The 248649-nt window shown below is 47.3% G+C and overlaps 1 protein-coding gene across 4 annotated transcripts; it reads left to right on the top strand.

Moving 5' to 3' along the window:
- The first annotated feature begins 107617 nt into the window (after positions 1-107617).
- Positions 107618-241114, top strand: LOC119404726 (protein CBFA2T3). 4 transcript variants are annotated; one of them, XM_037671384.2, is made up of 12 exons: positions 184339-184529; positions 191881-192031; positions 215665-215802; positions 220419-220640; positions 223745-223857; positions 224437-224526; positions 226375-226559; positions 228572-228831; positions 230428-230492; positions 231710-231929; positions 232527-232717; positions 232850-241114. In XM_037671384.2, exons 2-12 carry the CDS (start codon positions 191983-191985, stop codon positions 233069-233071), a joined length of 1755 nt encoding a protein of 584 aa, XP_037527312.1. In that variant the 5' UTR covers positions 184339-184529; positions 191881-191982; the 3' UTR covers positions 233072-241114. The 4 variants fall into 4 exon arrangements, with proteins under 4 accessions (XP_049274451.1, XP_049274450.1, XP_049274455.1 ...); XM_049418494.1 differs by lacking the exons at positions 184339-184529; positions 191881-192031 and adding an exon at positions 107618-107760 and having other exon boundaries at positions 232853-241114; XM_049418493.1 differs by lacking the exons at positions 184339-184529; positions 191881-192031 and adding an exon at positions 107619-107760.
- The last annotated feature ends 7535 nt before the right edge of the window (positions 241115-248649 follow it).

Below are 248649 nucleotides of genomic sequence, written 5' to 3'. Positions count from 1 at the left end.
TATCGCTTATGAGGTAACATTTTTTATTATTTTCCTATGTACCACCGACCGTCCATTGCTATTGCAGCTGACTTGCACTGATGTGACTGAATAAGCCTGGCACAGCTCGCACATCTTCAACTCGATGAGAATATCCACATGAAATTCATGAAAGTTCAAGATGTCACTAATTATGTCACAAAATTGTCACGAATTAAGTGACAATATCGTAAAATGCACGAGCTTCACCATAAACGCTGTCACTTAGCAGACAACTTTCACATAATATGGCCATAATCATATCTCTGCAGCATAATTTATTCGTTCTAGTCCAACTTAATGACGTTATTACCCTATATATGGTATGCTGGTTCTTTTTTTGTCTTAGAGACGAACAAAGTGCGCAATGCAAAATTGTTATCGAAAAGTATTCCCACTTACTAATATTAGGGAGTTTTGGAATAGCGTACGCCAGGCCCGTAGCCACAGGGGAAGGGGCCGGGGAGCGAAATTCTGATGGAGGGGGCTGTTTTACCGAAAATGAATTATGAAAATAGGCGTTTTTCTAAAAAAGTGAAGGGCGCAACGAAGGGCACCGGAAGTTTCGCCCATCTGTTTTCTTTAACGTGCACTGACATCGCAGAGTACACAGGCGTTTAGCGTTGCGCCTCCACCAGGGGCGTAGCCAAGGGGGGGGGGGGGGGTTCAAACCCCCCCGAAATTTTTCAGTTTTGCTTGCGTATATAGGCACGCACACATACAAAAGCACGCACGAACATACATAAAGTATGGTTGAACCCCCCCCCCCCCCCCGAAAAAATTTCTGGCTACGCCCCTGGCCTCCACCGAAATGCTACCGCCGCGGCCGAGATCGAAGCCGCGACTTTCGGGTCGGCAGCCGAGCACCGCAACCATCGTACAACCGAGGCTCACAACTACAATAACTGAATCAACTGAAAACAAAAGTTAGCCTTAATGCACACATGACGGAGTGATAACCGCGGCCTCTCGCTTGTTTATATTTTCTGAAAGCACCCTGCCGCATTCACGCTTTATGGCAAGCAAAGAAATTGTATAGCACAAATTGTCTTCATTGAGGCGTACCCGCTCTTCGATAGACTGGCCGTGCGAAGCGTGTGCCTTCACAAAAGCTTTTTAAACGCGCATCAGGCATCACACGTATGTGCGCGCAATGCTTTTCCATTCTGCTTTTTATTGTACTTTCCACGCGACACACTGTGCAGCACTACACACGTGAGCGACGCGAAACTGAGAACACAGAAGCACCACTTACCGTTCGCATTTCCGACTGTGCCTAACCAGGTGCTGGCCGAACACGAATACACGAAGGTGCAAGCACGCTTGAGTCTTCAGACCATCATGAAACCAACACGAACACGCTCACAGTACGCGATGTTGCACTGCCGTCGCTAAATGCCGTTCACGTCCAGCGTTGAGATCAGAGTCTCGCACACACAGGACACGAGCACGCACAGCCGACACAGCTGAGCAATTCGGAAACTTCGATGACCGGGCAACGGGAGAAAATGGCGAAGGCAGCGACGGGCGACGGCGAGACTTCGACGTGAGCACGCACGCTTCTCCTCTCCTGGTGCGCGCGCGTGTGTGTGTGTGTGTGTCTGTTTTTTTTTATTTTGTCTTTCCTCGATCGCGCCTGCGTGCTTGCGTCGTAAGGTTGCGTTATCGTGTTTCTCTCGGCGGCTCATGTAACAGCCCTCCCGTTTAGCGGCTGCTTGAAGGAAGTCGCGTTTCTTTTTTTTTTTTTTGGACGCGATAGCGTCAAAGAGCTCGTCTCGCAGAAATTCCGGTGTCGGCGGCGTCGGCGTCATTGGTTCTGAGTGAAAAAGCAGCGTTGGTTGGTCGTGAGCGAAAAGTCGAGGTAGATGCAAAGAGACAGAGGGCGTTTGCACTTTGGCTTTCCTTGCGGCACTGTGTATACGTGTCCATCGAGAAGCGCAGGCAAGCTAGCGATTGAGAAGGCGATAGTGTGTGTGTGTGTGTGTGTGTGTGTGTGTGTGTGTGTGTGTGTGTGTGTGTGTGTGTGTGTGTGTGTGTGTGTGTGTGTGTGTGTGTTTGTGTGTGTGTGCGTGCGCGCGCGCGCGCGTCCATGCGTGTGTACGAATACCGCTGTCGCGTTTTAAAGGCGAAACTAAGAGTCCCCCCCTTTTTTTCTCGTGCTTTCTGTCCATAGCATTTTATTGCGTACGCTGCGGCGTGCCGTCTCTAGTCAGTTAATAACTAGGACCTGACTCAGAGTGTGCGTACGTGTGAGTATATATAATCGCGTACATTTATGATCGCAGATTCTTTGTGCATGTCAGCGGTTTTCGTCGCGATAAGTTGACGAGGAATCTATCGCCGTCACTTCTTCGATTGAGCTACTGCCAAAGATATTAGACTGCACGAACTTTTCTTTACAGCTCGTTATATTTGGAGAGTTGCAAGACTAAAACAAGCTCTGAGACAAGCTTTTATATGGCAAGAGAGTAAAACAACCTTTTACTCTCTCGTGGGATGCGGGAGTGAAACAGGCACTTTACTCTCTTTCGCCAGGAGGAGTGAAAGGCCTTTTCACTCCTCCTGGCCAAAAGAGAGTAAAGCGCCTCCCCGAGAGAGAGTATAATGAGATCTGTGGGAGTAACACAGCTCTGTAACTCTCACTGCAGGAGTTTCAGTTTTTAGAGTGTAGGACCTGACTCAGAGTGTGCGTACGTGTGAGTATAATCGTGTACATTTATGATCGCAGATTCTTTGTGCATGTCAGCGGTTGTCGTCGCGATAAGTTGACGAGGAATCTATCGCCGTCACTTCATCGATTGCGCTACTGCCAACGATATTAGACTGCACGAACTTTTCTTTACAGCTCGTTATATTTGGAGAATTGCAAGACTAAAACAAGCTCTGAAACAAGCTTTTATATGGCAAGAGAGTAAAACAACCTTTTACTCTCTCGTGGGATGCAGGAGTGAAACAGGCACTTTACTCTCTTTCGCCAGGAGGAGTGAAAGGCCTTTTCACTCCTCCTGGCCAAAAGAGAGTAAAGCGCCTCCCTGAGAGAGAGTATAATGAGATCTGTGGGAGTAACACAGCTCTATAACTCTCACTGCAGGAGTTTCAGTTTTTAGAGTGTTATGGTCGTTTTAACCACCAGAAATATCTGTTACCGCCGCCTCTCTGCTCGCTCACACCATATATCCCTGAAAGAATGCTTCGCGCTAATGCTTGTCTGGCAAATAAACTCGCTCTCTTTTCTTATTCTGAGCCTGAGTGGCGCACAGTACCCCGGGCTTCGTGCGTGCGAGCAAGCTACATTTTGACCCGACCGCGCACGAGGACAAGTGCGCCTATACACAGCGCCAGATCCTCAGGCCCCGCGGAGGCCTTGTTTCTGCGTATGCGAAAACTGGTCTTCGTCAAATGCCCGGGCTGGCGTGCCTCGCAAGACCTGGCAGTGCGTGAAAGCCTGGAAACGCGGGAAAATCAAGAAGCGCAACGTGGAAGCGGCCGAAGGGAAACAGCGCGCCGGCGAATGTCTCGCGCAGCAGAGAGAGCACAGCCTCGCCAGTGACCTCCAACCATGCCTCCAACGCTGCCTGATGGTGGCGTCAAACGCTCGAGCGATTGGCCGCTCACCGCTGCACGAGAGTGTTTTCCGCGATACCGGGCACGTATGCGTGTACGCGCTTATTCGCTGTCACCCTTCGCCCGCCACGCATGCAGCGTTTCAATTTAACCCTAAGTGCTATATGTCTTCCATCTATGCTTTTGTCCGAGTACTTTTTTCTTTCGTTCTTACACCAGGACGATTCTCCCCTCCCGTTCCTGCTGTGTGCGTGGCCTGCCAACTTTTACTCCACGTGAACCCATGTCGTCAAGCTTCCTTATTGCTTTAAAATTTTAGTTTGTCAAGCGGCCGCGCCTGCCGGCGGGGGTTAGTTTTTCTTATGAAATACCACGAAAAATATATTTGATTATGCGTTCTAGCTCACACCATGATAAGTGGCAGAGTTCCTATAATCTTTTCTTGAGAAAGTTAAAGGGACCGACAGTTGCCCAGAACAAGAAATGAGATGACTCCATTGATGGAAAGATTGTCCGTCGCATCGACTCAAACCAACCCTGTTTTTTTTTTCGTGAGAGATGGATTTATATTTTTATTTCTTAATTGAAAGTCGCGAAGAATAACCTGTGGCGCCTCTGGTGTCAAAAACATGAACGATCCGATGAACCCGGCCACGTGGCCGTTGATTGCTGTACGTTGTCGGCGATTTTTTTGTTAGTACTGAAATATTGTTCGTTTCTTTATATTAAAAAGTATTACTCCATAAAAATGTACAGGTAGGCCTGCGTTAGTAGTATGCATTAAAGTGGCACTGCCTTCGCGTGACGTAATGATCCCATGCTCGTCAGGGCGTACTGAGCAACTTTTCAGCGTGCTCATGCAACCGTGCACACATTTTCCAGGTCGCTAAGATTTTGGACCGACATAGTTTTGCTACTTACACTTCGTCTCAGAAATGACGCGCGCTGCTACTCGGCGCGGCCGCGCATATGCGTAGTGACGTTTTCGATTACTTGTCTTGGCTCGTGCATCGAGAGAGTATAACGACGCCGGGACAAGCCACCCATGACACAGGCGCAGGCAACCTTGGACGCATGTGCTGGGATGCGACAATAGGAGCCTGAAGCAAAAGGACTTGGATTTTACGTGTTCTCAAAGAATTTCAAGCGCTGACAGGAATGTGTGCGACAGTCAACGAAGTCGGACAGAGAGGCAACTACCGCGCACTTTCTTGTTCAACGTGTTTATGAACTCCCTGTGCATGATGCATCGTGGTTTAGCAGTGCCCTATTGCATCATAACAACCTTGCTGCGCGAACGATGGACCCATCAGCGACAGCAAAAGTTCATATAACGCGAGCTCGATCCCCTTTGCCGGGGCGATCGCCGCCTGCAGCGGTGACAGATTGGATACAACGTTCTTTCCGGGCTCAACAGAGATCGCTTTAATATATAGGGAGACCTAAACCGACCTCTCACCAAATGCGATGACGACTGTCAAGCGTCTAGCATGAACGAGACCTGTAATACAAGCCAAGATTATAACTGCATGCTGTGTACAGCTCGCGCCGTGGAGCGCACGGCGAAAACTCGGCCGTGCCGGCATCGCAGCCAACTCCGCCGCCGGGATTTCCCTATTCCTTTCAATATGCGATATTATTGTGAACGCAAAGCGGTAGCAAAGCTGAACTTCTTTATGAGCGTAGGCTATTAACCGTACACTGCTGTTTCGAAGCGGTAGGCCTAGCGACGATACCGGCGCCGAGCCACCGGCTGAGGCCGCCGCCGCCAGCCGGAGCGAGCTACTGCTTATCCGCCGCATTGCGTGTGTCGCCAAAATCTCTTACTGACTCATCCATCCCTTGTACAGCAGGAAATATTACGCCATTCACGAGATTTTTGTGATGTTAACCTTTGGCAAACAGCATGAGCGGCCAGTCACCGTTCAGCGGACGCGCCTCTAACCTGCTTCACGGCGATCGTTCTACTTTCATTCGCGTTTAACTTATTACTGTGATCGAAGTCCTGCGTTGACAACGCAGTCTACATGGAAAGTGTCGCGTCAACAACAAAAAAAAAAGAGCGCAATAAGCTTTTATTTTTCGTCCCTTCGGCCTTTTTTTTTCTCCTGTTGTCGTATAGCTCTACGCAGTTTGGGCAAGTTATTTTCTGGATACTGTAGCTTGTGTCGCTTGCGTTAACTGAAGAAGATATTTGCTCTCATGACGACGGGAACGTGATTTATTTTTTTTATTTACTAATATTTATTCAGCAAAACGACACAAGTGCATCAACTCGACGAGACGACCTCGTCACATGTGAGCACTATCAACTGTTCTTTTTTTTTCTTTTAGCGCTAGGATGCAGTTAACCTGAAATAAAATAACATACATTGGAGGTGCTGACACAGTTTTCCACCTCGTTCAATCGTCTAGCGTGTCGAGGATTGGTGCAAAACGCCAATATACCTGAAACACGCAGCAAGCAGCCGCACCAGAGGCGCTCCGAGAACTACAACTAAGATGGCGGCAGTGCCACTGTCGGAAACTCGCGCATGCGCAGATGGTCTGGTGAAATAGACCTCTCCCTGTTTGCAAACAGTGTGACGTCACTGGCAGTGTCCCGCCCCCAAGTGCCGCCTTCGGAGCAGGTGCTGGTTGGCAAGAAAGTTCCGCCGGCGGGATCTCTCTGCATAGCAGCGCTGTGTGTGTCTGCTTTACTTCGATAGAAGTTTTTGCAAATTACTGTTTTCTGAACTCACAGCTGTTAGAAGGAAGAGTTACTGCCTGTAATGAACGATTCTGTTAGTTCAACATATGATTTGCACGTCGTGGATGACAGCCATAAAAAAATCTTATGCTCCTCGGAAGCGAACGTTGTACATTTTCACGGCGACTGGTGTTTGGAGAAATATTAGTATGTCATGGATTAGCATGGCATGAATTTCCGTAGCGAAATCTGCACTGCAGTTTTAAACGATGTACAGCATTGGCGGCTCTGTGCGCGAGGTCAAGGATTAGATTCTCACTCACGGCGCAAAATTCTGATCAGAGATGAATCAAAGAAAAAAAAACGAAGGAAACACGCATTAGCCTGCGTTCGGTTAAAAAATCCCCGTGAAAATTAAAGCGAAGTTTCCCCTACCGCGTTCCTCATAATCCACTGAGCAGTTTAGAGATGTTGAACACAATAATTTAATTATAAATATTCTCTTGCGCGGTTACGTCGCTGTATCTGATGCCTTCAACGTGTTTCCATACTTGCTCCTCTCCTTTAGACTTGGTACACAAACTCGGAATGTCACTTCATAAATATCGAGCCGTAAAGGTAAGCTAACTAGAATATGACAAACAAGAATCTCCACTGCTTCCATTATGACGTATATCTCCAATAAAAGGCGATACGCGTATGGTTCTGGATATTCGCCGTGGTAAACCGTACGTGCATGTTCCGCAATGCTAAAACACGCTGGTAGCTCATGCGTAGTCTCACCTTTCAGTCCGGACATCATGCACTTTCTTTTTTTTTTGTGCACGCAGCACAAACACTGAGATGTACGCACTCGCAGATCATCGCGTCAAATAAAATGTCCAATCCTGATGTTCCGTCGACAACCGGTCACTGCAAATTGCCCTGTTAGAAACAACGCGTGCCGATGTTTTCGCAAACAAGATGCATCGTTATTCACACACCACACACCACACACAATATTGCCAGTTTCAACGTCCGCAAATGTGAACCGATATCGTCGCTGCCTTTCAACGCACACTACACGCCACAGTAAACGCGGCACATTTTCGAAGACGATGCCGCTGTTCCTCGCACAAACCACCACGTGGGTTCACTTCTCCAAGTTAAACAGCCAGCAGCGTGGCAAATTTTTCGTCACGCAGTCCACGACACATTTATATGTTCTTTGACACATACCACAAATAATCTTGGAACCGAAAGATTCAGAAAAAGGTTCCAAAGAAAAAAAAAACGTGCGCCAAACACCGTGCGACTGTACCACGCTGAGCCGGCAGCGGGAATGTTTTGCCAACCACCCGCGGTTGCACGTGCGCCGAGAGGTCACGTGACCTGACGTCACGGGGAGTGAGTGACGTAGGCTGGTAGAGGTCTATTGGTCTATTCTCACAGGGCGAGCGGGGAACGCGGTCGACAGGCGCGCGAGAGGGGGGGAGCGTAGGAGAGGATAGAGAGGGGGAGGGACGCGCGTGCGTCCCCTCCCCCTCTCTCATTCTCTCCACCTTCATTCTCTCCGTGCCTCATTCTCTCCTCGCGCCGTTGCGAGGAGAGAATGAGGCGCGCGAGATGGGTGGAGTGATTAGGGGGAGGGGGAGAGAGGGAGGAGGAGTGGAGGTGTGTGGAAAGGGTTCGCGCATGCGCAGTAAAGGTGGTCACGCCGCACACTACCACCACCACCACCACCACCGGATTGAACTCCGCCATAGATGCTTCGCACCTAAAACTACGTGCTTTTGGGATTAACTACTGCAGCTACAAACACTGTGAAGGGTGAGCTTTCTGTCGCGCCGTAAGAAAATGCGTCGACAAAGATCAGTTGTCGGTCCCTTTAAACCACCGTCATGAATAGAAAAAGAAGGAAAATAAAGAAAAAGGCACGTTCTTTTTTTTATCGCAGATTTTTCGCTCCCAACGTTTCCAAGGGATGAAAATGCAGCGGTACAACTCAGCTTGTTCATCGCTCATTTTGCAACGCCTGACAAAAATATTCTCAATGGAAACTCCAATGTCCCTTCACTCATGAGGCTGATTATGCTATACAGCTATCTTCATCAAATACATTCTCTTTTTTTTCAAAATTTTATTTAATATTTAAAAAAATGTAATAAAGAAGAAACAAGCCTTCCGAGCTGCCAGTAATGTCCTCTTAACTTAAACAATTCTTGAAGTATAGTAACATGTACTGCAAAAGCCAGAAAGGCAACATCAATTCTACATTTCTTTCTTTTCTTTCATAAATTTTACTTTATTTTTTTACAGGGACCCTGAAGGTAAATAATTTATGTCAGAGAAAGGTCAATGTGTGAGAACGTCCAAAACGTCAATATTATCAACAGCAGTGCTCTACTAATCGAGAAATTGAGGTAAATGTAGGGCACGATGTGCGCCACGAGTGGGGCATTTTGAAAATGATCCCGATGACGTCAAGAGTCCCGAGTACAATTAACCACTAGTAATCAAACGAGTTGCGATAAAAAAAAAGAATCTTCCGTGCATCAAAAGACGTAATAAAATGCTGCTTGTTCGTTTCTGTTTGATTCATGGAAAAAAAGAACCTCTTGGCGTTACCATGGGGAACGGCGCGAGTGGTTCAAAAGTTCTGTTTTCGCCGAGCTGCGCTTCACTCACGCGGTCGCGTTTCAGTACGTCGGGCACGGCAACTGCTACGTCAGAAGGCCCGTTCACGCGGGTCATTTGAAGGGCGCTAACGCCCTTCGGACCACTAAAACCCGATTTTCTTTCAAAATAAGCATTTCTTTGCCACGAAACAAGCACTACGAGGTTTCTAGAACGCTATTTCAACAATCAACGTCGACTTTATAATCCCTTTAAGAATGAAGTTCGCTACCATGTAGCACTAGACGTATGTTATTTTCCTAGTTGCTTATTTGCGTTATTCGGGGCTGCCATAGTTGAATTTTTTGTGCGCAAACACGCCTCCGACGTATCAGCCGCTATACGATGACATGATACGTTTCATTGGGCCCGTAAATCCAACCTCGTAGGGAACGAGCAATTGCGCGGGCCGTGCATCGGCACGTGGCGACCAGTGCAACGATAAATATGGTCATCTGAGAATGCGCTCGCAAAAAAACGAGACAGACCATGGTTGTACAGGGTCATTTAGAAACTTTAAATGAATACAATAAATCGAGGGGATCATAGAAAACGCTCACTCTTCTGTTGTTCCTCCTGGCCGATACAACGGCTCTGTTCTGCGTGTTGTCATTCTGGCTCGAAAAAAACAACGCTCAGGATGACGAACGTCACTGAGCTGCTGCCAGAGCGCATCTTCGATTTCGTTTTTTGCTTCAAGTCCGGTACGAGTACGCTCTGCTTCGTGGTTGGCTGGCTGCCGCTCCGAGGCCTGGTCTCCACGAGGCGACGTGAGGGCGCCGGGTCGAGCCGAGAGCGCAAGCCACGATTCCAACATCGGTGGAGTGTAGCGCGCGCAGCATAGCGCCGACCTAATCCGGCGCGCTCGTGGGAGACGGAAGCAATAGGCGGCGTAAACAGAGATTATTACTCTCGGCGGAATCCAGCGACCGGGATTCTGCCCACTGGCAGCTGTACGGGACGGCCAGTAACCTGCGCAGCCGTCGGTTTGTTTTTGTCGCCGAAAATGTGTCAACATGCTAAGCCCGAGAGCGCAGAGGGGACCGCAATGACAGGTGGCGTGAGCAGTTGGAGCCAGGCTCCTGGCAACGACGTCTCGGTCTGGCCCTTGCTCGCTGATGCTTCAGGCCTGCCAGCTAGGAGCTTGTTGCTGCAGTACCACCGGTATGAACCTGCTTTCGTTAGTGAAATAATAAAAATGCGCGTTGGAAGTACAGCACTGGCCCTACTTCTTCTGCTTTCAATCTACAAGGGGTGTTCAAATGAAAAGGTACGAAACGACACTGTGGGTATAAATGAAGAATTTATTCATAAAGTGTACACTATGGACCTGATCCCAACGATCCCATTGATGAACGAGCCGAAGGATTCCTTGATCCCAGGATTCCTGTGGCCGTGACGAGACCCGGTCCTTCACAGCGTCCTTCAGTTCGTCGTCCTATAATTGAAGCGCTTCCCTTTCAGGTGTTTTTTCAGGGGACCAAACACAGGGAAATCCCAGGCGATGAATGGTGGCCGGTTTAACACCTTCCGCTGTCAGAAATCGTTTAATGCCCCGCTACTCCTCAATCGTCGAATCTTGCAATGTGAACGCCAACCTGTCCTCACACACACTGCCGCGTCATTTGGATGGCGCTCTTTATAAGAGCCTCTTCTCTCTACTGCGCATGCGGGGGCCCGCATGCTCCTATCCATGGCAGAGACTCGAGTCGCATCCCTAGGTGTCTCGCTACATTCTCCCATAGCGGCATAGGCATCTATGTAAGCGGTCATGTTGTTACGACGTATCGTACCTCTTCATTTGAACACCCCTTGTACATACTAAAATGAACGCCGAATCTTACTTGGAAACAACGTTCTTCATCTTCGAAGTCACGTCTTACTTCGCAGTGCGGGTCGAGCGCTTATCCATTCAGTAAATCTCGGCTGCTGCAAAGTAATTTGTCACGTTCTTTAGACGCTGTCTTAATTTCATACAATCTTACCTGTCCCCGAGGCTCCTTGTGTGTTAGGCTCATAGTTTGGAACGCGAATTTTTCATTCATTCATAAATATGTATATAATAAGTAATACCATAACGGGAACAAATATTATGCATTCGCATGCCTTGAAGCTCACGTTCGCTAGAATGCAAGGCGTCAGTGTAATCGACGCTTGTTATCATTGCGCATTCTTAAAAGCGCGCGTCTAGCACGGACTTCCCTACCTTTCTTTTATTGTTTTGACACCGTAGTCATTCACATGGTCTGTAGTGTTCAGCTTTTCACTCTTGGTGACGTGTTAGACTATAGCGCCCTCGGCGGAATCATTCGAAGGGGAATGTACTCTTGCGCCGTACTTTTGAACGCACATTAAAACAACTCATAAGGTTAGAATCTGTCCGGAGCCCTTTCCCACAGCCCCCTTTTGATTTGGAACGTTAATTATTATAAGTCCTTACTTTAAGTATTTTTCTCCCCGGTCGCTACTGCCGATCGCCTCCGTCGGCGTCGCTGCCGCTGGGAGGTGCCACTCACAAGCGACGAGCTGGCCGACCAGCTTTGGGCCGTCCGGCGAGCCGGAGGTGCCGCCCGGTTCCAAGGACTTCGAGCCGTCACCTGAGGCACCGCCATCATCATCGACGGAGGGTGGGACGGGTCAATCCCTCTCTCCCTACCCCGCCCGAAAGAAACGGCCGGACCAACATCAATTAAAGTTTATTCATTCATTCCCTTCCTGTGATTGAACGAATGAATGAATAAACTTTATTTAAAATTGGTCCGGCAGTATTCCTTCGGGCAAGGCGGAGGGAAGAGGGGATTAACCCCTGTCCCGTTCCACCCTCCGTCGACCATGATGGCGGTGGAGGTGCCTCAAGTGACGGCTCGAAGTCTTTGGACCCGAGCGGCAGCTTCAGCCCGTCTCGAATTCCGGCGATTCGCCCCTATAGACCGGATTTTTTTTTTTTGCTACTCTCGCCAGGCGTTTAGAGCAAACATACTGACTCAAGAATCGTGACTCAAATTATCACCTGTTCGCGCGGCGAGCACAAGGTTTGCGGGTTTGTTACGTCACACCTGATGACTAGCGAACAGTATAGCAGCAAGCATACGATAAGGACAGGCGCGGCCTCTCGTGGTTATCGTTCGTTCCACCTGACCCGCAGCCCTCGACCAAAGATGGCTAACAGGCGATAAAAATTCTCTTCTTTATAAGCTTCGCGACGACAGTGAAAGCAGAAGCAGAAGAACGTGCAGCGTCGTTGGAACCGAGACGACGACCGCGAAAGTGAATCACCTTTACAGCTACTACTACACGTACATACTTTATGCGAAAAAAACACGTGTACCGAGCTCAAATGGCGATCATATTGAAAGGCAGAAGAGTCCAATTCCAACTCATAAAAATTTCTGGGATTTTACGCGCCAAAACAACGATGATTATGAGGCACGTCGTAGTGGAGGGCTCCGGAAATTTCGACCACCTGGGGTTCTTTAACGTGCACCTAAATCTAAGTACGACACATCGCGAAGAGCTCCTCCGGTGATGTGTTGTATTTTATGTAGAAATTCCCCGTTCATATTAAATGAAAAGACAAACGACGGCGCGCCGCAATTATAGCGCGGCGGCGGCGCGAGCGACGCGGCGGCGTACAGCTCTAGTCACGTGATACCACGTCCGCCGCGGAAAAGAGGGATTTATTCCGTCGTGCGGATATACGCTAAGGAGGCTCCTTCCACTACATGACATTCATATAGTGTTTTTTTTTTTTTTTTCCCCGAAGCAGTTTCAAGCAATAGCATAGCTCTGTGGTAGAGCACCTGCTTGTCATGCGGCCTGGGTTTGATTCTCACTTGAACCGAAGATTTTTATTATTTATTTTATTTGCATCTTTCCCGATTTAGTGGTTGCGGACAAGACGATGATTTTTCGCTCACAACCAACGACGCCGACGCCGGAATTTCTGCGAAACGAGCTCTTTAACGCTATCGCGCTGAAAAGTCGTTTTGGTTTTCAAGTCATAAGAAACTTTGCGCACTAACTATAGACTGGGACGCAAATGCAAAGGGAAGTCTTCGCGATGCTCACGAAGGCATTGTGCAATAAGTGGGAAGTCCCCAAACTTTCAAGCGGCGACACTAAAGGCGCAGCACTCCATCAGGGCAGTACTCTTCTGTCACTCACTCATGGGATGCACAACATATCCACTTAATCCTGTTGCAAACACATACGCGAATAAGACAAGTTGGGAGGAAGATGGATCCGACTTCAAGCAACGAGCACATCGTCGAACAAGGAAGTTTGCTTGAGCTTTGCGTTGCTGCTCTGGCGAAGACAAGTCCCCTTGTTGAAATGTTGTCTCCAGCGGTATTCCTTGTTCAACGATTTCTAAACGCATACGCGGTCATGACTGCAGTCGGGAGGTTTTCCTAGATTGCCGACGCCACCAGGCGCAGCTTGAGAATCCAGAAAAGGCATTAACTCAAGGTCGCTCTTCTTAGCTACACTACAGCGTCAGTGTCACCATTTCATGGGTACCCTGCGAAGCTTGAATCGAAGGCGACGAAGAAGCTCACCTGGCGGTACGTGATCAACCTTACGCCGTGCCTGCCGCCTGGACCCCTTCAGATTCTGAATACGGCTCAGGAGAGCACCGAACAGCAATTAAGCGGCAACGCAAAGAACATTTCACTTCTGTCATTAATCGTGCTACCATCCCCAAACCTTATCGTCACTCACAGGAAGTTCACCCAGATTGTATCGAGCTTTTCCCTGCCGAACTCCACCCTTTCTTTTATGATCTACCTGACAGAAAAAGTGTTTCAAGTGTCAGTTATCGAAAACAATTGTACACATCTTCTGGCCCTGTTTAAGGTATCCAAAGGAACGACAGGTTCTCATGGGCATGCTCCCAACTAAATACATCTCTTGTTTCGGGACCTCCTAATTTCGCCATACATATGCTATATAGCACAGGCAGTCTTGAATGCTCTTATACATTTCACCTTTCACCCTCCTATTTTTTCCCCCTCGGAAGCCTTTCTATTTCTTCTTTCCAAGAAGCATGTTGCGTTGGCAAGGTACCCTCAGCCCCCTTTTAACCGTATTGAACGACTGACACAACCACTCTGCAAATTTCTAAAAGGCGTTTACGTTACGGACGATCAACATACAGAAGGAAAGGAGGGCGTAACAACTATAGATAACTTTTTGGAGTCGACATTTGACAGTCAATGCAATGGGACGCTTCCAAACACTACTACTATCCAATAGTGCCAACATATGCCTTTTAGAATAACAAAGCAGCCCGAAAGGCATTGACTGAAGAGGTATCTTTCGCGCCGATTTCCCACTCCTGAAGTGGAACCAATAAAAACCTGGGGGACGCTTGTGCTTCGCCTTCAAGAGTAGAACGCGATAGCGTAATCGGGCCCCATTCGCATCGCCTTCACATTCGCTAGCCTGGTTTCGCTTCCTTGGTGGACAGCTCAATTGTGCCGCAAGGAAATGAACGTCTGTGCGCGTAAATGTGGCTATTTCAAACTGCCCTAGAATGCTTACTGCAAGTACAATTACCGGCCACGGTGATCTAGTGCACGGTTATGGTGCTCTACTGCTTACCCGAAGGCCGCATTTTCGATGGAGGCGAAAATGCTTGAGACCCGTGTACTTAAATTTAGGTGCATCTTAAAGAACCTAAATGTGGTCAAAATTTTCGGAGCCTTCCACTACGGCGTCTGTCATAATCATATCGCGGTTTTGGGACGTTAAACCCCAACAATTATTATTATGCAAGTATACAGTTGGGAAGTGCCCACTACGTCATCATTCTTCCTTCTTGAAAATTAGCTAAGTACCCACTACGCGTCCCTAAGGCAACACGCACACCTGCACACCTTGTTGATACTGTTGCTGCTGATGAGGATTAATTATGGCTGAGCGCTGTGTAATGGGTGGGCCATTAAACGACCCTCTCGTTGCGCAATTCACATGTTTTCATGCCTGGTGCGATTATACGCTTCTGCCACGCAATATTATATGCGTTAAGGGCACTCTTCGCTCTACATGACATTCTTACAGGGTGTCTCCTTTTTTTTTTTTTTTTTCAGGATCACTTTCAAGCAGTGACATGGCTCTGTGGGAGAACACGTGCCTGTCACGCAGAAGGCCTGGTTTCGGTTCCCTCTCGAACTAAACATCGTTATTTTTTTATTTATCTTTGCTTCTATGTAGAATTTTGGCTCACTGGCAACGCTGATTTTTCGCTCTCAACCAACGACGCCGACACCGGAATTTCTGCGAGACGAGCCCTTGAACGCTTAGCTTGGGCAAAACAGCGCAATAAAGGACGAGGACGCAGGAACAGAGTAGACTGGACGAGCGCTGATTGCGCTGTTTTTCCCCAGCTAAGCATGTACCAACTCGCCCAAATCAAAGTCTTGCCTTGAACGCTATCGCGTTAATATGGCGCACGCTTCCATTATAGCCAGCAAATGTCTAATGCTGACGGGCGGCTGGCACTAGAATTATGCATATTGCACCTTTGTCGTGAAGTATGCAGGTCCCGCTTGAATTCATCATAGCCTTAGAGGAACTAGTTTTCTGTAAGATGAGCTGCTTTTCTTATTCTTCCGTTTATGCTAAGATGCATTGTTTTTGTCACATTTGCGGCTATAACTCTTCACGTTTTCATCGTGAGTACTTGCATTCCTCACTTCGTTAAACAATCGCGTTCCACAGAAGGCACGCTCGTGCTTCCCCCACATTTTTCACATCTCGGCACTTTCTTTCAGCCAGCATCATGCGGTGTTTACGGTGCGTATGGCCGCACGTCGACCGGCTCTGTATGCCCTGGCTGCAGCTAATCGCAAGGCTCCCATGGCATGCGCAGCCGCAGGGTTTCTGGATTGCGTCGTGGATTTTGCCTCGGGATTCTGGGTTGTGGCCGTCTGGAAACTGCCAACCGTCTACCTCGTTTGGAAGGCGCTTGTAACAAACCGCTGACGGATGCCGCAGAGCCCGCCTGGTCGCTGGTACGGTGCCTGTTTTGCCGACTTGTGTATGTTTATGCTCACGCTTTCCGTTTGCCAAGCCATTGCCGTAGTTGTTGGGGATTATCGATTTGAAGCGACGCTTCAAACTTAGTGCGCTCGGGAACTATTCACTGTCACATGGAACAATAACTGTATCGTGGTTCAGTTAGTGGCCTTGGAAGAGCAGCTTCAATTGCAGCGAAGTACCTTTGTTACTGGGCGGACGTAGGCTCAGACACAGGGATGAGTTTACGCATGTACAGTGGCTCACGTTCGCTGTTGTCTCGCACTTTCACCCTCTGCAGTGTGCGTTAATCAGCAGAATTTCCAAGATTGTGAACACCGGACGAATATGAAATTCACAGGAGAGAGCGCTGTCCAAACAGTGGCAACTTGTTTCTTAGATATATCACATGCATATGCGAGTTCTGCAAGATGCGCAGGCGATCAGGGACCCCTACGTATGAGTCCAGGTCCTTTAGTAATAAAACAAACACTAATGATCATACATAAAACACAAGATACGTTTTAAATTGGTGAAGTAAAGACAAATTGATGTGTTGCACGCATCAACGAATACATAGTGAACCAACCCGAACAACCTTCCATATTTGATGCAAGTCGTTCACGCTAAAAGCTCCGAAAAAAAAAAAAAGACGCCTCACTAGATCGCGGCATATTCCAGTGCGTATAGCGTGTGCGGTTTCCTGTATGGCTCACGCTTCCTCTGTCGCACACGAGTCCATTCTGCAGTGGCAGCGATGGGTAAAATCGTTTGTCCACCCCTTTGTGTGAATGAGGCTTTGGAGGACGGCAATGATTATTGTGAATACCATGGCATTACGAACGCATGGACACACATAGCGATTTCAGTTTCAATCTGTTCGCTGTTGCCGAGGGTAAAAAAAAACGTGTTAGACATGCCAATTATAGGAATTTATTGGTGCCTTTGGGTACTTCTGATCGTTATAACCCTGGGGTGTCCCGATGGTCGAATTGCTAGCGGTCCGTGAGGTGACGTGTGAAGCCTTTCGGTCAGGCACAAATAAAGGGAGAGAGGGAGAAATAAGGCGAAGAAGGTAAAGATGAAAACCAGGAAAGCGTCCGATTCGTTACCCTACACTGGTCAAAGTAGTAAGTAGTAGTAGGCCAGAGGAAGTGGACATCCCACTAGTAACGACATGGGAAGTAAAGAAAGCCTTAGAGGGAATGCAAAGAGGCAGAGCCGCTGGTGGGGATCAGGTAACATCAGATCTGTTGAAAGATCATGGACAGATTGTGTTAGAAAAACTGGCCACCCAGTATACGAAATGTCTCTTAACGGTGAGGGTACCAGAATCTTGGAAGAATGCTAATAACATCTTAATCCACTTCATAAGAAAGGGGACGTCAAGGACTTGAAAAGTTACAGGCCGATCAGCTTACTGTCCATTGTCTACAAGCTGTTTACCAAGATAGTAGCTAATAGAATTAAGACAGCATTAGAATTCAATCAACCAAAGGACCAAGCACGATTTCGTACAGCTACTCGACAATAGATCACATTTACGCTATCAATCAGGTGATAGAGAAATGCGAGGAATATAATCAACTCCTATATATAGCCTTCAAAGATTACGAGAAGGCATTTGATTCGGTCGAGATATCAGCAGTAATGCAGGCACTGTGGAATCAGGGTGTCAACGAACCATATATAAACATACTGGAAGAAATCTACAGCGGCTCCACAGCCACCATAGTCCTCCATAAAAAAAGCGACAAAATCCCAATAAAGAAGGGTGTAAGGCAGGGAGACACCATCTCCCCAATTCTCTTCACCGCGTGCTACAGGAGGTTCTCAGGGCCCTAGATTTGGAAGAGTTAGGGATACTTGTTAATAGAGAATACCTTGGTAACCTGCATTTCGCTGATGACATTGAATTGATGAGTAACTAGGGGGACGAATTGCAACTCAGGATTACTGAATTGGACAAGGAAAACAGAACGCTAGGTCTGAAAATTAATATGCAGGAAACTAAGGTAATGCGCAACAGTCTCGGAAGAGAACAGCGCTTTGCGATAGGTAGCGGGGCACTGAAATTTGTAAAGGAATACGTCTACTTAGGACAGGTAGTAACCGCGGACCCTAACCATGAGACTGAAGTAACTAGGACGATAAAGATGGGATGGAGCACATTTGGCACGCACTCTCAAATCATGAATGGTAGTTTACCACTATCACTCAAGAGGAAGGTATATAACAGCTGCATCTTACCGGTACTCGCCTACGGAGCAGACACCTGGAGGCTTTCAAAGAGGGTTCAACTGAAACTGAGGACGACGCAGCGAGAAATGGAAAGGAAAATGATAGGTGTAACCTTAAGGGACAAGAAGAGAGCAGAGTGGGTGAAGGACCAAACGGGTGTTAAGGACATCTTAGTCGAAATGAAGAAGAAGAAATGGACATGGGCAGGGCATGTAGCGCGTAGGCAAGATAACCGCTGGTCAATAAGAGTAACTGACTGGATTCCAAGAGAAGGCAAACGCGTGAGGGGGAGACAGAAAGTTAGGTGGGCAGACGAGATTAAGAAGTTTGCGGGTACAACGTGGCCGCAGCAATCACAGGACCGGGCTGATTGGCGGAACATGGGAGAGGCCTTTGCCGTGCAGTGGGCGTAGTCAGGCTGAGGATGAAGATTATGATGACTGGTGAAAGAACATAAGGACTAGAAAGAGGAAAAGAAAGGTTGTGTGTGTGTGCACTGCACGCACACACAAGAAGAATATATAATTGTTGGGAATTTAACGTCCCAAAACCACGATATGATTATGAGGGACGCCGTAGCGGAGGGCTCTGGAAATTTCGACCACCTGTGGTAGAGCATTGCACGGGCCGTGATTCTCGGCCCGGGCCCGGCCCGGGCCCCGCACTTATTCAAGTTTACCCACCCGAACCCGGCCCGGTGACTCAAAGTGAGACCCGGGCCCGAACCGAACCCGAGAAAAAATTTCACCTACCCGGCCCGTCCCGGCCCAACGGCAGATTTGGCCCGGTAGGGGCCCCAGCCAGTAATCTAAATGGTATTGCTCGAACATGCCATCGACAGCAAGGCGTTTTAGGCAGCAACAATCTACGTTTTATTGGCTCACGTTGCGGTAACATATATACTTTAACGTACGGTAATTCCCTGAGCGAAAGGGCCTCACGGTGGAAATAGTTGAGCGGACGCACTGGGTACAATGAACATTTGTTCGGCACTGGCATATACCGTACCAATTTTTTCTGCATATACAGATGGGAATCGTGAAGGGCGTTTTGTAGCACATTGTATCAAGGAACGTGGTTTGCAGCATGACCTCAGCACAAGAAGGATGTGTCGTCACATCCTTGGTCTGCGTCCTCGTCTTTTTTGCGCTGTAAGCTGATCGAAAACGAAGCATGACCTCAGTTTCCATTGGGAGCGCAATAAAAACAGAGGGGACAGAGAACAAAACGCTCTGTTCCCTTTCTGTTTTCATGGCGCTCTGCAGTGTACTGAAATTTAAAGCATGTTGTTTCAACGAACCCAATCGTATACACGCCCTTCTGAATTTGTAGCACCTATCTGCAGCGCACTAGCACCTCGCCCCAGCAAGAGCAATACCGGAATAAAGTCAAGTTTTACTTTTGTTGTAAATACACTGATGTAGATAAAAATTATATGGAACCGCGTACACCACGTGTGCTTTTCGAAAGACGTATGGACAGCCGAAAGGAAAAAAAAATCTATTCGTGATATCATTATTTTCATATATCGCACCACTGCTAGTATTTACAGACTATAAGTTTTTTTATGGCATAGTTTACAGTTTATTTCCCACAATGTTATTGTGCAAAATGCAAATTATCAAGAGATCCCGGCTCTAAGCACGCCCTGCGCTGGTTCATCACGTATCCTGCCGCGCTGAAGTTTCTCTCACTGTTTGTGCTAGCCGAGAATCGCACAAAATCTGCCCTGCGAGCTGAGAAGGAATCGGCACTCGTTCTTAGACTTCAACCACTGGAGCTAATTTCTGATGTCTTTGAGGACCTTCGCGGAATGAACACAGCTGCCCAGCTCATCCCTTCGTTTTTCTCGTTCCCGAACGTAGCGCCACTCTTCGATATAATCTGCCAAAACTCCTCTTTGTGGGCTTCTGCCTGCAAGTTTCAGCTGTGTATGTTATGCAAGGTTTGTGCCGCGCTCTTTTAGGGGCGAAGCTCCTTAAGGCGGCACCCGTTCGTCCCTCGTAGTCGTAGTAGTAGTCGTAGTGCGTAACCAGTCTTACGCTTTGACCTCCATGGTGGTGCCGGTGGGAGATTTTTCCTGTGCGTTGTTGAACAACAAAAAAATTCGCAGCGTGCGCGTTAACTAATAGCCGAATTCTTCTGTCTCTCATTCCCCATTAGCAGCCATTGGCATGTTCCAGTAGGAAACGTTAGTAGAAGTAGAAGTGTAAGTGTTCGCTAAAAGCCGACTTCTTCTGTCTCTCATTCCCACTAGCAGCCATTGTTTACCTCCAAGGTAGTGCCTGGTGAGATTTCTCCTGTGCGTGATTAAACAATAAAAATTTTGTTCAAAACGCCGTTGATTGATGAAATAAACCAACGAAAGACGCCAGATGTTTTGTAAAAGCAAACCGAAAAGACGCCAGCTGCTTAACGAAAGACGCCAGATGTTTTCTAAAGCAATGGTTTTCTAAGCAATGAAAATTCACAGCGTACATGTAAAATTAAAGTGAGCTGCAAGTCGTCATAACAAATCGAACCTTTAGTATAAACGCGCCCGATCTCACGTCGGTGATGATGTACTGGGCAGAATTCACGGAAGATTCACGGTTTACCGATGAACCTCCGCAGCTTCGCCCACTCATCATCATTCACTCCGTGGATATGCTGTGATTTTTGTTTTTTTATATTATAATGGTGCACGCCTTCCTGACAATGTATCACCGATAGAAGGTGACCAGTGGACTACGCTGGATAGACTGGCAGGAGGGAAAGAAGAGATTTCGGTTTATTTTCGGTGTTCGTTCCAGTTTGGTGATGAAGGCGCGATTAAGCTTCTCGGCGCTCACTCGAGGTTAGGGGGCATCCCCTGGCACAGAATCCGCAACTGTCTTTTTCAAGCCAGATATATGACCAAGGGAATATATTTTGTCCAAAGCCTTGTTTAATGGACCTATGCTACTCCTGCACATTGCAACGGTGTTGCGGCAGTATAACGTAGCTCTTGCACCATATAGCGGAATAAGCTCACTAGGTAACAATGTGGGCACACAAATCCGGCTGTGCATGTCCACCTTGCGTCACATGACCACTGGTAGCCGTAACGGAGCCACGGAAAAAGAATGTTCCTCTATAGTGATTCTATGTAATGAGACTCCACGCAGGCCTTTCGTTTTAGCTGACGGCAGGAACTTTCAAAAACGTTTCCCAGCTTTGGAGCTCTGTAATCGTTCTTGGGATGATAAATTACAGGTATAAATTTATTATATTATATTCATTACTGCGATCACAAAGTAAGATTTGGGATACAAAATAATAACGAATTCAAATAAAGCACATACCGCTTAGATGTTATCTACATAAGCGCCTAATCTATGCTTACTTCTCGCTTGCCCGTTTCTCATAAATCGAGTAGCCCCCTGTGTAAGAAGCAAAAGTTCAATGCTGGTCTCTCATGAATCTTCTCTAATGGTACATTCGACTGGTCGTTTGAGAGCGCTCCGACTTTGTTTAAAAGTGTTAAATTCGACAGCTTTAAAGCTCTCCAACAAGAATAAACAGGCATGCAAGTCATGTTTCTCCTTCCTGATTATATTTTGACCCGATAATGTTAGTAGCAATGGTTAGTTGCTATTTTACGTAATTTTTTCAGCGTCTGCGGAGCGCTCGAAAATGACCAGTCGAATGTACCATAAATAGTATTCATTCTAAAAAAAGACAGGGCGTGCAAACACGGACACAAGAAGAAGGTCAGGACACCACAAACGGCGTTTGTGGTGTCCTGACCTCCTTCTTGTGTCCGTGTTTGCACGCCCTGTCTTTTTTTAGAATGAATACGTACCAACTATCTCAGCTCTCTGTTATTCTCTAAATAGCTTCCCCCACGAAAGAACAGTTTTTCGTGACGAAATTTGTGGAACATACATGTACGCAGAGCGTATGTGGAACAATTAAGAACTGAGCAAAGACCAAGCCCGACCAGACTCGAGCCCGCCACCTCGAGCCCGGGCCCGACCCTAACACCGGAGCTTCAGACCTGAGCCCGGCCCGGGCCCGCCGTGATAACCACTTTGCCAGGCCCGGCCCACTGGCCGGGCCCTGGTTTCTGTGCAGGCCCGAGCCCGTGCAGTGCTCTAGCCTGGGTTCTTTAACATGCACCTAGATCTAAGTACGTGTACATGGGCCTTAAGCATTTTCGCCTCCATCGAAAATGCGGCCACCACGACCGGGATTCGATCCCGCGACCTTCGGGTTAGAAGCCGAGCACCATAACCACTAGACCATCGTGGCGGGTAACGCGCTCCGCTATTAACAGTCGCAGTCGTAGTGAATGCAACAAGAATGTTTCCTGTCACCTGGGAACTCACGACGTGATGCAACAAATGAGCGCATTCACCGGCACACTTAGATCTTGCTGCCGCATTAAAATCCTCAGCATTGCAAAGCTGCTTTTTTGTCGATAAAGTAGGTGTAGCCAGAGAACAAATCAGGGTGTTGCAGCGGCCTTCGGTGATTGACGATGCGAGGCTGGGCTGTCGACGATTCGGGGGCATTTTGAGCGCGATTCTTTAGGCGAAATAAGGGGGATAAAAAGAAAGGCGTCGACGGGAGGTATCATGGTCTGATTCGGTTTAGCCGCTATCCCCGTGACAGCGATTAGCGCAGCTCGGTGATCGATGGCCGAGGCCATTTGTCGTGCGGCCCAACTGCTCTGGGCGTCAAGTGGCCCTCTACGCGACGAGCCTGCAGTGCGTCTTCTTTGATCCTCGCTCCCTCGACGAGTTCGTTTATTGTTTTTTTTTTTTGCCTCTCTGTTGTTCGACGCTTATGTAGTTTCCTTCGCATCACGCTATCAAGGGTTGTTCTCTCGAGTGTCTTTTTGTATACCCACTGCTTTTTGTTGTTTTCTTCTCCCTAACGGTCCCGTCTCACGATTTAGTTCTGGATGTTCGTGTGTTTGATAAAACTTTGCGTGGCGTTTCCGATATCCTACCAGATTTCGCGATCCATTACGAACGTCATGCCGTTTCGCACCCGCGAGGCTCTTGCATTTTTCTGTTGAAAAGAGAAGTTCGCACTTCTGAAGGCCCTGTAAAGAGCACTTATGCCTGCCTACATGGCAGCGCCGAATGCCCTCGCAATTTTTTAATGATATCGATTTAGTGGCCACCTATCACTGTGAACTGAGCGTTTTTCTTTTTGTTATCTTTAGAGCGAACTTGAATGTCTCAAGTGCGCCAAGCACTCTTCGACCCCGTCGTCTATTTCTGCGTTACTGTTTCAATAAGACAGCGCCTGTCTGGTCTCTATTTCCGTGAATTTCCCCGTATATAGATTTATATTGTGCAGTTTGCCCTATCACGGCTCGTGCGTGCGCCTCTCGTTGAATTTTTAATAAATAATGCGCGAGGAGTGGCCTCGTGCCACATTAAACATTCAGTGTTGATTAATATTATTTTGTGTATAAAACTTTCATTACTGCGTGATGCGGATTATATCGGGATATAGTGACCGGGACATCCACTGACCCCGCTGCATTCATTATTTTACTTTCCGGGTCGTCAGCTCGTCGAATACGAGTGATGGGTAAGCCTCGAATTAGGTTCAGTTCTAGTGTCGAACTTACGTGCAGCGCAAGCGATTGCGAATGCTTTTTTTCCACACCCTGTTCTGCCGCACGGACTTTTATGGCCCCTAACAGCATATTAACCATGTCGCTCAGTTGCCTGACATAGTTCTTTGGACAAGTGGATGCGCAGTCGCGGTACTTTGTAGGCGCACTCGCAATTTACGAAAACGTGCGTTAGTTACATGCACAGCGTGCAAACATTTAAGCAGGACATTCGCTCCAACAGATAAAGGGAAAAAAAGAGTACGTGGGTGAGGGCTGTGGTACACAGCATCCTTTACTGCTTTTTATTTATAAGGGGTGTGCAAATACTGGATACTTTCGAATAACGGATATAATACTGTCCTACTTGATTCGGTCGTCGAATCCATTAGTCACCATACGAAAATCCTAATCTTTTTTTAAATATAGTTCCCTTTGCCGACTCAAAATAATCAGACTTGAAATTGATGTAAAAATGCAGTAACTTTAGTCGCATCCACAGTGAGCGTTAGGTCATGCTGCGTCGCTCTTAGAAGCAGGCTCTTAGAAGCAGGCCACTCGCAATAAACTGTTGTCTAGACATGGTATTTGACAGTTGGAATTGCTTGGTGATTTCTTGAGATGCACTTGCGTCTTCTCATTGGAGTAAATGTGAATACGCGTCCCGTTGCAACATACTCGACACAACAGCGCAAACACGAGCGCTTATACCGTAAGAAGAAAAATTGTTCTTTCTTTTTTCCCTCTTCCATCGCTGCGGGGGTCGCGAAAACATAAACAGATATTAATTGGCCAACAAGGCTGCCTTTTCAAACTTTATATGATTATACGTGAATGAGTGTATGCTTCGAAGAGACCTGTGTTTGGGAACTGTTTCCATAATAATTCCTTGTGCACCCTTCGTGTTTCTGATGATGCACACTTTGTGTAATATGCAACGCAACGATGGAAGACTTCTGGTGTTACGAATAGATGCGAAAATGTTATTTAATAACAATAGTCAGAAGGCTGAAAATTAATCACAGACTGTAATAAAAGTATTCAATCGTCGATTCCACTCGATAGTGGTACTATTCTATCTGTATTCGAACCCGCCCTCTTCCTCACCTTATTCTCTTCTAGCAACAAACAATTCAAAGCGAACGAAATGATTACATGAAGAATAAACGTGTAACGTTATACGAATTTTGTGCTTTGCGACAGCACTGTACATTTATGCACATTCTGTGAACAGTCACGTGTAATTCCTTCACTGGGCCTTCGCGGACAGAAAAATAGTTCAGTTTAAGAATTATACATATTCAGGTAGCCAAAAAGCGTGGTGAAAATATCAGTTCTCGTGACTAATTTAAGCACAGGGCGCGCAGGCTACTCGACCCCGTTGTCGTAGAGGGCTTGTGGCCGCATGTGAAGTCATCTTACGAGATAACTTTTCTAGTCACTGGGTTACGACACCGCGTGTTTTCCGCCGCATCGCACAGGCAAACGGAACATGAAAATGCATGACAAACAACGCACGCAAAGCACACAATATCGCTGCATGAAGACATGAGTCACCTGCAGTCAAAGAGCAACGCACTAACACTGTCGCCGTGTGAAAAAAAGTGTGGCTCGTGAGCCACCTCAAGTTTTGAAAAATAAGTGATTTTAATAATGCAGTCAGATCGCGCCATGGGTTCAGTGTTAAAAATGTTCAGAGTAGTCAAGTTACTAATTATGACGCTTCGAAGATAACGTTTGGAAATATGGATTTTCTAGAACCGGACCTACAGAGGAGTATGTGCTTTTGCCTTCAGCGTGCGCTAACGTAACTGCGGTCATACTGAGCCTTCAGAGACATGCGTGCACCAATTTGTATAGCTTTTGCGTCTCACTGTTACGCTCGCGAACTTTTAATAAAGGCGTCATACATGATCTATCGCCGTTTGTGCTCACTTAGCACTAGCATTTTATCGTGGCGTCTATTCTTTCTAACTTAAGAGCTAAACTAAAATAAAAACCGTCGTTTTTATTGTGCTGCACGAAACAACAAACAATGCGACAAGGGCAAGGATATTTCCTTCACTATGCCGTAAGGCAGCCCTCCTCGAAATAAAAAATAGCTATCGGTAATGCTACTCAATCATAGTATTGGTACATACATGCTTCATGCGTGGTTTGACCAGCATTTTGTAGCCCGCGTCAGTGCAATGAGCGTGGAGCTTTCGTACTTAACTGTTCTTATTTCTATGTATTCTGGGGCTTAGCTTTCTTTCACCGTGTGATAACTGGCCTACGTTCCAGTTTTTGCTCGAGGTCCGTGTACCTAGATTTAGGTGCACGTTAAAGAACACCAGATGGTCAAAACTTCCGGAGCCTTCCACTACGGCGCTCCTCCTAATCATATCGTGGTTTTGGGACGTCAAGCCCCAACAATTATTATATTACGTTGCAGTGTGTCATTTAAAAAACAACGGCAGCAACAGGAACCACAGCAACGGCAACATTGAATATTGTCGTAGAAAAATTCAATTGCGAATCAAACTTCTCATTTATAACTTTGTCGATCATATCGTTATTTGCTTGTGCTATCTCCTAATTTCTTCTGCTCTTCCTTTTCTCTCATTTGCCGTTTCAGCGGAATGGCTGTACAGTCTTATGAATTTTTTTCACATATATATATATATATATATATATATATATATATATATATATATATATATATATATATATATATCATAACTAGACATACCTTTATAAATGTATACCTCTGCCCGCCCGATACTTGGTCAGTCCCGCTGGGTGGGTGGATAATGCAGCTGTCATTGAACTTATCGCCTTTACCATCACCAATAAAATAGACCAACAAAAGTTCCAAGAGATATGAACCACTGAGGGAGCTAAACGTGAACATAGGCGTGTGGAGGGCGGCGGGGGACACGTGCATCAATAGTAGCACGAATTTCGTAACTCGGCGTTGCACAGGTGAGTCGGTACGCAATGTATAGGAAGGAACGTGCCTAGTGTATGCGCTGCTCGTCGCACGTGCGCGTTCTTCTTGTTTTAGGCCAAACGCGGCGGTACAGGCTTCGACGCAAGGACCCGGACCGCAGGTCGTGCCTCATCCGGTCTGCTGCTGCACCGACTCCGGCCAGCGGCGGCGGCGGCCCGGGCGTGCTGCTGACGTGCTCCGCAGCCTGGTCTTCGGCGTCCCCATTTTGCCCTCGGGGCGTGCCTGGCCCCACTGTTTTCGACAGCTGGGCTTGAACGCCAACCCACGCGCGCTCCCGGTCGGTGCCCATGCTCCTTCCAATCTAGCCGGCCCGCACGCAGCGCTTTTCTCTCCGCTCCTCCTCTTCTTTTTTTTTCTCTCTTCTTGCTTCTGCGGTTTCGCCCCAAGACGCGTTTTCTAGTCATCAATATTGTTTTACACGTTTGTTTTCTTCCCCCGCAGGCACAGAATAAAGGAAAGAAATATTTTTGGAGCTTTTTATTTTATTATTATTACTCTGCCGATATCTTTTTTCTTCCTTTCACGTTCTACTTCCCGGGAACGCATGTATTTGTATATCGTAGTACGCGGCCGTTCATGACAGTGCCGTATTTATTCTTCGTTTTTTTTTCTTAAGTGTGTTCGTGTTTTCTCACACTCGCGCGTTATATCCTTCTGGCAATTCGCGAGCCTCTCACTATGCCGCCGCCGCCGGTTAGGTGCGTCTGGTAAAAGGATAATCTGATTCCGCCGGGAACTTTGTAATATCGCGCCGCCAGCAGTCGTGCTTTCCGAGCTTGTTCGCAGGAATTCAGTTTTTCGCTTCTTTGCCTCCCTCTTAACCACTCGTTCGAGCTGTCAAGAAGGGCACTGTTACCCGGCGCTACTCGACTCTGCGATCGCGCGCAGCAGGCAATTAGCGAAGCGTGCGCTGACGCGCCTGTGGCATAGCTGTCGTCACTGGGCTGTAAGTAAATCCGTCGGTGCTCATGGGAAACAGTGTGACTCCGGGAAAATGGCACCTTGTCTCGATTTCCTGCGCCTTCATTTTATCGACACGAAGAAACGAACTTGAACAAGTTCTACGCGATTACGCCGGATTTTTAGAGCGACGTTTTGTTGTCCACGTCGCCTTGCCAAGGCCCCGAATAGCTCTCGTGAAGAGTCTGTCCTGCACTGTGTCGTCGCTGTCCGTGCATGTCGACTGCGTGACAACCCGTACATATATCCTCACAACATCGTAATTGTCGTTATCCCACTTGTGTCCACAGAAAGACGAATGCAGTTCAGCGACCTCCAATATCTTGCTGACGCTATCGTGAGCCCTCACCCTCGTGTAAAATGTTGGCGGTGGTAGGGCCTCGAGTTTATCGTACGCCCAAGTTCAAATCCTCGCGGACGGCGGATCGGGTGAATAGGAAGTTATCCATCGCAGCAGCGTATGCAGCGCTAGTCCCGTCTATTTGTCTCCTGCGTCTTCGTTTGCCAACCATCTTCTCATACATGTCACTACATATTCAATCTTGGAGTTGTGCCGTTGCGGGGTAATCCGGATAAATTTTAACCCCGCTATGCTCCTTAACACGCACGATCTCTCTTTCTCTCCCCTTGGTTTTCTCATTTTTGGCCTTTTTTTTTTTGACGGGACACATCTTTGTGTCCGATCAGCATGGAGGGTTGCTTTCAAAAACCGTTCCTGCATCCGACACCCAGCCTCTTTTATGCGTGAGCATGAACTGAGTGACAATAAGACTTTTAAAGGCTGTTCCTATAATCCCTTTGTATCCCGAATTCTAGCGTTAGTGTGTATAAACGCCTATAGTCAAGATCGACGTCTATATGAGCACCGATTCGGCTTCACTTTCGCTTACCGGAGTAGACTCAGGGAACATTCATTCATTCACAAAACTTCATCAAGAGTCCTGAAGCCCGGTCTTTTCAAACCGAGGCGGGCTGCGTCCACGTCGGCACCGTCAGGCCGAGCCTTATGGCGACATCGTAGACCCTCTGGACAGCCTGTAGCTGATCTTGATATGAACAGCTGGGTATCAGCTTCTGCCAGTGAAGCCATTTTTCTTCGGGGTCGGCGAGAGTCGCGGGACAGCCCGCCAGCATGTGTCTGATTTCAATGCTATCGCATGCGCTACATTCTTTTTTAATTTCACTTTCGGGGTAAACTTTATTTACAAAATACGGAGTTGGGTACGTCCCGGTTTACAGCAAACGTAACGTGACTAGTTGACAGTGTTTTCCTAAACGATTTTTTGCGATTGGATGGTCACGTGCGCTAACAATTATAGAACGAATAATAAGCAAATAACTATTCCCGCACGCCAGAGCCCCGCGCTTTCGGCGTACGAGCACGAATTATGAGTAGGGGTCTACTGATGACATTAGTGTGCCTAAATATGTACCTAATTTTGCTTGTATGAATTTTTTATCAGCTAAGCTGTTTAAGCCGGCCATAAAACCTTTGGTGCGCGCAGAAAGCCACAGGTGGGCAAGCCCCACTACCGAGTACAGCAGGTGCGAGCGTTAAACGAAAACTCTGCTCGGCGAGATGGATCACGTGAAATACGTGAAAGAGAGAGAGAGAGAAAGAAAGAGATAGGAAGAAAGAAAGAAAGAAAGAAAGAAAGAAAGAAAGAAAGAAAGAAAGAAAGAGAAAATAGAGAGCGAGAGAGACAGAGAGAAATAAAGAGAAACGAAGAAAGAGAGAGAAAGAAAGGGAAGAAAGAGAAATATAGATAGAAAGAGCGAGAAAGAGAAAGAAAGGAATAGAAAGCAACAGGTACAAACAAACAGATACAAGAAACAGAGAGAAAGAGAGAGAAGAAATAAAAAATAGAGAGAAACAAGGAAGGCCGCCCAGCTGCGCTCTTCCTTCAGGCTTGGCATTTCTAGGGCGAAGCTGCCATAATTTTTTTTTTCTGGCGTGCTGCAGACGTGTGTTTTAAACAGAAAGTCGTTGAATTTTTAGGAAAGAACGTACACTGTAGGCAGAGTTGTACGTAACGCGTTACAAGTAATCGGTTACTTGTAATCAATTACATTTTCGTGTAATTTTGTAATATAATCGGTGACTTTTTCGAAACTGTAACCTTCTGGGTAATTCAATTACATTTTCGTCTAATTGATTACCGGTAATCAATTACTTCTTTTTCCCTAAATGCTGTAACCAGTCTTCTACTCAATTCTCGTTCCGCGAATATACGACCGATTCCCCCCCCCCCCCCCCCCGTCCTGACAGACGGGGGGTCCCTACAGAGCCTATTTTTTTCACCTTTTCCTTGGCCTTAGCTGCAACTCCTTACCCGAGCGCCAGCAATAGCGAAGTGCGACGCTTCATAGTAGTCATAGACACTAGCATCACGGTGTTCATACGTTATGAACCTCCAGCGCTTACACTGAGAGAGGGTTCAGTCTAGCAGCTGACATCTTAACGAGGAAATTAGTGGAAGAATCAGCGACGACAACTTTGAAGAACGACTACTGTTGAAAATTAACAACGTGTAACACTATATCACAGAAGCCACAGTAAACCTACCAGCCTTCACGCAAGCCTCCAGCCTTCTTCTCTGCCATGCAAGCCGCAGTAGTTCGTTGTAGTTTGAGTAAACTTGTGTTGTTGTGTTACGGCAGTAAACTTTTGAAGGAAAGTAACGTAAAAGTAATCTATTACATTTCTGTAATTGCTCAGTTACTTTTCTGGGGCTGTAATTGACCACTGTAATCAATCAGATTTTAAAGGAAGTAATTCCAATTGTAATCGGTTACTTACTTTCTGTAACCTGTACAAGTCTGACTGTAGGGTGGCAGTGGCCACTGTGCTCAGGAATTTTGTTCTGGGGGAGGGGAGAAGCGATTAGGTGCGGTCGTATATCAGTTTATGCAAACAAATTTCAGGGGCCGGGGAAGCGGGACACGTTTTCTTTTTCATTTTTAGCTAGCAGTAGTGCTCGGTTATTGAATGCATTATCAGAGATAGTACACTACCGTACATCGGTGCAGTCAGAATCACACTTGTTAGAGCGGTCCGTTGGCTGCTTCAGCCGCCGTTTTTTGCAGAAATATGCAGAGACCGACGCCGTAATAATATCAGACATAGTCATACCGTATACTAGGTTCTTCTACTATGATTAAAGCATGGACGGAAACGTGTAGCTAAAGCGAGGTACCAACTGCTCTATACGGCGCCAGTGTCCACAGCCACCCGCTCGACCGCTCTAGACAAGTGTGATTCCGACTGTACACAGTTATTCTGCCGTACAAAAATACACTATTAGGCACCTACTGGAGTTCTTGGAAATACAAATGTTTAAGCATGTTGGGTGCAAGCTGTGGATTGACAGAAAAATGGTCCTTTCGTGTGCTCAGCAGTGCCCTGTGGAGAGGGGCTTGCACAACATGCATTTGTTGCTTTTCATACCTCCCAAGACGCATTGAAAAGGTGCTCCAAAAAAACGACTCACACCTCTTACGCGCTAAAGGAACTTCGTTCGTCAAAATTAATCCGGAGTCCCTCGTTACGGTGTGCCTCATAGTGGTATTGGCATGTAATACCTAAGAATTTAATGTATTTATTAAGCTTAAAAAGAACAACTAAGCGCCTGTTTCGGATGCCTTAAGTCCACATGTCTGATTCCTAAAATCTCGCCCTCTTGTCATAAGGGTTAAAAGTCTGCAACTTGTTGCAGAACTTTGACGGTTACTGTGGTATGAAGCTGCGCGTTAAGCACGAATGGTACAGCAACGACGGTAAGAGGCTTAAACCCGCAATCGCATCCGCAATTTCGTGCTCAGATTCACTTGTGCAGTCAAAGTACCGGTGCATACACTTGCTTTGCCTACTCCTCTACGCAACAAGTCAACGCGAACTGCACAGGCTCGCGGATCCAATTTTTTTTTTTTTTACGCCTGAAGCTCACGTAAAATTTACTGCTTAATAGGAGCTGTGTAACGCCTAATTTGGTAGCACTTCACCCGCCGCGCTGGCTCTGTTGACGTCGCTTGCAGCGCGAACGAAACAAATACAGAGGAAGGACGAAACAAGTCGAGTGCTCTGTCATCCTTCCTCGGTATTTTGCCTGTTTCTTTCGAAACTGTAATTAAGTATCCAATTGTGCCGGCTGGCCCAACTAGTAACGGTCCTTCAGTGGCTTTGGAATTTAGCTGCTGAGTGCGAGGTGGCCGTTCGATTCCAGGAAGCTTTGTTTGAAACATGAAGAAATGGTAGCCAAAACTCTCTACTGGGAGATTGTCAGGTAGCGTGTAAAAATTATTTGGAATTCCATAATTTCGTCAATATATGGCGACAGTAGTCAATATTGCCCATAGTTCAGCCAACACTAGCCGATATTATTCATAGGTCAGTAAAAATTAGCGAACATTAACAAGGGCAAGTAGTACGCTAGCAGACAGGGTGACATAGAGAGAAAGCTTTACGTAATGAAATCGTTTGATTTTAAGAGGCACTTAGTCCAGAATCTCGCTGAGAAACACGGTATATAGGCAGGGACACCGGTCTTGCAGCCGTCGTAATGGCCTCCTCTATTTCTGCGCCGACTTATTTTTGTTACGCTGTTACACATCCACACACATCGACGCACGCTTTCTCCCTGAAAGCTGAGTCACAGAATGCTTACGCATCGATATGTAATTCTGAATGCGAAGACTTTCATAGCCTTTCAGAGTCTCTGTGTTGCTTGGAAATTTTATCGCAGTTTTCCTACGCCGCGTAAACTCAGACGCATCTCCATGACATCGTATACAGCTCCTCCATTTTTTAACCCTTTAAGGAAGTGCAATGACTGAAAGCAGCAGTCGCTCATGGGACGCCAGTTTTCGCTCGCGCCACTATTCAAGAGACGCTATTCAACTATGGAAGGCCTTGAAGTGAGCACATCTCGCCATCGATGAGAATCACGCGAGTGTCACTTCATTCATCCTGGATAGGTCATTAGCAAAAACAAGTGACCTGCGTTTCGTGAGAAAAAAAAAATTTCTGAAACCGTCCTGTGACTGGCACGAAAAATTAGTTCGCTTCCATATAATGAACTAAGTTTGAGTACATCATATATCCTAGCGATTTACATGCGACGCTATCGTTGGCGATATAGCCCTATAATTAAAGCGATATAGTCGGTTGCCCATATTGCCCACCTTCTCATCGCTTGGTAACATAGCCACAGGACATAGAGGATGCGAAGAGAATTCAACACAATAGAACAGTACATTTCAGTGTTTCTCTTCAAATTTCGAATTCATGCCAGCAGGCACATGTGATGAAGAGGCCTTTAGGTTCTTAATTACGTGACACACACCAAGACACTCACTTAGCACAGGATCCACAAGCGGATAACTAGGTCAATGATATTCTGAAAAAAAAATGATTTAGTGAGCGTTTCGTTTACTAAAAAAAAGCACGGCATTGGGAAAACAAGACATTGATGCCGTGCTTTCCAACAAGAATAAAAAGGGGCGGCATGATGCCGGGCTTTTTACAGCGAAAGCTGTTATGAGATCATAACAGCCGATTTTGGTAGCGTAGTTGTCCGTAACAGCTCTTGCGTATGATGGCAAAAAAAAAAAAATCGGTAGATCCCGCTTCTTGTGGGAATCGGTTTCAAGCGAAGCAGTCAACGAGTAGTTCTATGCTGCATTTCTTTTTTTTTTGGCTTTGAGCCAAGCGTTGAGAGGTGGATCGACATCCTTTTTGTAAGTGCAGAAGTTGTGTGCACATCGTGGGCTTACCAGGCACGTCGACAACACTGGTGTTTAAAGGGTAACTTATCGTCTGACGTAACGCCAGCACTCACGTTAGAGCACATACATCAGAATTATCGAAACGTTTCATTGGCAGTATCTCCCAAGATCAATAAAACCTATCTCAGACTTCAGATCCAGTCACTCCAAGCTGGTAAAAATAGGCATAGCCACATCATGTTTGCGGTCTGTTCTATCAAAATCTTGCATTCACTCCTTACAAGCGAGCGCGACATCGCAAATCAAAAGACAGAAAGAAGTTGGCTATCCCAATTCAGTAATTTCACTGTCGTGTGAAAAAGTATTAAGAAGCCTCAAGTCTGTTGAGTGCGGGGAAGGCATTGACAAGGCTGATACCAAGCAAGTGGTGGCCATTCCCTATGTTCGTGCTCTGTCTCACTGCCTGAAAAAAGCGGCCAGGAATTACAAGGTTGACGTGGTTTTCACGTCGCGTCGTAAATTAGGAACAATTTGTGCTGCAGTGTCTAGAAAAGACCGAGACAATTCATCCGAGTGAGCCACATGTAATGCGAGGCACAAAATGAAATTTGCCTTGCAAGTGCGGAGTGGTATACCGCTTGCCCACCAGTTGTGGGAAGGCATACGTAGGCCAAACTGGCAGGTGCCTGAATGTAAGATTACGTGAGCATCATAGCTCACTGAAGGGTGCACCGTATTTTCATTTGGCCATGCATTGCAAAAGTTGCGGCTGCGCACCGGTCTTCGGTGAAACTTCCGTGATCTTTCGTCATAAAAACCAGAGGACACGTGAAGTGGTGGAGGCTTACCAGATAAATAAACACGGAAATTCATGCATCAGGCAGTCGTGTGTGGCACTATCAGATAATGAAATACACTTGTTGGAAAAGGGGTAGGCATGCGCGTGGTGCAGCAAGGTTGTTTGCAAAGGGACACGTCACCCTGGTGGTGCATGTTCCTCGCCTGTTCAGATAGTTGGATGTGTTACTCGTTCTTTTATCAGGCTGTGTTTTGCCGTGGTTGCTTTGTTTGTTAGTTTTCTTGCGTGCGATTTCTGCAATTAAGAACCAGTTGAAGTTTAGCGCCTGTCTTGTGTCGTTCTCCTCTTTTCCGTCTACGTTTTTTGCGCTTCGCCCGCAATGAGATTATTGGATACGAGGCATATGTGTCATATGAGATTTTCGATAGGGGAAATGCACTTTACGGTGCGATGATGTGAATATCATACGTAACTTTCGTTAGCGTATTCCTCCGGGGTCGAGGAACTCTTGAATATAGCTTGCTGAATCATATGAATACAAACGTAACGGTTATTAGACTGCTATAAAAGCGGAACCAACACTGGAACCACAGACGTTATAACCTGATATTACGCCTGTACCGTAGGAGTACATATGCAGTGTTTATTGCTTTGTTATAAAATTAGACAGCACGACAACCACAATTGACGTTGCACCGACATTACGCCTGCATAGGGTGTTTTTTTTTTTTTTTCAAAGCAGTTTCTAGACCTGACGTGGCTCTGTGGTAGAATACCTCACTGTCGCGCAGAATGCTTGGGTTTGATTCTTGCCGGGATCCTAATTTTTATTCTTTGCATTCGTCGGGTCAACGCTGCCGATGTCGGTTTTTCTTAACGCTCTCGCATTTAAATTACCAATGTTTGTTCTCGCCGTTCCTGAGTAGATTTAAGCTGTCAATCACCTGTGGCGCGCATACCCGCTTACCGTGGCCCGTGGCATACGGGTATGGGCCACACGTGTCTGGAGGAAAGGGTTTGACGACGTAGGCGACATGATTTTCACGTTATTCATGTCATGATCAGACAGTTATATTCGTCAAACCCTCTTACCCTCCCATGCCAATTTCCGGCTACACGAAGTTAAAGCGGCGATCGCGAGGGCACCCAGACGTACATAGATAGATAGATAGATAGATAGATAGATAGATAGATAGATAGATAGATAGATAGATAGATAGATAGATAGATAGATAGATAGATAGATAGATAGATAGATAGATAGATAGATAGATAGATAGATAGATAGATAGATAGATAGATAGATAGATAGATAGATAGATAGATAGATAGATAGATAGATAGATAGATAGATAGATAGATAGATAGATAGATAGATAGATAGATAGATAGATAGATAGATAGATAGATAGATAGATAGATAGATAGATAGAAACGCTGAAAGTGCCTTGGGTTCTCTAAGAAATGCTTCGCATTTAAAGGGGTCGTGAAAAGAAAATGAAGATGCCCGGTTGTAACTTTCCCTGCTTCAACAAGGATTAGACATGCGGATTCCGAAATATTTCGGCGCTATATTCAGTCTATAATTATAATGACGCCCGTTTGAAATCGCAGTTTTCTTGAGCTCCTAAACGACTACGCGGTACTACCGGCCGCCATAGACACTAGCATGTGACGTCATGCTAAGGGAAGTTATAAACACAGCGTAAGATTTCTTTTGCTCTAAAATAATAGATTTATAGTAACCTAGAAAAGAAACAAATAACACGGCGATTTTTGCGCTCTGACTTGTATATTGTGCAAGTACAGCACTCGATCTGCTTGCTTCCGCTTTCAAGTACATCCGGGCTCCGTCATGTGTGTATTCTTGCCTTCGCTCGCACTTTGCCGTGTCCCAGTTTTTTTTTTCTTTCTTGTTGCGTTAGGTTGTGCTTTACAGCGTGTTTTGGGTGGATTAGTCCTCGCTATGCCAACCGTGTGCGTCGTCAGACAGTGCCGTACAACTTATCAAAGTGGAAACAACGTTCGCCTTCACAAGATGCCGGCGTCACAGGGAAACGGTATGATGCTACGAATCTCGGCCAACTATGGCTCAGCATGTTTTGTCGACGACAGAGACTTTTCATTGGCTGACTTAAAGTGACGTCAGCTCTACAGTTGAGGGGAACGTCAGCTGGGAAATCGTAATTGTGATTTTATAGTTATTAAATGAACCCGGACGATGAAATGAATCTAGGTATAGTATTGAATGGACGGCCAAGGGGGGGGGGGGATTCCGAATACACACGTAGTTGAAAATTTTCGGAAAACGTTTCACGACCCCATTAAACAGGGTTCGAGTGGGATTTGAGACCAGACACTCTGCGTGTCAGTCGAGTTTTCTGCCACAGGGCCACTCCTTCCATGAATAAAATCTTGCTTTCTCTTCTTGCACGGGGTTTAGAGCTCCTGCTCGATCGTCTTCGTGCCGGGTACAGTAGGCATGACAGGTGACAGCGCTAAAATTGTCATTACGCGTGTCTCTGTATATAGTTTCGCTTTCTACGCAGCCTGCCCGTGTGACACCACGAGATTCTATTCCTGGACTGCGCCTCGTAATAGCGTAACAGGAAAATCACAACAGGACTGAGCGCAAAGAACCACATTTTTCGAGCTGTTCACAGGGCTTCGATGTCGTTCGAAATGGCGCAAGTTTTTTCGTTCTATTTTTCGAAAACCGATTGGAGATTGAAAGATCGCGATTGTCGTGCATACGTCCGTGAAACGACGCAGATTCTCAAAGAGAGGGGGAGAGAGAGAGAGAGAAACGAAGAGGAAAGGCAGGGAGGTTAACCAAGCTTTGGCTCGTTTGGCTACCCTATACTTGGGGTGGGTGAAGGGGGAATAATAGAAAGGAAATGGTAGAGAAGAAAGGAGAAAAGTAAGAAAGGAGAAGAGTAAGAAAGAGATGGATGAACAACGTGAAACTACACAACACGAACTCGCGCTGTTAGTTCACAGGCGCTCGTGAAGTCCGGTGGTCCTCAAGAAGCACAAGAGGGCTTTCGTGGCCTTGCGCATATGCGAGACCGTAGGCCAAGGTCCCAAGATCTTCTTTTCTGTCAGTGGTCTTGAGTCCAGGTGACTGAGCTTGACCTTCATACTACGTCGCTGAGTCTGATATGATAGGCAGTGGCATAGAACGTGTTCAAGCGTCTCCTCGCAGGCGTAAATGTTGCATGCCGCACTGCTGGCCATTCCAATGAGACACGAATACGCATTCGTAAATGCCACGCCCAACCACATGCGGCAAGGAAAGCATTCACATGCAAGAGGGGCTGGTATAGTTGCAGGATGCCGTACAAGGCTAGAATCAATACCACGTTCGAATCAAAGCAGTTGCTATAGAAGTGAAATATAGAGTTGCAGATCAGCAATGGCTGATCTCCAACTCCAACTGATAGCTATCGACTCTGGTATGCAGAAGCTATCTTCGTGAGGTGCTTAAATAATGCCAGAGATGCAATTAAGCGAAGCCAATGTCATTGGACACAGTCTTGTTTATTTTCTGTTTCTATATTTGGTTCTTATGTCAATAAAGAACGTCTCGCGGGCCACGGAGGAATAAACGAAGTGTACCTATGCAATGGCTGTTCCGTAATTGTCGTTGGTGTCCCGTTTCGGCGCACCGTAAAGGCAGGAGGTCGTCCATGAACAGAGAGTAGCAGCGGCGAAGTTTGGTGCGGCGTGTGGTTCGCCGTACGATTCGTGTGCAAACGAGGACAGCGGGTGGGAGCGCTCCAAGGACGTGCGAAAAGGCAGATTAAGGAAACGAGGCGAGGAGGGAACGAAGGCACCGCGAAGAGCGCCTCTCATGAAGAAGCAATAAAGGAACCGAAAGGGAAAGCCTGTGAGGAGAGGCTTTCATAAATTAAAGACGTGGAACGCTCAAACGATGGTTTGATAGCTTTTTCAGCGCAATAAGGAAACAATATGGGCAGAGTGGATATATATGTGGCGTGCGCGTGAGAACAAATTAAACTAAAAGAAAGGAGAAAAATAAAGATGGCGCGAACTGTGAATATCTCCTGCGCAAGGCCAGCGCAACTTGGGACAAAACAAAAAAGTAAGCATGAATGAAACGTCGAGAAGAAGAAGAAAAAAAAATCACACGTTCCGTTTCTGCGTCCAGCCTGGTGCAGGCTGGACGAAAGCGGCGGGCCAATAACGCGCTGGTGCCTCGGGTGCCTGTGACGGAAAGGGTGGCAGGGTTTCGTGGAGCGGGAGCCCTGAGGAAAGGGAAAGCAGGCAGAAAGGGAAGCAACACCAGGGGTTCGCTCGCGCTCTTTTCTGCGCGCGCAATATGCCGCCGGTCGTTAATCTTAGCCCCGAGCTGGCTTGAGCACCCCGGATGGAACCTTGCCTGCCGCCGTCACGGATGCGAGTGAAAGACATTTAAAAAAAAGGGGGGGGGGGAGAAAAAAAAATAAGGCGCGAAGGCGCTGCACGTATACGGAGCCACGCGACGACGGCCCAGTGTATACGCTTACGCTCGACGTCGCGTTCTTCGAGACTTTCGTAAATATATATATATATATATATATATATATATATATATATATATATATATATATATATGTTGTCTAGCATGGAACGGCGAAGAACGCCACCAACAAAAGCGAAATGGACTCGAATCAACGGCACAAAGACGGCGTGACAGCTCAACGTTTCCAGGGCATCCACTCACGTGCGCGTGCACCGCCCTGAGGGTGATAGGTGGTAATGACGCTGATGACCGCGAGATGGCTGATGGAGCCTCGGACGGGCCGCCCTCGCTAGCAAGTCGTCCTAGTTCGCGAGAGGAAGACAGTCTGGCGAAGAAAGCTCGCGAAAGGAAGCTATCGCGGTGCCAGCTGAAGAATGCCGGCCAAGGCGGAATGAATGGAGCCCTGTGGAGCCGGACGCACCGTAGGGGCCGAGCTGGCGTGGCTATCTCCAACGGGCAGCGGCGGCGGGCCTCGGAGGAGGCGCTAAAATAAAGCAGCCAGCAGCTGGCGTTGATGAGCGGCGCCCTTTGTCTACACGCACAGAGGGAACGCGTTGTTGTCTGTTTGAACACGATAACTAAGCGCCAGAAAGAAAGTATATGCATGCACCGCGGGGCTTGTTAAATGGTCGCGAAGACGTTTCCCCTGAATATAAAGAAAGAAAGGATTCATTCGCTACGAATTATTTCTAACCGCAGAATTCAATTCTCCTTGTGCCGTTGGTTTCTAAGTTACGAAAAGGAAAGTTCGCTCGTTTACTTTTCGTACTGAAGTCCTGCGTGGGGGCCAGGAGTACGATTACGAGCCACGGAGGCCACAATTTCGGATAATTAGCCCTAACTAATTATTATTATTATTCTACGACGGCGCAACGTCCAATCACTAGTCTTTTGCGCTATGTATGTCACTCTCGCCACACTATCTCAGTTCACCGGACCGCGGTTCGTATACGAATGTAAATGTGGGATTTTAAGTGCCAAAACTACGATATACATGATTGTGATGCACGCCGTAATGGGGGACTCCGTGCTAATCCCCACCACCCGGGCTTCTTGAAAGGGGCACTGCGGCACAAATTAAGGGTGTCGTTTTCATCGCTTGCGTATCGCTTTCGTCGGAATGCGTCCGGTGTGACCAGGAATCGAAACCACGTGCTTGAGCTTAGCAGCGCGACACCTCACCTGCTAAGCTATACCACGGCCGGTTGGTTCGTATGCAGATAAGCTCTGTGACATGGATTAGTTGCCTCCGTTATCAGCTGACAGCGTCAAAAATAACTAGTATCTGAGTAAAAATTACAAATGCTTCCTGAAAAAGAAAACTCGGAGTACTATATCTAGCGCGTCCTACCTCTTAAGTGCGAACTTTGTTAGTCTTCTTTTGTGAGTGTGTGTGTGTGTGTGTTTTTAAACAAGGGAACCACACAATCAACAAGTGCTTATTTTAGAGACAGCTTACGTCTCAGTATGTTTCGTTTTCCTTACCGAGGTAAAGATTTCGTGTTTTGTGAGCATAGGCAAAACTCGCAAACACTCGGCGCGCTCGGACGCATGCTGTCAAATTTGCGAAAAATTCGGCAAATTTCAGTACTTTTTTTTTAACCTGAATAAGAGCCTATGAACTACCGCCTCACCGCCTCTTGTTTTGCTTAACCGGGGATTGACATGCACGGTATATCACGTTCAGTCGCTATAGTATGAAAAAATGAAGCAGGCTAGTCGTATTTTGCGTTAATTTTTTCAGTGATATGAACATCAAAGGAGGCTCTTAAATTGCTTCGCTAACCTCACACGGGGCTTGCATTTGCGCCTGATCAGTTACATCACCGAGGTAATTACCTAAACTCAGCAAGGTTGAGTACTCTATAGATAATTCATGGCCTTCCAGCGTCGTCTGGGGGAGGTGGGGTCACTTGTTCGTGGCACAAAGCACGCAGATGTGCTACCGCGACCTACATCGAAAGGGCTGGTATATATGCTCAGAATCTCAGCGGCCGCTTTTGCCGGTGCTAAGAACAAAATAAGCCACGAGACATAATATTTAATATAATCACATATCAAGTCATCTATTCGCCGAGTGGTCGTCGGTTCATGATCGTGACTTGTAATACTTCTGGCGAACTCTCTAGCTATGAGCTGGCCCTGGCATTCGGGTAAGCTTGTTTGAACACATTTCACCGGCACATTTTTTTTTTTAATGAACTAGTCGGTTGGCCATTCTTCTTGTAGCCACAGAACACTTGACACACGGACATGTACTTTCAGGCACATGAACAAGTAAATGAAATTTCATTACCCCGGCTGCTCAACAAACCCTGAACCAGGGAATTCACCAAGGAACCCCACTGTCTAATATGGATAGCCGCAACATTCAAAAGAATACATCTTTCTACTGTTCAGTAGAGAAGTGGTCAGATGGCCATGTAGCAGAGCCAGTGCCTTTTATACGATTTATTAAACTGAAAGACGGGGGATTTTCAGCACAAGACCAAACACTAATCAATGGTCCTAGACTGGAAGTGGCATGTATCTTCTTTGTATAGGTGCTACTAGAGCTTAATTTCTGCTTAGTGCTGCTGTTGCCATAAAATTGTGATCCGTGCATTGCGGTCCTCGGGTGGCCAAAATATTCTACAAAAATGTTATATTGAATCGAGAAAGACTTGATAAGGGGCGGGGCGCTGCAAGCGGTCTGAAAAAAAAAAAAGACTTCAAAATTACGATCAACAACACGGTTAATTAAACGCTTTTTAGAAGGGGAGTCTGTTTGGGTTTTTATGTCTGAATGCGGAGAACAGCAAAGGTGAATATCTCCGTTGTGACACCCATATCCACTTTGTAATTTTCTTCGTTTATTATTTATTTATTTATTTATTTATTTATTTATTTATCAGTAGAAATGAAGTCACACAAACAAGTACTGCCTCTGTCTTTCCATTGGCGATCCATTTATAATCGAGCCGGACACAGGGAGAAAAATGTGAAAAAGGACAGTGCGGTTAACCATAAGAGGATTGAATGCGACACTGCACTAGTTTCTGCCAAGCTATTGAACTACTTACTGGACTACCTACTGGGATCATTTTGAAGCGACTTGGCGAAAATAGCTATTAACTTCGGTCAAAACTCTGGAAGTATCTTGGTGATAATGATCATTTCCTGCATTTTAAGGAGGGGAGAGAGAGAGAGAAAGAAAAAAGAAGCATAGTCCCGTCCAGCCTCGTACGTCGAGGCCTCAGCGTACGAGCGATACAGCGTCGATCGACGTGTCTCGCGCAGCCCGTGCCTCGGAGCAAGGAGGTGCACAGTTTGCCGCTTCAGTCCCGCGGAATAGCGCGCGTATAAGCCTCGCGTAGAAGTTGGCGTCGGCCCGATGTCAGGGTCGCTCGGTGACTCCATTTGTTACACCGGCGGGGGGAAGGCGCAGCCTAGGCCTCGTTTACTGACCGACACCCGCAGGCCGTTGAGCCCAGAAACGCGAGAAGTTTGCGCGCGAGGCCCGGGAGGCCTGCGTCGAACCGACGTCACGGCATAGGCGCCCACCGGCGCGCCCCTGCCACCCCGTGCGTTCCTCCCTCCCGAGTGATTAATAACGATTTGCAAAAGTTTAGGAAATGCGGCGCAGGGTAAAGGCTCGGCTAGCCGCTCCCGCGTAGCACTCTCGCCGTCGCAGGCATATTATCCCTGTTCTCGCTATTTTCGCACTTTTTTTTTTCTTTTACGCGCCGACCTGCGCAGTCGCGTCGTTGTGCCGGCAAGCGCGCTTCTGTTTGCGCCACCCTGGACGCCGCCGATGCTGGAGAACGAGAGTGACGGGGTTTTTCGAGACAAGATACAGCACGAATCGTGCATCTTCGTTATTCGCCGTCGCTAGATGCCCGAATCGCTCATATCGCGAGAGTAGCGCGTTGTCTGAGACGGGAACGCGGCTACCGTGCTTGCGCGCTGTGTTCTTTTTGCCTAGTCCCAAACGCGGTACTGTGCCGCTTATCCTGCGCGCGTGGCAAACGCTCTGACTAGATTGATGGTGATCCGTACGGGATGCGCCACATTGTAAATGAGTGAGCCGCCACTGATATAGGCTGGCCGCGTTAGCTTGCGTTGTGCTCCGGAGAGAGCGGCTTGATCGGCGCAGCGCTGTGCGTGCCGTACGCGCGCACGCGCACATACAGCGTGCGTAGACGCATCGCCGGGTGCGCGGGATGCCCGTATGTGGGCCAGCGATACGTGCAAACGCCAAATTAAGCCAGACAACGGGCGCTAACGAGAACTTATGCTTGAGGCGCTTATGTGGTTATTAAATCTATTCTTCATTGCTCAAAATGCAAGAGAAAGACACAAATTAACAAAAAGGCCATCCTGTTCTGATATGGCTTGCTGCAGTACATTTTTGGAATTTGCCATAGTGACTTTCGGTGAATGATCTGAGTGCTTCAACCACGAACGATGTCACGAAAGGAGCCAAACAAACTTTCGTATCACTGTACCAGTTGCGACCGTCCCTTTCCAGAACAAAATATAGATTAACACGCCGAAACACTTCGCAGAGGGTTATATGAGGCATGCCACGAAGTGTAAGGCGCTGAACTGATTCTGACCATTCATTCTTTCTAAATGTGCATGCAGTTACAGGTAGACCAGCGCTTTTACACTTTGTCCACACCAAAATAGGTCGGAACTCGCGTGAAGGTGTTAAGCAGCACGAAACGCCGCGTCGTGCCTCTCCGGTGTGTGTGTGTGTGCGTGCGTGCGTGTGTGTGTGTGTGTGTGTGTGTGTGTGTGTGTGTGTGTGTGTGTGTGTGTGTGTGTGTGTGTGTGTGTGTGTGTGTGTGTGTGTGTGTGTGTGTGTGTGTGTGTGTGTGTGTGTGTGTGTGTGTGTGTGTGTTCTTAGAGCAGAGAAATCACTTCAATGGTCAATATGGAATTGCGTTTAGAATACTATTTCCCTTGCTATATGCTGGGCTTCGCGATAAACGTTTTATAAAAGTTGTCTGGCTGTCATGCTGATATATATCCCGAATTTTTTTTTCTAATCATTTCCTTAGAGAGTGTCACAGATATACAGTGACGTTTTGCATTTACTGAAAGCGAAGTCTCTAGATTCTTTCCAGTTAAGTCTTATTGTATACGCGCCTCAGAAGACTTTTTTCGCCTGGTTGCTGACATTTGAAGTTTTCGAGGGTGGTCATATGAAGGTTGGTCATATGACGAAGGCGGTCATATATGGCAGTATATGTCAAAAGGGCTTCCAGATTTACCTGTACTATTACGTGTAGTGGAGATACGTAACGTTGAGACGGTGCGGAATTTACCGCTTGAAGACATTCGGGACGTCTAAACTGTGTGAGGACGCCACCGCGCGAGAACGCACGAAAATCAAGCTGATAAAGGGACAAAAAAAGCCCCCTTGGGAACGAAAGTTCCCGGGTAGAAACATAATAAAATTTGCCTGCGTGTTTAGCTGCGCAGCGCCACCACTCCACTTACCATGCCTCTGTACCACTTACAATGCCTCCACTTACCAGTACCTCTGTACCATCACCCCCAGTGTCTTAACTCTATAGCGTAAGGGCACGTATAGCGCATTGTTATGATTTATGGGACTACCACGGAATCGACACGCCTGATAAGGCGTCAACGTCTCTTAAGGAGAAAATCCTGAGTGCCTCATCAGACGCCAGCCCTGAAAACGCGGAGTGCGGTACAAAAACTACCTCGCGCTCAATGAGAAATAAAAACCAGGGTTCGAGTCTGAATCGAACCCAGCCGCTCTCCGTGGCAGTCAAGCACCCTACCACAGAGCAATGCCAGCGCTTGACACTTCGCAAAAAGACCCTGTAGAGACGTCATGTCGGGCGTCGAATAATGTGCACAAACGTAATATTGTGTGGCAGAAACGTATACAACCGCACCAGGAGTCACACCATGAGGACTGCGTAGCGAGTGGGTGACTGAAAGCCGCCCATCTATTACAAAGGGCTCAGCCATAATGCTTCTTCGTCTGCATCATCGTCGTCACCCACAGCGCCCACACAGTGGGCAGCTACGTAGGGGTACACATTGTCTTGTAGACGCATAGTGGATACTGCGCTACTTCGTGATATGATCATGAATTACAAAATATACATGCACAAAATCAAGCAATACGCATCAATAATTACAGTTCTCCACGTTCTAATGCTTTCGGCTTACTCGATAAGCACAATATTTTATGTATTAATTCAGTACAACTAAGCTATAACGTTTTATAAATTCATTAATTCCCTGCTTTCATTTAATACAATAATTCCCGGGGTTTAACGTCCCAAAACCATGATATGATTATGAGAGACGCCGTAGTGGAGGGCTCAGAAAATTTCGACCACCTGTGGTTTTCTAACGTGAGCCTTAATATAAGTGCACGAGGCTGCTTTCCTTTGAAAGAAACACACTTCAATATACTAACCCCACCAGATTTGCTTCTAAATATAATTGGTTGTTACCACCCATTCGCACTAACTACGGTAAAAAAAAATCTAAATTCGCTACCATTCAATTTTGGAATAGCTTACCTATGCCTTTTAAGACTCTACTCACGTTTTCGCATTTCAAAGCTTCATTAAACTCTTTTCTGTTTGCTTCTGCTAACTCACCCTATTTAATTTATGCCATTTTTTGTTATGCCATTTTCCCCATGTTTCTTCCGATTCGCTTTCTTTATTTTGTTTTGACATTTGTGTTGTTTTATTGTATTGCATTACTATGATTTCATTTGATATTTCAACTTTCTTTTGCCTTTAAGCCACCCATTGCTCTTCTGTCAATTTTAGAACAATTCAGTTTTGTTGTAATTTCTAACCCATGGTCCCGTTTTTAGTGCTTATACTCTGAGACCCTCGCCTGTCTACAAGTGTCTTTTATTTTAGAGCGCAGCTCCTAGGCGCCCGCTCCTGCGTTGAGCGTCGTCGCCATCGCCGTTGGTTGCAGAACCGATAGACATGAAGAAGTAAAAGATAGCTACGAAAAAATCTATATAATGTCATATTAGATATGTTATTTCCTGCACCTTCGTACCGCTCACTATATGTTGGAAGCAGTTTCAAGCAATGGCGTGGCTCTGTGGTAGAACACCTGCTTGCCACGCAGAAGGCCTGGGTTCGATTCTCAGTTGAAGCTAAGATCTTTGTTATTTATTCTATTTGCATCTTTCTCGATTTTTCGGTCATGGACAAAGCTGATTTTTCGCTCGCAGTCAACGACGCCGACGCCGATACCGGAATTTCTCCAAAACGAGCTCTTTTACGCTATCGCGTTAAAATTAACGTAAAGGGCAGTCGCGTAATCGCAAATGTCAATTTCTCAGTAGTAAGTGTGTGTGCTTGATTGTTAGACACGTGGCCATTACAAAAAGCGCACTTTGCGCAAAAAGCGCATGGTGGTTGTTATGATGATTACATCGACGATGATCATCTTTAGTTACTTTAGATCAAGGGAAGCCAAGCCCAAAGAGTGCTACAATGAAATTATAATTTTTTTGAACATGTAGCTTATAAACATAGTTGACGTTAAAGAGACAGAGAAAAAAAGAAGACAGAAAAGATGGTCAATCAATGACGTGTCCGACTGGCTACCCCGCACTTGCGGAGCGCGAAGGTGTTAGAATGGCTCAGAAGAAAGGGAACCTAAGAGAAATAAGAAAGAGGCCGACAATGCGGACAGAACGCACGGTCAGAGTTCACGAGTGCTGTGATGTCCAGTCGCCTTTAAAAAGCGTAATAGGGGCTCTTGTGGCCTTGCGAACGCAAGAATGACCACGGTCGCGCAAGAGTCGTTTCCCAGGATCGTTTCCTCGGAGAGTGGTATAATATCTAAGTGGATGTGGCCAGCTTCGCGAGCACACCCTTGAGAGTCGAGCAAAAGGTAGTGACACATAGGGGCTCGAGCGCACTGGCTCGAGCGCAGACAATAAGATCCGAGGACGCCTAAGCATTAATTATGACTTGTGAATGAGAAAGCGCTAATGTCCATTTGAACGCCAGAGCCAGCAAGCAGCGTGCCGACCGAGCCAGAAAGCCGCCGCAGCGTGCGGTGGTGACAACGCCGCATTCCACCGACGTCCGGCTTGACAAGAGACCGAGGAAGCAGCAGCGGCCGCCAAGGCCGGCAGACGCGCGCAGCAGCTAAGTGCAGTGGGTGTAAGAGAGAGAGAGAGAGAGTGAGAGATGGTTTCGGTGCCGCCATATTGGGCTGTTAGCTTTGCCGTTTTGTATCTTTAACAACTAAACGAACAGTGCTACAGTAGACGAACACGCATGGAAACGGTTGACTTGGTGCATTCGATGTTTCGTGATCTTGTTAATTTCCCGTCGTGACACACAAAAATAAGAAAACAGTCGTGTAGCAGCCCAAGGTTTGATGGGGTCGAAATAGCGAAACTCCCATGTTCTTAGATTTGGACGGACGTCAAACAATCTCAAGTGGCCAAAATAATCCGGAGCCATTGATCCAAGCGCATTGATGCCTGTGTGTCCAGCCACCCAACAAGTTATGACACGTTGGTCAGATGCATAAGTACCGCAGAGGAATGAGTAAAGTTCATTAACCATGAGAGTCCCACATTTCTTTAGCGATATTAACACCTTGACGACAACTGATGAGTCAGTAAATATTATTGCGTTTGGTAGTCCGAAGTTGTTGATGCGGTTAGCTGTTGACCACAGGGTGTAAGCTTCTGCTGTGAAGATACTTCCTTCTGGGTGCAGCATGTTGTATTCGAAGAAAGACGAGCCGACTGCTGCATAAGATACCCATGAATGTGGTGGTGGTTGAAATGATGATGTTGATACAATCGGTGTTAGCCTGGAAGACCTGACCGGCAGTTGTTCCGCCTGAGCGTCTCTTTCCATCTAGTATTTGAAATGCTAAGTATCTATCTATCTATCTATCTATCTATCTATCTATCTATCTATCTATCTATCTATCTATCTATCTATCTATCTATCTATCTATCTATCTATCTATCTATCTATCTATCTATCTATCTATCTATCTATCTATCTATCTATCTATCTATCTATCTATCTATCTATCTATCTCCAACGTTGCTTACACTTTGTTTCGATAAAAGTGACGTCTATGCTGTAACGTGAGGGCCGGCGTTACGCCAGACGATGAGCTGAGCTGCCCTGTAGACGCCAGTGTAGTCAACGCGACTGGTCAGATGGTGTTGGCCTGGTAAGTCCATGATGTGCGCACAACTGCTCAAATTTCACAAAGACGTCGATCCACCTCGTATGGCTTGGCATAAGTATCTACTCGCCGACTGCTTCGCTGAAGTCGATTCCTACAATGCGTGAAATCAGCCGGAACCTTTTTGACCATGTCATTTCGAAGCACCTGTGAAACATTCCAGTCACGAATGTTTAAACTGCAGTTCAATGCAATGCGTGCGAATGTGTACCTCAGGAGTATTCTTCATGACTTCGACAAACCACTACAGTCAAACGCCTCTTCAACAAACGCCGCTACGACTAAGTAGCCTGTACAACAAAGGTGCGAGATGGCCTGGCCGGATTCCACTACAGCGAATACCACTACAGCGGTATTCGCTGCAGTGGTATTCGCTGTAGTGGTAACGTCACTACAGCGAATTTTCCTGTTATTGCGATAGCAATTTTATGGACACTCTCGGCTGGTTTTTGCCATCGCCGTCGCCGTCATGTCCTGGATATGTATATGTATGTAGATATAAATAAAAGCAAAAAGAAAAATAAATCAGAAGCAAAAATTTCCGTAGCGCGCCCCTAGGATTCGAACCTGCAACCCCTCGATCATCAGCGCAGTGCGTTACACAACTAAGCCACGCGCCATCTGTTCGTTGGACCACTAACGGCGAGCTATTTCTTTACACCATTTAGGCTACCGCTGGCGGTATGCAGCGAGATTGCCCAAAGGGCACGTTTTAAAGCAACGTTCCTAGATTGTGCTTCAGTGTGAAAACTGTCCTTGAGGCGTGCACTAAAAAGTGGCCGATTCCTGTACCCACTCGCGATCTGGAACGCTGGGTAAACAATGCGTCGAACGCCACCGCGCGGTGGGAGACACAGAGGGGTCAGTCACTCCAGGCGCCGCACTTTTCAAGAAAAAAAATATCTAAGAGCGTTGGGTTGTAGCGCGCTGCTCAAACATGAAGAACAATTGTTTGTTCGCGCTCGTCCTCCGTATACCTGTGCGTTCTTTTCGAGCGTCCTTGCTTGTGTTTGAGCAGCGCGCTGCTTGTGTCGAGACGTGACCGTTGTTAGTTCGCGCTCGTCCTGTGCGCGTTGTTTTCCTGCGTCCTTTGCCCTTGAGTGGCGCGCTGCGAGTATCGAGCTGCTTGCCGTTCCGGCGTGACATTCTAATTTGTTGCTATCGCATTCATTGCTTCGCCCTGCGGCGGACTATGACTTTTTTTATGAAGCAATTCATACGTTCCCAATCGATAAATTGTTGTCTTATAACGAATACGCTAGCCGCACACAAAATGTGCAGCGGCAAAAAAGAAACGGAGCGACGGCGCTGCAAGGTCATCGCGCTAACTTTTGAAAAACTACGAAAATTAAAGGGGGGATAATACCACGTGCCACTGCCTGGGAATTGGGTATGCGCGCACTGGGTGTAGCAGATCAATACGGAATCAGTGCATAGACGTTGTCGACGTTCCTTAAGGACAAATAAAAATTGGGGGACGCTTAAGCTTCGCCTTTAAGAGTTGAACGCGATAGCGATATCCTGTCCCTAGTGCGCACGTCGAACACTACGAGTGTTTAACAGAATGCGCGCACTAAGTTGTGTAATGTAATGGGTAGCATGCTTTAAACCAGGAGCAATTATGCGCGAGAAACGTTTTCGAAGTTGCGATGCACCCACTACGTGGTCTTAAAGGGGCCCTGCAACACTTTTCGAGCAGGGTCAAAAAGCGCTGCCAATCGGTAGTCGAGGCTCCCGAAAACACGCGAGCCAAATATTATAGCGAAGCGAGCGGCCTGGAATTTACAATAAATTCTCAAAGTCAGCTGAAAATCGCTCCCTCTTCTCTCGACAAATGATGTATTAGTCCGCAATATATGACGCGATTGTCGGCAGTTCCACCATTGGCTGATGTTATAATCACGATAACACCCTCATTATTACCTTCGTTGTTAATTTTGAGTTCAATAAGTAGATAATATGTACGTTTATATTGTGTTATGCCGTTAAAACACCGAACAAACATTAATATTAGCACTTCCGGTCTCACCGACAGCTCGTCTGCTCGTAGTTGCGTGGTTGCGTTTTCTTCACCATGTGCAGTGCCGAAATCGTGAATATTTCTGTGCTTTTGACCATCGCCGGTTGCCGTTGAGAGTGGCAGCCGTTCGAGTGTTGCCTCGTCAGCTGGAAACTGCATCGTCGGCACGTTCTCACGACCGACCGAGGCAGCGGTGCAGCATTTCTCCGATAACTATGCTGGCGCCGGCTAGCTTAGGATACCTGTGTTCGCTGTATGGCGAGAGTCCCGTTCGCTGTCTGTTCAGTATGTCATCGAGCCGTACCTCGGCGTATCCTCCCCGTAGTCTCAGGTTCCCAAAAACCGCGACACAGCAACCAAGCAGACTCGCATATTCACGGTAGCTGCAGACAGCCGGGGGATGGGTCCGCGCCGGCCCGATGCCCCACGATCCTTTCTTCTAGTCTTTAGTTCTTTGTTGCCAGCCCGCACTCGCTGTGCGCCCGCATTCGAAGAGCAAACAGCATCGAAGTACCGCCACTGGGAGAAGGGTGCACGCAGCTTTGCCGTGTTGAATACGATTCAAGCGCGAGCAGTGCGACGAGGCGGTGTATCGGAGTGTGGGTCGAAACCCATCTCATCTGTCATTCGTTCCAAACGTGCACGCAAGTTTGCGTCCATGGTTGGCAGAGCGATGAAAACACTACGGCAGTTCGAGGTGCACACCCAACATTACCAACCGACTCGCAGTTTTCAAGCACGCGCGATACACGGTGCGATGAGCTCCGCCGCTCGACGACGACCGCGCGAGCCGACCGGAAGTGGCGCCACAGACCACGTGGTTGCGCCGAGACGCCAGAGAGAAAAAATGAAGAAAAAAAATTGTGCTTGATCCCTCTGATATAGGAATCGGTATAGAACACGAAAGTGAGCAGTTGGCACATAAGCGGAAGTCTTGCAAAGACTCGCGACCGGGATACATTGTCCGGAGACACTGCATTGCACGCGCCGGAGCATCGCGCAAATCACGCGTGAACCACAGGCGTTCGCAAACCGTGCAGGCGAAACCGAACGGGTTGTCAATGAATCGTTTGGTGAACTCGCGGTCCGCTGCAGCGAAGGGTGCATGATTTGCGGGTCGTGGACCATCCTGTGGGGGTGCTGGGCATCCTGCGTCGTATTGTCGAGCGGCGTCCCGCTCGCGGGTCGCTTCGGCGAAGGTACGATCATTTCGGTCTTGGTTCGGTGTGTGTATGGCAGCCAGTTGGGTCACGATGCGGTCAACTTCTGGAAAGCGAGAGGCAGAGTTCTCAGCTTGAGCCGTGAACGCGCGAAGGCCTCCCGCTCCCCCCTGGCGTGTCCATTGCTGCACCAAACTCACTTGCGCGACGTTAGCTCGCCGACGTCGTTGTCTTTCGACGGCGCCTAATGCCGCAGTTCTCGTAGTCGGTGCCATCACACTCGTATCAGTAGACAGCGGAGAAACACCGTTGGTGCATATGCAGGCTGCACTACGCTGCACACGCTAGCACAACGCGAACGACAAAGCACGTAACTGAATCGTCACCGAGTCAAATCAGCGCGTAAAGCGCGTCGCAATTGCAGCCTCCGCGATCAACTTCAGAAACATTTTCAGAGCTAATTGCGGAGGCCACGCTCCGCTGTGCTGAGTAGGGCGAACGCCACCTAGGTGGCGTTGGTAGTGCTTCTTGATGCCAGCGTCCCTTCGAATGCTGGTATCGAGGCGTCGTGGTGCTGAGACCACCGAAGCGTTCACTGTCGGTGCGCGTTAGTGTCATAATGCAGTACTTCTCTTTTCTGCTCGTAGGCGGCGGCACCGCCCCGAGCAAGAGCGCAGGTACACGGAGGAGTGTTAGATATATAAGGCGCGTCTGTGTCGCTCTTTGCAAATGCGTATGTGGCGCAATGGGTTAAACGCTCGGCGATCTATCGTCGCGGACCGAGAGGTCGTGGGTTCGATTCCCAAATTTTCCATGCTTGTGGAACTTTTTCTTCTGGTTTTTTTCTTTCTAGTATGTTCGTGTACATGTTAAGAACGTCATTTCCGTGACGGAAATACGTCAGTGAAGTCTTGGTGGACCCCGGCATAAAACACTTTCGTGTTAAAAATTGTGCTTGATCCCTCTGATATAGGAATCGGTATAGAACACGAAAGTGAGCAGTTGGCACATAAGCGGAAGTCTTGCAAAGACTCGCGACCGGGATACATTGTCCGGAGACACTGCATTGCACGCGCCGGAGCATCGCGCAAATCACGCGTGAACCACAGGCGTTCGCAAACCGTGCAGGCGAAACCGAACGGGTTGTCAATGAATCGGTTGGTGAACTCGCGGTCCGCTGCAGCGAAGGGTGCATGATTTGCGGGTCGTGGACCATCCTGTGGGGGTGCTGGGCATCCTGCGTCGTATTGTCGAGCGGCGTCCCGCTCGCGGGTCGCTTCGGCGAAGGTACGATCATTTCGGTCTTGGTTCGGTGTGTGTATGGCAGCCAGTTGGGTCACGATGCGGTCAACTTCTGGAAAGCGAGAGGCAGAGTTCTCAGCTTGAGCCGTGAACGCGCGAAGGCCTCCCGCTCCCCCCTGGCGTGTCCATTGCTGCACCAAACTCACTTGCGCGACGTTAGCTCGCCGACGTCGTTGTCTTTCGACGGCGCCTAATGCCGCAGTTCTCGTAGTCGGTGCCATCACACTCGTATCAGTAGACAGCGGAGAAACACCGTTGGTGCATATGCAGGCTGCACTACGCTGCACACGCTAGCACAACGCGAACGACAAAGCACGTAACTGAATCGTCACCGAGTCAAATCAGCGCGTAAAGCGCGTCGCAATTGCAGCCTCCGCGATCAACTTCAGAAACATTTTCAGAGCTAATTGCGGAGGCCACGCTCCGCTGTGCTGAGTAGGGCGAACGCCACCTAGGTGGCGTTGGTAGTGCTTCTTGATGCCAGCGTCCCTTCGAATGCTGGTATCGAGGCGTCGTGGTGCTGAGACCACCGAAGCGTTCACTGTCGGTGCGCGTTAGTGTCATAATGCAGTACTTCTCTTTTCTGCTCGTAGGCGGCGGCACCGCCCCGAGCAAGAGCGCAGGTACACGGAGGAGTGTTAGATATATAAGGCGCGTCTGTGTCGCTCTTTGCAAATGCGTATGTGGCGCAATGGGTTAAACGCTCGGCGATCTATCGTCGCGGACCGAGAGGTCGTGGGTTCGATTCCCAAATTTTCCATGCTTGTGGAACTTTTTCTTCTGGTTTTTTTCTTTCTAGTATGTTCGTGTACATGTTAAGAACGTCATTTCCGTGACGGAAATACGTCAGTGAAGTCTTGGTGGACCCCGGCATAAAACACTTTCGTGTTAAAAACTCTTCGGCGCCTCCTCGCACCTACGCCCTCCCTCCCTTCATGCCCCGCGCAGCTTTCCACGCGCTCGCGGGTTGAGTTGAGGGAGAAAGCTGCGGAACGTGATCTCTATAATATGGTAACACCATTTATACTTGGACGGATTCGAAAAATTTTTGCGGCATATGACTCGTGAAGAGTCATACGTCAATAATGCGACTATTCCAATATAACTAAGAAAGGTGTTGCAGGGCCCCTTTAAGGAAATACGCGCAGTAATGTGTGTGCCTTTTGTAATGGGTGGCTGTCTTTAAACCACCAAGTCGTTATGATATTGACATGGTGTGACGCTCGATGGCAATGTACGCTTGTACCACGCAATATTACAGCGATATTACATCTCGTACTGTGACACCTGTATACAGGACGCGTATTTTTGGGAAGCATGAAAGTTCCTTTCAGTGCAGCACCAAGCAGAGGCGTGGCTGTGTGGTAGAACACCTGCTTGCCACGCAGACGGTCTGGGTTCGATTCTCACTCGGACCCAACATTTTTATTATTTATTTTATTTGCAGCTTTTTCGATTTTTCGGTCACAACCAACGGGACCGACGCCGACGGCGGAATTTCTGCGATACGAGCTCTTTAACGCTATCGCGTTAAAAGATACAGGGGCAAGTGGAACAACGTGAAATCAACCCAAGGAAGCGGATTTGTGCAGCCACCTTCGATTATGTGGTTTGCAGTGCACGTTGGTCGCAGACGTACGTGCCAAGAAGATTCCTGTCAGCGGGTCGTTCCTTTCTTCCCCTATAGTGCCATCTGAATCTATGGTGAATAAACTTTTTTTTTCTCAGTATGCCGATCTGCTTTATTGGGGTCTAAAGTGCCACGTGCGTATAACGAAGTGACGTGTATAACGATAAATTTTCCCGGTCCCACATGCTTCGTTCTACAAGCGTTTCACTCTCACAATCCGTGACTTGTCACTTCCACGGTGGCACGAGCACATTTTGACCCTTAGGCGATGTTCTCAAAGTGACACACATACCCTAAGTTTCCTCGCACACATTGAGAACGGCCATCTCTTGCGGCAGGTAGATTATGAAAGAGCGCAGCACACGTCATATCCTTTGCGGTTATGCAACAAGGATGATCAGGATTCAAGTGTACTTTCAGAAAGCTCATAAAACTGGTATACGACCTCTGCAGATCGAGTGACCATTTGTCTGATGCTACTTAGAGGTTCTGTACAGGACCCGTCCTAAAGGCACAGATCGCCTGACGGTTGCCGGGTGGGATCCAGAATCTTTAATGCACTCGAAGAAATAGTGTTTTGTATAGTTGGAATAATTTTACATGATGTTTTTGTAATGCGTTTCCCGTTCCCCTTGCGGTGCGGCATCTAACTGCGAATAAAGATTTTCGAGTGAATTCTTGTGGTAGCATTGTGTCTTACAGCATAACCTAATTAACAAGAGAGAGGCCTTTCTCCTGAATGAAATCCCAAGAGTAGCGATTGCAGTGGGACTGACCAGTGGTAAAATTTTGCTGGTATTATGGGCGCAAAGTGAAGGACTGGCAGAGCCACACCATGGTGACCAATATTTAACGGGTAAACACGAATGTAACGGTACGAACACAACTCTCACGAAGCACTTTGCGTGCCGTGGGCATATTTGTGCACAAAACACAGAGTTCACACGCGAGTCATTAATTTAAATTATGCGCTGCCGATGATACACATTTTTTTATATTTATTTTTTGTATAGGAGGAATTAGACATAGCACGCGGTCAGCGTTATTACTCCCCTCTGTTGATGTCTGCGTTATTTTTCTTCATTTTTTTTCCTGGTCTTTCGTCGCAATTAATATACTGCTTTGCGCATGAGCCCTATGACGAACGCGAGTGAACATCGACACCAAGTTTAGACTTAGAGGCGTACATTTCGCTTTTTAACCTTATAGGACTCCTTCAAAGGGGTAGTATACACAAGAGGAATGGACAGTAGACAGATGCACTGCACGTTCACAGGAATGTAATAGACTAGTGTTGCGCTACATCTATCACAGAAACGTGATAAAAACCAAAGTGAAATAGAAACTAATAGAAACAAAATATTCTCAACTGTGAACGAAGATTAGCTCGTAACGATAGTTCAAATAACCGAGCACTACTTTAAAAAAAATTAAACACCTTTAACTGCTTTATAGTATAGCATAAAGTGAAACGTAGTCTTAAAAAAAGAAAATAACCGTACTTGTAAAGCTGCCCGGCTTCAGATCTTTAGATAAGGCTTTTAGTATAAGTGAATGCTCTATTGGTAACTGAGTGAGGTAATCAATGTCATAACGTCTCTTGATTTCAGATATCGTTGTCGCAATCATATTTCTGGTCATGGCCTTGCATATCACATGAAATCTTCTCGACTGCTCTCTCCTAATACCCTCCCCCCCCCCCCCCCTTTCTACACCGGAGGCTGGCACATGTGCCTACAGGTTTGATCATTTTAACGCACTGCCTAATATTAACACGGTAGCGTTATCACAGAAATTCAGATGTCGGCGTCATCGTCGGCGTCGTTGGATGTCAGCGAAAAATCATCATCTTGTCGGTGACAGAAAAATCCAGAAAGATGCAAATAATATAGATAATAAAAATTTTAGGTTCGAGTGAGAATCCAACCCAGGCCGTCTGCGTGGCAAGCAGGCGTTCTACCACAGAGCCTCGCTAGTACTTGAAACAACTTCGAAAAAAACACACGATCGGAATGTCGTGTAGTGGAAGGAACCTCCTTAACGCATGCAATACTGCATGGCAGAAGCGTAGAGTCGCGCCAGGCGTCAAAACATGTGAACTGCGCAACAAGTGGGTGTTTTAAAGGCCCACCCGTTACAGAGCGCTCAGACATATTGAATCATCATCAGCTGCAAAAGCATCAACAACGTGGACAGCTGCGTAGCTTCGCGTGTTGCCTTACGGACGCGTAGTGGGCCCTTCGCTGATTCGTAAAAGGAAGAATTATGGCGTAGTGGGCATTTATTAACCGTACTTGCAGTAGGCATTATAGGATAGTATGAAAACGGCCAATGTTACGCACACAGTCGTTCGTTTCCTCACGGCACGGTTGAGGCATGCACCGAGAACCGAAGCGAGGCTAGCAATTGAGGAGGCGATGCGTACGGGGCCCGATTACGCTATCGCGTTCAGTTCTTGAAGGCGAAGCTCAAGCGTCCTCCAAGTTTTTCTGCAATCCTCGGCTATACGCTTCCACTTTGGTAACAAACACTCTGTCACCCTAACCTAGCATATAGTACGTGATACATGCAATTGTAAATAATGCGGTGTTACTTTCAGTCATGCCATTGTGGAAATGTGATGGTGTATGTCACATTTTCTGTTGTGCCCATATTAATTACGCATAAACATTCTGGCTTTAAGCCCCGGTACACAAGGCATCAGTACAAAATTAATAAATAAATCACTAAATAAATTAATTTTAAAAAGCCAGCTGATAAGAAGATTGTTGGCTTATATCTTTCAAGGAGAAAACGGAAGAAGCGAGAAGAAAGAAAAAACAACGCTGCCACCAAGAAATATATTATTTTCACCCTGTCGGACGGCTTCCGACTTCCAAGGGAGAAGTGGCCTGCCACGAATCCGAATGATGGTGAACAGCAGACCCCGTAAAGAGAGCAGGATAAAGAAAAATAGATAAACACGCCGTGCGTATGGGCGAGGGAAGCCATTTCGGCGCAGAGCCTCCTATAGTGAGCACACTACTCCCCGTTATAAAGGCAACGGTTACACACACGCTGTCAGTCACATGTACAATAACGCTATACGTTTGCTTATGTGCACCTATAAATAGCTTTCTAGAGAGAGCCGGGGGGAGGCATAGGGGAAATCTTGTCTATGCGATTGGTTTTTTTAGGGGCGAAGCTCCTTAAAGCGGCACCCGTTCGTCCCCGTCGTAGTGCGTAACCAGTCTTAAAGCTAGTACCAGATCTTGACCTCCAAGGTGGTGCCGGTGGGAGATTTCTCCTGTGCGTTGTTGAACAATAAAAAATTCGCAGCGTGCGCGTTAACTAAAAGCCCAATTCTTCTGTCTCTCATTCCCCATTAGCAGCCATTGGCATGTTCCAGTAGGAAACGTTAGTAGAAGTAGAAGTGTAAGTGTTAGCTAAAAGCCGACTTCTTCTGCCTCTCATTCCCATTAGCAGCCATTGTTTACCTCCAAGGTAGTGCCTGGTGAGATTTCTCCTGTGCGTGATTAAACAATAAAAATTTTGTTCAAAACGCCGTTGATCGATGAAATAAACCAACGAAAGACGCCAGATGTTTTCTAAAAGCAAAACGAAAAGACGCCAGATGTTTCTAAAGCAAAACGAAAAGACACCAGATGTTTCTAAAGCAAAACGAAAAGACGCCAGATGTTTCTAAAGCAAAACGAAAAGACGCCAGCTGCTTAACGAAAGACGCCAGATGTTTTCTAAAGCAAGGGTTTTCTAAACAATGAAAATTCACAGCGTACATTTAAAATTAAAGTGAGCTGCAAGTCGTCATAACTCTCATCGAACCTTTAGTATAAACGCGCCCGATCTCACGTCGGTGATGATGTACTGGGCAGAATTCACGGAAGATTCACGGTTTACCGATGAACCTCCGCAGCTTCGCCCACTCATCATCATTCACTCCGTGGATATGCTGTGATTTTTTTTTGTCTCGCTTATTCTACAATCGCAAGTTGGAAGAACGAAAGCGTAATCGTCGCTCGATTAAAGCATGCATTTAACCCTGTAATGCCCTAACACACTTCCACAAAAATTGGAATAACTTGTTCGCCTAATAAAAATTTAATGAAATTTTGCTTTAGTAAAAGCTTGATTAGTATAATAATTAAATAATTATAATTACACCTCTGATGTACCCTCTACTGAAACTTCACTTTAGATTATCAAGAACGCTGGAATAGGCTATGGTTTCCCACATTACGAAGAACTTGCAACGATGCTGTAATAATGCGCCTGTAGAATAGAAACGAGGTTAACTCCACAAGGGTGTCGATGTAGGCTAGTTGGTACTTCGCCGCAAGGTTTGGTTGTAGCGCCAAGTAACAAAGTTAGAAAAGATAGACGACAAAAAAGAGCCGCAAAAACAAGCACGAGAGATATTCGAAGCCTACGTCATCAGCAAGATGGGGAGCAGCAAACCTTCTATTGACTTATCCTCAGCGAGATAGACTATCTGGACGATTATTGGGGTGCGCGGTTGTGTTATTCGTTCTGTCTCATATGGTGGTTGTGTCGGTACCACGTGGTGTTTTAGGGGCGAAGCTCCTTAAAGCGGCACCCGTTCTTCCCCGTCGTAGTGCGTAACCAGTCTTAACGCTAGCACCAGATCTTGACCTCCAAGGTGGTGCCGGTGGGAGATTTCTCCTGTGCGTTGTTAACAATAAAAAATTCGCAGCGTGCGCGTTAACTAAAAGCCGAATTCTTCTGTCTCTCATTCCCCATTAGCAGCCATTGGCATGTTCCAGTAGGAAACGTTAGTAGAAGTAGAAGTGTAAGTGTTAGCTAAAAGCCGACTTCTTCTGTCTCTCATTCCCATTAGCAGCCATTGTTTACCTCCAAGGTAGTGCCTGGTGAGATTTGTCCTGTGCGTGATTAAACAATAAAAATTTTGTTCAAAACGCCGTTGATTGATGAAATAAACCAACGAAATACGCCAGATGTTTTCTAAAAGCAAAACGAAAAGACGCCAGGTGTTTCTAAAGCAAAACGAAAAGACGCCAGCTGCTTAACGAAAGACGCCAGATGTTTTCTAAAGCAATGGTTTTCTAAACAATGAAAATTCACAGCGTACGTGTAAACTTAAAGTGAGCTGCAAGTCGTCATAACTCTCATCGAACCTTTAGTATAAACGCGCCCGATCTCATGTCGTTGATGATGTACTGGGCAGAATTCACGGAAGATTCACGGTTTACCGATGAACCTCCGCAGCTTCGCCCACTCATCATCATTCACTCCGTGGATATGCGGTGATTTTTTCATAGCTTTATAATTGCAATCGACGTGAAATAAAGCATAGTTGCTAGTGCGCCTCTTTCCTGCCGTTTAAGTTTCCTAACTTTGTTACTTGGCGCTACAACCAAACCTTGCGGTTAACTGCAGTTTCCATAAATTTCCTGGGCCTTGGAAAAGGCTGGCACAGTTAACGCTATTTATGGCAGGCGATTCCCTTCACGTCGCCCTCCAAAGTTGTGTGTTTGGCAACAATCAATACAGACGCACCCGGAAACGATCCGTAGTTTTTCCGCTCCGCTTTGGATGTCCCCACGTGTGGCGATATGACAGCGTTCCTTCTGGGCAGTTTTTTTTTTTTTCAGGGCCGTAAATAACGTCCGAAAGCTCGCGGGCACCGCCCATATGTGCCACTTTCCCTCTCCGAACGCAGTTTCAGAGCGCTTAAAATGCTCGCTTACCGCGGCCATTGTTTCTTTTCTTTCTGCCTCAGGAGACGGTCCAGAGACATTACGGTGATAATGGCCATCGATCAATCAAAAACAGTTTCGGTAACGCCAGGAGACGGCGTTTCCGCGCGTCGCCGCCAGATGTCACCATCAAAGGGCCAAGCGCTCTCATCTGCGCGTGCGCGAATATTACATCCAGCGAGTAGCAGACGACGCAGCCGGCGCGCGCGTGGTCCGCTGCTGCAGCTGCCGCGTCGGCGGCCGTCCTGGCCACATCTGGCGCGGCAGCCCGACTTTTGTTGCTTCCTTCTTTTGTGATGCCCTTCGCGTAGGCGCTACTTCGTTAGCAATCCCCTCCTCCTTCTCCTTCCCCCCTTGATATTCCGTTCACTTTCTGCCTCGATGGTGTTTGCTCACGCCCCGTCGGTGCGCTGCGAGTGCCGTTGCACGGCTACCGGTGGCGCAACCGTGCGGACGTTGCCTCGTCAGCCCCACAGACAAGATGTACAGCTGATCGGGGATCGAGAGGTCAGGATGTTCGTTCGGGCGCCCAACGTTCGTGGCACCTCGCCACATTCATCCCGGAGAAAGAGGGTTAAGGGACAATTGTGAAACACAGCTGTTACACGAGTGACATGCTACTTGACAGTGCAGCCAAAGAACTTCGCGTTGTAAAATATTCACCACAAGTACCTAAGAGTTCATCGAGCGTAACAACCGGAAGCTAGACTGCCACACATTATGTACTCATGCAAATTTTACAGCTTTGAGGAAGACAGGGGCGATTCATTGAGAGATGGCCGCTTTGGCTGCCTCCGGTTAATCTCCAGGTCTGATTTAAATAAAGTCAGCCACTCCCGGAATCAATCACCATTTCGAGGAATTAGACTGCACGAGGAATTGTTACTGTGCTCTGTGCAGCACTGGTGACAGCTATCGCATGGAGCAGCTGTCTTGGAACGAAGGCCACCTGTTTACCGGTTTTCGTTTCGGGCTGCTGTCTTATTTTTATCTTTATTTGCGGTAAAGGATCGTCTGACACATTGTGAATTTCACCACTCGTTTCCATGAATAATTTCATATGTGCGATTTTTACTGCCTTTCATTACCGAACAACACCAACAGCACGATTACGACTTACATAAGTATAGTAATAGCATACCGTTATTGATGCCTTCGTTTTTCATTAATTATCACTTGCTAACACTGCCAAGCCAATAAGGTGCTATTGAAGAAATCAAACTAGAGGCGATAACTGAGAGATAGACTCTAAGGTGAGGTTTCAATGACCTCTCCCATGATGTTGACAGATGAAGAGAGTTATGAGAAGTTTTCGACGAGGAGGTTGTTTGCCCGGGTTCGCAACCCAGGCCTCCTACGTATGTACGTTAGGGCAGAGTGAACGGCGCCTAGTCGTATTGGCACTGGAGCAGTACCAGCATGTGGGGGCTAGAGCTGGTCGGTATAGGACCGCAATGTTGCAATGAAGCGTGTTTGGGGCTTGTGTTTTGTGTAGTGTAAGGTCGTTCGGCAGAGAATGCGTTTGTGCTTGCCTCAAGAGCGCAGTTTGTTTTCTCAAAAAGGTATCAGGCGGTTTAGGAAGTTCTCTTCTGGCTATTCGGAGGGTTTTCAGGTGGACCGCTCGTTCCTGATGGCGTTCTGCGTGGTCCACTATCGGCAAGTAAAGCGCAGGCCAACCTTGGGAAGTATATGAACAGCAGGGTACTGATCTCTCAGAGTGGGTCCGGGCGTCGCCAAAGGAGGAAGAGTGGACAGGCTCCCATTCCAGGGTTCATTCCATTCCATTCCAGGCTTCCATTCCAGTTCAGCATTAGGAGGGAGTTGATTGCGGAGGAAGGCCCATATAGGCCTGCGTCTGAATCTGTCCTTATTGTGATTTCATGAAACATCTGTTCATGCTGCATGATAGCTTGCGTTATTGCCAGTATATTTCTGCTTGCTACAGAAGGAACGCCCTGCGGATCTTTTACGACCTTTTGACCACGTGAGTCTATGGTGGCTATGACTGCTTAGACGGCTCTAAAGCTGACGTCGACGGGGTATAGGGGGTTGGGTTGCTTTGAAGCTGTCGATGGCAGCGGGATTGGCATCATTTAACATCTCTTTCAGCGTGCATGTGTGGTGGTATTGGTTTAACGCTGACATAAAGAAGCAAGTCGCATGGAGGAGCTGGCGGTGGTATGAGGGTCAGGTTCTAATAAGCTACGGCGCTGGTTTGAAGTTGTCAGGCAGGGGGTTTGCGCTTCTTCAGGCATAGGGAGCCTCTCGCTGGTGTTGTCACGTATAGCTGTCGCATCTGCGAAGAAACTTGGCGCATAGCTTGGTATCCCAGTGGTTACGCGTGTGTTGCCTCTGAGGAGGTTGTTGAGCCTGTGGAGTTATGTCGTAGTAAGGTGCACGCATGCATAGCCTGAGAAGAGGTTTATTGGCGGTGCGTTCCTGTGGTGACGCTCTGAACAAACACAGCGAGTCGGGACACAGCACCGTCCAGAAAGATGCCAGCGACCAGCAGCGCGAGGCGAGCGTTGGCGATACTGCTGACCGGCGACGCGTCTTCTTCTGCACAATTCGCCCCCGCCGAAAAAGAGCCATCCTGGCCACCTAGGAGATTGGAGGCAGAGGGCTGTGGTATGGCTTGAGACGTGCCACGTGGACGAGGTCACGTCCACGCCGGCGCATGTCGTCAGATGGGGAAACTGGCTCAATGATAAAATTCACCGGGGATGTTTGCTCCAAAACACGGTAAGGCCCTTCGTACTTTGGGACGAGTTTGAAGATAAGCCCAGGAGCTTGGTAAGGAACAACCAGCCATACAAGAGATCCAGGGGAATAGCTGGGACTTCGAAGTGAGTCGGCGTTGTTTTCCTTCTGGCGCTGTTGTTCTTGGGATGTAAAGGTGCGCGCGAGTTGGCGGCACTCTTCCGCTTGTCGGGCAGCTTCGGACACAGGTGGGCATTCGGAAGCGTCTGGACGATATGGTAGGAGAGTGTCGATGGTGTGCGAAGGTTCGCGGCCATACAGGAGGAAGAAAAGTGGGAATCCTGTGGTAGCCTGTGTCGCGGTGTTGTATGCGAACGTTATGAAGGGAAGAACGCGGTCCCAGTTACCATGATCAGATGTCACGTACATCGCGAGCATGTCACCGAGGGTGCGGTTGAATCGTTCGGTGAGCCCGTTAATCTGCGGGTGGTATGCCGTGGTCCGTCGATGAACAACGTGGCATTCGGAAAGCAGAGCTTCGACGACTTCCGAGAGAAAGGCTCGACATCTGTCACTAAGGAGTTCCCGAGGTGCGCCATGTCGAAGGATGGATCGGCGTAGGACGAAAGACGCTACGTCCCGCGCTGTGGCACTTGGCAGAGCAGCAGTTTCGGCGTAGTGTGTCAAATGGTCCACAGCGACTATGATCCACCGATTGCCATCCGGCGTCATCGTAAGTGGGCCGTAGGGATCTATGCCGACGCGGTCGAAGGGGTTGGCAGGGCACGGAAGTGGCTGCAAGGCTCCAGACGCGCATGAAGGCGGTGATTTGCGACGCTGACAGTCAGGACAGCACTGAACAAATTTTCGTACAAAGTTGTACATGCCGCGCCAGTATGGCAGCGATGGCGAATATACGTTCATAGGTTTTGAAAACTCCGGCATGGCCACATTGTGGATCGTCGTGGAAGGCAGCACATATTTGTTATCTTAAGCTGCGGGGTATGACCAAGAGCCATTTACGGCCTGCGGGAGCGTAGTTCCGTCGGTGTAGCAGCCGATCACGAATGGCGAAATGGGCAGCTTGGCGTCGGAGAGATCGGGATGCAGCAGTGGTCGATGCTCCAGAAAGATAGCCGAAAAGAGAAGCGATCCATGGGTCACGGCGTTGTTCAGTAGCAATGGAGTCAACGTCGAGAGATGTGACTGGGTGTGTGCAGTTCGTTGCGCAGGCCGAGTCTGGAGGTAGAGGCGAACGGGACAAGGCGTCCGCGTCAGAGTGCTTGCGTCCGCTGCGATAGATGACGCGAATATCGTACTCCTGAATTCGGAGTGCCCAACGGGCTAGTCGGTCGCACGGATCTTTCAACGTGGCGAGCCAACAAAGGGCATGGTGATCCGTTACCAGGTCGATCGGGCGACTGTACAAATACGGACGGAACTTGGTAAGTGCCCATACTAGAGCTAAGCACTCATTTTCAGTGACGCTGTGGTCTCTGCTTTTGTCAGCGTGCGACTCACATAGGCGACGACGTATTCGGAGTAGCCGGGCTTACGTTGGGCGAGAACAGCGCCAAGACCGAACCCACTAACGTCTGTATGCACTTCAGTTGCAGCTGTTGGGTCGAAATGGCGAAGGATGGGAGGAGAAGTGAGCAGACGACGGAGCGTAGCAAACGCGACGTCACACTCAGGAGACCAGGAGGAGAGGTCTGTGTCACCGCGTAGGAGCTGGGTCAACGGCGACATGATGGACGCGAAATTTCGGACGAAGCGCCGGAAGTAGGAGCATAGTCCGACAAAACTTCGAAGCTCTTTGATGGTAACAGGCTTCGGGAACTCGGCGACAGCACGAAGTTTCGCAGGGTCAGGTAGAACACCGTGCTTAGATACTATGTGGCCTAAGATGGTCAGCTCCCGCGCGGCGAAGCGGCACTTCTTGAGGTTGAGTTGCAGTCCAGCGTTGGTTAAACACGTCAAAACCTGACTAAGCCGATGTAGATGGGTAGGAAAATCGGGAGAGAAAACGACAATATCGTCGAGGTAGCATAAACACATAGACCACTTGAGGCCACGCAATGTGTTGTCCATGAGTCGTTCAAACGTTCAAAGGCCAAAGGGCGTCACGTTAAATTCGTACAGCCCGTCAGGTGTAATAAATGCAGTTTTCTCGCGATCAGCTTCAGCCATCGGAACCTGCCAGTAGCCAGAACGTAAGTCTAAGGACGAGAAGAATTCTGCTCCTTGAAGGCTGTCAAGGGCGTCGTCGATGCGCGGCAAAGGATAGACGTCTTTCCGCGTCACCTTATTTAAGCGACGGTAGTCGACGCAAAAGCGAATAGACCCGTCCTTCTAGCGAACAAGCACGACAGGAGATGCCCAAGGACTGTGGGATGGTTGAATAACGCCACGGCGTAGCATATCGTCGTCCTGGTCGTTGATGATGTGACGCTCTGCAGCAGAGACGCGGTACGGTCTTTGACGCAACGGCTCGTGCGAACCGGTGTCAATGTAGTGGTAGACTTCCGACGTGCGGCCCAACTGCGGCTGAGAAACATCGAACGAAGTCGTGAAGTGTTGGAGAAGTCGAAGAAGCGCGGCGCGTTCTTCGGCAGTCAGGGTATCAGCGATTGAACTCGTGAATATTTCATTCGACGAGCCCTCCGTGTTGAAAGGGCAAGAAGGTCGCTCGAGTCAGTATGACACGATTCGTCTGGCACGTTCAGAAAGAACGAAGAGTCAAGCTCTTCCACGCGACCAAGACATTCGCCGACAAGCAACGTAACCGGTGCGGAGAGGGGATTGTAGACAAAAATATTGCTGTGGCCGGCAGCGATGTCAAGAGCAGCAAAAGGCAGTGGGACGGCTCTGCGACTCATGAAGGTGCCGGAAGGTGTGAACAAGACCGCAGCATCGTTGAGGCCACCGCAAAAGACAGGGACAACGGCAAGAGAGGCAGGCGGAATGTCGGTGTCCTCGCGCACGACGAGCTTAGGCAGCTGAACAAGAGCGTCGTGGAAAGGCTGTGCACACAGTGGCGAAAATTCAACTTCAGCGCGTGCGCAGTCGATGACGGCATTGGGACGTGATAGAAAATCCCACCCGAGGATGACGTCGTGCGAGCAGGCAGAAAGAACAAAAATTGGCCGCGTATCTGCGTGCTTCGCTGGAAATGTCGTCTAAAGACGATAGAAGAGGCGCTGCGTGAGATATGGACGCCATCTGCCAATACGTCGGGAAACATGAGTGCTGTGTTGCGGGCTGGTAGTCCCGGCGCAGCAGCAGGCGAAGACCGGCGGTGACCAACGCGACCGGCGGGGACGCCAGCCAGCCCGAACACGCGGTTTGGCGCGAAGCGCCGAAGCAGAAGAAACGTCCGCACTCAACGAGTACTCTCCACAAACTTTTATTTGCACGTCGCCTGTGTAAAACAGGAATGCCAGAGCGGAGCCCCATGGCATTCGTACAGTCCAATACAGAACCGAAACCGAAACACAACAATGAGCTCGTGCAGAGGGCACGGAGGAAGGCAAGTTTCAGGGCAGTCGCATTTTCAGCGCAGCTTAAGAAACTAAGGTCTTTAGAATTACGTATGTATGCATTTTCTATTAAAGGAACACACCACCTCATACTTACCTAGTGATGTTGCACCTCAGATATGCGTAAGGTTTGCTTTTTGATCGACAGTGTACACAAGTATGAACCTAGTCAGCCGTTCAAGACGGCTGGCCCTTGGGCAAGTGGTTCAACTTAGGCCGAGTGGCTGAATCGAGTGACGTGCCGACATACAGAAAGACAGACAGACAGACAGACAGACAGACCAAAATTTCTCCGTTTAAGTATCCCAAGAAAGACTATCGTCTTTAATAAACTCCACGACGTACATAGTGCCTTGTATGAATACGCGGGCAGTACAGGCTGCGAGAGGTGTAACGTGCTGTGCGCTGTCCGTGCGTAGCAACAGTCCAGAGAGCGGCGTGGTCACTTTGCGTAGTGAACGGCAGAGCTTGGCGGCTATAACAGAAATGGCTGCGCGCGCCGGTGTCTACAAGGGCAAATGAAGGAACACCATCGACGGATACGGTGAGTGCGTTAGCAGGAGAAGTGCGAGGACTTGGGCAGTTCGAAGATGGCGCAGTTCTTGCCTCTTGAACTGCGGCGTTTAGTTTTCCTGGTTCGAGGGTCCGGGTCGGCGACGAATGGGGGGAGCGATCGCCGTCGAGGAGATGGGGAGCGGCGCGACGGAAAGTCAGGGAGGTCAGTGTAAGCATCCGGTGGTGAGCTTCGGGTAGGAGATGGGCGCATGGGACGAGCGCCGTATTGGAACGGCCGGGTAGCGTCGCTGGATGTTTGAAAGCGACGGCGACAATATCGCGCAACGTGCCCTGGAGTACCGCAGGCGTAGCAAATGGGGCGATTGTCAGGAGTCCTCCAAGAAGTGCTGACTCGCGGCTCGGCCCAAGATGTAGGAAGAGGTGCAGATCGGTGGACATATTGCTGCATAGGTGGGTAAGGCTGCTGGGGAGGCCTACGCACCACCTGGGCATACGTAATAGGTGAGGCTACGGGCTGCATAACCGGCGCATATGTAAGAGGCGCGGCCACGGACTGCTGATGGTGAGCGACGGGAACGGCTTGAGCGACCTCTTCGGCAATAACAGTGCGCAGCGTCGGCGGCAGACGAGAGGGCGGCTCCTGTGTGAAGGGGACCAAGGAAAGTTGACGAGCAACTTCTTCGCGCACGAAGTCCTTAATCTCCTGAAGTGTCGGCGAGTGCTCGGGAACAGTACCAAGACTCGAGAGCGAGTCGGCGTGCGGTGAAAATGGCCGAGTCAGGGCGCGCTGCTTCCTCAACTCGTCATAACTTTGACATAAGGTGACGACTTCCGAAACGGTGCGAGGATTCCTGGCCAGGAGCATCTGAAATGCGCCATCGTCGACCCCTTTGAGGATGTGCTGAATCTTGTCAGACTCAGGCATGGCGGCGTTGACACGGTTACAAAGATCGATGATGTCTTCAATGTAACTTGTGAACGTTTCGGACGTCTTCTGTGCTCGAGTGCGCAAGCGTTGTTCGGCGCGAAATTTGCGGACAGCGGGTCGGCCAAACACTTCAGCTAAAGACGTCTTGAATACTGACCATGTCGGGATGTCGCTTTTGTGGTTGTGATACCACATTTCGGCAACGTCAGTGAGATAAAACACGACGTGGGTCAACTTGTCGGTGTCATCCCACTTGTTGTGCGCGCTCACCAGTTCGTAGTTAGTGAACCAGTCTTCTACGTCGGTCTCATCGGCACCGCTGAAAACCTTGGGGACCCTTAGCCGAGGAACTCCGGTGCCGCTGCCGGACTGGGCGGACGGGGCCGGTTGGTCGACGTTGGTTGTCATGACGGGCGGAAGTGTTCTGCTTCGCAGCTCCAGGTTCAGTTGACGGGGACCCTCAGCACCCTCCACTAGTTGAGAAGAGGTTTATTGGCGGTGCGTTCCTGTGGTGACGCTCTGAACAAACACAGCGAGTCGGGACAGAGCAGCGTCCAGAAGGATGCCAGCGACCAGCAGCGCGGGGCGAGCGTTGGCGATACTGTTGACCGGCGACGCGTCTTCTTCTTCACAGGCCATACATGATCCTGGTATGCTGTACTAAGACTTCTGTAATACGCCGGAGCTCTGCTTCTCAGACGTCATGATTCTTGTCGGCTATTCGTTGGAGAATTTTCGCGATCTGACTAATTTGCTGTTGAGTTCGCTGCAAATATGCGTCTGGTCTGCAGTCATGCTGTCAATAAAATCCGAGATTACCTATGCTTGATTTTCTTGGTATCGGTTGGCCACTCGCGTGAAGGTGGAAGAGGCGGCATCGTTCTTCTCCTACTTTGGTGTTGTCATTCAGGACCACTGTACGTATATTCGCATTTTCCAGGCGACCACTGAATACCAAGATTGCCGAGGTACTGCGCAGCGGTGTTTATTCTGTGAGCCATTGTGTATTCTTGCTCGCCCGCTTTACCTTTCGGGCTCCAAAGAGGCTAAGTTCAGAAAACAGAAGTACGAAACGTAACCTTGACGAAATAATTTCGAAATAGTTTAGCAGGTGAGAAAATACACTTAAAAGAAATAAAAAGGCCAAACAGGAATATCATGAAGTCATTAAGGAGGAAGCGGTGAAAGTGAGATTTTCAAAATGCCTAAATGTGTATTGTTACAAACCACATAAAAATACAAAAGACAAGCACGTTTTACAGATACAAGCATGCTCCATTCATCCGTCATCACTGTCGTATGATCGGACGCAACGCAATAATAATTCACTTGATTAAGAACCTAAAGCTGTTTCGTAGCACCGGTTACACTAGGTCAGCCCATGCTTCGTCTAATAAAAATGAACCTATCTTACAGCGCAGCTGTCATATTGTATTTTCGTGTGTTTTGTTTTTACATTACAATAAAAATGCTCAGTAGTTTGATTTCATATTCTAGACATTCTTCTTTCCCTTCTTTCGTCAATGGTTATATTTGATTTGACTTAAGATTTCGCTATTCAAGCACGCTTTCTTCCCTATATTAAAAAAAGCTGATTGAGTTTGTGATATACTCCTTACTTAAGTTTACGAAACGTTGGAACTATATATACACGCATACGGCCATATATGTATCGTGTTCACAGATGGTGGAAGTCGCAAGGAATGATTTCGAGGGCTGGACAGAATAAATGGCGTGCCGATTTATTACCTGACCAAGTACCATTCTGACATCATAACCTTCTACTAAGATCTGAGTGCTCGCTTGTATCCTGTTAATAGAAGGGAGCCCAGAGAAACTGCAAGAGATACTGCTAACAGTTGGCTAGGCGGATTGTGGAAGCACGCTACTACTGTTTTACGAGGCAACGCTTCGCAGTGTGTACATAGAGGTTTCGCTCTTTCTTTCCTCCTTTCTTTCTTTCTTTCTTTCTTTCTTTCTTTCTTTCTTTCTTTCTTTCTTTCTTTCTTTCTTTCTTTCTTTCTTTCTTTCTTTTTCTTTCTTTCTCTTTCTTTCTTTCTTTCTTCTTACTTCCTTCCTTCCTTTCTTTCCTCCTTTCTTTCTTTCTTTCTTTCTTTCTTTCTTCTCTCATCAGTATTAGTCTTGAATCGCGATATCTGAACTATATAATCTGAGGGGAATAGGACGTTTCGCTTTTCACTTTTCCCTTTTCATCGTACCGAAGAGCCAGCACAAGATTTCCCTAGAAGAACAACATGATCCTGTTATTTTTTAAAAATAAATTTGACGCACAATTTGTTTCGGTTGCACTTTATGATGTCATCGCATCAATTACGTAAAATATTTGGCGAGGTTCTACTATACACGAAGTCCTGATGTGCTTCATCATCAACGCCGCATTTTGCCTTCTCTTGTCTTTCATCTCGTCTCGAAACACGTTATTGCGACTTGTACATGTTAGCAAGTACACAGCCAAAAATATATTAAAACAGCCGTCTAGTTCCGGACGGGCACTGTTGGTCAGTGCATAACCAAGATGGATATTGGTTCTTCCCAAATTTTCTGTCCGAGACGCGTTATCAAAGTTTGCATAGAACGCTATATAATGTTCACCCGCCACGGTGTTCTAGTGGTTATGGCGCTCGACTGCTCACCCGAAGGTCGCGGCATCGAATACATGCCGCGACGGCCGCATTTCGATGGAGGCTAAATGCTAGAGGCCCGTGTACTTAGATTTAGGTGCACGTTAAAGAACACCAGAAGGTCAAAATTTCTTTAGCCGTCCACTACGGCGTCCCTCATAATCATATCGTGGTTTTAGGGCGTAAAACCACAACAACAATTATTATTATTATTATTAGCGCCATAATGTCTAATCAAGTGCTCATAATAATAAAATAATTTTGTGGAATCAAGCTTTTTTCTAAATGTGCACCTTCTTTGCCGGAAGATCCGAAAACTGTCAATCTACTTAGAATCAGTAGGTCTCAAACGGTGACGGACTCGTCAGGTGGCAATCTCGGCTCATCTGAAAGCTCGTCTGAACTGCCTTTAGACGAGCAACGTTCACTGCATAACGCCAGGCTCAGCCAGCCCTCAGAAGACGTAACAGCCGGCTTCCGTCGTTTCCCTGGACGAGTCGCACTGCTGCCGGTCGCCATATTTAGCCCGGCCACGTGGCGCTGCTGCTGCGTGGGATGTACGCCAGGGATGAGCTGTGGGCTCCCCTTGTGCAATGCACACACGGCGTTGGCTACGCGGTCTGCGCGCCCGTGTATTGCAGCCAACACCCCGTGTGCTGTCAAACGTTACCTCGGAAATGCTGCCGCTTTTATTTCCAGGGCACGTAAACGGAGCACGTGAACTGAGAACAACGTGGAAACTGTATCAACGAATGCGCACGACCAGCACTTCAACTGTTCGCCCCCCCCCCCCCCATTTTTTCCTTTTCTTTTTCTTTCTTTGCTGCCTTTCTATGAATTCATCGGTGAAAGTAAGGGCCGCGAGAGTCCGTCTCAAGAACGCTATGACTGCGTTGAAATTTGGCGTTTCAGCATATGGGAGTCTATAATCACACATCCTGAGCCTGCTGTGTTATTCTTGTTTTTTACATTACTTAGTGCGAAAGTGGTTGCAGCAAGGCATCGCAAAGCAAGGCCTCAAGATATTGCGTTCGTATCTTTGTGTATACATCACGCGTGGCTTCCAGAACGGAGAGACCCTTCCACACGCAAGCCAGAAATCTAACCACTCTGCGTTTCCTTTCGTTATTTTCAGCAATGCTATTTCGATTTCCTTATCTATGAATGAATGCAAATGGTGACGTGTTTTTCGTCACATCTTATGCACCATATTTGAAAACGAAACAAATCTACGATTTGCTTGTGCCATGGCAAAAGACGGAAGACTTGGAACGTCAAGGGCAATATAACATCTTGGGCGAGTTGGTGTTTGCTAAACATGATCTACTAGAGGAGAGAGAGAGGCGCTTCTTTCTTCTCGTCCCTCAGACTGCCTTCTTTCATTTGCGAGTTTTTGCGCTGCTGGATCATGTTTTCCAGGCGTAGCGTTGGGGCTGCTCCTTTCTTTAAGAATCGCGTTGTCATGTTTCAAGCAAGCGGCAATGAAAGTTTTGTCATTCCTTTTTAAAAATAATTTAGGCATGAACGGGTTCGCGTAGCGGGGCGCAGGGTTCTGTAAATAAGTTAAGAGACGCACGTTGAGTGCAGTAAACTAACTCTTAAACCGTACCTTATCCTGGGTGGGTGCCAGCATACACAAAGGACGATAATGAAGCGAGAGACGAAGCACGTGCGCACAGTAAGCATGCGCCATTTTCTACACGTAGGACAAAGAAAAGCACGATCCGAAATCGGACTGCTGGAAAAATGTAGCAATGATAGTTCCGTGTCCGATTATGTAGTTTGATGCGTATTTTTTAAAGGAGAAAGCCTTATATTTGTGACCGACTCAGGAAATTTCGAGATTTGGCGAGACATGAATTTCGATATTTGGCGTCAACACGAATTATGCAAAAAATAAAATAAATGAGCAATAAAAGTGGGTCAAAGTAGGTGATACTCAAGTGCATGTATGCGGACCGACGGCGTACCGAAAGTCCCATGACTTTAATGTAATATGAAGTCAGCAATGAAGCCACAAATCGCCAAAATTTGTGACGTCAAAATGACATCATCACACAACATCGTCGCTTGGGCAAAGTCGGGCCGATCACGGAGATATTGCAAGACCATGTAAGGTGCGGAAAGTTCGCAGTGCCTCAAATCCCGGAGGCAGTGTAAAACCACCTTGGGTGCAGAAAGCTTTCATGAGGAGGGGGGGTAGGAGGAATAGGATCAATGCAATCGAATGAAAAGACGACGGCTTTCGCACTCGAGTCGTCTTAGGCGAATGCGCAAGAGACCGTGCGAGATTTTCCTTCTTTTTCATATTTTGGTGGCATCGGCCATAAAACTATCTTAACGTATACCTGCTCTTGCCAGTTGCTCATTTCTTTGTCACTGATAATTCGTTGATGACGCTGCCAACGTATCGAATTTGTAGGTACGATACCGTGGCTCACCATTCCGCAAGGCCATAACATTCAGCTTTCATACAACTATTTCTACGCCAATGAGTGACAGTCTAATGACTGACAATGTATACAGTCGAGAATAAGAAAAAAAAACGTGAATGCTAAGGTATCATAACTTGCAATGCACCGAATTAAAGCAGACAGAATCGAACGTATACGCTGTCCGGGTCAAAAATTGGCATGAGAAAGTATATGGTACAAGTTGCTTTTTTTTTTTTTTTGTCTCTCTCGCATGAGTCGCGCACAAGGCACGCAGAGCACAACCAGGGCTGTTTGATGGCGCTGACACCTCTGGTTGGTTAGCAATACCTAAAATGTGCCTGAATTCCAGCGATCGCGAAGAAGCTGTGAGGAGAAACGCTTCATTAGGAGGAAAGAAGGGATTGCTATATATCACCGAGAGTGTGCCAATAAGGGCGCATCAATGAGGTTCCTTTCAGAATTCACTCAATGCGGGCTTCAAGACATTCTTGTTATAAGGCGAAGACCACTTCAGAGTTAGCGTGTAAGTTTTGTTCGTGCCGAGCAGACCAATAAGGAGAATGATATGGCCCTACTTAAACGACATTTCTGAAACGACGAAGAATAACCTTCTAGTTCTAAAAATTCGTGACTCTCATTCGTATTACAGGGGCAATTTTTTGGTAAAAGACCTAAGCTTTCTTATTTTCTCGTTTTAAGCCTTCAATTATCTCTCTTATTAACTGCCCTCTTGCTCAAATCAGTTTGATCTAATTTGGCTCACTACACTCCACCTAGTTTTTTTTTTGCTATTTTCTATTTTCGTTTAAATGCATTTCTTTTTCTGCTTCCACATTTGGCACCTGTTCAGCGACCCCACAAGTGTCCTTGGAAATCGTTTATGTACGAAGGGAGGGGCGTAAGTGGCTTGAACCCAGAGCTCACTCCGTATTCGCAAACGTTTACTTATTTGCGTTTTTTTTTCTGAGGCCTAAGCATAATTTCACCATTTTGTGCGTGGCTTTCGGCCGCCAGTGCGTATCCCCACCATGTCGGTGGGCGTGTTCGTTGACTCCACGAGATCTGAGCTCCTTGCCAGCCCACATTAGTTCTTGGTTGGTAAAAATGAAGTATATTGTCCTCTGATTGGGCCAGATATTTAATGTACCAAGAGTTGGAAACTTTTCTTGCGGCAAAGCGGCCAAAATAACACACACACACACACACACACACACACACACACACACACACACACACACACACACACACACACACACACACACACACACACACACACACACACACACACACACACACACACACACACACACACACCGGCGCGCGCGCGCGCACGCACGCACACTTTGACATCCGTGACGTCACGCTGGTGCGCAGAGATTTAGGCGCGAAATTTCAAATTGACACTTTAACACCCATTTTACTCTCCTATTAATAAACGTGTGACAGTCAAATATAAAGACAGTAGAGCTTTTTTTTCAAATAATAATAAATCAGTTTAAATTGATTCGTTGTTTCCCTTTAGTGTCCGTTCAAGACGAAGTAAATAGGGCAAAGGTACGTCCACGTTAGCTACAGAGGCAACAACACCCGCAAGGATTCCTTGCTTTCTGTTAGACGCTGTAAGAACATTTTAGCACATGAACAGCATGGCTTTTTCATAACGGCGATCAGCAACAGTGTACTTGGTTACATTTATGACTTATGCTTTGACCAAGTAGAACGTTTGTGTGAGCTCATTCAAAAGCTCACTATGTGCATTCTTCCATTAATGCCCTCTTATCTAATTACCTAAGCAATCAGGCTTCGATTCGCGAGAATTAATTGACCAATACAAGGTCACTAGCGGAGTTCCGCAAGGATCCGTTCTTCAGCATCTTTTCTTCTCGCTGTTTGCAAATGACATTTCGTCGGTAGTTAAACCTTATTCATTGCTTGTATACAAGCCGATGACTTCCAAGCTATTTAAGCCGGTCGACAGTCTTCGCTGCTCTACTGACGCCCAAAAATAGTATTTTTTCACTCTCGAATCGTTGCACGTACAACAGGCTACTCATAAAGCATCCAAAGCTTGAGGTGTACTCGAATCGCGGAAGGCAGCGAACAGTTTCAGAAAAGCCAGAAAGGGACTGAAATACGTCCGATACTCCACAAACGATGCCAAGAGCGCGTTGTTTCACACATGTGACTCGTGCGCAGGGATTATGTGTGGGCATAATCTGATTTTGCCGCCTATTAATTATTACCATACAGTAGAGTTTCAAGCACAGGGTGAAATTCTGACCTTCAACACATCCAATTCCAATTATACAAAAAAAATTCTATGTATTTTCGATCACCGCTCTTGCCATTCTGGCAGCCACTGTTCATCCGTTTCATATGTACATCAATTCGCAACTCTGAAATCAAGACGCATCAACTCGGACTCTGTTACTTGATGAAGTGATTCATGGACATTGCTCAAATGCTTTTTGCGTACCGCATCACCTTCCTCGTCACCTTGAGACACTCTATCATCGACTTCGCCTCAACGTAGCGTTCACCAATAGCTACATGTGCCGACTTGGTTTGACCACTGACCCATATACTGTGACAACTGCGGTGCTTTAGAATGAATAGAACACATTTTTGTTAGACTGCCAGGCATACAGAGAAGAAAGGACTCGTCTCCAAAGTAGAATATGCTCAACTTCCCAAGCACCGCTAGATCTCGGGAAAATACTTGGACCTACACGTCTTTTCCTTCTCAGCAACGTGAGATTTTAAAATTTCGGTTCAGATTCCTCGAGGACATTAACTGAACTGATAGACTAACGTAACTTACACCATCACCATTACGTCGCGACATGTACACACCCCGATCATAATATCCCCTTCTCCTTTCCTGCCCTCCTCCTTTCTGTCCTCAATACCCTATAAAGATTAGCACGTAGGCGCCTTTATATGCGCCGGCAGAATTCTCTGTTTTTCATTAAAGCTCTCTCTCGCATACCGCAAAAATATACCAGACTGCACTGCGATTTTTTGTGTGGCCTGGTTGCAGTACTCTGTTCTATAGCTCAAGCTCAATAAAAAAAAGACCGCGTAGTAAATATTCCGCCTTCATTCGAATATGCGAGAGATGCATTTCCTGTTGTGTGTATCACTCTAATTTGCAATGCATGATTAACTCACTATTACGTCCGCCTCCTCACTTTTCTGCCTGATTAAGTGCTCTACCACACCCATAGTTCGTCTCTTCGAGCAGCAGAACGCGTTTTTTTTTTAGGGGCGAAGCTCCTTAAGGCGGCACCCGTTCGTCCCTCGTAGTCGTCGTCGTCGTAGTAGTAGCAGTAGTAGTAGTCGTAGTCCGTAACAAGTCTTACGCTTTGACCTCCAAGGTGGTGCCGGTGGGAGATTTTTCCTGTGCGTTGTTGAACAATAAAAAATTCGCAGCGTGCGCGTTAACTAAAAGCCGAATTCTTCTGTCTCTCATTCCCCATTAGCAGCCATTGCCATGTTCCAGTAGGAAACGTTAGTTTTATTTATTTACAAATACTGCAGGCCCTATTCGGGCCCAAGCAGGAGTGGGAACAGCATTAACATAAACAATAACAACAATACTGATTACAACAGTCGCTAAATTATCGGTAAAGCAAACGCAAACTACAATCAACATATGCTTCGCAATTCCAAACACACAACATTATAACCGTGATAAAACATGCACATACAACAATTCAACACATGAGGTAAATTCTCTATACATAAAAAAATGAACGTGGGAGTCAACTGCCAACATAGCTGTTCAACATAGCTGTTCAGCAGTAGAAGTAGAAGTGCAAGTGTTAGCTAAAAGCCGACTTCTTCTGTCTCTCATTCCCATTAGCAGCCATTGTTTACCTCCAAGGTAGTGCCTGGTGAGATTTCTCCTGTGCGTGATTAAACAATAAAAATTTTGTTCAAAACGCCGTTGATTGATGAAATAAACCAACGAAAGACGCCAGATGTTTTGTAAAAGCAAAACGAAAGAACGCCAGATGTTTCTCAAGCAAAACGAAAAGACGCCAGCTGCTTAACGAAAGACGCCAGATTTTTCGAAAGCAATGGTTTTCTAAACAATGAAAATTCACAGCGTACATGTAAAATTAAAGTGAGCTGCAAGTCGTCATAACTCATCTAACCTTTAGTGTAAACGCGCCCGATCTCACGTCGGTGATGATGTACTGGGCAGAATTCACGGAAGATTCACGGTTTACCGATGAACCTCCGCAGCTTCGCCCACTCATCATCATTCACTCCGTGGATATGCTGTGATTTTTTTTCTCAGCGAGAAATGTTGGTATGCAGTTTTAACCATGAATAATTTTGACTTCAAAGGCGCCGTTGTTTTATTCTCTGTGTTGCCTTCTCAGCTCTTCCTGGGTATAATAAACGTTTGATTTAATAATCAATCAAAAGTTTACCTCATCTGCCCAGGAATAGATGCTATTATTATTATTATTATTATTATTATTATTATTATTATTATTATTATTATTATTATTGGCCCTACACAAATTGTACACGGCAATATGTCTTCCGCAACTTGAGTATGCGTCCGTGATATGGAATGGCATTGCTCAATCCAGCGGTAACACCATTGAACGAGTCCAGAAAAAATTCCTCAGCATATATAACCATCGCTTTGCTAAAAATGACTCTGGATCTCGTTCAAGTACTGCTGAATTATTATCACTGCCATCACTTCACTGCCGACGAAATCGCTCTGATCTCTTATTTCTTTACAAGCTAGTCCACGGTATCATATCCTGCCCTGTACTTCTCAATTGTGTAAATTTTCGAATTCCGCGTAAGTTAACCAGAGAGAAAAGACCGTTTCATGTACCCGCCTGCTTCTTCCAACACTCTACCGTTCACAGAATACAAAGTCTCTATAATGTTAATTTTCTTGATCTTGACGTTTTTCATAGCCCACAATCATTGTTTTTATCCGAGCTTTGCACTGTTTTGACATAGTGTGGCACAATGTACAAAGTCTTCCCTTCTCAGTCTTTCCACATAGTTGTATATATGCAATCTAATTTTTTATGCCCCGTCAATATTTCTCGTGTTGTCTTATTTTACTCCTCCCCTTTTGTGTTCATTTCTCTTTGTCTACGTGTTTTCGCTCTTTTTATTTCTGAAAACTGTCTGTATTGTATTGTTTATTTTTATTGTTTTTTTTGCGTGCGCCAGCACAAAGACCTTACGGTTGTTCCTGGGCCCGTTAAATAAATCATTGATTGATTGATTATTATTATTATTATTATTATTATTATTATTATTATTATTATTATTATTATTATTATTATTATTATTATTATTATTATTATTATTATTATTATTATTCGCTTGCCGCCCCTTCTATAGAGAAAAGCAGGAATGGCGGGTAATCCACCTCACTGCTTTGTGTCCACCTCACGCTGTGGTAATCCACCTCACACTGTGCGTCTCGTTGCGGCGGCTCGACTGGAACTCGACCCACGAAGGCTGTCTCGTGACGCACAATCCGTCGGGCCTCATGAAAGAAATTCCTCTCGGTAGCGTTTTCATTCACCGATGTATTTACGCAAGCCCGGCACGGGCGAGCGGGTTGAGTGTTGCACGCGGCGTGCCTCCATATATACAGACGTATCGGCTCTAATGATTCGCGCGACGACCGACTGGCACCGAGCAGCTGATGGCCAAGGTGCCGTTTTCACCTGCGGCTCAACCGACGGCGAGAAGACCGCGCCGACTGCGCGCGTGGAGCTCGAGACCGCAGCGCGGGCCGTGCGGCGAACCGAGCAGGCGGCGTGGAATTCCACGCGGCGAGGGGTGCTCACTATTCGACAAACACCCCCCCCCCCCCCCCGGCCCCTACCAACCTTGAAGGGAAGTGGGGGGCGAAGAAAGGGGGGGGGGGGTGTTGTTGCGTTAGAAGATGCGCGCGCCAGCTGCTCCGCAGCCGGCTGCCGGCGACGCGCGGCCCCGCCTCGTGAGGACGCACATCTGGCGCGCCTGCGTTCACCCCCCACACCCGTCTACTCGTCTCTGCACGTGCGGCTGCTGCTGCTGCTGCAGAGGCGGCGGCTGCCGAGCTGGGATCCTGTCTTCCCCAATCAAGCAACCCGTCTCCGCTTTGTTTGTTTTCTTGCTCTTTCGTCCGCCACCGAACGCTGTTTTCGTTTAGCTTCGCCCGTTGTTACGTTGGTCGATCCTCGAGTGGCGGTCTGGTAGTGCAAGAATGTAACCCTTCGTCTTGGGTTCTCGCCTGCAAAGTCAACGCTTAATTCTGAAGCGGTGAATTAAGGTCGAACAACCGCTTCATCTCGGCTTCGAAAAAGAGTGCGCACCGCTGAAATCTCCAGTCTTCACTGATCTCGTTTTGCATACGAGCCATGCCTCGACGAATAAACGCTTTCGTCCGGCTACTTGCAACGAATCGGGGAAGGGCGTCTAGAGGATAACCAAAGGGGCCCAGTACATATACACGTACGCAGTACTCAAGAGGAGTACGCTGACAGAACTTTCTGACATCATCATGCTGTGAGCATCACGTCGGAGAAGATCACATGCCCTCGGCTAAGTTGGCTCTTTATCAATTTTCGAATTGTTTTGCAAATCACGCCAATGCATTTGATCGTCGAGGGACCCCCGTGGTCAGGAGCATTGGGGTCTAATGTCATTATTGCGACTGTTTAAGTGTGCAGCTGAATACATCCCGTTCCTTCCAAAGGCAGGCCACTCGCCCAGCGACGGAAGGTCCTAATTACCTCGTAAAAACACACAAAATATTGTAGAGGGTTTTTCCATCGCTCATCCGTCTCGGACTTGTCCTCCATGCCCTACAGACTCCCATAATAAAAGCAGCCCCGTTATAGTCCCCTGTAACTTTAATACGCGACGAAGAGTGCAGCTTGATCGAACATGCCCAAAACCCTGCAGTCAGATTCCTCTATTTCGTTTACTCATACTATACCAGTGTTACCGACTTTAAGAGTAAAGCAGAGCTACCTAGCCTAGACCTGCGCCGCAAAAGTACTGGACTACCTTTGTATCATAAAATGTATCGTATATATCTGAAGAATAAAAGGCAACCACCGACCAAATAAATGTTTTAAAAAGAAAGAAACGACGTTTCGGCTTCCATACGGAAGCCTTGTTCACAATCAACGAACAAGGCTTCCGTATGGAAGCCGAAACGTCGTTTCTTTCTTTTTAAAACATTTATTTGGTCGGTGGTTGCCTTTTATTCTTCATGTTTCGTCCCGACCAGACGGGCTTCCGTCGAACTCTCGATTTCATCGTATATATCTCCTTATAACCTTCTCATCCAGCTGCAGCCTGTCGTTTCTCAGCGCGCACAAGTGACCACTAAGGCCGTCCGCCAACCTCCTGCTTGCACCGCGACTAGGGTTCCGTGCTTTCGGAGTTTGGAGGGTGTTTACCGGAGTTTTTTTTTTTTTTTTTTTTAATGCGAAGCATTTCTTAGCGAACTTCTGCGACTTTGAGCGTATCTATCTATCTATCTAGCCGCCTACGACTTTGTGCTCTCCTGGTCGCTTGGTTCATCGAATGTACACCAAAATTGGTATGGCGTAACATGACTGTATGACGAACATAAATGACAAGTCATAACATGAAAATCATGACACACATGTCATGTACAGCATGATTTACATGCCACGCTCATGGTGCGCTGGTGCCCGTTTCGCTAGCTTGATATACACCAAAATTGGGATCTTGCGACGTGACTGTGTGACTAACATAAATGACACGAGTTAACATGAAAATCATGACACGCATGTCATGTACAGCATGACTTACGTGCCACGCTCATGGGGCGCTGGCGGCCGTTTCGCTAGCTTTATCTATCCCGAAATTGGTATTGTGCGACGTGACTGTGTGAGGAACATAAAAACACGAGTTGACATGAAAATCATGACACGCATGTCATGTACAGCATGACTTACGTGCCACGCTCATGGTGCGCTGGCGGCCGTTTCGCTAGATTGATATAAACCGAAATTAGTATATTGCGACGTGACTGTGTGACGAACATAAATAACACGAGTTAACATGAAAATCATGACACGCATGTCATGTACAGCATGACTTACGTGCCACGATCATGGTGCGCTAGCGGCCGTTTCGCTAGCTTTATATACACCAAAATTGGTATCTTGCGACGTGACTGTGTAAACAACATAAATAACACGAGTTAACATGAAAATCATGACATGCATGTCATGTACAGCATGACTTACGTGCCACGCTCATGGTGCGCTGGCGGCCGTTTCGCTAGCTTGATATGCACCAAGATTGGTGTCTTCCGACGTGACTGTGTGACGAATATAAATAACATGAGTTAACATGAAAATCATGACACGCATGTCATGTACAGCATGACTTACCTGCCACGCTCATGGTGCGCTGGCGGCCGTTTCACTAGATTGATATAAACCGAAATTAGTATCTTGCGACGTGACTGTGTGACGAACATAAACAACACGAGTTAACATGAAAATCATGACACGCATGTCATGTACAGTATGACTTACGTGCCACGCTCATGGTGCGCTGGTGCCCGTTTCGCTAGCTTGATATACACCAAAATTGGGATCTTGCGACGTGACTGTGTGACTAACATAAATAGCACGAGTTAACATGAAAATCATGACACGCGTGTCATGTACAGCATGACTTACGTGCCACGCTCATGGTGCGCTGGCGGCCGTTTCGCTAGCTTGTTATGCACCAAGATTGGTGTCTTCCGACGTGACTGTGTGACGAATATAAATAACACGAGTTAACATGAAAATCATGACACGCATGTCATGTACAGCATAACTTACGTGCCACGCTCATGGTGCGCTGGCGGCCGTTTTGCTGGCTTGATCTACCCCGAAGTTGGTATTGCGCGACGTGACTGTGTGACGAACATAAATAATAGGAGTTAACATGAAAACCATGACACGCATTTTCCTTAGTGACATACAAGACGATGTATGCAGTTCTTTGCTGGCTGCTTCGCATTACATCGATTCCCACAATGCGTGGGATCTGCCGGCTTTTTTTTTTCGGGGAAATTCGGCGTTTATCGAAGTTTATTTTTCGTAAACTCCCCAATTCTCCGAAATTCGGAGTTTAATTTTGTATTATTCTCAACACTCCAATATCTTATATGAAATGACGGCTGAACACGAAAACATCAGAACTCACGAAGCATGTTTTAGTTGTCCGAAAATTTGAACGCACAAACACACATGCACACTGGCACAAATACTTGAATACAAAACACCCATGTTTGTGCGTATTACAACCTTAAAGCTTGTTGTAATAGACGCAAGCATATTTTGCGTATGTTCTATTTCGTCTGGCGCGCCCCCGTGCCGCCAGGGGACCGTATACCATGAGGTCGTCTAGCGATCCCATAGTCCTACATACGTCGACATCTCTCGCTCCGTGCGCGAAAAGGCCTTTGTTAAATGTGCGCAGGGTGTGGTCGGCGAGATACTATTGGCGTGATGTCCCTGATCCCGTTAATCGGGTTGGCAATCACCGGGCGGATTCTAAGGGCTGGCGTCGCGGCCCTCCGAAAACGCACCACGAAAGCGCGGACAATTTAGAGTTGGTGCTTTGGTGCGCCAGCGAACGCCGGTTGTGGTCCAAAGACCGAGTCAGAGCCGAGAGTCGATAACACAAACGAAAACGAAATATATTCTCAGTTAAGGCAATACAAATAACACAAACACATGCACACTCGGCTGGTACCAGTTACAATTTCACAATATAACTCAGATGGTGTTTACACAACGGGATCTAAACAAACAGATCACACGCTACGAATGCAATCGCATGCATTACAACTATTCAACGACAGTTAAAGTCCTGAATAGATAATGGCGTATCCAGTCCACAATATTTGGACGGTAATCGAATGCTTCTTTTCAAGGAAACACTCACGCCAGCTCCAGCGTTGATCGTCGTAGCTCAACCGTCGTCGTGACTTGCCACGGCTCACACGGCGTCGTCATCGGATTCTCCCAGATCGACGATCGACTGACCGCACACCATCATAAACACGTCTTCGTTGGCTAACAGAGCCACACTTAGCATAACTTCACCATCACCGGGCCGACTGACTCACTCCTTCATTGACTGTCTGACCTCCCTCGTCGTTTGCACGCTTTTATCCCTTCTTCCCCGGTTTCTAGAAGCGTCGGGAGGGTTCTTCGGCGTGCAGTACAGCTAAGGCCAGAGAAAGGGCGAGAGCTTTCTCGTATGTTCGAACCGCGGCGGCATGATCGGCGATGCGTCACCCTTTCCTTCTAGATGTTTCCAGGCATTTCTGGGCGTTTGATCGCGTTGTCTGCTTCTGGGTCGAGTGGGTGAGGAGGATGCGGCACGCCGGCGTCTTTTGATGCTTGTTTTTTTTCGTCGTTCGCGCTTCTTGGTCGCGCGGCTCGCGCCGTTCTGTCGCGCAGCCGTTTGAAAGCGGCCTCGCGCGCGCTTTATTACGCGCTAATTTGTGACACGTGAGGTAAAGTTTATATCGCTCAAACCGGCCGATTTATCAATGATCGCTTACAACATGCCATTTCGATAAATAACGGAACAGGGCCATACATCCCGCTAAAATCGGAGTTTATCGGATAAACCCGAATTGTCAAAATTTTTACCGGCGAGTGTTCATCGGATTTTTTCGGACTTATTTGAAAACACGGAGCCCTAACCACGACCTATATACCACCGCTTCTTCCGACACTTCGATAGCCGTGGCTCGGAAGGGTCTTCCTACAAGTGGCATACGTCATACAAACACGGACAACTTTTAAAAAGCCATAGAATCTTTGTTTTATTAACACTATAGTATTATCCCAACCCCTCATGCAAAGCTGTCCGATAGGGGTTTTTGAGATGTATTAAGTAGATAAATAAATAAATTGGAAAGGAAATAAAAACGCTCCCAAGCTACCAGTTTACGACACGGGAAGAAAACCGGAGCGCTAACAAAGCAGCTAAGAGCTTATTTCTCGAAAGAAAGTCGAATTGCGGCAGAAATAAGACCCCCCCCCCCCCATGTCCCCTAACGGAGAACACGAAAGCCCGCCTGGTTCTTTTCACTCACACCGCTGTCTCCTTCGTCAAACCACTACAGCAACACGGCAGTCGTCGATTGGAATCCACCGATTGCAGTCCCTGCAACGGCGTCACGTAACAACTGCAGTTCTCTGGTTTCTGCGAAACGATTCTACCAGACTCGTAAATACGCACGCTCCCCGCAACGACGCTATGCGTCCGACCATTGGGTAATGAACGCGTAACGGAAAGACGCGAGAAAGGCTCACATTTTTCGAGCTTTCAGCCATTTGAGGGCCGCTCGCTCCTCCGCGCTGCAGCCTGCTGAGCGTCACTCGTCGCGCTCCGCAAGGCCGCCATGATAAACACTCGAGGGCGCTGCTTGCTTATCGAGTCGGCACTCGCTTCGAGAAGGCACGCCAGGCTTCTTCTGCGCAGCAAAATATATACAGACGCATTAACCCGGAAATCCCAAATTTCGTCATGCCTATACGTCTTTGCGCATCGAGTGACCCGGCTAGGGCATCGCGATGAGTATGACCCAAGAAGCCTCATAAAAAAAAAAAGCTTAGTCCTGATTATATATATATATATATAATCTTTGTGTGTGCGTATGTTTACTCTCTCAGAGATCTGTTTTTTCTCAACGCATCCTTGACGTGATCGCCAACGTCGGATGTCTGCGTGCGCAAATGAAGCGTCCCCGACATCGCCTCTTGACGAAAACGCCTATCCAGAACTAGTATGTGTTCTAGATTGCACGATTTACACCCCGAAAATGGGTATCGGCAATAGTTAGAAACTAAGTAACATTTCAACCATTGCCGTCCAAGTAAATCGCTATTAAAAATAAAGAGTTTCGGCAAGGCTGGTATCAGAATCTACAGGGTCCAGTTGGAAATTTGAAGGACGCAGTATGTATTGCCATATGATGTTTATTTAAAAAATTGTATTGTCTAAAAAAAAACACCCTGCGTATCGACCAATTCATGTGCTGTTCATGATTGCTACACCCTTGAACACCCATACTGACGGCGCGGGCAGGTGCCCCTCTAATATCCTCCGTGTAAAATTAAAGCAGCTCTCCGGAAATTTGGTTAATTCCTTGCCTCAGCATAGGGCAGCAAATCAGACGTTCCTCTGGTGTGCCACACTATACGTTCCTTCCCCTTGATTACTTTTTCTCTCTCCTTCGCTCTTCTGTAAAGAAACTGCAAGATGCGTCCGGCCCCGAATATTAAATCGCGAGCCAGTGATGCCGCAGATCTTAGACCTAAAAGTAGCGAGCTATACATGCAAGCACGTGCGCACACGATCCTGCGCACTAAAGGTTACGGGATTTGAGCGCGGCATTTGCAACGCGTGTGCGAAGGCATGGCATTCGCGTGCGTGTCGAAGCTTGTGATGCTAAGCAGTCCAGGAGCAACTGGCAGCAACATCAACAAGGTTGCAATTGAAGCGCGACTCAGAGCGGAAGAAGCGAAACGACAAAGTTAAAAAGAAAGTGTAAGTCGCAATGCGTACCATCTTGGGCACGCAAGAAAAAAAAATGTTTCGCGCAGTAATTGAAGGTTAGATTTAGACAGCCATGTTTAGAATATTTCATTATCTCTCCTATGTGCACTACTGCTGTAATATTAATAATTGTTGGGGTTTAACGTCCCGAAATCACGATACGATTATGAGAGACTTCGTAGCGGAGGGCTCCGGAAATTTCGACCACCTGGGGTTCTTTAACGTGCACCTAAATCTAAGTACACGGGCCTCAAGCATTTTCGCCTCCATCGAAAATACGGCCGCCGCAGTCGGGATTCGGTCCCGCGACCTTCGTGTCAGCTGTCGAGCACGAAAACCGCTAGACCACCAGTGGTCTAGTGGTTATTTCTGGAGTTCTCCGCTACGGCGTCTCTCATAATCGCATCGTGGTTTTGGGACGTTAAACCCCCAACGATTTTTTTATTTATTTATTTATGAATACTGTCAACCCTCATGGAGGGTCATAACAGAGAGGACAATACAATAACATACATAAAAAATGTACAAGGTACATAAAGATGCGTAATATATGGCACTTCACAATGAAAACAGGTATTTCCATAGATTACAATTAAAAAATAACAATTCAAAATTATCTGACATTTCTCAAAATATTTACAATGAGCATGAGGTCGCTTACATCATTTGGCACTGAACAAAAATTACATTGAACAATCTCGTAAATGCGCCTCAACAGCATTTTCGAAGTCGGTGACATTGTTTAAAACAACAATAGCGTTTGGTAGTTTATTCCACATTTCTACGACATCTGGGAAGAAAGAATATCGAAACGTGTCAGTATTTGTTTGGTATGGTTTTATGACGCAATCTTGGTTAGTTCGGGGGTTTCTTTTGCCTGGGGCGTGTAAATATTTGAGCTTATCAATCTTGAGTTGATCGTGAATTATTTGGAAAAATACCTTCAGCCTATATTTGTTTCTCCGTAGTTCAAGAGAATCTAAGTTGCATCTCTGTAACATCAGCGTGACCGATTCCTTACTTCGGTACGTTGAGCAAATAAAACGTGCCGCCAGTCTCTGTATTCTTTCCAGCTTCTTGTTAAGGGTCACTTGATGGGGACTCCAAACAACGGCTGAATATTCTAGTATCGTCCTAATGAAGGTGGAGTATGCAATATGTTTTACGTCACGCGATGCATGTTCTAGTTTTTTCCTCAATATGTATAACTTTTTATAGGCTGTCGTGCAGACGTTATCTATATGTTCATTCCATGACAGTTTCCCCGTAATTGTTACCCCGAGATACTTGAACTGGTGCGCATTCACCAGCAAGTTTCCACCAATGCTGTACGAAAAGGAATGGATAGTTTTCCTTTTGCTGATGTGTGTATATGTAGATTTAGAATAATTTATTGACATTTTCCATTTCCTACACCAATTATTTAAATTTTTCAAACAATTCTGAACTTTGAGTTGATCGTCTAGCTTTGTAATTGTGGCGTAGATTAAGCAGTCGTTCGCGAAAAGTTTAACCTGGACACCCTCTTCTGCCGCCACGCTACTGATGTCATTGATATAGAGGAGAAATAATAGTGGTCCCAGTACTGAGCCTTGGGGCACTCCTGAAAGTACAGCTAAAGGATCTGATACATGGCCACCCAGTTTTACTACCTGCGTACGGTTTGTTAAATATGCTTCAATCAATTTTATTACTAGTTCATTTATTCCTGCCTTACGTAATTTGAAGATTAATTGGACATGGGATACTTTATCGAACGCCTTTGCAAAATCCACGCAAAGCACATCAACCTGTGGTCTTATATCTACAGCACCCGCAAAATCATGAATTGTTTCTATTAACTGTGTCACGGTTGATAACCCCGTCCTGAAGCCATGTTGATAAGGGTACAGCAAAGTGTTCTGATCTAGAAACCTGAGTATATGTTTTGCTATCATATGTTCGAACACTTTGCAAGTAACTGAAGTAAGTGAAACTGGACGGTAATTTGTTGCCTGTTTTCGGTTGCCCCCTTTAAATACAGGAATGACGAATGCAGTGCGCCAGTCTTGTGGCAGTGAGTGCGTTGTATAACTTTTTTGAAAGATGATAGTCAGACAATGCGACATCCATTCTGCATATCGCTTGAGGAATACAGTTGGTATATCGTCGGGACCGCTCGATTTTTTCGTGTCTAATTTGAGTAGTTGTTGAAATACGCCTTCCCTAGATATTTCAAGTGTTTCCATTGGAACAGTAGGGGGAATTTTTAATGCTTCTTCTGTGCTCGCTGTAGTTTCTGGTGGGTTAAATACAGACTGAAAAAAGTTGTTAAAATGGTTTGTTATCTCATCCGTTTTCGTCATAGTGTCACTACCAACATGGATTTCATCAGCTATTTCTTTCCTATCGCTAAAATACCGCCAAAATTTCTGAGGTGAAGACTTGAGGAAATCACTGAGGTTTTTTGCAAAAAATGTTTGTTTAGATGTAGCCAAAGTACGCCTGAGTTCAGTTTCTAGATTTCTCAGAACCACTGGCGACGTGCTTCCTTTACGCAGTCTCTTAATTCTCCTTTTCATATGGATTATATCTCGGGTGATCCAAGGACTTCTTTGTTTCGTTTTTTTAACACGTGATGGAACATATTTGTCTATGCAATAACTTATAACACGTTTGAATTCTTGCCATAGCTCTTCTGCTGATTTTAAACCAGAGATGCTCTCGAAATTTTCATATTGGATCTCCAAATAGTCAAGAATCGAAGTATCGTCAGCCCTGGCATAGTCTTTTAACTTTTACTGGCACATAGCTCTTCACATGTATTAATGCTCGAACAGGCAGATCAAGAGAGATCATCCGGTGATCCGATATACCATCTTCCACCATCACCTTGTAATCATTTAATTTATTTGATAGGAACACCAAGTCTAGTAACGACCTTGACGTCGGCGTAATTCTGGTATCTTCAAGCACTATTTGTTTCAAATTGTAGGTAAACATAATTTCTAGCATTTTTTCAGCGTTTACTGGTTCCACCACTGTACGAAAAATTCTTCCAGTTTATATGTGGAATATTAAAATCTCCAGTCATTACCAACCTAGTGTTCCCATTTACATGAGTACATAAAAACTTGTTCAAGGATTTCAGAAACTCAGGGGAGCTTGAGGGTGGCCGATATACAACTCCAATAAGGAAAATGGTATTTTCACAAGTTATTCTACACCAGAGGGTTTCTGGTACTTCACAATCAATCAACGAAGCATTAAGAGAACCTTTAATGATTATACACACCCCACCTCCACGTGAGTTTCTGTCTTTTCTAAATATGTTGTAACTGGTTATAACTATGATTATAAACCGCTAGACCACCGTGGCGGGTCCACTACAGCTTCAAATGGTGAGGAGGACGCGCACTGCTTGTGACCTTTAAAAGATCAACACGGTTTCAGGTGCACGTGCATTTTATTTTTATTTTCCTGCGCGTTCTGAGCATGTTCATTTGCTGTCCATCAGGTCGTTCATTTGCTCTGGTCTTTCATTCCTGCGTTTGGCTCTGCAGACCTTTCCCCGGTTGTTCATCCACGAGTGCGGACAAACAACAGGGTTAAAATAATCACAACGAGATAAATGAGTGCAAAAGTAAATACTGCGTGATGAATATACAGAGCCATTCCCGCTATTCAGTGAGTATACTTGCGGTACTCATAGTGGGTGTACCTCGAGTGAAGGGCCTCAACTAGATTCCTTTATTCATCTGAAGCGCACATTCAAACACAGCTACAAGAACTTCCGTTCGGAAATGCGCATGTGATGTATACAACAATGATTGCTATTGGGCTGCATTGTATATCAGATGAGCTTGGAGTAGCGCCTGATGAAATTTGATCACCTGGCGTCTGCACGGTTTACCTATCGTTCTGGTGATAAATATTACATCTAATGGTAAACGAGTGAGTATACTGAGACCAATAACTCCAGAGTAGCTCGTTGTCAGAGGATTGCATGGTTACGCGCATATTCGCGTGTGTGAGCGCGCGGGCGTATACATATTAGCTGTAGGACTGCGTAAAAAATCGCTTGCTGACACGTCCTGCCGCGGAATCTTATTTCTACGGTATGCTCCTTTAGAATTTATTTTGTATACCGTTTGGGCCGCCCATAGGTAGCAGCATATGCAATCTACAGTTGCGGCCTACAATGCTGCATAATCTTTATAGAGGCTACGATAGCTATAAACGCAATCAGAACAAACAACAAAAGGATAAATCCAAAAGACAAGAACTTTACTAAAATTTTGTTCCTGTACAGTGTGGACGTGAACAATTACTACTAAGCGTGACACATATCAGCGTAAAGAAGGGACACTACGCATTCGCGTGGTAGAAGACGAATATATATATATATATATATATATATATATATATATATATATATATATATATATATATATATATATATATATATATATATATATATATATATATATATATCAATCAACTGCAGTTGTAGCTGAAGTTAGCGCCTGTCTACGTATCGCTGTCTTGCCTTCAGAAAAGCGCTCTCACGTATTTGTGTTGTTGAGATGTTTTCTTTTTGCATCCTAATTCGAATTTGAGCATGTACAATAACGTTGCATTATGTTACGTGTACAAATGCCGGGCAACGTTGGCCCCCACCAACGTTACGCAATGCCATGCGGGGATGATGTATTAGAAGCGAAATAAATAAATAAATAAATAAATAAATAAATAAATAAATAAATAAATAAATAAATAAATAAATAAATAAATAAACTGATACCCACATAGTGCTTCAAATCTATCAGATAAGTCCTCGGCGTTTGCATATTGACTCTTTATGCTCGCTATTTTATACCGCACGCAATGATGTTGCCCCGTTCGCTGTATTATAACTGTCCCTATCCAAACGCCTATAATGGCCCATCGCGGCGTCCCACGCGGTTCTCACGCAACAGCTGATGCCGCCTCCTCGTGCGCCAGCCCCGTACGTCAGCCGCGTACCGTCGGCGGCCCTGTGCGCGCAGGGGAGCGGCGACGGTTACGATCCGCGGCCACATTGCTCTTGGGCTTTTGTCGTTCGCGATGTGCCTTTTTTTTTTTTTTTTGTTCCTGCTTTTCCCGCTCCCTCTGTCGGACGCTTCCGCTGCACGCGGCGGCTTAATGTCGCCCGCCACGTGGGCCCAGAAAAACGGTTTACAATGAAGGCTACCACTTAAATAGAAAACGACTCGTAGCGCGGAGGGTGGCCTATAGTATACCTGAGAAAGTTAGGCTTTTTTTTTATCGTGTCACGCCAGGCGGTGTCTACTATCTATGTTCCCTATTCTCTCTCTCTCTTTTTATATCATAGCCGCCTCCCCACTGTGCCCGGTCTAGTACGCGTGAGATTCGAGCGATCGATGCCTAACGTGTGGGTAACATTTCATTTGAACGAATCGCACACCGGTCGTGTGTTGTGTAGGGCGCACTTCGAAACGGATGACTTTGTGAACCCAGCATAAATTACGATATTCAGTAACATTCCTTCAAGATGTAATGGTTGCAAACGCTCCTCGTTCGTATTCTTTCGGCCAACATATCCCTTCAATTAGCAGTCATGTTTCCCTCTATTTACCGTTCATTCCAACGCGTGGGTCATGACATTCGGTAAATTAAGATTTCCACGGCGGTAAAATTCGCTGTCACCTTATTTTTATCAGACAAGCTGGGACGAAGTGCAGCGTTCACGGCAAGGCTGTCCGACATTCCCTGCATGCTCCACGATACAACATGTGTGTGCGTGATGGTTATGTGTGAAGCTTAAGATTCGCGGCTTAGAGTTTCTCTATAGACACTTTTATTGTCGCTATTTGTTTTTATTTTTATTAAAACTGGGCCAGCTACGCACTATGGGTGCGAAGATTGAGGCAGCCGCGGAGCTGTGGCCATCGCCTCCTCCTTCACCCTCACGCGACTGCTTACTTCCCTTTCCCACCCCTTTGCTATACCATACTACACATCACAGCAAGGTACTATCATAGGCGTGCGCAGGGTTCCCCTTCAGGGGGGGGGGGGCGAAGGTTCCTCGCAGCGCCCCCCCTTCCAATTATGTCAATGTGTGAGGCTGACTTTGCGCCCCCCCCCCCCCCTCAAGCCGGTGCGCTAAGCAACGTGCTGTTCAGTGCCAGTCGAAATGGGGATGTTTGGCCACAAATGTGTAATTCAAAATACTTTTTTCCTCATTATAGAACAAAATTCACTCTCCATGCAGTCCGAACAACTTGCGACAAATATTGCTATGAAATGCTCTACATTACATTTTCTTGCTTATATTTATACACTGCAATTGATGCCGCGACATGAGGCAAAACGTAATTTTTTTTTTTTTTTTTGGGGGGGGGGGGGTATTTTTTACAACTTAGTCAAAGTGTTAAAGAACATGTCCTCAAAGTCGCTTTATCATCAAGTATACACAACGAAGAGGCCAACAAAGTGACAGTGTTTCTAATGAAACAAGTGTTTATTGTTATAAAGGAGTAATTCATATTTTCTGCATTTTTCCCTCGTGCCCTAAAACAACGAAAACAGCATTAAAACAAGATAATTCTGATAATGAATAAAGATTACGACATTATTTTGTTTCACATTACAGCGAATAATTTTGTAGTTGGTGATAAGAATATTTTCTTCTATATATATTATTCTGCAGAACACAGCTTCACTTCTCTGTGCAGTCGTGGTTTGAAGAGCAAGAAAATTGAATCTCTGAAGGTTACCCCGTTGAGGGTGAAATAGAGAATCGGAGGCGGTCGACAAACACCTGGTGAACATGAACTAACCCAATAATATTTCATGCACATAAGTTCCAGCTTTAATAATTTGAAATGAGGATGATAATGCCGTCTCTTCAGGGCCAGCAACGCCGCGCCATATGTGCACTGAGCTACCAAGGCGAGACAGAATGGAAAAGAGCCGTCGCAAATTACAGGTCTGATACATGTGTTAGGAAACACATTTTCGTCGGCGAGTTAACCCCTGATGACTTACCCACTTGAAAAAAACATTGTGTTTAAAATTTTTGCTAGCTGTATTCAGGTCCAAGGCCATCGCCTCTTCATCCGATAATTATTATTTAATTGTATTAACTTCCATTTATTTCTCGTCAGCGTGAGAGCTAGGTGAACAGAGTGGGAAATGTAGTCTCTTTTAAACACATGCATGGAGGCAAGCTGAAGAGTGATGCTGGTGGGAGCAGAGGAAGGAAAAAGTAAAAAAAAAAAAAATAGACGTACTCCGAAAGAATGCAAATTGCGCACACAATACCAGTCCGAGTACATTGGAAACATGCCAGCATAGAGAAATGTTTGTCTTGAATGAATCTGTTACAACAGCACACAGAAATGATGCCTCCTCAATGTTGCGACGAACGCGGTGGTCCCTCCACTGCGGCGCAGATGCTCCCCTCCGAAAGAAAAATAATAAAATGATCGGTGGGAGAGGGGCAGGCATGCCCTCGCACCCTGACGAAAGGTCCCGGCCGCCGATCCCACTTCCCCGGCTGCGTGAAAGAAAGCTCCCTTGCGGAGGGGAAGGCGGCGGCAGCGTGGAAACTCGCGAGTGTACGCCGGCATTGAGACAGCTCTCGTGCTGCCTGCGGCGCTGCGTGCGTGCAGCGGCGACAACGCTGCATCGGTCCCCGCGCGCGCGGCGTTCGCCCACGGCGCAAGCTGGACCGACCATGCTGCATATCGTTGTCATTCAGACGGCTGCGATGAGCCGCTGAGAGTTCGGCCGACTGTTCCGAACAATAGTTTCCCCTCGACAATTTTTACGACATCGGCGAGTCACCGGTGGCGTACTGGCCACCTCTTCGCAAGCACCGAGGCGCAACTCATTTGACTACTAGGCCATCTCATTCGGATACCGGCGAGTGCTTTCTGTGTGTGTGACTGTGTCAACGTTTCTCTGGCCACTACGTTGTCCGAGGAGTCCGCGCGGGCCGTCGGCGTGTACCGGACGCGCTGGGACGTTTGCCTTCGCGGCGTCAAACGAGCTCCGTCGAGCAGCGCCCGACCTTCGCTCCCAGCTGCGGATCATGCATCACTGGTACGTGCGTTCATCCCGTCGCCTGTCGACAACCGTGGAAGCGACTGACGCTGTGTGACTTCGACTAGTGATGTATCGAGCTGCAAAACGGTTTTGTCATCGCACTGCCGTTTTTGTCGGACAGAGGAAACACTACCTGCGAAGCGCTTTCGGTTTAGCGCAGGTTTGCTGCTGCTTATTAGTTGCAGCGGCATGTCTTGTAACTTTGAATACTCAATAACATCTATCGGAAGGCGCGGCTGACAGAACAAAAGAGTCAAGGGGAAATAATATCAAAACGAGTGAATCTTAGAAAATAAGAAAATGTTCAGGCATGACGGCTGAGTTTCATAAGTGATAAAATCAGGCAGCGTTGTCATACAGTAAGAAACGAAGAAATGAATTACCTGAGGTATGTGAATCATGCCGCATATTTGTTTTGTCTGCGGGTTGGTGGTTACAAACGACGCGCGTCTTGTAACATTTTTCAACCCTTCCCTCAAAAATAATTCGTGGCTTCATTCTGACCTCATTCTGAGTAGGAGCGGTGGACGCTGTTTGTAACGTTGTTTTTTGTTTGTTTTCATTCTTTTTTAAATATTATTGTTCCCTACGAAGCCACACCCTGGCTATTCGAATCGGTCGCTAGTGAGAACATATAAGAAATGAATAAATTAGTGGGCAAATATATAGTTTATGGGATAGCTCTAATAGAGAGTATCTATTGAAAGTACTTCACAGCCGGTGCCCTTGCCCTTAGTTCTAGCATGATTAATTTTTTTGTTCGTAAATTGTGCAATAATTAAAGTGTCAGTTACATGCAATTGTATTGGCCTATATAGATATATGTGCAGTAGTTGACAGGAAGGACCCCTATTTAAAGCCCACTTCATTTCACTTTATGTAGGGTTAAACAAGAATTCCTAGATACGCAACAGAAAGACGATCTCTGAAGGCGGCCTTGCACCTTCAACAGGACTCGTGTTTAGAACTGCGGCACATTCTGGGCCCATGGCAAAACAGCACCTGTGCGTTACGCGCAACGAAAGCGCTGCTGACTTCCTTGCGGGCCACAAGCCTGAACGAAACTTTGTAAACAGCGTAGTCTAAGTTTGTATGTGTGGTTATCAGTGTATATATCATAATCATCACCCTGGAGCACCTGGAGTAGCATGTCAGGCGAATAGCCCGGCAAACATCTCCAGCTTTTCATTAAAACATCTCTCTCTCTCTCTCTCTTCAATAATTCTGGCAGAAAGCATCGCCGCAGGCTGCCGTCCGCTATAATTCTAAACATGGGTGATTGAAACGCTCAAGAGTGCACTTGCGAGGTCGTCAAGGAGAATTTTTCGTACAGCTATTTCCTCACGAAGATTTGCGAAAATCGGCTCACGGCGGACTCTCTGTCAAACAGTTCGGCTCGTGTATGAGCGACGTAGAGATTCCTTGTTCCATATTACTGCAGGGATATCCTGAATCTTAAATGCAAGTGACATTAAATGCACGATTCAATGAATTCTTTTTATTTATTTAACTGCTCTGTCTTATGAAATTGAGGAGCGTAACGAAACAGGTGGACACTTCGAATCGGGTTTCGAGCTCCCAACTTCTCTCAAAGTTTTCGAAGGGAATAGCGATCTATGCAAGAACTCGGCACTTATTACCCATGCATGACACGTTAGCAAGTGAGAGAGAAAAAAAACATTAAAAAAAAAAGAAGCCCTGAATGTCGACTAACGGGAAACCCATCAACGTTTTATGTCGCAACTGAGCGAGCAAAACTGCACAAACTAGATGCGCCTTTTTTCGCGATTCGGGGCCAGCTGTCCTTGTTCACTCGTTCGTTCGTTCGTCCGTTCACTGTTCACCGGGTGTGCGCGCGATTTGCCCCGCGGCAAATTGCGCCGCTCGCGCACGGACTCCTCTGGAATTGCGAGGCACTGCACTTTTGACGTGGCGGTAGTGGTGGCTAAAAATTCCGACCATCACCGCGAGAGAGAGATCAAACAAACAAAAGAAATGGTCAAAGCGAAAAACCAAACACGCCGCGGTTCCCTCCATTCGCCCCCCCCCCCCCACCCCCCATTTTTTTAACGCGCGAAAAGAAATGTAATGAGTTGGGTGAGGAAAAAAGGGAAGGGGGGTAGCAGCAGTAAGGCGAACACGGGGCTCGATCAGCAGAGCGTGCTGAGGCAGCCCCGCGCTGTGGTTGTTGGCTCGCTTCTGTCCAGACACACAAACGCACGCGGTGGTACAGCGGGGCGTGCACCGGCAGCGTGCCGATCGGCGTTCTCTTCCCGCGTTGCGAGAGACGCCTAGTCCCGCTGGGCGCTTTGACACGCGGCGAAATTCCCACGTTTAAGGCGCGCACCGCGAAGCATTGGAAAAGAAAAGCGCCGCGTGCGGGCCGCTCATAAACCGGCGTTTTTCACTGTCTCTGCGGTGGCGCACCGTGGAGCACTTGATAGGCTGCCGACGCCGTCTGCGTGAGGCAGCTCCTCCGCCGATGAGCAGCTCGCGCGCCGATGCAAATCGCTTGGCGCGCATCGTCGCGCGCGAAAGTGCGCTGAGCGCGATGAACGCTTTCGGTCAGATTATCGTTCGTCTTCCCCGAGGGGTTTTGCCGTCGGAAAAAAGAAAAAAAAAGCACCGAATAAAGAAGGGAAAGCTCTCTCTCTCTCTCTCAGCTTATATGTAAGCAGGTTCGTGCACATTGATGCTTCATTTCGAATTCGCTTTTTAAATTGGGCTCAAAAGTACGCCGAGTAAGTGCAATTTCCGGCGCTCTTAACATTCAAGGATTCCGCGTGCTTGCGCTTCTAAGCGCGCGCTCATCCGGGCGCACGAAGAACCGCCGCCGTGTTGATATATGGCACTGAAAGAATAAGCGCTAAAATTGAAGAGCACAAAAGGAGTCGCGCGAAAATGGGTCGTATATGCAGTGCCTACAGATACTGCCCAACTTTCTGAATGCATGTTCACCCTCTTGTGCTATTAGCTTGCAATGCGAATGCGATGCTGAAGCAGACTCCTCCTGCGGTATACTATATTGTGCACGAACGTTTCTCGCCGGCGGTTCTGGAACCGAGCAGCGACACTTGGCGCGCACTGTACGGGCCGCGCTTCAAAAAAACTGTCTCAGCAGTATTCGTACGCGGTAAGTGTAAGTCCGGGAATAGCTACAACCGTCGCAGTGGAGTGGCGTCACATGGACAATTCCCCTTGCGTGCATTATCAAAATATGGAAGACCCCACCGAGGTTTCGACCGATTCCCGGTGTTGCGCGCCAATCTCGTCGGAATACGTTGTGAGCTGATTATTGAACCCGTGACGTTAACGTAAGAGCCCTGGCCTGTATTCACAAAAAGAAAAGCCTCTTGCGCTAGAAAGACCCGCCGCGGTAGCTTACCGGGTAATGTGTCACGCTGCTGAGGTCGAGAGCGCGGCTACGAGTCCCGGCCACAGCGGCTGCATTTCGATGGGGGCGAAATGAGAGAACGCCAATGTCCTTAGGTATGCGTGCATGCGTGTTAAGAAACCACAGGTGGGCTAAATTCATCCGGGGTCCCCCAGTGCGGCGTGCCTCGTAATCATAACGTGGTTCACGCGCGTAGAACGCTAGAAATTGAAATATAATTTTGCGCAAGTGAAGGTTTCGACGAATCCCGATGCTTCGTGGGCACATTATTAACGAATGGCGTCAGCCAGAGGCGAAAATAACTTACGATTGATAAACTCTGTAAATTCGTCCCCAGAACACTGTCATTCCCAAATCACAAACTCTATAACTCCTCACACCACACCCAAACGAAGCCTGACAGATCTAAAGCGTCACTTCAGGACTCGTGGCAACCAACGAGCCCAACAATGCCCGTTTGTGGGGTGCCTCGGCGGGCAAGCACGTAGATGGACTCGCAGCATTCAAAAGCTACGCTTTCCATGCTTTCCGTAGTTAAAGTTGAGGGTAGCGGTCTTTTTTGCCGCGTTTGTATATTCGGCAGACGTTACCTTGACCACTCGCATTTGGACAAGCGTTGCCGCAGGTTCTTGCAATGGTTTCTCATATTTTCTCGCATTATTGTTATGGCATTAACCTTCACACTTGAAGCAGTTTTTAAGTATTTTTCAAATAGGCTAATGTCGCAATCGCAGCCGGGAAGAAGCATCCAACAACTCGGCATTAAGTGAAACATTAACTCACCGAAACGATGGCAGACACTATATGAACGGGTTATGTATTGCAACGAAGCTGGTATCATCTAGTTGGCAGACATTCCTCCTCTCATAGCGTTCGGGTCACATAAAGGTTATCATCATCATGAAACAACCGCACATCCAAATTAAGGGGGAAAAAAAAGAAGCGGCAGTGGGCACCCAGACGGAGCTCAAACGGCAGCTGGCGAAGTGGGCGTATCGGTTTACGTCACTACACCCCCCTAACAACAACAACGACAATAACAACGACAACAACAAGACGGAGAAGGAATATTATTAATAATGATCCCTCCTCCGGTGCATAGCCGTATAAACAGGCTCGTGGTATGCGGGTATCCGCCACCGGCGATGAAAGTTAAATCTTTACAGTCTACAGTAAAACCTCGGTGATACGAATCTCGCAGGGTTACCAAAAATATTCGTATCATCCGAAATTCGTATCACCAGAAAACATGGAAAATTAGTATGAGACAAAAGAAAGTTGGCATACGTTTTGATCAGGGCTGGGCAAAGATACTTTGAAATTGTATCGCGATACGATACAAGATACTCAGGCAAAAAGTATTGGAGATACAGATACAAGATACTGCCGCAATAATTGTATTCGATACGATACTTGACAATTGTATCTTAAGATACTTCGATACATTCTCAAATTTGTTATTATAGATCCATATTATGTAGAAGCAAACGCCTATGCACGAAAATGTCAGCTTGAATATTTCTGAACTGTGACCTATGTTCTTTCATTTGAATGAGATGCCTATTAGTATCTCAAAAATGTTGCCCTTCTTGCTCAAAATACATCAGTTTCCTTCCAAAACAACTCATTGGGGTTTGTTTTACCTTCTTCACAGGACAACTCTTTATACACTTCGCTGACAGCGGTCCTTGCTTGTCATTTTTGCAATTGATGGGAGTCGCAGCTCAGCTTGCCGACCAGTTATAGCGGGTTGCCATATAATCAGAGTAACGTCAATAAGAAGCCTTCGCATGACGGCGCAAATACCGATGTGGACTTTTACCTTGTACGTGAAAGACAGTTTGCACAACACCGTATATCCGGACAGGTGTACAGCTGCAACATCGCTGGTAGCGACATTTTTTTTTCTTTGGGGGGGGGGGGGGGGGGGGGCCATTCGCTAGCGGCCCGGCCGGCACATATGACCGTCTTGACTGGTCTCAAGCATTCCTTTGGTGAGGAACATGTGGTCACCATGTGCTGAAATATAACCGTGGAACAAAAACTCTATATTGCAATCCGCGTCCAGATTTCACTCGTTGTGCACATCGGTGTCGATGTTTCTCGAATCCTGACTCTAAATCCTCTTCAGAAATGACCTATATGTGAGATATGTGAAAGGCTTCCTTTCAAATGGCAACGTCATTTTGTTCAAACTCTCTCCGACGCCATCATGTTCACTGTCCCGGCCCTTGCAACTAAATTCCACGAACGTGGCCCGCCGGCTATAAGCTGAGTTTGAGACCCCTGGTGTATACGTAGCTGATGTAAAACTGCAATGAATTTCCATGTTCTACTTAGCTACTTGCGTAAGGGATACTTTGCTGATATACTCACTAACGTGCAATCTTTTAGCAATTTTTCTTCAACGAGACAACACGTGCAACACAGAAATATCTGAGACGTATTGTGTAGTTGCACAAAGCGTCGCAGGACATCGCCGCTATTCGCGCTATTGCTGCTTATAGCTCCCAGTACGTGGCGATTAGCAATACGAAAAATATTTAAGAAGGCCTTAAATAGGAAAACAAATATAAGTAAAATAGAGAGGTGGTTGTGTATCAAATAGTCACATTGAATTAGTACAGAAACACAATACAGACGGCGCCCTTAATAGCTATGAGCATGAACTATCGTCAACTTGCTTGTTGAGACAATAGAAAATTTAGTGCCTATGGAAAATTGCCTGAAACAGCTCGTTGGGACGCCCGTGAGTAAAACGGAGCATTCAGTAAAACAACGTTTCTCAAACCCCTTCCTAATATCTTTAGGATGGCTCCTAATGATTTTCGTTATTTTTTTTATTTATAATACCCTCAAGGCCAAATGGCATTGAAGAGGGGAGTGGATACGATACATAAAAAATGCAGAATTAAACAGTGCAGTTAATTCAGGTAACAGAACATTTCTCCAGGTTATAGTAGTTATTTCAACGAAAAAAATAATAAAATAAAATAATATAAACAAACAGAAGCAGTGAGTACAGGTAACAGATTCTCCTGGTTATACAATGTTATCTAATGCTTCGTGGAAAAGTTTGCAGTCAGTGATGGTTGCGACACTTGAGGGAAGGTGGTTCCAGTCCTGAGATGTACGGGGAATAAACGACTGGGGGGGAGGAAGAAAGACTTCGTGTGGCATGATGCGATTCCTACCTTATTACGATCATCAACGCGGTTTGAAATGTACACGGGCCGGAGTATGAGGTCATCTAAGTGTTGGATGGTGGAAAATTTTATGAAATAGCGGAAGGCGGGCGACTTTGCGTCGGTAAGCCAATGGAACGAGTGATAAGTTATTTTTCATTGAGGTTATACTGGCAGGGCTGTTGTAGTTAGAGAGGATGAATCTAGCAGAATTATTTTGTACTAGCTCAAGAGAGGTGATAAGGTTAGCATGACTGGGATCCCATATGGCAGATGCATACTCAAGTTTGGAGCGTATGAGAGACTTATAAGGTATTAGTTTTAAGGAAGATGGTGCTTTGGAAAAGTTACGTCGTAAGTAGCCGCGAACTCAGTTTCGCTGTTTTCTTATTCGGAGAGCAGAATATTTTGTACTATACACTCAAGGCACGCCCACATAATAATATACTTGTTTTCACAATCGCCTTGGCAACGTGTAAATGTGTGTGTGTAAATAAAGCAGAAATCTTATCTTGGGAGCGCGTTACAAAAGACATACTGCAGTGACCAGACCGCAAAAAAAGTGCAGAGACCTAGGTGATGTATGTGATGCTAAATGACAGCTTAGAAAACACTTGTGCTAACAATAAAATTATGAGTTCATAAATTCTTTGAATAAATGTAGATGGAAGTGAAAAATACGGTACGCCAAGATATTTTCTGTTAGGTAAACGCTTACCCTATTAGATCTAGCATCAGTACCAGAGGTACTAAAGTTGTTAAAATGTTATTTGCATATAAGTTAATTCACTGCATGCAAGGCAAACTTACATCCACGAGATCCTTCAAATCGCTGCTATGTAAAATCCACGCGACGCAAAGCAACCCATTCCTGCGCGCATCACATTTCGTTGCGGAGCAAGGCGCAAGCGAATCTTCAATAACGACACTGTAACAACATCAGAATTTGCGCAATAGACGCCGCACGCAGTGGAGTGCGCGGTGCAGGACAGTTGCTAAGAGTAAGTGTCGCGGCATTGGCGCAACTAAAAAGAAAAGAAATAGAGAAAACAAAAGGTACGTGGGCTGGGCGTAGACGTCCGCGTGGTTATCTTCCTCATCTTCTACACTCACTGGATGACTCTGGCGGAAAAATGAAATAACGTCACTCCCCTTAGACTTATTCAGATGGCTTAGTGGCACCAGTACCAGCTTGAGAAGCGGAGCTTAGCGATTGTTTCGCACGGTTTTGTTGCGATAGAAGTATCTTGTATCTTAAGATACACGATACACTATCGAATGTATCGGAAATACAGATACAGATACTTGTTTTTCGAGACGTATCGCGATACAGATACAAGATACCCACAGAGTATCTAAGATAGTATCTAAGATACATGTATCTTCGATACTGCCCAGCACTGGTTTTGATTTAGTGTTTCTCAGGGCCGCAGCGACGTCATGAATAGTTCTGAAAGATGGCCAGTAAAGTTTTTAGACGTCAACGATCATGTACTCGTAAATATACGGTGCATGCGCGCGTGTGCAATTAAGGAACCAGATGTGTTGTGCCCCGTGACCGCCAGCTGCCCCTGCCTAATCTTACTACGCTTTTCTGCATGACACCAAAGTACTGCGGCGAATGTGACTTAAGAAGCGCTTTGCACTCGATAGATAGAGGGCAAGCTCCTAGGCCAAGACCGCCTGCTTCGTCTCCTGGGGTCTTCGCCCACCTTTAATGGGACTTCATGACGGACCCGCAGCCCAAGTTTCAGTCTTGTTTCATAGAACGTCTGATTGTGGGGACATGGCTTACATCGACGTGGCAGGCACGTGTTAACACAGTACAACGACGCTGCTGCCTCGAGCACAGGAGCACGCGTCAACGTGTCGGGAAAAAAAAAGCGCGGCGTCAACGTCATCTGTAATCTCAACGCGAAGGCGCCTAAAGGCCTTCAAGATTCGCGCGCATGCCCGCGCCCGCGCGTGACTGCCGCGTCTTCCGCGACAGCGCGGGCAGCACCTGTTCGTACCTGTGCGCTATAGCGTACGTTCGTATCAAACGTCGCGGGGTGCAGATCGGTTCGCAACAACCGTGCTCCAATACACGGCAGGCTAATGGGCATTGGCCGGGACCACAGAAAAATTCGTATCACCCCGAAATTCGTACGAGCCGTGATCGTATCACCGGGGCTTTACTGTATATCAATCCAGGAACACCCAAAAATATCCACTGAAAACTTGGTGAGAACACTCTTCGCGTTGGTTGAACGAGAGAAAGGTCATACCGGTTGTTAGAGTTAGCGATATTGATGTAGACGTCGCACGGTCAGACAAATGGGTGTGCTTTGTGCCGTTCATCAGAGAGAGAGAGAGAGCACGCGGCACAGGTCGTAACTAAAAGCATCAGTTACATCAGCAGTAGTGGTGGAGTTTGTCTAACATCAGTCGTGGTGCTGCTGCTTGTCTAACAGCCTCGCTGTACATGCACTTTAACTGCGACGAACGGAGGCGGAATTCCTGAAAGTTTATCTGCTATTTAATCGCTCTCATTACGTCATATCTTGGTATAAAAGCGACAACCGGGTCAGGCTCCGCATTTAGTGTGGCCGAGAAACGCGCGCCGGCTTTGAAAAGCCTTTGCATTTTACTGCGATGAACAGCCACGAGCTGGGTATTACATATCGTAGTAATTTCATGGTTTATTGTAAAACTTCAGTGTCGAAGCGTCGGAAACCAAAATAAAGCATGGGGTGTAGGAGCCTGTTTGCAGGGACACAGAGAGGGAGGTGACTGGGAGGTCAACCAGAAGAGAAATTCCACTTTCTATTCTACAACTAGAAAGATAACATATTAGAGAGAGATAAACCGCGAATATGAACACGCTCTCTCGGTCGGTCAGTATATTCTTGTCCACCTCAACGACACTATAGTTCACGCTGCATCCGCTCGTGCAGTTTGTCCTGAAATATTGTGAGAGCCTTCATCGTCACTTGTGATTACCTACATATAAGGTCCGCACTTCAAAATGGTTTACTCTGACAAAAGTTCTTGATCAGTGTCACAACAGTGCACAGTGGTGTTCAAGAGAAGAACATTCTGCGGGTACAGCGATTTTATTCGGCTCTGCCCACAATACGAACACAAGCGCTAACTTTCAACAACGAAAATTTTATTTTCAGGATCGGTCATATATACACACACATGAAATCACGCGACCGCAGTGAGATATTTTCGTTTACAACTGATAGCACATGGAAAATTGCGTTCAATCTTATCCGTCACACAGCGTTTAAACAGCGTTTATATATGACCGATCCTGAAAATAAAATTTTCGTTGTTGAAAGTTAGCGCTTGTGTTCGTATCGTACCTCTTCTTTGTCCGTGTGTCTTCCCGCGCTATGCTACTAGCCTGTTCAAGATGTACCAACAAGCCCATATCGGTACCCTAGTCTGCCCACAAGTTGACAAAAGACTTGCCCGCCACGCGAAGGAGAGCGGCTGCCGAAGCGGGGCAGCGGGTGTAGTACCGACCGCAGAAAAAGCGCGCAGCGCAATGCTCTCCTAGGCTTCGGAGCGGCGGAAAGGGAGAGCATGCGACCGATGCGTGGCAGGCGGGAATCTGAGCGCATCGTATCGCGCCAACCTTCAACCGTCCCCACACAGGCAGCGTATATTAGGGCGTAATCGTATTGTGCTCCACGAGTGCCGTCGTCAGTGCCCGATTTGGTATTTTTCTTACCGCCGCGTGCCATATGTTACAAGCGTAAGCTGCCGTAGATGCGGTAGCAGTTAACCGTAACAAGCTCCGAGTTCTGTCGCATACGATGGAGGTCGTTCATTCAAGTTCATAATCGTGTATCTCAAACGGCGCGCGATGTCGCAAAACCAAACGTGGGCACCAAGAACGAAAGGGCCGTAATTTAGGCAGTCGCCTTGCTTCCACGCTACTTCAAACAGCAGCTCTTCTGGTTTCTTTCTGTTTTTTTTTTTTTTTTCGCGTGCGAAGGTTTTTGATGTTGCGCATTCCTATAGGACTGAGTCAAGTGGTTCGGTTTGGTGAAAGGGAATGCATCGGCGTCGTATACCCTTCTGAGTAACACGTGAGGTTTCAACGACAAGCCGCAGTGGTAGAATAGGCCCAACAGCCCATTAGCACTTATTACTACAATGTGTTACACCTGCGCTGTTTTTGTTTTTTTCTTCTTGCTTTACGCGCGAAGCACGGCGCTGTGAAGAGGATTTTCGCCGGCGAGGCACCAAAGCGTTCTCGGCGGATGCCAGGTTCAATAAAATTATTTTTCACGTCATTGCAATTAGCTTTTCCGCACTGCTGCATTATTAAATCATTCTTGCGGCATTTTCTGTGTAAAATGAATCCTCCGTCGACTATACTTCGTCGAATATCGATTTATAGAAGTTAAATCGAAATTCGACATACTCTTATGTCAAAGTATAGTCTGACTACATTCTGTCCAGTTAATTTTTGCGTTAGTAAAGAGTAACTGCATCTTATTGGAAAGAAAAAGCGGGCTAAAAGAAACCAATTGTGATACCTTTTTCCTGCGCATATTTAGATTCGCGACGTCACATCGACGTACAGGTCACTGAGTTCTGGGTGCCAATTTTAGAAAAACTGAAGTATTGAGCTTTGTTTTATCATATAGTAACATCCTCCCTCCTTTCTTCATTTTTCGAATAAATCGAGCAAAAGTTCGGAAATAATACTGTATGCATGGCATTGCACGAGTCTAAACCGGTGCAGCGCTCCTTTGAGCGTCCAAACGACGCTCAAAGGAACGCTGTACGGCACAAGCAAAATCTTCCCACCGTTTTGTTGGCATTACTTGCGACGCTGGCTGAGAGGAACAATGCCCTATGACTCAAAATTGTTCTTTTTATTTCTTTCTTTGCGGAGCACTCGTGTTACGTGATCGTATATTTATCGCTCCGTGAAGCGCGTCCTTTGCTCGGTAATGACAGCAGTCAGACATCGACGCTCAGGAATTCAATAAAATCCGTCACTCTTGCCACCTCCACCTTTTATAATGACACATTGTCATGTTCTCACTCTGAAGTTTGCATCGTCGCTTGATAACGGCCGGCCGGCGGCGGCAGGCATTGGTGGCAGTTTGCCTGGAGAAAGCCACGAACATCTGCGTCTGCTCGTTCGTTCTCCCTCACTCGCTTCTTTTGCTCTGTTATATATAAGCGCTCCCCCCACCCACCGTACTTATGCCTGCGCCGCTTCTGAGCGTATGCTTTTTGTTTTGCGTCCACGGCGGGCGCTTCCCTCTGGCGCAGATGGCTGCCTTCCGCCTGATCGCTCTCGTATACCCGCTGCTTCCTGTTCCACGGCTCTCCTCTTCGCGTTCCCCCTTTCTCCCCTGCTTCGTTCTTTTCTCTCCTTTTTTTTTCTGTGGTACGCCCTGCAGCACCTGCGAAACCTTCGTCCGCTCAAGGAGGAACCTTTAGCTAAAGAACGCCGATACAGTGGTGCGCACCTTTCCCTGCCCTCTCCTTATCGCTCGTGCGCTACCTGCGCCCGACTTCAATACTGCGCTCTAATCGCACGTGAGCGGAAGTGTATACGCGATGACGTAGCGAGAGTCAAACGGATGACTTCGAGCGAGCTGTGACCGACAGCGGGAAGAATGGGCGAATATGTCGCTGCGGGGAAGAAGCCGAAGCCGCGTTGGGCGCCACGTCGCGCGTCCCAGAAGGGGATCAATCCGATCCGTAGTACAGCCCCCATCGGAGCAAAAGTTTCTCGCGACTTGAGAGGTCGGTCGCGGACCTTGCCCAGAGAAGTCGACACAAATGGGAGACAGCGCATCTAACGAGTATGCGATTTACAGGCTATGACTTCGTAAAAAAAAAAAAAAAAAGAGACAAGAAAGAAAGGAAGAAAGAGCAGAAGTCCTCTTGTGGAAGAGCCGTGTCAGGACACCGGGTTTGTCGGCCAGTATTACGTATAAGCCCCGGCTGCATATACTATACAGTATGTAGTAAACAGCGAGAACGCGGTGTAAATAATTCTTTTGCCTAAATTCAGCCAACTTGAGACGCGCGTCCTTTTCAAAGCGCGCGGTTTGTAGTTTTTAGAGAAGAACAGAAAGACAGGGAGGTTAGCCAGTTCTCAGACCGGCTGGACTAGGGTGTAATAATTACGGCATAAAGGTAAGTGAAAGTGTGCGAAGAAACTACTTGCAACCGGTGGGATCGAACCTGCGAACTCCGCATTGCGCCTACGGGATTTCGGAAAGGTGTTCGGTAGGATAAGGTAAAGAAGGGATAAACAATATGAGGAATAAAGGAAATTTTCAACACAGTAAGGACAGTGAGCGGCCGGGATAATGCATTGTTTCTATGCCAGTGTCATTCCTTTTTTTCTTTTTCTCGTCAGTGGTCAGAGCTACGCTCTGATCACGTTATTAACAAGGTCAGCCGGCAGTTAATCCTTACACTTACCTACCCAGGTGACGTTGCACACGGGCTAACAAAGCCCCTGTGCTACGGTGCCTTCGATGTGCGACGGAACAGCTACATTCAACTTCAATATAAAAACTAATTCAAACGTACAACGCAACAACAACAACGAAGTGTAAAAAGTTGGGCATGAATAATGTAAAAGAAAACGAGCTTATTTTATGATTCCTTCTGTCGTCGGGTGCGAGCGTTTTGTTGACGCTGTCGGATATCTTCCCTCTTCCTTTCGCAATATTTCGTGCATGTATTCGTGTTTCTTTTGTTTTTTCTTGTTTGCTTTGTTACTGACAACTTTCATCCTAACCCACGTGTCTTTTATTGGTCATATCAGTCACTGGCCTAAACAGCTATTCGCGCGCTGATACTTATTGAAGTGCACCAGAATCAGTGACCACTTGTATACAGTAGGGTGCCTTGATGCGCGTTTTGTCCGCTTTAGGTTGAGGACATCTGCGGCGTCTACTGCGGCGCGGCTGCCATATTCGAGCCCACGGCGTCTTACCGGCGTCTCACCGCTCTACGGCGGCTGCGCTGAGAGGCGCGAGACGCGGGGCAAAAAATGGCGTCGCGGCGGCATCAGCCCCTTCAAGGACTGGCAACACCCTAAGGGGGGCGCACACATCGAGGCACAATACAGTATACAGTGCTCCTATGCGCCCTCTGACGTGTACGCAGCGTTCACCCTCTCCCTCCTTTTCTTTCTATTCCCCAGTGTAGGGTAGCAAACAGGACGCTCGTCCCTTTCGTCTGCTGGTTCCTTCTTTCTCTGCTGCAATCTATATGTCTTCCTAGCATGGGCGCAGGACAGCTGCAGTGTCCACCAAAAAGGTGAGACAATTACGATATCTGCGTCCTGATTTTGTTTCCTCCTCCCCCCATATCTCGGTTCTTCATAAATACAGTAACTTACGACAGGTACCATCTAGCTGTTGACGGGCAGGTAGGCAGGTCTCTCTGGGACAGGCTTCCCGAAATCTCAAGTACTCTACTCAAGCAAGGATAATGAATAAAAAAGACAACTCGCAAGGACACGGAAACGCAATTGACCATCAATATGAGCTTTTGAATCCGGCTTGATTGTTGTTGTTTAAGCACGTTGCAAAGACCAGAGGTGGCTCAGTCAATGCGTCTTTTTTTTTTTTCCTTCTTCCGTCAAGGTGTCTTGCTGAGGAGAAGGTGGCGACAGCGGCCGATGAAGGTGCCTCAGCAAGCCGCGTCTGTGCCGCTGCATAACCAAGGAGGCCCGCGAGCTGCGCGTTCTGTGATGACGACGAACGCGGCGGCGAGTGTGTAAGCCGACCCCAATGAACTACGGCGGCTCCACGGTCGCGTGCTCCAGCGGATTTACGGCGTCCAGCGCACTGGAGCAGTCTGTCATGGCCATGGGATACCCCCTGTACAACGTCGGAGAATGTGAGTGCACACATACATGTCAAGTCCGTGCCAAGGACGACGCCTGAGTGCAAGTGGTCGCCGGTGGAGAAGCCACTGGCGACGACTTGCAGACGGGTGTGGCGCGCGTATGAGCTATCTTGCAGCGTCCAGCTGCGTAGGTTCGTGCTTTTAGGCCACAGGCGCGGCCACATGGTCCTATACAGTCAATAAATTCGCGCAGTGTCATAAGGAAAATAACTGTCTTTCAATTTCGCGCGGTTAACTGCCACGCCTTTTTTTTTCCTTTTTTTTTTTCTTTATTGTGCGTAGGCGGATGCATTTAGAACCCTTCAAGGTGTTCGTGATCCAAAGGCAAAGGAAAGATGTTGTTCGGTCACCTTACAACTGGCAGCTTATTTTCTCGTGAAAATGAAGGTAAAATGGGGATTACGAGATGGGAAGGAATGTCACAAGTTGCGGAACGCCCGATATATATACATATATATATATATATATATATATAGTCACCATGGGTAGCCTGAAATATCGAAATACATACGGCGCTGTCCGGATTGAGCCCTCTACCTTGATCTCGGCAGCGCGCAACGCAATTAATGCCACAAAGCTGGCTCGGCATATTCCTTGGAGCGTACCACCGGTAGTGACAAGCTCCATTTTGTTGCATTCACAACTTTCCTTGTGTTGGAGGGTAATTCTTGAGCTGGTCATCGGTACCATAGAAACTTCACTTGCTGGCACGTACCGAGAAGGCAGAAGCCGCGCAGGTCGGGCACTTCACGACGTCTCGAAACCGTTGCCGCGTCTTGCATGGCTCTGCCGGAGCCGCTCACGCGATTTGGCAGTTGGACGCGCTGGTGCAGATAACGCGCGCACTGCCGCTCATCTACGGTAGGAGCAGCCGTGTTCGAACGCGGCAAGCTTGACTCCCAAAAGGGGGGGGGGGGGGGGGGCGAAAGGGGAGTGACTGCAGGCCGCGCGCACGGGGCGTGGCGCTGTTTCTTGCCACGGCGCTCTGGTCTGCATACAGTCTGAGCGCGTAGATGCTTTGACTTGACTGCCGCCCTGGCCGCTTCGACTCCGTGGTCGTGTGCGCGCATTGCTTCTTGTACTTGTTTCACGGGCCTCGTCGTCCCGGCTGTCGCTTCCTCTGGGGCTTGTCTTGCCTTCGCCTGGCTTGTCTCGGGACCCCGCGGCTTAATCCGAAAAGGGTTTTGCTCCGCCGCCTGGTCCGTGCCTCGTCTTCTCTCCTGTAGCTGCTTGCCGGGCTTCATGGAGCTTGTCAGGGCCCTTATCACGACTCGGCGATGCGAACGCTCGCGCGAAGCAAACGCAGACAAGCGCGCCTTTTCCGAGCAAGGCCGCGGCGAGAGAGGAAGCGCGTAATTTCTCCCATCACAGGGCCCGCCCCATGACGCGAAACATGCGCTCTGAAAGCGAGTAAAGAGTGCTACAAAGAAAAGGACCAGGCAGCGGTCGTAATCTTCGCTCAACGAGCGTATATGGAAAGCAATTCCCGGGGAACACACCTCATAATACGCAGTCACGTTCTCATCAATGTATTCGGAGAGGCCCAAGTCAACGGCTGCTTTACGGCTCGACATACACGAAGTGAACGTGACTGAATCGGTTGCATGCTTTGCCGCGTTCCGCCGTACGCAAATAAAATCAAAAGCGCGACACTCCGTATACATGCTTTGCGGAGGCTCATATGGAGGTGTGCCAGCTAACGCGGACCAAGGTTTAAAAACGAACAAAAACAAACATGTGCTCTAGGAATGTTGTACTGCTGCTAGTGGTATAGTCATGTGTACTTACAATCTGTATTTCTTTCATTACTAAGCATTAATTAATTAGTTAACATTAATTAGTTAACAATATTAGTGGTATAGTCATGTGTACTTACAATCTGTATTTCTTTCATTACTAAGCATTAATTAATTAGTTAACATTAATTAGTTAACAATATTAGTAGTATAGTCATGTGTACTTACAATCTGTATTTCTTTCATTACTAAGCATTAATTAATTAGTTAACATTAATTAGCCAACTTTGAATTCTTGCTTCAGTCGGTAAAATATTAACTTTAACTTGTAGGCCGCCTCAAATAACCTCAGAATGAATCATTTATTCTGTGCTGAAATCTGCCTGTTTTTTTTATTTTCAAGAAAAACAACAACAGCGCGCGAAACACGCCAAATATGCAATAGACGCGCGCTCGCGCGCCGCTTTACTCAAGCGCTTCCAAGCGCTCTCTGCTTGCTACACGGCTGCATTCGCTTATCGTCGCATTGTACAGGGCTTCACGCTCTTTGATCGACGCAGCATGAAAACACGCCGCTGAAGCGTCCATCAAAGAGCGTGATGAAGCCCTGTACCGTGCGGCGATGGACGAACGCAGCTGTGTGTCAAGCAAAGAACGCCTGGAAGCGTTTGAGTAGCGGCGTGCGAGCGCGTCTATTTCATATTTGGCGTGTTTCGTGCGCTTTGGCTTTTTTTCTCGGTTAAAACTACCATGTAGATTTCAGCACAAAACAAATGCTTCATTCAGAGGTTTTAGGAGGGGGGCTACAAGTTAAAATTAATATTTTGCCGATTCAGGCAAGAATTAAAAGTTGGCTAATTAATGTTAACTAAATATGGAATACTTAGCAATAAAAAAAAATAATACATGCTGCAAGGGTACATCACCACCATTAATATAGAGCAGGTACAACTTTCCTAGAACGCATGGTTATTTTTCAAATGTTGGTTCTAGTTAGCTGGGACACCCGGCATATATACAGAGCTTGGCCATGCATGCAAGCTCCACACTATGCGTGACGACTGCGTTTACAGTAATAGCCATCGTGTGATGAATTGTCAATCTGAAACACTTGCAAAACACAATACCAGTGAATTAGCGGTATTTAGATAACAGTATAACGTGTCTAGACGTTCTAAATAGCACACATTTTGCGTTGTTCTTGCGTAAACACATTGATCAGAGGAAATGTGGGCACATCTTTTCAATTACTGGTGTATATTCCTTGTTAAAAAAATACCAAGCTTTTCGTTTCTTTTAATATAAGCATTTTTCTAAGGCTCGCAATACTCGAATTAATGCAGGGCTAATGTTGTCACATATTCTGCGCAATACAACCTAATAGGGCATGTTGCAAGTTTAAACAGCGCGAGAAGTCCAAGAACGCTCACGTTATCGAAGTGCTCCGGAGAGTTCAAGTGATCTTGGTCCTCGTCTTTTCGCGTTGTTTATTAACTTGCTGTATGTCGCAACAATTTGCACGAACTGAAGTACTTCCAAGCCAAACAGGCTCTCGTAGGCCGTTATCTACGCTCGAAAAAGGCTAAAAAAAAGAACACTTCTACAACTGACGACTTTTGTTTAACTCCACTTCTGTATACGAATGTATCATCAATGTCACGTTCTTGCATGCTGTCTCTTCTGACCGGGTCTATAAGGAAGAAAAAAAAATGAAAATCCGCTATTCCAGTGACTGATTCTCGTGACTGAATGACCGCAAACCGAAGTTCCGAGCCTTCTTGGTGGACTAAGCTCACTTGATGTTGAAAGGACTCCCAGTATTCTTAGAAAACGTGAGAGCATTACTCGGCAACCCTAAGAGCTACTCCTCAACCTGAATAAACGCCCAGCTTTCATACAGCAGCAGCCCAGGCGGGCGCAGCGCTATCCAACGGCGCTCGACGCGTTATGTCTGGTTAGCCAGTCATCTGTGAGGTTGCCTTTACTTTAGTTAGAGTGTACTAGATACTTTAGTTCTGGTGCGTCTTTCGCTCACATGGACATTGTCCGTTTGGTTTTGTGAATACGCACGTACAGTCACGGAGCTCATGAAGTTTTATGAATGCTAGCCTTGAGGCCAAATTCACAAAGGTTTTGTTCGTAAGCGAATTCGCTCCGTGTATCTGTAAACATCCTAAAAATAGCAGTTACGTTATACTCTAATAACATTTATTTAAGCTGTTCATCCATTTTGTCCTTCCTAATGGGTTCGCGCGAAAGTTAAAAGCCAATTGTCACTGGCAATAATCCTTCAGCGGGACGGATGAAATCAGGGGGGGGGGGGGGCTGGCTCTAGTCTTCTCCGGGCCATTTCCATTTCCTATTTAGGTCAGAATTCCAGCGTTTATTGCCTTCAATGATTGAAGTTTATCAATCAAACAGAGAGGAGAGGGCACTGACAGGGGCGCTCTCGCGAGTCCACTGGAGGGTCCTCCCTGCATGCTTATTGCATGCAAATAGTGGGAAAGTGCATACGAAAGAGAATGTGTAGTAACGTTCTAGAATACTGTTGAGAAGGGTTTGGCAAAATATGTTAACGGCTGCTCGCAGCTTCATACTCATTCGCGGTTGCGTGAACAAAAAAAACACACGAGCTACATACTTGTAACGGCTTTCCAGCCTTGAGTGCAACCGCGCGCAAGGAGAAGGAAAGCGACAGCTCCTAAGGGTGGATACATGCAGAGGCTGCACTCATTCTCCTCAGGAGAAAGGCACCCTTGCGCGATTCACGGGTGAGGCGGGTGTTAGCGTGGCGGGTTGCGCGATGCTGCCGAGTGGCACGCACGCGTGCCTGCGATGCATCTGCGCGGAGAGAGGGACCGCCGCGCGCGTGTTTTTCAAGTCTGCGCGGCTTCGAGCGAGGAGGCCGGCGGTGCAGGAACGCTGGCGGCTCTGGCTTGTGTCTCGCGATTTGATTCCCCCCGGCGCGCGATGACAGAAGACGGGCCCGGCTCGAGTGGACGCGCTGCCAAAGGGTGATAGCCGCCGCCGGGTCCCGCCATGCCCGAGCACTGTCACCGCTCCCGCGAGCAAATCATCTCGCGTCACGTGACGCTGACATTGGACAGCGGCCCAACGGGAGCAGACCGGCTGTTCGCTCCGCCGGGCGTGTTTGCCTTTGCACGCCGTGGGAGCGCCAATCCACAATAGCGCGCAGCGCGAAGGGCCTGCCGCACAATACCTTTCAGTGTGCGTGCATCGCACGTGCGTTTTGTCGAAAGCACTGTGACTGGCTGTGCACTGAAGAAAAATAACTGGGAAGGCCAGTGTTGAAGCCTCTACGGGCTCGACTCCAAAATTTCTCACGTGGAATCCCTGGGGTGCCGCCCCGCCGGTCGTGTATATACGCATGATCGGGAGACTGAGCGGTGCACGCGAACTAGGCGATTAGTTTATGTTGGAGAGTTGGCATGCTGCGTTGCTACGCTTCTTCACTCAATTTCGCACCATGTGCTGAATGGTGTTGTGGAAATAAGACGTGTACAAACGAGAGCGAGTATTCCCCTTTAAAAGAGGCACCATATTTGTTTGAACAATTGCACGCACCCATCATAATACCGGCTCCATACATGACTCGTCTGTGTCTATGTATTGGTTTTGCAGAGGTGGAGCGCGGTTATTAAGTTCTTTTCCGTTGTATACATACCGTGCTGTTTCGCCTGACAAGCGTGCATGCTGGTCGTCGGGCAACGTCCCCGAACACGCCAGATAAGCTCGCTTTCCATCATGCCTGTGCATGGAAGGCCAACCGAGTGGTTAAAAGGGCCGGTTCTAAAATAATATGATGAATGTCCATTGCAGCAAGCTGCCAGGTTGACATTAGATGCCACGTGACAGAAAATGTCCCTTGAGCAGCAAGGTGGAATGAAATGCAGTACTATTAGTAGTCAGGCAAGTTGGTACATCTTTTGAAGGAAGTAAACAAGCGCAGACGACAAGGGGCAGTGAAACAAAAGGAGAATACAGTCCTGTGCTTTTATTTCGCTGCCCCTTGTTGTCTGTTCCGTTTAACCCCTTCTAAAGGTGAAATGAGTTTGCGGCACCAAGACACTGAGTTCGGCACGTGTGTGAGAATACGCTTTTTCGATTCTTTTTTACCCTCTCCAGGGGCGTGCTCAGATATTGTATTTGAAGCGATATGATAAAGCGGGCGTGTCTTATTGTAACAGATATAATGGTGTATAGCTGGTACATAAGTAATCACGTCGCAACGTCATTGGATGGAAGAGGAAAGAGAGTGAAATGTACACAACATAGAGGAAAGTTAAGGTGGCCATCTCGAGAAGAGTACCCATTGACACTGCCGAGCGCCACGTCGGGGCACATCTTCCCCTTTAGAAAAACCGGTGGGTGCCCGGTAGCACAGTCGAACCCAGTACCACCCGCATTGAAGGCCGACGCTCTACCACTTCATCACCGCTGCGGTGTGAAGACGGAAATTTACATGGGCCCTGACTAATATGGTTTGCTACCCCCGTTAGGTGGTAAAGGTCAACATCCAACAAATACTTCACTGGCGCTAAAACTGTGGCGGTAAAACGCGTGCCAGTCCACTGGCACGCATTTATTAGCTTATTATGTCTGCTGAAATGCCATTTGTAACGCCTGAGATACCCTGCAATGAACGCATTCCCGCAGGAATTCAGCGGCGACGAAAATGGCACTAGGGCGCCGTTCCTGCCGCCACTGACGTAAATGGGCTTCCATAGATTGCGGCCTCGTCAGCGCCTACAGCCTGAATAATTTCGCACAGCTGAAGCGTTTCCCGCAAGACTGGCGCTAGAGCGGCAAACTCGAAGGGGCCAGCGCGCAGCTGAGCGCTTCCCGCGCGCGCTCTCCCGTCACGACGTTCCCAGAGGAGAACCCTCGACGACGCAAATGCATTCGGGAAGAGAAAACACGTGCTGCCCAAACCACGGGGCCCTCATCCAATCGACGCAACGAAGCGTAGTTAGCGCCAGCCTCGAGAGATGGCCGCACGGCACAGCACCGCGGAGGACGCATGCGCGGCATGCGCGAGTCCCGCCATCTGGCGCTCGCTCCTCTCCCCAGGCACGGAGGGCCGTAACCCGGCGCAGCCCAAACAGCCCGCACCAAAGCCCGCGTTCGGCCGCAGTCGTGTTCGCGCCCGCGGTCGGGCATCGACCGGCCCCTGAGTGTGGTGCGCGCAGTTCCGAACGCCGACCGGGCTTTTTTCCCACGCCGTGCATCGAGAGGCTCTTTCCCCTGACAGTTACACATTCGTTTTCCTCTCTCATTTCACTTACGGTAGTTGTGATCCAATACTGCTGCTTGCTGCACCAACGCACGCGGTGCTCTACTTCTAGGGTCTACGTGAATAACTTGGCTTTCGCTCTTTGAGAAAGTTTTCTCGGGTATCACTTGATCCTCTTTGTGCCCTGTCAGTGGCTTCGTTTCACTGACCTCAGCGACACTTTCTTTATGTCGTGGTGACACGGACCTAGGGCACAGTAAATTGTCCATTTCTGCCCGTGTCTTGGCCGCCTTGTTCGCTCGTGCTCTGCACGGGCCTCCGTGGCCCGAGTCGTCATCGAGCGGCCGTGCCTGGCGTGCATCTCGGAACGGGACACTTGATCGAGCGGCTGCCCCTCGTCCGGGACCCGGCGCGATGCGTTGACTCTGGCCAGCGCCGTGATGCCAAATTTTGCCACTTGGCTGTGCGCGTCGAGCTCGTGCTCCTCCAGGACTATAAGTGCGACTGAGGCACAACAGCGAGCGTCAACGTGCCTGGTGCTCCACCTCAAAAGCTAGCTGCTTCGCACGATCACACTTCCGAGGTAAGAGGGCTGATTGCATGTTAGGCCATGCTTTGTGTAAGATTCTGTTTGAAAGGTAATGTTTAGCAGTGAAGCATTGTGTCCTTACTTTGAAGTTTCTTGTTTCTTTCGGCTATTTCCAATTTGGATGAAGGAAAGAAGTGTGTCGTAGACTTTTGTATTGGGGGAGGAAATGGGGGCCTAGCATAAGTTATTCCATACCGATCGCCATCAGCTTACATAATATGAATATTTGGTTGCTAACGTTTCCTTCTGAATTACTGCCAACAACACGATGACACACGCCACAACACATTGTTCAACTTCTCCAGCGGAAGCATAGGCACGCTTGAGTGGTGATTGACATCGAACCGTCTGGCAACAACACAGATGATACGTCAACTGTGTTGTTTCTCTCTGTTCTCATTTCAGTTACTTTGACACACATCACTACAGAGTTATTCTCTCTTAGGTATTGATTAATGCATGGTGTCGTTGTAAACTCAAGCTTATATATACATGCAAATGGATTCACATTCTTGAAGTCCTGCATGATAATACATGTAATTGTAGTTTTTGTGCAGTGCGATATTTTAGGTTTCGTGTGTTCCGACTCATGGTGCAGCGTTTAAGCTCAGACCTCGAATACCCAATACTTGCAAACCAGCAAAAAGAAATTGAATACCGCAAATGACGTCCGTTGGTTCTCTAAACGGAGCGTCTGAACTCAGTACACTTGTTTACAAACTGCTTGCATGTAGACTTTGTCGGTGCCCGCATTCACAAAACTTTTCTCACGTAAGTCCGCGATTGACTATCACTCGCTGGGAAAACAGAGCAAACAACAGGATAACAAGAGGGAATATATCGCCTGTGCAACAGCCTTTTCATCACGGGGAACATTATGGCGTGCGACGAACGCCTAAGGAAACTTTCTTGCGCAAGAAAATGTATGTGAACACGAGCTGTACTATAGCATCGCAACATGTCAAGACCGTATTGAAACCGTGTAAGCAATGTAGCGGCTACCTTACAGGAGTCATGTACCACTTTTCCAAGTAATGATCTAATGACCTCAGTATCGGAGTTTACTGCCTCCCGAATCGATTGCCGCAAAAAATTTCTCTAATCCGTCAAGAACCAGCGGAGTTGCATGGATTTGTCGCACGCTTTAAGCGCTTTGTCTCTTCTCTCGTCCCGACGAGCGCTCTGGAAGCTACACGGGGACAGATGGCACGGGCGAAAAAAGTTACGACAGCGCACGTGATGAAATTCGATCGCTCTCTCCCGCTGTGATTCGTGTGTGCGAGTGTGGCTACCATGTGAAGTTAGCAGACTGAGGAGTGCGGCGCCGGCAAGTGGCGGCACCCCGTGGCAAGAAGCGCATCTGATCTGAACGCAGCTCTCGATTTATGTCGGCTGTCGGCCAATAGCGTGCTGTCTGTCGTGTGATGTCAAATAGCAGGCGCCCCGCCCACCGAAGAGAGTGAGGACGGGTCTCTGTATGAAAAGAGGGAATCTGAGAAAATGGCAACTTCATGCTCCTCGTCTAAACTCTCTTTGCCGCGCACGACTTCAACATTTGGCTGAGCTGTATTCGCAAATCTAGCTATTGGTATGATAGACAGGCTAGCAAGACTGGACGTCAGATAATCAGTGTAGCAGTAATTTCCGAACGTTAACGGTCTACGTAGAACAGCTTTTATACGAATCAAATGACTCATGACTTCAGCCCGACATTTGTCACTTTCACAGAATTATTGCAGACAATACGACCGGCAAAGACCGAATGAGGATGAGCCTTGCAACTTGCTCTGTGCCACTAACATTCTTTGTTCCGTGCTTATGTTTAGAACAGTGAATGTCTTTAGGGTATTTCTTTAGAATAGGCATGCTGCTTGAGGTGTTGCTCTAGAGAACTGAAACTATTTATTTTACCTTGGCGCCAGACAAAAAGAAACGATAATACGAATACCTTATACACGCCGCCATTTGTATGCATGTTATCAAGTCTTGATTAAAGTGCATAATTACGAAGTTTGCTATCTCTATTACTCTTAAGGTACAATTATGTACGTCCTGTAATGAAATGAACGCAAGCTTTGGCGTCACAGCTTCCTCTATAGCCAATTACCATAATAGCCAATTGACAGAATAGCCAATTGACAGACGTACTGACTTCGCTATCTGTCGTGTGTGCCTGAGGGACCCTGCGGCTAGTCTGCGCACACTTCCGACCACATTCAGTGAAAAGGCGCCACTTCCTAGCCGTCCTTCTGCCACTCTTCAAGGCGCACTTGTGGATGTATTCTACGTACCTTGATGTCGGTGGGAAAGAAGTATGCCTGAACATTTGAGATTTGTCGAACAGCTATAGTCTATAGATGAAAAGGGGAGGAAGGACTCGACATTATTCGCTGTAGCTTCTTTGCAAATGCCCTCTTGCACCCCCCTCATCAGCTAATACTGACTATCCGCACAAGGTTGCTCCCCTTCATAGATACAGCGTGCTCATTTGGGGAGGGTTGTTTCAAGGAGGGCATCTTATGATGCAATAATAGAAAGACAGAAGAAGAAAAGAGCGGCGCGTAGAGCTAGGTTGCCTCATGATGGTTGTGGCAGAACGTTTTTTTTATGTCTGATGTTAAAAGCTCTTCTTTTTTCTTTCGTAGAAATGCGCATGCAGCACAGCGAAGCAGTTGTGTGTGTCCACGCGTTGCGCCAGACTGTTTCGCTAGTATGAATTTTGCATGAAGCTGGCGCTCTGGTAAAATTGTACAGCATCTGACGTAGGACTACACGGACGTGTTGACCAGATACACGATTCACAAGTACTCTTTCTTAGCCAGCCAGGTTCGCTAGTGATATGTTTACTATCGCGCTTGGTGGGGTGCTTCTTCTGGCAATCCGATGAAGCGTACGAACTGCTTTGCGGATTGAGCTCTAGGTGCCTGGACCAATGCAAAGCAACAGCGTGGCAATGTCCTCCGTGGCCGATTTCAGCATGCGTCCTACCAGAATCGTTCAGGTAAGTAGAGGAAAGGGGGAAAGAAAAGGCACGACATTTCTATTTCAGGTGATAGTGGAAAGACGGAAACATTTCGCATGGACTGTCAGGCCTAGTGACCTCTCAACCAGTTCCTCTGGAATCCGAAAGCCTGTGGTCGATTACTGGAGTCTGGCCTTTTCAATGACCACGTGGGTTTTCGTTATCCGCAGGAACCCGGTTTATAAGATACTGTGTCAAGAATGTCAACCTCAGTGTAAAACAGAAAGCAAGGTAGAAAAGAAGAAATGTGACATTTCGGTCATACTTTCTGAATGTTTGTCTTGCTATTGCGCAACGATGGCGTCTGGGATTGTGACGAGAGTCTGTGAGGTGGTGTGTTTCTTTTGTGACGCAAACTTCTTGAATGATACTGTTTACAAACGAGAAGGAAGAGACACAGGTGTGTAAGCAAGAATTTCCTGATTGCTTAAACTTATTGACGCGGCCGTTTACTCTGTACCTAGCACACATCATCGAAACGCATAACGTCAAGTTAGTTCACTTGTTGCATAGTTCTGCCTGTTGGCGCTAACTGACTGCAAGGGATGGGGGTAAGAGTGAGGGAGTCGGTGGACAGAAGTTCATGAAACTCTCTCTCTCGTCTCTTTCTCTTCTTCTCCCATCGTCAATCTCTGCAAGTTTAAACGCTCACATCGTCGTCGTCATCGTCCTGATCATCATGTCCAATGCAGCACAAAGGCCTCTCCCAGTGATCTCCACTTACTCCTGTATTGTGCGGACTGACTCCATCTTATGACTGCGAACTTCCTTATTTCGTCGAGCCACCTAATTCAATGTCGTCTTCAACTACGACTTCCTTCCCCCGGACACCCATTCTGTCATTCTCATTGGCCACTATTCACTTATCTACCCCATGCGTTATATGACCTGCCCAGTTCCATTTCATCCCCGCGCCCCCTGTCTATGTCGACTACAATGCAGGTATACACTATGTTACGCTCAAGATTTTTTTTTTCATCGTTTGCTGCGCGGTCCTTAACTTCCCAAATTTTCTTTTAGCCTTTAAAGAGACACTAAAGAGAAACAATGAATTGGTTTAGATCGATAAATTGTGCTCTGAGAAGTCTAATGTCGCTAATTTCGCCATCATAGGTTTATCAATAGAGGAGAAAATCAAGTTCAAAGTTTCATTTGTAAATTTCGCGCCGAAATCTCCCCGCGTGACGTCACGGATTTCAAAGTGTATTTATCATATTATGGCGCCATTGGCTCAACAAGATTACCCCAGACTTGGTATGTTAAGTCTATGACCCCCTCAGAGGACAATGCACTACATTTTTACCGATTAGGAACTACGTAGTCCCTAGTAGGCACCGTCAAAACATGTGACGTCACGGCGAACGGTGCGGAAACTTTAAGGTGGCGTCGCCACCCACATTTTGTTTTTGCGCGTTTTCTCGCTTACTAAGCGTATTCTCGCCGCAAGCGTGGTGTTTTTGTATTTGAAAGAATACTTTACTAATATGAGAAAAATCGTTTTCCTCTTTAGTGTCCCTTTAAGTATATGGCCCGATGAAATGCGATGACTGTATATGGCCCGATGAAATGCGATGACTGTACAATTTTTATGACTCAGGAGAAAGGCTAGCTTCATACTAGAAGTCGTTCAGCGAGGAATATCGCTGGCGCCAATGTCCCGACAAGGGGGCTTGCTTTTGTCAGGACATAGATTGACATTGCGGCTCTGACGAAGTCAAGTCCCCCTGTCGAAGCCCCGACTCCAGCGACATCCCTTGTTCGATGCTTCGTCCTCACACGTTCAAGCCACCATCTTCTCCTAACTGACTCCTCTTTCTGCTCCTCTTCCGACTTGTCTTTCATAGTCAACGGTGGGCAGTAGACCACGCGATATGATTTCAATCTGAAACTGTTTAAACAGGCTTACGAGACCGTTGTTCCCCTTGGCACTCTTATGGCGTAAACCTATACTCTCGTCATCACTGCTTTGGCGTAACATCAGGAAAGACGCCTTGTATCTGACGAATGTGTTCATCAACTTAATTTTGGGAGGTAACTTTATTTTGTACACTGAATCTTTCACATTAAAGCATCCCGATAGTCTTAAGTGCCTGGGACTGCACTCGTTAGCGAAAAAGAACGTTCGAATATTTCCACGTGAATGTTCGAATGTTCTCGTGTGATGAAATGAATGAAGTCCTACTCAAGGGAACGAAATGGCAGCACTGCCGCTGTTTAACAACGGCCTAACTTTTCTCATATAGGTTGTTGTTCTTCACTCGTCGTATCGCTACACTTTTTAGCGTTCTCCACCAATTACAATTTTTCGAATATAGTCAATGAAGGTATCGCCTCGTTCGCTGCCGGTGCTCATCCCTATGTAGAGGTAGCCCTGTGCAATGTCTCAGCTTCTAGAATCACGGGCTGCACTCACACAGCTGTTTCGTATTTTACCGGCCACTTTATACTTGTGCACGTGCGTGCAGAACTATAGTGTCCTCTCTATTCTCTTCTTTTTCCTCAACTCCTTATTCACTTCCCTCAGTGCAGGGTAGCAAACCGCACGTTTACCTGGCAACTGTTCTTGCTTTTCCTACGTTCGCTCTCGTAATCGAGGCTATCGTGTTATCGCTTCACAACTAAAATTGTAATTCACAATCAGCGTGGGAATCGGACCCCTCTTGACAAATTAGCCAAAGGATGAGGCTCACTTGACCAGCCGTCCAATTATTTGGAGAGATACACGCTCTCGCTGTTATCTCCTCGTCGTTGTAGAACACAACGAGAGCATGTAGAAATAACTATGCTTGCCGGTGGCTTCAAGCGAATTATCGGACGTTGTTTTTACTTCTTTCATGGTATTCTCCGTCCTTGTTGCGTAGGTTTGCAGGCATGTGACATAGTTTGGCAGAAGGCCAATCGACATATTCCGACTCTGCATTGCTCTAAAAAAAAAACCAGGAGCCCATTTCCTAAATCAGGGCTATATAATCATCAAATATTACCTTGCTTACATGCGATCTCTAATTCGCTTGCGGCTTGTACTTCGTCTAGATGTCACAATTCACTCGTTATTATATCGGTCGCTGTCACCTCAAATTGCTGTCACGCCGGGCCGTTGACTGCGCACGTCCGATGTGACATTTCCTGCTCCCCGCCCAGCAGCCAATAAAAAAAAGTTAATACAAACGAAATTCATTCGCGGTTTCCGATAGAACACGCCGTTTTATTTTCACACTTTTAATCTGCACTTGCTGAAGACGTCATGCTAACGCGCAATCGTAGAAAAGTTTAGGCGCGAGCACACGAACACAAGAGAAAGGAAACAGAAAAAAGCCAAGCTTTTCCTGCCGGGGATCGCCACCAACAATCTCAAATTTCGGTCGTTCCATAGCGTTCAAAGTTGTTTTTTTTTTCTTTTTCTTTCTTTCTTTTCTTTTTGCCGGATGTGCCATAGAATAGTCCATAGCATATCGAAGATAGGTGCATGCAAACGTACACCACGATATTGTGACACATTTTTTTAGAACCTCTTTATCTTTCTTTCTTTTTCTATTCCCGCATACTTTCCTCAGGGCGAACGCTTTCTAGTTCTTTATAATCGTCGAGGGGCAATGGTGCGCTCTTGCCGGCCTCTCCCTTCCCAAGTCACTGCGTCACCGGCATTTTTTGCTGGCTGCAAGTGCAAACCCCGATGTCAGCGACGCGCAAAAAGGACGCGCGTGCTCTCGGACGGCGGGCGAGTTGTGCCCTGGCAGGCGGCTGCAGCTCGGGGATTCGTGCGCCAACTGTCAAGATTAATGGCCCGCTAATTGGTCCGCTGCGACTCGTGAACCCAGCACGTGACGTGTTGACGCGGCGAAACGCATTAGCGTCCGGTGGTCCGATGCGATCGACGCCTGGCGAGGGGATCGCATTTTTAATTACGATGGCCGTCTGCGCCGCTCGCGCCTCTCTGCACGTGTTCCACTCGAGGCAGAGAGGCTCGCTTTTTCCTCTTCACTCGAAGCTGCGTGGAACTCCTCCATGCTTTGCTTTTGTCGCGACTCAATCTAAGCGCTTGCCATGGAGTCATTTTGCGTGTCCTGCAAGAGAACTATATAGGACCGCCAATAGCGCTCTCTTGTGCGTTGATTTTGAGGCTTAGCTGCATGTTTATGCATATCTGTGGTAGTTCACAGAAAAGAGTAAATTACTAGAGCTTACGCAACCTCTGCCGGGGAAGCCGTCTGCAATGCAGAACGAATTTACAAATTTGCGTTGACAAAATTATACTGTGCGCGTGCGTGCGTGCGTGTGTGCGTGCGTGCGTGCGCGCGTGCGCTCATATCTATGAAGCATATAGCCCAAGATCGACACTTCTTGCGCAAAATTTTCTCAGACAACGGACGAAACAGACACGTTTGCGCCCGTCCGTGTCTGTTTCGTCCGTTGTCTGAGAAAATTTTGCGCAAGAAGTGTCGATCATGGAGTACCAACTAGCTCGAACCCACACCTTGTTAAGATATACAGTTGAAACCCGCAATAACGAAATCGGCGGGGCAAGCTCAAGATTTCGCTCTCGCGGGAATTTCGTTGGCGCGAGAATGCGGCAGAAAAGACATGGAATTTACAAAAAACACATTTTATTTCCAAAAGTCAGTAAGTTTGCTTTGGCGGGCCTTACCATGCAGCGATGTCATAGCTCTCGATCGGGAATCTGTTTTGCCACGGCACAAAGTTCGCCTCATGCACTGGTCAGTGACGGCGGCATTGCGCTGTCACCAGTACCGTCGTCAAGTGCGCCTACAAGTGAACCTTCTTCCGGCTCCGCTGGATCAGCGCGGATCAGCGCCTAATCGTGGAAAGCGAGCTGCACGCAACGCCGAATTCTTCGGCGATGTCCATTTTTTTCCTGCCCTTTTCCACCTCACTGATGATTGCAGCCTTATCTTCCAGTGTGATTAACTTCCGTTTTTTTGTTGGAGGCGGCATCTTCGCAGGTAGCGAAATCGGACGAAGCAATCCCAACACACAGTTCACGTTACACCAAGCGACCAACCAAACGCTCCAAAAATGGCTCCACACGCGCGACCATGTGCGCGCAAAGCCGACAAAGCCAAGCACAGAGCCAAGCCAACGAACGAAACTCCACGAAGAATGTGGATTTGGCTACCTAGTCCGCCATAACGAGCAGGTGTTTCGGCAAACCATCATCATCATCATTGTCGCCAGCTTTATCTTTTTTTTTTTTTGGTAAGCAATGATGGCGGCTGCTTCTCAAGTGCGCTGTAGCGATACTTTTGCACAATTTAAGTGTATCATGAATGCATTTCAGCAGTTTTCGGATGTAGTTAATGTTGCGAGAGTAGATTATTTGCGCACTCGTGTTTCAAAAATTTCGTTAATGAGGGACTGCGGTATGAATATCTTTCGTAGTCGCGAGTTACGAAGTGCATTGACTCCTATGGGCGTTCGCCGGTGCTCCGAAAATATTTCGTTGCGGTGAGAATTTCGTTCCCTCGGGATTTCGTTATCGCGGGTTTCGACTGTAGCCCAAAATCGGCCTCTCGGTGTACTGCACGAAGAGGCGGACGCTTTAATTATTCACTTTGTGCCAAACGTCGCGACCGCGACATTGAAGCAGATCAGTTGTTAAGCCATAAACTCTCTCCGTAATGTACTACGATGTGCGATGTCGTTTCACATAATAGTTTTCCAAAAAAATTCATCTACTGTTTAAGACAAAAGACAATCTTTGGTGACGCCAATGAATTTTAGGTGATTTTGATGACACACATCTCGAAATTGGTGCTTCTTTATTTCTGTTAGGGGGGGGGGGGGCAAGACTCAGCTACCATAGAGCTTGAATATTGCGACTGCAATGTTTGCCCTAAATTGTAACATTTCACGTGATTAATCAAATAATAATAAAGAAATATGCGGAACATAAAAAAAATTCATTACATTGCATTCATAGACGACGAAAAGGCATTCGACTCGGTAGAGATACCAGCGCTTCTGGGGGCATCGCATCGGCAAAGAGTACTTGAAACATTCGTAAATACCATAGTCAGTAGTTGTATACAGAGATTACATAGCTACTCTGCGCCTCTTCAAGAAGAGCAAGAAAATCCGAATAGTGAAAGGGGTCCGGCAAAGGAGATACACTCTCTCCGTTGCCGCCATTCGCTGCATGTTTAGGGAAGGTATTTGAACGGCTGGATTGGCAAGAAATGGGAATAAAATGTAACGGGGAATATCTAGGCAATTCATGGTTTTCAGATGACATTGTACATTTCAGTAATGACGGTGACGAATTGCAAAAAAAAAAAAAAAAAAAAAAACGATTGAAGACTTTAACCGAGAACGTGTCAAAATATGGCTGAAGATGAATAGGTAGAATGCAGAGACAATGCTAGGTGGTCCGACGAGAGAGCCACAGTTCGTGATAGACAACTGGACCCTTGAATCAGTAGAAGATTATGTATATTAAGGTCAAATATCAACAATGTAGCCCAGACACATAAAGGAAATTCACCTAAGAATTGGAATGGGCTGATACGCGTATACGGTAGGCATTCTCAACTCACGACCGGCATTCACCACAGTCACTAAAGCGGAAAGTGTGCAGCCATTGCATTTTGCCAGGTGTAATATATGGGGCAGAAACATGGATAATGACAAATAAACTTCAATTATCATTATTATTTGATATGCATACACAAGGACACAGAGGAAATAGGGAGAGAGCTGAGAGAGCAGGCTGGCACTGCCACCTAGAGGGACGCAACGCCTGCCTACCTTTCGGGAGTAGGGAAGAGATAGAGGAAATGGAGATAGGAGGAGAGAAAGAAATAAGTAAAAAAACATGAAAAAACAAACGTCTATAAACGGGTGTTCAGCTCCGTTTGATTCATAAATGTCAGTAGAGCTCGATAAGAAGTTAAGGACCATACATCGTGTGATCAAAAGAAAAAATTATAGGTCTAACCCTAATAGATAGGAAGACAGCAGAGTGGATCAAAGAACAGCGGTAGCCGATATATCCTAGTAGATATTAAGAGAGAAAAAAGGACCTGGGCAGGCCACGTCATAAGGATAAATATCGCATAGTCAGAGCGTCGGAATGGAAACCAAAAGATTGGAAACGCGGTCGAGGACGGTAAAGGGTGAGGCAAGAATTTTTCCCGGGAGGGAGGGGGGAGGGCGCATCTCTTTGATCAAAGTATACTGCGTGGTGGACAACATGGGCAACAAGAAGACGGGGACAAGCGCACTTTGCTTCCACTTTGCTTAGCTACATGACCTGAAGTCGGGCAGGCTGATGCGGTTGAGTGTCTTTTCGTGCTCTGTATGCCATAGCAAAAAAAAAAAAAAAAACGGGGGAGGGTGGGCATGGGCCCGGTGTGGCACCCCCTGGCTACGCCACTGTCTGCAGGCATAACATGGAATCAGCTTGCGCAAGATGGCGTTGGTTGGAGGACATTGGGATAGGTCCTGCAATGGAGATAAGCTTAACTGCAGCGCGCAAATTCGGTACGGGACATAGACGAGCACACGCAACTCCGCTATGTCCCGTACCGAATTTGCGCTCTACAGTTCAGCATTATGAACTTACTATAGCCTAGCAACAAAGTCTCTTAAATGTAGGTAAGATAGCTGATGATGAACCACCTTATCACATTAACAATTCGACTTGGAATTCACGTTATTTCTCTTCAAGAAATCAACCTGAAGGAGTAGAAAATCCCTTTCTGTTGCAGGGGATTTTTTTACAAAGCCTGTTCGAACAACGAAAAGCACCAAATAAAAGCAGGTGGTATATATTTATACGTATTTAATTGTCACTGACCCGCTTGGATTGTCACTAGGCCAATGCGAAGATTGGTTATTCATTTATTTATTTATTTCAATAGCCTTAATACTGTCACCTGTGAGCAAGATTTATTTATTTATTTATTTATTTATTTATTTATTTATTTATTTATTTATTTATTTATTTATTTATTTATTTATTTATTAGTGTACCCTCAAGACCCAGAGGGTGTTACAGAGGGGGTGGTACAATATGAACGTGGCAAAAATAATAATAACAGTGAAGGAAACACAACAAATAACAATAGTTAAAAAAAGAAAAAAAACAAGAAAAAGAAAACGAAAAGCAATAGTGTGCAGTTACAGCATAATGTGTTTCGACACCGCGGACTTGGACAGCCCTTGGTGCTTAGTGGCAGCAATGGAGGGGGGAAAGTGGTTCCAGTCCCTGCTTGTCTTCGGAACAAAATGTTGCAAAAAGTGGTTGGTGCAGCAGAAAGGAACGACTACTTTATTCGGGTGGTCAACACGGGACGAGAAGTAAGAAGGCCCTGAGATTAGTTCCTCTCTAAGTACTTGATTATGGAAGAAAATTTTGTGAAAGAGTGAAAGACGGAAAATTGTTTTCTAGTCACCAGATCTGGGAGTTGAAGAGTAGATTTCATTTAGGTCACACTGGCAGTACGAGCATATATCTGTTATATATCTTATGAATGGAGCGGGCTGAGCGGTTTTGGACAGCTTCTAAGGCTTCAGTTAATGTTAATTGAGTTGGGTCCCATATGGCAGACGCGTACTCGAGTTTTGGTCGGACTAATGTTTGGTAAAGCTGTGTGTTGGTAAAGGTGTGTGTTGGTGCTTGGCGAAAGTTTCTGCAGAGGTAACCAAGAGAATGGTTAGCGTTGTTAACAATGCAGGTAATGTGAGAATGCCACGATAGATAATTTGTTGCGTAAACTCCAAGGTATTTGGAGCTACTAACCAGCTCTAATTTAGTTCCATTTAACCTGTAGTTGAAAAGTTTCGGAGTGATAGCTATGCTGCGGTAGAAAACGCAGTCGTCTGCAAACAGTTTTATGGATGACTTAATGTCACTTGCTAGATCATTGATGTAAACTAAAAAGAGTAAAGGACTTAAAACGGAACCTTGCGGTACGCCAGGTATAACTTCACAGGGATTTGAGGAACAATTATTAGCGGCAACATACTGAGTGCGGTTAGTAAGAAAGCATTCAATCCATTTCAGAGTGTTTTGGTCGATTTTCAGTGCGCTAAGCTTAAGTAGTTGTAATTGGAGTGAAACTTTATCAAGGGCTTTCGCGAAGTCTAAAAAAATGCAATCAACCAGTATTTTGTTATCTAGTGCTGAGATGACGTCACGTGTAAAAGATAGAAGCCGAGTTTCGCACGAAAGATGCTTACGAAATCCGTGTTGGAACTTGCTGAAAATGCGTTGGTTTCAAGAGGTGCCATGAGATTAGAGTAGATTATGTGCTCGAGCATCTTACAGGGAATACATGTTAAGGAAATTGGTCGGTAGTTCAGGGGAGAGTTTTGGTTTCCGGATTTAAAGACGGGAATAACCTTCCCCACCTTCCAGTCAGTTGGCAAAGTGGCACACTGGAAAGACTGCTTAAAAATGTGCGACAATACAATGGAACAGTACATTTCAGTGTTCTTCAGAAAATTCGCGTTTATTTCATCAGTAACAGCCGGCAGAAGACAGCTTAAGTCGCCGGATTAAGTTAATAATTCCTTCAAATTCTATGGCGGTGTAATCCATTGGAAAAAAACCCGCTGTAATATATACCTACGATACCGAAACTACACATTAATCTCAAAAACATTGCGAAAAGACGTTGTTAAGAACAGAACAGCATTCTTCGTTGCGCATCGCGCGGTCATTGGAATCAGTAAGTGATATGACGGTTTGTTTTATTGGGTTGAAAGTTTTTACCAAAATTTCGACGGGTTAGTAGACAACAACGAGGGAGGCGTAGTGTTGAAATAGTCACGCCTGGCATTTTTGATGGAAAAGCGATACGCGGAAAGAGCTTCGCGATAAGCCTGCCAACGAAAAACACTGCTGTCGAGCTTAGCCAAGCGGAAGAGGCGTTTTTTCCTATTAAGAAGCCTTTTCAGGTTTACTGTGAACTATGCAGATCGCTGCTTTTTTTATATATAACTTGAAGCGGCACATGCCTGTCGAAAAATGAAGCAATTTTATCTCTAAAACGACCCCAATTCTGCTCGACTGATCGGTAAAAAAAAAGGCATATAGCTACCAATAAACTGCTCCAACTTCCGTATTTATTGCAGCATAGTCCCCTTTTTTGCAGTTTCTTATGGTCTTGGTAACCTTAGTTCATGGTGAAATGTCAATATTTAAAGTGAATTGCAGGCAGCAGTGGTCACTAACAGCAGGAAAACAAGTCAATGAGTTCAGTAAGTTTGGTGTCGTAGTCAGGAATAAATCCAGTACATTAGCAGACGTAACGGCTCTTCTTGTTGGTTCGGTGACCATTTGAGTTAAATTGAAATATAAACATAAATGAACAAATGATTTATTCGCCACTGTCGCCTCTGTCATAGTAGGACTGGTACCTGACTAATCAATTTTGGGAAAGTTGAAGTCTCCCAAAAGGAACAGATGAGAATGCGGAAATTGTACAACTAGTGAATGCAATACGTCATGCAATTCGGTACAAAAGTCAGGCACAGCGTTGGGCGGCCTACAGCACACACAAAATAGAGCACTGATGACGTAAAGGGATATTTGCACATATTGTAGCAAGGTCGACAGCTGGGCTAGTTGGTAAACGTTCGTCTGTGAACTTCTTGTCCTTTGTCCCGTCTTTTGCGCTGCTCTTAAATATTATGGATATTTGCACAAACAAGTTCTAAGGAAGAATTCACCGGTATCATGTGGACTCTAGGTTATCGGCTACCGCTATATGCACACCTCCCCTTTTTTCCGCTGCTACGATCACAGCGATAGATGGTGTACTTTTTGTCACAGTCAAATAGTTTACTACATTGGGGGGAAGCCATGTTTCGGTGAGCGCCACGACGTCAGCACAGCACGAGTCAATGACAGCCGATAATGTGTCTCGCTTATTGATTATGCTTCTGACATTTGACAGTAGAATGGATGTGCCAACCAAAACAGGGGTGACAACATTTGATGTTCGGGATAGGACAAGCAAGGGCCTCTACCTGCAGGCGTAGAAGCAGACGAAGAATCGTTCCCACATTCATCTCTGCCGGATTCCAGTTCACAGATGCTATCGGTTGTTCACGAGTACAGGAAGCACTTTTTGTTTATATATAGTCTGTTATAACGTACTGAAAACTGTTGTTTGCTAGCTTTTCCATATTCAAAAAGCTTTTTACGCACACTTCTCGTAGTCGCACACAAGTCTTCGTTAACGCCACAAGCCTTGAGTCTGGCTCTAGCGACCAAGATGCTCGGAAGATGCGTATTTAATTATGACGGGTCGCCATTTTCCTGGCGCGTACTTTGCCAACCTGTGCACGCGAGATATGCGTTCGTCATCGTTACCCAGATTAAGCTTTAACTCTGTCTCAAGGATATTTCATACTTTTCTTTTCACACTGGGTCCATGTTTCGGATGCAGTGTCTTCAATGCCGTGTAATATCAGATTAACGCGGCGGGAGCGATGTTCGTTGAGATGTCCGCTCAACGCTGCCAGTTTCGGCGCTACGCCCACACTCGCATTTTCACCGCTCAAGCGCATACTGTCCAGAGAAAGCCTGCTGTGAATGTCGCAATTTTTTTTCTTCAAGTGAACTTTGCGCTTCCTTGACGGCGTTAAGAGAAGCCATAACCTCGCTGTGCTTCGTGGCAACATTTTTATGAAGGGATTTTATCAAAGAAAGAAGTTCTTTGTGCTCTTTGCTTGTCTCCTCCTTCGGCGGTCCAGGATTCGATTCCACATCACCCGCTAGAAACAACAACCCCGCTACATTTACTTACACACTCGCAACCAAGAGAGAACAACACTTGTGGGCATGGAAGTACTAGCAAACAACGATCGCTGGACCTTTTACAGTTCAGCGGAAGGGGACAACCCACCTGCACGATAAAGCAGAATGGCGATTGAGGCGGCTGCATCACTGCTGTACTTCCACGCCCACTGAGCGAAGGCAGAGGTTCCCAGCTGCTTAAGAGGCGCTCCTGTGATGCGTACGGCGATGTGGAAGACCAGGCTGGTGTGAGCACGTGCAGCGATTCTTGAAGAACTGAAGCAGGACCTTTGCGAGACGCTGAGGGCAACGCAAGCAGTCCGGCGAGCCGTCACATTGGGGCGGTGGTTGCTCGGCACTTGCGCTGTTTTGCTGGTTGCACGTCAAGGCGATTATCAAAACCTGCACGATAAAGCAGAATGGCGATTGAGGCGGCTGCATCACTGATGTACTTCCACGCCCACTGCCGACGCCATCCGTGAATTGGACTCATATATATATATATATATATATATATATATATATATATATATATATATATATATATATATATATATATATATATATATATATATATATATATATATATATATTTCGTAATTGTTCTTTTTCTTTGCTCTGATCGCAGCCTCCGAAGCGACGATGGGCTTAGACAAACTTTTCCCCAGTCCGCATGACCAGTAACACTTCCTTTACTTAAAGAGGAAGAGGGAAAGGTTTTTTTTTTTTGCTTTTTTAAAGCGAGTCGCCCCCTGATTACTACGTTCTTCATTTCGTCTGTACTGGAGCGAAGCAGGGAAGTTGGGGGGCGCGCTTCGGGTCGCCGCACGCCCACTGCGCTACGGGAGTTAACAGAGTTAACTAATTAAGGGTACTGCGTTTTGAGGCTCGCGCACTCGGCATGTGAACGGCTAGCAATGCCAGTCTGTTAACCATGTTCAGAGAGAGAAGCGCCAAGAGAGAAGCGCGCGCGGCGCAAGATTAAAGTGATCTCTTGTGAAATTAATTGGGCTGTCAAGCCTGGCTGACACCGCCTATGTACCACCGCCGGCGCATCCGCAACTACAGCCTCGGGAAGAACATCTTCCTCTCGGCTCTTCGCGGCCGCGGAGGCGTACACGGCAGTGCTCAAAATTCAGTGTTAAACGTTTTTTCTCCCCCCTCGGAGCGGCTGCTGGCGGCGGTTTTCTTTGTCTTTGGGGCGCGCTGTTCTTCGAGGCGCGGCTTCTCCTCGCGGAGGCCTGTCGCGGACAGGCCCTGTTCTCTTCCAAAGGACGCCTCCCCCTCTCGCGCGAACGTCGTCGTCGTCGTCAGCCCCCGGGTCTTTTGCGCCGCGGCGCCTGCTCCTGAAGGGTCCCGGAGAACGCACGCGCCCTTTGCTTGACTGATAGGCGCGCCATTTACGCGCACTTCCACATTTTTCGACGGCGCGCTAAAAAAGAAAAAAAAATCCCAAACAAAGGAAAGCAGCGAGTGAAAGAGCCGAAGCTCGTTTGCGCCGCTCTTCCATCCATCCGAGCCCGCGGCTGCGCTCTCCTGAAGTTCGCCCCGAGGCGAGGGAGCGCGTTGGCACGCGCCGCTAGAGACCGCGGTCGCTCACAGCTCTGCGGTTCGCGCCTTGGGCTCGGGTCGAAGCTTTCGCACGTGCTGTTGCATCTCGGCCGGTCGACGAGAACCAATTTTGTGATAAAGAGACGGAACCGAATATGCCCCACTTATTAACTTATGTCAACTCTATATAATATAACGGCCTGATCGAGGCCCCTCTCTTCATTCTTTTGGTTGTTTCTCTCTGTGCACTGCCCCGAAACTTCTACATGTATGTGACCGCGGAACGCCTGTGGAGGTTACCTAATCAGATACGAAAGCAACGGCGGTTGCGAACTGCAGAAACACTAAAGTACATATTTTACTGACTGTGGCCTTTTAAGGCTCATGCATCTTGTGGTACACATACAAGCGCACGGAGACTCCGTGACATACAACCTCGTTAAATGCGGCCTATAGAAATGTGGCCCATTAAGTGTGACCCGCACCGCCTCTGTCATGTGTCCCTTAATCTGTGTCCCGTTATTGCGCCGTTTACACTCGAATGTGCTCTGTTTGTAGCAACAGGCCCAGCTAACCTCCATTTTCAAGAATGGGCTGCGTCTATCCGAATGCAATATGTTTCACTGTTAGGCAGGCTCCCCCTGGACGCCCCTTTGCCGGAACTAGTTTGTATCGCTTCGCAGGACTGTGTCCCGGCCGTGTGTGTAAGTATGCTATTTCCTGAGTGGGACGGAAAACATGACACCTACATATCGTGTCCGCGTTGTACATCGATTTAAGCGTAACTTCGCTACCATTCTATGCCTCCCCCCCCCCCTCTTTTTTTTTTTTGCCAATACGTTTGTCACTGTGCTTTATTTTCATGTTCTAAGAAATCCTGGAAATGAAGTGACTTTTTTTCTTCGCTAGCACACCATGAGGTAACCTGGCGCGACGCTCACGAACGGATGACGATTAACTGAAACACAGGAAGGGAGCTGCTTCTGCCTTTTTTAGTGCGCGTTATTGAATTATATTAACCTAGCTGGAATCCTCGCGGGTGCTTCTCCGATGTTGTTCGCAATTCGCCAATAATTTTGCCGTTTTGAGGCTTCTCTTGTGATATGCGTTCCTTGTCCGCGTCTGTAACTGAGCCGTTTTATTCCTTAATCATAAGTTAACAACTACCGCCAGAGGAAACTATATAGTAGCATGTGCGTGGGTTTGAAGATCAAAGTTTGAAAACAAATGAGTACATAATGTTGCAGCAACCGTTGAGAACTGTTACTCGACATGCACTTATGCGTGTTACTCGTGCAGCGAATTCTGAGTCGAGTGGGATACAACACGAAAATTTAGGTTTGTACACTTCGCACGCGTATGTGCACCCCTCGCAAGTGCACGTCAATGGCGTGATATGTATCTTTGTCGTCCTCGGTTATTTCATGTATTCGTATACGAGCACGTAGACAGCGTTATTCGCTCTGCAGAGGGAAAGAAGCTTCAGGCGACATACAGCATGTCAGTGCCAACATCCAACAAAATATTCTTTCGGCATTTTCGGCTTAGAACAGAGCGATATATGCGGCTGAATATGTCTTCACATCAATATGCAGTCGAAAGAAGTTATAGCGTTAATTCGCGTTAGTAGCTTTCACCGCAGAGTAAATGAAGATTGAAATCGAAGTGGTCTCAGGCTTGCTACCCACGAAGCCTCACTTTCACGTATGTTTCTGCATGGTGCATTCAGCACTCTGGTAGTATAGTGAACAATACTATTGCTCTCTTTCATACTTGCGACGCGTCCCGTTGCTGGCAGACTATCCGCATTAAGTGATCGGGCGCACACTGATGATCTCTCTGTTCGCTTGAGCAACATGCACGCCTTTGCAACCATCGTTCTCCGTCATCGCGCCCGCTGCGAACGCCAACGGGAAAACGAGTTCCACTTTTCCGGCCGTTTTCTAGCCGTCGGCCCTGTTTCACTCTTAGAGGCTCAACAGATGTTTCCCTCTTTCATATCGACGGGCTTCATTTTCGCGTAGCTTGACCGAAAGAGTGTTCCTCGGGCGCAGTTTGGAGAGATTTATAGCGTATTTTGCTGCAGCCGCCATGGGCGCCCTATTGCAAGAAGGATTTCAGATGGAGGCAAAGTGAATAAACTATTGGCTTATTTGGCCGCGACGAAGCCAACGTGGCGACACCGTACAGGATGACGGCGCGAGGCGCGCGGACGGACGCCGTCCGATGTGGACAGCTGTCTTCTTCAAGCGAAGAAAGACGTGGGCGTCGTTAGGATGTAGTGCTCCAAGTTCTGTATCGTGAATCATGGCATAAAAGATGGTCCAGCGGGTAACAAGAAGGTGACACTACTCCGAGAGCCGCAAGTACTGGTGAATTGTTCTTCATTTATTTTTCTCCACGTGAGATTCAGAGATGAACAGTAGGCCGCGTCTCGTCGGTCGTAATCAAAGTCACAATGGCAAAGCGCAGCGTGCGTAAACATCGCTTATAGAAGGTCAGCACCCAACGTCTTTTCTGCGCTAGCTTTCATAACAATGATTATGCAGACGACACTTCGCCCGTCACCGATATATTTCTGTCATTTCTTGCCACGGAGAATTTTCGCTGGCCGCTTGGCTCTTTTTCCCGCAAGGTGCCTTCAGAAGACGGACTGAGCATCGATAAGATGAAAATCATGCGCTCCGCGCAACTGCGTAAACTGCCCTGAATATGTTCTGAAAATCTTCCCTCTTTTAAGGCGAAAACGTTAGATACCTCATCAAGCGCGAAAATTAACCGTCGGCGTCCTGCGGCGTTGGCGTCAACATGAGTGATGCAAAAAATCATCATCACGTGAGAGAAGCGGTTTTCGTGCAGTATGTTTCGCATTGACACGCAGCACGTAGAAGGGCATACGAGCCGTTTGGTGATGTCCGCCGAGAGTGTGCCAGCGCTCGGGACCGCGTCCTTATGGTGAAAGTTCACACTTGCTGATCGAGCGACGCAGTCCCTCACCTCCCCCTCCGCCGCCGTCCATGTTCCTTCGCCAGAGGAAAGACCGGCGGGGGCGTTTCCTCTCTCATTGAGGAGCAATCCAAGACAGGCCTCGCACGCAGAGTGATGTTATCGCATGCGCACTCCGTGCGTTGGAAGTGGCCGACTCGTTTCATCTGTGATTTAGCTGCGTTCGTCGCCCTCGCTCGCGCACATTTACCCGCGGGTAGAACATACGATGCGCGGGGCGATGTTATTGATTTGGACTTGATACGGCACATGACGGTGACGGCAAAAAACCGCCAAGAGTGTCCATATAATTGCTATAGCAATAAAAACACTATGACATTCGCCTTCGAGTCATCTTAGACGAATGCATAACAGAGCCTGCGAGATTTTTTTTCCACGATATCGCATGGATTCCTCTCTTCTCACGCCTTAACTATAGTCGCCAATGCACCGCCAGCTACACGAGTCTGACTGCGCAGAACATTTGTCTGTGGAACTCGTTGGTGGTATACGCCAAGTGTGCGAAGTAATACGTGTGGGCGAATTGTTATCTACACGGTGCGTGCCCGTCGCTTGCGGCCTGAATGTGCAACGAGACGGAATGTCCAATAGTGGACATTCAGGCCCTTTGGACATTCCGTCTCGTTGGACATTCCGCCTCGGTCGGAAAACTAAAATGAGTCGCCAGTCGGAGGAACCGAAATTGTACGTAATAGATTACATGTAACCCGGCAAAGTAGCCACAATATTGTGGGCAACGAGTTTGCATACATTACTACACCAGCCTTCTGTTGAGCGCTCTATTCAAGCATTTATTTAGTGCCACCCTTTCCGTCGGTGGGATCCAAACCCACAACTTTCGAATTACGCGTCTAATGCTCTAAAAATTGAGCTACGACGGAGGGCGCTCCCTCGTCCACACTGTTGGGTATTTATGTGCGTTTGATCCCCGGAGTGTTAGCTAGCGCAACTCATAGCCGTATTTGTGAGGTTGCGGGTTTGGATCCCACTGACGGAAAGGGTGCTCTTTCGGGCATTTTATTGCTTTCAATTTGGGTTATAATATCATTACACTAGAGTTACAAACAACAAATAATGTTCCTATGCTTTCTTTTCTTAATTGGCTGTTGGTTTTTTTAACAAAGAAAGGAGCCCCTCGAACGATTCCCCTTATTTCGCACTTCCATAGCGAGGGCTTCGTTCCGGCAGGCGGGATGCAGCATGTGAGGGTTTATTAGTCAGCTGCCGCCTCGTGTAAAGATCACGTGCCTCGTGACGCCCTCTGGCAAAAAGTGTTCCACACTCGCCGCCTTGGCTACGAGTAGCGCTGGCTGACATTCCCAGGGACTAAACGCACATAAATACCCCACAAAGTAGGCGAGGGAGCGCCCTCTTTCGTAATTATTTAAGGGGGTGCGATGTCGGATTTCTGACATCACACAACGTATGTAATCAAACAAAATAAAATAACATAAATATACATACGAAAACTAAATATAGAAACGAAAAAGGAAACTAACAAAAGTTGAAATTATGATAAGTGCAGTAAAGAAAATTGATGCCCGACGCCACAGTGAACATTTACAAAACAGAAAGAATATGCGCTTTTCCATTATCTTAACGCAATGAATAAGTTTTCCGACAAATATCGACCTAGGACAAGTTCTCTTCGAAATTTAACATTCCGTCTCGTTGGATATTTTGTTTTGATTGGACATTCAGACTCGTTGGACATTTCGTCTCGGTTGGTCATTCAGACTCGTTGGACATTCAGTCTCGTTGGACATTCCGTCTCGGTTGGACATTCCGTTTCGTTGGACATTCAGTCGCTAAACGCACTGCGCTTGGTTTAAAATATACCTCTGTTAATGCTAACGATGTATATGTTTTCACCATATCTATAGTGTACTTGACAAAACGGTTCGCATGTCCGTGTCATGGATTACGGAGTGAAGCTCCGATTACACACGTAAACCAGTAATTAAGGCCTCTGGCATACTGTTCGCGTACAGCTTATAACAAAGCGTTTATCTCCGTGCCACAAGGTGTTCGGTCGCGCACGAGGCCTCCTTCAGTTTCTTGCAACATGTGCATGTTCGCTCTTGCTGTCGGTGGCGAAGCGACGGCGATAGAAGCTTCGTGGGGAAGAGGGTGTGTCGACCCGGGGCTTCGACGCCGAGCCAAATATTGGCGCTAGGGATCGGCACGGGTTGTTCGGGTGCGCGCACTTTGTCCCCTCTAAGCTGCACGCAAAGCCGCGCGCCGCTCGCTCCGCGCGTCGCTGTCACCATTCCGCGCGCCGCTGCCGATCGGCTTGACAAAGTGCGCTCGGTGCGGATAATGGGCTCGCCTTGTCCTGTGCCGCCTTGATACGCGCGCGCGCTCGCAGGCATCGCTCGCGCCCGCAGCGGTGCAGCCTTCAGATAGAGAGAAAAGCAGGAGTTATTGTAAGTTGAGCGCCACGGAGGAGGAGAACCTATATTGGCCATTTCCCGTTTCAGAGGCTCGGCACAGGCGAAAAGGCAGGGGGCGCGCATATTAGGCCCAGTTATTGCGCGGACTGCCGTGTTTATGCCCTCTTTTTCGACCGTAAAGTCATGCGACCTGTCATAGCAAATAGCCGCCTCATTAGTCGAATGCTATATGCGTGCACCGCGTCGTTTTCGTTGTCCGTTATTTTGATATGTGACTCTGTCAGTTTGAATGGCCCGTTTGACAACGGGTCCATTGTGGATGACATTCTCGATGCGCATAATCAAGGAAGGCTGCAAAAAATGTTTTTTTTTTCTTCGGGCGTTTAGCACTTCTTATATTTTGATGGTCCGTCTCTGGTGTTTCTGAGGCTAAATTTGCATTCTCACTATGTAGCTCCGTGAATTAAGTGTTGATCAAATTTCCTTGCTCTGTACTACAATACCAGTGAAAGAAAAAGCACACTATCCTAATGTACGAGTCTGTAATGCAGTCTAATTAACATCAGGGGCGTAGCCAGAAATTTTTTTCGGGGTGGGGGCGCACCTTCTTGATCTGAAATGGGGGTCGGGCAGGCAGATGTGATCGAGTGTCATTTTGGGCTCTCTATGCCATGGCAAAAAAAAATTTCGGGGGGGGGGGGTGGCACGGGCCCGGTGTACCCCCCCCCCCCTGTCAGCGTCGGTCATTATCTGATCTTTTTTTTTTCTTTATTGCCTTGCAAATCGAGCTCAGTGCTGACGGTTCATAATTGCGCTTTGAAATTGTATATCGGTCATTATCTGATCGGCATACACAATTTCAAATAAATTGCTTTTCCCGGTGACATCTTACCTTCGTGACGATATTCTTAATTGACAACATTAAGCACTTTGACAACTGATATCCTCAGTGCCTTCAAGTTGTTCCCCCCTACACAGTTGATGCAAATATTTCAAGCGTCCTTCGAGTTACTTCTCAAGTATTCAGTATCATGTATACACGTCCCTGTAGACATAGGTCAGAATCAGACGAAGTTTTTAAGCCGTATAGGTAGTCCTATAACTGTCTGCAGAATAAAGAATTTGGGCAAGAACGAAAATAAATTGTAGTGGTCGGTCTTTGCAACAAGGTTGTGAACTAGTTGACATTTTTCATCTTTGAACGCGATAGCATTAAACAGCTCGTTTCGAAGAAATTCCGGTGTCGGTGTCGTTGGTTGTGAGCGTTGTCCGTGAGCGAAAATTCGAGATAGATGTAAATAATTAAGCAATAAAAACTTCGGTTCGAGTGTGAATCGAACCCAGACATTCTGCGTGGCAAGCAGGCGTTCTACCACAGAGCCATGCCATTGCTTGGAACTGCTTCCGAAAAAAAAAAAAAGAAAAGAAAACTATACGAATGTTATGTAATGCGAGGACGCCGAGGAGTCTCCTTAACGCGGGTAGTTTTGCATGGAAGAAGCGCAGAATCGCGCCAGACGTAAAGACATGTCCATTGGACCACGAGTGAGGGGTTTAAAGGCTCTCCCATTACAAAGCGCTCGGACATATTCAATTGCCATCAGCAGCAAAAGCATCAACAAAGTGAGCAGCTGTGGAGATTCGCGTTTTGTCTTACGGACGGGTAGTGGGTATTTCACTGATTCGCAATAGGAAGAATTATTGCGTAGTGGGCACTTCGCAACTGTACTTGCACTAGGTATCCTAGGGTAGTTTGAAACAGGCAATGTTACGAGCACAGACGTTCCTTTCCTTGCGGCACAGTGTCCACCGAGGAGGCTAGCGATTGAGAAGGCGGTGCGAACTGAGCCCGATTACGTCATCGCGTTCTACTATTGAGGCGAAGCTCAAGTGTCCTCCAACTTTTTTGCTTCAATCATAACGCAAAAAAGAGAGGGAAAAAACAGCGTAGCAGCTCTGCGCAGTGCGAATACTTCTGGAATATATCTGAAAGCTTATTTTCAATCATTGATGGTTAGACTTGTCCAGTATCTCTTTAGTATGACCGCTTCTCAGCATTAGCTCAATTGCATGATATATTGCAGATTGTAAATACAATTTCAGATTGTGAATATTAGCAAGAGGAAGCTAAAACTTCGCAGGAAAGCTGCCAATCAATGATGACATGATGCAGCAGCCCTTCAGTTCTACGCGCAGTTTATCTTACCCGCTTTTATTCGCGATGGTTATCGACAATTGTTCGCTCCTTGATGTTGCGTGTGGATGAATTCGCAGACGTCGTAAAACTGGTGAACCTGTTCAAGCACGTTCTCCCACGATTCATCTTCGTCATCGACAAGCACAGTGAGTTACTTGCCAGGGACCCTTCACTGTAACTGTACTCAATGAAGTGTCGTCACGCTCTGTCCACGAAGCAGTGCACGTCCTTCCTCACCTATAGAAGAAGTGTGTGTCAGCCGTTTGTCTCTTGGGATACATTGTTGATGCTCCGGTGAACTGTTTGTTATGAGTGCCTTCTTTTCTGACCGGTGACGTTGATGCTAGACTGTTAAATATGCCGACTTTGTAAGGAAAGAGACCGAAGGTAACATGGAAACACCGACACTAACCCTTTATTCTCTCTTTCTCTGATTTTTTTTTTTATCCTAGCGAATTGATGGAGTATTGCTTAAACGCGCACGTAACCGTGCCTTTCACGACATCTATTGCCCACTTCTGTATAGTCAAGCAGTGCTAATTCTAGCCCCTGTTAACTTTCTTTTGTCGGGCCTCGTAGTTCCTATGATCATCCGTGACAGGGTTGCCACTGACTTTCGAGTAATGTCGCCAAACGAAGAGCAAAAAGTCGCCAAAAGTCGACATTTTTTTAACAATGTCGCCAAAGAAGTCGCCATTCTCGATATGTGCGCGCCATACCTAGTAATAAAAGTTTCCACTCACGTATAGCCCCGTAGAATACAGTACCATCCAATACCCTGAAATTATGTTGACGTTTCTCAATACCAGTCGTTTCGCCCGCTTCACCATGGGAGTGCATAGTGCTATTTCGCCGACTAGCCGCAAGATGTGCGTGGTGGCGCAAGGGTGGATGAATGAAACGCTCATGATATCCTTCCATCCCTGTCCGCTCGTTTCAAAGGTAAAAGTGTGGTAAACCTTGGGCGAAAACCGTGAAAGCGTTGTTTGTAGAGAGCTTTACGTACCCTTATATGAATTAAAAGTATTAAAAGGTTTATTGAAGGTAACACTACAGAATTGTTACAGGAACCGATCATTAGTGAGTCTTATACATCTTTTCAGTGTGAACTAATATGATACCGGACGCCACGGACCCTTTCTTATAGTCACCTATATCTACACGCGGCAATCTGATGCGTTATTAATGATCAGGTAGACAGTGTAAAACGTTACATAGCAATTGTTTTCATTGCACACGCTCACCGAGAACAGTGGAAAATGCCTCAATAAATAATTTTTTATTGCACGAATAGCCGCGTATCCGCCTCTCTTCGCTATTCCAAAACAGTCTTTACGAGCTGAATTAGGGGTACTGCAACAGTGAATAAGTCACCAAGCTATTCAGAACAGTTGGAGCTTTGGCGGAAGACATGGTCGGAACAGGCGGCCAACCCGTCGTCTAGCCCCTTCAGAAGCGAAACTTTAGAGAAGCTTAAAGCACCTAAAGCCATAAACTTATAGTCAAACACTGCCCCCTCGCGGTTTGCAAGGCAGTCCGCTGACTTACATTTTGCTAGAATGTCGCTGGGGGACTTTCCAGTACCTCCTGCATCTAGATGAATTGAGGAGATACACACGAGTTACAGGACGGACATACCGAATGACGCGTAATATGCACATACTACTCGTGGGTCTAAACCCAAGAAAAATACAGAGAATGTTGCTGCTCAATCGCTGGGAAGACACTGAGCTTAGGTTGCATAACTCAGTGGAGACATAAGCCGAAAATGGCCAAAAATTCGCCATGTCGCCATTCATAATTTTAGGTCGCCACGGGCCTCTCAAATTCGCCAATTTGGCGAAAAGTAGCCACCATTGGCAACCCTGATCCGTGGTCTCTCGAATCTCTTACATAACTTTAACCTTTCTTTCATTTTGCTTTTCCATCTAATTTACGCCCTTTGGGCCTTACCGCCGGACTTTCGCTTTGCTACCGCTAGCTGTTGTCACCGCGGCTACGTGCCAGCACATGCTATACGTATACCTCTGGAGCGCCATATAAAGCGCAACTCTGTGCTGCATAACTACGGCCAGCGTCAGGTCTTGCGTGCATCACCGCAGCGAGGTGATCACATCCCCGGGGCTCTGCGCGCCCGCCCGTAGCGGGATCGCGACACGTACGCGTAACACAACCGCGGAGCGTGCGGCGTACACGCTCCGCGCTATAGCACTGTCCTCACTCATCCGCCGAAAGAACGCGACCAGACAGAGGAGAGAAGGTGACTAGCAGCCGCGGTAACTCGGAGAAGGTGTACGCGGTTTTGAGCAGATTGTTACGGATGCCGAGACTGTGGGGTCCGCTCGTTCGCTGCGAACAGTGCTCCAGACAGGCGGTGTACTCTTTATTCTCTCATCAACGCCAAACACCGCTGGCCACAGCTCGAGCCACCGACAGAAAACGCGCCGCTCATGCTAAGCGAATATGCGCGCCGAAGCAACAGGACCAGACGATTTCACGTAATTCAATCAGAGCGGCGTGTTGCTCAGGCTTACCCTCGGGAATCGGATCAACGGAGGCAAAATAGAGGAAAGAGGAAGAAAAAAGAAAAGCGAGCGAAGCGCGGAGAGGCTCAGGACCGAAAAATGAGAGGGAGGCAGTTGCTGAGGGAACGGGGAGGCGGGTGTTCTATTACATGCCTGACTAATGGTACTGTGTGATCGCTTATGCGATAATTACCGGCTTCGAACGACCAGCAGGGCGCCCCTGTAATTAATTTAATGGGCTTGTTTCTTCTGTTCGCTCCTTCTCTTGCGGCTGTTTGATCTCGCTTCGTTTTTGTTGCTCACGCGGCCGTGGCAGTGCAGTTGCGGAAGCACCGCCCTGACATGCTTGCACATACATACGGGCGTATACCTCGCACCGTGGCGCGCGGAACCCTTTTCTTTTTTTTTTTCTCGTCCTTATCGCGGCCACCCTCGCGTGCTGATTCTACAGGACCTCTTGTTTGTCCGTCCATTTCGGAAAGACACGAGCGTTCAGAGGCCGCATGACGGTCGTTCGGTTCACAAAAGCCTCTATTAAGTTGCAGATAAAGCTGGGTTATTCCGTCAGCGCACCTCGCCCAGCGAAAGTATAAAGAGAAACGACGTACCTTCTTTTCTATTCGTTAAACATTGGCGTGCAGCGATCGTCGGTGTAAATTACCTTTCCAACGATTTTAAATATATATCGAGAGATAAAAGAAGATAGTCGTGTAACGGCAAACATCGTTATTTCCGAGACTAATTCCCGAGTCTTAAACTAACTTGCTTATTCATCCACTATTATATAAATATGACTTTGTTGCCTATAGTCACTGCGCAACCAAAGCAGTGTCTTGGTGTGAACCGCATAGCGGACTCCTGTACAGTGAGATTTCTGAAGAACGTCTGCGCTGAAGCTCCTGAGGTTGAAGGCTGACAGCGGAATATGAAGAGTGCAGCAATTATATAGTCAGCTTTGGCTCGTATATTGAGCAGGCTGAAATCTTTTCGGAGAAGACCGTACCTCCCCTGTCTTCGACGGCCTGCAGACGCAAGACAGAGATAATCACGCATTCAGCTTAGGCGGTGTTAAAGCGAAATTCTTTCTTTTTTTGCATCAAAATCAGCGAGAGTTAGTGAATGGCCTTCTGACAGCACAGAAATTTTCTCATTAACAAGAGAGAACATTGGTGAGCATTTGCGCATGCAGTTCCTAACTGTGCGTCATAATGTTCGCATAGCAAATCACTAAGAATGAACCGTGGTTGCAACTTCCCAAAACACGGCCTCTTCCCATTTAAAGGGCGAGAAAAAGGGCTCAAAACTCGTGTATCTTAAGTATCAGCCCTGCACTGATGTAGGCGCGAATCCTGTGCTGTGAGGAGGGCAGTGCCAAAGGGGGACGAGTATAGAGTGCTATTTGTGCACAGTTGCGAACAGAGGATGTTAGTATTCTGTAGCAATTACTCAAACGAAGTAGGATGAATACCCGCCGTGGTAGCTCAATAGCTATCTGCTGCTCAGCAGATAACCACTGAGCAGATGCTGAGTTCGTGTAGCACGACCACGGTATTTCGATATGGGTGATATGGGCGAAACGAAATAACACCTTACATAGGTGCACGTTAAAGAACCCCAAGTTGTAAACATTATTTTGTACTCATATACGGCGTTTCTAATAGTACCAATATCGCTTTGGGACGTTGAATCCCTCGAGTAAATCACTCGAGGGCTATTCGACACGCAGGCCCCTCCTTTCTACCCCACCCCTGTTTTCGCTGTTGCCCTTTCCTCCTCTTTTGTTTGGGTTGGAGGAGAGGGTACGAAGCATATACATACACGCGCTAAGAAAGACAGTTACATCCTTGAAGAAGACAAGTCCGCTACGAAACCCCGTGTTCACGATTTTTTGACCTCCTAGACGATGATGCATTTTGACACGTGCAAGGAAAAGTCAACGAATATTTCGCACTATCTCAGCACATAACCGATTGATATAGTTATGAATTGGAGGTACAGAGCTGTAGCAATTGCATGACAAGAAGAGAGCGCAGTGGATCGCTGTATATCCGTGCATATGCCGTCATCAGGGTCATCATCATGCACGGCTGTGTGTCCTTATATGAGTTCGAAGAAAAACGTATACATGCTCGGAGTCGGCTTTTAGCATTTGTGTCGTGTGCACTCCGAGAACTTATTCTTCGTCGTATGGTTCCGTTTCATGTTCAGTCACACGTGTGACGCACAGTTGCCTTGGCCGCCTTGTGCGCCACGTAAGATGTATTACCTGTTGAGTATGCGAGCATGTTCAGGACCTTTTTTTTTGCGTATAATGGGACAGCCACCGGCATACATTCTTCCTTTGTGCAGCACCGCATGCTCGCGCAAAAGCGGCGCCCGTGTAGAGTTGTGGGCCATGATCGTGCGCGACATCTGTCTTATGCTGTGCAGTGCGCGCATCAGGGCCCGATATCGCGAAAACGCGGACGCTAGAACTGGCCGGAAGAGAAAATTTAAGCGAGTTATTATGCTGGAGCACATCGTTATCGAAGCCGCTTGGAGAGTGGTAAACCAGCATTTACTAACGAAATGCTTTGTCAGTTGTGCACCTGTTATTTGAGCCCAGAGCCCCTCTGGCATAACCACTACACTTCTGCGGCCGACGCTAAACAATGAGCATACGCTGCTAAATAGTATATAATAAATATCATTGATCCCCAACTACGAACAGTGAGCAACACTGCAGTTCGGCTTTAACGCTGAGCAGAAGACTTAAAAAAAAAAAGCTGCATTGTCAAAAAACTGAACCATATATGCGTGCGCACTAGGAAAATACCGGCGTAGCTAGGAACATTGCGCAGATGGTGGATGCGCTAACGGCAGGACGAGAGGGCCAGCTTGGACCTGTTCAGGCGTGGGAAAGACTCAAGTTGTCTCTGTTGTGGACCATAGCAGATTTATCGATTCGTGGCTCTCTTGTCAATATCGCCGTACGGGCCCCAGCCCCTCGGCTGCATGGCTGGTCTTGATGAGAGAAAGCGCGGGGCACGCGGCGAGCGACGCGAGCTCGCGAAACATTCGCGCAGCTGGCAGCACTTTACGCACTGCGGTTGCACTGCTCGCTCTCGTCGCGGCACTGGTATTATAGGCGCGTACTCTTGGTGCAGATTAAGGTTATGAGCGGGCACATAGCTGTCTTTCGAAATAACTCTTGAGGAATAAGCATGGGACAAGCTCTAAATAATGGTAACAATACAAAAGAAGAGTCGTGGTTGTTTTCAGAAAACGTCAGACACTTTCATTTAGGTTGCTTGGTGCTCTGCAACTTTTATTATTGATGCAGAATAGGATGTTTATAAACAAAAACAAAATAATTGAAACGTAGAGGGAAACAGAAGGCTTCTTTGCCTGCTCATAGTTGCAGGCAGTTTATTGCCACGAAAGCAGCACGCATTGTTATACGCTGTTCGCAAAGCCCTGAATTACGGCGATCAGAGTCCTGACGGCGCTCAAGACAATCGTGTTGAACGCTCGAGGTGTGGGATGCGGTCGACTCTGCAGACATAACACGTGGCACGAAACTATCTGGATAGCACCGTGTGCAACCACTTTTACGAGCTGCCCGGTCTCATCTCGGCTTGCGCCCACTGCTTTGGCCATTAGGGACGTACTCTATAGTCTAATTATTAGAATAAGAAAGTTGTGCGATTCCAATACGTTGTCGGAAACATTGACATTTTAAATTTATTTTAGCTCAACCATAACTAGGCCAGGCTAGAGAATGTCAAGAATGCAGAGGCCACCACTCATGAAAATGAACTTGCATATGCGCAAACATACCGATGAGCTTCGTGCTTATATTGTGCGCTCTTTTCACGGACGCCTACTTTTGACATTGCCGACTCTTTGTAGATCCCATACGTGAATGCAGTTGTTGCTGCACCTTTAACTTTACAAAACCGGTACCTGCAACAACTTTGAGCCGGTGCAACCTGAACTATGTCTTCTTGGAACTCTATATAGGTGCATCCTCGTCATTCCTGACCTTTCGCTGACTATTGGTTTGTTTATGGGGTTTAATGTCCCAAAGCAACTCAGGGTGTGGTAGACGCCGTAGTAGAGGGCTCCATATAACTTCGACCACCTGTGGTTCTTTAACGTGCGCTGACATCGCACAGTACACGGGCCTTTATAGCATTCCACCTCCGTCGAAATGCTACTGCCGCGGCCGAACATTTCACAACTCTAGACACAAATAAGAGGGACGGAATTCGCTTCAACTCTACGAACGCAGGCTCCAGAGATCCGCTTTTGGGCGCACATCTCGGAGGCCGTGCATGAACCCTGGTCACGTTAGCCCTCTAATTACCTTTAATGCGGCCGCCCGTCTAACGCACTTGTGCAGCTCGGTGCGCATTCCCTGCATCGTTTTCAAACATCTGGGACACGTTCATATGCAAGTTCAGACTTGGCAAGTTCGTTTAACGGGGCCATGACACCCAATCATAATCTGTGTTATGTGGGTTAATCCTTGTGCGTTCGCAAACAAGCTGGCACAATTTTAGCGCATTTGGTCGAGCACTTAATTTATAATCGAGTATTTTTATAAACACGCGAGCGGCCTGAGAGTCAGGGAACACTGGCGTACTCGCGAGCCGTGTCGTAACAAGCTGCTTGCTTTGCGCGCCTCTGCATTCCGGCGAACGATTTTGTTCCGTGCTCAGCTGCGCATACAATCGGGCTATTTCAGATTTTTTTCAGCTCGGCATCGAAACTGAACGATTTGCAGCGGTTGAAACTTTGATAGGAGACGACGGCTCCGCCGTGGAGCACATGACGTCACAACGCCATGGTAAAATGGCGGTCGCCGGCGGTGGGCGGGGTTTAAAGCCGGCAACATCTGTAGGGCTTATTATGCAGCGAAATATTATTTTACAGTCCATCTTTCGCACATGCATAAGGACCCTTTTATTCTATATTTTCCTGAAAAATGCAAATTCTTGGGTGACCGTGTCATGGCCCCTGTCACTCTACATTTCATCCACTTTCTTTCTTCTTACGCTGGGAATGTGCGGGCGGGTTCCGTGCGCACGTGCGTGCGTGTGTGCGCGTGTGTGTGTGTTCGTGTGTGTTCGACAGAGAGACGCAGCTTACATTGAAAGATAATGTTAATACATGTTATGATTTGTTAGCAGCAACTTATATCAAAACAGCTCACAGTAAAGCCTTCCGTTCTTGCCTTTTATGAATACGCCTTTTATGCTAGATATATTCTATTCCCATAGCGTTTACGTTCGTAAGTCCTGTTTGCATTGGCACGCTGCATTCACTGACGGTATTATGTCGAACATCGCAAGTGACTGGATCCTGCTCTTACGATCACGTCGTAGTGTAAGGACGCTTTTGTGAGAATATTTTACTATAGGAACAGGAATCCGACGCTACATTGGCGGCAAAGTTATTAGCGCCCTTGACTGGCCAATCACAAGAAGATCTTACGAATGAAAATTGTTTCGTTCTTCATTTCTGGTGTTATGCAACTAACAAATCGGCTAATAAACAAGAACAATATAAAAAAGCACTGGCGCCATATCAAGGGAACCATCAAAGGGCATACATGCATCGGGCCATGCGGCATCCACATGGGATCGCAATATGGACGACATGTGTTTGTGCGAGTGGAGGGGGAGGGGTGGGGGCAGTGTTCGCCGCGTGTTTACCTTTTCGTGCGTTCTCGCAGTTCCCTTTTTAAAATGGAAACAGTGCTGCTTGCAGGCTGAATGTTGCCTAGCTCGGCGCTATACGCACACACGACAAAAAAATAAAGGCCGCCTGAGATATCAAGCGTGTTCACAGTATTTATGCATGCGCGTTTCCCGTATAAGGACGCACACAAAAAAATAAAGAAATATATAGAGTTAATTACTTATGTCGCAGTTACATTAGCAACAAATCTACTTTCCGGCATCTAACCAAAACACCGTACCGCCGGCAACATAACATTATCTTCTTTTTTTTTTAGTGCGGTTACGTTGTTCTTTGCGCTTTTTTTTTAACATAATGAAGCAAACAGCTGGACAGTTCCGCCGTTGTTGTGGTATGCCTGTATATGGGGCAGCCATGTAGCGCGTTATTTGTTTGGCATATTCTTGCGACACCATAAAATTCGAGCACGCGAATATACAAAAGTGAATTCGGCAGACAGTTGCAGCCTCGAGTTTTCGCCGTGTCGCGGCAAGCGCGATGCCAAGTGGCGTCAAGCGGTGGCTCTGCTTCCGCGCACCCCTCTTCTGACGAGCGCGGAAACACGGCTGTCGTGTCCGGCGGCCAATTAGAGCGTCGCGCTGCCCTCGGACGAATGCCGGGCCGCTGCTGCGACAGACGGGCCCCTGCGTCGGCCGGCAGCCGGGCCGGACGGCGTCTGGTGCCCGTGGCAGGCGCTATTAATGGGCCAATCGATGCATGCGGCCAGCTGCTCCCGAGCACGTGCTCTTGCAACCCCGCAACTGGCCGGAAACGACGCCCGGCACAAGGAGCTCGCTTCCGGCCGACGCGCCCCCTCCAGGCGGACCAGCAGCAACGCCTCGGCCCTTGGTGTCCACAATTGGGGACCGACCCTGCACGAAAGCCCCCCACGCGGCTAGATCGCGCTTCACTAACGTGCGTCGAGTACCGAAAACGCGCCCGTTATCGTGTTTTGACACCAGTAGAGGTGCGGATGGCGTGCCGAACGACTCCAATATCGACACAGGTCGGCCCTGAGCGACTCTAGCCTTGAATGCGCAGCTGTGCGCCTCTCGACGCGAGGGGAAGTCGGGGGAGACGCGAACAAAACGAAGGCATTTGTGAAACGCGGCGTCGCTGTGGCACTGTATATGTTCACTTCTGTCGTCTCTCTAGCGAAATGAAGATCTTAAACGGCCGAATTCACAAAAGTTTTCGATCGCGTCGTTTTTTTTTGTTGTTTTCTTTTATTCCCATTGGCCAGCTGACTTGGTCAATAACATGTCCAGCGCCAGGATTTACTGACATTTTATCTTACACACAAATCTAGTGCAGCATGTTTTTGTGAATACAGGCCCTCGGACCTTGTTCACAAAAGCGTGTCACACCCTAGAATTGTTCTTCCGAAAAAATTTTAGTCAATCCTGAAGATATCATCAGTGAAGCCGTTCGGCCAATGGCAAAGGACAACACACACGCACGCAGGCACGCATACACACGCGCACGCACGCACGAGAAAAGTTTCGTGAAAATAGGCTCCTCGGGTCACCTAACTATCTCTTGCTGATTGTTTTCATGAATAATGGCCATTCTTTCACTGTTTAGATTTGTTTTAATCACATAATTATTAATAATAATATCATGGAGGGCGCTTCATCCTCTCTTTGCGAAATTGCTTCTTATTTTCGCAGTACATAGCCGCCATCACTATTATGTATGGCATTACGAGCCCCAACCTGAGCTTCTGATGATAGAGTTCTTAGTCTACACGTTTTGAAAAGTGACTTCCTCCTGATCAAGTGGAAGCGTTATTGCTTCCACCGCTTAGCAGTCGTGCTAGCGTAGTACGCTAATGGGTCACTCAGGGCCCTTGTATTCACGTTAATGTTCTAAGGTTAGAATAGTTCGTCAGAACAAATTCCGGTCAATCGTGATGCTGGACATACATCATCAGCGAAATGTCCAGTCAATGATGAAGAGCACTTACGGGGAGAAAGTTTTGGAAATTGGGCCACTGCTAATACTAAAAAAAAATTACATTCGTATGCGTGGCTCGCTGCAAAGCTTGGAATTTAATTCTGTCGCGCTCGTGTCGTCTTCTCTCTCTGCAGACCCCGTGCTGTTGCGCAGTTAATATAAAGGAATACCGACTCGCCCAGCTGTCAGTACGGTCCGTGAGTTTAAAGCGCGATTCGTACGATGGTATAGATGGCTGATTCAGTCTGCATAACGGCATGACGTGGCTCTGTGCGGCTGGATCATGTCGCACGCCACGTTGCAGCTGAGCCGCATCAAAATGACGTGAGGACGCTCTTCCGTCGTGTGAATTCAGCTTAAATGGCTGAAATAACACCAACATATCTCCCAGTTTGCGTTAGCCGAAAATAATACCGGGCGACGCTGTGCACGAGAGCGGCATTCCTCGGTAGCTGCGACTGAATCCCGAATGAATACCTTCCTATATACGTGTAATGCATTGACTTGGCGTTTGGAAAGTACATACATTTCCGTGCCAACTCAGTGCCTATAGTTCCTCTCCTGAGAAAGTGAAATTAGATGCAGACATTGAAAATTGCTGCTTGGTAAGGTGAAAAAATAAAGACAGTGGAAGTAGCATTGTGATCGATAGTAAACGTGCGGATCAGGTAAAAATTATTCCTTGGCTGAAATAAATGATATCCTGTTACAGATGCTGGCTGGCAATCATAAACTCCTCTTTGCTTTCCAGATTGTATAGCATATTAACTAACTCAGTCTTTCGACTCTGAATTTACCTCTATAGACTTCGCTCATTCAATGCCGTATTTCAAGTCGGCATTTGTTGCCGTTTATCTCAAGCGTACCTGAACAGGTCTTTTACGAACCTGCAGGTTGCCGAGAAAATCCCCGCTTAGCTGTGCTACCAATCCTTCCCAATTGGGCGTCTTGAATGCTTCTCGCAAGCATGGTGTGAATGGAGGTTTTGTCGCCTCTCCGGGAGCCCTCTTAACCGGCACTTTCGCGCTTCTGTTGCGAAGAATTGCGATCGCCTTAAATATTTTCGTGGGTTTAATTTACACCTCGAACACGCAAATGCCTCTATGACTGCTGGTATTTAAGCGGCGCCAAGCGCCCTTGCTGTCTATAAATGCCGCATAGAGGGGTCATCCACACTTCGCAGACTTGTTATTACGCGATAAAAGACTTCGTAATAATAATAATAATAATAATAATAATAATAATAATAATAATAATAATAATAATAATAATAATAATAATAATAATAATAATAATAATCGGCCTATCTTATGAGCACTGCGGAACGAAGGCCTCTCCCAATGATCCCCAACCCGCCCTATCCTAGGCCGCGGCGCGGATGTATGAGGACCTGGCCGGGAGGACGCAGGTGTTCACCGATGGGTCCGTCCTGCAGGATCGCTCAGCCGCGGCCGCCTGCATAGCCCCTCAGCTCAGCTCGGAACGACAGTGCCGCTTGCGATACTGTGCATCCTCAACAACAGCTGAGCTAGTCGGGCTCCAGCTGGCTGCAGACCTCCTGCGCAATTCGCCGGCCGTCACGAGCGCAGCAATCTTCTGCGACTCGAAACCTGCCCTCCGCCAGCTCGCGAGGGAGGAACGAGGCCCCCTTCTTGCTCAGCGTGCCGCTCTCAGCCTGCTGGCCCTCCAGGAACGAGGCTGTGATGTGGTCCTTCAGTGGCTCCCTTCACACGTCGGCATCGCGGGCAACGAGGCTGCAGACGAACTCGCAAAACGAGCACACACCGCCGAGACTTCGCTGACGGATTACGCCAGCTCGTTCGACTCGGCACGCAACAACCTTCGCCGGGAGCTGGTGCGCGAACATCCTGACGCATGGGTCGCCTCCGGACACCCCCCTCCTCCCATCCCAGCCACTGGTTTCACCAACGTTTCACTCGCCGCGAGCGCGCACTTCTTCTTGCCCTGAGGACCGGTTCTGTGTGGCCCGCGGAACGCAGGCATCGTCTTCGCGGCGCCGCTGCACCGAACTGCACCAATTGCGGCGCGATGGAAACCCTGTGCCACCTATTGTTTGACTGTCCTTCTCTCAACACTGCGCGGAAGCGGCTCGCCATGAAGTACCGCCTCGTCGGACTGCCGTGTGCGACCCTACAGGACTTGCTCCATCCCACCGGCCACGTGCACCGTCGCCGATCAGCCCTTGCGGCCCTACTCGCTTTTCTCGAGGATGCCGGCCTAGTCGAACGAATTTTCTAGCCGCTCACCACGGTGACTCGGACGCCCGTTCTCCTGCCCCCCACCCCCTCACTGTTTTTTTCCACTCATACCTTTCTTTTTACCTTTACCATACTCTTTTCACTCTCACTGTCCCTTTAATCCCCAATCCCCTGTGAGTGTATCGGTTGAGGTGTCCCCACTTGAGAGACAGTTATCGTGCACTCCACACCCAATTTCCATTTTCATTTCCTTCTTCCTTTTAAGAATCACCTCCCCCCCCCCTGTCCTGCGCTATGTGATTCATTTTTATGCCTGCAAGTTTCTTTAATTTCGTCGATCCACCTAAACCTTCGTCGTCCTCGGCCACGCTTCCCATCTCTTGGTATCGCTTCCATCGGTATCAATGTCATGACGTTACCTGCAGATATCTATAAATGACTTGACTTTGATCTATTGTTGTGCATCGCTTTATAATGTTAGCTTGTTACCTGTGACCTACAAGAGAAGCCAATTCTGTACCAAAGAGCGGACGTGCAGTAGAGTATGGTGTGATAAGGTTGGAAAACATTCAGACATAGGATAGAGTCTACTGCCACGGGCATGGCTGGGCTAAATCGGAGATCATTGGTTAATGCTTTAGTCCAGCAATGGACATTAACTTTTGCTGATTTTAATGTCGACAGTGACACTTAGAACGGTTACTCTGTTATTTAGTTCGATTCGCTGTTACTGTAAGAACAGGAACATGACAGGGGAAAAAAAAGCGCAAGAATAACAACAGCTACGAGTACATCTCGCGCGGTCTGCACGCGGCGATCAGACACCATGAACCACTGAGAAATGTATCACATCTCGTCAATGCCGTCACGGCATTCTTTCTGCACTCGCTAAATGGAGCCGTAACCTGGGTGTCTGAAATACGACTGAGCTAGAAGACGCCTGCATTCTGCAATGAACTTTATTCAGTCGTTGTCGATTAATAATTTTTCGTGCACGTTCATTTGTTGCCCTGAACAAGCTATCACAATCAGCAACGTTGCGTCACCGTGCCGTCCCATTCTCACGCGCTGCAATATTCGCATTACCTTTGACACGCGTACACGGACAAACTGCCGCATACACTAACACAGACGGTGTTATATCGCGCGTGCTAACCACGAGGAGGCAACTTATTGTCCGGGCGAGTGATCTTGTAGCGACTGATGTGTCGCGATTTATTACGAAATTGCACGAGGTCGTGCTATTTGGGGGGCGGGAGTGAAGGACGTGTCGGGTGGCGACGTGAGCGCGTCTAAATAAAGAGAAAAAACGAAGAGCAACAGCAGTAACCATAGCAACGCGTTTGAAACAAAGCTCATAAAATGACGCCGCCGCCTAACCGTGGCGAGCAGGTGCGCGGCGACGGATCGAATGGAACGCCACCTGCGAGTTTTCCCCCCCTCTTCGATGAGCTTCCCTTCTTTTATCTGGACTGCACGCATCTCGGTCCGCGCGCTTTCGGCTCCGCTCGAAGCTCTCCTTCGCACTGCTTTAGCCCCGGGGCCATATTTTGTGATTCTCTGGCCTCGTCTTCTTCGGCGAGTAAACTCGACTGTCTGGCTTTGCCTCGTTGTGGCCTTTTCTGGGTTTTTTTTTTTTCGGCCGCATTTGGGAGGATCCAGGAAGACCCGCGCTCACTCTGTTGTGAACGCGGAAGACGCAGGTGTCCTTACGCGGCAGACCGTCTTGGCCCCCATGCTGCCGGCGAGGCGACCTGGTGGGCACACGCGCGCGTAAAGGGTGTCTTGCACGAGTGACGAATGTTGTAGTCGGAACCTTGAGGGGGAGAGAAAACAAGATGTCAGCAAACGTTGCGATTTGAAGGAAGCCCTTTCTCTAATCTCATATGTGGGTCATTTCTGCGAGGGATTTGTCGTCAGGATTCGAGAAACACGCCGATACCGATCTCTAGAATGACTAAAATCAGGACACCGATTTCGAAATATAGATCCTTTGTTCCACGGTTATGTTTCAAAATGTGGTGGCCGCATGGGGTGCCTTATGAAAAAAAAGATGCTTGAGATCAGTCTCGTCTGTGTAGCCTACCTGAACGAAGCGTTAGTAATTGCAATAGGCGAGAAATTAATGCAAGTACCACTTAGCAACGCTCATGAACGTACGTATGAAGAAAACTAAAAAAAAAAGTTATATATGGGATGAAGACAGTAATGTGCGGGGTTGCATTTAGTCAGGATGCAGGGGCGTAGCCAGAAATTTTTTTCGGGGGGGGGGTTCAACCATACTTTATTTACGTTCGTGCGTGCGTTTGTATGTGTGTGTATATATATATACGCAAGCAAAACTGAAAAATTTCGGGGGGGGGGGTTGAACCCCCCCAACCCCCCCAACCCCCCCCTTGACTACGCCCCTGTCAGGATGCTCCTCGTAACACTCCAAAGCAGGCACGTAGCCAGGATTTTTTTTTTCGGAGGGGGCCCCAGGCCTAATTGTTCGAAAGACAGTCTTTCCATGGCGGCAAAAACAAAAAAAAAAGTTGCCTGGAAATATAGAGGGCTGGAAAAATTTCGGGGGGGGGGCGCCCCCCCTCCCCCTTGCCTACGTGCCTGCTCCAAAGCCTTGCAGAAAAAAAAAGTACTTTATAGGCGCGCTCTTGGAAAGATAATTAACCGTCCTGGGGTGCTATTCTCGACATCTTCGAATTCCGCCGTGCTGTTGACTTCGCCATATTCTCAGGTCCGATTGGCCTAGAGGGCTGCTGCGGTCTATCTGATTAGCCATAACAGAATTCGGCCTGGTCCAGAATAGTACCCCAGTTGGTAGCCATACGTAATGAAGGTGTGTTTCACGGAATTAAAGTATGCGCTTCTGCCACAATACGCTCTCGAGAGTTACTTTGAATGGTGTCACTTATAGATGCAGATAATACCGTTCGATGTGGGGCGATGTGTAATTCGCGCCACCAAAGCTTGCCCCAACTATATCCCATTGGAGAGTACCGATACTTGTTACTAGTTTTTTTTTTTTCTTGTCTATTTAAAGCCGTGAGAATCAGGGACGTAGCTATACAGATTTGTCGGGAAAATTAGTTAATGAAAGAAAATGCGATAACCACAGTAATCGGATTTAGCAAAGCTGAAGATATCCATATTTATTTTAATAATTTACAACTAGATTGACTGGAACACTAGCTGCTAAGAAGAAACAAAACATTGCATTCGCGTTTCGGCGTAGCACGTAGTGCACTTCCGTTGCATGCTTCGTAGACCGCTTAATCATTTTAAGCGTTACGGCTGCATACAGGATGTGCGAAGTTGCAACTACATGTCTTCTGTCTCATCAGTAATGATTTCGATCATACACTTGAGGAGCTGAAGCGTTGGGAAGGTTTCTTTCGCCCAGCGGATACTTTCCGTATGCTTAGCTATTTGCGACCATTGTCGTAAAACTAAGTGCTCAGATTTTTGTTGTTACTTCAGCATAATTGTTCTCAATTTCTGCCTAAGCTCTTTCGGAATTCAATGAATTATACTTTCGGTAAAGGTCCAGACAAACCTTAAAATGTTTTGCTGCTTTTGTCTGCACGGTTGAGCAATGTATTTTCCCTTGGGCGGTTTTCTACACGAAACTGAAGGGCGCCACGATGCTAGTGGTCTATGAGAGGCGGGTTTTGCGCAGTCTCCGCCCGCTGTCTCGTTTCAAGTGTTTGTCGCCGACGTGCGGCATTGCTCGAAAGGGCACACGCATCTGCGAAAGAGGATCGTGGCACGAAGGCTGTGCGCGCAAACCTAACGAAGACCGATCGCGTCTTCACGAAGAGTAAATACAGGTATAGGAATCGCAGAGCTCTGTGGCGAGTGGCAGCGGACGTGCTTGGGCGCGACGACCATGCCGGTACCAGCAGAGGAGCGAGCGTCGCGCCTCGACGCGATCGTCCAAGGCCAGCGTCACCCACCGAGCACGTGGCCGACGCCATGCGGGTGCAATTGCGCGTGCGCGGAAGTGCAGGAACGGCAGCCCTCAAAGGACACCGTCTCGACCGCGCCCCCATGGAGTAGTAGCGTTAATGCACTTTCTTCGATACCCACCCACCCATGCGCCGAAGAAGATTTGCTTCGTTACGGCCAAGCAGTTCTATGGGCGGCGAGGAACATTGTTCGCCTCTGCTGAGCACCCCACCCGGCTTGTTTGTACGCGTTGTTGCGCGACTCGCACGACCCGTATATTATCCCGGAAACAAGCTCAATTTCCACCTTCCCGCTTCAGGGCGAGTTGCCGGCATCACGCGGTAAATCCCTTCGACCTGAAATGTTGCTCGGATACTGCTGGTGCATGTTGCCGTACGCATACTGCGTCTCTCTTGCGATCTTACGCGTTTTCTGGTTGTTCTGGAAAACTCTCGTGGGTTAAGCCCTGTCAGCAGGCCCGAGAATGTGGTTCAGTTTGGTCGCGAAAACAACAAGTTGCCAATTCAATTTCCATGCCCGCATGGCTGTGTTCGAGCGTTATTATTTTCTGCAGAGGTCGTCTATGCTGGGCTTCCTTCCGGATTGTCTATAGTCCAACCAGGTTACTTATTCCGCCTTGCACTATGCGGGAAGACATGCTCGCATGGGAGTAGTAGCCAAGGGTGGGGGGGGGGGGTGAACCTTCCCCTCCCCGAAAATGTTCCATTTTGTTTGCGTATATATACACGCACACATACAAACGCACACACGAACACACATAAAGTATGGTTGAACCCCCCCCCCCCCCCGAAAAAAGTTTCTGGCTACGCCCCTGCATGCTCGCAAATATCTACATTCCTGGAGCAGGATTAGCTTGCACCTTTGTTGTCCCGGGGATTGCTAGGTGTGTTTTGGGAGACTTAAAAATCGCTGTAATATTTGGATGCTGGACACTTTCGACATGCTTCATAGTTTTTCGCAGGTGTATGAAGTTCTTGGTTTTATAAAGCTCAGTTATCCTAAGCAGTACAATGATATCTGACAACGAGATGGGCGCATGTATCATGGTTGAGAATGAGGTGGAGTCTAGAAGTCAGGAAGTTGTACATTACGTCAGGACATTGGCAGCGGTGAGCACAGAACGACTTAGTTTGAACACAGCTTTATTGTCGAATAAATTTTAGTCAGTTGTTGTTGATGATGATAGTCATCACCATCATCATTGTTGCATGTATGTTACGATGCTAAACCCGATAGCATGGGTTTAATATCGATCGATGCGGCCACATTTCGATGGCGCGGAGAAACGATCACGCATTTCGATTTTAAGTGCGCCCTTTTGACCAACAGCATTCTAGAGCCCCTCACTAAGGCGCGCCTCATGATCAGACTGTCTTGTAATGGCCCCGAATTCAATTTCATTGTTTTTTTAATTAGCGGTCGCGATAAGCAGCTAATTAATGTGAAGCAGTGAATTTCACTTATGGGAAACAGTGAAGCAAGACTATAATATAGACTCCACTGTTAGTCCCGCCTTTGCGCGAATGTATGTTAGTCGCAGGCAGCAGGGCTTCCATTCAAAATATTTCACACTGCATATGTCGTAAGAAAAGTTGCCGACTACAGCAGGAATAATATTGGTTAAGGAGGCTGTTCAGTTGAAATCAGTTGGTGCAGCCCTGCTATCAATGGATCGGAGCCTGGCTATATATGTCAGGCTAACCCCGTCTGCATGCTACGACGCCACCTACGATTTAGTTCATACTGGGAAATGACTCGGATTCGGGCTCGAGGATCCGTACTCACAAAACACTAGTTTTAGAACTGTTCGCAAGAGCGCGTGCCTGCCAATCGCGACGCCAATGACAAGCAGCGCTCGTGTACAAGAGGCGTATTCGTAAATTTGGCCCCAGGATCGTAAGTTCGCGTTGTCAGAAGGAAGAGACACTGTGACAAGGTCGTAGACGTTGTATGCGACCCTAGCAGGAGAATATTCTATACTGGGCAGATAGGAGCTCCCTCCCAAGGTGCTTGTTGAAGTGTTCGCGCCAGGCTTGGCTGAGCATGTAGCTATATATGCATTGCTGACGCGCATTCGAGTGTGTGCCCTCAGTGCTCGTTCTTGCTTGTACGATGGCATCCGCTACGAATTTCTGGACTCAAAAGAGAGCGACTCCCCTCGACACGACTAGCCAGTGAACTATGACCTGTTATATGGTGAAAAAGAAGTTAGTAATGCTCGTTATTAGCAGCTGACAGGGGTAAGCATAGGCCGGGATAACGTAACGATCCTATCAAAATCCTTCTTTTCGCGCGTCGTCAGTGGCCGAAGCGGCGTCCTGTCTGCTTTGTCAGCCATATCAGCCTATTGTGAGCGGTGCATGATAAGAAAGGAACAGAATCGGGCAAAAGGAGCATCGTATTATACTGGCCCGGCTTCAGTCGATATACAAGAACACCAGCAAGTGCTGCACGAAACCTGCAGCTAGAGTGTCTGCAGCATAGCATACGGCAATCGCGTCACCTGTCTGGATTGATTTCATGCTTACAGCTTGGCCAATAGATAACAAGGTTTGTAGGCGAATGCGTAGTCTTCAGCTGCTTCTTTTCTGTTTTGGTTTTGTTTGTCCTTCTGTTCTTTGTTGCTTTTATCTTATTCCTTGGTGGTGTAACAGGCGCGGTCATTAAGGGTCACCTACGAGGTCGAAGAAGCGCGAAATTTGCAAGCCCGAAAAAAAAAATTAGAAGAAAAAACCCAAGAGAAACCAACGAAGCTGCTGAGTTCGCCGCAGTTTTCATCGCCTAGAAGAACCGGGAGACGTGCATAGCGTAACGCGCACGTGCAAGGAATGATGGACGAGGAAAGACTAAACGGGGACTAAGTATGACAGAGAAAAAAGTGTATATAGCTCAGCGAGAACAAAAAAAAAAAAGCGAGCACGAGAAATTGCCGCTGCCGACGCATCGGGGTAGCCACTCCGGGAGAGAGCCGTCCCGAGGCAGCGGAATCTTCCGAGCGCTCCCCACGCTCTGCGGCTGGTAGCAGGTGCGCGTCTGGGGATCGGCGACGGGACGGCCATTGAGCGTCTTAAATAACACATGGCTCACGCGTTGTCCCACCCTTCTCTCGGTGCCGCTCTTCCTATCACTCCGCTCCTATAAATGTTTTTGCCTCTTCTTCCATCCTTCCCATCCTCTGTTCTCACGCGCGCTCGCAGCCCAGCCACAATTCATCTATTTGTACTGCCCAACTTCTCCGGCCTTTTTATCCTTAAAAACTTAGTTTCCTTTCTCGCTCGCTCTCCGCCTTCTGCCGAGCAGATGACCAGTAATGCGTTTTGCTTCGTCGTACGTGCCCGTTCAGTCTCTTTTCTTTCTTTTTTTTGAACTTTACATTTAAAGGGTTTCACTGGCCTCGACATTTGTCTGGCGTTGTTGTTGTCTGCTCAAAATTTTGCCGCACTCTTTTTTTCCTGCTCCCGTCTGTTAACAAGCAGCGAACGTAGGCAGGCTCCGTGTTCACTTCTTGCTGTTCAACTTCATTTTCCTGCCACCATTTAAATTGCTGGTATCTCCTTCGACTACGTGCAGCTGTGTTCTCCGTGGGGACATAAATTAAGCAACACGTTTCACTACACTCCTGCCGATATGAAAATTACGCTTTTCGTGCCGGGAATTATGTTGTATAAGTGTTAGGAAATGGGGCAATGGGGGCACGTTTTTACCATGTTCCAACGTCTGTATCCGCTGTACATGTGCAGAACGATTGTTGGCGGAAGGGATAAGTAACTTAAAGGCTGAGTAACTCATTTAAGGGGTCCCGAACCACCCCTCTGGCTTGGTGAAAAAAAAAAAAAACATAGGGCGCGTAGGGTTTACCAGCGGAACGCAAGGTTGTCACTTTCTCAACTGCCCTCTCCTCATACAGAGACGCCGCCCTTACTCAGTTATGTGTGCGGGGCGCCAGCTGTAGGTCGGGAAACAGCAGACTGCTCGTGTTGGCTGACAGCTGACACAAATCAGGAAGCGGCGTTTGGACCATATGCGCTTCTTGCCACGGTGTGTCGCCACGTGTCCACGCCGCGCTCCATGGTGCTCTGAAATTACACATTAGCAACACTAGCGCTCACAGGAATCACAACTGGAGAGAGCGACCGCGTTTCATGACGTGCGCTCTAAGTCATGATGCGCGCTGACGTAGCTTCTTTCCCCCTATCCTCCCTCCTTGTGTAGCTTCCTGCGCACTCGTCGGGACGAGAGAAGAGGGAAAGCGCTTGAAGCGTGCGACAAACGCCTGTAACTCCGCTCGCTCTTGACGGATTCGAGACATTTTTGCGGCAGTCGATTCGTGAGGCAATAAACTCCGATACTGAGGTCATTCTATAAGTACTTGGAAAACTGGTTCAGGACCCCTTTAAGCGCATTGCTTTCTATTACATGTGCCCGTACGCAGCCCTCCTATCTACCTTACGATGTGTTTTCTCAAGTACTGCAGTGTGACTGAGTGGCTCCTCCGTCAAACTTGATCTCGATGTAAGTCCACATTTCGAATTGCCTTGTCTTGTTGCGACCATGAGGTCGGGGCTCGCTTATTTAATGGCCTCCTCAGACAACCTGGAGGTGAGTTTTCTGAAAGTGTGGCAAAGGGAAGTGGTAAGACAGTTCAGAGTTCACCTCCCCGATGCAACTGTGTAGTTCAATAACAAAATATTTGCTGCGTACTCAAAAAAATTATTTGACAATAAAAATACGCATTCAAAGACAGATAAAGCGCTGTAGATTCAGAATTTTTTTCTAATACAGAAGCATTCTAGCTAGTAACAAATGGCAGAAAGAAGGGGTTATCTGCAGAAAACGCCCAAATGGCCTGGGTTTTTTATTTCCCCTCTTAGGATTTGTCAAACATAAGTGAGTGTACGCCATCGGATGCGTACGCTTTGCACTTCATCGAAGCGAAGTTACAAACACGACCTCCTTACGAATTCATTCAAGACGTCGGTATTGTTTTGGATATTTTAAACATTCCAACTGCTGAATGCATGTGCTCATTGTGCTCTTTCTTCTGTTTCATGTCGTCTTGTGCACGGTAAATGTTTATCATAATTTACGTTCATCCTTAAAGGGCATAAGTAAAGATTCTCGCGGACAGTGAAGCTGTACAGTAGCAACTTCTTTTTCTTTTTTAGCTATCTCCATCTTTCCGCATATGTTGCTTCTCGAGCACTTTCGGCACTGAGTCATCATCACGTGTCCCCTGTCTATTTTTTCCTCGTTTTGAAAACTCCACACAGCGGCACAAATATATGCGTGGCAATCTCGAGAATCGCATCCCCTTTCCTTTTTTTAAAGCGGACTTGTCATTCTTCTTTGGACTGTTCTCTTTCGCTACAACTTGTGCGTTCCAGAAAGCGTGCAATAAGCGCCCAGTGGTTCCGCGCCAGCGACTGCGGAGAGGCTACATTCAAGCAACAACAACAACAATGGGTATAGTTTGACGTACTTGTGCGTTTGGCGTCCAAAGCCTACAGCTGATGCCAATGGAATTGCGTTCTCGGAGGCTACATGCTTTCCATCACTGACTGTGATGCCAACCGCAGTGATTGATCGTCAACGAAAATTTTTTTTCTGCGCCACTTTCCCGACATATCGATTCCGTTTCTTATTATCCTGGGTGGCGCTCGTTTGTTGCGACCAACGAGAGCTCAACGCTTAGTTCCATTCGGTAAGAGCTGAGCGCCTTGGCCCCGCGTTCTCTTCGAGATCTCGTGAGTTAACAAAGGTCATCCGGCGTTCTCATTAGTGCACGTGATGTTAACAGATTATTTTTCTGCGCGCCAAACGATTCCAATACTATCGGTTATTCCTGAAGCCGACAAAATTTACCTAACAATTAAATACTAGCGCATAATGGCACGTGCAACGCCCCGCTGCATGCTGATTCACACATGAGACGCTGATGTTTGTGTCGTTGCGCGCTAGAACTAAGCCATGCCACCCATGCCATGTCTTTGTGTCAGCTGCCACCAGAGAGGACGCTGACACGAAGTAGACGTCACATTGCCGTCCAGTGCTCCGTTCCGTCGGCGTCGCGCCACTGGCATCCGTCAGAGAAAGCGTTTTCTCGACGGTTTCCGTTTTAGAATAAACAGCATGCCGGTGACGTTGGTCGTTGCTGATGACGTCACTGACATCGCACTTTTAAGAGGAACCTGCTAAGAAACGCTGTCTGATGACGCGAACCGGTGCCACGACAGGGACGGCGCATTTGACGACATTGTAAATAAAGCCTTCACAGGCGTGGTGTTGAGGCGTTTCACGTTTACATTCAGTCACAGCGCTTTGAAAAAGCTGCACCGACCATCAAGGTGCTCTTTTCTTTTTCTTAGGCAGCAGAGATTCGAAGACAGCCTTTGTCGAAACTTCCAGCTACCAAAGGTTTCGGTTGCTCCTTACGGTCGACTTCGCCGCATAAATAGTGCGCGAGAGGCTGAGTGGCATTGCCAGGAAAGGCACAGCTGCGCAGCGCAAACAGCAGTTTCGCTGTAACAAACCTTGAATTGTATTTTCACAGTTCATTGAGGTTGCCTGCGCACACCTTGGTGTTTGCAGTCGTCATATTTAATATGCGTTCAGTGTTCATTATTGATATGCTGTCATTTTCTCTCGCTCTCTGTTGTGTGTGTGTGTGTGTGTGTGTGTGTGTGTGTGTGTGTGTGTGTGTGTGTGTGTGTGTGTGTGTGTGTGTGTGTGTGTGTGTGTGTGTGTGTGTGTGTGTGTGTGTGTGTGTGTGTGTGTGTGTGTGTGTGTGTGTGTGTGTGTGTGTGTGTGTGTGTGTGTGTGTGTGTGTGTGTGTGTGTGTGTGTGTGTGTGTGTGTGTGTGGTGTGTGTGTGTGTGTGTGTGTGTGTGTGTGTGTGTGTGTGTGTGTGTGTGTGTGTGTGTGTGTGTGTGTGTGTTTAGCGTTATGTAAGCACCTTGATTCTTGCAGCAACATCCTGATTATCGAAAGCTGTTTATGGAAAACTTAGTTGTGTGTGGAAAACCTCATCGCCATCGTCTACGGACATCTACAAGGCTTGGGTTGAAGCATCAGCGTAAATTCTGCGCTCGCGTCTTTGATGCCGCGAGAATTATGTATTGAGTTCGTGGGAGGCCGGTTAATACATTTCAACCGGCGTACCTAGCAGCTGAACAGGGACGGCATCTTTCTATGGGAAATGGCGTTGTGCGATATGAAATAACGGTGTGAAAGCGTTAGGATTACAAGCCGAAAGCGTTGCAAGACGCAGCGCGGTGGCGGAAACGTTTTTTTTTTTATTTAGAGCAAGTATCCACGCGCATCTAAAGAAAAAAAATTAATGCCCACCAAGCAGTTGCGGAGAAATGTAGTAAAAAAAGAAAAGGTCGCGATAAAATTCAGGTACGTTGATGTGCCTTTTGCAGTTTGCGTTCCTGGTCTTCCTCATTTTTTCCTAAGAGAAAAAGAATTAGTTTCCTCTCTCAGATGAACGTGAACGCGTCCAGGAATGAAGCGAAAGCTGCGCGCTGCGTGGGAAAAGATTAGAGCGTGGCAAAGAAGAGAAGGGGGCGGGGGTGCTCGGGGGGGGCAGGCCCCTTATCACGGGTCCACAGACATAGAGCAGGCACCGGCCGGAAAGCGCGAGCCCTCTTCCGCACAGCACTCTCCGCAGTTCCTACTATACCCTCAACACCCCCCCCCCCTTCCCCCATTCATCCATCCCATTCGTTTTTCAGCAATTTGCTTGCACGCATCCACACTGCTGCGCTTCGGACCTCAGTTTTTGCTTTGTTCTGCTCTCTTCGTTATCTGCGCCTCTCACACGCACATCCTCCTGTCGCCCCCTTCGTGCTCTCTCTTCATTTCTTTTTCTTTCGCTTCGGCCTGCGATGTCCCGTCTTCGAATTTTCCGCCGTCTGCCGTGATGTGGCGTAGGCAGTGCTGGCACAGCGGGCCGGTGACACCGGACAAGTCCTCGCAAGTCATCCGGACGGCGGGAGATTGAAAAAAAGTGTTATTACGAAGTATGTATCCTTCCCTCTCTTTCTCTCTCATATATATATATATATATATATATATATATATATATATATATATATATATATATATATATATATATATGTAGCTGTGGTGCGCTGCTATCATCGTTTCACAGGAGGGTTGCCTGCCGCGGCGTCCGTAGCACACGTGTTGCGCCAGAGAACCGAATTTCGTGTGAAGAGCCCTTCTGCTTGTGTACTCCGTGCATTCCAGTTCCAGGTTGATCAGCCACTCGCACAAGGGGGGTACGTGTAAACAGCACCGCGAAAGCAGCAGAAGGGTTTTCTTTTCTTTTTTTTTTTTCAGCCCTAGCCAGCGGCTACCAGATCGTCCGAGGCAGAACAGCTCTGGGTGCATCTTTGTTTTCATGCTGCAACTTCTTGGCGGTGGTTACCGCCCGGTCCCATCTTTGCGGCCCTTGTGCACAAGCGTCACACTCACGACGCCTCATGCTATTCGACGTTTTCAAATAACAACAGGACAATTATTCCGCTCCCATCCTCACGCTTGATGAGCTATCCGCCGCGGTGGCGCAGTGGTCACGGTTCTCGGCTGCTGATCGGAAAGCCATGGGTTCGATCCCGGCCGCGGCGGTCGCATTTCGATGCAGGCGAAATGCTAGAGGCCCGTGAACTTTGCGATGTCAGTGCACGTTAAATAAACCCAGGTGATCGAAACTATCCGGAGCCCTCTACTACGGTGTTTCAGATAGCCTGTGTGTGTGCTGTGTTATTTCCTGTCTTTCTCTCTCCCATCCTCTTCCCATATGCAGGGTAGCAAACCGGTTTTCCCACACTGGTTATCCTCCCGCGTTTCCTTCTCTAAAATTTCTTCTCTCTTCGCATACCCCGAGTCGCCTTGGGACGTTAAACCCCATGAACCAAAACATAATCATATCGTGGCTTTGGGCCGTAAAACCCTAGAAATCGTTACTATTGCTCTCGTTGAGCCTCTAAAGCAGTGCTTATGCGGATGCATAGTCGATCATAGTGGCGCTCGCTTTCCTTCTTGCTCTACTGTCTGCGCCATCTGAATTCTAGATGCGTTGCCTTTCGCTAAGGATCATAAAGTTCCGCACACTGCCCCCCCCCCCTCATTTAAATTCTGCAACGGCCTGTATGGTGTAACGCAAGGAACCATGCAATACGGACCGCTACACAAGGTAGACCCATCTTGTACCTTTTATATGCCGCGAGGATTAATCAGGCAAGATGAAGCAGGCATTCACCGCATCACTTTCACTAAATTGTTTGCCTTCCGAATCGGCATGGCAGACAGTGCTGCTTGCAGCCAGTGTGACAGCGAAGAAACGATAGACCACGTTCTTTGTCGCCGCCCTCGCTACAGCTCGCACAGACTGCCGCTAGCTGCTGTGTTGGCCCGCCTTGACGACAGACCCCTGACGGAACAGTCAGTGCTAGAATGTCGACCCGAACTGTCTTCACACCGGAAATCAATTAAGACATTACTGAACTTTTTGCGAGCCAGTGACCTATTGCATAGGCTACTCCCCCTCTACAGCTTTCTTTTGTTTATATTTTTTTAACGCGCGCCTGCTGTTCTCTCCGCTTTCCTTTCCATCTTTCTTTCCCTTTCCCCTTAGAGTAGGGTAGCAAACCTGATGCTACAATTCTGGTTGACCTCCCTGCCTTTCTATCGTTTTATCTCTCTCTCTCTCTCACCGCATCAGACTTGGCGTTAAATTCACAAACTACTTCAACTACAAGATTACACTCTCGGACTCTCCAATGTGCTTTACATTAAAATACACGCCCTGTTTGATTATTCCCGTTACTACTAAGAGCGACAAATTTGAAGCTAGCACTGCATTTGTAACGTCGCCTCAACTTGGAGCTGGGGCATCTCGCCTGTGGCAAAGTACCGGCTGTGCGACACTCAACCCGAAAGCACCGCTGGTGTTCTTGTGGACAACACACCTGAAAGAAAGAAAGAAAGAAAGAAAGAAAGAAAGAAAGAAAGAAAGAAAGCAAGGAAGAAAGAAAGAAAGAAAGAAAGAGAGAGAGAGAGAGAGAGAGAGAGAGAGAGTGAGTGAGTGAGTGAGTGAGTGAGTGAGTGAGTGAGTGAGTGAGTGAGTGAGTGAGTGAGTGAGTGAGTGAGTGAGTGAGTGAGTGAGTGAGTGAGTGAGTGAGTGAGTGAGTGAGTGAGTGAGTGAGTGAGTGAGTGAGTGAGTGAGTGAGTGAGTGAGTGAGTGAGTGAGTGAGTGAGTGAGTGAGTGAGTGAGTGAGAGTGAGTGAGGGGGTCCGTACGTGTGGAGCGCTATATGACCGCTCTAAGAAGATTAGCAGCACCACTTGATGTTGTAATCAGAGGCGACGCATTCTCATGTGCACACTGTTAGTCACGACACTGTCTGCTGGAGACCCCTACAGAGGATGAGCGCTAAGCTGGGCGCGTCTGGCGACCGAGCAAAGTGTCAAAGGTGGCCATCATTTGCGCATGCAAGAAAGGAGAGCGAAAAGGCTGCCTAGTGAGGGATGAGGAAAGGGTGGAGACCCGCAGGTGTCACCAGTACATCGTGTGTGTGTGTGCTCTACACGCCTAGACATTGACAGCCGCTTCTACAAGCATCGCAGAGGTCTCAAAAAAGCTGAAGATATCTGTTACATGCTTTAGGTGTCTATCTATATTCGCCGTAATAGCTTAGGCAACAACACGCTGTAGCACGAGTCTAACCAATGTCCAGCATTCTCTCGTGTGAGCTTTGTACATTACATTTCAGTGGCTGCCAAGTCACTGCGGCCTGATAGGCAATGAACACGCCGACAATGCTGCTCGATCAGCTCTTCAAGGTGACAGGATCGAGACGATACCCCTATCAAGGACCGATGCTGCTAGCCAACTTCGAGTGGCTGCACAAGAAATGACTTCCTCCACTTATAACACAGTAAGCAGACTGCACAACCACCACCGCCACTGCCCGACCAATCTGCGTCTTCAGACACCTACGGGACTACGCCGAAATGATGCCACTCTGCTTTGCCGTTTATGGCTAAGAGTGGCTTTCACAAAGTCATTCTCTTTTCGAATCCAAATGGCTGACAACCCGTTTTGTGACAACTGTGGTAGCGAGGAGACACTACAGCACATCTTCTGCGACTGTCCTCGCTACAATGCGCAGAGGAAATCCCTCGCCGTCGCTCTTGCTCGCATAGATCCCAGACCGATGACGGCAGGAACCATTCTGGAATGTCGTCCTGATAGGTCATCGCGGGTGAAGGCGATGAAGGCAGTGCTAAACTTCTTGAAGGCATCAGACCTGCACCGTCGCTTATAGACTAACGTCGTTATGATGACCGTGAAATGTGTGTGACTTTTTGTGCGTGCGTGCTCTCCTTCTCTCTCTATCTTTATATCTCCCCCATCCCTTCCCCCAGTGTAGGGTAGCATACCGGTCCTTCTAGACTGGTTAACATCCCTGCCTTTCCTTTCTCTCCTTCTCCTTCCTTCCTTCCTTGGACGATAATTATGCAAAGGTACGCTGAGGCTCTTTTTAGCGTTGGCGACAATGTTCTGGCCACACACGGAACCATAGATTGAGTACGCAGTGTTTGCTGTTGCTTCTCATGTTGTTAAAGCGTACAACACTGCATGTCCCAACAACGGAGAAATAAGAGAACGGGATTAAAATGAGCCCATCGTATTGCTGCGTATTTTGAATAACTGAGGTACAGGTGCCACAATAACTGAGGTTCTGGATAACCTAGTTCCTGTAGTTGCGATTGTGCAGAGCACCGCCATCGTAGCGTAATCATTTACGACAGCGTCAAACTTTTTCTCGCAAATATGTGAACGGATTCTGTTGAAAGGTTGCTCCTATCTGACCTTTTCTCCGGCTCACCATCGCTATTGCCTTCACGACTTAGGCAAATTGACGAATTAGGAAAATCTTATATACACTGGATATCTTATAGGTCATACGAATATTTAGTCACCAAAACGATTCCTGCGCTTCTTCCCTACAAAATCTGAACCTTTTGGGCCCGAATGTTTTTAAGTGAAAAGAAAATTAATTAGAAGGCCTTTGTTTATAAAGGTGAAAACAGCGCTAAAATGACGCACGCACACACCGAAGAAAAACTCACCTCAGCGATTGTGGTGTTTCCAACCGCTTTGTGTGCGTCCTAATAGCGCTGTTTTCGTCTTTATGAACATGCGTAACCAATCAGCCCAATCTAATGAAAACAACAGACAATGAACCTAAGGACGGTTGTAGGGACAGTATACTTGTAGTGTATATTTAACTGTAGTGTACTAATTATGTCGTAAGTGGAAAGGAATTTAAAGTTGACGAAAAAAGCTCACAGGGTCCCTTAATTATGCATTCGCCTAATACGACTCAAAGGAGAAAGCCTTCTTTTTCTTCTTAATCGATGTATTGGTCCTCCCCCGCCCCCTTCCGAAGCTTTCTACACCTAACGTGGTTTTGCACTGCCTGTGTGATCGGCCCACCTTTGACCAAGCGACGGTGTCATGTGGTGATGTCCTCACGTGACGGCATGGTGACGTCACAAATTTTGGCGGTCTTTGACGTCATCACGTGATGATGATTTTTTGCATCACTTGTGTTGACGCCAGCAACGCGGGACGCCTGCGGTTAATTTTCACGTCTGATGAGGTATCTAAGGCTTTCGCCTTTAAACAACTTGCCGCCGGCAGGGACCGAACCATAACCTATCGACAGCGCGTCCGATGCTCTGTCAGTTGAGCTTCGGCGGCGGTGGTTACCCCGTTCACTTTATTGGGCGTTTCTGTGCGTGGGTGTTAGCCAACGCCGCTCGACGGCGAGTGTGGAGCATTCTTTTTTTTTTCGCCAGCTGATGTCACGCAGCACGTGATCTTTTGTGACCCTTGTCTGTTGGTTCCATTAGAAACGCGCCCTTGATCCATTCCCCTTCTTTCGTGCAATCAGCCCAACGTAGGACACTTCTGCGGGACATTAATGTTGGTACTGTAAAAGAACCAGATTAGGGGATCGAAATTATTTGTTTTTTTGAAATTAAAGCAAAAAGCGCGAGCACAGGTCACAGAAGGAAAACGAATACAGCGTCCCGCAACTTCTTTTCTTAACCCTTAGCGTACAACCAGCAACGAAAGTTCGCGGGACTCGATGTTTTCAAAAAAGGGGAATTTCCGCTAAGCCTGGGAACGTAGCCTCTAATTAAAAGTGCCAATCTGCAGTAACTTTTGCGACCTACACAGTTGAAGCTCCATGATTTAACACGGTAGAAATTTCCTGTAAACTCCTGGTGCAGGGTATACGTGCACGCAACTTTGCTAGTGTGCTTCCGATATGTGTTCTAGCCGCTCCTGCAGGATTCAATAGCCTGTACAGCAGTGCAAACCGAGCACAGCAAGTCATCTGCAAGTCTCCCCAGGCACAATGAGGCTCGGAGTCGATGAAGTTGTGCATGTCAGCGCCCGTCAGGTCCCCGCCAACGATCAGGGCGTCAGCAGGAGGCCACGGGGTGGGCGACGCAGCCGCGGCGACCACCTGTCCGGAGAGCCCCGGCGAGTCACGCCAGCCGGGGCTCAGGCCGGCCGAGTTCACGCCCCGGGGTGAGGCCGCCCGCCGTTAGCGGAAGAGCTGCCACACACACTGGGCGGGGTGGGGGCCGGGGACACCTGCGTCCCTTGATGAGGCCGCCACAGCATTGATCACGCGGCGGTGTTACCGTGTGCGCACGCTGGGCGGGCCGCCGCCGAGACGCGATCGCCAACAAGCAACGCCGACACTGAATGGGCGCTCGCTGCTGCCTCGGGTCTCCTCGACGCACGCCGCGTTGTCTGCAGCACGCGACAGGAGAGGAAGCGCCGGCGTTGATTCAAAGCTCAATCGTGATAAAGCGGCAGCCTGCGATGTGATTTCCGCCTTTCGCCGTCGATCATTCCATCTTACGCCGCTTGATGACCGCGCTGTTGTCGCAACTCGAATAAGTTAATGTGGTTTCAGCCGGGTTGAAAGTTGGGCTGATGGATCATCATACGTATAGGTGAAGTAGCGCAATTTTGACAAGGACAAAGGGGACAAGAAAGACACGTCACTCACTATGAGTGTCGTGTCTTTCTTGTCCCCTTTGACCAAGTTAACAGTACGCGGTATGACGATGGCTTCAGCCCTTGAATTGCTAAACCCAAACAATTCGTTTTCTCAAGTACATGACAGCGCGGTCATTGCACAGCGTAAAACGCGCCCGTTCATGGTTGGCGATGTGACGGTGTGCTTACCACTTCGCTTCATGTGGTTACCACTGTATACACTCTCTATACAGTGCCTCTGTATACACTTAGCACGACATCTGTGGTCGTGTTTAATGCCTGGGAGCTGGTAAATGTCTAATCCTGCGTTCTTAACGGGACTTTAGCCATCACGTAGTTGGAGCGTCAAATAGTTGAACTAACCTATTTATTACCGCGTGTGTCCACGCCCGCGCGCTTGTGTGTGTGAGAGAGTGAGATAGGGAAGAGTTTGTGCTATGATTTGATAAGTGTACTACACGTCCCTATGTCTTCGGACGACAGTGTCCTTACGTCAAAACTGCTTGTGAATCAGATTCACTTACTTCGAACACCGAGCCATATGCAATGAAGCTGTAGGGTAGTCAAACGTTTCAACTACTTCATGGCAACATGTGTACATTCGGAAGTGACAAAGAACCCACTGTGCAATCTCCAATATTAGTGCTATCTCAGTGTTGTTCAGAAGCCACTTCTTCAACATCGAGTATTTTCTCTTCACGAGATTAAATATCGCAGCAAATGAGACTTCGTAACGATTCCTCACCCGACGACTATAATACCAACAAGGCAGCATCGGAGGGCAGTACGCGTGCGTTTAACAAACACACTGCTTTGGTGTAACAGGAGGTTACAAATCATAACCAAATGAATAAGCAAAAAAAAAAAATAACGAAGCTTCAAGTTGACTATTGCAGGTGCGTTTCGAGCTGCTGCGCGAAAGCTCTAGACACGTGTGCGATCTCAGCATGAGCGTACAGCTGCAGCTGTCTGCCGCGCGATGCGTTAGATTTTTTTTAAATGAAAGTTAAAGCTGGCGCAGCGTAAAAAGAAAGCTGTTGGCGTAGGCGTAGCATGAGAGATGGCGCAGAAAAGTCTGCTTTTTTTATAAGGTTTCTATCTGTATGCTTCAGGCTTGCATCTCAGCTGCACTTCAACAGCGAATCAGGACGCGAGGCGACAGCCGCAGCAGAGATACTGGGTAAATGATGTCTGCAATCCAGTTTTTACCCACGTATATGCAGTTGAAAATATTTCGTTCCGCTGGCTCTATCCCCCATCACCCCCGAATTTGAAGCTCCCGCGACGGCTCAAACAATGGCATGCGGGCCATGTCTGACGAGTCCGTGAACTGAATCTTAGGTTATTAAATTCCGGGGGTCTTTTTATTTGCCAAAGCCACAATTACGGGTCACGCGCTAAATGTGGACTCCGGAATAATTTTAAACACCTGGGGTTCCTTAACGTGCACCTAAACCTAAGCACACGGGTGCTTTTTTTTTAAACATCGGAGCTGTTAAAGCTGGGCGTAAGGCGTGATCCGTGGACTGGAAGAACCTCGCCGAGCGATGACGTCACCGCGCGTCGCCATGGCAACCAGGCCCAGCCAAAATCATAAAAATGGCGCGAAACGCATGCCTATGTTCGCTCGAGCTTGGATACACGTTTAATACCGATCGGTATCTAATCGATAGCCAATCAGTACTGTTCGATAACCCATCATGAATACCCAATAATTCATAGAAAATGCCGTGACACGCATGACTATGCTCGTTCAAGCTTGGATACTCGTGCAATACCGATCAATAGCCAATCTATAACCAATCACTATTGATCGATAACTAACCGATGCCGATTGCGACCTCGACGAAACCAGATCAGCATTACTTGGCCAATTAGGACTTCATCGGGCCAATCCATACGAATCGATATGCAAAACTAATGGAATATGACACCGAAATGGCAGTCATGTTTAGTATAGTATAGTATAGTATAGTATAGTATAGTATAGTATAGTATAGTATAGTATAGTATAGTATAGTATAGTAAGAGTTGGGAAAGGGAAGTGAGGTTGAGAAGAAGGGAAAGCAGGAGGGGAACGCCACCAGCTCCGCTCTTTACTCGGTCTTCGCACCACTAGTAACTGCCCCAATTCCTTTTCCTCTTTTTTGCATTTCGCCCCCATCTAGATGTGGCGGCCGTGACCGGAAAGCGAACCCGCGTCCTCGAGCAGCGCAACACCTCAGCTGCTAAGCTACCAAAGCGGGTGATCTTGCATCAATTCTCGTACTACGTTTTGGTTAAAAAAAAAAAAGTCATTTTTCTACTATCACTATACGACTATCTACCAGTATATTGCCCCAGACGCTGCGCGTTCGCCATCACAACGGCTATGATCCTGATGTGAAGCGACCTTTTTAGGCCGAATTGATTGTGTTCCAAATGAATTCCCGAGCCAGACGAGAAGTTCGGCAATAGCTTTGATAGTTCGAATAACACGTGAAATCAAAGCCAGAATGGTTATCCTACACCACGTGACCTCCTTGGATGCGAAACATATCAACGCAGTGCACGCAATGTGCACCGCCAGTAAACAGTGTGCTTATACTGTTGACCTATGTGGCTTTGACGACCGTAACTCGACCAAACATTGCATGTACCAAGGTGGCTTGCTTGGCCTTTTATTATTCATTATTTACATAAATTATTTAATTGCGGTATCTACAGATATTCAATATTTAATGTACGCAGACGACAGGGGTTTATTCTTATCAGTCACTGATGCGAATTATTCGGTCAAGGAAGCGAAAAACATCTTAGATTGGTCGCATTCGTGATCTATGAAACATTCTCTCCTTATAAACTGCAGCAACACAAAAGCCGCAGTTTCCAGGGCTAAAGATAATGCTTTCTGTCGTCGTTACATGTACCTTAGGCGAAAATATGGCACATTAATATAAGGCAGTCTAAACACTGGCGGCAAGTTTCAGTGATTTTATCTTATGGGACGCTCATACGGAGCACCTTTAACGTTGATTTGCCCGTGTAGTTAGCATCACCAGGAAGTTTCAGCATTTATTGCTTGTAAAAGCAGAGCTTAGTTTGCACCGCGCATTACTTGAGTTCGAATTCTTTTGCTGTGGGGCAATGGAACGTCGACAGATATGACGAAGCTGTTATATAGTTCTGCAGAAGTATGCGCTTAGAGCGATTGCTGAAGTGCCTTCTAAAACACAGTCTCAACCACAGTTCACCGCCTAAAGCATCATGCACGCTGCTACGTTACATGACACCGCGACTGCTGATCTACGCTTCGCCCACGTACGAACTATACGACTTCCAAACTCTGAAAGTAAAACACACTTTGTCTTCTTTTCTAAACAGATTGATTTATCTCTGACCTCGATCCATGAAATGTCCGATAATTTGTTTCGAAGCATTCTTTAGTATTTTATTTGTGTGCATCACCCAGCCACTTTTTTTTTCTCTTATTTGTAACGAAAGTTTGTAATGAGATGTTATTGTATTAACTTTATGGCTTATTTTGACCCCTTGGCTGTGCAGATACTCTTTCTGGCACCGTAAAGCCGCGCCATTAAAGCCTGTTTTTTTATTCTCCTCGCAGAATAAATTGAAGTTTCAGCTTGACAATTTTCATGGTTAATCGACTTCGCACCGTTCGTTTTTCATCCGCGCGCTGCAGTCTTACCATGTGAAAGTTTGCTCGATCGTTCTCGATCATGAGGAGTGCCCACAAGCAAATAAACACACGGATGGAGCAAGATACAGGAAACAAGCGTTGAAGAAAGGCGTCCGATGTTTTGTCCCTCGCGTGGTGCACACGTTACTCACAGTAGCGGTCCGCGCCAGATCTCCGCGCGTGCGCACTTGGCGACATACAGGCGGGCACGGCGTTTGCTCGAAGGTGCAGGGCGCGCACGTACCAGCTTTGCTAGAAAGCTGCCTATCCAGCCTGCCGGGTGGAACGTGTACAACACGCTCGTGCGTGTGGGCTGGCAAAGGGTGGCGATACGTAAAAAAACGGGCATATTGGTTATCATAATTTAAGTCTCGTTGCTTTCTGTCACGGCAACAGTGGAAGCTCGCAATTGTAGGGCGGGCACGCTAACGAGGAACATGGATTTCAAGTGTCCCTCTGGCTTCCGTATACGTGTCTTTGGCAAATGCCTGGGCCTCGCTTGCTTCTTATGCGTCTAAGCGTGACCGCATTACCCTCCCACGTCCTTTTTCCGTCTTCTTAATTTCCAGTCCCGAAGGGGCAAGCGACCACGGCTATCACAGCGGTTTCTTCTTAGAAGCGCTGGGTGCTTGAGGGCCAGAAAGCAGCGCAGTCAGGTCCATGGTGCAGCGTCAAACGCGGAACGCCTGCTGATGGCCCTTTCCTGACTCGCTGACACAGCGCAGAATGGCTATTTGCATAATGGTTGAGGTTTCGTTTGCTGCGTGCCGACCATTTTTCTCGAACTTTCATTCGTTATATCCTTGCTTCGCATTGTCAGCATCGGGAGGAAATGGCAGGATTGTTTCCATTTGACATTCGTTGTTTCTCGGCAATTTTAGTGTTATCATCCCACGAGGAAAGAGGAAACATAATAAAATACCTTCTCCTTTCACCGAAGATTGAAGTAGTAGGCTATTTTACTTATTATTTTATCATAATTTGTGCGATATGAAGGAATCATTCCTGCCAAGGCAGGGTCATGAGTTGTCCTTGAAGTTCCAAACAACCCCCACTTGCAGCCTTGAAGAAGACAAGATCGCTTGTCGAAGCGTTTGCTCCAGCGACAGATTGTTTTCAAGAATCTTACAGTCCCCGCATGGCATTATCCCTGTTCGGAGGAACAGGCAGCGGACATCGCTCCTTTACGGAGCTCGACTTATTAAGGCGAAAGCCTTAAATGCCTCATCAAACGCCAAGTTTGACCGTCGGCGTCCCGCGGCGTCGAGGACGAGTGATGCAAAAAATTATAACACGATGACGTCACCATATGACGTCATGATGACGTCACATATTGCCAAAATTTGTGGTGTCATTGTGACGTCACGTGAAGTAACGTCGCATGGTGACGGCATCACATGACATCGTTGCTTGGTCAAAGGTGGTCCGATCACGAACGCAATGCAAAACCAGGTGAGGTGCCTCCAATCTTGGAGGCAGTGCAAAACAACGTTAGGTGCAGAAAGCTTTCGAATGGTGGCGGGGCAGGATGAATAAATCGACTGAGAAGAAAAAGAAAATGGCTTTCGCCTTCGAGTCGTCTTAAGCGAATGCATAAAGGACCCTGTGAGTTTTGCGAAATGCCTGCCCGGTCCCGAATAGGCTTTGTGGTAGCGCCGCCTTCAAGAAGGCCGAAACTGCTGCAAGTGATCACCAGCACGTGTGGTGCGATTTTATAAAGGTTCTGGAAGTAAAACATTCGCTCGCCCTCGCGTTATTGGTCGGAAAGACCTTTTCTGGACGAAATGTTATTCTAATCAGTCAAGTGAAGGCTGCAGTTGCACATACATACATACATACATACATACATACATACATACATACATACATACATACATACATACATACATACATACATACATACATACATACATACATACATACATACATACATACATACATACATACATACATACATACATACATACATACATACATACATACATACATACATACATACATACATACATACATACATACACTACGGTGACAAGGGCGGGTAAAATGCTTCATTTCATACGACTGAATTTTCAGTCTCGCAATCTGTAAAGGAAACGTTACTTTTTGTCCGTAAAATCAATACTAGATTATGCTTTGTGCAATATGGAACGATCATGACCAGTACCTCATCGGGCGGGAAGAAATGCAGAATGAAGAAGCTAGATTCGTATACATAACTACCATCCACTCTCGAGTATTTCTGAAATAAAAAAGTGCATTTAAATAGAGAAGCTGTTAATAATGACACAGAAACTACGGCCTGAATTTCGTTACTGTATCTAGAACAATCAGACTACAATTTATTTACACCTGGTGGACGTCTCGCTTCGCTGAGGTAATTCAGGAAAAATATTGCAATGCCCGTAAAAAAGCGTACACTTATGGTAATTCATTCTTCCTATAAAGAGCAATACGGGCACGGAACGGGCTTCCAGACGATGATGGCACAAGAGATAATCTTATTTTTTCTCTTCCATGTGATGATGTCGAAACAAGTTAAATTAGATTTCCCAATGTGTATTATCGTCTAGATCGCATTTTCTGCGTAATTTTTTTATATATTGAACGATTTTGCATAATTTGCAAGTGTTTTAAAGAACTTTTTATGTTTTATATAAGAATGTTATTTACGCTTGGTTGTGGTCCATGCTAACCCTTTCAAACGCGATACCTTGCGGTGTATGCAAATAAAGTGTGGATAAATGCCAACAGCGCGTTCAGTGACAGTGCTGCTGGGGGTCGAAATGGGAATAATGTCGCATAGGAGATCTCATCAGTGGGGTGCAACGTGATGTCACCGCTTGCTTCATGTTAGCTGTAACGAGGCCTTCTCTCAGTTGCAAGGTAGGTATAAGAGAGCGGGCAAGGGACGCCGGCCGCCCCGTGAGCTTGTCGAGAGCCCTTCAGTGACTAAAAGCGCTTAGTAGCCGAGTACACGCGTGGATATGGTTTCCTGCTGTCATGGCTGTTCCGGGCATAGAAATGGGACGTGCGTTGTTTCGACAGCGGGCGGTACACACGCAAGGCTTCTTTCGAATGAGGAGTTCTCCTAAATGCTTTTGAAAACGTTTCCTTTTTTTGTGTTTAAATTTGCATGTACGTGTGTACTATAGCAGCCACAACTGCCACCGGTAACTTCAACTATCATAAAGTAAATAGCAGAAACAGAAAGATGCATACATACATACATACATACATACATACATACATACATACATACATACATACATACATACATACATACATACATACATGTATGTATGTATGTATGTATGTGTGTATTATGTATGTATGTATGTATGATACATACATACATACATACATACATACATACATACATACATACATACATACATACATACATACATACATACATACACACACATACATACATACATACATACATACATACATACATACATACATACATACATACATACATACATACATACATACATACATACATACATACATACATACATACATACATACATACATACGTACATACGTACATACATACATACATACATACGTTTCGCAGTCGTAGAATGTCGTTGTGAAGCGGGTGTAAGTTTTGACCGAAAAAAATCCGCTCGACGACTGCGCAAGCGATGCTAGAATCTTTCGAGTACATATTTTGTTCGCTTGAGCGTGTGAAAGTGCATGTGCGTACCATGAACGGACATGCATCCGCCAGCGTTCTGCCCCGAAGGCATCCTGCGTATGCGGTATTTCCGCACGCGCAGTAAAGTTTCGGGCGCGACGACGGCGGGGGAGGGAAGGGTGCGAGAATTGAAGAGGCGTGTATACTGCAAAAGCGGTTGCTAGAGTTACCGGCCGCACGTAACTCCATTAGGGCCCGCAAGTGTTCAACGTAACGCTAGGGGTTTTTCAGACGGCGCAGCAGCAGCGCTCGTCCGACCACGGAGCGCTCGATCCTACTATAGCCGGAGCACGCGCGAAGCGTAATGAAGGAAACGGGCTGTGAGTGGAAAACAAAAGAAAAAAATATGTATGTATATATATATCGAGCAAAGATACGGAAGGAGCACGCCGCCAGTTCCACGTCGAGGGTGTAGCGCTCCGGTCGTCTTGGCTAAAACCGCAGACTCGGTTCGTTTTACATTTCACTCGCAACTCGCGTGACTGGGATATGAGCGTTAACCGCGCGCTTGCTTGCGCTTCCATTCGTCGGATGCGAGTTTTGTTTTCATGCGTCGCTCGCAGAGGGCGCTGGGCGCGCGCGCTCCCGTTATCCGGCGTCGAACGCAAGTGTTCCAGCTCTCACGCGTCGAGGGGGTGCAGTGGCGTTGTCGAATGTGCCCTCCCCTCGCCTCCTCCGCTACCCCAAAAACCCGTCGTCTTTCTACCGCGTGCTGCTGCGCAAACTCCCACGGTGCTGTGCCCACTTCCGACCCCGCCTTCGGTGTCCGCTACTTTGTCGGCGCCAAATGAGCCCATCGCATTATTTACTTTTCTTCTTCTGCGGGTGTCGCCCCGTTGGTCCGCGCTGCGGGTCGCACCGCACCACGTGCACACCAATGTGCTTTCGCTCACCGCTGTGAAAACTCAGCCGCGTCGTTCCTCCTGGCCTGCCGGAACAAAGTCTGCGCCGGTTCCCGCCTCTGATAATGGACATTTATCACCGTAAAGGTGGAGTACAAGCGGAAGAAGCTAGCAGGCTCAGTGTCTTGCTATCGAGGGTGCTAATCTCTTCGCTTTCTTTTCCCCTCAACTCCTTTAGATTTTGTTCTGTTTACAATCCATCAGGAATACATTGCCCTTCCTGCTCAGCTGGCTGATGTTCCCCTAAATCTGTGAGAAATGGAGCTGCAAGTGGTGCGGGGGAAGCAGGTCACTGTTTCTCCAGTGCTGTTACACCATACGATATACAGACAGATAACTATTTTTTAATGATTACCCCTGGTTTATCGTCCGGCTTGCTACTCCAGGTGTCGGATGATGACTATGGTATTATACAACATCGCATATGCACACAAATACTACGTAGTCTCACACACACACATATACACAAAAGAGTGATTCGCGATGTTTCGATCAGGTTTGTAGTCCTGAATGACACGAACAGCGATTTCATGTTGCGTATCGCACAGGCGGTGTTTTGCTACGGGTCGAGGAGGCGCCAGAGCTCCAATCTCAAGCCGCGTTGCAAATGCACTGCTGCCTTCAGAATCTGCCGCTCTGCATCGTAACAGGAACAATCTTACAGGACATGTTTTAAGTCTTCCCGAGCGTTACATGATGTCGTGCACATAGGGGAGTGCGACTGTTTAATATTCTGCTTGAAGTAGTTTCTAAGGCAACATCGAGCCAGATCTGGTGAATGCCTGTTTCATATTCCAGTAACAGTGCGTAGGCTGAGGGTCAACCATGAGGCGCGACAATGCCATATCAGCTATCAAAAACACACACACACACACACACACACACATTTGTGGTGTTCGCATACCTATACTGAAACTGGACGCGGCATTCATCGGCGGACAAAGCCGCCAAAGCAGGAGCGGGGGGGGGGGGGGGGGGGGGGGGGGTTGAGGTCACATGGTAATAAGCTCTCAAACGGTGGTTAAAAATCACGTGACAGAAAACTCCCCACATAGTAAATTTGCATTGTGACATCATTTTACTACGTTCCTCAGAGGTGGTGGTAAAACTATGTCATGTAGCACCTTTTACTCCAACATGAGGTAGTAATTTCAGGAGCGAGGGAGTCTTCAGAGGTAATGAGCCGCAAAAACCTCAATCTCGGCTAACTTTTGCTTACAGTGTGCGCGCAGATATTCACATGTTATTCCTCTTAAGTCGCACCCGGAAAATTTTACCGTAATCAAGGCAACAGTGGACGTCCTTTGTGATGTGCACTGTACACGTAAAGGACTGCATGCTCCTTGCTTTTGCACCACGAGAGAGCGGTGTCTGCGTCGAGCATTTTACACGTGAGACAGGTTATACCGGAAAAGATGGCAACGCAGGTACCGTATACAGCACCTGTGGTACCTGCGTTGCCAGTGTCGTCGTGTGGGTAGATCACCTAGGTCATGCGATGGTACCACCGGTAGGGAAGAAAACAACATCATTGAAAAAGGTGCGACTAGTCACAAATATCTTTTCCTTCCATTAAATAAGGGTCGGCAACCAGCGGCCCGCGAGGCAGTATTATGCGTCACCCGGCCCGACGTCAGAAACTCCCCCACCCACCTCCCGTTGTCACTTCCTATCTGATGGCCGACAAAGCATTTTTGACCTGAAATGGAGTTAGACCGAGACAAATAAAGATTGCCTCCGTTTGACATTGTTCCCCGTCTCCACACTTAGCCAGAACTTAGCCAAAACTTAGACCGTTTTGGACATTATTGGCAGCTGTCACTTCGCCCATATTTTTGTTTGACCTGCAAAGACCGTTCCTCCCCCTCAATTTGGCCCTCCGCCTCAAAAGGTTGCCGACCCCTGCATTAGATGAAGCTCCGTAAACCCATTCCATCACCCAGAGCACAGCAGATAGGCAGCACACATATCACAGAGCTAGTGAACGAGTACGAGCTACCCAAATATATAACTGAGTTTTAAACACGTCTACGCACCAAGAAATTTTTTTATATAAGGTAGAGGCAGGAAACGCAGACAATGAGATGCTCTGAGACCGCGAGGCACTTGGCACCAGATACAGAACAGCAAGAGTTAGATCAACACATAAAACTAGTCTCAAGGGAAATTCTGAGCACAACTATACAGAATCGCAAGCCGAAGAACCTTACGGAGAGATCGTCGTTTTGAAACAGCTCGCAAACACAGGGGGCATTATTAGAAATAAAATCTGCGGACAAGCGTGGTAGTCTAGTAATTCGGCCAATGGGAAAATATAAAAACGAGGGCATCAGGCAACGCAGTAACAACATCCATTATCGAAACTTAACCCCCGACCCAACTCATGAATATAATACAACGTATGATAACGGATTTTCTAGCCACGGAATTAACCACACATTCCGATTGCCGCTTCTTGATGCCTAACAATAAACTAGACGGCCGCTTGCATGCCTTCTTCTGAAGATTTATTAGGTTTCCATAGATGAGTTACCGCACAAATCCCAGGCAGACCTATACACTGTCCAACAGCAACACACCTACTGAGCCGTTTTGAAAATTTCTAAATAATCATTTACCTAACATACCATCCACCCTACCATCCTTTCTTGGGGATAGACCTCACTTCCTTTGGATTATAAATTCCATTAACGAAAACCAAACAATCTTGGATCGGGAAATTCTGGTAACCTTACAGATATCTGCTTGCATACGAATAAACCCATCATTGAAGGGATCGAAGGGGTCTCGAAATCACTCATAGAAAGCAAGCAAACACATAATGTTGAAGTTTACCTCTGCTCACTAAAATTAGTCCTTACACTTTGAATTTGATTCGACCTACCACCTACAATTTTTTGCACTAGTATGGAAACCCCTTTTGCACCAACGTACGCTAACATTTCCATGGGACAATTAGAATTGTCCCTCGAAATTCGTGGAAGAATTAGAAGCATTCGAAATCATCTCCGCTAAGGCCTTGCACTGATCGCGGCTACATCAACGACATATTTGTTATATGGGAACATAGCATAAATGTGGTAAGCACATTCATTGACGATTTTATCAAGTTTCACCCTAGTATTAACTCTGCCGTGCACCATTCTTCCAGCGAAATTACTTTCTTCGACACGGCAGTGTGTATTGAAAAAGCGAAATTAAAGACGACGCTCTACAGAAAACAGACAGGCGAGACTGTCTGTATGATCTGTAGCGACGATGGTGCCTGAAGTTCGCAACACATGCACAATCGAAAGTATGTAAAGTACATACGAAATTAGCACGCTAGGAGAGACTCCCAACCAGCCGCTAGGTTTTATAACGAAATACCCAAATGCACCCCCGAACCTAAATAATATCGTCCGTTTAGCCAAGTATTAGCCAATATTAGCCAGCAACGAGCGCCTTGGAAAAGCGTTTCCCGAATTACCAAGGGTTATTTATCGCCGTTTTATAGAAACTTTACGTTCGTACATGCAATAGTAAACCCTCATTATACCGCCCACATTATACGTTGCTCTCATCCGAGATGTAAGACTTGCAAACATCTTCAAAAAGGACATCGTACTTAAAAGCGTCGGAAGGGTATAGGTTCACTATATAAAATCTAGTTTTACCTGCATAGTTCTAACGTTGTCTACACGATCGAATGTTCTCACAAACAGTACATTGGCGAAGCAGGACAACCGATCAATGTTAGATTAAACGGGAATCGCGCGGACACGGGCATAGCATTGCCGAAAGCAGTGGCACAGCATCTTGAAGGGGTCCTGAACCACCCCTCGTGCTTGATTAAAAAACTCGTACAGCGGAAAGCCGACGCTGCTGTGAAGAGCTTAGGCAAATCGTGAAGTCGTGCGTGATAGGGAGAGTTTACAAGAGGAGCGCGAAGTTGCCACTCTTCATACAGAGGCTATAGTTCCGAGGGCGGCCGCCAGCTCTCTTTTGTTATTGAGCAGATTGCAGCTATTGGCCGATAGCTTACATAAACCAAGATCGGTGTTTGAATCAGATCCGCTTCTTGCCATGGAGTGTCACCACGTGCCGGCGCTGCGCTCTATAATGTGCCGAAAGTACATAGCAGCAACACTAGCGCACATCGGAATCACGCCGGGAAAGACCGATCGCGTTTCATCACTCGCTGACGTAGCTTCTTGACCACCTGTCATCCCTTCGTGTGTAGCTTCCAGCGCGCTCCTCTGGACGAAGAGAGAGAAAGCGCTTAAAGCGCGCGACAAATCCCTGAAACTCCGTTCATTAATGACGGATTCGATTTTTTTTTTTTTTGCGGCGATCGCTTCGTGAGGCAATAAAATCCGATATCATTCAACGATTACTCGGAAAAGTAGTTCAGTACCCTTGAATGTGGCAGGTCACAACATTGATGACCTCGAACTTTATACAATTCACTCAGACAGGTGGTCCCCGAGAGGGAGAAAATGTGGAGAGACGTATGTTATTCGCAAGTTTAGTATACTCCAGCCAATAGGCATAAGCGTTTCAAAGTGAGCTCTTGAATCTGTCCGATATGGTAGGCACATAACGACGACCATTGATGCTTAGGCGTTGTATCTACACATTTCTAACATCATTAAACGCAGCGCAAAAAACACGGACACAGAAAAGGAGCACGCTACACAGAGCTACATTTCTAACCATCCCGGCGTGACGGTGAAATTCTCATGTTTGGTTGCTGCTCACTTGTGATGCTTCCTTTTTGCCACCCGTGCACCCTATAAATTTCGACGTGAACAAAACCCCTACAGAAGGCACGTACCTCCCGCTCCCCTGCTTTTGCGTTGTTTTTATTGATGTGTTTCCCCTTACTCACCCCCTTTGACATGCCAGCTTATCTCAATATCCCTCGCCCCTTTTTTCTTCTCCCCCCTTTCGTACTTCCTCTCCTCCTCCACTTCTGTGGTTGGGAATTGGGAAGAGAGAGCGAATCACCCGATATGGTTGCCGCTTTGAGGAATACAAGTACACTTGTCGAAACGTTGGCTCCATCGACAGCCTCTGTTCCAAGGACTGTTCATTTCTTCAAAGCTTCCATCTCATCCTGAACTTCTGCCTCTTCCTTCCGTTACTGACATAGTCGCAATTGCTCGATATGATATTCGTTGTGTTTTCGATCTCTGCCTTAATATGCAAATAAACGTTCAGTAAAGTTTAACAGTGAATGCGCCAATCCAACTTGTTGCTCGTCTTCTGCGCGGGACAGCGAGGTCCACCGGAGAGATCAAGGCGCCTTGGATATCGACTCCTTTGAACCCGCAAGCAACTCAGTGGAGCCTCAACGCTCCGAGCTGTGCTACTTTTTTTCTTTTCGCTGTGGTGCATCATTTAGACTCCACACTTTATATCTGCACGCCTTTTACATACGGTGCACAGAACAGAAAAGTGCACGTTATATTTTCTGAACATATGTGGAGAGCGTTTATGGAGGTCACATCGCACATTTGAGCAAGCCGCAATCTAAGCGCAGGTGTCGTGCTGTTTTTCTTCATCTCTCCCTCTTCCCTACAACTACCTCTGGATATATATAGATATTTTTTTTTTGCGTAATGAGCGACTTTTTTCTTCGAAATTGTTTCGAAATGGAATTCGAATTCTTTCACATCGAGGGCACTTACTCCCGTCACACCGGAATTTCGCTCTTGCCCGGAAAGCTTTCGCCAAATGGATAGCTGTATGTGTACAATGTTTTGTGAGCCTTAGCCAGCATTATATCCTCTAAATTCCATTCCCGTACAAGGGAAACCTTTCGGATTGCCATTTCCACCCACTGGATGGCGGGCCTCAGTATCACAAGCGAGAAAGAAGGAAAGAAAGAAAACAGCGTATCGATCTCGCTTGTCCTGCTATACAAAGGAAACGGCGTACAGATCCAGGCACACAGAGATTCCCTTTCGTCGCGCCTTCAACGTCGCACAACGTCAGTGCGTGCTTCGTGGGAGGTGGAAAAGGAGAGAGCGTGGCTTTGTGCCGCGAGGGGGAGGGCTAGTGCGAGGTGGTGCACCTGAGTGCTACTCGCGAGCACCTGAGCGCGGCACGCCGCCGGGCGCTGCTCAGAGCTGACGCAGCTGACGCGGCGGGCGAAGCGCCCAGCTGTTGTTGCGAGCGCGTGCAGCTGCCCTCCTCCAGGTAGTACACACACGCACTGTGCCGCATCTGGTTACCCTCTCCCGTTCGCAAAGCACACACACACGCGCGGCATCGTGCGCGCTCGCCGCGCTGCTGCTCGCGCACACACGCGCGGGGCGCCGCCTCCGTGGTTCACGCGACCGGCCGCCTCTCGACTCGAGGACAGCGCGCGCAGCCGCCGAGCCTCGGGCCCGGTATGCACCTGCGGCTGGCTCCCTCGATACGGCGCTGCTGCTGCTGCTGCCTGCCACTCCCGGACACTCTCCCTCCAACTACCCTCCGCTCACGCTTGACCCACGTGCGTATATTTCGTAGTGCGTGCAGTGGACCTTGTGTCGAGACAAGCATTCGCAGGCCAGCGAGGCGCCGCTTTCTCTGCAAGCTTTGTCTGCTTTTCTGAATTCGAGATGTATTTCTTAAGACGCGGCACATGATGTCTCTGCCAAGTACAGCCAACCGGTTGTTTGTTTAGTTTGTATTTGTTTTTTTTTTTCAAATTACCCAAGTGATAAGAGCGCCAAAAGTATGTTGCTTACGAAAGGGAACAGCTGACCGAACCCCGTATACTACGTTTATTAACCGTATATTGGACGAGCCGTAGATTGTCCTCCTTTTCAAGCTTGGTTAACGTTATCTGGGTCACCCCGTACACTGTGCCTAGGAAGCGCGTATTTTGATACTGAGATTGTCAGCTGAAAACCAGGCTTTAGGAATCGCGACGTGGTCAGTTGTACTCGCCTGCGGTCTGTCTTGCAATGACTACCTGTGGGCGGCGCATTGTGACAGGACAAATTATGTGACTCAGCAGCGCGCTTCGGACGTGGATGAATCTGGAGCGCGCTGCTGAACGCGTCGCTTTACAGCCGCACAGATGCTCGTAAGTCCCCTCGTAAAATTTCACTTGTATTTGGCATCTTGTACACCCATAGCTCGTCTACTGACTACGTAAGCAGTTTCAATGTCGCAGGAGAACAAAGCCAGAAAATAATAAAGAAAGCAGACTGAGAGGCTATTCCGAGAAAGCTTCTGGCTGGGCGGTTCTTGTAGGCAGAAACTACATCCATTGCAAAATATGCATTAAAAATATATTGAAATAGTAGCAGGAAACGTTCGAGTACACAATCGTGAATCGGGCAATGCGATCGCAGAATGTAGCACCGCCCTGACGTTTTTAAAAGCTCAGCAGCACCTTTTAAATCGCTCTGAGACATTGTGTAGAATTATACGCGCCTCTTTTGTGTCTGTAGATGGTGCGTAAGTAAACTCACTTCTCGCGAGTTATTCAGTTTAAAGAGGATGATTGTCAAATCCGATTTGCACATAAGCTCTTATTCATTGTTAATATGTGCATCGACGCCTTGTTGAATGTCTGTATTACACTGTTGTCTATCTGGCACCCTGTTCGACCCTTCGCTTGACCGCAGTTGAACACTCGAACCACAACCCTGAGCTGATCAGCTCAATTTGGTATCTCTTCCGCGTGATAGCATGTGTATTATCGTTCAAGATTCAATATCGGTCACTAGGGCCACGTTCTGTGGACCCATTGTGATCTGCAGAAAATCAAAGGCGGAGAAAGAGAGACAGTGGCGTACTTACGAAACTATATAACGCGAAATAACTCATTCAACAAGAAAACACAGAAACCAATATTGTGGGCTATATATATTACTTAACATGTTTTCGCTGTCGCATTTTCGTTTTTACTGCCTTACTAGAAACTGCATTAAGGGCTAATTAGATTGAAAGTTTGAAAGATATCGAACAAACACCGCTTTTTGCCGACTCACCGATACAAATTTATCGTAAATATACATCGGTGATTATGTGCACCATAACTACACCGCATGATTTCTTTAAGCTGTGTGATAACGAATTTTATATACGACCATATAATACTGTTTTCGGAGACTTACTTGGGACAACACGAAATCTGTGAACGATCGCAGAGACATGGTGAAAATGAGCAGCGCAAAGCGCTGGAGTGCGGAAATACAGGTAATGGAGGACTGATGAAACCAAATAACGGCGAACACGAGCGCTGTTCGTTACTACGTAATTCAATGCTTCGCGCTTGTCACTATCACCATGATCGTAAACCAACTCGCCCATATCGCTATTCTGACCGTAGAGAACGGTCGACGCCAATCTCTTTCTCTCGTCCTTTCACCAGAGCAGGGTAACATACAGTCTACAAGTGTCTGGTCAACCTCTTTGTTTTCTCCTTCTCTCTCTCGTTCGCATTGGGTCAAGTAACCAGACAAAGTGGGACCATCAGAAAGTTTTATTTTAAAAGTAGATTTGGAATCAGTTCGCGTCTCAAATCGGAACTGGCCTCATATAATTCCCAGTGGTAATGAACGAAACTCTTGGATGGAAGGAAGGGCTCTTTCGCACGGCCAGTCGGTCACATTGAATGGTCTGACATTAAATCAGCGCTGCCATTCTGCCACATATGACATCTTGCGTAGCGTAAAGGCAAAAGATCTGTAATAAAAAGCCGTTCTTTTTTCTTTTATTTTGTCTACCCAGTCGCCATGAACTGGAGGAAAAAGACATATAGTTTGAACATGGGCCCCGTGACAACCGTTTTTTTTTTTTTTTGTCCAGCGCAAAGACGGCCGCGTTTTGCTACATGTCGCTGGATGGCGCGCTGATCGTATTCTGATGTGCCGGAACTGGCTTACATGAAAGTGGTTGCTCGCACGAGCTTCGCTATGACATGCGAAGGAATATTGCTGAGTCTGCACGAGACCGCATCGTCAGAACGTGACTGGAGCTCTGATACATGCTATCGCTTGTTATTGCAGCCTACGCGTCCTAATCACTGTACATACAGCCCGACTTGCCTTGAAAGTTCAAGCGACCATTCTCCAGAGCGATCGAAATTGAGCTTTATGATTTTCTTACTATTCAGCACTGGAAGGTTAGACGCCCACCTTAGAAAATAAGTTGGGTATCCAGGGGGACACAAGGTGAGATGATGATTATCGTTGTCAGCCGCCCAGTCAACTAAGATTCAATGATGATTTTCGTAGTAGCTGCATTAAGCGGGCATTTTTATATTCGAAAGTTAGAGGCAATCGTGTTTCTACACAGTTCTATTTGGAAGAATTTTTCTGAAATGTCCGTTCTCCCGAGATATGCGGCTGCAAAGTTTAACTGTTGTTCGCACGATTACGCATGCTGGACCGTGAGTAATGGCGCAAAGCTCCTCCCTGATGTGCTGCGGCAGTTGCACGCGGCATTTAATCGGATAACGGATCGAAGGCGCAGGCAAAGATGATAACGGTTGCCCTTTTACTACCGGCTGGCGATAGCAAGCAATGTCAAGCTCATCACATGAGGGATCAACAGTGCGCCGATCCTCACTGCCTTTCATGCGTAATCAAGCGAACCGCAATTGAACTTTGCAGCCGGATATCTCGGAGCACGTACGTTTTAGAAGAATTCTTCCTAGTGAAATTGTGTAGAAACACGACTACCTCTAACTTTGCAATACAGACATGCCCGCTTACTGCAGTCACTAAAAAGTTCATTATTGAATCTTAGTTAATTGGACGGCTGACAGCGATTATTATCACAGCACTTTTTGTTCCCCTGGCCACACAACTTAGGTATTTGCAGGATGACCTTCACGTACCTCTCAGTGCCTAATTTTAAGGAAAGCATAAAGCTCAATTTTGATCGCCCTTTAGAGAGCCACTGGGAAGCGCATGTGTTTGCGAAAACCGTTAATGAATCTTTTCTGTGTGCGACACGCTGTTTCCGGCTTCTTTCACTCTCATTGCCCTATGAAAGAACAAAAACAACCCCATGTACTGCCGAGTCCAGTCGTCACACTGCACAGAGTGTTCACTTCGTTCAGTGAGGCGTGAGCATACGCTAGCGAGCTAAGGGGAAAGCCTTAGATGTCTCATCAAACGCGAAAACTGACCGTCGGCGTCAACACGAGGGATGCGAAAAATTATCACGTCGTGACGTCACACACCACCTAACTTTGTGACGTCATCATGGAGTCACATAACGTGACGTCACATGATGACGTCATCACGACATCGTCGCTTGGTCAAAGGTGGGTCGATCACGGAGACAGTGCAAAAGCAGGTGAGGTGCAGAGCTTGCAATGCGTCTGATCCTGGAGGCAGTGCAAAACCACGTTAGGTGCAGAAAGCTTTCGGTGAGGGGCGGGGAAGCATCAGTACATCGACTGCGAATGAAAAGAAGATGTTGGCTTTCGCCTTCGAGTCGTCTTAGGCGAATGCATAAGGGGCCCTTTGAGTTTTTCATTTCGGTGTTCGCGATTATGCATAATGAAAACTTTTGCAAAATTATTTTTCGTAGTAGACAAGTGCTCAGCTCCGTGTATCCGTATGTAGACTGTGGCAGCGACAAAAAAAACTTCAACGAACTTGACATACCTGCGACGAGGGCCTCCAACGAGGATCAAATTGGCGGTTGCAACATTCAACTTATAAATACCGCGGCGTTTCTTTGCGCACATCACGGCGCACCAAGAAAGAAAGAAAGAAAGAAGAAAGAAAGAAAGAAAGAAAAAGAAAGAAAGAAAAAGAAAGAAGAAAAAAGAAAGAAAGAAAAGAAAGAAAAGAAAGAAGAAAGAAAGAAAGAAAGAAATGAGGAAGAAAGAAAGAAAGAAAGAAGAAAAAGAAGAAAGAAAGAAAGAAAGAAAGAAAGAAAGAAGAAAGAAGAAAGAAAAAGAAAGAAAGAAAGAAAGAAAGAAAGAAAGAAAGAAAGAAAGAAACGGCCATATGGTACCACAGCACGTTGCCATCGTGTTGGCGACCAGATGGTGCATTTCATGTCCTCCGGCGTCTTCTAGCCGGCAGCTGTCTCCACACATTGCACTTCAAGCGAATGCACATGTGGCGCATGCAAGAAACGGCTTAGATTGCGTGATGGGGGTAAGAAGACTGCAGTTGTGTCTCGGGAACTTTTTCAGTGTTGGCGGATGATGTCAAAACGTGATGTCAACCGGTCAGGCAATTTTCTTTGTCATGAAGGCCCATGCCTGTGTTAAATTTTATGTTTCTGATAACTTATCAAAGTATGGGTCTCCAAAGTCGACTGATGAGTTAAATTATAAGGATTTCTTCAACGCCCTGACATCATGCGTATTCGACAATCTCGCCTTTACTTGCAAATATGCCTTAATTTTAGGTATGCTATAGTGCCGCCTGTTTACCGCATTAAGTCATGTGACAATTTCGTGAGGATTCCTTCATCTAATTCGTCCATGGTCTGCTTGTTGAGTAAGCTAGCTAGTTCTGCTGCCAGAAGTGTGCGATGAAGGATGCGTCGTTTCGTGCTGGAGTGTCATTTAAGGGCCATACAAAGCCGCGCTACCAATTCCATTAGTCTGCCGTTCACTGGGTGCTTATGACCACGTCGCCGAGGTTATAATTTGAGCCGTATGTCTTCTTGGTATCATCCGCACAGTGTAGTACTCTGCGCTGCAGTACGTGATCCATTTGGTCGTCCGGAGATCTGTATTGTGGGGTCAGGCGGGAGCTTTACGCGGTTACAGCTTTCTATTGCCGCGCGATACGGGAATGCATTACCTGATGAAAAGATTATTCTCGCTCCTTCTCGTCCTCGAAAAACATTTTTTCGTTCACCTGGTTGTTACAATCTTGCATACTGTAAGAAATTTTAAAAACCGCCTTTAATATTACAGCTGCAAACATTCAACTCCGTATCGGGTACTGTGCTCATGGTGCGAGTACGCGGGGTTACGCTTTTCGATAGCTGACACTTTCTGTATTTGCCAAGCAACAGCGCCAACACAGAAAGGGTCCTTACTCCTACGCAGAGGCGGGTCATCTTTCAATAATGATTACTCATGCTTACAATGATTCCACACAGACATGACGGTGGGGGCGAAGGGAGGCTGAAGTGATGTTTTTAACTGAAAACATTACTTCAGCTACAAGAATAAATATCTCGTTCATATCAAAGGTAGAAAGAACCTGCCTCTGTCTATCGTTAGGATCCGGGATTTTATGCTGTCCGCGCTGAAAAACCGCTAACGCCTTCAGGGAGCAGTGGAAGAACTAACGTGTATTGAAGCATTTTGAAGCATTAAAGGGGAATCCCTGGCGCCCCCTATGGAGTGGCAGAAGAAACTAATGCATTAGAACGGAAAAAAAATTGCTACCGATGCTGGGGTTTGAACCCGGGCTCGGCGCTCCCGAAGCCGAGTGTCTTAACCACTAGGTTACACACCCACTTTTTTTTTCTCTTCCATGGTATTTATCCAAACATTGCAAATGTTTCTCAGTCACCTAGCGACAATAATCGCACAAATACTAACGGGCAAGCATTCAAAGGCTAACATAAACGCACTGTACAATTCCCGAAAAACCGGGAGAGTTCGCCTGCACAGTGTGAACATATCTGAACCATATGAATGCCTCGTATTTTCTACCACCGTGGTTAGGACTGTCAAAGAGCAACGTACCTGCGAGGAAAGACGAAGGAAAATGCACCGGAAATGTCAATGGCGCCAGTGGGCGTCTGGGGGAATAGAAAACAATTTATTAAATAAAAATAAAGGCCCTAGGGCCTTCATGTTTAGATAAAAAACGGCTTATATTGCTCCCAAAAGGTGTCTTCCCTGCAATGCACTTGTGTTCAGAAATGAAGCCGACTTTAGGGGAATAAGCGTAAGTTTGGTATTTGTAAGCTGGCTTTCCCACATTGTTTATTGCAGTGAAGCCTCTCAGACTCGTTGCGGTGTCGTCGTCGATGTGTCATGGTAGACTCCTCTGCACAGTGGTTTGCACGCTAATGGGCACAACCTGGCCTTTGATGCCAAACTGGACTCCACCGTGTCACATCTGTGCCGTGTGGTAAACAGCTTCGCTGGTCATCCACCTTCAGAGAGTGGAATGGCTCCCTATTCTTTTTACGTTGTCCAGAACCTCTCATGCTTAATCATCTTATCCGGCACTGTGTATATAGCCAAGCGGGGTCCTCTTAGCTCCCCACATTCTTTCAAGTCTATTTCTCTCAGCACCTCTCTCACACACAGGCGTTAGTAAACAACAAAAGTTTTCAGCTTTACATTGTACCCAGACCTTCGCCGTTGCTTTCTGGAGCTGAAACGTTATATTAATTGCGCGTTGCGGAAGGCACGAGCTTTTATTATAAGAGAATTGAGAAGCAAAGAAAAAAAGAGCATGTGTGGTTCGAGAAGTGCATCCTTGCCTATATGCGTATGCGTTTCCTAATCACGTGGTTAAACGAGAAGCTGCTGCATTTTTATATATGTCAGCTGCACACTGGTAAAACAATGCGTCCAGAGAACTCGAGGCCACGCACATTTAGCTATTGAAGTGGTGTGCCCACTTAATTTACCTATAGCGCATCAGTATCTTGCGGCGCTTGCTAAGCGCTGTAGTCGTGCGCGCGGGCCAATTGTCCTCTTTATTTTGTCTCTTTATGAGCGTAGTGCGACTCTGTACGCCGTACTCGGTCGTAACAGCTGGCGGCTGTGGGTATACAAGTGCTGCCTAGCGCATGGGAACGCGCATTCGTCGGCAAGCCCTGTCGCTTGCCTGTTTGTGTGTATGTGTGTGCCGTTATACTCGCACTGGACCGAGCGGGAAAACCAGGCCTGCGCTGTGCAGGACCCGGCGATCTGACGGGCCAGTCGCATCCATCGGGCATCGAAAGCGTTGTTGCCGAGCTGCTGCGCTCACTTGACGCCGAGGATGTGACGCTGCGGGACAATGTACGGCGCACTGGGAATCTTTCGGTGGAAGGGCCTGGACCGCTGCTGTACGTATTGCATACCAACACGCGCGCTTCTCGAGGCCCCCGGAATGGAGGCCGTTCCCCAAGTCCTGTGCCACGGAGCAGAGGATGCGGGCGTTGCGTATCACCCGCCCATTAGGCGTGTGCATATAGGCTCCTGACTTTGTTATCGCGATTATCTTATACCTGTTTGCAAGGTATCGATTGTAACTGCAGTTAAAAATGATACGCAAGAATCATCGCGGCTTGCCTAAGGTCGACGAAGATTGGAAAAAAAAAAAGCTTAAATAAAGGACGTGTACTAAACGGTCATCTTGAAGAACGCGGACAGCACGAAAAACACAGCAAAAAGGAGAAAGTGCAGAGCCTGTGTCGTTACCTATATTCTATTTGTGTTGTGTTTTGAGCTCTGCACCCCTTTCCAACGTTTTTTTTTTTTTTTTTTTTTTTTTTTGTAATTGCTAAGTTCCCGTTTATCCCTCGCAATCTGTACCGCTCCTTGGATTTACTGGAGGTCGTAGGCGCATAAATTTACTACTTTCCGTGTAGTCTGGACGCATCGCGAGAGTTGTATGAACTAAGCCAAAACATCAGCTTTTCACCTCGTTGTTTAGACTGAAGTTTTAGCCCTTAGAAACATTTAGAGCTTTCGAAGTTTCACTAGACTTAAACTCCCGGATAGTCGAAACGTGTGCTCTGACGAATGCTCAGTGCCGGCGTTTGAGCAAAAACAAACAAACAAAAAAGTCCAGTGCCGTAGTTTCAAAGAGCGCGTATGTTTTGCCTCAAACGTCGCATGAGCATATTGATCCGCGCGTTTGAGAGCGTGTTACTTTCATATCGCACTGGGAGAAGGCAATTGTTTTTTTTTTTCGTTATAAGCGGTAGTGCCGGCAATACAACGTGGATTACGTTCGTAATCTGTAGCTGTGTACAAATGAAGCGAGGATAATTTTTCCCCCTTTTAAAAAAGTAATCCGCACTAATATTCAACCTATAGTGCACCTTCAAGGATTCAAGTAGCTAACTTACATTGATAAAACAGGAGTTATTAAGCCGCTGACAACATGACCATTTACATGAACGGGATAATAATAAAGGACGAAAGTTGTTGCTTCTATTCATTCGTCGTGAGAGCACCGGTCGCAATTTCTATGTAACGCTGATTCTACTACAATGCGCATGCACTTCAGCACCAAACTGCTACTGCGTTTCCTTTGCACAGTTTTGCCCCGCCCTTCTTTTTCCGTTAGCCTTCGGTGAGAGAGAAGGTCAGGAAGGGAGTACATCTGCATTGATGACCGATGTAACCAGGCTAACTACACTCTCTGGTGCATGGCAAATAATAACTCTACTATTGGACATTGCTCTTTGGCGATTTGAGCGCAAGAAATGTGTTTGGCCGAAACCGAAGTGTTTGCTTGCACTTCGAGCGCAGTTCAATGTTAACGTATACGCTCCTTTCCAGCAATGTATACGCGTCGCAATGGCGTTTCGTTCCACGTATTCAATCGCGTTGCTCAAGCAAATGATTCCTCCGAAATAGCCACAAGTTACGCAGGCTGATGAGGCGATCTTATATTTGGCTATGTGACCAATTGAGATGTGACGTACCAGTGGTCGAAAGCGTTTCATTCTTACGGCATTGCAACAACCGTTGTGCTACTTTCATAAATCTGCAGTAAATGGGCACCGTAGAAAGGCACACATCAGACAGTTTTTACTTTCTTCAGCTGACGGAGAACCTTGTCTTGACTAGCACATGCGCAGAAAACATGCGTAGATTGGGAGGCCTAATATTTGGTCGATAATTTTCGCCTGGATAAAACTCTCGGTTCACGTGACATTTAGTGCGCTTAGGGCATTTGTCTACATCCCGCCTAACAAGAAAGAAAAAAGTGAACACGTGACAGCATGCTGAGACCTTTGTTGAGGTTTCGACAACAGAGTATCGTCAAGACCTCGACGAGACAATTTTACCTGTTGAGATGCCTAACAACGGCTCGAGGCTGCTGCATTGTTCGCTTCCGGTTTTTGTCCGCTTCCCGATTACTACTTGTACAACCCGCGGTTAGTCGCCCAAGAGCGACGAGTTTCAGTTGCTCAACCTCGATGTTCGTGTGCGCACGCACAGCACCCACTGACATGTAGCATTCTGTAACTGAGCAAGAGGTCGCGGGCTCGATACCCTGCCTCGATGGCCGCATTCCGATGGAGGCAAGATACTAAAGAAGCTCGTGTAAATGGCTTTAGGTGCACATGTAAGAAACTCAGGCGATCAAAAAAAATAAATTCATTTCAAGCCCTCTACCCAGTGCATTGTAATAGGCCACTGTAATATTCCACTGTAATAGCCCACTGTGTGACGCAGTGTAATATCCCACTGTGCGGACACTTTTCTTATTACCAATGAGCAAAGTGATCGCGCTGGCATGACTGCTTGAATTGCTGTGCCACGCATTAACAACAAACATATCTCCCCGAGAGGTCACCACGTTCTCTACGTCGAGATGACGCACGGCTAACCGTTCCTAAATTCGTTCGCCTTTCTGGTACGCTGTGCAAAGTGCAACGTGCGGACAAACAATGAGGAAAGACAATTAGATGTGTGGAATTTCTTCGCTTCAGAATTTTGCATAGCGACTACGTTCGTTCTCATTTCTCACTGTCCTGCACAATATCGTCAAGTGGTCTCTGCGCAGGGCTCTGCCACTAATTTACTGCGACAATAGTTACTTCCTAGAGTGTACTTCCGATACCCTAAACCTTGTGCTAAACTTCTCTATCCTTGTAGAAACCACTTATATAGTAAGCAGCAACCAAAACACGATGACAAACACGACGACGAAAGCAGTGTGACGATGGGGATACGACGACAACGGCGGCGAATGACGACGACAACGATGAAGACGGAACGATGACGCCCGCCGCGTGTTTAACGTAACGCGAAGTGCAGCCGCAGTGAAATGTCGCATACATGGTATCCGTATCTTCTAATTAAACGATGAATCATGTGTCACGGGACGACGACGCGCGCTTCACCGTAACGGTGCGTATACGGACGGGCAAATCAAGTCCCCTATCGGGCTCTTTTTAACAGCTGTCGCGGTAAAGCGAAATTAGACGGAAGATATCACGCGGTCGTCCTGGGGACGTCCGTACCACACCATACTTCGTGCGCGCGGCAACCGGCCCTGGCACTCGCGGTTGCGGCGGGAGCCGTCCGCTGTGACGCGACCCAGGACCGGACCCCTGGAGCCAGCGTCCGCGGCGCGGCGAGATCGGGACGCAGCAAGTGCAGCTGCTGCCGCGGGACAGGTGGTCGGCCAGCACGCTCCGCTCCTCGCACAGCTGCGTCATTTGCGGCATGCACACTTGACATTGTTTGTGCCGCGCTGACTGCATTGTGGGGCCAGCGGCGGGTCGAGCGCGCACACGCGCTCTGCCATTAGCAGTCTCCGGCCACCTGCGACAGCCGTCACTGCGGCAGGCGGAGACGAGTGGCAGAGGACGAAACAATGCCCCGACTGGCTGGGCACAAATCAGCCGGCGAAGCGGCCATCGAGTAAACACGCTGTTGCACCGTAAAGCAACGAGAGTGTATCTAACAGAAACCTTTATGAAGAGCGCATGACGACCAACTCAGAAGGCTTCGATTTCGGGTAATGAGACAGTCCGTAATGGTGCGCGAGAAAGAAGAAAAAAATAAACGAATAAAATAGGCGGCAGAGTACATCGTGAAAAGCAATGGTAACAGGAGCTAAAAACACGGATTGAAAGGCTGCTTTCTTGCGAAGAAAGATTAAATTGGAGCACACAATAAAGTGTCGACAGACTCAACGTTTCTTCCAACTCATTTACTGCGACAACAGCATACTGTTGAAGCATCTACTTCATTGGACATCGCATAAAGTCATCTTCGCCGTTTAAATTTTGCAAGTTGTTGCTCTTCGAAAAACACGCGCAGGCATCACCAAGCCCCGCACTAATTGCTAAGGGTTAGCGCGTCCAAGGCAATCTGTTGATTGCCTCAGGGACAAAAGCTGAATGCCGGTGTCACTTGTTTGCAATCAAGTTTTGCTTTTCTTCGTGACCTGATGATGCTGAAGGTCAGATCGTGGACTGTCGTCGATGTTTTATTTTTCGTGTCTATGCTAGCAAACTGAATGCTATGCGAGTTCATCGAAAAAATCACATGTGCAGTTCTCATTTTGAATCCCTAGGTAGTTCATTATTTGTCGCACGGACAGTCAGTCGGAAAAGGGCAAAATATTATTTACGGTCTTCCGTAACGTTCCGAGGTCGGCTTGTCGGAGTAAGGTCGCTAAGGTTCGAACAGAAAATATATGTTCTTCGTTTTGTGCAGCCACGAACAGGTAGGTGCACATTTTACTGCAATGCGATGCGTTCAAGTATGTCTGTCACAGTTCTGCGCAATGTCCTGCACAACAGTTCAAGAGCTGTATACAACACTCGTGTATGGTGAAACGACAATGTTTAACATTTTTAGCGAACTTTTACCACGCTTGCGTTGGTTATCCCGTATGAAGGACGTTCGCAGTTATATAATCCTGCACAGACGCTCTGCAGGCCAAGAATCTGTTAAACACTCTGTCTCGGTAACTTTGGCTATAGCCCATATGCTTTCAAATGGACATTGTTGTTTTCGGGATTTTTTTCTTTAGTCAGAAACAAAGCTTGAAACTTAATTTTGTGCTTCCAACACACTCGTCAAGGCTCCCACGAAAGCAAGCATCAGCATGCCACTGTGACAATACCGTATTGCTCGTAAAAGGAATGTCAATTTCGTTGCTAACAAAAGTTTCCATATTAACTCTTCTGGTGAGACCTCCTTAGAAACAACAGTGGCGACCAGTAGACACCCGCCCTGCGGGAACTAGTTACGCTTTGCAATGTCTACTGCAGTCGAGCTTTTTACCTATGACTAGTTAATCTCCCAATATTTACCGGCGCCTATAGCAACCGGCATGCCAGAGGCACACTCCAGCGGCGGAGTAGCGTAGCGTCATCCGCCGAGGCAGAACGGCATGAAGAGCATGAAAATCAAAATTAACATACAAGATTTCCTCCAAAATATCGTGAACTTTTGGATCAGTCTTCATACTCATATTTATCGCTTTCTTGTGTGGCTCCCTGCCTTTCCGCATTACATTTCTCTCTCTCTCTCTCTCTCGCTTGTTTTTGAGCAGTAAAACATGTGTCCTTGAGGCTGCCTCGTCACTAAAAAGCTTACGTCATCGAGTGCACCATGGTACAAGTGGCTTGTTGCCGTATAGCGCATTTCCAAGCCCTAATGATAAGGGAGCATTACGTCACATAAGGGAGAATTACGTGACCTCAGTAGAAACGTGACGTACGACGTCACTGGCAGTGCGGCACGTAGTTGTCGACGCTAGTCCTGACGGTAGTGATACTGGCGAAACAGTGAGAACCGCGACGCGAAAAATCGTTGGTTACTGGACGTCCAGTAACACGGGCCAACCCCTGACACTGGCGAAATAGCGATACTTATGCAACACCAGGCAGAACCTCTCTCCCTATCATTGAAATTTTGGCAGTGGCATGGCGGCATACGTGAGGTTTCGGATCAGGTCACGTGACTCGAGCATGTAACGGCGACAGGAAGTTCCACTACTGCGCTGTTTAGGGTAAGGAAACACGCTGCTGTATATGCTCGGAAAGCACACGAAGGTCGTCAGAATATAGGCACCGTGCATAGACCAAATGGCGTCACGTGGCTCTCGCTCATCAGCCCAGTTTTGCCATTGTCGGCCGATAGGGGTGACAAGAACGCGAAATGACATTCAAAAAGGCACGCAAACCCACTTCAAGAATCATCATTCATTGCATACAGCGCATGCGCATTTGAATACTTTCAAATTACGGACAATCCTGCCTCGTGATTAGAAATTCAGTGTTGATCACGTCTGCCGAAATTTACCTCTTTCGCTCGCTAGGCTATGTGTTGTGGCGCTGTTGTCGCAGAGGGTAGCTGCAGTGCAGTATGCCTATACTGCGCTACGCATCCGTGTGAATCGTTCGCAAACAATGAAATTGTCCGAATTTCACGAGGCCTTCCGATGGAAGGCTTTGATTTTAATCTTTCGGCGTGCCGGAGATTGTCTGGACTTTCGCTATCCTTTACCGCGCTATTTCATTGGCCGGTGTACGCAGCGCCTACGCAAGTCCTAAAGGTCCCGTCATTTATCGCAAGTTTTGTTTTAAATTAGGACTACATTCGCATAAATGCGGCCTACACGAAAAACCATTGTCCATTGGCCACTGAGTTCACCATTCGTCGTTTGTGCTTACGAACGGCATGCTTTGTTCCCGTTTACAGGCGGCCAGTTCTCATATACTTTAAAGCAAATTGGAACACTTGTTTTCTCATATTCCCCAAGAGCAAATTATGCATATGTGCCTTTTGTGAAACCGTCGGATGTAGATCAAAAGCGCTGGCATGACGTTGGTGGGGTCACGTGGCAGATCCGATTTGTGTGCCTTTGCAGCACCTGGCGGAAAGAATGTACTGCCACGTCCGTTGTCAACAGAGCGGCTAGCACCTGCCGCTGTGTCACACCGGCTGGGCCGCGCATGGGGAGACTTTGCGCAGCTTTCGCGCTTGCTTATTTCCTCTTCCTCGACATGGTGGCGGCCCCCTCGCACCGCTTCCCGCAATTCATTCAACCCCGCGTGTGCAAGTGTATATTTGAACAGCGCCAGCTCTTGGTTAGACTTTGTACCGAGACTTGTTTGGGAGTTTGAACAGCGGTCGGCTACCGCTGTAGTGACAGCCGCAGCCGGCGGCCGATCGAAGAAGGGCGCGTCGAGCGGCCGCTGGCCTCGGCTCTTCCGACCTGCGGCAAGGCTGGCGTAAAGTGCAGTGCGCGCGCTCAGTTGCGCGAACAGCGCCACCTTGGCGCTGTTCTGGCGTAAAGGAGCACTGACACCAAAATTTCGCATCTTGTTTTTTCTGTTGCGATAAGTAGGTAACGACCCATTTATCACAGCTGGAAAGCTCGTTTGCTCGAGCGCAAGACGGTTAATTATTTGGAGACAGTTTTATAGCGCCCAATTGCAGTTTCGGTTTCAGAGAGCGCCGAGGGAGGCGGGACCCAGAGTGGTGGCTGTGTAAACATAGCTGGCACATGAGCACCGCGTCGACAACTCTTTTCAACGAAGGCTTCCTGGGTGCTGCTACAACGCCCTCTGAGATGTTGTAAATATGCGTGACCGCCCCCCCCCCCCCCCCCCAAGATGCATTGCCGAGGCGAGGACACCACCAGCCTTTGTACTCCCGTGCAAGTCTCCCCTTCTTTCCGTTGAAAAGGTCTGCTAAGAGAGAGTGGGAGAGAGCGCCCGCAACAATCGTGGCAGCCAACACAAACTCATGACGCAGGTGGCGGTTGGTTGTTTACAAGAACACCAAAGGCGCGTTTCGCTTGGAGTGGCGCGACGCGCACTTGGGGAGAAATGCTCGGGGGGTAAAGGCGGAGCCTAGTGACGTCAGCTCGCGAGGAGAAGTCTCCACAAATGCCCCCCACTCACACGGACGAGGCAAACGGAGGGGGAGACCAGTGTTACTAGACTACTCTGGTGGCTTGCACCACCCGTTTGACGAGCTGCTGACGACGAGCTGCAGACTGGACACCCACTGCCGCTCTCTGCAGGAGCAAGTGCAACAATGTGGCCAAACAAGAGCCCGAAATTCCGCCACATCCCCCACCACAGGGGGATGTGGCGAGCTGCAGCCGCATGGTCGTCTGCAGCTCGTCGTCAGCAGCTCGTCAAACGGGTGGTGCAAGCCACCAGAGTAGTCTAGTCACACTGGTATCCCCCTCCGTTCGCCTCGTCCGTGTGAGTGGGGGGCATTTGTGGAGACTTCTCCTCGCGAGCTGACGTCACTTGGCTCCGCCTTTATCCCCCGAGCATTACTCCCCCGTCTGAATACCTCTTTAGACGTGATTTTAAATATGTTCTAGGCTATATTATCCGTTGATATTTCATAGATGATGCGTGTGTGTCCACACAAATCCATCCCACAGGTTGTCTCGCCTTCGAAATTTTGTGTCAGTGCTCCTTTAAACACTGCGTTTCGACAGCGCAGGAGCACGCCAGCCTTAACCACAAAAGAATAACCATTGCTGAAATTCCGTTAACAGGTTTGGCATAAGCTTTGTCGCGGTAGCTTGGCAGGTAACGTGTCGCGTTGCTAAGCTCGAGGAGGCGGGTTCGATTCCCGGCCACGGCGGCCGCATTTCGATGAAGGCGAAATGCAATAACACCCACGTAGTTAGATTTCGGCGCACGTTCAGGAACTCCAGGAGGTCGAAACTAATCCGGAGTCCCACTCTACGGCGTGCCTCATAATCACGTCGTGGATTTGACACGTAATACCTCAGCTATTATTATTATTATTATTATTATTATTATTATTATTATTATTATTATTATTATTATTATTATTATTATTATTATTATTATTAAAGTATAGATGCCTAAATACTAACGTCGCTTTGGATATAACTGTCAGCACAATTTCAACGCAACGCACTCGCGAACATCCTTTATCATGTTCCCTAAAAGCCTTTTTTGAGCACCACCGATCAAAACTATTTGTAATGGTATTCAAATCATCGCTGCTTCTGAGAATAATCACCTTTAAAAAAGTAGTGGCGTTTCCAGTATTTCTACTAAACGGACATTTTCAGGACTGACTTACTTGCGTTTTAGATTTTTAGATGAATGCTTAATGATCTTAAATTAGCATGTTAGTGCTTGGTCAGTGGTAATCACTTTATGGGTGAACTATTGTGAACTAGACGTCCAAGTTTTCGCAGTTATGAGGATTCAGCCAACTCAGTAATGTGGAATCATATAACCTAAGATGTTGATTTGCATCTTTTTAAACATATATGTTGCGCACTTCGGAGAGGAATGGGAGGTACACACACTAACGAAAAAACACGCACAGAAGGCCACCCTCTTCAAACGCGTCATTGTCGGCCTGGCCACATTGTGCGCCGTCTCCACTGAGGTGACAGTGACGTGTTACCTTCAATCTGCCATGGTGTTACTGCGGCGTTGGGATCAAAGACAATGCCTGGCAAAGCTGACGGAGTGACATACACCGTCACCACTTATTTCTCGGCGTGCACGATGTCGAGCGAGTTTTGAGTCTGACCTGAGGCTCCGCTGGATACCGTGGACGAGAGATCGATGATGACTCTCTGGCCTTGGCTTTTCCGAATTACTCGGTTCTGGTGTCAGCAGGGACGAGATATCGGCAAATTCAAATACACAGTCCAAGAAGTGAGAGCTTCTCTCTCAACTCTCTCTACAAATATACCCAGGAATGTAACTGCGATCGTATACGGCAAGGTGTACCACCGACATGAACGCCCGTATATACTGTAGTTTGCGATGCATCCTTCGGCGTCAAATATTGTGGAAATCCAGTAGACGCGTCATAAAAGTCCGGGACCGACAAGGTCGTCTGCTCGTTAGCGACAACTTGAAAGCCGTGTATTGCAAAATACCCTTTACTTCCCCGCCGATGTGTTGTGTTCTCACCTCTGAGTTTGCGTTGAAGCGTTAGACAAAACGAAGGTTGTTCTGTTCGCTACAGCGGCCGCGTTACCTTACGCCATCGTTTTGTTGAGTTATTCCCGGTCGTATGCTATAAAGGAGTTAGCTGCTAGCCTTACTTCGTAAAACATTCCAATTTGTTCCTTGCGCATTCATTGCTTCGCCCTTGCGGCGAAACTGTGACTTCTTTTATCACTCGTGTCATCGCTCGGAGTAGATCAGGTGAGTGTTTTAACGCCTAGAGCAAGAGCTCCGATCCTTATGAAACAAGTGTGAGCTGATGAGCCGTACTTAAAGTGCATTATAAGAATTTCCATCGAAAAAACACTAAGAAAGGAAGCAAGTGGACAGAACGACGCTTCTCCGGCGTCTTTCTGTCCACTATCGGCTCTAAATTATGGGCCGTAGACGATGGTGTAACACTGTCTGTGTAAGAAAGGAGAGCTAGAGCGATGGGGCACTTAGCAACAGACCAAACAAACCGCTTTCAAGGTATACTGCAAGCGCAAAAAATACATGGAATAATTGTTTTGCGCGGTTTGAATCACGGGCGTCCATTGCACGTCAGCGTCCATTAGATGCCAGTGTGATTTCGGAACTGTGTTGCGCAACAGGGCAGTGCCGATGAGCCAAGGGATGTGCACGTCGTTGTTATGTGCTAACAGCCTGACCCTCCTTGCCATCAGCCTTTGCACGCGGCACTGAACTTTGCGAACCCCGACTGATAATCTGAATAACAGATAGGTGGCTAGTTTGTTTGGGTTCATAATGATGTAAAAGGCAGCGCTAGAACGAATACAACAGGACGAGAAGAAGACAGGACATGTCCTGTCTTCTCGTTCGTTTGCTCTCGTTCTATCGCTGCCTTTTACATCATTATGTCAACCTGAAACTGACTCCACAAACGCTATAGAAGGCAGCAGCACTTCCATGAAGTCCCAGACGAAATCTGACGTCTGCTCCTTCTTTTGTCTTTGGCCTCAATGATGACGCCTGTTTTGAGCGTCCGTTGTTTGTTCTTATTTTATTTTTCCTTGCTAAAGTACACGTGAATCGCATGCCAGCCCGCTACAATTGGTGATGTATCAGATCACCAGACACCATCAGTTTCTCTATCTGAATTAGTCGGGCGCATTTTATTCTTTTTTTCTTGATCGCTGACGTCCGATCACGCCGCGGCATGTCATTCAAGGCGGATTCTTTGTCTTGGTGCAGTCAAGGCGCATGACATCCACGAGATCGTTTGCACTTTGTAAACTGAATCTCGGCGCGTCAGAGCTGAAGGTAATGTCAGGGGCGGAACAATCGCGCACCTTCTCTGCGAATGCACCCGTTATGACACCCAAAGAGCAGCCCTCTCAGCCGCATTGGGCCAGCTAGACAACCGGCCTCTCACAGAGGACAAGGTCCTAGGGCACTGGCCTACCCGGTCTTCAGCGCGAGCGGCTTTGAGAGCGTTGCTGCGGTTTCTTCGGCAAACCGCACTGAACGAAAAGTTATGACTGGTCTCACACAATGCCTTTAGACAGTGACTTTGTAGTGTCGTTGCCGACTCTCTCCTTCTCTTTCATTGTTTCGTACCTCCTTTCACCTTCCCCAGTACAGGGTAGCCAACCGGAGTATATTCCTGGTTAACCTCCCCGTCTTTCCTCTACCTCTCTCTCTCTCTGTCTATCTCCTGAACTGTGGATTGCGATCCTCGCAAGTCTGGTCAAATCGAATTCTTCCCGAATGATATGAAAGCTTCAAAAAGTTTCAGCGCGCACCATGTTCAAACTGCCCCTTTTATCATAACTTTGGGCATCTCTCTTCCGTATGTGTATGTATAATAATTTCCTCTAATTACGTAAGATAGAAGTCTCTGTTACATAATTACTTTTTCATCTGTTTTGTATCGCGTCACGGTTGAGTTTGTAGAACTCTGAGGTTGCGAATTTTTATCTCGAGGATTGCACTGGCTTTGCGCAGGTGGCACAGAACATGCATGCGCGCTGTGTGCAACGTGCAAAAAAAGAAATACAAAGTTTAAGCGATGTTTCACGTGTACGAACACACGGTTGTCTGCGCGTGCGACGAACGCCGCACGCATGTACTCGCAAAAACAAGGAAAGCAAATCGGCAATTTTTTTGTGCGAGTGGTTTTCTTTTTTCTCCTTTCCGTCGCAGACAAGACAGCAACCGCACCCCTCTTCTTTCGACGGCCGCCGTCCGCGGAGAGTCCCGCGTCGGGAGCGCGGCGTCGGTACTGTCCGTGTTGGCGCTCGGCGGCGACTGAGCATGGCGTGGCCTACACGCGCTACGCGGGAGCGTGTGGTTAAAAAAAAAATGTATATACGGGGGGAAAAAAGGAAAAAGAGCGTAGAGGGGGGGGGGGGGGGGGGCTGCGCGCCTGCTGCAGGCTACGCGCGCGCGGCGGAGGGCAAGGGACGCCTGCGCGCGAGGGAAGCGCCTGGCCAGGAAACATCTTTGCAGTCGACAACAGATGCTAGCCAGCTGTCACCTCCGCGTCGCTAGCGCGCCCGGCCCCAGCCGCAGCGCGCACGCTGCACTTTTCGCTGCGTGCTTTTTTAGCGCTTGCGGCCTGCATGAACCGACTGCTTCCTTACGCTGAGCGGCACATTCTTCGCTTCCTGCCCGCGTGTGCGTGTGCTTGTCTCTTTTTCTCTGCGACTAGCCATCATTTCCCCGAGCGCTCGCAGCTGTTTGCAGTTCTTGGGGGCGGGCGCGTACACCTTGAGCAATCCGTGTTCGGTGATATTTCCGGAGATGGCGGTCTCGTTCGCTTCACTGCGCCCTCTGCTCGCTTGCCTTCTTCCTGAGGGAAGGCCATGTTCAGTTGCCCGCTCCTTCGGAAGCCCTGCACTTGCTGCTTTGGCGCGTGCGAACGGTTTAACGACTTGTCCGGCGTAAGCTTTCTTCTGGATGAGTTCATATGCACGCTTGCAAATCCGTTGGTCCCCAGGGCCGTTATTCTCGAGATGGGGAGTACCCGGAGTGGCAGAGAGTGCGCCGCCGAGACATTAATTTGAAGTGCTTCGACTTCTGCGTCGGCGTAAGCAGCGCTTAAGTTTCGACCATCCCTGGGCCTGTATTCGCGCGCGTTTTTTTTTTTCCCCTTTTTTTTTGTGCTCTTGCCGAATTCGTATTATGCGGGGGTAGTGCTCTAAAACCTATGTAACTACACATTTTTTTAGCGTTTTCTATATACGTGTTCGCAGACTCTGAAGCTTTTTACATTAACTGTAATCCAGGCTCATTGTTTAGCATAACACATCAAGAGTTTTTAAATTCGGTTTCTCCTTGCCCGAACCAGTCAACTTACAGCATTAATTTATATCTTCAATTTTCATTGTTCTTTCTCATTGCCACGTGAAAGCAAGGAGCCCTTACCACTGTACGGTGACTAAATCTCTTTCATTTACGGTCATTTCGATAACCAACGGCTGTGTCTGGTAACGTTATCTTGCTTCCCCTTAATACTTATTTTTGTCCTCTGTTCCTCCCACTTTCTCTGTTTCTCTGTGTGTGAAGGGCCCCGACAAGGTGGTCTAGTGGTTATGGCGCTCGACTGCTGACCCGAAGGTCGTGGGATCGAATCCCGGCCGCGGCGGCTGCATTTTCGATGGAGGCAGAAATGTTTGAGGCCCGTGTACTTAGATTTAGGTGCACGTTAAAGAATCCCAGGTGGCCGAAATTTCCGGAGCCCTCCACTACGGCGTCCCTCATAATCATATGGTTTTGGGACGTTAAACCCCAGATATTATTATCTGTGTGTGAAGGAGACAGCTAATCTTGCTGAATCAACTTTCTGTGCACCGGCAAGATTGAGTCTCTCCCTATCGCTGAGATTTTTCAGCAATGTACTTATTCATCTTGCTGATAGTTTTTACTAGTACTGCTTCATGTGGAGCGAGCAATCCAGGTCTATGGGCGGCAAGCGAATGAATTTCGTTGCCAAAATTTTTTGCAGTGTACTTTATACTCACATTTATATGGAGCAGGCTTAGTGGCTCTAGAGTAAAACTCTGAGCAAGCCTCCTCATGGCGTTCTGTTACAGGTTGCAAGTATTTGTAATGTCGTAAGGGTCTGAAAACAGGCCTCATACACTGTCTTCCAAAAGCCTTTTTTCTTTCTCGCAATGCCATATTATAACAGCTCCGCCGGCTTAATGAGCTTTCTTCTGGTGAACTGTGTGCAGCGTTGCACCTCTCAGGTGTCGTTGGTGAAGGCTATTTGCAGGTCTAGCTATCACTCAATTAGTATTCTGCTGGCGTGTAAGCTGCTTCTTGGCGAAGGTGAATGGGAAGCATGACTGTGACATTGACCGATTTCTACTCGCAGCATTGTGATGCTGGTATGACAAACACATCCCGGCCATCAACTGCCACTAAAACCACCGGAGCACCTCTTTAACGGCGGCAGTGTGCTTCGACTATGCACTGCTCCGCGTGTGACACATTAATGAACACCAGACAACCCCCCCCCCCCCCCTCCATTCAGAGAGAGAGCGTGGTCCTGCTGACCTCCTACCAGCGTCACAACATGTCTCCACGCTCAGAACAGCGCACCCGTTCGCATGAGCTTCGCATCTGGAGCGACGCTCGGCATCTTGCAATGCGTCTGCGTCATATATCGCAGCTCGCGCACCAGACGCGCATTATGTCGCCGCCCGCGATTCTCAACTCTGCAGTGCATGCCCCGACGTGCAGCGCATGCGTAGCGCCCGCGCCTCAACTGTTCTGCGGCCGTCTGGGAAGCCCGCACAGCTGCGCAGCTACATTCCCATGGCGGGGTTGGAAAGGCTGTCGCTGCAGCTGGGCTGCGCCGTTGCCGCCGCACAGTTCCCAGGCGGGCCCATGCAGCCGCCATATGTGTGGGCGCGTGCCCGCAGCCATTTGCCGACGAAGCGAGCGGGCCATGAATGGAAACAGACGGACACGACCGAGGCGCGCCGCACGTCGTGTGGCCAGGCCTTGTACTCGTGGTAGATACCGTACATTGGTGGCAAAACTGACTTCATCCAGAGTCAAGCAAGCACGAAGCGTAATGCTGCGCGCAGTTCTCAGATTCGTTAGTGATCGTGAAATTTGCGGCAGCCGCATAGCAGTATTCAGTGAGCGACTCTCACTCTCGTTTTGAGAGGATCGGGCCTTGGGCCGCTAATTCTGTTATTGTCGTGCTGTTGAGGCCGTGATAGAACCGGTGACAACGTAATGAAGAAAGCACGTTTTCCCAACTGGATCGAAGATCCGCAATCGAAAGGCCTCGAAGAAAAAAGCACTAAGTGAACTTACAGTTATAGATGATTCTTCGGGAAAACATACTCGCACTTATTTGTAGAAAAGGAGAAGCTGAGCGGTGAAAAGAAAATGTAGAATCTTTTTTTTTATTTTACATTGCTTTTGCCCTTTGCCGATGTCTTGCATAAAGCTGTGCCCCCCTCCCTGTCGCTGCCATCGGCCACTCGGTGAGATGTGTGACAATTAGCAATAGGGTCGGAGGAAACGAAATCTAAGAAATATCGTCCCAAACATCTGTTCTTAGAACTTTGCTTTGGTACTAATGAATGCATTGGTACTAATGAAGTCTTGACATCATAAATTTCAAAGAAATTTGGTGCGCATTGCCCTTCTCCCCTCCTTTTTTGTGCTTGAAAACCCCAAAAAACGTACATGTTCATTTTTTTTATGTAGCGTCAAAGGACACAACATTCTTTATCTCTCTCTCTCTCTCTTACTGGTGACAACAAAGTAGCGGCATGCAGAAATTTCCTATAACTGATGTCACGGGTTGTTTATGTAGGAAATTCAAGGACATTTCCCTATCCAGACTCTGTTTTTGTGTCTCTTTCTGGCTCACCATGTCCCAAACACTACGTTGTTCGCATGTACTTACGTGTTAGATACATTATTTCATTTTACCGGACTTTTTTTTTTAGTGCCCCCTCCAGAATGGCTTTCTCGGCGTTTTCATATTGCTTTTACTTTCGCTTACTGTTACGCCTGTAATAGAGGTTAACGCGACAAGAACATTGATATCATGGACATGTTTATAGTCGATGATCATGCGTGTTTCTCACGTATTATCGGTCCCCTATGCTGTGCAGTTTTCAACAACTTGTCTGCGTTTAAGGTACCGTTTGTGCGAGGCACTATATTATAGCGCTTAGTTTGTTTATCGGTTTGAAAACGAACCACGAAATACGTCGTCTCCCCGATCGCGGTTGGAGTGCGGTTTCAGTAAGTCGTAGCGATCATTTTGCCGCAGACGAGCTCGAACACTGTGGTGGGCAACAGGGGCAGTTCATGGTCACCTCTTGTTCCCTTCGTCGGTCCACGCTGTGTGCGACAACAACAACAAAGGAAAGATCAGAGGAGAAAGAAGAAGATACGGATCGACGTAGCCTTGCGAAAGGCGTGCCGTAAACTACGTACGTTGAGGACGCGAGGAAGTGCATGGCGGGGGTAGAAAAAGTCGCGACCGGTTGTAGATACGATGGTTCCCAACTCATCAGTAACATCACGGAAAGGTATGCAGGATTGCGCCCATTTCGGACGCATCGTTCGTGCTCGCTTGACACGCGGCCACAACGTTTCGTTCTAGCGATTGTTACGTGTATCGCTGCCTTGCCCTCTCAGCTGCGATCTTCGTCCCGCTCTCTCTGCTTCTGTCAGCTTTTTCCTGCGTAGAATGGGCCGTTTATGTGTAATACTGATCACATTCGGTACTTTACTATGACGGTCAGCCTCCGTAATAATTGGGCGCGTTTTCTGCTCGGTCGCCAGACGTGTCGCATTACGGTGACATTCATAGAGCAACATATATATCGGCCCTTGTGTGCGGAAGGACGCGCCGCAACCCTCTGCTACGCTTACAGGTAGGCGGCGGGTGGACGAGATACAGTAGCGCTACGGCAGGCTTGAGATCTCGTAGGTTCATGCCTCGCTATGTTGTCGGCGCGATACGACATGTCTGAGGCCCGAGCAGAAAGGTGCTCAAACAGCACCTCGCCGTCGGCACAACAACGTCGCCGATTACAGTGAGAAATCGACGGATCGGCAATAAGCGAGGGTATGAAGAAATTAATATGTGTAGATGATATTCAATGTCTACAGAGAATAATTCTCAATCAATCAATCAATTCGTAAAGTACAAATTCATTAGTGTACTAAAGAATTTGTATGTTACACATTTCACATTTCGTTTGTGTACAAAGGAAGTGTGCAATCGGAGGTAAGAAAGTAAAAATGCTGCCAGGGGTACCTCCCAACGAAAAACAGTCTATAAGTATAGGTATAGCAGTCAGCAGTATAATGGCCATCTCCGAATAAAGACTCAGCAATACACAATATATGCACAAGTTTTAATGCTACAAATAGCAAACAGGTTGCTTAAAAATAATGTTGAATGATAGCTATTGTCTGCTATAGTGTTGCCATATGTTGGTTAAGTGAAGCAATTAAAAAAAAAAGTTCAGCCTCCGTTTCACCCTGTGAATGTGGATGTAGTACAGCAGAGCAGTTAGACCAGCACCCTCACCGCAAATGACGTTAGACAAGCACCATCACCACCACAACAGATGTTAGACAACCAACACCACAACTGCTGATGTATTGCTTTTATTTACGACCTTGTCCGCGTGGTTGGTGCTTGTGGGTCGTCAAACTTTTTTCTTACGAGTTGCAAAAACGCGTTTCCACTTGTCTACTTGTACGATGTGTGCAGCAATATTGCCAACTAGTATAACAACCGATATGTATTTCTCCTGTTTACCCCACCTAAAGTGTGTTCTCTTATTTTGGCTGTTCCTGGGTTGATATAGGCTAAAGATTTACGTTCCATCACCGGTGGCTCATATCCGCGTACCACGGGCCGAGGTACGCCGGTATGTGCCGGAGGAAGAAGAGGGGAGGGGCGTATTTATTATTATTATTATTATTATTATTATTATTATTATTATTATTATTATTATTATTATTATTATTATTATTATTATTATTATTATTATTATTATTATTATTATTATTGGCGCAGTGACGTCAACCCATAAGGCCACTTCTCCGGCTGCCGTTCGAGCTCCGTCTGAGTGGGCACTGCCACTACTTTTCATGATAATGATAGCGTCTATGTACACCGATGTACATAAGTGTTGCAGATGGCAGGGTACAAGCTGTATAATAACAGCCTGATTGACCCCACGTCCCGTAAAACCAGGCAGCAACATTACAACATAGTTACTTTATATACTTGTCGAAACAAATACATCCGCTTTTTGATGGACGCGTCAGCGGCGTGTTTCATGCCGCGTCCATCAAAGAGCCTGAAGTCCCGTACAATGCGGCGATGGACGAACGCAGTCGTCCATCGCCGCATCGTCCATCGCCGACGAACGCAGCTTGGAAGCGTTTGAGTAGCGGCGCGCGCATTTTATATTTCCTTATTTGGCTTGTTTCGCCCGCTTTTGTTTTCTCTCGGGGAAAAAAACAACCTGGTAGATTACATCACACAAAAAAAAAACTGCTTGATTCTGAGGTTACTTGAGGCGGCCTACAACTTAAAGTTAATATTTTACTGATTCGAGCAAGAATAAAAAAATTGGCTAGTTAAAGTTCCTTAATTCATCAGTACTGAGTAATGAAAAAATAGTGGTTGCATTTACGCACGACTACCACCAATATACAACAGGTAGAACTTTGCTGAATTGCACGGTTCTTTTGTTTAACTCTTGATCCGATTTAGCTGGGGCACTCGGTATGTGCATACATACAGAAAAATCCTAAATGCCACAATTCGGAAAGAGGAAAACACCTTTCAAGGTGAGAAAACAATGTTCATATTTGTAATAACGGTGTCTTCATGTACGTGACGTAGGCTTTCGCATGTAAGCTTGTACTTGGTGGTGTTTGGTTGGTTTGGGGGTTTAACGTCCCAAAATGACTTAGGCTATGAGCGACGTCGTAGTGGAGGGCCCCGGATCTTTTCGATCGCCTGAGGTTCTCTAACGAGCACTGAAATCGCACAGTACACGGCTCTCTCTAGCATTTCGCCTCCATCAAAATGCGACCGCCGCGGCCGGTATCGAAGACACGATACGGAGAGCTTGCTGACCTCTGTGAAGCTACAGAGAAGAGGCCCTTACGAAACTCTTACTCGCACATCACTCCCCCCCCCCCCCTCCCATCAACAGTGATCAAATTCATAATGTCACACTACGATACAACTTCGGGTAATCTTCCGTGGAGTGTCATGAACTAAAAGAACACACAGATGCAACAACAAGTTCACTACGCGACAATACTTTATTACGCGACTCCCGGGGTATTTATAGCCCCTACATTCGAGATGCACCACTGGTACCGGTGAGCCCCTGTGTTTCACGATGAATTATCAAAAAATGTGACACTAAAGTACCATACCCTACTACCGGATTATGTGTGCTTGGGGACGTAGCACAAGACTTTTAATCAACCGCATTAAAATCAACAATATGTCTTGTCTATTTGCTATAAAAATGCCGCAAAAAAGCATTATGTACAGCGGCCGAGACAAGGTACCTAGTCCACTAACATAGCCTCAGTGCATTTCAGTGAATTCCTGTGCTAGTACATTGACAGTAAAAAGCTAATAATTATCATTTCTGGGATTTTACATGCCAAAACCCCAATATGATTATGAGACGCACCGTATATACTCCCGATTAATTTTGACCACCTCTGGTTCTTTCACACCCACCTGTCATGTTAGTTTGTTGGAATTAATATTGTGCACTAAAACGCGTATAGCACTTGCTTACAGTTAACTAACTTTTGCTCCTCCGTTTTCAGAATAGCAGAACGATGCTTAGAAATCGCGGTTGCGTAATTTTAAAAAGAGGACTTGTATTTTTTTCTTGATCCATGGACAATTTTTTCACCAGTTTTCGATTAAAAATGATGTGTCGAGACGATTCCAGTTATAAATTAGCACAGTAGGTATTAACTACAATTTCAGATTACAATTTTAGGTATGGAAAAGGTAGTAACGGCCCATGAAAGTTAGTAACGGCTGCAGTTACTACCCATTTGCTTGCATTTACTAACGTAGGTAGTAAACAGGCAGGAAAAAGTTAGCAACGGTTGCAAGTAGTAACTGTTTACTAAGGTAGGTAGTAAACAGGTAGCAAAAGGTTAGTAACGGTCCAAGACAGTTAGTAACCGCTGCAGTTACTACCTATTTGCTTGCAGTTACAACCTTTTTACTAACTTTTTTTTAAGAGTGTATAGGTGATATACCTGCTCATGCCAAGAGTGAGCGCTATGTGCCAACAGCGCTGTTTTGCTTCTCCAAGCAGCTGCGGCCGGCTGCCTTACGCATAGTGTCCACTTCGAGGGAAAACAAGAGAGCGTCGCGAAGAATGGGTGGGAGTTTACCAAAAATATTACAGTTAACGAGTTCCAACATAACTGCGCACGTTACAGAGCAAAAAAGGTAAAATAAATCAAAAGTAAAACTAATAGATAAAGGGTCAGACATAATTGCTGGGGAAAAATTATCAGTACGCGCGTATAGACTCTTCCAACAGTTATTGCTCTAATTTTTTTGTTTTGCTTGCTACTTTGTTACGCCTGTGGTCACAACTAATTTTATGAGTTCAATATTAGGTCACTTGCTCGAAACACAAACGTCTCTATATTTTCTGAAATCGCTATGCATCCATTATTTTCCTGTAATACTATCCCGTGCAGTGTCTTATCACGGTGCGCTTATGCGCTGTCGCTTTGGCAGAACATTAGCGACTGCCACCAATGAGCTGCGCCTGTGTTCCCAAATTGATGGAAAAAAAAGAGGAAATATTTGTTTTCTACAGGCGCCGACCAAACGTGATAGCAAATCTATTATTAGCGAGGTCATGTCCGCTATTGAGACGCAGTATGTGAACAGCACGTAAATTAGGCATTTGACTTTGTAAAACGGCTGTGGTTGCATGAGATGAGGCGGCACTATTTTCTGCAACCCTTGCGGAAGCACTGCTCAGCGAGCAGCTGAAGAGAAATCTCTCTCTTTTAGCCAAAAGGCGTACATAGAAGTGAGCAGAGAGCGGTTGCCTTTAGCTTGACGCTGAGCGCTGCCAATATTGGGGTTTGCATACCATCAGTGCAGTTCTATTATATTATAGAATGTCGTGTCGCACTCTATCACAACTCGCTTGTAGCGTGTGAACTGCGCGATAGCCACTGGCTTCACAGCGCGTCGTTCACTAAGGGCGCTGACACTACATTTATTCTTCGCGCAAATGGCTTGAACTATAATGTACTGAATGCTCGGAATTCCAACTTAATACGTTACGAAATTCTGAATCTATTGCTAAGTATGCTTAGTCGCGCAGAATCAACCTTGAAGACTGTGCTTCAAAGGGAACATCCATGAACGACATTTTCTCGCAAACGGCGTCAATGTGAACGATGTGAATGTGAACCTGACTTCAGCGAGCGCTCGATTTTCCTGTTCGAAGCCTGAGGAGACCCCCCCCCCCCCCCGCCTCCGCCCCCGCCCCCGCCGCCCCCAAAAAAAGAAGAAATTGCATTCAATTAGGGGATAAATAACGCACGACTTGTTCAATATCGACATCTCTGTTTTCCTTTTCAGCATTTTAACGCCTTGAAATTTAGTCACAACTTCTATAATTTCTTGTAGTTGTTGCTTTTTTATGACATCTTAGTCGCATAATGGACTTGAGCTCGATACTGAGAGAGCTGGAATTATATCTGCTGCTGTAAAGATTGTAATACTCTAAACGTTGTGAAACGTTGCCAGCCGCCTGCCCGGCAATGTCCCGCGCGTGAAACTCGCCCGTTTAATTTCGCAGTGGCCGCGTGTCCTCTGTATCGGGCAAGTACTTCGCGCAGAGTATGCCGCCGGTAATTTATACTGTCGGGTGAGCATGTCCATTACTTTCTTGAAGGGCACATATCAGTGATTTTCCGTTATAAAAAAGAGAACGAAAATTAGCGCAGCTTGCATCAAGTCGCGCAAGGCTGGATCACAGCAGAGCTGGTGGGCACCTAGCTTGTCCTGGCTTGGCTAGCCTTTTACCCTCTCACCTCTCTCTTTCACACCCCTTCCTATACTATACTATACGTGACTATGCTTGCTCTCCTTTCTTATATTTTTTTTTGTGCATGTGTCTTTCTATCTCTTTCTCTCTTCCCTTTCTCTCTCTCTCTTTGTACTCGTTCTCCCCTACTATTTTTCCTTCTCCTCACTCTCACATCTGTCCTCCTCACTGTCACTTCCCTTCTCGCCCCCTTGCTATACTATACTATACTATACTATACTATACTATACTATACTATACTATACTATACTATACTATACAAGGCTATGCTCTGCTCTGCTAGCGGGCCTAGATAGCCGAGTGGCTATGACGCCCTCCTTCGAATCGTGGGGATGCGGGTTCGAATCTCGCCTCGTCAAGAATTTCTCTCTTTCTCTATATTTCTCTCACTGTACTCGTTCTCTTGCCCATCAGAGTTATCGCATCCCACGCCGGGCAAATCGGCGCACGTGTTCTAGGAGCGAAGCGGAAGGTGAAGAAGAGGACGAAGAGAGCGCGTGCCGGTTCATGATGATGATGATAACTTTGTCTAACCCAGGATGGTGTGTGGCTGGCAACGTGAAAACTGTTTTCTTGTTTTTTAGTCATGTTTGCAATTTCTCATTTTAAAATTGTTCTGTGGGCCCAACCATAGAATACTATTGATGTTTATCGCGGAAACCGGCCTACATTTATATATTTAATTGGGTATGCCGTTGGACAAACTTTCGAAATAAAAAACAAAATGTTCTTGCAATATCTTCTAAAATGATACCAGTACACGAAGAAATATTCAAGATACAGCACCCTTAGTCATCAGCGGGCTAAAAGAACATACCTGCTTTCTATGTCTAATCCTCACACCACGGCTATTAATCTGTATGTTTCAAACACTGCGCAAAGGAACGAAGTTGTTTTTTTTAATCGTTCAACCACTGTTTTTCAGACGTTGCGTGTCCCATCACGAGATCACAGAATGCCAGAAAGCTTCATTTCCTCGAATGCATGTTTGTGTTTGGTTGGCTGGACACGCTATCTTTTGAAACGAACGTGCCGCAAGCTCCCCGCATAGGTCGCGCGTCAGAGGTGAAGCCTCTTTTACATGCAAGCGACTGAGAGGCATTGCGACTCTCAGACTCGTCTTCTTTTCCGTTTTCGCACGATGCCCTCCGTTCCAGAGAGTGTGACGGTTGCTGAAAGCGCGCGTGAGCAGTGGGCCTCCTCGGTCGCCCACGAAAGCGCTGGACCGCGCCTATAGTCTCTGTGAAATACCCGTTTTCTCGCTCTTCTAGAGGAACCTTAGTTTACCATTGTGTATAAATGCCCTACGCTGACTCCCGTTTATTTGTGTTTCATCACTTCCTGTCTGAAATTGTCTAGAATTGTAGCCGAAGGGGGCTGTATCACCGAATATGGTGGAAAACTGGTCTGTCAGCTATCTCGTCGGCTTTCAACCATTCTTTCGTTCCATTTTCGCCTCGGGGCATTTGAGAAAGGCCGAGACCTCTTGATACCAGTTATCGCTTAAAACCAAGCTACGAGCACGCACTCCCATAGTGAAGACAAAGAAAAAGCCCATGCGTAGGCCGCAAACGCGAAACACCGAGTGTAGTTCCGTCCCCTGGACACCATACGGGCAGTTGTTCTCTCTCATCAGTCCATGACTGGTGGTCGTCAGCTGGAAAATCGCCACCAGCTCGCGCGCACGAGCACCTCCTGGCCTGGATCCCGCCCTTGTCACGTGCTCCTCGAGCCATTGCTCGCGGAGGCTAATTTTTCTGACTCGCGCGATGTCCATGCAAGCAATTCTGCGAACAATTCCCGGGCTCGCTCGAAGCCCGCCGCGCCGCTTTCTGAGCAAAGTCGCTGTCATGTATGAAACAGGCTCTGCGCGCTCGACATGATGACATTTTATGAGCCAAGACTCACCTGCCGCCGTTCACCTTCGACGATTCTCTATTCTGGTGTTCGCAGATCTGGCCGCTACCACCACGCCTTCTCTGGGCAGTGGCGGTTCATCATCGCAGCATCAGGGCTGCAAGATGCCGGACTCACCTCAGGACATCAAACCTCTGAGCCCGACGCAGTTGCCCAAAGTCTCCTCTATGCAAGGTGAGCGTTTGGTCTTTAATCCATTTTTTTTTAAAAGCTCCCTGCTGTCGAGAAGGTAGCACAAGAAAATAAAAGATATGCTGAAGCAAAATCACGAGTTAGGTATGGATGTTCATTGTGGAATAACTCACAGCGCGACGTTGTTATCTCACTGACTCATTGTAACCTATACATATTCTTTCTTTTTCGAAAGTAAATCTAGTTGTGAGTTCAGCGCTGTGTCCTTTTCTTCTTACTCTCCGTATTCTAACCTTGTTGCGCTGTTAGTTATTCCACGACGAAATATGAGATGTCCAAGGACTTGGCTTCCGCTTTGCGCTTTTGGTGTCCAATGAGGCATTAGGCAGATAGAATATGAAGAAAGTAAAGTGGACGAAAAGATAACTTGCCGCCGGCAGGGACCGAACCTGCGACCTTCGAATAACGCGTCCGATGCTCTAACACTGAGCTACGGCAGCGGTCATACCCCCGTCCACTTTATAGGGTATATATGTGCATTTAAACCTAGGATAGTCAGCGCCGATCGCAGCCATGGCGGCCAGCGTGGAACACTCTTTTTCTGCCTGTTGGTGTCACGTAGCACGTGATCACATAGTACGTGGTCCCTGCCGGCGGCAAGTTATCTTTTCGTACACTTTACTTTCTTCACATTTATATCTCAATTATTACAAATGACAGCTCCTGTACTTTCCTTGGCATTATTGTCTGTTATATATATATATATATATATATATATATATATATATATATATATATATATATATATATATATATATATATATATATATATATATATATATATATATATATATATATATATATATATATATATATATATATATATATATATATATACACCGCTTTCTTAGTGTTATCACTAAGAAAGCTAGGCTATCCGCATCTGTACGTAGTAAATACTCTATCGCCTTGCCAGTGAATTTTTATTTCCGCGTATCATGTTCACTTCAATCGCCCGGAGCAACTCAACGCACCTCGGGTGACTACACAGCCATTGGTTAGCTGTCGTACAGGGCGACACAAAAACGAGAAACTCGTGAAGTGAATTGACGTCGCTGTACGAGTAACTTGAGCGCTCGCACAGCTGTTCCTCGAGACCTATTGTGTTGTTGCCGAGAAGCGTGAGCGAACCTCTCCTGAGAGCTATCGAGGATAAGGGCAAACCAAGTCAATATTCTTTACTTTCGCCTTCAAGCTGCAGCTGGTCCTTGCAGTATAAGTTGGCACCTTAGAAAGTGACAGTTTTATTTTCTATTATGCGAAACGCGCGACATTATAACAGCCCAGCTGCGCTCATTTCGCGATCTTCCTCGGCGCAGGTGTCGTTCGCGAGCTGCAGAAAATTTTGGCTGCGTAAACTCGCGTCCGCATCTGCAGTATGACGGCAAAAACGCTTGCCACATCCCTGAGACGAAGTACTGGTTTTGTCGATTCCCCGAATAAATTGACGCACTTTCTCTAATAATATGTTCTTAAGCCGACATAACAGGATGGGCATCCCTAGAGCACTCGATGCCCATCGCATTGCCATCGGGAATTTCTATATGTGGTTTTACTATACATAAATATCCTTGAACGGGGCCAACGTTTCGACTCGTCGGGGCAAAGTTGGGGCCCTGGCGAAGACAAGGCAGAAACTTTGGCTCCAGTGACATTCCTTGTTCAACTATCTTTTGCCACTTCTAGCCTGCATTTCCCCCTTTTGCCTTGTTTGGTTCACTATACACAGCGTGATAGCATACAAATGCCTTTTTTCATGTCATGTACTTCTTTTTGCGCCGTGCGGTTCAGTAAAGCAGCATTCGACTACGTCTAGAAGGGGCGCACAGCCTATCACCTGATGGTTTTTCATAAATGGGCAAGCTCACCCAAGAATAGACCGTTAGTGGAAGTCAGCACCCTGTCCCGTGTCTTCCTTGTGTTTCGTTTCGTTTGTGCCGTTTTTACCTATGAACTATGCATCACCAACTAGCCTGCCAGCAAATTTTGTTGTAGATAGAAAATTATTATCATCATGAACCGGCACGCGATCTCTTCGTCCTCTTCTTCACCTTCTGCTCTTTGCTCCCAGAACACGTGTGCCTATTGACCTGGTGTGGGATGCAATCACTGATGGGCGAGAGCACGAGTACAGAGAGAGAGAGAGAAAGAAAGAGAGAGAGAGAGAGAAGGGCACTTTGCGCAAAAAAAAAAACAGGGACAAGAAAGGAAGAAAAAACACGAACAGTCCACCTGTCCTACTCATTACGCGGCCAGCCCAGGCTCATCTCTTCTGTTCATGTCAACTACAATGTCCTTTTTTTGTTCGCTGGTCCACTCCGCTTTCCTCCGATCTCTTAATGTTACGCCTATTTTGCGCTCAGCGTGGTACATCTCGAGTTTCTTTGTTACCCTCCAAGTTTCGGGCCGTAATGTTATAGTACTGTCGAAATACGATAATTGTACACTTCTCGGTTTAGTCACAGCGGTAAGCAGCCGGTGATGAGTTTGGAATGTCTGCCGTATGCGCCCAAGCCCATTCTTATTCTTCGGTGAATTTGCCTTGCATGAGTAGGCTACTCTGTTAGTAATTGACCTGGATATACATACTCTTGCGCAGATTCTAGGACTGTTTGCCAATCGCGAATTCTTGTTATCTTGCCAGGCTACTGAGCATTAAGTCTGTCTTTTGCACATATATCGCCGACCCTGTTCTGCCACGTTGCCGGTTGAGCTCTTGAATGGTTTGTTATGATTTGTCGCCATTGTTGCTGAAGAGAACCAATGCCGTTTGCTATCCGTGACTTGTTGAGATATTCTCCCTTAGGCTTTATTCCTGCTTCTTTCTAGTCTAATCGTTTGAATACTTCTAAGCAGAGCGGCGAACAACATTGTTACGGAAAGACAAATGCTATTGACTGACGCGATTATTAGTGAAGGACAAATTTAAGACGACGCGAGTACACAGGCAGAATCTGCAGTGAAGGGCGATGCTTAATTTGAAAACGCTCAAAAGAAGAAAGCACTAAACAAAAAACAATGCCCAATGTTAACTCGCATGCAATTGTACATGTCTTGTACACTGCGTACATGTGTAAGCGACACAAAATTGAAAGCTAATACCAGTTGACACGCATTCTCGACACGGGAACCACGGGAACCACACACGTGAAAAACCACTGCCCTGCAGTGTCATAACGAATGATGGAGAAGGCACACGTCAGCGCAATGATATTTGTTAATAACACTCAACGACGAAATGTTTGTTTGCCTCTTTCATCAATCACATATACCTTGGCGGGGTAGTCCGGGCTCCGATCATCTATAATATAATTGGTAAGCATTGCACGGAATGCGCGTGCCATGGGGCAATAACACATGGCCACGGTGAGGAGTGGCTACACGTGACTGCATGTAAAGTGCCTAAGATTACGTTCTTGAGGGTTACAGATGTGGTGCAAGCTCAGGCATGTTTATTATGTTATTTTAATACGAAGCATCACACGGAAGGATCTCCGCAAGGACACACAACGTCACGCAGAGTCATTCAAAACTTTCGAAGGTTTTTTGGTCTACCCCCCCCCCCCTGAATAAAAAAGGCTGTTGGTTCTTACAGATCCGAAAACATAGTTATGCACTCTTAACCTAGGCAATGTCCAAAATTCATTAGGATGTGGGCAGTAGCTCATTAATGGTAACAGAAATGATGCTCCGTTGCGATCTTCGCGTCTGTATGAGCTGCAGTCAAACCAAATACACTGAAATACGCTTCTTACCACAGTAACCAAGTTGTACTCAGCGTCATCGCTTCTTAATATTTCGCACCATTTCACGAACGTTCATGAACAGCCGTCTTCTTGTAAACTACATATCCTGAACATTGATCGCCTTTTGTATAGCCTTTCGTGCTGTGTAGAGAATTGAAGCAAACAAGTGAGCTTGAGTTCCATTAAGTTCCGACTGCAGCAAAAGTGATCGAAGTCTCAAGGTCGTTTCAGTTCGCTATGCGTGTGCATTTTTCACTGCGTTCGGGTACAGGTTCAGTTCTTTTTTTCAACCGTACGTTACGAAAGTTGTGTGCGTGTCACCTTCAGTGTTAGTGCGAACAATTAGTTCATTTTTAACTAACTCTTGCTGTACTCAGTAGCAAAAATAGAATGCTCAAGAAAGAAGACCCATTAAGATAGCACATTCAAGGTATCCCAATTAGAAATATTGCCTAATTGTGCGCAAAAGAAGCAAATCAACGCTTTAGACGTGTCCCGCTCAAGTATGACGGAGGCAGTACTTATGTATGTGTCACTTCATGCATTACGCACGTGATATGGCCTAGCATGCGTCTAGCCAGGAATATATTCCTGTCGCCTATTAAAGAATTTCTTTCTCACTCTTCCCGCTTAAAAAAAATAAAAATAAAACTTGATCATAAGAGGACACGCTCATTTATTCACAGGACGTGACACTCTTCTCCACCGAGAAGGTATCATTTATTGCTAAGAAATGGCACAAAGGAGGAAACGATTCTCGACTCCAGGCATGCATCTTGCTATGTGAACAGTCATCTAAAGACAGACAGATTCCCATGAAGGCGCGCTCGAAGCTGTTTTCTCACTGCGCAGGCGTCAACGGAACTCATTCTCCTCCTTGCAACGCGGGCAACACGGTGCCCGTGTGCGCGAATCCGGCGGCGGTGCGGTCCTTGTCACCGCCATCAGACTCTAACCACGGGTCCGGTTCTACCGGCGTGTCTTCGTCGACCGCCGCATCCAACGTGTCCGCTAGCTCGGCCAACATCGCTTCTGTTAGCGGCCTCGTGGAGGCCCCTACGGGGGTCGTGCTCGGTAAGTGCACATTCTCCTTTTTTTTTTCTTTTTGTTTTTCGCCGCTTCGACTTGGCGGCGGTATGTCCGCGCGCGTGCTACCAAGTCAGTGTGTAGCTATGATTCTGAATTGTTCTAGATCGCTGTGCGCGAAATATAACGAACTAACGCGTAGGTGTCTCCATTAAACCTTTGAAATAAAATTGCTTCAGCAGCCGGCATTTGGCTCATTTTCGCTCGCTTTCGAAAAAAAAAAACACAGAAAGATATACATATATCTTAGCCTTCCGGCTCCACGTGCATTGAGTCTTCCTTTATGTGTTACGTGAACAAAAGAAGGGTAATTTAGTGGCTAGTCTTTTTCTTTGTTACACACATAAATGAAAACCAACAGGCAATGAAGCCAAGGAAGCCATAGTGGGCGTTATTTGTAGTCGTTTAGCTGTATCCTAGTAATTATGATATACATGTGAAGAAGTTAGTGGACGACTTGCCGCAAGCAGGTACCGAACCTGCAACCTGCAATGGGACACGTTATCCGAAGGTTACACGTTCGGTCCCTGCCTGCGACAAGTTGTCTTTTCGTCCATTTTAACTTCTTCACATTTATATAATAATTACTACAATACAGTTAAAAGACTACAAATAACTTCCCCTGTATATGCTTTCCTTGGCTTCACTGTCTCTCTGTTTTCATATACGTGTTAAATGGTATATATATCATCCTTGTTCAATGGCAGCCCTACATAACTAACTAGTGGGCTCTGCCCACTAGTTAGACAACTTTTCGCCAGAGAAATGTATGCATCGGTGGTGTTTTTTTATGCCACGTCTCGTTTCTGAGCACAAGCTGAGATGTTCAATGAGGACCAGCGACCGCACTTTGATAAATATTATATATTACTGCATTAGTGCTGATCCACTGGTGCACTGAAAAGCAACCGCGATCATAGAGCCACTCATTGCAAGAAACCCTTTCGTAGCCACTCATTCGAAGTTCACACTCTTTTAAGCGATTAATAATAGCGCAAACATGAAACAAACGTCTAAAGTAGAAAGAGTAGGAAGCGACAGGTCGGGCGCTACCGACTTGTTGCTTCATTCTCTTTTTACCTGAAAACTTTGTTTCCTGATTGCGCTATTATTAAATGCGAAGCATTTCTTAGCGAACCAAAGGCACTATGAGCGTTTCTATCTATCTATCTATCTATCTATCTATCTAGCTAGCTAGCTAGCTAGCTAGCTAGTCGCCTACGTCTGGGTGCTCTCGTGATCGCCTCCTTAACTTGATGTCGACCAAAATAGGCATGGGAGGGTAAGAGGGTTTGACAAATATGACTGTCTGGTAATGACTTGAATAACGTGAAAACCCTGTCGCATACGTCGTCAAACCCTTTCCTCCAGGCACGTGTGGATCATACCCGCATGCCACGGGCCGCGGTGTACGGGTATGCGCCACAGGTGATTGACAGTTTATACACTCAGGAACGGCGAGAACAGATATTGGTAATTTAAATTCGAGAGCATTAAGAAAAACCGACATCGGCAGCGTTGAACCGATGAATGCAAAGAATAAAAATCGGGATCCCACCAGGAATCGAATCCAAGCATTCTGCTTTGCAGTCAGGTATTCTACCACAGAGCCAGGCCGCGTCTTGAAACTGCTTCGGAAAAAGACCCTGTGCATGCGTAATGTCGGTGCAACGTCAATTGTGCTTGCAGTGCTGGCTATCTAATTTTATAAACATAATATATGCACTCCTATGATACAGACGTCATGTAGAGTTGACATCAATTGTGGTTCCAGTGTTGGTTCTGCTTTTATAGCAGTTTAATAAACAATACATTTGTATTCCTATGATTCAGCAGGCTATATCCAAGCGTTGCTCGTCCCCAGAGGAATACGCTAAGGCAAGTTACGTATGATATTCACACCATCGCACCGTAAAGTGCTCTTTGTTTCGGTAATACTGACGTCTGTGCTCTAACGTGAGTGCTGACGTTACGTCAGACCAAACGTTACCCTTTTGGTTGACGCCAGTGTCGTCGACGTTCCTGGTATGCCCTTGATGCGCACACAACTTCTGCACATACAAAAACACGTCGATCTACCTCGTAACACTTCGCTTAAAACCAAAAAAATGCAGCACAGACAAGCGCTCGCTGACTGCTTCGCCTGATACCGATTCCCACAAGGTGTGGGATCTGCTGAATTTTTAATCCATTAGATGTTAACCAACTGGCCCAGCAACAAGTTCTGCTTAAACTCTATTATAGAGCTACTCGTGTATTGAGATTAAGGCGCACGTCAAAAAAATAATAAAAAACCGTCGCTTCAAAAACAACGCATTGGACGTTAGTTTTGCGGTAGTAATGCTTGTCACATACTTTTAAAAAAGTTTTTAGAGCGCAATTCTTCATCAACGTAGTAGGCGTCCTGTATGATTGGGTACAATCATATTCGTCGCGGTAGCTCGGTGGGTGTGGCATTATGCTGCCACGCTCGAACTTGTGTGTGATTCCGAGTGCGGCGACTGCAATGCGGCGGAAATGGAATGCAGAAAACGCTCGTGTACCGCGCAAATTGTTTGCGCTTTACAGAATAACAAGTGGTCACCTGATCGTGGTTCTCTATCAGCTGATGGTGGTTTTCGAACGCAATGCACCAGAATTTAATTTATGTTAAGCCAGGCACAAGCGCTGGAGACATAGTGCACCATCTATCTGAAAATGCGAGAAGCCCGGAGAATGGAGTTAAGAATTCAACGACCTGCTGCTCCCGCGACATTGTTGCGGCTGTTCTTGCTCTCTGTGAATGGCTCTCGCCAACTTCAGTGGAGGCAAGAATCGAAATCTCGTGAGCACTCTATTGTTTTCAGGTTAGCGTATCGAAAACTATTACGGAACCCTCGAATACGCGACGCCAATCTCAGTCCAGAATTTAAAGCCCCGATCAGTCAATCTACTGTTGGAAAAAAAAAAGAATAACAACTTTAACCTCAATATTTCATGAAGTGACGTTCAGGAGCAGGACGAGCAGTCCGTAGAAAGCTAAAAGAAGGGAGGAATACGAGAATGGATGCTAATTATTTTCTCCGTTATTTTTCTTTTAAAATTAATTTCAGGAGCACGGCAGCTGAGCAAAGTGAAAAGGTTCCTGACCACTCTGCAACAATTTGCGAGCGACGTGTCGCCTGACGTCGGAGAGCGGGTTCACGGCCTCATTCTGGGACTTGTGGTGAGCACGAACTGAGCCTTCATTGTGTTCCCTTTGTTTTCTCTCGCTGAGCACATATGCGTGAACTGTGCTTTGGACGTAAGCCTTTTCCGATCCCGCAAGCCAGCTGTCTTGCCTAATAGCTGCTTTTCATAAAATAAAAATTCGTCACAAAACATCTGTGCTTTCATAGAGTTAATCTGCGAACGGAACGTGCTTGAATAGTGAGATCATTCATTTTTGTGCCTTTCATTTCTCTATTGTTAACCTGTACGGTAGACACCAGGATCTCTTTTTGTTCAGCGATGACTAGTCTGATCTTATATGCCCGCTGATGACGTACTAAAACAGACGTTGAGACGATTCACTTATCGCACGCTACAGCTCCTTATTGTTAACCCGTAAGTTAATAGCGCTAAAAAACAGCTTCCGTATTAGAAACGCGTTTGTTATCCGCTCTATTTCTTGTTCAGCGAAGCCAACACCTGAACTCTTCACCACACAATGCGTAATAAAGTATGCCGTTGTTTTGCTTTATTCGGCAACGTGTACAGGCGATTAGCAAAGTCCGCTCGCTCCAATAACTTCACTTTCCAACAGAGCTCCACGATATCCATCGAAGACTTCCATCACAGCATCCAAGACATCACGAATTACCCGTTACGCCCCTTCGTGGTTCCATTCCTCAAGGTAAACCTCATTCTTCTTTTTTTTTCTTCTTTTCGTGACTTAAACAAACTCTCTTCTACATGTTTAAAAGAAGTTGTTAATTATGTGTCTGCAATGTGGCCTTTCTTTTACTCTTTGTTAGCTCATATACAAGCAAGTTGTATTCCGCATTACCGTCGTTTGCAGTTTAATGATCAATGCAGTAAATAATTGCGACCAAGAAGAGTATACCGTTAAAAGTCGATTGACATTTGAAACCTCGAATGATAGTTGTGCAGTTTTCATGTTTAGTAGGTACCCAGACGAGTTTAAAATACTTCACACAACGCCGTGCATGCCGTTGCTTACTGGCAGTGTATTTGCAGTAACGCGAGTCTCATTCCTATATATTTACGTAAATTTAAGGAGTTGTTAACGAAACATTATGAATTATTCAGTTGTGCATCTAATGTGTGCGTGGGTGTGACTGCACGTATTATTCGTCTGTATATGTGACCACTTCGTATACCATAGCCATCATCCGACACCTGGAGTAGCAAGCTGCAGGATACAAACGAAGCTAGCCCATTTCCGGGGCTTATCATAGCAGGCGCAGTCTTAGCTCATGTCGTATAGGCTTAGCACAAAGGTTACCAAGAATATAGCAGTAAAAATTCGGTACTGCATTCATATAAAGCACTAAATTCATCAGACAAATGACGCCTCATAGACTCAAAGCACGATAGCACGGTGGTGAGGACTTTTTGAGGTACGCACAAAGCACAGTTGCAGGGATACGCGGAAACCTATAGGCACGGATAATTCGCAACACTATAGCCCCTATAGTCTCAGTAATCTCATGATCCCCTGGAATATTTTACGCAGGCCGATCGTGCGAAAACTAGTTTTGGAAGAACATGTGGCCATTTCTATTCCTGTGGGTTGCGCTCCGTAACTGAGATGAAAAATAAAGTTGCAAAGCGCATATCTTCTTACTTTTGACCTCCCACTGCTGAACACGAATTCAGGCAAACGACTAGCACTGCCGCTTTGCCTGTACGCAACAGTCGAGATTAGGCTGCCGTCTGGGCGAGGTCTTCAACCTTCTTGAAGATCATCTGTATGCGGCCGACCTTGTTTGCGTGTCTGCTGAGTGTCGTTTCCATAGCTTTATGTTGCCAAGACTCGAAACTATAACTGAAAAAATAATTTTATATGTGCCTGTACTCAGTGAAACTTACTAAGCAAACGCATTGGTTCACATTTTGAATATAAGTTACAATATCTGCGAGTGTTGGTTGTGGGGGGCACTACTAAAAACATGCACGAAATGCATTTCGTGACGCAAGCGCCGTAACGGTTGCGTTCAGGAAAAGCAACAATGCAATAGCTGTCCGACTTGTTTTTGACCATGCGTGCAGCTGGGTTGATCGTTGCATTAATGAAGCGTTCGTAGCTACATTTCCTCCTTGCGTAATACAGTAATGAACCTACAGAAGCATTACAAGTCTCGAAGAGCCAGTTACTGCTATTATACTACATACTTAACTAAAAGTAATCCCATCCACCCTAACCTAGTTCAATTTTCTTATTTAAGAAATAACTTTCTGCTGCGCCGAGGTGTAAATTCATCTGAGCAAATATTTGCGGGACGGCGACTTTTTTTATAAACGGTCACCGGAAGAGCAAACGTGCGGCTCCCAAGAACAAATATTGCAAATATTGCGTTGAAGGAACATTTAGGCAGTGGGAGAAAAGGGCCAACTGTGCACATATGTCAAGAAAGGAGACAATCTTGCGTCATAAAGTGGCTAAGTCACTGGCGACACGGGTTGCTAGCTGTTAGAACTTGCGGGTGACCTCAACTGAGCTGGTGTCTGGTGCTCGCAGTCGCACCTGCCGTTGCTGCAGACCGAGCTGGTGCACTATGCGCGAGCCGCCAAGCAGAGCCCCGCCCAGTATTTGCGGCAGCACGAGCAGCTGGTGCTGGACCAGCCGGGCGGAGAGCCGTTCGAGATCTTTCAGCCGGACGCCAAGGAAGGCGCCCCCCTCAAGCGGAGGACGCCCCCGGACGGGTGAGATGCGATGAATTTGGCTTAGCCGCACTACTCTGGTCACATGCAGCGAAACCAGACTTAGGTGAAGGTTTCGACGTTGATAATACGCGGCTTCGACGTTGATAATACGGCAGGACACTAGCACTGTTGTCGGGTTCGTCCTTACATCCGTTTCAACTTCCATGTTTATTTTCCTCTTACGGCAGATGTTCCTAAACATAGCCTACCTAATCTGCGCTTGAAGACTATTCTCGGCGACAACTTATCCTGGCAGTGGAGTGAAGCCTATGGAGGCGCGGCATCCGCACATTTGCGTTACTACGCAAGTAGTCCGGCAGCTTGCAGGCGATTTCAGTTCCAGTTTTGGTTTTGCTTGCTCGCGACGCTAGCGCATTTACAAAAACGTATACATGCAAAATGTGAGCGTTTGTCAGCTTCGCCCGAGAAATTCAGTTTCTTGCGCTTTGGGGAAGCAACTGGGGCCCGCAGAGCTTCAGTCTTAATGCGGGCCACCGTTGACTCCCTCACTCCGGCGAGCTCGGCGACAGTCCAGTCCGGCACACAACATTCATCGATAATTCAGGCTCACGCGGCACCTTACCCCAGCATAGACGCTGCAGGTAACTTGCTTGGTCTGTTTTGACAGCCTCTTTCTGTGACATTTCGAGTATCTTTCTCGGAGAACGAAAAGACGCTCGAGTTTGCGGCCGCACATGGTCTAGCCGGCGTCGGGGACGCCATGCTTACCGCGAGAACAGACGTACGGACAACGTGGTGCTGTCCAAGAAATGAAAAAAAAAAATGTTAAGTGTGCAGTAATTTTTTTTTACGTACGGCTTCCCGCAATTGTTTTATTTTAATAATGAAGAACGCTTTATTTATTCAAGCTAGGTAACTGAAAATTGGAAAATAAAAATAGGCACTATTTCTTGGCACGCGCGCCGGCAGGCGCTTCGGTTCTGTAGCTTCCACGTAGTACTGCCAAGAACAGTTGTCGCCGAGTGAAGCTCTGGAAAGAAGTCTTAATGTCCGAACTAAACATTTATCAAAAAGACTCGTCTCGCGCGACGAAGATACTTTAAAGGGGTACTGACACAAAATTTCGCGGCCGAGATAGCTTGCGGGATCGATTCCCGTGAACATGCGTATATCATCTGCAGAATATCAACAGTGAATATAGCTTGGAATGTATTTTAAATGAACTTGAAGTTTGCTTGAGCGATCGACATCCTCGCTCTATTGACACCCACAGAGGGGACCCTTGGGGACCACCTACTTCCCTCACGTGACCACGCTGCAACAAGTTATGATGACGTCATAGCCGCCATGTTTCTTTACCGCGTTTGCTCCAGCTAGCCACCCTACTCCAGCAGCCTACTTCTCGGCGGCTGCTCGCTAACCGTGCGGAAATGCGTCACAGTTCTGTGTGGTGACGTGATCGAGCGCTGCACCCTCTAGGTGGTGATAGTTGCACCCTGAGGCTTGTCGTTTTTGAAACCGAAACTGACACTGGTTGGTAATGAGGAGCCTGTAATTATTTATCTGTCGCCCGCTGCAGCAAACGATGTGCCGTGTTATGATTAACAGGACTCCAGCAACACATTGCAGCAAAAAAACGCGAGGCCAAAATTTTTGTGTCAGTACCCCTTTAAGCTTCTTTAGTGACGCTGGTCTCATTGAGATACTTCATGGACGAGATGATGATTTTTTTTGAACAGGGGGTGTCGCCGGAGCAAACGTTCCAACAGATGGTCCTGTCTTCTTCAGAGCACCAACTTGAAGTTGCTGCCTTGAAGAAGACAAGACTACACGTCGAAGCGTTGGCCCTGTTCAAGAAAATTCATCTCTTCAAGCCTCCATCTTCTGCCTTGTTTGGATTTTCAGTTCGTGGAGTGTTGTGGCTTTGGTTACGTTCTGTGTCTGTCGCGCACTGTGTACACTTACAATTTCCCCATCTGGAGTAGCACGCCAGATGGATACGTTGGATACCACGCAATGCTCTCAATGTAACGCTCATTTGCAAATCGCAGTCGGCCGAAGGAGAACGGACACGCGGCGTCAGCGGTGGGCGCAGCGGTGGTGCTGGAGGAAGGTGGCCCACCGGCGGCCAAGCGCCACCAGCCCCTCTCAGCGAGCCCCGGAACAGCGAGGCTCAGCCCCGGAGTCGGTGCGCACGCCGCCCACCCGCCACCCACGGCGTTCCGCTTTGAGGAAGCATCGACGCCGCTATTCCGGGACCGCTACGATCGCTACGATCGCCTTGACAGGGACTTCTATAGGCCTTGCTACGGTACGCACTGCCTCCGTCTTGAGATTTATAGGGCAACTCCTCAATTGTTGTTGCTTTTCGGCAAAACAATATCTGTGCACTCTGCTGCTCCCGCGCCGGCAGGCTAGTTCATCTCCTGAGCTCGGCGCGACAAAAGTGCTGAGTGCGCCTCTGTTGTCTCACGGTGTGCACTCCGTTTGGCTGCATGACCGTGGGTCTAGTTATGACGCTACGGCACTCAACCTACAAGCCTTGTGTTGTGCTTATGAGGCATTAGGTGAACCCGCAGGTGCCGCAATTATCGTTGTTACCTCGTACAAATAGATTAGTTGTGCGCAAACGACTCCAAAACACGGTGTCACTAAAGGCGTAGCGTGACCGATTTAAAGCCACAGGCACGCATGGAAAGATTGGTCACTCTGTCATACGGTATGCGCGAATATGCTTGTGGACTATGTGAGGAAGACGAAATGAAAGAAATTCTAAGAGTGGAGGACTTAACTAGAACAAAGAATGATGTTTTTTTTTATCGTATACGGGGTGAAATGAAAGCAAGAAGATAAGAAGGTGTACAGTAGGAGCGTGCAGCTGTGATTGAATGACATAAATAAATGAGGAAACAGCGTGTTACCAGACACACGCACAGAGTTGTGGACGCTGAGAAAAATTAGACCTGTAATATAAGCACACCATGAATTGTTTTGAATGGATACAAATATTGTGAGAGTAGCCAAATAATAAATCCATACAAATGCATGTACAGGCTGTCTAAAAGCGAGCCATTTTCATTGAATGACTGGAAGTTCTAGAGCAGAAGTTACGTGTCCCGTGCACTCGTTCACGAACTTGTGCCCATCTGCAACAAACGCCCTGCAATAATTCGAAACAGTACTCACATCCGTCTTTCTGTCGTCCTCGAGATTTCAGCTAGTGTTTTTACTCCTTATTTATACATCCGAAAGAAAGAATATTCGAAGCCTTCGAATATTAAGTTGTCGAGCTGAAGACGAATCGAAGAGAGACTTTATACTATGTTCGTTCAATATTGTGAATATATATCGCCGCACTCCTGCAGGTTATAAGCTCCACTTATATTTCTTCAATCTCACCTCTGAAACAAAGCAATGCTTCTTACAATCACGCCTCTTGTATATCACAACGTCGAAGAAATGTAGGTATATTAGCACAGCTTAAAAGCCACTGCAAGAAGTACGTCGTCGCAGCTGGCCGCATGATCAGCCGCGTTTCAACATTTCATCGCTGTGTGCGCTGCCGATGCGGAGCAAGCCTGTAGAAGGAATTCTCTCACAGTCACTACTGTCACGAAATAAACAAAATTCTGTAGTTTCTACGCGCCAAAACAACGATATGATTATGGGGTACGCCATTGTAGGGAACTCAGGATTAATTTTGACCACCTGGAGCTCTTTAATGTGTACCAAAATCTAGGTATACGGATCTTTCTCTGCATTTAGTCTGCATCTAAATGCGGCCGCCGTGGTCGGCAAAAAGCGCGTCCTCAAGCTTAGCAGCGCAACACTTTAGCCGCTAAACAACCACGACGGGTGTTGACATGAAATCGTAATGCGCTCTTTCTCTCTCTTTTCTTATCGCTAGGAATGCTGCATAGGGATTACCCCGAGGATCGGGACATGGAGGACGAATGGAAGAACATCAACACCGTGAGTGCCTATTCTACAACATTCAACGGTCAGAAGCTTCGGAGTGCGAGGGTGACTTCCTGAACCCCTGTGAAAAGCACGACAGTGGTAGCAGAAAAACGCATTTTATATTTTCTAGCGTTCGTTCAATTTCTTATTGTTATTCGTTCAAAACTTTCGCTTTGCCAGAATATTGTGCGGATAAAAATTGCTGCTGTTAGCTGTGTACCTTTACAGTAATGCGTGATATGAGAACAAAAATTGCAAGTGTACAAGAGTATTATTGTATAGTATTATCATTCAATGACGCCAAATAGAAGCCGTTGCAATGCCCGTTAACGTTGGCATCCTAAAATATATTTCGAGTTATATAAGTTGTGTGCGGTACCAAACATGCATGTTTTACGTACCACATTTTAACGTCGCTGTGTTGCTTTGAGAGATAGTTTTAACATGTTATTTTGAACTATATATACCATATGTTCCACCTGCTCAATTGCTAAGGAGTAGCAGCTTCCTTATTTGTGCGCCAACACCTTCTTATTACTTATAATTAATAAAAATGGTGGTATTTTCGTGCTCTCTGATAACACGAGCGACCGGGAACAAGTCCATTAAGGAGAGCTGTAGGGGTGAGTGGCCCACGTGGCCACTCGCCCTCCCCTCTTACGCTGAGATGAGGTTACACCTCCTCTCCGCGGTAGATCACGTGAGCGCCTTTTCGCGGGCATCTGTAGTACGCAGAAAAAACTAGAAACTAGAAACATTCTAATCGGACGTTTTTCTAACCGCTCTACAACTTTCTCATTGGTATTTCTGCCCAACTTCGTTTTTTTTTCAAAAGTTAGTTGAAGAAAAATGCCTAATTAGGAAATTAAGAAGACAACAAAACATAGTGCGACTTACTCCATGCAATAGTCAGCAACATGCATTTCGTGGTGTCGTAATAGAGTGCGTCGGCATATTTCTGAACTCTGGCTTGATAGCTAGGACACCCTGTATAAGCCCGCCTGACGGTATTTGCATTCAACGCACGCACAGATTTCGCATATCTATCCAAAAATATATCCGCCAAGATACCGGCCGATCCAGCAACAGGCAGCAGCAGCGGCAGCACCCACGCCACACGTGTACAATTCTTAGTTAACAAGCCAAAAATGGCTCCTTCTGAGCCATGGTGGTGGGAAAACCCCGCTCGTGGCAGCGGCTGCGCTCACGCGCTGCTTATGGGTTCGCAGATGCTGAACTGCATACTGGGCATGGTTGAGAAGACCAAGCGCGCCATCGCCATTCTGCAACACCGCAGCCAAACGGAGCGGCCCGATTTCTCGGCGTCCGTGTGGACGGGCAGTCGGCGCCACCTGGACGTCGACTACGATCTCAAGAAACGGGACCTCATGGCGCACTACAAGTCAGCCGCCGAGATCGACAGGGTCTCCGAGGTCCGGCGTCGCGCAGGTGAGCCTTCACTCAGTCTCTCAGCTATCAGCTCCGTTTTCGTATCGCTGCTGCGTGGAGTAATTAGTGGCAAATCACATATATATATGGTGTTCCTAAACTTGACCCGGGACGTGGCGAGTAGGTGGCGCAATTAACGTCTCTCACGCCAAATTCCATGAAGTAGGACTTCACGTTCCAGCAAGCATAACTCCACTTCCTCGAGTTCAGGGTGCCATCCTTTCTCGGAGCTCCAGGAAAGAAAATTTTAATGCTGATGTTCCCTGCCTTTTAGCCGTCGATTCGCTGCGTACTTACACAAATTAACTGCGCACTGCCTCTCAGAAAATTAAATATCCTCCTTCGCTTCAAATTCAAAGGCCATTATATGCGTTGTGTGCGCAATAGGACCAGAAAAATTCCAGTCCAGGACGCCATGAGCCACGAATCCCAGTAGGTGCCAAGTTGTCGAAATACTAGTTTCGAGTGAAACAATCAATGTCGAAGTCGCACAACGTGGGCCGTAGATGTGTTTGATTTGGCAGCGACCGCAGGTCTTTACATACAGCATTATAGCGACCGCAGCAGCGCTGTAAAGGGCGTGTCTCGCGCTTGCAGAGGAGGCGGTGAACGAGGTCAAGCGACAGGCCGTGGCCGAGCTACAGAAGGCCGTGTCGGCGGCCGAATCCAAGGCCAGCGAGCTGGTGGCAGCCGAGCGCACCAAGATGGAGCGGCTGCTGGGCGAGGCGCGACGCCAGGCCGCCGAGGAGGCACTGGCCGCCGTCAACCACCAGGAGGACTCGACCGAGGTGAGTGCAACGCTTTCGGTGCCCCGCTAGCCCCTTCTATGGGGGCTTGAGGAAGCACTGTAGTCGTGTCAAGACCGCGGAAGGACGGATGTGTTTTTGACCTGGTTCCCTCGGTTTCTCGGCCCCTTAAAGCAGAACTGCTGGAACTGCGGACGCAAGGCGAACGAGACGTGCAGCGGCTGCAACGTGGCGCGCTACTGCGGCGCCTTCTGCCAGCACAAGGACTGGGAGAACCACCACCGCGTGTGCGGCCAGCCGTCCTCCAGCCCCAGCAGCAGCGGCGGAGGCCCCGTCGGCAAGCGCAGTCCCACGCCACCCCGCAGGCTAGAAGGCAAGGTGGACTCACGCCACTAACTGCGCTGATGCCATCGTCGCCATCTCCAGCACCGGCCGCCGACCACAGGGGGCGCCATCGACATTCTCGCAAGAGGTGCACGTGCGTAAAGGCACCGCAGTGGACAGGTTGCTGTGAAGGAGCACGTCGTCCGTGAACGTACAACTGAGTGGACTGCGGTTGTTCACGGCCCGGTAGTAACTACGTTCGACATATCTACGGCTCCTGCGAGCTCAGGAAATAGCCTTGCGGTGCTCGCACACTGGCCACCCCTGCAGCACGTTCGTGATTATACCTTTGTTTCAGAGGTTAAGGACGGCCCTGTTCTTGTTTGCATCATTATAGGACGCAACTCATCATATTCCTCGCTTCGCCAGAGTGCTACGAACTCAAAGCACCACAGAGACACTTGTTTCCTGGCGTCCGCGCTTGTGTTGCGGAAGACGCAGTACACTACTGCACTATGTCTGCTGAATCTCATTTTTTGTGGTCTTGTGTTCTGAAAGGCCCACGCTATGTTCGCCACTAGTGTATGTTATTTGTCTCAGAAAGGTTTTTTTTTTGTTCGAACCAAACCAGGAGATATTTTCTGTGGACTATAACTGAGGTCGTGTCTGCTGTGATGCAGAAAGTGGTTGCGGCAAGAGATAATATCCGTTTGGGAGCAGCCATAGCGCACCTTCTGTATCGACGCGTAGTTGACTGAGTCGTTTCCGTCATCTTGTTGCAACCTCCACCGTTAGCCAGGCGGAGAAACCGCAAGAAACCGTGTGGCGCCGTTGCATGTGTAGCAGTGAGATTTCTGTAGTGATGTTGTCGTGAATGCATCAAGCGTGCTAGCTCGCACACGCACACATCCACACGTGCACTTGCCCAGCGTTGCCCCTTGTTGGCGTTGCCACTCTAAACGCTGGAAAATTAGAGGCGGGAGGCTGCCAGTGGTTTGTCTCTTGCTTTGTGTGGCACTGCCCATGACAACCATCGTGCTTCGTGAACACTGTGTGGTCATACAAAGCGAAAATCCGTTGAAGCGAGATAAGCCACCGTGATTCGGGTGGTTCGCTACCTGTCACCATTCCGACAAGGGTTCGTCGTCCATGCTTCGCACCCCTTTCCCACTCGCACCTCCACCCTCTGTACACACACTCTTCGCCGCACTGTACAAGCCATTGCCAGCAAAGCTGCTGACAACAGAGAGGCCGTGCTCTCGTTCACGGCGGTCTGGATTCATGCATAGTATACTGCATTCATCATTTTCACCTACTTTCAGTGATAGGCTAGCAAAGTGAAGCTATAGAATTCGTGAGACGATTTATTGTGAACGCCCGAACGACAGGAAGGGAGACTAGGCTCACTGGTGCTTGCCAACATGTTGGGATGAATCTATGTCAACGCCAATGAAACAATGCGGAAGCTAGTCAAACCACAGCCATGACTGTTACCTTCAGGAGCACTTAAGACCGTGTTTCCCTTCTTAATCTACGTCGGCGCTACAACCTACCGACTCCGTCAGAAATTATTGCATTTTTGTGCTCTCGCGTCGCATTTTTCATTTATTGTTGTTCTTTTTTGCTGCGTATTTGTCATCGGTCAGTGCAGCTGCTTTCGAATTCGTTTTAGGAACACGACATTGCATCTCTCGTTTGCACAGGAGACATTTTCGACAATCTTTTGATTCGATGCCGTGAGTTTCGATGCTGTTCGACACAAAGCTGGTGTAATCGTGTCATTTTATACATAGCTTACACCTAGCCACGATAAGAGCACGACTTTTGTGTTTTCTTTAATTTACCGCTTACGCCTCAGTAGAGACTTCGAATGCACGGAAGGCTGTAACTGGAAGGACCATTACTAGTGCCAGTACTAGTGGAGAAAGCACTGCCTTTACTGACAGTTTAGTCAGTTCCCTCCAAACTGGCTAAACGCATCGACGCTGTCTACTAGTAAGCTGCTTCTTTCAAGTTATGTTTCAGTTAATCTAGTCGAGGCAACTATAAAATTTGTGACGTTGTTTTGTGGCTGACACACTACAACTTCGAGCACGTTGCTGTTATCTTTCTAGGTAGAGACGTTTTTCGGTTTTTCGAAAGTCACTTGTAATCAGGAATACATATCGCGACAAAATACTATCGCTTAGGAAATGGAAAGATTACGACTGAAGTCCGCTGGAATTTTTTTCATCGACACTTTGTTCGGGTGTATGTGTGTGTGCGTGTGTATTCTAGTCGGTCTAAGATTTACTGGCACGTTGTCGTAAGACTTTAGATTGCTTTATTGCCATGTTTGAGCAACGTTGCAAGTTCCCTGCACCATCACTAGTGTATTTTGTCTCTGTGGAAAATAATTTCCACTTTCTTTTAAATGTGGATAGGAAGTTGATACGGCCTGATGACGAACTTCACTGTTTTGTTTGTTTTTTTTTTGGTTCTCATAACTATATGACCTTTTCAAGCGGGAACGGATAGGCTATTGGCATAAAGGCGCTTAGTGCTTTGAAAGTCTCTGCACCGTTTACTAAAATAACGTTGCTGGTTTCCGGCCTTGCACTCAGAATGCATTCAACGAAGGCAGCAAAGCGCGCTTTCGCGACACTTACAGCAAGGAGTGGATGTCGAATCCGCGTTGCCGAACGCACTCTTCAAACCACTCCACTTCCAAAACCTAGATGCCGGTAGATGGCGGCATACCGTGAATAAAACGGGCATCAGGCACGGGCACATGTGTCGTGATGGGGCACATGGGAGACGTGTCTATCCGGTAGGACCCGGATGTCACAATGGGTCGCATGGAAGGAAACTTAGCTATAGACGTCGAGTAGCTTGTCTTCCCTCTACGCTATTGAATTGGCCATAAAACCCTCGAAACCAGTTACGCTCCTCCAAAAATATCTGCAAAAGTCATGATGGTGAAGCGCTAAAGAAACGGAGACTTACGAAGAACTTCGTAAGTCTCCGTTTCTTTTAGCGCTTCACCATCATGAATGTATACCAACACGCCCAACTGGCAGTTATTCTATATATATCTGCAAAAGTGCGTCTATTTGGAGCCTCACTGCTAGAGCGCTCTTCCACCAAGTCGGTGCCACGCGTTTAGATCTACAGCAAGGCAGGTGGTTATGCCTGGTACAGCGAAGTATTTGCCTGGTTATGTACAGCGAAAAAACTTGTCCCACACGCACTCATTGTATGTACCGGCTGATTTAATTAGATAGGATTAAAAATGATGCCAGGTGGCGCTGCTGTTGGGCGCTGCTTCACCCGAAAATATTGTGCACAATTAAGATTTACTGAATCTGAATTTTACGCAATGTTCGTTTCGCGCGATATTTCAGTTTTTTCTTAGTGAGAAGAAAAAACTGGAATATCGCGCAGTACGTTTGACACGCTCCCTCTTGTCAGGATATTATGCAAATTAACACACGACATAACATCTGCCGAAAAACTGGCTGGGCGTGGCAAGTAATACTACGTCTTGTTCTACCTTCGTTCCTCTTAAGTGGCCCTTATGTAGATGGGGCTGTATGACGGAGGTTAACGAGTAATTCTCGCTGATGGCTTTCATGCCCTACACGACGCACTGAAGGCTCCGTAAGCTGATCGCCGCGCTGACGAATCTCCTGACACCGCCACGCGAGGTCGTAAAGAGGGAACGAGAGTGCTTCACATGCAACGTGGTCGTTACTTCAGAAACTCGCACAGTGTGTTTCGGGTGCTACCACAAATTACCTGTAAAGACTAATTAATGCAGCACATTAGCTTACGCCTACGGGAGCGCCTTCGAGCCCCATCTTCACGGGCATGGGTTGAGCCCAGATAGAATCACGCACGTCACCGATTACGCGCCACCTCCTTTGCCGCTGCTGAATGTATTTTGAGGAACGTTAGTTGACGGATATATTCCGCGATGGTCACTGAAAGCAGCATCTGCAATGTAACCTTTCCCAAACACGAAGACCTGCGTCAAAAAAGAAAGAATAAAGAGTTGCGTCGCAGCCAACAAAAGCAACATACACAGTGGCTTCACAAAGAAGGCCGGCACGCATTTGTTTAACCATAATACGGCCGTACGGGAAGCCGTGCACTTGAAAAATAGTGAGCTTGGCCCACTTTGTTTTGCGATTCTATTTATTGATATGAGTGCGTGGTGTATGGTGCATGGAACATGTGACTGCGTGAGATTACGAGTGTTGCAGTTCGCGCGTGGCTGTACAGTATACTCTTATTATTTTTTTTAATTCCCAGCTTTATTTAATATTGCTTCAATTTGATAGGTTTTACAACGTGAGCTAATGCTGAGACGCCGCCGTTTGCCATCGATGGCGTGCAATTGAGTGTCTGGTGCTTCTCCGGTTTGAGGAATGAGTGTAATGTGCGCGGGTCCTACCGGTACATTATATAGCTGTTTTCAGAGTTGTTTGTAAAGAAAATTTATAAGAAGCATAAGATGTTTGCGTATTATAACGCATTCAAGCCCGTTCCCCAGGGACCGCAACAAATGTACAGGACTCCGGCGATAACAGCCGCCGTGTTGAACGCTAAGGCCGTGAAAGTGCGCTGCTCTGCGCCAGGTGCCAGAGGTCTCGTAGCTCAGCGACCGGTCTCGCGATAAAAGAGGCACGCCCCGAAAGGTTTCACGTGCATCTGCGCACTTGGTAGTCCAGGACACAGCACCGTGGTCAACTTAAGCGCCCAAGCGTGCCAGTCGAGGCCCCTGGTCGCAGGTGACGTGCCGAAGAGCATACTGCTTCGTCAGCGAAGACGTACAGTCGGCGCTAGTGGCTCGCTTTGACTTCGCTCGAGACTCGACTTTTTACTCGTGCTGTTGTGGGCCGCGGATGACGGGGACTGTGTGTCATTGGACGAGTAGTGCGCGTGTGTCTGAGTGCCTGCGTGTCCCCTTTCCTTGTGAACCGAAAAAAAAAAAGACTTCGCTTCCACGTGCGTGAGAAAAGCTGCCGCGCCTGGGAGCAGCGCTTGAGGTCGTGAGGAGAAGACGTGCACACGCGTCAACGCGGTATGCCTAATATATAGATACACATATACATACGAAGCTCGCGCCGGCACTTCGCGATGTTCGCTACTTTTTATCTTGTAGTTGTTAACGTGTGCCCTAGATGTCGTTCTCTTTACTTTTGTTTGGGAATCGAAGAGTCTCATTGCGCATACGACGTGAAGTCGATCACATGGCAGCTGCACACATTGTACCCAATCTCGTTGTAAAATAATAATAATAAATATCGACGTTGTTCTAGCTATTGTCGCCGTCCTCTTTCTTTTAAGTCGTGCCTATAATTTTTGTTGTGCAAAAAATAATAATTGTTAACTTTTTCTTTTTTTCGCCTCGCTCAGGCACGCCGTTTCCCGTGTGTTTCAGAATACATGGCGCCCGTGAACCACATGCGATGTCGGCAAATGCAATTTCTTTCGAAATAAGTGAAATCCGCTCGGCACTGACTGAGGACACCGTAGCGCAGATCGAGAGACGACGCGCATCCTTTGTAGCGCAAGTGACACAAGGGAGGGGCAGGAACGACTACAACACCGATTAAGTCTTTCGCGAGGCACTTCCCGCTGAAAATTACCCGCTCATCGCAACCCCCGCTGCCAAGAGGCATATTAAGTTTCACATTCACCGCCACCTTCTTTCCTTTCTGGTCTTTTTTTTATATACATGTCAAACATTGATGGCATTACTAAATAAAATATTTTTTTTTAAAAGCGCTAATTGAACTGCACTGCTCTCTCTTCATCCGCTCCTCATTGTTCACTTGGACACTATTTCGCCTTTGCCACAGCTCCCATTCCGGAGCGTACTCCATTCGGACGTGTCGCTGGCTGGCGCTGTGACCGCGATGCATATTCTACGCTTCCGCTTCGACCACGCTTCACACAGTCGCACGCAGGGCTTTAGTCAACTTATATGTTCGTTTTATAGCGCGTGGCTACGTATTCTAGTCGCTTTATACGCATTCTTTTCAGCACATCCAGTGTGCTTGATCTGCTGAAAGAATCCGATAAGCCTTTTTTTTTTTAATTTTCGTTTCCTCTTCAGTCACTGATATGCTCACTTTGAAACTAAGATTGCTCGCCTGTTGCAGCCGCAGCAGTGCAGACATCCGCCTTCGTTTCGCCTAATCGCGTACACTACACTGCTTTCAAATCATGCCTTTGTTGGCGTCATTGTGATGGAATCGTTTTACTTCTATGCGCCTAACCAGACATGGGTGTACAATGAACTGGTGTAGCCACTGAATCTCGACGTCAGGAAAGCCCTAAGCATGTCACCATGGGCGTCTTGCATCAGCGTTGCAAATGACGCTCAAAAACTAGCTAAGCGGTGATTTCTTCTTTCTTTCCCCCCTAGTCACCTGCCTGAAATGCCGCTCGGCTGCCGCACGCGTTAGTGAAAGTATCAAAGTGCACGCCGATATCTAGTCACGTCTGGTCGCATCGGAATCAAAACCGCTAGGACAAATCACACCACCACTCATGAATGCTCTCAGTTGAGCGTATCGCAGAATGAGTGTGTCTGGAGGTGCGCACAATGCGAATAAGATGCGCACACCACTAGTTAGCGCGTAGTAAAGTTGCAGCGGTTCAAGATTCCGTGAAACATGGCTAAGAAGGAGGCGCATGTCTGACTCGGGAGCACGTCTAAGATTCGAGAATGCCATGGCCAAAACGTTGACCAGATTGCAAATGCTAGCATGTCTGCGCAACTGCCACGCAAACGTAAAAAAAATTCTCTGCACGTGTGCCTGGCGTCTTGATTAGTGAAATTTTGCAAAGATATGGCCCACGGCACTTACGGGCTGCCTGGTCTCTGAACTACCGCGTGCAGTCAAATACAATATATCGCTTGAAATTGGAATTGTACGTTTTAACGTCATCCAACTAACTAAATTTATTCGAGCGTTGATGGCTCTGTCCAAATAGCTACCTCATTTTCGGAGCTGCACATTTAGACTAGTTTCGCATTCAAGCCACATCGCAGAAGCATTTCAAGTGCGTTAAGGTCTAGGCTAAAAGCGCAGCTGTAGTAATTCTTCGCGCGGCGCATGTGGGCTCCCGTAAGCAGCAAGTCTCGATATAACAGAAAGAAAAAAAATCATCACTGCCGCAAGAATCTCTGGTTTTGAGGTTTCGTCTTGAAATCTCGCTATACTTTGAGTTTCTCGAGCACTCCTAGAACATTATGGTCGATGTAAGAACGCAAGAATGGTGGCACTTGTTTGTTTTCAAGTTTCCGGTTCCCAGTTCAGTCACCTGGCCCAAGCATTTTCTCTTAGCTGCTCGGCTCGCTTTTTAGAGTGTTAAAATTGTGTCGCTGATGATGATTGTACGCCTAGTATGTGTGTGATGCGTTGATGATTGCCTTGTTTTACCATGTGTCGTTGATGTGTTGTCCTATTCGGGAGCCCCGTTCGGGCGATGTTATTCCCGAAGTGACCATTGTAGCGAAAAAAAAAAAAAAAAAGCACGGAGAACAGCCTTCAGAGTGCATCGTGGTGTATTTGCCCAAGTATACCTCATGGCGAACTGAAAGAGCGTTCTCCGAGTCCGTGAATCACAGTGCCACATTTTTCGAGTCTCTGAGTGCCGCGCCGCGTGGCCTCTGTAGAACGCACCTGTACATTTCGTTTTGTTTCCCTCGCGCCGTCTACCTCGAGAGTATCTCTTGGTGCTGTATAACTGATGTGTCCTCTGCTGAAACGTCTGCTGCTCTGTGTTTTTCCTCCTTGCTTCCTCTTTTCCCCGCCAGTTGATTTATAGTTTTGCCCATGCATTGACTTGTTCGATTGAGATCGTCCACGTGTAAACTTTCCACATACACGATGTAGACAAAGAAGTGTGTTCGACATTCAGTCATCTACCCCTGGCAGGTGTCGCTGCTGTGACGCCGACCGAGCGCTTTGGATTGTGTGTGTAAAATACAGCATACGTAAAATCGCCACTGTCACGGTGGCGCCAAAAGCCTCAGAGAAGGTATGTGACGTTGTGTTGAAGCTGTGTACATGTGGCAACTCTAATTTAAATGAATAAACGCTTCTATTGTGCCCTGGCCCATCCGTGACTTGAGCTGCTTGTTTTCTGCTTCGGCCGAGAGCGACGTCGTCCTGGTTCTCTTTGGTTAATCGGCGCTGCGATGACAACTGCTGTAGACCATGCCTGCTGTAGACAGAACATTACCGGATGGCTTCGTTTGGGTTTCTTTTGCCTTGCCGGACATATTGAAACACTGACGGTGGAAGTTGTTTAGGGATGTTGCCTCAACGCCAAATGGGGTTACAACCACGAATGTGCTCCCCACCATATGCTAAATGCTCCTCATTTGGCATTTATTGTACAAATAAATGAATGAATGAATGAATGAAATCATCAGCCACTCGGGAGATGTTGCCCTCATATCCGATGGCGCTGCTGTAAGAAGAGCGACATGACTCATTCGCTGATTATACAGAAGCGCTTGCAGTATCCTTCAAAAAAATTATCAGTGCTTGCAAAGGCACTACATTTTGTGTTGCTTCTTTTGTTTCTTTTTGCCTCCCAAGCACGAGAAGACGATGCAGTGTCTCTTTTTCAGACTTCCTGCCTGGGGGACGCCTGCAGGTCGACAGTTTATGGTCGTTCTGCAGCCGAGGACGGGGTGTCACGTTCGTTGCCAAGTCACGGCGCACGGTTGATTTCGCTATGGTTGTTACTTGGGCCTGTTCGTGTGTCATAAGTGCGCGTGACGTTGCGCGTCAAACCTGCGTCAGTATCTTCGTTATTTGCGTCTATCCGTGGCTTTTACGCGCAACGCTACACGTAGTAGCCGTATTTCAGTACATGGAAACGAAACCCTGTGCTGCTCTTTAAGCGGGGTGCAAGGTGATCTCCATCTTGACAACTTTTTTTAGCATGTTCTCTCGCCCTCTATCCTTGCATGACAGGTTTATTTATTTATTTATTTATTTATTTATTTATTTATTTATTTATTTATTTATTTATTTATTTATTTATTTATTTATTTTCCATTTCTGCTCCAGCTCTCTTTAGAGGTGATTCAGGAGTGGAGATTCGGCTGCATCGCTGTCGCATCAGACAATAACACGCGACCGGTTTCGGAGCACGATACAGCCCAAACCCAAACAACACCCTCATTGCAGGGCCAATCCTGTTTGCTATGCCGGGACGGTGTCTCACGAAAAGTAAACTGAAACTTTTCTAGTGACGTGAAAGCCCGTGACTCTCCTGTCTTGCCCGGCACTTCTCCCGCCACTCACCCACGGGGTAAATATAGCGAGCGTTTTTTTCTGTCCTTTCTGCATACGCGTAAGAACTCGCGCACATGCGGGTGCGCGCTTCAGGCATAGGTCCTGGCCTGGGAGTTTTTATTCCATGTCGTCTCTTCTGCATACTAAGGCTCCCATCCGCACAACCGCGGTGGCACGTAATTTGGAAGCGTATAGAGACACGAGCGCAAGACGAACGTTTCTATTTATCTTCTTTTTTTTTCGAGTCAGTAGACCGTGTCGTTCGAGCTGACCACGTATCCCGGCTGCGATGCATATATAGTATTCAAGAGGGGGAAAAACCGTAAGCACGTTTCGTAAGAACGCTTGATTTCCCATAGGAACATAATTGGACTTGGCTTCCTCGCTTTGCTTTTCTCTTTAATTACTCGGGGGAAGCCTATAGAGAAAGATATTAAGAAGACACGCGACAGGGCGAACTCTATCCCTATCAGGTGGTCTTGACTGCAACGAATTGCGGAGGCGCGGCTGCAGTTGACGCAGTGTCAGGCCGTTTTTCTTGCACAAGCTTTCGCACTGCAGGAATACCCAGCCGCAAGGACGGTGCACGACGGCAGCCGCAGAGTCCCCCCCCCCTCGCCCTCTCCTTTCTGCGCAGCGTGTGAACCTCCCTGGGGCCTGGCCAACAAGCCGCGCCGCCGGGTTTTCCGCTTGCCCAAGAACCTGTTAAGCCACTAACTCGGCTGAAATTAAATATGAAACCATTTACAGGCGACGAACGACTTCGTTCACCATCGAACGTCTATTAGCGACTTTTGGCACATTAATGCTCGATTCGAAAGATAAATAATCCTTCATTTTGTGCCTATCGACCACGCTCGAAATTATTTCTGCGTTAAATACACTATGTGAGTTTCGGGCAGATGGTGCGATTTCTGACGCCGTACGCCCCTGCATCGCCATGCTCGTTTGAGGCTCTTTTACTCTGCGTTTCGTCGAATTAAGCTTGCAACGCAATGAGTAGAGTCCAGCGAAAACATGCCGTGCGTTCCGTCGTACGGACGGACATGCGCAACACCCGCACGCCACTGCTTGATGCTATACCATAGCAGCTGAGGCGCAGGACGCCAGTCTCGATTGCGGCCGCTGGTAGCGGATCATCGCAAAATATGAACGGCACACTGTCAAAACGCAACGGTATCTGCGCTGCATACTCATATAGGTGTGCTTCAATTTTAACTCGATGGCGTTAAAGATTTCGTTTCGCAGAAATTCCGGTGTCGGCGTCGACGTAGGTGCCGCGTCGGTGTCGTTTGGTTGTGAGCGAAAAATCATCTTGTCCATGACCAAAAAAATCGAGAAAGATGCAAATAAAATAAATAATGAAAAATTTTGGCTCGAGTGAGAATCGAGCCCAAGCCGTCTGCGTAGCAAACGGGCGTTCTACCACAAAGCTATGATATTGCTTGAAACTGCTTCGGAAAAAAAAGTTCGCCAGATCCCACGCGTTGTGGGAATCGGTCTCATACAAAGCAGTCAGCGAGTACTTCTATGCTGTATTTTATGGTTTTGAGCCAAGCGTTACGAGGGGGGTCGACGTGTTTTTGTAAGTGTAGTAGCTGTGGGCTTACGAGGCACGTCGTGGGCTTACGAGGCACGTCGACAACACTGGCGTTTAAAGGCTAACTTACGGTGCGACGTAACGTCAGCCCTCACGTTAGAGTATATACGTCAGTATTATCAAAACTAAGTGCACTTTATGGTGCAACCATGTGAATGTCATGCGTAACTTTCGTTAATGTATTCCTCCGGAGTCGAGCAGTGCTTCAATATAGCTTGCTGAATCAGGAATACAAATGTAATGTTTATTAGGCTTATAAAAGCGGAGCCAACACTGGAACCACAGACGTTAATCTGATATGACGCCTGTAGCGTAGGAGTACATATTTAGTGTTTATTGCTTTCTTGTAAAATTAGATAGCCAGCACCACAACCACAATCGATGTTGTACCGACATTACGCCAGCATAGGCTGTTTTTCCAAATCAGTTCTTAGACCTGGCGTGGCTCTGTGGTATACCTGACTACCACGCAGAATGCTTGGGTTCGATTCCTGCTGGGATCCTAATTTTTATTCTTCGCATTCGTCAGGTCAACGCTGCCGATGTCGGTTTTTCTTAACGCTCTCGCATTTAAATTACGTATGTCTGTTCTTGCCGTTCGTGGGTATATATAAACTTTTAATTACCTGTGGCGCATACCCCTACACCGCGGCTTGTGGTAAATGGGTATGTGCCACACATGTCTGGACGAAAGAGTTTGACGACGTACTCGACAGGATTTTCATGTTATTCATGTCATGGCCCGACAGTGTTGTCCCATGTGGTTCTGTCTACGTCGTCTTTTGTTTCCTATTAGCGCGTTGAAAATTGTCATCATGAACGCAGCTTCATAACGTACTGGTTCACCAAAATGGCGGCTTTGATTGCGTACTAGCAGGAAAACCACATCGCTCTTAACCTGCTGGTGATAACGATGCGGCCAGGATGTTATTGGCCTTTGCGCGGCACTAACAAAAGAACTCGCAAGTGATGTAATGATAACATTAACACGCGACGTTGCGTCCCATCATGCGGTGGACCAACATGGCGGTTTCAGTGATGTCAGTGTAAGCCATTCATACTCAGTTACAACCTAATATAAAGAGTGAGCTCCGCCAGGGGAGTGAAACTTCTTATACCATCCATGGAACGCGATATTCGCTCGCAGCGCCGGACGAACGCCTGGTGTTTGGGGGCGGTGCTAAAACATGGCAGCGCATTGCAGACACGCACAGGGGGACGCCGTCTTGATGAGGACTCAGGCGCGGGGGGGGGGGGGGGGATTTAGCGCCAAATTCAATTGGGATGCACCAGCAAGCCAAATTGAGCCAGTGGAAGGCATTCAGATGGCGAGCGCGCGACCTTCTTCCTGTTGCGCAACCCGTGACATGATCAAAACGGCAATCGTTGCTTACTGCTTGACGAAGGTTTGCCCATCCACCTATTTTTGCACCACTTATTCTATGTAAGACTTTGTTTTTGTTTACGTGTACACTTAAATTAGACAAGAATAAAGAACAGTGTTTGTTTAAATGTTTTATTGCCTAAACGTACCATTCATACAGTAAAAACACAACTTGAATATTTTACGCTACTGCTGCACCCGCATCCTGATATGCCGCGCAAGCGTAGAAAAACAAAACGATCAGCATGCCGATCGTACCTTTCGTCCGCCGGGATCCGAAAGAATTTTATGCCGTTATGGCGTGAAGAATTTCGACACCACTCAGCACAGCACGATTTGTGATGACGGCGCGAATCCATTCATGCGTCTGTTTCGCTGAAGCTTGGAAGGGTTCGGCAGTGTCGCTGAAACAAACTTTACGGTGGTGAAAGCGGCCTTTGGGACACCGTAGGCCGTAGTATACATGGGCGCGTGACAAGAAACGCCCCTTTTTCGCCGTGAGAGATAGGACGGCGCAGTTCCCGTTTTCCACTCCGGGTGGCGCTCGTATTTTCGCAATCTCGAACTGCAACCTTTAGGTTCACTTGCGTATTAAAAAAAGTCACAGTTTCGCCGCAAGGGCGAAGCAATGGATGCGATAGCAAGAAACTAATGCTATATGAAGTGAGACTCGCGAATGGATACTCTGAACAGCGCTCCTGTTGCAAAGGCGGCCGAAGCAGCGAAGGAAACTAGCGTGCTTCAAGTGTCGAGCTGTGACACTTGATAGTTCGCGCTCATCTTCTGTTTGTTCGTTTAGCGGCGTCCCTTGAGCTCGAGTGACTTTCGTACGCTCCGTAACATGAGCGCGGACATCACGGTGAAAGCGCGAAACATCCCTCTTCCCCTCACCACGAGATAACCGCGCAAGCAGACAGTGCAAGGGCAAGGTTCTCCCTGCGCAAATAGAAGAAGCGAGCGAGCTCGCCGACGACTTTTAAATCCGTTCGTCGCGCTCCTCGCGCCATCTCGCTGGTAATGAAGAAACTCTTATGAGCACCTCCCGTCTCCGAGTTCTGCCAGCGGTAAAGGGTGTGTATATAACGCTCGCCGTTAGCTCTCTGAAGGATCTGCGCTTTCTGGCGTAGTGCATGGTTAGCGCCACGCGCTGCGGAACGATAGGTCGCTGGTTCGATTCCGCGCTACGGAAGCTTTTTTTCTGAATTATTTTTCTTTGGGACTTTGATATATATATATACACATACTTATACATATACGGTGCATGACGGCGGCGACGGCAAAATTCAGCCGAGACTGTCCATATAATTGCTATCGCAATAAAACTCCGGAGTTAATAAATAACCTGGTAATAAATATAAAATGGAACAACAACGTTCATTTATGCTGGTAGGTAGTACAGCCCCCAAACATTAGGATCGCTGCGGTCACGGGACAGAAAAACCGCGAAGATTCATCCCCCTGGCTCCGCCCACATAACTGCGGCGCCCCGCCCTTCACCTGTGAGCGCCAGTTGTTCTAGCTGGTTTCCGCTCGAAACGTATGTATTTTTTCTCGGCTAAGTTAAATACTACGCATATTAAGAGTTAAAGGTTCGTCGTTACTGCATAAAACATTACGTTTGGCTGAGCGGCGGTGCCAGAATCCCTGACGAGATTTACCAGGTCGTTCAAGTTTCCGACCTAAAACCAGCTGCACCAACGTGTGACTGTAGAGGAAAGTAAGCTATCTGAGACACTCGAGAAGCGCTTGACGTCACGAAAATGAGCAAGCGCTATTGGGCGGAACATTTATGCAAATTCTCTCTTTGGGAGGGACAGCGATGGCTGTGGGCGGAACCGACTATGTGTAGCAAGAAGAGGTCCGACTCGCCCAGCAACATGCATTACTTAAGAAGAGGTGCTCGTCCCGGACGTCCTCCAAAACCGGCGGAAAGCGCGTACTCTCCGTAGGGAGCCTTGATTCTTATGTGCGATTCCTGCCAGGTAGAACTCTGTGGTGCCACCGGTGAAGAGTCAGGACCGCCTTGATAAGGCAGCCACATTTATAGTAGAGCGTGTTAACGTGTGATTTCCGGTTTCGCACATTACGATATTGGCCTAGACGTCACCGCTAATAGAAGAAAGAGCAAGTTGAAAAACAAAGGGCCGAGCGCAGCGCCCAACCTCTTTAAAGCTGGTGCGAACTATAACCGTGAATTCGTAGCGCAATAAACCAGCATTCAGTCATCCTGCAACCCATTGCTCAGCAACGTTGTTTCCACATTGATATTATGTTACACGACCACAGCTTTCTGACACGTCGCTACGAATAGGCGAAACGAACACATTACTGACAGTGGCAATAAAACACCGCCAGTGCTTGCGTGTAAGTAAATAAAACGTCGCCTGAAAACATCATTTTCCTCAAGTATTCATCAATGAATCTAGACCGTTTTATTTTCACTTTTTACTTAAATGTGCGTCACATGCTCGAAGCAAAAACTCAATAAACAGTGTAATTTTAGAGCAAGGGGGCGTTTTCAACATAACTGTAGAAACGCCTCCAAACGCTATCAATGCGAAATGCCCTACTGCACCATAACAACCGACTAGAAAGCAAAGCCAGCGAACTCTTACCCGTATTCAAGCGCACATTGTAGGCTCTGTAAGTAAGAGCATTCTGGCGGTATGTTGGCGCCAATCCACGCTTCAAAAAGACGCCGAGCAGGGGCGTAGTCAGGGTGGGGGGGTGGGGAGGTGTGGGTGGTTCAACCCCCCCCCCCCGAAATTTTTTAATTTTGCTTGCGCATACATACACGCACACATGCAAACACACGCACGAACATACATAAAGTATGGTTGAACCCCCCCCCCCCCCGAAAAACATTTCTGGCTACGCCCCTGACGCCGAGGCACAGTGTTCACCAATAGTCAGTGGCGTAGCCAGGGGGGGGGGGGCACACCGCCCCCCCCCCTGGCATTTCGCACACTTTCGCACCATTTTTTTATGCAATCTCCGATAGTTCACAGTTTAATTCTGGCTGTTTTACACATCAAAGCTTTCCGCTTTGCTTGCGGAGCAGTAAATGTTCGCCATAAGCTTTTTTTTTATTTTGTGTAGATGTACAGGGTCGACCACATCTAAGCTGAACACCTCAATAGTATTCAAGACCTCATTGAAGCTGTTGTTTAATACATAATTCGGAAAATCATTACTGTGTTTGTCGACACCATGATTAGACGTTCTATAACGGGCATTGCACTCATCAAGTATAAGAAACGTTCTAGTTTTACCGGTTCGAATACTAATGAGGTGTTCAGCTTAGATGTGGTCGACCCTGTACAGCCTCAACGGGAAAAGATTGGCACAAGTGACCGCT

Source organism: Rhipicephalus sanguineus, chromosome 1 (assembly GCF_013339695.2).
Source record: "Rhipicephalus sanguineus isolate Rsan-2018 chromosome 1, BIME_Rsan_1.4, whole genome shotgun sequence".
In the NCBI taxonomy this organism is placed as follows: Eukaryota; Metazoa; Arthropoda; class Arachnida; order Ixodida; family Ixodidae; genus Rhipicephalus; species Rhipicephalus sanguineus.
This window is presented reverse-complemented; position numbering and strand designations above follow the sequence as displayed.

Coding starts and splice junctions, on each gene's coding strand:
- LOC119404726 (XM_049418493.1), top strand. CDS start 107,652: ATGAACTACGGCGGCTCCACGGTCGCGTGCTCCAGCGGATTTACGGCG. Junction 224,527..226,374: donor TCGTGGTTCCATTCCTCAAG/GTAAACCTCATT, acceptor TGGTGCTCGCAG/TCGCACCTGCCGTTGCTGCA. Junction 226,560..228,571: donor CGGAGGACGCCCCCGGACGG/GTGAGATGCGAT, acceptor TGCAAATCGCAG/TCGGCCGAAGGAGAACGGAC.